This window comes from Sminthopsis crassicaudata, chromosome 3 (assembly GCF_048593235.1).
Source record: "Sminthopsis crassicaudata isolate SCR6 chromosome 3, ASM4859323v1, whole genome shotgun sequence".
Classification (NCBI taxonomy): domain Eukaryota; kingdom Metazoa; phylum Chordata; class Mammalia; order Dasyuromorphia; family Dasyuridae; genus Sminthopsis; species Sminthopsis crassicaudata.
In genome coordinates, this window is record NC_133619.1 from 456401571 (window position 1) to 456645363 (window position 243793).

Sequence of the window (243793 nt, forward strand, 5' to 3'; positions counted from 1 at the left end):
AAGCTGGAAGAAACAAAAGACTAGCAGCAAGAGCTCTGGGGAACCAAGGAGAGATGAAGGCCTTCAGAAAGCTAGCCGAGCTTCAAGTGAAGGAGACAAGACTTGAAGGAGAAAATAAAGGATCTGGAGACAAGATTTGGAAAGAGACAGTAAAGGACTTTAACTCCTGGCTGCATTTGGGGATTATTTTAACAGAACTGAAAGGAAGGCTGCCTCCAGAAGCTCCCCAAGAAACCTGCCCCCAAGAGAAGGATTATAATTTAGAGAAACAGAACATCACACCAACTCAAACTTTAAAAAATAACTAATTCTAGTAGTAGTAGTAATTGCTAAGATTATTATTAACTCAATAAAACTAGCATGAAGCTGATAAGTTAAAAATAATAATTATAGAAATAAATCACATATTATCAGAATTCTCTTCTGAAAGAAGACAAAGAAATAAAAATAGCTTGGTTCCTCTGATATCACAACTTAAGTTAAAACTACTTTTGACTTTACATAAGTTAAGTCAGTAAAGGGATTGAGTGAACTTCTGGATCCCTCTGTCTTCATACCTAAAATAACAGAATAATCTGAGGTTAACAGAAAAATTAGAGATAGGAAAAAGCTCTAGAAATTTAGACTGGTTGCAAATATTCAATATAACACTCCATAGAGAAATTAATTGAGAGAAACTTTGCTATAGAATTCAGAATATAGAATAATAATATAACTCAATTGCATTCCTATTATAATTTGAAATTTTGTTTTGTTAAATGTGTGACTTAAATATATTTTCTCAATGTCACCATTCCCAGGTATAAGATAAAAAAGTATTTTTTTTGTTATTTTCATCCCAAGTCCAATTTCTTGATTTACATATCAAGAGAGAAAAGTAGTGATGATAGGGGAGAGAGAATTAAAGTAATTTTACTAAAATTGTGCTTTGATTCCAATAAAATACTTTAAGTGCTTTTTAATTAAAAATTCTCATTTATTTTTAAAATGACTATGATTTTGTTAGGGAATGAATGGATTTGTCATATTTATATATGTTGTTGTTCAGTTATTTCAGTTGTATCTGATCTTCATGATCACATTTGGAATTTTCTTGGCAAAGATTTTGGAGTGGTTTGCCATTTCTTTCTCCAGGTCATTTTAACTATGAGGAAATTAAGATAAACAGGATTAACTGATTTGCTCTGGGTCACACAGTTGATGATTGATATCTTCTGACATCAGTAGATATCTAATATCGTATTTTAATTCAGGAAGGTGAGTCTTTCTGACTCCAGGCTCAGCACTCTATCCAATGTGCCACCTAACTGCCCTGTTTAAACATATATACATAAAAAGACAAGAAAAATAAACACTTTTTTCCAGAACTCATTCTTTTGTGCAATGAAAATAGGAACATAATGCAATAGTTGGTTAAACTTTTAAAGATACATTCTTGATCCTTCTACTTTCTCTTCTAAGGAAAAGAGGGAACCTTTATCTCTAAGATTCTTTGAGCATTCCAGTTTAATGGTTTCAGGAAATCATTTGCTATTTCTTCCTTCCTCCCAGGCGTTGAAATAACCAAAAAAGGAAGAGGAGAATTTCATTGCTGAAGTTCACTGTGGAGAAATAGAAGTCTTTAATATCCTCATTTCATTTCCTGTGTGCCTATCAATGTATATACCTATGTGATTTCTTGTTGATAAATACTTAGCTATTCTATCTATGTTAGGCCTATAAGATCAACAGATAAATACCTAACTTCCTCAGACACTTACTTTCAAGTGTGATCCTAAGAAAGTCACTTTATCCCTTTTGTCTCAGTTTCCTTATCTATGAATGAGCTATAGAAGGAAATGATAAACCACTCCAATTTGTATTTTTGTCAGGAAAACTTCAAATGGGATCACAGTGTTGAACATGATTGAAAAATAACAAATTTCCCATTTCTACTAGTTCAGATACTATTAATTGAATGACTAATTTTGCATATTAAGGGCAATTCAAAATTAGACTCAAATCCAAAACAGTTTTGTATTATTAAAGGCACACAGGTCCCTCCTTTATTCTTTTGACTAGTGAGACAAAAGCAACTGGTGGGTGGGGTGAAAAAGACTAGTCTTTTCATCAAGAATGCTTAGAGGTACTATATTTCATTAAAAGTCTATTTCCTTCTATAAGATTGGGTAAATTATTCTTGGCTGATGGCCTATATATTCTTTGCCTCTTGGAATATTGTATTTCAAGTTTTCTACTCTATTCAGTGGTGGCTGCAAATCCCGTGTGATCCCAATTTCTTCCTTGGTACTTGAATTCTTTCTGGTTATAGTATTTATTTCCTTTGATCTGGAGGCTCTGGATTTTTTACTATGTTTCTGGGAGTTTTCTTTTGGGACTCTCATTCAGGAGGTAATGGGTAGTCTATTTCTGTTTTGTCCTTTGTTTTTAAGATATCTGTGCAGTTTTCTTTTAAGTTTTGTTGAAATATGATGTCTAGGTTCTTTTAGTCTCTGTCTCTGTCTCCCTGTCTCTCTCTGTCTCTCTCTTTTTTTGTAATGATGTTCAGGTAATCCAGTAATGCTTAATTTTTTTTTCAATTTATTTTCCAGATCAGTTGTTTTTCCTATGTGATGACATTCATTTTCTACTTTTTAATCATTTGACTTCATTTAATATTTCTTGTCTCTGCCCAAATTGATAAATGATCAAAAGATATGATCAATGTCCAAAGGGCTACAAATCCATGCATATTCTTTGACTTAAGAATACCACTACTAAGCATGAATCCCAAAGGAAATTTTTAAAAAAGAAAAGGGCCTATATTTATAGGAGCTCTCTCAGGGAAAAAAAAAAATGGAAATTGAAAGTATGTCCATTAATTGGAGAATGGATGAATAAATTCTAGTATATGATTAATGATGAGCAGCAGGATGCTCTCAGAAAAAAAAACAAAAAATAAAAAAACAAAATAAAAAACAAAAACAAAAACAAACCCTGGAAAGTGCTCCATAATCTCAAGCAAATTAAAATGTACTGCATACAAAGTAATAGCAATGTTGTAGGATGATTAGCTCTAAATGACTTGCTATTCTTAGCAGTTTAATAATCTATGACTACTCTGAAGGACTTATGATATAAAATCCTATCCATAACCAGAGAAGGAACTGATTGTGTCTGAATACATATTGAAGAGCACTCACATTCTCTCTCGCTTAAATTTTTTTTTTACTTAATTTTTTCTTCAGAGTTTTTTGTTTGTTTGTTTAAAGTGGGAGATCTATGTTTTCTTTTACAACATAACCTATATGGAAATGTTTCATATAACTTCACATGTGCTTGCTTAATGGAGGCTGGAGATAGGAATAAGGGAGAGAATTTGGAACTCAAAAGTTTTGATAAACAAGTATTAAAAAATTGTTTTGAATGTAATGGGGAAAATATTAAATACATTAAAATACACTAAAAATTAAAGAAAAAAGAAAAAAATCTTAATTTGGGTAAGTCTTTGAGAAGATTTTCCATAATGGTTGATTTCCAGATGAAGAAGTAGAAAAGGGAGAAAACTTTGGTCCTGATTCAATAATTAATTATTAATGTGAGAGAAATAATCATTTCTCTCAAAGTGGATTAAAAGGGAACAACAACACTTCTTTTATTGGTCCTAATATTCAGAAGTGAACTTGGTAGGGCAAATGCTGTGAAGTTTGAGACTATTCCTCATAGGAACAAAGATGGTATAAGAGAGGGTGTACCTCAAAATATTAAAGGAAGATGTTTGTACTTTGTCTTTGTCTTGGCTGTATCTTCTCAATAAAGACCTCTTTGCAACAACGTGTGTGTGTGTGTGTGTGTGTGTGTGTGTGTGTGTATGTTTTGTCTCATGGAATCATTGGCTTCTATTTGGTCCATTCTAATTTTGAGGGCAATTTATTTCTTGGGCAAGGATTGGAACTGTTTCCCCCAGCTGTTTATTCTCTTTCCAATTCTTTCTTTTATAGTTCCATTTCTTTTCCATTTTTCTTCTAGCAATCTCATATCATTTAGAAAACACACCCTTTTTAAAATGTTTGCTTAATCTCCTCCAAAAATTCTAGTTGAATTTGTACCCAACCTATATTTTTTTGTGATTTTGCTTGTAGATATATTGGAATCAATCTCTTCTTTATCATTAATAGTTAAAAGTGTCTACGTCACTACAATAGTTCTGTGTGGTGATTTTTAAAAATTTGTTTATTCTTCTATCTTACTTCTAACCTCAGATTTTATTTTAGGACCAGGCACTGTTCAGTTCTGGAAGAAAAATCTGGGCTAATGCTGTTGTTGATTTTTTAGGGATATTGACTAATGTTATTTCATGATCTCAGGGACAAATCAAGCTTGAGGCTTTCAAGCTTTCTGTACTCAAAGTGTCTGATCAAAGGCAAAATCTGACTGGGCCTGTTTTCATCTGAACTCTGTGAGGTCCTGACCTGGTTTTGGGTCTGAGCAACAGTAAAGCTTCTAGACTCAGTTCCTTTCTGCTAACCAATAGGCTTTCCTTTGGTATAGGATTCCTTCCCTTGTCATTCATCTTCAGATTTCACACTGGGCTGGATGCTACAAGCAAAGACACTTTCTGCTCCTGGTGTGTCTGAGTCATATTTCAGCCATTTGCTTTTGAATTTGTTCTTCTCTCAGTGTACTATCCAAGATGTTAAACCATTCCTTATTCCAGAACATTATTCCTGGGCATAAGCATTTTCCTTCATCTGCCCTCAATCTATGATTCAGACTGAATAGGCAGTGATAAAGTTACCAGATGGCATCAAGGCTCATTTCAGTGCCTATTTGGATCTGAGAATTCCTTGCCCTTGGGCATAATTTATCCCTGGGTATCAGTATGCTTTGCACAGCAGATCCTGTCTAGACCCCTTTCCAGTGTCCCCAGACATGTGTATGTGAATCTGTTTATTGTCTGTCTATCTAATGTCTTGACTATTTCAATAATCTAGATGAGAAATGATGAGTGTCTGAACCAATGTTATAAATAGAGAAATCAGGTAAAATTTGAGAGATGTTATGAAAATGAAAATGGCAAGATTTGCTATCTGATTATGTACAGTATGCTTTATATTCAATAAACAGATTCATATTTACACAGTCTTTCGTTCAATATTTCATTTACAAGAGTATCTTATGTCTAGTAAATGGATCAACAGTCAATAACTAATATGTATGTACATATATACATTTTCTAGTAAGTAATATCAATGCATTTGCACTCACAAAGGAAAGGTAGTTCTTGCAGCTATAAAAAATCCTGACTAGCAAACATCCCTAAGGAAAGAATCATATCAACCATTAATGAGAATTTATGAAATGAAGTAAGACAGTCATATGTAAGCCAGCTCCACAAGAATACCTGAGTTTAGCTGTGAAAGGATCTAGGGATCAAAAAAGGTAGAAGTGAAAAGAAAGAACATTATATGCATAGCCTTGTAAAATAAAGGATTGAGAAATGGAAAGTCATGCACAGAACAGTTTTTACTGGAATTCAGTCAGTTTGGCTGAAATACAGAGTGCATAAATTCCAAAATGGAAAATAAATCTTTAATTTGTAAATTTATATTTAAATAAATATTTTTAAATCGTTTTATGCAAAGATTTAAATAAATCTTTAAATCATCAAATTTTTAAAGTAAAGATATATTAGATCTAGGTTATAAAGAAGTTTAAACTGAGGAACTTATATTTTGTTGTAGAGGCAATAAAGAAGCATTAGAATGTCTTGAATAGGAGAGTGAAATAGTCATATTTATGCTTTAGAAAAATCAATTTAGGAGCTATGTAGAAGGTGGTTCGAAGAGGAGAGAGACTAGAAGCAGGAAGAACAATCAGGAGGATATTGCAATGGTTCACGGGAGAAGTGATGGTAGCCTGATCTAAGTTGGTCGTCATGTGAATGAAGATGAGACAGACTTTAAAAAGGTTCTAGAGGTGGAATTAATAACACTTGTCAACCAATTAGATATAGTGGAGAAGAGAATGAAGAGTCAATGAAGACTCAAAGGCTTTGAACCCAGTATCCTAGAAGGATAGTAAGAAGAGAGAGTACAGTGAGAGATAATGCTATAAAGGGAGACTACTTGGGCCTCTCTTCTCTGAAGATTGTAGTATATATCTAGGTTCTTTGTTTGCCTCATTGTCCATTCTTTTCTATTTTAGATGAAGGGAATGCAACATCATATAGCTCAGCTAAACAATGATTCCCTGAAGAATAAGGAATCATTTTCAGGAGTGATCGTTGGAAAGCAGCCCAGCAGAGTTCATCTAGCAGTAATGTCAACTTTGGATGTCAGGTTGGTAGCGCTAATGCTATATAGAAATTGAACTAAGTTTGAGCTCACTTTCTCCAGACTGAAGTGAGACAGGGAGGAGTTGGTATTGGGTATAAATATTTGTACTTTTGTTCTTGATTAAATCTTTGAAAGAAATAACCTTAAATAAAGAATTAATTTGTGAAATTTTAAAATTATGAAATGGAAGCAACATCCAGTTCTTAGGGTACTCACCAGGAAAGACTATGACTGGCAGTAGAAAGCAAGGCAGCAATTACACTTTACCTCAGAGGGCATGGGAACAAACAGTGCAGAAAATATAAAGATAAGTAGCAAATGGGATACAGAGGCAAATATTTGGGGCAGAAGAAGAGATGGTGAAGAAAGGCAGCATGAAGAAGAATATGAGAAGGTAGGGAAACCAGAATATCACTCACATAACCATGAGTTAGGGAGTTAGCTGGTACAGTGGATTGCGTGTCAGGTCTGGAAGTCAGAAAGACCTAAATAGGTCTTATTAGCTGTATGATCCTAGGCAAGTCATTTAACCTTATTTGCCTCAGTTTCCTCATCTGTAAAATGATCTGAGGAAGGAAATGTCCAACCAATTTTTTTTTTGGGGGGGAAAGCTCCTAATGGGAGTCACAAAGAGTCATACACTGCTGGACAACTATATTCTTGTAGCTATTAATTATTGATCCCATATTTCTCAATTAGTTCAATACCTGGCTCACTATCTTCCTTTTTCAACCCAAATCCTTCGCTCTTTCCAATATCCACTTCAGTATCTTGCCAACAAAATACCAAATGAGGTCACAAAGAATTGCACGTGACTGGACAGCTACAACTTTTGATTTCAGACCCAGTATTATCTATTGTACCACTTAGGAGCCAGAATGCCTGGATTAGTTCACAGCTTTACCAATTGTGCATTAATGTACCTATTTTTTCATTGTCCATTCAAGATTTATCATTTTATTTTCTTGTCAACTCTGTCTACCTAATAATTATGAAGTGGAACTTTAGATTGTTTTAATTTGTATTTATTTAATTATTAGTTATTTGGCACATTTTTCTTCTTGTTGACGTCTTAGATAGCTCTTCCTATCCTCTGACTGTTTATTAGTTGGGGAATGACTCTTTTTCTTCTGACTCTGAATTAGTTTCTTATATATCTTGGAAATGATCCATTTACTACAATCACTTGTTTAAAAAGATTTTCTTCTCTTTTCACTATATCAGTTTAACAAAAATTCACAAATAAAATCAATTTCTTTACAGGGTTATAGTATGTATATTCTGGGTTACTATATCACACTTTAGCTGGCTACATCTGCCACTCAGGGTTCCAAAGGTACCTTTCTCGGTATCCTTTCCTAATGCCACCAGATATATTCCCTTCCTGTCAAGAGTCAATGGGCCATATCCATGTAACCACTCAACATTAATCAGCTTTTGTAAAGTAATGTGAATACACACTTCTAATCATAAAATAAGTTTATAAGTTTAAAATAAGTTTATGGCAAGAAGTAAGATTGCAAGGGTAATCTACAAGTCATATATAAACTGTCCCAAAAATTAAAGGAACATAATTTTACAAATTATATCATATATTAACTGAAAAATCACATCCTATGGGAAAATTGGGACATTAATGCATTGTTGGTGGCGTTGTGAACTGATTCAACCGTTCTGGAAGGCAGTTTGCCTGCTCATCATTTCTTATAGCACAATAGTATTTCATTCCATTTATATTTTATGTAGTTCAAATTGCCTGCAATTTCTTTTATTATATTTTGTTTGTTCCTTGTTTTGTTAAGAATTCTCCCTTTGGGGGCAGCCAGATAGTGAAGTACATAGAGTATTGGCCCTGGAATCAGGAGAACCTGAGTTCAAATCCAATCTCAGATACTTAACACTTAATAGTTGTGTGACCTTGGGCAAGTCACTTAATCCCTAACTCCCCCAGACCCCCCAAAAGAATTCTCCCTTTAGGAAAAGAACCCACATATACAAAACTATTTATAGCAGCTCCTTTTGTCATGTCAAAGAATGGGAAATATTATGTTCTTTATATCTTTCAGTTAATCATGAATAGTAAAGATGTAGTCAATTGTTCATTCTCACTTCCTGGCTTATTCTTTTCTAATACCTTCATAAAATGAATAATTCTCTAATTGATGAGTATTCCCTTAATTCCCCCCCACACACACACACACTCATTCATTTGATCCAGTAGGGGGAAAAAGCAAGCACTGCCTTGCAGGCTCTCTTGCAATATGTCTCCAACCCATACATTAAGATCATATCCCCTCTTTACCTTACCTACCAAGATGCACACAAAAAAAGTTACTTAAGGAAGGAAGTAGTTTTGAGGAATAGGCTTTTTGGAATCAGAGAAGAGATTGTTTTTCAGCATCATCTTAGCAAATGCCTTAAAAGGCATTTAGAGGTGTTTGTGTCTACCAGATGATTTTCAATGAGAAGTACAACAGTAGCTGCTCATAAACTATACAGTATTAGGAGTGTTCCAAAGTGTTACTCCTAAAACTCAAGGTAACAGCTGACCCCTAAGGAACAAACCCATTAGTACAATTATATATGGAGGGAGCAACCCAGAAGAAAGGTTGTACTGTACAACCTTTTACATTTTGCTGCCCTATCTTTTTGGAACTTCTTGTGACGTATTATGTGAGGTACTAACCTAAATCTAACATCTGCCAAACTTACTCCTTTGCTTCTCTGATAGTAATGGAAACAAAGGGACCGACAAAAGAGATGAGTACTGTCAAGACATACAGATGTAGATGGAGAGCTGAAGCTCATGAAATGTAAGAGTAATTCCTGTGGATATAATTTAAAACAAGTGAGCAGATGAAATGGCTAGTCAAGAGCAAGAGCAAAAGGAGCAGAGATCTGTGAATTGTACTTTAGGAATGCCAATATTCAGAGACAAAAGGTAGAATGTTTTGTTAAACTACATTTCTTTTTAAACTTAAACAATTTCTCTTAACATTTTAGAGCTGCCCTACCTATTGTTGGAGTAGGGTCTCCCTGATCTTCAAGCTGTTAAGAAATAACTCATTTCCCCCAAAATCTCTACTAAGGGAGACAATTCAGTTAAGTCTCTACAATTCAGTTAAATTTAACAAGTTATTTATTAAGGACCCATGGGCAAGGAACTGCTGTCTGCTATTTCCTGTGTTCTTAAATTCTAGTGTGCACTATAACCATACAGTTCTTATCCTATTATATTGTAAATTCCCTAAGGACAAAGATTGTGTGTGTATATGTTTTCATCTGATCCTATTATATATATATAGTTATTATATTATATATTATTACATATATGTTATTAAATTTACTATTTTAGGAACTGAGACTATGAAGGTAAAAATTAAACCATTCTTGTTTAGAAGAGTGTACATTCTGCTAGGAGATTTGCATAGATCAGTATGTACATGAAAATCTAGAAAAATCTCTATAGCAGTTCCTTGCACATGGGTCCTTAATAAATAACTTGTTAAATTTAACTGAATTGTAGAGACTTAACTGAATTGTCTCCCTTAGTAGACCATCCGCTCCCCGGGGGCAGAAATGTTTTGTTTACATCTTTGTATCTTCCACAGCTCCAAAGTACAACCTTGCGTTGTTATCAGGTGATCAAATTTTATGGAATGAAAATCTCATTAATTTTGCTTGTGTCTTTTGGTTTTGACTTTCCCCATTTATAGCCTTTATACCTTCCCCATTTATAATGATGTTTCTGCCCTTAGAGGCAGAGAATTAGAACCCAGTTATATGCTTTTCTGACTGGACATTCTCGGACAAGAAAAGGGGTTTCCTTGCAATTACACAACGATATTATGCCTTACTATTTCCCCAGCGCCATAAACTCTACTCTAAATTCCTTTACCACTTACTCCACGACGCCGCATTTCCCACTATCACCTAACTTGTGTTAGCCATAGTCAGCTTCTCAGAAGCGATTTAAAGTAATAGGAGCGTGGTTCCAGAGCGTGGGGGGATCAGGTTCACTTCCTTTGCTTGGCTGCGGCAGCGTGACAGTGGATGAGTCACTCTTGCCTTGGTATTCCCCTCGGATTAGGAGCTGAGTTACTTACTTTCCCACCTAACCGATCGTGGAAAGGATAGAGCGGAGTTTGAGTAGTAAAAAGGGGCATGTACAAGAGCCGAATCAAGCGGCTCTAGAGACCTTTAAAAGATTCCCCCAACCAAAGTCCCACCTCCCACCCAAATACCATTATTTTGTATTTACTTATAGTAAATCTGTTTCTAAACTAGCAAATACATAAGTCTGGGTATGCTGGTGGATGTGCTCGTGCTTCTGTGAAGAAAGGAAAAACAAAAACGAGAACAAGGAAAAGCCCAGGAAAATGAAAAAGCAGTCGGTGAAGCCGGCGCTTTGGCCGGCCTTTCCCATCTCTCCAGGTGAACGCTTTCTCCGCCTCCTCTCAAGGCCTCCGACCTTCGCAACAAACTTTCACTGTCCCCTAATCCACAGCCTAGCTCTTCCCTTCTCTCCAGCTCAATTACTCCACCCTATTCCGCCTCCTTCCCCCCACCTCCCGTAGAGGAGGAGAATCTTATTGGCCCAAGATTCAAGAGCGGGGGTGGGGCCAAAGCTCGGAGGGAAATAGTAAAGGGGGGAGGAGGGGGTGCCAGAGTCCTGAGTTGTGGGTGCCGGAGCTTTCCTGGGTGTCTTGCTGGGTTGCTTCAGTAAGGATGCCGACGCACCTGGCGTTCCTAACCAGGCGCCGTCGTCCGGCCTGTCGGCTGCTTTTCCTGGTCGTCTGTTGCTTAGTGGAATGGGTGTCCCCGGACTTCACAGGTAATCCTGAATGTCTGTCTCGGAGCTTTACCGCGCGCAGTTTGGTGCTATTTCTGCTGGGAAGTGAATGGGGATGCCGGGGGATGCCGGGGTCTGCAGTGTCTCTCAGCTTATTTGATGGCTGTGTGCCTTTGGGCTGAATGGATACCATGTTTAGCTTTATCTTTCTATTTTCGAGGACCTCGTCCCCTGGGGGAGTTTGAGGAGGAAGCCTATGTGTAGATTAAAATGTGGGTAGAGAAGTAGGGCACAGGTGGGGCGGGAGAGGAGCTTAGGTGTGGTTTCTGGGTGAGGCAGGTGCAGAAGTAAAGGAAAGAGCCAGAAGCGCTTAGCTTTTCTTAATATTGTATCATCTCTAGTATACATTTTTTCCTTTCCCTGGGGTAATCTTGTTACCTATTGGCCCTGCTTGTTCTCTTCTTTAGTTAGGTCTTTTTTCGTTTACGTAAAGTATTTTGGAGGTTTTTCATCTTGGTTGGCTCCCCTATAAAGTGATAAGTGCGACACTCCCACAGCTCTAAACACTTCAATTTGCTGGACCCTTCAGTGCTTGCCAAAGAACTCAATGGAGTCTCTTTTGGGTAATAGGACTTAAGAGGGTCCCCAAAAGTTTCTAGACTACACTTTGAGGAAAACACTGGGCTAGCAAACTTGAAGTTTTGGCAACATGGCTGATAATTTTGGCTTCTTAACACATTTGAGGGATACATGTACATCTTTTGGTGGGGGGAAGGATTGGGAGCTTGATTTAAAGGAAGTGTTGTCTATGAACGACTTCACTTCGTGGCAATTTGAAGGTAGTGACTAATATCACTTCCCATCCCTACCTTACCAACCTAAATTACTATATTTCTGCTTTTACTTTCTTTTTCTGAACTGGCAAAAGGTGTATAAAGGATTGGATGTGGAAGTTCCCCACCCATCATCTCACCATTTCTAATATTTCTATTAATTTATGAGAAAGGGGAAAAGTTATTTACAAAAAAATGCTTAATTGGATTATAGTTACAGTTTCTTATGACAAAACTAGAGTTTTACTGAGGTTTGGTCATCACTGTATAACCATTTATTTCATCAATCAGAGAAGTCTGGCTCTCTATTCAGTGGTCAAGTCCTGTTGTTTCTACCTTAATAACATCCTCTGCCACTTTACTGTGCAGTTCCTCTTTATCTTATACATGTAACATTGCATTAGCTTCCTAGTTGGTTTCCATACCTCAAATTTCTCTCTTCTCCATCTCATCCTGTCTACTCAGCTGTCAGATTACTTTTTCTAAAGCACAGGTTTGAACATAGGACTCCTTGCCCACCTCCATTCAGTAGTGGAGTGAAAATGATGGTACAGGTAAAGGAATAAATTTGAAGTGACTAAAGAAAAGGAAAAATTAGGTGAGGATGCTGAGAACTTTTAAGGAATCCCATAACCTTTTTATGAAAAAATGCCTTCATCAGTGCAAAGGGACAACTATTTTACAACTTTTTGTTTTTAGGGGGAGGTATATGGAAAACCTAAAAGATTAAGTGACTTGCCCAGAGTCAGACCAACAATGTGCCTGGCAGTTCTTGAACTCAAGTTGCCTGATCCTCCTAACACAGAAGCTAATTCTTGATTCATAGACCAAGGCCTTGCACATAGTATGTGTTTACTAAACATTTGTCTTATCTATTGTGCCCATTTCTTATAGCTTGCTAAGAGCTTCTGGTCTGCATCATACTATGCTCTATCTACCAGGTTTGGAGGAATGATGAAAGGGCTTTCAAATTAAAATTTTCATAACTAACCTGGCAATTTTCCAGCTTCATTTTGCAATTGGTACCTCATAATCCGATGTGCAAGCATGTTGTTTTGGTTAAATAAAGCGTCTCAAATTTCCAGATTCTGGGGAAAAAAAATTGTAAGTCCTTGGACAAATGAATTCCTTGATATATCTTTCTCCTGCTCCCCTCCTTTTAGAAAGTTAAATAATTTGAAGTGGACTGGAGCTTCAGACTCTCTGTTAATCTACTCAGCTACTTCCTACATTCCTACCCCTACTTACAGGATATTCTCCAGTTTTGGAAATAATTTCTTACATATTTCTGCCTCATAGAATTCCTAGTTTTCTTTAAAACATAGCTCAAATACTACTTCCTAGGGGGCTAATTGTAAAAGCATTTTATTAAGTGTATACTATATGTCAAGCACAATACTAAGCACTTTCCAATGATTTTTTCTTTTGATCTTCACTAGAACCTTGGAACTTAGATATTGTTATTATTCACAGTTGAAGAAACTGAGGTAGACAAAGGTTAAGGGACTTGCTTAGGGCAACATAGCTAGGAAGTATCTGAGTCTTCCAGACTTCAAACTTAATGTTTTATCTACTGTCTTCTCTCCCCCTTCCCCTCCCACTCTGGCTACCTCAACAACATAACTGCATCTTCCAAGAAGCTTTCATATCATGAAATTATTTTGTACATATTACTCAGCTCCATGAATATTGTATCACTTCTACCCAGGAGAATGTAGGTTCCTTTGAGCAGGAACTATTGCACTGTTGTCCCTTTCCTATTTCATGTAATGAATATTACCTACAAAATGCTGTAAGATTCTTGAGGCTTGAGGCTGCCAGTGGATAAGTTTAATTTAACAAAATATTTTGTCTTTTTAAAACCTATCATATTTTCCAAAGAAAATATTGCATATGTGCCATTTAAAAAATCTGAACTTTCTCAGCCTTTCCCCCACCCCCAATTGTGGGCTTCTTTGCCACATACTTAAAATTTGCAACTCCCTATGTAGAAATTCCTTCCACCAATGAATTTCAGTTCTTCTGTCTTTTATGACCTTAAAGAGTTGACTGAGGCTTTACATACATTCTCATTGAATTTTTGATGTAGATACTATGAGTACTCATTTTACAGAAAACAAATTCAAAGTTGTTAGGTGACTCCTGATCTACTAATTGGTGTCACAAAGGGAATTTGAATTCAGACTACCTGATCATGCCTTAGAACTATATGCTATTATGGTGCCTTTCGCCCCTAGAGGTAACAACCTCAGGTTCAGTGCTAAATAGCTCTTAAGGAAGTTAGCCATCTGATCATCTGATTCAAAAGTGACTGTAGTCCCTGCCTGTATATTGACAGTAAGGAAACTGTTTGGTGACACAAAGTAAGCCCACTGTGTCCAGAATGCAGCACGGTGTCCCTAATTAATGAAGCACTGGGCTTCATTAATCTTCATTCAAAGATGATGCAGAGTATAGGAGAAAATATTTTTGCTATTCTACAAGAATACTTTCTAAAGTGGCCTTAGCACTCAGGTGTGTATCCTAAATATAAACATCATAATTATAATAATTGATGTTTTTAAGGAAACCCAGTGAAGTTTACAGATATAAACTTCTTATAAAAAGAGTTTTTTTCCTGTAGATTAACTAATCTCCAAAAGGAACTTTGGGAAATTCTGCTAAAAGAAACAGAAGGAAGCAATGTTTGGAACCTAACCAGAGAATAAGGGGGATGAGGTTGGTGATGGGATTGGGCTATTGGTCAATTTTCATAGTGCCAGTTATGTATAGCATATGTATAGCACTTTTCTAAGCCCTGGAGATGCCAAAAAAGGCAAAAGACAGGCCCATTTTTCAAGGATCTCAGAATCTAATGGGAGAGAGAACATGAAAAAAATTATATACATATATATGAATATGTATACACACATAAAATGTTTTATTTGCATATACACATATGACATGTATACATATATATGCATATGTATATTATACATTTGATAAATTAGAGGTGATCATTAAGAGAAAGAGCTTAGAATTAAGGAAAATCTGGAAAAAACTTCTAAGAGAAGATAGGATTTTAGTTGGGATATATAGAAAACCAGGTGGTTTCTACAGCAATGTGGAAAATAAGGGGGGAAAGAGCAAGTACCAAAAAAAGGTCTAATATGGGTAAAATCTCATTGTTCATATGTGTGTAGATCTTATGGCTTGATAAATTGGAGGTGATAGAACTATAAAAGATAATCTATTCCAAATTCCTTTTTTTACACATGAGGAAAAGTGGAATCAGAGATCACTGTAACAAATATTCATTAAGCATGTACTGTGTGGAAGGGCCAGAGATACAAAACAAAAATGAAATCATTTTCAGACAGAAGGAATCTACTTTCTGCTGGGAGATTTGGTGGGAGAAGGTAATAAATTGATTTCATAGCTAAGTAAATATACTGTTGAAGTCGGAACAAGTATCTGCAATTGCTTGGATCAATAGGTTTTACAGAGTCAAAGTTAATGCTTGCAGGAAGGTGAGTATTCTAAAAAGTGAAGGTGAGGGAAGACTATTAATTCCAGATTTAGGAGGACATGGATAAGAGATAGAATGACATTCAGAGTCCTCTAAAAGTCCAGCTTCTAGAAGTCCACTGCAGGAATGCAGTGTACATGAAAGAAAATAATATGACATGGATTAGAAAGGTAGATTAGAGTGAAACTAAGAAAGGCCTTAAATATTGGGTTGAAAAGTTTGTATTTTATCCTTGAGCCAATCAGGGGCCACTCAAGGCCTCTTAAGTCAGGTAGTGCAATGATTAAATCTATGCCTATGGAATATTACCCTGACAGCTCTGTGATGGATACATTGGGAAAGAAAAGACAGAAGTAGGGAAACCAATTAGGAGCACATTATAGTAGTCTGGATATGATACAAAGATTTAATACTAAGGGTGATAACCACTGAGGGGAGAGAACCAAGGGCACAGATAGAAGCATTGATGTGGAGAAACATTAAAAAGCCTTGGCAACTGATTGGATTTGGAGTGGGGGAAATAACTGATGACTATAAAAAATAATCAATAACATGACTGGAAAGATAGTGTTACTGTCAACAAAAATGAAGAAATTTGGAAGAAAGCTAGGTTTAAGAGAGAAAAATGACCAATTCTTCTTTAAAATATTTAGTTGCCTAAGAGAAAGTTGAGAATGCAAGTTTGAAGTTCAGGAGAGTTATTTGATGTAGAGGTCAGGGTTATTTGTATAGAAAGGAGCAATGATCCATGGGTTAGAAGACTGCAAGAGAGATAGAAAAGAGAGCTATCAGAGTCTTTAAAAAGTATACTAAAAAGAAAATGAGAGAGTAGTGTCAGAGAAACCAAGACAAAAGCATATCTAGAGGCAGGGGAAGGTTAACAATGTAGAGGGATTAAAAGGTCTACTCCAATAATATAGAGAAAAGACCACTCTGAATTTTAGCAGTTTAAAAAAATCATTTGAGGAGTAGCTTCTGTAGAAAGGCAAAAATCAAAAGTTAGATGGCGAGGGATCAAAAAGTGATTGGGTGGTAAGAATTTTCAGAATATAGATGACTCTTTAGATACTTGGTAGTGAAAGAGTACAAAGATATAGGGAATTGGCTTGGGGGAGTGGTAAGATAAAAAGATAATTTTTTTTAAAGAATCGGGGAGGAAAGGAAAAAAACATAATAAATTTTTTATATATTTTAAAGGAATAGTAAGTTGTAGTTAATAGATTTGCAGTTTCATGTGCAATGTATTCTTAATTATATGTAATTTTTATTCTGTATTTTAGAAATGCTTGTTTTATTTTATAAATTAAAAATAAAAACTAAAAGAAAGTTCCTAGAAGAAGGTAGAGAAAATGAGATTGACTGCATATTTAAGTAGAAGGGTTAGATTTGGCAACCATCTTCATCTCAGAAACTGGAATCTAAGAAAAGGTATAGAAAGATTTTGAAGGATACATAAAAAAACTCACAATTGAGGTTAATGGTATTTGTTCTTATTGCTGGGTCCTGATCTTTGTTGCTATGGCCTACCAGTTTTCTCTGAGAGCTAGGAGGTGGGCCATCTACTAAAAGAGCATGTGTCCAGGATGACTCTTATTGGAACATCTCATATCTATATCTTTGTGTCACACCTCCTTAGTGTCACAGTTTGGGGGTCTTCAAGCTTTGGCAATAACACTTCTTGGAGAATTAAACCAAAAATTCTCACAAATTATCTTTCTTTCAAAACAGTAGTGTACATTTATCAAGCATAAGAATGGAAATATACATTTAGTCATGTTGGGGGCATTTTAGCTCACACATGCTAAATGGGAATTTTTCAATCTTTTTTTCAAAATGGGAATTAACTCAATCAAGAAATTACTTAGCACTAGGATCCTAGTTTTAAAAGCTAGGGTCATATACCCATATACACACATGCATAGAAGACAGGTTCTTAAGACAAACATATGCAGGGAATACTTAACAGAAGTGGAAGCTATAACGTACAGTGATAAACTCCTTTTTAGGAGTCCTGTTTCCCCCTATAGTACAGATTATCTCTCAAAATTCTTCATATTCATTTTTTCAGTGCATTAATATCATTATATTAATGGTACTATAATTTTTTTTTAGCTATTCCTTAATCAGTGAATATCTACTTTTTTTCTAGTTTTTTGCTACTGCAAAAAAAAAAAAAAAAAAGTACTGCTCTGAATATTTTATTATAGATAGCACTTTTCATTCTGTCTTTGACTTCTTTGGGATATGTGCCCAGAGGAGGGGTTTTTGGATCAAAAGATATGAACACTTAAATGACTTTTCATATATAATTTCAAATTATTTTTCTAGAATGGTTGGACCAATTCATAATTACTTCTGCCCGCAGTTTATTAGCATATGAATCTTCCTAAACCTCTCTCAGTTGGACAATTTTTACTAATTTGCATTGGACATTTCAATTAGAAAAAGAAAAAAAATGGAGATTTTCTGAACTACTAAATTTAAAAAAATGTGGTAACTGAAAGTGGTGGGGGCCAAGGGGCAGAGAAGCTGGAAAGAGTAAATATTTTCTGAGCAAGCCAGAATAGGAGGGGGGAAGAATAACATATGACATTGTCCTTAGTTTCTGAAATCAAAAAGCAATATTGAACAGGAAGCCCCATTTCCCACTCCTAGATCTCTCCCTTCAAATACTCTGCATTTATTTTTTGGTGTATATGTATTCAAATTGAAGAGTAGATTATCTATCACCTTTTTGCTTCCCATGGCAGAGTTGTATGTAAGATTGTTCTTTGTCCTAGCATATCTCTATTTCATTCTGTCAGTCTTGAAAACATGTTATTCTTTTCTACCTGGACAAATTAAATACCTACAGAAAAGATCATTATAGAATATGTAGCTATTTTCTTAATTTATTGTGAAAGGAAGAGAGAAACCTAAGAAGATCTCCTCTAGATTGTATTCTGACAAATTTTTATCCTGGGAATTCCAGATTGGCTTTATATAATTATATCTAGGAATTGTTAATTTTTAAACTGTTTTTGTCCTGGTAAAGACTGGCTCTAGAATGATCAATTCTTGTATTATGGCTTCATATTAACCTGATGGGTGGGGATGGATGCCTTTTTATTTAAAAAAAAAAAAAAAAAGCTTATAGAAATTTTAATATACATTTATTTCTGAATCTATCTAGTTTTCATGTCCCTTAGACTGCTACCAAAAAAAAAAAGAGGAAAAACAATATTTCAACAAAACCAGCCAAACACTATAACAATGGAGTCTAATAGCACGTGCAGTGTTTCATGCCTATAGTGATCCTTACTGCCCCTGCAAAGAAGAAAAGGAAATGCATTTTCTCGGGTCCTCTCCATGGCCAAGCTTCTTGGCCATTATAATTGCACAGTGTTGGATTTTCATTTTCTGATCTTCCAATTTGTATTGTCCCAATAAGGGACATGCTTTTATAAGGGTTCTTTAGCTTTCTTCACCATATAGTTCACAAATTTCTCGTGTTCTTTTCAATTGATTATATTTATCATTATGTCCTGTAATATTCCTTTACATTCATTCATCTACTACAATTTGTTTAGTCATCTCCATCAGTTAGCATCTGTTTTTTTTTTTTAATTTTTGTGACTAGTAAATGTACTCTTATGAATATTGTAGCAAATATCAAAGCATTTATTAAGCACCTATTGTGTGCCAAGGACTGTTTCAGGAATAAAAAAAGGCAAAAAAAAAAAAAAAGTTCTGTTCTTAAAGATTCCCATTTAATAGAGGAAGCAACATGCAAATAATTTTGTAAAAAATAAGATATATACAATATAACTTTGGCCTCATCAGATCATATGTTTAATATTGAGATCAAAGGATATAGAATTAAAGTATCTTTATAAAATCTTTCTAATTGTTTTCTAGGAGAGTTGGGTGACTTCACCGCTCTAATGATAATATACTAGTTCAACTGTCTTTCTGCAAGGGCAGATAGAGAGATTCCCTTTTAGAGGAAAGAAAACAGTGGTATTTTCACAATGGTTCAGTTGCTACTTTTATCCACTGTTCTCATATAAGAATCTGAGACAAATTGAATATTCAGATATTCTGAGATAGAATCATTATTATAGTTTCACTATGTCTTTTATTTTTTTTTCTTTTTTTTATTATTTTTTTTAAATTTAATTTTTATTTTATTTTATAATTATAACTTTTTTTTGACAGTACATATGCATGGGTAATTTTTTACAACATTATCCCTTGCACTTACTTCTATTCAGATTTTTTTCCCTTCCTCCACCAACCCCCTCCCCCAGATGGTAGGCAGTCTTATACATGTTAAATATATTACAGTATATTCTAGGTACAATATGTGTGTAGAACCGAATTTCTTGTTGCACAGGAAGAATTGGATTCAGAAGGTAAAAATAACAGTTTACATTCATTTCCCAGTGTTCCTTTTCTGGGTGTAGCTGATTCTGTCCATCATTAATCAATTGGAATTGGATTAGCTCTTCTCTATGTTGAAGATATCCACTTCCATCTGCATACATCCTCGTACAGTATCATTGTTGAAGTGTATAATGATCTTCTGGTTCTGCTCGTTTCACTTAGCATCAGTTGATGTAAGTCTCTCCAAGCCTCTCTGTATTTCTCCTGTTGGTCATTTCTTACAGAACAGTAATATTCCATAACATTCATATACTATAATTTACCCAACCATTCTCCAATTGATGGACATCCATTCATCTTCCAGCTTCTAGCCACTATGAAAAGGGCTGCCACAAACATTTTGGCACATACAGGTCCCTTTCCCTTCTTTAGTATTTCTTTGGGATATAAGCCCAGTAGTAGTATAGCTGGGTCAAAGGGTATGCACATTTTGATAACTTTTGGGGTATAATTCCAGATTGCTCTCCAGAATGGTTGGATTCTTTCACAACTCCACCAACAATGCATCAGTGTCCCAGTTTTCCCACAGCCCCTCCAACATTCATCGTTATTTGTTCCTGTCATCTTAGCCAATCCGACAGGTGTGTAATGATATCTCAGAGTTGTCTTAATTTGCATTTCTCTGATCAGTAGTGATTTGGAACACTCTTTCATATGAGCAGAAATAGTTTTAATTTCATCATCTGAAAATTGTTCATATCCTTTGACCATTTATCAATTGGAGAATGGCTTGATTTCTTATAAATTAAAGTCAATTCTCTGTATATTTTGGAGATGAGGCCTTTATCAGAACCTTTAACTGTAAAAATGTTTTCCCAATTTGTTACTTCCCTTCTAATCTTGTTTGCATTAGTTTTGTTTGTGCAGAATCACTATGTCTTTTATAAGCTTCCCAGTAAGCAGACTGAAGTTTGAAAAAATATTTTAAATTTTTTGAATAATCTATTGTTAGGTTATATGTAATAGGTTGTTAAACTATTTATGAACTTTCAAAAATATATATTGATAGTGAGATTTAAAGTATGAACTCTTTTGTGCTTACTTGAGGTAGTGAGGAGCTATATACATATGCATAGGTCCTGGGATTTAAGGAGGTTGAATTAGGAGGCCTGAGTGAAATGCCCAAAATGAAATGCCCAACTATGAGGTTGAAAGTTTGAATAGAGGTGAAGGCTGAGCTAGGTACTAAAATCCTTGCACCATGGGGAAGAATTATCAGGAAGCTGGCAAATTACAGCAATTAGGTATCAGAATTAGAGGGTATAAAATGGATAAATAAATTTCAAAGAAGTTCAGAGTAATGGCTTTGGTTTATGAGGTCTATTATTTTTAATAAGGGATGAGTGAAATTTGATTACTTTTTTCTGTAAAACTTCTTACATGGTAACACTTTAAAAGAGTTAGTGGTATTTTTATTTTATGATAATTTGTATTATTGGCAAAGTGGAATATAGATTGATTTCAGAAGTGTTTTTGATAACTATTTGCCCATGATAAGTACTTTAAAAAATGATTTTCAAATGAGGAATGAAGCAGCTTCTGACATATCTTAACATTTATGCTCTGGGGGACTTTGGGTGATAATACTTTACTCTAAGCCTCATCTTCCTTAATTTTAAAATGGAAGTATTATATATACTCAATTGAGGTTCCTTTTAGCTATAAATCTATGAGCCTTTGGAATGTTAAGACTGGGTTTATTCTAAGATGTTTATAGTGAAATGACTATTGGTTGTGAATTGGAAATTTTAAAAAATTTAGACAGAAACTTTTTCATAAATTCTTAATGTAGCTGAGAGACTATGTGGGCAATTTTGCTTAATTCAAGAATTTGCAAAATTGAATGTTGTGAATGTAATAGGTTTTTAGTCTAAAATTATTTGGAATGCTTAATTTTTACTCCCTTAATAATAAGCAATTTGCATGTCTGCATGAGGTATGGAAATGTAATGAGAGTGTTTCAAAAGCCTCTTGTGAAAATCAATCTTATTTCTGATTTTCCTGGAGAAATTATGACGTTTATCTCAAGAAACCACAATCTTCTTTGGCTTCCTTCAAAATATATAGTGCCAATTTCATGCAAAGTACCAAGCTAAATGAGATTAGGAACATACGCATATATACATTAGGTTCTAGCCCACCAAAAAAATTTATCTTTTGGTCTAGGAGATTCTTGGTCAGATGATGTGATTCTAAATCTAGATGTGGTTCTTACTCAGAGACTCTGACTCTAAGAGCCAGTGAATTCTTCCTCCTACCCAGACAGTTGAACTGAGAGAGGCAGATTTCAATCAAAGGGAAGAGATCTAAAATGAAGGAGAGTGAAGGGTTATAATTGTTATCATGTCCGATTCTTCATGATCCCATTTTTGGGAGGGTAGGGAAAGGATGGTTCTTGGCAAAGATACTAAAATAGTTTGCCATTTTCTTATCCAGCTTATTTTACAGATGAGGAAATTGAGGCAAACAGGATTAAGAGACTTTCCCAGGGCTCCATAGTAAGTGTCTGAAGCTAGATTGGAATTCATGAAAATAATTCTTGATTCCATTGCCAGGTCTCTATCCACTAGCCACCTAAGTATTCTTGGGAAGAGGTGGGGAAATTGGGTTCCATTATATACCCTAGAAAGAAAGGTCATAAAAGGATAATGACTGGAAAATGTAAAGGCCAGACCACATAAGGATAAGTAAGGAGAGTGGCAGCCTGGGAGAAGAGGAATTGTGCTTCTCATAAATGTAACTGTGTGGTACAGGATTTCAGAGAACAAGAAGTGGGAGTTTTCTTGTAAAAGGACTAGGGAAGTAGCATTTGAGTGGGGCCTTACCCTCCAAAGTCATAGGATAAATGATGCCGGTTGTGGTTCCTTTAAGAAACTAGTCCTTTCAGATTGATTTATTCCTTTCTGATTCCCAGCCCCTCCTGGCAGATACTTTGTCAATTCAAGAAGCTAGGATCTTTGATTCACAAATCCTGGTCAAAAGCATCTCTTTGAATTCCAATAGTAGATATCCGGGATTTCACAATCCCCAAAGGATTGGAGCCCCCATTCTAATCTGTTCAGGTTTCCCAACCCCCATGAAGCAAATTCTAGCCCTCAATGAAAACCCTTCGAGGAGTCATTTTGGGACTCCACCCACAGGCCCTTTTAGCCAAATCTTTCCTTATAAAAGAACCAAGCTGGAATCCTCTTTTTGCAGAGGCTCCAAACATGGCAGCCTTATGCCTTGCCTGCCAATGATTTATGCCTACTGGAACACTTTCTGGTGCCCTCTATTTCTGCCTTTGTTGTGCCACAGTTCTCTTTTAATGTCCAGACCCAACTAATGTCCTGACTAATTCCCTAATTGTCCTATTCAGTTACTCTGCCTCAGGTTATAACCATTCCCTCTAAATGTTTGATAGGAGAAAGATCTTATATCTTAGACCTTAGGCTATACTTATTCCTTCTTAATGTTTAGTGAAATAAAGGTCTTTATCTCTTTTAGACATCATTAGAATATCTGGAGTCTTTCCAGTACCTCCCCCATTTGGTCAGCCCCATCCGGGTACCTCCCCCACTATGTCATTGTTCTTGTTACCTTAAAAGGATTCTTTATCTCTATCTTTATTTTTAATTCAGTGCTGGATACCTTGAAACAAATACTGATCCAGCCAATTGATTTACTCTCCAATAAATTAATAATCAAATTGTTCACTAATCTCTATCCTGCCTCAGTTTCTCCGGCATTATACCTTCACCTTTTACTAAATAGACTTTAACCTTACTTCCAAACCCTACAATAAACCTCTTTTATCAATCTAGGTTTTCGGGTCTGTAAATTCCTTTACAGGGGACTCTTGCACTGCCACTAGACCTCAATTAAACCCTAATTTCATTTAGGTACCCCAATTCTAGACCTCATCATTATGAATGATAGCAAACCATTTTGTCAGGAATTCACCTTCCCAAAGTTATGTGGTTCTAAGCAGTGAAATAATAGTTAGGAGACCTGACTTTGAATTCTGGTTCTGTCACTTGACTTAGCTTATATGATTTTGGTCAAATCACTAACCTTTATTGGATTTTATCTGCAAAATAAAGATTGCTTTAGATGTCCTGATGTCCTCCTAGCTCTAAATCTATGATTCTGTGAAAGATAAAATCAAGTTTTAGGTATGCTTAGAATGGAAATGTCTAGGATGCCTTCCTTGTTTTTAAATGTGAAATAGTGAAGGATAGAGGATTCCTGTGGAAAGGAAATTAAAAGAAATTATTATAATACAATAAAGTCATCCAGAAGATCTAATGTTGATAACACCTAACATGGGTATCCACTTAAAAGATAAAAGTAGAATAGAAGTATCCCTGAGAAGACATAGTAGGGAAAAGAAATAGTGAGATACATAAAGTTGGTATCCTAATCATTCAAAAGCGCACAAATATTTATTCCCATACTTACAGAAATAAAATAGCTTTTTTCAAAGGATATATTCATCTTGATTTTTACTGAATAATAATAGTTTTTTTTCTGTCAACTTTCAGCATTGAAATATTGTCACCAGTTCTCATCAGGCTATTTTGATCTCCTTTCCTGAGAAGAAATTTACAAATGAAACCAGTCCCAGTGAAGTGTGTATTATATGGAAAGTCCCCTATAGTACTGAAAATTGATTAGTTTTTTGTTTGTTTGTTTTTTGTTTTTTGTTTTTTTTTTGTTTTTTTTTTTTGTTTGTTTTTTGTGGGATGGGGTGGGGTAAGGTAAAAGGTAATTGGAGTTTGGAGTTAAGTGACTTGCCCCGGGCCATACAGCTAGGGCGTGTCAAGTGAGTAAAGCTGAATTTGAATGCAAGTGCTCCTGACTCCGGGGCGGCTGTTTTATCCACTGTGCCATCTTGCTACCCCCTTTCCCCCCACTGGTTCTTCTGGTGTTTGTCTCCACCTTTACTCATCTAAATTTATTTAATATTTTAGTATTTTTTATGCTTTATGGTTGTATTGATTATTTGGACAAGCCATTTCATTCCTTAGGGGCTCAGGTTCCTCATCTGTCAAATGAGGGAGTTCAATTAGATAGTCTCTGAGCCCTTATAACTCCAAATTTATGATTCTAATGATAATAAGCATTTAATGAGTAACTAGTCTGTGCCAAGCACTGTGCTAAGTACTGGGAATGCAAAGAAAGGTTAAAAAAAAAAGTCCCCACTCTTAAGGCACTAACAACCTAATGGGGAGCAAAAATGCAAACAATTCTTACAAACAAGCTATATAAAAATTAAATTGGAAATAATTGACAGAGGGGAAAGTACTAAAATTAAGAGGGATTTTTTAAAAATTCCAGTAGCAGGTAGGATTTTAGCTAGGATTTGAAGGGAGCCAGGGAAGCTAAGAGGCAGAATTGATGGGAGAGATTATTCCAGGCATGAGAGCCAACTAATAAAAATACCCAGTCATTATTGTTGCTCACTTGTGTCTGACTTTGTAACCCCTTTTGGGATTTTCTTGACACAGATACTGGAATGGTTTGCCATTTTCTTCTCCAACTCATTTTACAGATGAGGAAAATGAGGCAACAAAATTAAGTGACTTGACTAGGGACACCCATCTAGTTAGTCTGAAATCAGATTTGAACTCAGGAGGATGAAGCTATCCCACCTGACTGCCCTAGTAGTTGTCACAGCCAAGATTTTAAAAATAGATCTTTTCAATCTGAACCCACCATTCTTTCCACTATACTGTACTCCCTCCTACATTCTACTGCTAAATAACTGTAGCATATAATAGAGTTTTATTTCCAGATGGCTTTAGAATGCTATTGGGTCAACCAACAAACATTTATTTAACACTTATTTTGTGCCAAGCACTGTTCTAATGCAAATACTAGCAGAAATTACTCTACCCTTAAGGTACTTTCCATTTATGGTAGGGAGGGGGGAGACAACACATAAATGGAAACTAAAAGGGAGGTCTGGGGGTGCTGAATGAGGTGAATGAAGTGAATGAGAAATGGTAGAGAAGATTGAGTGAAGCCAGGAAAGGAGAGAGGAATAAATATGGCTGACAACAATACAATCAAAGGGAGAGGCTACAGGAATGGAAGATACTTCCAATGGGTAAATTTCAGTGTTGGATAAGCTTTCAAGATGATGAAGTTTCTAGGAGGATGATAGAGAAAGTCTGGAGTATGCCCTAGAGAGCAATGAGATCCAAGTCAAGTCCTAAGGAAATATGAAAGCCAAGGGGCTCCTAGCTCCTCACATGATAGGATAGTTCTGCTCAGGTAGGATACTTTCTATATGAATATATCATTATTGAGACCATCCCTTTGAATTCAGCCACTTTTCATAGAACAAAGGCTAGGGTATGTATCATTACAATTTTTGAGTTTTTCTCAATTTTTTTTTCCCATACAGATAATGGCCCATTTACCATCCGCCATGAAAACACTGACAGATGCCTTAAAACTGCCAGTGGTTGGGTAGTAGCAGTGGACTGCAAGAAGACCAATGATTTGCAGTGGAAGTGGGTATCACAACATCGCCTCTTCCATGTGGAATCCCAGATGTGCCTTGGAATAGATATTGCCAAACCCAAAGATTCCTTGAAAATGTTCAGTTGTGATTCCAATGCTATGTTATGGTGGAAATGTGAGTATGGTACTTTATACAGTGCTTCCCAGTACAGATTGACTTTGAAGGATGGACAAGTCACTGCAAATGTAAATTCGTCTGATACTTGGAAGAAAGGAGACTCCAATGAATACCTTTGTGATCAGCCTTACCATGGTAAGTATGTGACTATAACTGGTTATTTAGTTAATATACACTGTTTCTTGTTTAGCATTTGACTTATTTGGGGCAGTATGATGGCTCAGTAAGTACAGCACTGGTCTGGAGTTACAAGGACTTGAATTTAAATTTGGCCTCAGACACTAAACATTTACTGTGTAACTCCCAATTGCCTCCCCTCCCTCTCCCCCCCACCCAAAATGTTAACCTGTTCAATTGAGAGTTACTACTATTTTCACTTGTTCAATTGTTTTTCAGTCCTGTCCCATTCCTCATGACCCCTCTTGGGGAGGAGGGAATGTGCTCCAGCCATGGAAATCAAGTAATAAGAATGCGCAGTTAGAAATAGAGACATCACTTTGGTTGTTATTCAGCTTTGTCTGACTCTTCATGACCCCTTTTGGGTTTTCTTGGCAGAGGTACTGAAGTGGTTTGCCATTTCCTTTCCAGCTCTTTTACAGATGGGGAAAGTGAGGCAGAGAAGATTAAACTATCTGAAGCTGGATTTGAACTCCGGATGATAAATCTTCCTGACCCCCACCCAAAACTGTATCTACTGTGTCACTTTACTGCCCATTTTGGTAGTAAAATTCCCAAAAAAATGAAGTTAAAAAAAAGACCTTGAAACATTTTAAAAATACAGACAAAAGTTCAGAAGGGTTCATTGGGGGTGGGAGGGGAAGGCATTGTTGGTGCTACTGTGTTAAATTTATTTTATGTTTTAAAAGCCCAAGTTATGTATACTATGTAGCTTCATAGACAATTCATATTTTTCTATTGTAAACAGAAAACATTTTTCATGTTGTTTTATCAGTATGCTGTGGTTTGTAGTTGATTATCTCCCATTTGTTCTGCATATATCTTGTTTGCACATGCTTGTTTGCACATTGTCTCCTCCATTTAATTACAAGCTCTTAGAGGGCAGACTTCCTTCTCTCTCTCCTTCTCCTTTTCCTTCTTCTTCTCCTCCTCCCAACTGGGTGACTTGCCGCAAGGTCATACATATATAGTGTTATCTGTCTGATACTGGATTCTAATCCAAGTCCTCCTGACTTCAGGACTGGTACTCTATCCACTGTGCCATCTATCTTCTGCTGAGGGCAGACTTTCTTTTGCCTTTCCTTGTATCCCCACCAAATACAAATTTTATTACATTTATTTATTAGATTGCTTGATTTTCCAAAGTTACACAGTAAATGGAGTATTTTAAATTTAAACCTTCTGGTTCCAAATCTATTACTTATCCCACTAGTTAGCATTTATTAGATATTTCCAGGGAGTTCCATGAAAAAAAAAATTGTACTACTAAAAACTCAAATTGATAATGTAATAGAATGAGTTTCCTTATAAACCTGACAGCACTGATTTTTATAGTTCTAATTATTTTTATCAAATTGACAGCTATAAGGAGATGACTCAAAGATGTTTTAATGAATATTTCTCTTAGAGAATGATTAATTTTTCCAATAGTCAGTTGAAATACTTTTTGTCCAAAAAGCATCTCCTTTAAGCAGGTGTCTCTTAGAGGATTAGTATAACTTTTACAAATTACCAGTTCCTTATTATATTCCAAATGTCAATTTTCCAATAAGTTTTAAAAATCCATTCCTCTTCATAGGTTGACTATTTTCCCATGTTTTGCTCATATTCGCCTCCTTCACATGGTTCCTTTCACATATTAAGCTGTTAATAAGTATATGTTACCTGACAGCCAAATATATTTAGCATATTATAAATAATTCCATAAAGTAGACTATAGGTATTTTAATTGCTATTACATTGAGCAATATACTTAATTTGGGAAATATTGCTAATTTTTATTATGTCAGGTATCCATTAACAGGCACTATCTCTCTTACTACCTCTCTTCTTTTGCATTAAAATTTTTTTAAAGTTACTTTTATATAGGTTTGATGTCAGGCTATCTTGGCAAGCTAGTGCCCAGTATTTGGTATAGATACTCTTTATCATAAATGATATTTCTATACCTTTGAATTTTAATGGTATAGATAGATTTTTTTGTAATTTTTTTTAATATACTTTCTACTGTGTTAATAAAACCAGTATTGCTTCAATAGCGTGTTTTTCTTTGCCTATTTCCCCCATCCTCTTTCTTGAATTTAGCAACCATTTGTTGCTTAGTGTTTGGAATTTGTGCTGTTAAAACCTTATTCAAATTTTGAAATAAAGGGTTTTGGCTTCCAAATTAGAACAAAACTAACATTGAATACGATTTTTAATTTCGCTGCATTGTACTTGTTTAGACAAAATCCATTATTATTCACCATTGTGGATTGCATAGTCATTATTCTTCCATTTCTTTTCCCCTTTGTTTTCCTTCTGTTTTTCTATCTTAATTTTGTAAAATGTAAAGTATTAAGATTGCCAGAGTCCCATCTAGTAAACTATTGAATTCTTACCACTGAATATAATCAAGCAAGGTTTCCAAGTAACTCTTTAATAATATTCATCGAAAGTTTATAGTCATCTGTCTTGGTGAGCAAAGTTTGGGAACAAGAAGCCTAAAATCAGAGCAGAAACAAGATATAAAAAAGATATTAGAAGCTTGAGTTAAGAGAATCGAGAATCATGGGCCTGGTTGTTTGAATAGAAGATAAAATTAGAGAACTTTAAATAAAAAAATCTGGCATTTTATTTTCCCCTCCTCATCAGGGAAACACCAAAAGCACTAGTTACAAAGTATAATGTAAAGGGATTATAGGTCTTTTTTAGCATAAAATATTTTATTTTCAATATGTGTTCCCTCTGATCCTGAACAGTGGTCATAATGCCTACATATCCTTTGGAGTCAGAAGTCATTAATACATATCTCAGATCTTCACTTTATGACATTTGTTATCTTGAGTGAATCATTTCATTTCTCTTCAATTTGGTTACCTGGACTCTAAAATGAAACTGGACCAGTGCCCTCAGTTATATCTTTAAACTCAAAATCTTATGAATGTTTCCTGCTTTTCTCAAGGCAAATTATAACATATGAGATAAGGGCTCTTTAGGATAGAGGAAAATACTTTTATATATTAATTTTTCTTTGGCATTCAAGGGGAATAGTGAAAGGCTGCTGCTAATGTAGTCAGACCCTTTTATAGCGAGAAAAACTTAGGTAGAACAAATTGTCACTAGCAGAACACACACTGTGGATGCAGACCAAGGTTGCAGATGGAGCTTTTTGTTCATTGATTTGCCTCTTCTGAAATAGCTGATTTGCTCTGTTGAATCTAAAGCTATTATTTTAAGTTTCCTTTCAACACAAGCTGGTGTGTTCTGAGGAGAGCATTCCCCTTGAGAGTTGATCGTCTAGCTACAGGAAACACAAGGGGACTTAAGAATAAGTCCAGAAACAACAGGTTATGAACAGAAAAAGAATTCTCTTAACCAATTAGGAGAGTTTTAGCAGGGTTTTTGTTATTGTTGATCATTTAATTTAACATTCTTCAATAAGGTATTGCTAGAACACCCCAGTTATGTTCCCCTTCAAACTTCATTCTGTGAAAACAAATTGTAGAATACCAAGAAAGTAGCTGGCATGTTCCAGTAAAGTAAGGACACCACTTTACTCAAAAAGGCTTTTTGTTGCCTGAGAGGCAAAGGATTGGATTAGTTTGGTCACTGAGGTCCTTCCATTTTGCAAATTCCATGCTTTTGTAAAACTGCAACAAATATGTGTGACCTGGGCAAGTCATTTAACCCCAATTGCCTCAGCAAAAAAAAAATTGCAACAAATAAAAGGACAGCCTTCATGTATGCAAAGTGGGAAGAATGGCAGTTATTTTTTTTCTTAGATTGATAATTGTATAGGTAGTAGCTACTTAATAGCAATCCTGCTCTATTTTTTGCTTCATTTTAGTCAAAGCTCCATTATATTATATGAAAACAAAACTTACTCTACGGAAATTCAGACTAGCTACAGTACAGATTGATGTGCCTTGCTTTACGTAATAAAATTTGTTGGAAATAAAATCCTATAGTCAGTCCCCTGGTTTTTCTGATTATGTGGATATATGTCTTTGCATGTCCTCCTCAGACACATTTGCTATTGCTAAAATAACATAACGTCAGTGCTGGCATCTTTGTGCAATGTCCAAGAATATACATGGTACCCAGACTTATGTAGTACTACTGTTTTCTGCTTGTCTTTGGAAATTGTGTGAAAGACATTTTGATACTTCTTTTGAAAAGCCTTTAATGACCTGATAATTGTTTTTATAATTTTCTAATGAACTATGAAGACTGACTGCCTTGGCTCTTTCCTTCTTGTAGCTCTCTCTTTTTCTCTTTTTTAAAAATCTGATACTGAGAGGAGCTTTGAATAAACTGAGGAAATATGAGAGCATGAAGAGAAGAACTTAACTATTGAATCCTTAATTGTGGTTTAATTTTTTTTTTATTTCAAACTTAAATACAGAATGGGAAAAGAAAAAATATTGCCAGCCACAGACCACAAGAGGATTCAAAATGTAACAATAAATTTCCAGTTCAAGAAAATCTATATAATAAAAACCACACATTATTTTCAAAATTGCCCAGATTTTCTTTGCTTCTTTGTTGGTTTTCTTTTATCCTTTGCTGTATACTCTTTGCTTTATTTTTTTTCCCTTTTTCCCCATCCCTACCCTAAAGAAGGCCACAATTAAGTTTAGGTACACACACACACATTTATATGGAGAGAGATATATATATTTCCATACTTATATATATACATATATAAACACATCTAAACATACACATTTATAGACATATACATATAGATAAGACCATCCTATGCTTATTTCTCCCTCGCATCTGTTTCTCGAAAGTGTATATCATCTTCCTTCATAGGTCCAAATCTTTCCATATGAGCCAGCTCATTTCATATACCACAGCAGATTATCTATGAAAATTTTTTCTCAATTTTCTGCATTCCTTCTATTCTTGGCTACATAGGTTTTATTAAACAAGAAAATTTAAGTAAAAATGCTCTTCCCTTATAATATAGTTCAAGGTCTATTGAATCTACTTCCTTTACATCTTTTTGCCTTATTTCTTTGAAGTTCCTTACCTATTGTTCTTCCAAATTAACTTTGTTATTTTTCTAACTCAGTAAAATATTCTTTAGTAATTTATTAGGATGATGTGGAATAAATAGATTATTTAGATAAAATTGATATTTAAAAAAATTATATCAAGTTTATCTAACCATGAAGAATAAATATTACTTCAGTTATTTAGAGAAGTTTATTTGCATAGGAAGTATCCTGTGTTTACAATTTTTATAGAGATAAATTCATTTAATTAAGATAGTCCATATAGTTTCTATGTCTGTTTTGACAGATATATACCCAGGTTTTATTTTTTTGTTTTTTTTACTCACTAGGTGTTTTTTTACTTTTGAATAAATCTATTTTAGCTTAACCTTTATCTGAGATCGTGATTACTATCCTGCTTTTTTTTACATGATAAATTCAAATTCCTTCTCTTTATTTTATTTTTGTATATATCTCTCTTTTTATGTTTCCTGAAAGCAACATATATATTGTTGAATTCAAATTTTCAATCCATTTCTATTTTATGAGTAAATTTGTCCCATTTACATTCTAAGCTACAAATACTTGTGTATTTTCTTCCTTCCTATTTTTCTTTACTATATTTCTCACCCTATTTATCCTATCTCTTCTCACTCCTCTGCTTTATTTCTACCCACTACCTTGCCCTTCAATTCTTTAACCTCCCCATCTGTCTTAAAATACCTCCCTTAGCCTCTTCCCCCACCCTATTCCCTTGCTTTCTTGTTTCTAAATTTAGGAAGACCTTTATACATACATACATACATGTATACATGTATGTATGTATGTATATTTCCCTCTTTGATCCATTCCTATTGAGAGTAAAGTTCCAGCAATACCCACCCTCCTCCCACCAGCTTCTTCTGTATCTAATTTTCCTTTTAATGATTAATTTATACAAAATGATTACTCCTTTTTATATTTTCATACAGTTTTAATTTTTTAGAATCATCCCATCATACTCATCTCAGCCTAAGCCTTTCTTTTAAATTACCCAAATGGCAATAATCCTGAGAGTATTGCTGATTTTTTTGGATATATATGAAGCAAACAGTTTGAATTTATTAACTCCCTTATAATTAGTCTTTAATATTTACTTCATATTTTTCCTAAATTGTTGTATTGTCTCTTAAATTCTGGGACTTTTGTCACAAAAACCTGGAAGTCTTTGAGTTTGTTAAATGCCGGGAAGTTTTTTCATTCAGGATTAATTGCTTTTTTAAAAAATGTTTTTTGTTAAAGGGAATGTTATTACCATCATCTTTCTACCTTCTGTCTTAACAGTTTTAGTTGATGTACTTCTCAAACTTGTTTCTTTATCTGTAAAATAAAGATAACGATTCTTGTTCTACCTGCCTAACAAGTGTTGTTGTGAGCAAAACACTCTTAGAAACTTAGAGCACTATGTCAATATGAGTTGTTAATTATGGTCAAAACATAGAGAGCTGCTACTACAATACTTTTAGGGAACTTTAAGAACCATGAAATTATATTTTAAAATTACTCTCTTGGATATATAATTTGGCAGCCAAAAAAGCTAATAAGATTTTGAGTTGCATTAACAAAGATCCAATTTTCAAAGTAAATTTGAATAAAGAAAGAAAAGTTTCCCCCCCCACTCTTTTTTTGTCCTGCCCAGACCATATCTAGAATATTGTAATTAGTTTTAAATTGTCATATTTTAGGAATAGGGGAGGAAGAGAACAATTAAAATGGTCAAGAGTCTTCATAATAATGCCATATGAATTTCAATGAAATTAAACTTAAATCATTCCTTATTCTATCTGTAAAGTGGAACAATACCTTCCATGTGATAGCCCCTCAGATACTAGAAAACAACCATCATGTTCTCCCAAGTTTCCCCTTCTCCAGCCTGAACGTCCTCTATACTGTCACTTGATCCCACATGTCTCATCCATACCCCTAGAGTGTAGTAATTCAGGTATTGTGTGTGTGTGCAATCTTGTGTGACAGTCATTCCTTTTTAGACTACACTATGGGTTTTTTTGAGAACTGATGTAACTAAGTAAATGACTAAAAGAAATAGAACATTTCTATACAGATAATATTAGAATATTATGCCTGCCTCTTTTTATAGTTATTTTTTGGCTTGGTTTTTCTTTTTACAAATGCAATTAGATTGCAAGTTCCTGCTTTGGAACACCTCCACATGCAGTAAGACACATTAGTTAGTTAAAATGTGAATTAAACTGATAATTAGTCATTCCGTCCTCATTATGTAGGTAGCTAGGCTTAGTGTCAGAATAACTTGAGTTCAATTCATGCTTAAGTATTAGTTGTGTGGCTGTGAGCAAATCACTTAACTTTTCTCCACCTCAGCTTTCCACATCTGGAAAATGATGGTAATAGCACATTTATCTCATGGGATAATATTGTGAGGAGCAAATGAAATAACAAATTAAGCAATTACCCAACCTTAGAACACTATAGGAATGCTATTATTATCATTAGCAACAGCAAGTGGAATACTACCAATCATTGGGGGCGTCTTATTGTAATTTCTTTGGGCTACCATATATATTCAATCATAAAGCCAAAATCATGTAATTATAAAATATGTGGCTCCTATGGACCTTGGTCTTCATCTAGTCCAGACCCCTTGTTTTGCAGAGGAAAAATAATGACTTGCATGTGGCCTTATAGCTAATTAATGGTAAGGCAAGGAACATTCCTTATTTCCTAGCATTTTCCTTTAGGCTACATCAGACTTATTGAACTACATAATTTTAGAGTTGGGTAGAATGAAAACACCTATCTATATGACAAGGCAGAAACCCACAATCCCACACTCTTGGAGATTCAGAGTCAAGATTCATTCCCACTTCAGCTTTTGTACTGGCTGGAGACATTCGGACAAGAGCTCTCTGGAATCAAGGAGAGAGAGAGGCCTCTAAGAAAGCTAACTGGGCACAGAAAAAGATTCAGGATTTTGAAGGACAATAAAGGAGCTGGATTTTAACTCCTGGCTGCATTTTGGGATTATTGAACTGAACTGAAACGAAGGCTGCTCCCAGAAGGTCCTCAAGAAACTTGCTCACAGAGAATGATTATATTTTAGAGAAAAGAGAACATTACAGAAAGTAGGGACTGTATTTTATCTAAACTTTTTGTCTTCCCCAATATGTGCATAGTAGGTACTTAATAATTATTTAATAGAAGCTCTTCTTTCCTCTTAAGTAACTAAAATTTATTTATTGATAGCAGGAGTTTGCAAACTATATATAGACCCCATGTTCTATTTAGTGTGCCACCTATCTGCCCCCAAATTTTTTATGCGTTATATTTCTGTATCTCCATCTAAATGTAAACTCCTTGAGATCAAGAACTATGTCTTATATTTCCTTGTCTTTCATAGGTGCATAGTAGACTTAGTAAATATTTTGTTAATTGGTTAGTTGAGGTAGACTCTTCCTAGTTAATATTCATGTTATACACTGATTTAGTTTTCATGGGTCTTATTTTGCAGCAAGAGGATTTAGTATTTCTAGTACTATAGAAAAAGCAGAATATTTCAAACAAATTATTAAGCTTAGGAATAGAAATCTAAACTGAAAGATATTTCCTGAATTTGCTAATCGTTTTTGATATGTTCACTGATTCTTCTTTTAAGCATAACAAGCATCTTACTGTATGTTGGAGCAATAGTAAATTTGGACATATTAATCTACCTTTTATAATATTTTTAAAAAAGAACAACCCATGGATTTTTCAAAAATTTCTCAAAGGAGCAAAGGGCTTAGTACTTTTATTGTTTCTGAAAGTAGCCATTAGAAACTGACTACTTTGTTTCTCTCTCTCTTTAAACAGAAATATATACCCGAGATGGAAACTCTTATGGGAGGCCTTGTGAGTTTCCTTTCTTAAATAATAATGTCTGGCATCATGAATGCATCACTGATGAAGATCATAAAGGGGCATGGTGTGCTACAACCTTAAATTATCCAGATGACCAGAAGTGGGGAATTTGCCTAAAAGCAGGTAAGTATGGAAAGGATTGCCTCCTCTATGGTATGATTTTTAGAGATGCCAAAATACCCATCTGTTCCAAAATATTATTTTCCCAAAATTGTCATCTTTTTTTTGAGTAGAAGAATTTATTGGAATATCTCATTAAGATGTGAGGACAAGTAAACTTTTTGAAGATAGTAGGTTTAATTTGAAATTAAAATCTACATGTTCTGAGATTTTGATGCAATAAATAAAATGTTATTTGCAAACAGGAAGATCTCAATTTTTAGAGGTTATCGCCACCATTTCTCCTTTGCTCTGAACACCTTCCAGATGGTGCCAAATACTCTGTGTGTATGCCTGTGTGTGTGTGTGTGTGTGTGTGTGTGTGTGTGTGTGTGTGTGTAGTATTCATATCCACATTTTATTTGTCAATTGACATTAATAACACTGGGCATCAACAACAAAAAAGATTTTGTCACATTCACAAAATATTAACCTATGTATTGGGGGTTTTGCAACTGATTTCAGCTGCAGTTTTACATTTCATCTGTTAACTCACATAATCCTCAAAGGAATTGGTTTTATATTTTAAAAATCTTTTTCTAAACAAAACTGAACTGTATTCATTTAACTTGCCCAAATGTAGTCAATGATTCCTGTCATATTTCACCCATAAAATCATTCCTCAATATCCAACAAAATAATTGGCTAGCAATTGTTTTCTAATTGCCGGGTTAGTACTTCTCCACTTTGGAGATTTCCTGATAGCAGAGTTTCCTGAGCTCATTACGGAAAGCCCCTAGGTTTTCCCAGGAAGAATTCTAAGTATGAATACATGAAATGGAGCTCAAGTAAAGCTTTAACCATAACCTTATGGTTTTGATAAGTTCATTGGCAGTTTCTTGGTAATTTTCTGCCTTGTTTCCAAAAAAGTTTTTTGGTCACTTTGACAAATAAATTACATGTTGTAACTTTCTTTAACTTTTCTTCAGAATGTTAATTTTTTTTTTTATCATTTCCCTGATTTGAGCCCATACAAATATCCCCACTGATTTTAATCTTACTCACTGATTCTTGGAAATGTACTTTTCAGATTAAAAAAAAAAATCTACATCATTTCGATTCATTTTGTTTTAGTCTAGAAATGAAAGTTCGGCTAGATAAGTTTTTTGATTTGGGTTTTTTGTTTTTCTAAGTTGATATCATGAACTTGGTGATTTGGGTCAGTTTGTATTACTAAATGAAGATCTGAAAATAGAAATGTAGAAATGTTCCCTCAAATAAGAGACTCTCACTTTGCTGATCAGTGACTCATGAAGCCAGAACTGAAAGCTTCTTTGAGTTTTCTTTTGAGCCTTTGAGTTTTAACCTCCTCATTTTAAGGAGAAGGAAACTGAAGAGACCCCAGGAAGTCATGACTTATTTACGGTTGTACAAGTAGAGTATCTGAATCAGGATTTGAACCTGGAGTCTTTGATTCCAGCATTAGTGTTATTTCACTTATCATTGTGTTAAAGTTCTAACTTGTCACGAGGAGCATTATTGTTATACTCTGAATCTTCAAGTGCATCTTTTTCAGCCAAATTCTATGTTTCTGATCGTTGTATAGTAATTCTTCCTTAAGTATATAAAATAGGTATTATAGTTAATGATAGATTTGGATATTCTACGATACGTTTAGATGTGGATATATTTAATAAGCAAAAACATTAATTTTTTGAGTTGTTCGGTCATGTCTGACTCTTTGTGACCCTACTTTAGGTTTTCTTGGCAAAGATATTGGAGTGATTTGCCATTGTCTTCTTTAACTCATTTTAACTCAATTTAACAGATTAAATGACTTGCCCCAAGTCTTTTTTACTAACTACAGCTAGTGAGTTTCTGAGGACAAATTTGAACTCAGGTTTTCCTGATTCCAGACCAAAGCTCAGTTTATTCTATGTCATTGGAACAACAGATAATATGTAACAAGGTCCATATATCCCATTAGTTAAAAGCTGAATGCAAAGGGAAACAACAAAAATAACCTGATCATCTATTTTCCAGCCAAAATGGAGTATTTCTCCATCTTATTCTTTCCTGACCTTTAGTTTCACTAATCATAAAAAATTCCTGATCTTAGAAAAGATCAGCCCAAGTTATATAAAGCCAGACCCAAGTCATGTAAAAGGAGATGGGAAGAAGAGAATAAGTAGTTAAGTGCCTGCTATGTGCTTTACAAATATCTTGTTGAGCAGTCTAAGGCAGAAAGAGGTTAAATGTTTTTTTCTGACAGGCCTTAGAAGTCCTACTTAGCGGCTATACAACAATCATGACTCCTTTTGAGGTTTTCTTGACAAAGATACTAGAATGATTTGCTATTTCCTTTTCCAGCTCATTTTACAGAAGAAAAAAACTAAGGCAAAAAGGATTGTGACTTGCTCTGAGTCACATAGCTGGGAGTGAGGCAGTCTGAGTCACATAGTCTGAGGCAGGATTTGAACTCAGGTTTTTCTAACTCTAGGCTTTGCTCTCTATCTACTACTATGGGTGTGTGTGTATAAAATCTGAAAATGATGGAATGATAGAGACTAGAACTAGGATGTAGGTACTGAAGTCATTGATGAATTTGTGAGCAGTCTGATACAATAAAAGGGTCACTGATTCTTATAAAAGACCTAGTTCAAACTCAGGTTCTACTGATGAGACCCTGTGTAGACTTGGTTTGAAGCCATTTATGTTTCTGGGCTGTTTCCTCAACCATAAAATAAAGAGATTGGATTAGTTGGATGTGAAGTTCCCAATTCAATTACAAGCACCTGGGTGGTGTAGTAGATAACTTGAGATTCAGAATGGTTACAATTCTAAAGTCTCTAACTCAAAATTTCTCCAAAGGAGCCCTTATATCTTTTCACCAATTCTACTGCCTTGTTTCTAAACCTAATATTCACCTGCATATGATCTCCCAGTCTCTTAGTTTTATTCAGATTTCACTTGGCCTGAATCCCACAGTCATTTTATAAGTGGTATTCACACTCTCATCCTAGGATCACCACCTTCCCTTTCTGAATCTTAGACCAGGGTGACTTCTAGCATTTGCTTTCTCTGTTCATTATCTTAAACTTGCTAAAGAAACTCATAGTATCATAAAGCTAAGAGAAAGAAATCTCAAACCATATAATCCATGGATTATTAACCTGGGGCTCTGTGAACATGGTTTGTTTGGCTTTTTAAAAGATTTTTTTCCCTAGGATAGTCTTCTTAATGTAGTTTTGATTATGTTGATCTTTCTAAAACTTTCAACGATTTCCTATTACCTACATGAACAAAGATTTAAAGATACATAGGACCTCATTTAATACAATCTAATTTTATGATCAAGAAAACCAAGACCCCAAGAAGTTAATGTTACATATTATGTAGAATTCAAACCCAGGTTCTCTTATTCCATACACACTGTTCACTATGTCAAGCTACCCAGTATTGTTAGCCAGACAAAAATGCCATTTACTCTTTGGTTTCAACTAATCTTTGCAGATTTTTATGCACTATGCCTACTTTAAACCAAACTATATTATTCTTCTAGCATAGTGACTGGTACATATTTCTTGTTGTTAAGTTCCAACTCTTTGTAACCTCATTTGGGAATTTCTTGGGAAAGATACTAGAGTCATTTGCTATTTTCTTCTAAAGCTTATTTTATAGGTTAGGAAACTACGGCAAAACAGGGTTAAGTGACTTGTCCTGGGTCACACATTTAATAAGTGTCTGAGACCAGATTTGAACTTGGGTTGTTCTGACTCTAGGCCTGGTGCTCTATCTACTGAGCTATCCAGTTGCCTTGTATATAGTAGGTTCCCAAATGCTTGAATGGATCAAACAGAACTTATAACATCAAAGTTACAAGCCAGGACTCCAGGTTGGCTTTCAATGCTCTAGAACTCTGTAGCTAAAGAAGAGTAAAACAGTTTTTGGCCAAAAAAATTTTTATATATATGTATGTACATACATACATATATATAGATATAAAAAAAGCAAACATGATGGCATCAAAGAAATACCACACTGTGCCTGTGTTCTCTTTCAAAAAAACCCCAAAGATTATTATATATTGGATAATAGAATTGTCAAGGATAGAAGGAGCCTTAACAAGTTCTATAACTTGATTTGGAGTCAGGAAACTTTCATTCATATCTGAGTTCTGCCATTTATTTATTAACCTGTGACCACAAATAAAATCACTTAAACCACTCCAGACCTTGAACTCCACATCCTGTGAACATCATTTTATAAGTGAGGAAATTGAAACTCAAAAAGATTAGCTGACTTCTCTTCAAGTCACGCAAATGACTTGGTGGAGCTAAAAAAAACAAACAAAAAAAACTAATTCTTAATCCTATCCTGTGCTGCTCCCACAGATATGTTTTAGTATTTTATCTTCCTCTTATAATTGTTATTCCATGTTAATATTTCAAAGGTTATTTTTGTAGAAAACTGTAATGAAATTATTTAGCACATTTCAGTCATCTCTACTTGAGGATGCATGAATCTGTGTTTCAAAACTCAAGTTATTATTTGCTGATTGCTGTCACAGTGGACAGAGTGCCAGACCTGGAATTAGGAAAATTCATCTTCCTGAATTCAAATCTGGCCTTGGACAATTAACTATGTGATCCTGGGCAAGTCATCTAACCCTATTTGCTTTAGTTTCTTCATCTATTAAAAAGAAAAGAAAAGAAAAAAAACAAAAAGCAGAAGAAGAAAATGGTAAACCATTTCAATATCTTTTCCAAGAAAACCTCAAATGGGGTCACAAAGAGTCCAGCATGAATGAAACAATTAAATAACAAAAAATTGAAATTTCAGGCTTAGACTCCTTGAGAAAAAATAATCTAATGGTGTTTCTTCCATATTACTGTCTCATGATAAGACATCACAATTGTTAATAGTGATATTTAGGTTATCAAACATAACCAATAACATTTTTGTCACATAAAAATTCTGTAAACACTGAAGTTCAGGAATAGATGATGGAGGGGGCAGCTAGGTGGTGTATTGGTTAGAGCACCAGCCCTGAAGTCAGGAGGACCTGACTAGAAATCTGGCTTCAGACACTTAACACCTCCTAGTTGTGTGACCCTGGGCAAGTCACTTAACTCTCAATTGCCTTAGCAAAAAAAAAAAAAAAGAATAGATGATGGAAATAAAAGTCTATACTCTTTTAAATGTTGTTTCTTTTAATAGAGGATGGCTGTGAAGATAATTGGGAAAAGAATGACCAATTTGGAAGTTGCTACCAGCTTAATACACAGGCATCTCTTACATGGAAGGAAGCATTTGTTTCATGTCAAAATCAAAGAGCAGATTTAGCAAGCATATCAAGTGCTGATGAATTAATTCTTCTTAAAGGTAAGCTAACCCTAAGGCAATATAGATAAAATATCTCATGTGTAAAAGTTGAATTAAATGTAAAAAAATAACTGGTGAATAGCAGTATCAGAATATAATGCACACTATCTCTGAATTCTAAGAATTTATATTCTGACAATAGTAATACCTCTAAATAAAAATCCATCTAGACAGATATTTGTTCACTTTAAATTATTCTGTGCATTGAAAATAAGCTCATGGTGCAAAGTGGCAGATGAATTCCATATTGGAAAAAAGAATAGGGGATATAAAGACTAAATTAACATTTATTCTAGCTGAAAGGATTTGTAGCAGTAATAATTAAATTTAAAAAAAAAAAGAATGAAAAGTACTTAAAGATAAAAGGGAGAAAGGAAAACAGGTATGTAAATAGGTATATAGTAAGGAGAAATAAGAACCTTAAGTATGTTCAGGTAGTATGAGTGAAGATTTTGAACTTGAGTAAGCTTAACATTGGTAGAGTTAAGTCATACATTGTAAATGAAGTAATACTTCCTGTTTAATCATTAAATTGATAAATATATATTTTTATTGAAAACAGTCACTTTATTATACAATTTTTTGACAGTATATATGCATGATTAATTTTTTTTATAACATTATCCCTTGTAATCATTTTTCCAAATTTTCCCCTCCCTCCCTCTACTCCCTCCCCTAGATGACAGGCAATCTCATACATTTTACATGTGTTACAATATAACCTAGATACTTGCTGCACATTAAGTATTAGATTCCGAAGGTATAAGTAACCTGGGTAGATAGACAGTAGTGCTAACAATTTACATTCACTTCCCAGTGTTCCTTCTCTGGGTGTAGTTGTTTCTGTCCATCATTGATCAGCTGGAAGTGAGTTGGATCTTCTTTATGTTGAAGATATCCACTTCCATCAGAATACATCTTCATACAGCATTGAAGTATACAGTGATCCACTGGTTCTATTCATTTCACTCAGCAAAATTGATAAATATTTTTAATGCTTACTATTTGTAAAGTATTGTGCTAATCATTGGGTATCCAAACAAAAAGCAAAAAAAAAAAAAGTCTCTGCCCTTAAAGATTTTCTATCTTTTACAGAGATATAATGTCCATTCAAGACAGAGTTTTTAGAAAGTATCCCAGTGTGGGGTGTTGGAGAGGAAGGCACTGGCATCTAGAGATTTAGGGAAACAATTCATATAAGTGGTAGCATTGAACTGAGTCTTAAAAGAAGCAGAAGAATCTTAAGAAATACAGATTAGAAGAGGGAGAATTCCAGGCATGAGTGACGACCAATACATAGGCCTAGCGATGAGAGATGAAAATCAGATGTGAGGAACAATTCGGTCAGTATAACTGTTCTGTGAAGTATGTAAAGAAAAGTAATGTGTAAGAAAATGAAAAGACAAGAAGGAATCACTAGATTGTGAAGGACCTTCAATGAGGAACAGAGGAGTTTATTTTTGATCTTAGCCATTAGTTTTTTGAGTAGGGAAGTGAAATTGTGAAACTTGTGTGTTTTAGCTAAATTCATAGTAGCATCAGACAGGAAGATGGATTGAACTTGGAAGAAACCTGAGGAATTGAGACTTTATATAGGAGGTTGTTGTAATAGTCTAGGGAAGAGGTGAACTAGAGTGGCTACTTCATGACAATATATATGTAAAATAATCATAGAGAAAGAAAAGATTTGGTAACTAATTGAACACGTAGAGAGTAAAGTGTCAGGGATGACCCCAAGGTTATGAACTAGGCTAACTGCCAGAATGGTGGTGCCATTGACAGTAATAGAAAGTCTGAAGGAGAGGTGAATTGGGGAGAAAAGGAAATAAATCCTGATTTAGGCATGCTGGGAATAAGATGGTGCAAGGACATTCAGTTGGAAGTGTGCGATAAACACAGAGAGAGACTCAAGGCAGATATTATGGCTTAATAAATAGATCTGGGAATCATCTGTGTAGAGAGCATAATTAAGCCTATGGGAGTTGATGAGATCACATGGTGAAAGTATGTAGAGAGCCTTGGGAGATATCCACAATTTGTTGATTCACGAGTTCCAGAAAAAGAAGGCTAAGGAGAAATAATCAGATGGATAAGAAGTGAACCAAGAGAACAGTAGACTTAGGGAAGTGAAGTGGTTAGTAGTGTCATATACTATGGCATGATTACAAAGGATCTAAAGTCCCATTCTATTTGACTGTTGAGAAATCAGTGCCAGAAGATGGAAGCATCAAGAGGGGAAGTGATGTATAATGAAACAGGGAAATTTGTTGATTTTGGACCAAGAGTTCCAGATACCTTGGTGAAAGGGGGCAGGCAGAGCTCTAGTAGGACATTAGTAGGTAAGATGGAAGTGGATGGGTGGCCCAGTGTATAGAATCATAGCCCCAGAATCAGAAGGACCTGAGGTCAAATTCAGCCTAAATATTTACAAGCTGTGTGACTTTGGACAAGTCATTTAACCTCTATTACCCTGCCCTATATCCCTTCCCCCCCAAAAAAAAGTGATTGAAGTGGATGGGAATGAGGCAAACATGGTTAAATCATTTGCCTAGGGTCACACAACATTGATAACTATCTGAAGTTGAATTTTAACTCATGAAAATAAGTCTTCCTGACTCCAGGCCTGGATCTCTATCTACTGCATCAACTGGCTGCTCCCTTGAATTAGGATTACTCAGACTTTGCATCTATATTTTTTCCTCTGGTATACATATAGTTAGCACTATGTTCCACCCCTTGCTCTCTTTTTTTCCCCTTTTCTTCCTACACTCTCCCTAAGAAAATAAGCTCCATGGAGGTAAGAAAAAGGTTTATACATCCATACGTGCATGTATAAATGTATATGTATGAATGCCTAAAAACACATTATGAAAGTATTTTTACATACATACATATACATATACATTCATATATGTATGCATATAACTTATATATGTATGAATATGTTAATATTCTCCTTGTTATTCAGTAAGCTCAGAATCTGGTTCTTAACTTTCAACCCCATTCCAACTCCTCTTATACTGGAGAAGTTCAACAAATATGTTAATATTCCATTAGATACCCCAACTTCTAGTTCTTCAGTCTACTCCTCCACTTTACTTCAGCCTCCATAAGATCAGTCATATCCCTAACTCACAAGTGTTCTTGCCTCTCTCCTTTTCCAACTAATTGCTTGAAAATGTCATTGCACTAAGTAATTTTTTCCTTTATTTCCTTTCATTCCCTTTTAAACCTTTTGTACTCTGGCCTGACCTCTTCACTCAACTGATACTTCTCTCTCTCAAGTTATCAGTGATCTCTTAATTACCAAATATAATAGCTCTTTCTCAATCCTCACCCTTCTTGACCTGTAGTATTTGACACTGTTAATTGCCTTTCCTTTCTGAATACTCTTTTCTTCCTGTTTTTTTTTTTTTTTGTATGTGTGTGTGATTCTTCCCTCTTGGTTCGCCTTCTATTTGTCTGATTAATCCTCAGTTTCTTTTGATGGATCTTGTAAGTCCCTTGACTGGATCTCTCAAGGCTCTATATGATGCCCTTCTCTCTCTCCTTTTTATATTCTATCATTAGAGTGTCTCTATCTCTGTCTCACTCTCACATTCATACATTTATATCATGCTGCATATTAGATATTTCAATAAATACTTAATCACTCAACAACTTGACAAATTAAGGATATCATAAGACTTAATTCTTGAAAAAACCTTAGAAACACCTCTTCCAACTCCATTTTGCAGATGACAAAACTGAGACCCAGAGATTTGTCCTTACTATATATATAGTTCCTTCACATCTCATAGTTCTAGAGCTCAAAATTTCTGTCTTCATACCTTTTTCCTCATTAATTTGAAACTTGGATAATTAGCACTTCTATAAGAAAAAATTTATATTTTCTGAAAATATGCTTCCCTATATAAGCAAAAAATAATATCCCTAAATGTATATTTACCAATCTTGTAAAGGGCTAGAACTCAGCAAATGCACTTGAATAATGGAGCATGTGAAGCTAATTGCCAATTGGACAATTCTCTTATTAACATGTTTGAAGAATGACCCTCCCCAACTATTCTGTGTTGGCTGGATCGGTGGGTGTGGACAAAGAAGGGGAAGTGACATGAGTAGGTGGAGTAGGAGGAGGAGATTGATTCATTCTCCTGGCTGTGGAGAGAGAGGAAGGAGGTGTGGAGATTGCTAGATCTAATCCCCTGACCAAGACCACAAAAGAGCAAGAATAAAGACTTTTTAATTATCCTGACTCTGACTGATTCTAAGAGATCCATTGTCCCAGCACAATATAATTCCATGAGTTTCTTGAATAATGCTTAATGTATTCTGGTAGAAGGGGGTTGAATTAATTAAATCTTCTCATCTGAAGTATGAAGCATTACTGCAAAGTAATTATCTGAGACCAAATCATAAAGAAAACTTGTGATATCACCAAACCGAGCATTTTAGCAACAAAAACTCAGGGATTTTCCATATATCTTTAAGTATTACCAAAGAAAGTCATAGAATTGCCTCAAAGAGCATATTTAATATAAAAGGCCCCCTCTATCTCACCTTTTAGATAGAGGCCCATCTTACAGTATTTATACTTGACTTTGAGTTGCCAGCTGGGTGATGCTATCAATTGGCTTAGCCAGGATTTTATCATAAACATCAGGAGTGTTTTTGTTGTTTTGTAACAACTTTGTTTTAAATTTTGTTTTGTTTTTCATTTGATTCTCTTAACTATATCTGGACTCATCAAGAGATGCTCAGTTTGATAACTAAAGTCATCATATAACTATTCTTTCCTGCTCTAGTTTAGTCTAAATACTGCTAATGGTCTTAATTTTCAAGCCTCTGACAATATATAACTAAAAACCTATTGCATTAAAACAGAGGAATGGGGGGAAGAGGAAAGAGGAGAAAGAAACAAACATTTATTAATTGCCTCTTACAACCAGGCACTATTCTCAGCACTTTGACAACCATTTCAATAAATCTGATAAACATTATATAAATTACCTCCTATGTTCCAGGCTGGGTGAAGCACTGAGTGCTAAGTACTATTACATTCCCTGTCTTGTCTATCTCAGTTTCCTCATCTGTAAAAGTTATATGACTTCTCCACAAAGTTAGTGTCTGAGGCTGCTTTTGAACTCGTCTTCCCAATTCTAGGGACCCGCCATACCACCTAGCTGCCTTACTAAATAAGATTCCCTAAGAACTACATGATGCCACCAGTTTAGATCTGGGATTTTATTGCTCCAGGAAGCTCCCCAGAGGAATCTCCTTCTCCCAGTTGTTGTTTAAATGTTTCAAGCATATCCAACTCTTTGTGACCTGATTAGCAGTTTCCTTGACAGAGATACTAAAGTTTTGCCATTTCCTTCTCCAGCAAAAAATATAGATGAGAAAACTAAGGCAAATAGGGATAAGTGACTTGCCCAAAGTCACACAGCTAGCATCCAAAATCAGATTTTAACTCAGAAAGATGCGTCTTTCTGACTCCATGGTTGGAGTTCTATCCACTGTGCTACTGAAGTGGAAAAGCACCCCAGATGGGACCGTGAGAAAAATAATCTTGAAACTCTTTAGTTAGAAGTTTGTTACTAGCTCTTCATGCCCATTTAATGTAGATGGTATGAATTTTCTCTTGAGTGGGCACTTCACTACCTTGCTGCCTTTGATGAGCCATACTCCTATTTTTCACTTCTATTAGGAGTAGTTTGGAGTGAGGGATTGTTAGAAGTATACTATTGGAGAAGAATGCTTAAAAATCCAGATTGTATCAACTCAAGTATTTAGGAAGTGTGTTAGTAACCTAAAGGATTGTGTTGCCCCATTCACTCAATGCTATTTTTATTGAATCATAACTTAAATTAGAGTTCTTTAGATTATGTGGTGCCAATAACGTCAGCCTTAATCAAATAACTCAATGAATGTCTTTTTAATCTTTACAGACAAAGAGGGGATTCCAAAAATGTTCTGGATTGGATTAAATCAACTAGATTTTTCAAAAGGTTGGGAATGGTCTGATCACACCCCGTTAAAGTTTCTCAACTGGAATCCAGGTGATTTTTTTTTTTTTTTCCTTTCTCCTTACTAAGAATAGTGTAGACTTTTATAAAATAGGTTTTGACTCTCTCCTCAATCCCTACCCAAGACTTGAGAGTTTGTGACACTCATAATTCTTTAATTTGTACTTATATTACCTATCTTTAAAAAACTTTTCCTTCTACGGTATGCCAGTTGTAATACTATTGGTAGATAGTTTTGGACTCTCTGATGGAGCCATTGAACATTTATTGGTGACCATTGGATTAACTAGTCCTTGGCACATGGTCTGAGGAAATCTGAGTTACCAGATGAAACAACTATCTGGATATTTTGTGGAAATGGAGAACTCTTTGAGAAGACGGGCCAAATTTAAATTTATACCACACACCTGACATTTATTACTGAAACTGTTCCTCAGATGCTCTAACAAAACTAGCCTTGCGAACCTTTGTTTATTCCTTCCATCCTTTTTCCCCTTTTCTCTTTCTTTCTTTCTCTGCTTCTATATTCCTTTAGTGTTCTCTATCCCTCTCCTAAAGGTTAGAAATGTACTTTTTTTATTCCATTCTTCCTTCAGTCAGGGCTGAAGATTCTTTGTGGGCATTGTGGGGGTGTTAGTTGGGTTCCAGTTAATTTAAGTTTTACCAGATAATGTTCTTGTTCTCTTTAGGAAAAGCAGAAGTCTAGAAATTCCCTTCCTTTTTTTCTTCTTTTCTAACTGAATACAAAACTTCTTTTCCCCCATTCCATTTTTTTTCTTCCCCAAAACTCTTAAGAAATTCCCAGTTCACCTACAATAGGTGGCTCAAGTTGTGTAATAATGAATGCCGAATCAGGGCAATGGCACAGTTTTCCATGTGAAGCTCGGTTCCCCTATGTCTGCAAGAAACAACTGAATGAATCGTCGACGTCATCAGGTAATGCTTCCCTTTTTTGATCATTTGCAAAAAAGACTTTAAAAAATCATAGTTTTGTGAAAAATAAAATCAATATATTTAGGGGATCTTTATACAGATTGTCTTCATCCAAATGGAGAGATATAGCTAATAAATTTTGTTTCCTAGGAAGGATTCATTTATAGCTCATATTAACAATGTGGCCTTGTTGAATTGTCTTTAAAACTGAAATGAACAAAGTGAGGCAAGTAGAAAGTATACATTTCAGTGTTTCTACAAGTGGAAAACAAAGCTTGTAGACAATTAAAGCGTGTTTGTACATGCAATTCTGTAGTTTCTAGAGTTGTGACTCAATAAAACAATAATTACTTTCATAGGATTAGAGTTGTTACTATGCCACTAAGACTTCAATGGTATTACTCAGATTAATTTTGTTTAGATTAACTTCTAGCATCTTAAGAATGAAAAACTATACATTAGTTTATACAAAAATAAAATGCAAACTGATTTAAAGTATTAAATAATAGATACAAAATACATCAAGTAGATACAATAGAATTCCTAATTCAGGAAAAGAAAAAAAATAACAAATTCAAAAATATATTCTGTCATAAGGTTATTTCCTATAACATTGTGAACTAGCTCCATTTGGCTGTGAAGTGAGCCATTATTTTCCTGACCCCCTCCTGACATCAACAAGTTCAAATTAAACTCGCCAGCTTTCTCCCAAATTAGCTTCTCCAAAATTTCATAATTCTCTTGAGAGACACACCTGCCAATCACTCAAGGCCAGGATCCTTCCAATCACTCAGATTGGCAATTTGGAGTCACATTCAACTCTCTCCATTTTACATCCCTTTACACACAGTCTATCCTTGCTAAACTGACTGGTTTACTGTTTCCTGGGTTTGGCATTCCATCTACTCTCTAACATTTTGTATCTGCTAATCTCAAACATATGGGTACTCCCTCCTCAACACCATGACTTTTTAGAATACCTAGCTTCATTTAAGGCTTAACTCATGTTTCTTTCTGTCAAGAAAACCTTTCCTCAACCCTCTTCTCCAGACTTACTTTTCTTTTCTTCAAAATATTATTTATACAAATATCTATATAAATATCTATTCTCTCCTCCTCCCTACCTTGAGCAATTTATTAGGAACCATTTAAAGACAGCAATTGTTTTTCAATTTTTCTAAATATCTTCAGCATCTAGCCCAGCCTCTAATACATTGCACAGTCAATGAATGTTGGACAGGACTGTTTGAGAAAACCATAGATTAGTAGTTTAAAGTTGAGACAAATTAAGGACATTAAGATTCTTCATAAGGGTCTCTCTCAAATAAACTCTCAGAAATGAAAACCTCAAAGAGGAAAGCAAAAGCTCACTGATAGAGAGCATTGTTTCCTAACCACAGATATTGCAGGTACACATTCAGAGTGATAGGAATGGTGTCCTGCTTTTATTTCCTTTTCTTCAGAATTTTTTGTGCTAAAGAAATTTCAGAATTTGTGAATTTAGGCTAGTGGTGCCATAAAGGCAAAGTTGAGAGGAATGACTGATATGGCTATTCTCTTTTATCCTAAAAAAAAAAGGGAGGGAAAAAGGAAAACTCTATATTCTATCTTCTACCCTATTTAGCTATCTCTTGGCTAGTGCATAAATGGTCAAAATTGAATTTATTGTTTACATAGATTATTCCAACTTTAAATTTCCTTTTGTCATCAATGACTATGCTAAGCTGTTCGTGTAACAAAATGGTAGCGTTTGCTTCACTGATGAGTATTAACTCTTTAGGTTACAGAGAGTATTGGCAAACTTGACCAGGCTTGTGCCCAGAGAAAGATTCAATTATTCTGTAGTCTCCCTCTGTCAGCAAGAGACCAAGGGATATTTTCTTTTCAGCACCCTTGTTGCTTCTGCTCCTACCTACACAGATATGTGCCCAGTGTGGCAAGTTAGATCTACCCCTACTAGATTCACCTTCTTGTTTTATTCCCTACTAAAAAAAAGTCAATATTTCCATAGCATATAAGATCCCAGCTTTCCCAGAAGAGTTACATTTTAAGAAGGGAGAACATATATACAAAGTTATTTGGTCAAAATGAATGTGTCTTCAATGGAATATAAATAACTGCTTTTCCCCACCCCACCCCCAGATGTTTGGACATATTTAGAGACCCACTGTGATCCAGGCTGGCTACCAAACAATGGATTTTGCTATCTTCTGGTAAATAAAAGTAGTTCCTGGGATGAAGCAAATGCAGAATGTATATCCAACCACAGTAATTTAATCAGCATGCATTCTTTAGCTGATGTGGAGTTAGTTGTCACAAAGCTCCATGAAGGAGGTAAGTTTTTCAAAGGCTCTCAGATGAGATGTTTTTAAGCATTCTAATATACTTGCTCTATTAGCAAAAATGTTAATTTTGTGAAAACCTGACAAATTTTATCCTATGGTTTACATGTTCTCCACTATTCCTTATAATGTAAGTCCTCATTTATATCCTACCAGTGATAATAATAATTTTATAATTCTTAAATGTATCAAAAAATCATGAGTATGTGAGGAAAAATAAGTTATTTGTTTTCCTTCAAGAGACATAAAGCACATGTCATCATTCTCATTAAGTTCCAGCAGTTATTGTGGAGGTAATGTGGCCCTTTGTAGGATTAGTCATTGGGTGGGATGGGGGGAGCAGCCAGATGTAGTGAATAGAGCACCTGCTCTGTCTGGAATCAGGAGGACCTGAGTTCAAATTTAGGCTCAGACACATAACACATCCAGTGTGACCCTGGACAAGTCACTTAACCCCAATTACCTAGCCCCCCCCCAAAAAAAAAGGATTAGTCATTAGGAAATTACCTAAACTTATAAAAATATATGTTAAGACTAGCAGAATGAGAAGAAGAGTTAGCACTAGAACAAAAAAAAAATAAAAAAATGATATCACTGAAAGACCAAGATAGGTAGTGCATACATCTGAATTACTCCTAATAAAGAAGAGAGGGAATCAAGTGAATTCACAATGAATATCAGATTTTAAAATAGTAAGTAGTTTTCATGACACAGACTGTTTTAATATATAGAAAGGCTAGGCTAAATAACACTTCCGTTGGTCTCCTGTGCTAAAGAAGACAAAGCTGAGATTTGCTAAATACCTACTATGTGCTAGTTGCTCAGGGTGTAATACAGAGAATTAAACAGTCCCTATTTTCTAGAATGGAAGAGATAGGTACATATGTAAGTATATATAAAATAAATATGAAATGGATAGTCTCAACTGGGTCTATATTTCAAAGAGATAAGGGAAAAGGACCCACATGTGCAAAATGTTTGTGGCAGCCCTTTTTGTGGTGGCAAGAAACTAGAAACTGAGTGGATGCCCATCAACTGGGGAATGGCTGAATAAGTTATGGTATATGAATGTTATGTAATATTATTGTTCTATAAGAAATTATCACCAAGATGAATTCAGAAAGTCTTATAGAGATTTACAAGAACTGGTGCTAAGTGAAGAGAGGAGAACCAAGAAAACATTGTATCCAGCAACAACAAGATTATGTGATTATCAATTCTGATGGAATTGGAGATGATTCAGGCCAATTTCAATAGACTTGTGATGGAGAGAGCCATCTGCATCCAGAGAGAGGATTATGAAGACTGAATGTGCATCACAACATAGTATTTTCATCTTTTTTTCATTTGCATGCTTTTTGTTTTCTTATTTTCTTTCCTTTTTGATCTGATTTTTCTTGTGCAGCATGGTAATTATGGAAATATGTATAGAAGAATTGCACATGTTTAACATACACTGGATTATTTGATATCTGGGGGAGGGATGAAGGAAGGGAGGGAGAAAAAATTAGAATACAAAGTTTTTTGAAAACTATGCATATATTTTGAAAATAAAAAGTTTAGAAATATGACATGGATAAATACAAATAAATATAATAAAGTTAGTTTTAAAAAGAGAGGGACACTTAATAATTGGGGAAATTGGGGAATGACTATTTTTTAGAAAGTGATGTATAAGCTGCAAGAGAAAGATTCTTTTAAGACAAAGGTGAGGAGAGAATGCTTTCTAGCTATGTGGGAATAGTCACAATTATGCGATCCTCAATGAGATTAGAAAGATAGGGTAAGGCCAAGTTATAAAAGGTTTTGTTTATCTTATAAGATAGTAGAGAGCCCTTGGAATGTATTCAATAGCAACAGTGACATAGCAAGGTCTTACACTTAATAAAATTACTTTGGCAGAAATATGGACCAGAGTAGAGAAAGTCTTGAGACAAGGAGACCAATTATGAGGATGGTGTAATAATGTAGCAAGAAGTGATGAGAGTATGAACTAAGGTGGTAGCTGTGGGAATAAAGGGATCAGAATTGAAAGTTGTTGAAGTGAAAATGTAAGATAAAATAAAAAAGATTTTTAAAATGTAAGATAAGAATGGTAACTGATTAGATATGTGTTATGAGAGTGAGGAATCAAGGGAGATGGTAAGAATATGAATCTGTGAGACAGGAAGAAAAGTAGTATCTTTAGTAAAAATAGAGAAATTAGGAAGAAGGACAGCTTTGATTCAAATATAACCACTTCAGTTTGGGACATGTTGAATTTGAGATGTCACTGAGACATCCAGCTTAAAATGTCCAAAAGGCAGTTGGAAAGAAAACCACAGATCAATGTGATTACTGAATAATAATGCAAAATTGCTAAATATAGAAGCATAAATAGAATATAGCCACTTATCAAAAAGAGTTCCCTATTATGACAAAGTAGAATTTACAAATAGATGGTATAAACCAAAAAAAAAAAAATGTTTAATATCATGCATTTTATCCTCAAGAAAAAAAAAGACTTCATAATGATATTATATACAGGAAAATTCCTTGATAAAATAAAGCATTATTTATATAGCTAAGCAATTTAAAAAAATTTCTCATTTGGATGGAGGAGCAGGAGGGGAGAAACTAAAACAAGTATATCTACTTTCTTTACTCCAACCTGATATAAATTTTGAAATATTGATAAAAATTATAAACCATATCAAATATCATTCATAATACTGTTATAAGTTATATCTAAAATTATATCATAGTATCATATACAATTGAAAAATGTTAAAAGCAGTCTTTTTTAAAAGAAAATGATAAATAGAATGCAGTACATAGCAAGCACATAGAATCTTAATTGATATAATTTTTAAAATCATAAAAGCAAAATATGGTGGGAAATCAAAGTAATTAAACATTAATAATGGAAAAATCAAAACATATTTGCAGACAGCATGATTATATAGCTAGAAAATCTAAGGCTATCTCAACAAAAAATTAATGGAGATAATAAATGAATGTATTAGTGAGATATAAGATAGAACTGCAAAAATTAACTGCATTTCTATATACCACTGTCAAGAATGAAGAGAAATTAGGAGAAGGAAAAGATAATTGTAAAAAATATATATATATATATCAAATATTTGGACATTAACTTATCAAGACATAGAAATGTTAAGACAAAAGAAAAGAGGAACCTCTACCCAGTTCTAATAGCTGCTAGGTCTCATATCCCAGATTCTTTGAGAAATCAAGAGTTCTAGGATATTCTGATTTTAGTCTTAGTATACCTATGATACTAACAACAATGATAACTGCATTTATATAGTGACAAAGTTTGTAGAATGTTTTGCAAATAATAATTTCATTTTATCCTAACAACCCTAGTATAAATGTGCTTTGATTATTGCCATTTTACAGATGGGGAAACTGAGGCAGTCAATAGTTAAGGAATATATATAATCACACAGCTCAGAAGTATTTAAAGCAAGATTTGACCTAAGTTATTCCTGACTACAAATCAAATGCTCTATCCATATCCACTGTGCCACTTAAATACTTAATTCCCCAGTTTGATTAAGAGGTATTTAATGGGGATAATCAAAATGGTGATTATAATAATCTTAGCTCAGTATTAAACATGCCTTTTTAGAGTAAGTTAAACTACCAGGAAATGAGCCATCTGCAGAATAATTATTTCAACACACAAATCAATCTCTAATATATTCTATATGATAAAAATGTAATCCTTGATTGTGAAGTCCGGGTTAGCTCCCTGTTAGTCTCGGAATCAGCCAGAGTCAGGATAAGCAAAAGTCCTTGGTCTTTAGACCAAGACTTAGAAGTGAAGAGGTTTGACAAAACTGCCACAAGTTCTGCACCGACTTCCCTTCTCCTCAAAAGTGACTCTGGCTCCACCCTCTAATCTCTCCTACAATTATCTGTACACACAGAATAGTGAGAAGGGCCATTTTTCCAAACATATGCTAAGCCTTAAGTGCTTGGTTGTCTGATTCCAGTGCACCTATTCAGAGTTTCAGCCCTTTACACTTGATGATAGTTCTAAATATATAAATCATGTAATTATTCCTATAAAGAAAATTGTAATGAATTATAATTGATTCTGAGATTCAAGAATGAGTGGACTTCTCAGCTCCTAACAGTGAGGAGAGTGTCAATTAAGCCTCTGCTACTTCTTCATTGTTGTTTAGGAAGAAGTTCCAGAGCACAGCCCAAAGGCTGCTGTCTTTATTTCTAAATATCAGGAAAGAGGATTATAAAGATCCTATTCTATCCAAGGCAGGTTTTAGAGAGAATTTTCCATCTCTGCTTAAATCTGTTAACTGAATTCCTTATCTGTTTCTTTCTTTAATTTATACAGTCCAAAGATAGGAACCCATATCCAATAGCAAAAGTCCCAAAATCCTGCCTTTTAATTTCAAGCAGGCAAGCAATATGTATTTATTGAATGCAATTACTGTGTGCCAGACACTGTGTTAAAGCTCTGAAGATAAAATACACATACAAAACAAAAAATAGTCCTTCCCCTTAAGGAGCTTACAGTTCACTAGGATTTGAGGTAGATGGGTGGGGAAGACAACAGATTTTAAAAAAACAGCTGAAAAGCAAAGAGAGATAGGAAAGAAGGAGAAGAAGGTATCCATGTGGATACATAGTAGCAAAGTCTGGAGACAGAAGTGCAGCTGGGAGGAGAATAAAAGATAGCCAATCTAGATCCATCTTCAAAATGGAGTTCTTGGATCAGAAACTCAACACCAGAGTAAGGAGTCTGTATGACAAAGAGATATTTCAGCATGGGAAGACAACTGAGTCATGGTGGCAAAGTTCAAAAACAGTTAAAAGTACAGCTACGAATCTTAAGTAAAATATTAGCAGAGAGATTACAGCAAGTTATCCCCAGGGTAATATACCACGAGCAAGTAGGATTTATAAAAGGAATACAGGGCTGGTTCAATATTAGGAAAACTATTAGCATAACTGACTATATCAATAATAAAACTAACAAAAATGATATGATTATCTCAATAAATGCAGAAAAAACATTTGACAAAATCCAACATCCATTTGTATTAAAAACACTTAGAGAGAATAGGAATAAATGGGGTATTCATTAACATGATCAGTAACATCTATGTAAAAGCATCATATGTAATAGGGATAAACCAGAACCATTTCCAATAAGATCAGGAGTAAAAAGGTTGCCCACTGTCACCATTACTATTCAGTATTGCATTAGAAATGTTAGCAAATTATCATTCTTTGCAGATAATATGATAGTATACTTAGAGAATCTTAGAGAGTCAACTAAAAAACTACCAGAAACAACTCACAACTTTAGCCAAGTTGCAGGATACAATACAAATCCACATAAATCATCAGCATTTTTATATATTACTAACAAAGTCCAGCAGCAAGAGATACAAAGAGAAATTCCATTTAAAATAACTATAGATAATATTAAAATATTTGGGAGTCTATCTGCAAAGGCAAACTCAAGAACTATATGAATACAATTACAAAATACTTTCCATACAAATAAAGTTAGATATAATCAATTGAAAAAATATCAAGTGCTCATGGGTAGGCCAAATTAATATAAATGACAGTACTATCTAAATTAATCTACTTTTTCAGTGCCATACCAATCAAACTCCCAAGAAATTATTTTACAGAGCTAAAAAAAATAACTAAAGTTTATCTAGAAGAATAAAAGGTTAAGAATTTCAAGAGGATGAATGGGAAAAAAAAAAAAAAAGGTGAACAAAGGTGGCCCAGCTGTACCAGATCTAAAACTATTATAAAACAGCAATCATCAAAACCATTTGGCTAAGAAATAGTTATCTGATCAGTGGAATAGGTTAGATTCACAGACACAACAGTCAATGACTATAGTAATCTAATATTTGACAAATTCAAAGACTCTAGCTTCTGGAACAAGAACTCACTATTTGACAAAAAATGGCTGGGAAAACTGGAAATCCGTTTGGCAGAAACTAGGCATTGACCTACACCTAACATCCTATACCAAAATAAGGTCTAAATGGGTTCATGATTAGACATACAGAGTAATACTATAAGCAAATTAGAAGAACTAGGGATAGTCTACCTCTCAGATCTGCGAGGAAGGAAGGAGTTTGTAGCCAAAGAAGAACTGGAATACTTTATGGAATATGAAATGAATAATTTTTATTATATTAAGTTAAAAAAAAGGTTTTGTACAAATAAAATCAAGACAGACAAGATTAAAAGGGAAGCAATAAACTGAGGAAAAATTTTTACATTCAAGAGTTCTGATAAAGGCCTCGTTTCTAAAACATAGAGAACTAACTCAAATTTATAAGAATTCAAGCCATTCTCCAATTGATAAGTGGTCAAAGAATATGAACAATGTTCAGGTGAACAAATTGAAACCACTTCTAATATGAAAAAGTGCTCTAAATCATTATTGATCAGAGAAATGCAAATTAAGACAACTCTGAAGTGCCACTACACATATCTCACATTGGCTAAGATGACAGGAAAAGATAATGACAAATTTTGGAGGGGATATGGGAAAACTGGGATACTAATACATTGTTGGTGGAGTTATAAACTGATTTGGAACTATGCCCCAAAGGCTATGTATATCCTTTGACCCAGCAGTGTCTTTATTGGACCTGTATCCCAAAGACAGCATAAAGAAGGGAAAAGGACCCATATGTGCAAAAATGTTTGTGGCAGCCCTTTTTGTATTGGCAAAAAACTGGAAACTGAGTGGATCAGTTAGAGAATGGCTGAATAAGTTATGATTTATGAATGTTATGGAATATTATTGTTCTATAAGAAATGATCAGCAAGATGATTTTAGATAGGCCTGGAGAGAATTACATGAACTGATGGTAAGTGAAGTGAGCAGAATGAAGAATTCATTGTACATGGCAACAGCAAGATTATACAATGATCAATTCTGATGGACGTGGTTTTATTTTCAATGATGAGATGATTGAGGCCATTTCCAATGGTCTTGTGATGAAGATAGTCATTGCATCCAGAGAGAGGACTATGGGAACTTGAATGTGAATCACAACATAACATTCTCACTCTTTTTGTTGTTGCTTGTTTGCATTTTGTTTTCTTTCTCATTTCTTTCCTTTTTGATCTGATTTTTCTTGTGCTGCATGATAATTACGTAAATATGTATAGAAGAATTGCACATATTTAGCCTTATTGGATTTTTTGCTGTCTAAAGGAAGAGAGGAAGAATAAATTTAGAACACAAGGTTTTATAAGGGTGAATGTTGAAAATTATCTATGCCTATATTTTGAAAATAAAAAGTCTTCATAATAATTTAAAAGAAAGTACAGCTGTAAAGGGAGTGAAGCAAGGCCAACCTGGGTTGTTTAAGGATGGCCAAAATGGAGTACTGCCATCACCTCCCCATCCTGCTGCAGGAACTCACCAATGGGATAAGGAGTACAGCATGGTGAAAGGATGTTCCAGGTATAAAAAAAGCAGCTGAATCATAGTAGTGAAATCTGGAGAAGCATATCTAGGGGAGATCAAACTAGGTTACATTCATGTACATGTTACATGCATCTCAGTTCCATCTCTTCAACTAAAATGCTATCTACCTATACTAGAAACTGCCCATCAAAGTAGTCAGTTTGGAACAAGGGGATTATGTTCCCCATTAAGTAAACAGAAAGCCACATTTTTTGTCCAGTTCATTTGTGGTCTCTGTCATTAGGAACTACATTTCTTCATCAGAAGGATCCTACCCTAGAAAACTTCCCCTTTAAGCCTGTGACCATTATGGAATCTACCCCTTTAGCTGAGGGTAAGAAGGGGAAAGCAGTTTATTGCTCATTCATATCCTTATCTTTGGATGTTAGAAAGTGTCAGTTGCTAATCATACCATTACCAAATGTAAAGAATAGTAGAGTCAAGTAAAGGTGTTTTATTTTTTCAAAGATTAAGGAAACCCATGCATATTTCTAGACATGAGAAAGGAACCTTAGGACCAAATTGAAGATGAGGAAGGAAGCTATAGAAGGAGTAAACTCTAAGAGAAAATGGAAGGGCTTTGTGAATGAGAGCATATGTAGAGTAGTGATCTTTTGAAGAAGGGCCCCCCTCTTCCACAGAAATTTGAACAGAAGAGATGACAGTGTTCAAGGAGGGAGAAAATCATAGGATCATAGATTTAAAGCCAGAAGGGGCATTAGATGTCATGTAGTCCAACTAATTGATTTTACAGATAAGGAAACTGTAGCCCATGACAGTGACCTGCCTACACTCACAGAGGTGGCAAAATGGGAGAGCGAGATTTTAAACCAAGTTTCTATGATTCCACAGAGTTTAGTGTGCTGCTATGGACCATGCTGTCATACTTAGTCTTTTTTCTATCTTAATTTCTCTTACATTGTAGTTCTCTTATTTCCTGTCTAAATCTGTGGCTCCTTTGAATTATATCATTTTATTAGATCATAGTTTTAGATAATGGTCTCATCAAGTTCCATCCCTTCACTTTCCAGAAAGGTTAAGTGACTTCTCATGCAAGTAGTTAAATATCAGCAAAAGTTAGAACCCAAGTGCTTTGAATCCCAGCACAGGGCCCTTATCCACTATACCTGGATAGGTATGTCATCCAATATGACTCATATTTATACAGCATTCAAAGTTCTGAAAAATACATATTGCATATATCATGTCAGTCGATCCTCACAAGAACTTCATACAAGTATTGTCTCAGTTTTTAGAAATCCACCAAACTAATGCTGAGATAAGTAGCCCAGAGTAACATAGTTATTCATCTGAGGAAGGATACAAATCCAAAATTTTTAGACTTGAAGTCTAACATCATGCCAATTATATTCTTATTCCAAGTAAACAGTGAAAGATCTAGTATGAAAGAACCTATGTCCCAAAGTTGTCCATTCTATTGTTTGATACATCTGATTTTCCCAAAACTACTAATATGTTTTTTCCCCAAACTACCCTGTATTCATTTTCAGTGTGTATTACATTTCTGGATGTACTACATCTAGAATATAAACTCCTTGCAGGCAGGAATTGTGATTTGCTTTTGCTTTGTAACTCTGTGCACTTAGCACTATATCTAATATTTAATTAATGCTTGTTGGTTGATTGAAACATAAATGAGAAAAAACAGAAAATCCTGATGACAACTTCAAGGAAGAAACTTTTTTTTAAAAAAGCATAACATTTTATTCACTGAAATGAACTAAGCTTAAATTTAAAGACATTTATTTTTTAAAAAAATTGATACTCATCCAAGAATTTACTAATCTGTGAACTCTCTTCTTTTAGAAACCAAAGAAGAAATATGGACAGGTCTTAAGAATAATGATACACCGGCTTTATTTAAGTGGTCAGATGGCACTGAAGTGACTCTTACTTACTGGGACCAAAATCAGCCTGATATTCCCTACAATAAAACTCCTAACTGTGTTTGCTATTCAGGAAAGGTAGGAAAGCATCTGTGGTTTGTGTATCATATTATTGTATTATCTGACTTCAATAATATTTTTTAAATTAACGGAAGCCTCAGTTTGTTTGTAAATAAATTGGGGAAGAAAGAAAAGAATCAGCATCCAATAGATGAGTTCTCCTTTTCTCAGCAATAAGTTTGTTGTTGTCCAGTCATTTCAATCATGTCTGAGTGTTCTTGACCTCATTTAGTAAAGGTGATTACAAAGTTAGATGTCTCTTCCCTCTCTACCTAAATATTTTGTATTTAATTATCTTATATTTATTTGCATTTATTCTCTATATTTATTCTTTATGTATATATTATATGTGTGTGTGTATATGTGTGTATGCTTTCCTTCCTCCATCCTACCCTATTTACCCCCAATTAGAATGAGATTCCTTGAAAATAGGGAAGATTTTATTCTTTGTATTTGTATCCCTAGTGCCTAGAACAGTGGCACATAGATGCTCTTTGGCTTCTCACATGGTACATACTTTGAGAGAAGGGATAGTCTCAGCTCACTCTGTCTTCCAATTACTGAGCACAATGCCTCTCAGAGTCAATAAAGATTTGCTAATAATGATGACAACAGATAATATGTGTCCTATCAGACAATACATTTTCCCTTCCTTATAAAGGGGGTTTACCACAGTCATCACCTGTAGAACCAGTTTATATGCTATTTGGTTTAAGATCTTGAAAATGAATTTAAGCTTCTGCACTGATTGTGGGGTTAGTGGCAATGAGTTCAAATTCCAATTTTAGCAATTACTATTTTTGTCATGTTGAGAAAACCACTTAATCTTTCTGTATCTCAGTTTTTTTATCTGCATAATGTGTCACTGAGGTTTCCTTGCTCTAGATTTATCCTAGATATGATCCTGCTACAGAGATTCCAATATAATTTTCTTTTAGTTAACTCAACATGCATTTGTTAAGTATTTTCTATGTTCTAGACATTATGCTAAATACTTTTTGAATTATTCTGGTATTTAGAACATGATTATAGCATAAATACTAGCTATATATAAAACTTCATTCAAGAAAGCTGTGGTAGCCATGAAAACTCAAAAAAATATTTTTAAGTCATTATGACAATATTAAATTCTGAATGTACCAAGAATTTAAAACAGAGGGTAGTTGCTAATAGGAGTAGATTAAAGATAATCTGGTCACACTATGTGCATAGTTAATTTTGGGAGGAGAGGACTTCTTTTTGTAGATGTTATCCTTACCCTTGAACTTCTTCCATACCTATCTTCCTCTGTCCTTTTAACATTTTATCACATTCCTTTCCAACTTAGCTCTCTTCTCATTCTTTCTATATTCTGACAATCAATGAAACCCAGGTGTTTGTTTTTTTCTTCAAGCCTATTGCATCTTTAAGCATCCTTTTGTAGATTTACTGTTCCTTTTCTTAGGCCAAGATCAAGAAAAATAGTCAGCATAATCCTAGCTCCCCATTGCCATGAATCACTTTAAATTCCATCTCATCCTGGCCAGATCTTTATTTTTACCTGTGGACCTCTAAATCAATCTCCTCTCCAGTGATTCCAGTAACCTTACTTACTATTTGTTTCTCTACCCTAAATTATTTTCTGATCATCTCCTCACCTCCCAGTTCCTCATTCTTAATCCCCTCTTTTTATTCCAACTCAACCACACACAAATAGCTGTACATTAGATACCTTTCATTACCACAGTTGGAATTAATTTGGGCTCTCTATATGAATCATGGAGGGTTTTTTTTTTATTACAATTAGGAAACTTGATCAGTTTTTGCCACCCATTTCGGTTCCTCCATTTGGCAGCTAAAACCTCTTGAACTGAGTAACTCAGCATCCACACCAGAAAGAGGAAGTAAAAAAAACCCATGCAAAAGATTATAAGTTCAAAGGAGATTTATTAAAAGATAATCTTTACCAGCTGGTTAAAGAGAAGAGGAGCCTGCCCATTACAGTGCTCCAAATCTGTGTATTGATTGATGGAATGATGTGGTAGATCCTTCAGAAATGTCTTCTAAGCTTGCCCTTTTGTACAGGAAAAATTCTACCTTTGGTGTGTGTTATAAATGTTCCTTCCAATCTGTGGGGTTCCAAGACAGTGATTTATATTAGAACAAGTTTTTTGATTCTCTCTGTTTTTCAAATCTATGCTTTGAGTGGGGTAATTAGTTACATGGTATGTGATTATGGAATTGTGACATTTCCTCATTTACTTCAGGTATTTGTGGTTAGCTAACAAAGGAATTATAGAAGATCTTGTCCACAGTGCCAATGCTACAAGCCTAATGGACACTTCTTTATGGAATTATAATTGGAGAAATAGGGGGAGAAATTGGCTGGTTTCATGGATAAAAGGAAAGTGCATAGGTATACAGGATAGTAGCCAATTCAAAATTATTTTGTCATGACCTTGGATTAATCTTTAAAGTGAGGATCAAAGACCTCCTTAGGAGGTACTTTTTCATATTTTTTCCTTTCAGAATTTTACACATGAACTCTGAAACTAAGGAGGGAATAAACTTTCAAAACTTTCCCTAAGAGAAATAAAAGTCTTAATTTTTAATATTATAGCTTTGAATTAATATATATTCATATAGGTAATTCTTTAGCAAGCAGTATCAATTTGTTACTATTCCCCAAAGAAAGGATTGCACTTGTAACTAAAAAAATTCTAAGAAATAAATAGATCCTTATACATAATCAGAAGTCTCATCTGTGAGAATCCCTAATTATGATTCTAAGAAGAATAAATTCTTTCAGACTTTTTTTTAAGGCAACAAGATAGATAATGAGAGCTCAAATACATAGTGCCTTAAGGTTTATGAAATACTTTTCTACTGTATCATTTTGAGATCATAGAAACCTAAACTATGAGTTTAAAGGGACCATAATGGTCATCAAGTCTAATACCCTCATTTGACAAATAGAAAAAATGGGCACAAAGAAGCTATTTGACATGTCTAGAGTCACATGGCCACAGTCGAAGGCAGGATTTGAACATAATTTTCCTTAACCATGTTTCAGAAATCTATTCACTGGTAGAGTTAGTGCTTCTACTTATATGAATTCTAGGTAGTAAATATATTCTCATTTACAAATGAGGAAATAGGTACCCACAAAAGGCTCAAGGTCCATAACTTTGTGAGTGAATTTTAACCATATTCACTGACATGTAAAAAGATTACCTAATATTCTATTCTCTTTGACACAGTTTTTTCTCTCTGTTTCTGTCTCAACTGATAATGTAGTCAATTAAGAATGATGATAAAGCTCATGGGAAGATTAAATTAGTGTCCCCTAGGACCCTGATGTGATTCTGACAGTCTAGCTAGACCAATGTCCCTGGAGGACAATTGAGAGCTTCTCTAGAGGATTCTTGTCTTTATTGTTTGAAGATTAGAATAACTTAGGGTTCAGTTTTAAAGTTTTATTTAAAAAATCCTTTTTTTCCTAAGCAACTTTACTACTTGTTTTTACCACAGTTAGGTCACTGGAAAGTCCAATCCTGTGAAAAGAAACTCAAGTATGTATGCAAGAAAACTGGAAAGACAGTCAACGAAACAAAATTGGATAAGGCCTGTCCTCAAGAAGAGGTATATTGAAATCCCTAAGCCAACATGGAGCCCGTCTTAGCCAGAAATGGTGAGGGGAGAATGAGGTTTAGGAGAAAATATTGTTTCTAGACAGGAGTTCTTAACCTGAGGGTCTATGAATTTGTTTGTTAAGTATTTTGTTAACTGTTTTTCAATAATTGATTTCCTTTGAAATCATATGTTTTTCATTTTATGCATTTAAAAACATTAGTATCAGAAAAGATCTATAGTCTTCACTGGGATTCCCAAAGTGGTTCAGAAAAGTTAAGAACCCTTGTACTAGACCAAGCCAAAAGTTTGTAACAGATAGAACTAAATTTTCCTTTGGAGAGTTATATATTCGGATGTTAATATACTCAAGAAGTCATCCAGAATATACGTATGACTGCTACTTCATGTACTGCTGCACTCTGAGGTTAATTTAGTCATATAAATTTTATCCTTCCTCTTTCTAGAATTTGGTGTCTCCTATCCTCAGCATATCATCCACCCTCCAATTAAATTGAGTTTAGGATTTTGTGTTTAATGCTTCAATACTTTGCTTAAGTCAGAGAGATGTTGCCTATCTTAGAAGACTATGTAATAATAACCTGTTCTAATTTAGGGCTGGGAGAGGCATGGAGAAGCTTGTTATAAGATATATAAAGATGAGGTTCCCTTTGGAACTCACTGCAATCTCACAATAACTAACAGGTATGATAACCATCAGGTAAGATGGACATTCATAGAAACATAGACCTGAAGTCAGAAGAGACTCCAGAGGCAATCTAATCCAACATCCTCATTTTACAAGTGAAAACTAAAGCCCAGAGAAACTTAAATGACTTGTCCAAGATCATACACATCTTAAGTATTAGTGGCAAAATTTGAACCCAAGTCCTCTAAATTCAGAAGCTGACTGCTTAATATAAAAAGTTTTTCGGGGTTTTTCCCTAATCTTATGTCGTCATCATGTGATTTCTTCCTCTGCAACATCTCACATCCTCCTTCTCCTCCTTATTATGATGGCCACAAACTCATTCAGATACTCTTTAGTTCTCATTTGGATTATTCATGTTGTCTCCTAATTGGTCTCCCTGCCTTCCCCCCTAGAGAAGATCAAAAAAGGCATTCTCTGCATAGGGACTAATATGATTTCCCTAAAGTGCATGTCTGGCGTCACTTGCCTCTCAACAAATTCTCCACATCTGCCTAGTACTTCCAGGGTAAAGAAACAAACTCCTCTGGATAGGCAGTTAAAGCCCTTCATTTCCTGACTTTGTTAGCCTTTAATCCCTTTCAGAAATTCTTCAGTCTAGCCAAAATGGTCTTCTTACTGTTCCTTACACATGACACACCATCTCCTGTATCCTTGCCTTGACACAGGTAGATCCTTAGGCTCAAAATGCTGTCCCTCCTTACCTCTTTCTCAGTCCGTCCTGGGTCCTTTAGAGCTCCTCTCAAGTGCTATCTTGTACATGAGGGATTTTGTAAAGTCTTCACTTGCTATTCCATATTCATTTAATAAATACAAATGTGTATATGTGTGCATATATACAATGTATATGTATACACATACATAGGTACTTGTCTCTTGATACAAGTTCTCATTTTTGTACTGGTGCCTAGTAGAATGCTTGGCAAATAGTAGGCACTTCATAAATGCTCAGTGATTGATTCTTTGAAGGAGGGCAATCACGGTTAAGTGACTTGCTCAAGATCACACAGATTTGAACTCATGTTCTTCTCACTTCGAGAGGTTCTAGCCACTGAGTCACCTAGTAGCTTCCTCTTTCTTAAGAAGAATGCTAGTCTCTTTCATCTGTATAGTAATTTGATATTGTAAAATAACATGAATTATCATTTGAAACTTATTTTACAGATTTGAGCAAGAATTCTTAAACAGCATGATTAAAAAGTACAGTAAAGGTGGAGGAAAATCCTTTTGGACTGGCTTGAGAGATGAAGATTCACAAGGGGAGTATAAATGGGCAAGTGTAGATGGGAGAAGACCAGTTATAACCTTTGCAAACTGGAATTCTCTTGAGCCAGGTAAGCACCTCTGCTTTGAAAGAAAGAACAAGTAGAATATTCTACTTCTTAAATTGATTGTACTGAAGAGAAAATGAGATAATATTTTTAAAGGACCCTGTAAACTTAAATTGTTATATAAGTACACTAAAGAAAATTTTCTAGTTCCAGATCTGGAGAGTCATATGTTCCCATGAAAATGATTTAGAAACAAATCCCAAGAATCTTTTCCCACTCAAATCCAGTAATTACTAGAATTCTAAATCTGAAATCAAAGGATCAGTGTTCAAAACCAAGTTCTGCTAAGTTCAAACTCAAGATCTATGATCTTAAGGAAGTCACCTAGCTTCCTTAAAAAGCAATTGGCAAGCATTTATTGAGTTCCTATTATATACTATGTCTATACAAGGTGCTGAAGATGTAAAAACAAAGAATGCTTGGACTGAATGATCTCATTAAGTTCTCTTCCCCCTTTTATCTTATATTGTGTGATATTTTGGAAAATCAGTCTGATCCAAAGCCATGGGATAGCATTCCATGGCAGCTAGAAATAAATTTCCAGGCTTTAATCACTAGACATCTGAGCAAGTGGCTGCTGCTACCATTAGCCCTTAAGTCCTAGAAAGGAGGGAAGTATAAGTAACAGAGGACCCCTCCTTGCCCTAGCTCAGATTTCACTTCTCATCAGCAGTCCCTGATCTTAGGACTTGGGAAAAATCAGAATATGCTCATGCTCACTGATTGGGAAGCCCTGTTATATCCTTAAATATAATAGTTGTAAATATAATCCTATGGTGTATTTATTTGGTGGCATCTAAGAAAGAAAGGAAACTTTTACATCTTAGTTTCAATTTTCCATGATTCTACTTGCTTCCTTTTTCAGATTTTGAGCCTTTACTTGCCCTTCTTTTTACCAGTAATTTCCATGCAACGCTGCCAGAATAACTTTGCTTTAAAAAATAAAAAAAATAAAAACAAACCTCAGATCATATCACCAAAAGTCCCCAATTAAGTATTAATTTATTTTGAAGTCTGAATCTTGCTGCTTGGATCAGTCTAAGTGCTTAAGTTAACTGAGATCTCTTAGTCATTTTATGATTCATGTCCTTATTCCTTTCACTTTCTCCTTCATACTTTTTTTTTCTTACTCTTTCCCTTTGAAAAAGAATAGAAACACTAGAAATTTGGGAGTATTGTTTTGTTTTAAAAAAATAAAAGCTAACCTTTTCATTCACTGATTTTTAGCTTCACCTGGTGGATGTGTGGTTCTTGCAAGTGGAAAATCACTTGGTAAATGGGAGGTCAAGGATTGTAGAAGCTTCAAAGCACTTTCTATTTGCAAGAAAAGAATTGGGCCTTCAGAGCATGAAGAAGCAATTCCTAAACCTGATGATCCCTGTCCCAGTGGATGGCACAGTTTACCAACAGGGCTTTCCTGTCATAAGGTAAAACAACATTCTTAATTAAATTAACCCTTTAACATTATTACCTGGTGACTTACCTTTTTCTATGGACAGCTCTGCAGCACAGTGGATAGAGTGCTTGACCTGGAATCTGGAAGACTTATTTTCTTGAGTTCAAATATGGTCTTAAATACTTACAGTGTCACCTTGGGCACAGTACCTTATTTTTACCTTATTTTCCTCATCTGTAAAATAAGCTGGAGAAGGGAATGGCAAGCCACTCTAATATGTTTGCCAAGAAAATCCTAAGTAGAGTCATGAAGAATTCTGCATGACTGAAGAATATCAACGATCTCTTCTTATTTTCATTGTTCATATTTGTATGATGACCATGTCACCTGCTATCTTATAGATAATTCATAACTCAGTTACTCAGTGTAATCATTTTTAAAATCTTTTTTTTTTTGAAAATTAGATCCTTCTGTACTTTAAAATATGGAGTACTTATTATCAGATTCTTGGTTTGTGTGATTTTCCCAAACCTAAAAAGCAAATAAAATGACCACATATTTTAGTACAGCTAGCATTAAAAGTTCTATGAATAATTTTATTTTTATAAAAAATGAAATAAATTATTTTTCTTTTTAAAGCTATTTCACAAAGAAAGAATTGCAAGAAAAAGAACTTGGGAAGAGGCTGAAAGATTCTGCCAAGCACTTGGAGCACATCTTCCAAGTTTTAACCATATGGATGAGATGAAGGAATTTCTTAGTTTTCTAAAGAGCCAAGTGAGGTAATGACTCTAAGAGAAGATTGTAATAAGTAAATATAACAGTGATGTCCTTTATGCATTTGTGTTTTGTATCTTCTGGGAGAGTGAGCATTTATTAAGTGTCTATCAGATAATAATAGCTAGCCTTTAGATAGCACTTTAAAGTTATATTTAAAAAACTGTAGAGCTAGAGAAAATACAAAATGGATGAGATAGGGCACCAGCCCTAAAGGAAATTACAGGCTTAGAGAAACAAAAATAATGATGATAATCATAATAATGATTCCCAATTCTGGAGTATAAAGCATTGTTCTCATAGTAATATAATTAGGTAGATATTTTTTTTTAAATCTATAGTAGCAGAATGGAACAGATATCCTAAGCGGAGTATAAAAAGGGGTATGGGCATTCAGAGGAAGTGCAGACCACTAGGACAAAGAGAGCAGTAACATTTAGTTGAGCCTTTATGGAATGAGAGAGAAAATTTGAATAGGGAGAAATGGAATGGAGGGAAATTCGGGTTAGGAGGATGTGATCAGGGCTATAATTTAGAAATGGAATTTTTGGCAGCAATGTGTAGAATGAAATGGAGTAAAAAGAATCTAGAAGAGAGGATATCAGTGTGGCTACTGCAATATTTACAGATTCAAAAAAGATGGCTTATAGTAGGAGTTGCAAGAATATAAAAGAAAAATTGAGGAAACAGAACAAGAAAGACTTGGTGACCTTTGGAAAGTGGAAAATAAAGGAGAGGAATGAGGTTTTATATCTGGGTAGTGAGGGGAATTGATGGTATCTTAGACAAACTAGGGAAATGAAGCAGGAAGAACTTGTTTGATGTAAGAAAATGATTGCCACTGTCCTAGTGGGTTGTAGGAAATGTAATTAGTCAACAAGTATTTATTATGCCAGGTACTGTGATAAGCACTGGAGAGACAAAAGGAAAAATTGTCCATGCCCTCAAGAAGCTCACAATCTAATAGGGAAGAAAACATGCTAATATATGTGTGTGGGGGGGGGTTATGTGTGTGTATTTTTACACACACACACACACACACACACACACACACACACACGTCTATATATGCCCATGTATGTATGTTGGACAAGATGGAGACAGAATAAATGGAAGGTAATCTTAAGTGGGAGGAGGGGCACTACTAGTGAGGGAGAATCAAGACAGGTTTCTTACAGAGAGTCTTGAAGGAAATCATGTAGGTTGAAGTGAAAAGGAAGATAATTCTAGACATGAGGGCCATCCAGTAGTAATGAAAAAGGAAAGAGGAGAAGTATTATCTGTATAAGGAACAAAAAGAATAACAGTGTTAAACGTTCACAGAATATGTGAAGGAATTAAGTTTTAAGACTAGACAGGTACAAAGTAGACAAGGGCTCTTAAAAAGCTAGAAGATTTTATATTTGATCCTGTAGATAATAGGGAGCTACTGGAGATTATATTGGAGGCTGTGGGGATGGACACCAATTCACAATCACTGGGTATGTGGTTTGTTTTAAGGTTTTTGCTATTATAAAGTGTTTAGGTCTTTTTTTCTTTCTTGGGATATTTATAAGATAATGTCCTAGTAATGGAATTACTGAAATATGATCTCCCAAAGTAGGATATACAGTTAACTATAACTAGATCAGTGATTTAACTATTTAAAAATAATAATAAAGAAATGATATCTGTAAGCTATTAGAAGGGAGATTTTCATCAACTAAATTGTGGAATTTATTGGAGAAAGATGAAGGAGTAAAAGGATTTTTGCACAATATCATCACGGACAAATAATGGAATAAATATTCAAAGTGAGAATAAATTTTTGCATATATCTCTTAGCATTTAACAAAGTGGAACCAAATAAATTAGTAGATAATGAAGGAAAAAAATGTTTGATTTCAGTTTTATTCCAAGTCTATCTGAAATTTCACTATTGAGATCAGTTTTGTGACTATTTTGTATTGCTCTCCAAAACATGTCTTCCTCCCAGTCTATCATTGCCACGAGTGATAGATGTTTTAGGATGCCCTTCCCACCTTCCTGTAGTCCAATAATGAATTTTGTCTTCTCTTTTGCAATTGTCTTAATTTACATTTTACAAGTTATAGGGAATTTAAATACTTTTAATTGTAGTTATTAACGACTTTCATTTTCTCATTTGAAAATGCCTTTTCTTTTGCTTCCTTGGAAAGTGTTAGAGCTTTCTCAGTTCCTTGTGGATTGTAGGTAATATGTTTTATCTCATCAATTTACTGTATATATCTTTTTTCATTTTTTAAAATTTGAGGTCCATTGCTTTTTTGTTATTACTTTAGGTTTTCCTTATCTCTTCCTTGTACTACTCCAGTACTCTCCTACTTGATCATCCTGCCCGCACCTTTCCTCCTCCCTCCCCTCCCACTCTTCCCCCCAGTCTCCCTACTCCATTCTTTTCTTTTTAGAATTGTAGATTTTCCTGAAAGGCAGTTTTAATCTTAAGCTGCCTGGTAGTAGAGTGGATGGTGTTTTGGACCCAAATTCAGTTCCTATCTTGGATATAGCTATGTAACCTTTCCCTCTCTCATATCTGTAAAATGAAAATAGTAGTAGTATAAACCTCACAGGATAAAGTACTTGACAGACTTTAAAGCACTCTTTAAATGCTAGGGGTTTTTTTTTTAATTTTAATGTTTATTTTAATAAGCTAATATTGCCTTGTCAGTTCTCTACTCAGTAATTCTTAGGTATCCCTATTTTAGAATCAAATAGAAACAACTCTTGTTAAAACTCTTTACAAGCTGGCTACAAGCTGCTTTTCCAAATGTCAACAAGAATTTATTAAGCCCCTGCCATGTGCTAGCTAATTTTCTGGACATTGGGAATATAAAAACAATGAAACAATTCCTTCTCTGATACATCCAAACTAGCTTTCTTGTCATCTCTCATACATGACACTCCCATCTCTGAGCCTTTGCACAGATTGCCTTCAGTGCTTTGAATGCACTTTGTTATCATCTTTACTTCTTAGAATCCCCAGTTTCTTTTGAGATTCAGTATCAGTTGCTAAATCCAATTGTACATAACCTCCCCAGCTGCTAATGCTTTCCTCAATAAATTGCCTTATCTGCTTTGCATATAGCATATATATATCAATGTTTATACAGGTTGTCTTCTTGGTACATCTTAAGCTCCTCGAGACAGGGAATAATTCACTTTTGCTTTTGTAAACCCAGGTTATAACATAGTAACTGCCATATAGTAGGTGCTTAATTAATATTTGTTGGTTAATTGATTGATATGTTAATAATGGGTAGTATAATCAATACATTGGGAATAATCAGTTAATCAAGGAAAACTTCTCATGAAGGTAGTAACACTTATGTTATGAAAATATATCTACATATGTATATGCATGTGTATAAAAATGTATGTATGTAAACAAAGAAAGATAGAAAATAGGGTAGAGAAATTACATGCAGGAGCATAGAAGTAGAAATAAATCATATGGATGTTGAGACAGAATTGACAAGACCACAAAGACCAACTAAGGTTAGAGGCTTTGGAGGATGGAAAGAGAAGATGTGGTGAGGAGGGGAATATCTGATGATAGAAGACCTGAATATTAGACTAAGAAAAAATGTGTAATTCCAAAAATAATAGAAGATTGATGTATACTCATAAACAAGAATTGCCCAAATGGTACATAGTATGCCACAATTAAGTCTAATTACTACAGTACTTTTGTATGTGAAAATTTTAAATCCTCCTTTTGTATTGCAATAGAAAGAATTTATGGTACACTGAGTCATTAAAGCTAAGGGCTTTATAATTCTTAAAGACAAACATGATAGGGAAAGTCATTGTAGAACAGAAGATAAAAGTAAATAAGGTAGAGGAAAAAGATATTAAATATCTTAAGGATATGCATTTTGAGCATACATCTTAAAGCATAATCTTAACAATTAATTATCAGTAGTTTTATTATTTAATATTTGTATTAATTTTGTATCATAGAAATTTAATAAAATTAAACAGAACTCATTCCACTAATTAAAGATGAAAACCTTCCAAAAGGCACTTTTTATTGACTTGAGCAAAAGAACTACATAATTTGACTTGTAGAGCTTAAATTTGTATTTCCACCATTTTCCAAATGGACTGCTACTCTCAAGCAAATAATATACAACAAAATTTCTTTAGCTTGACATTTGTCATATAGAATTAAAATATAGACCACCCCACTCCTTTTTGTTTGTTTTGATTTTTGCTGTGAAAACCCTACCTGGTCTTAATGATCGAAAGTGGTAATATCTTAAAAGGTGATAGGTTAGGGATATTTTCTCCTGAAAGAGGATGGACACAATAGTAACTAAGATGATTTGGTCAGCTTCCCACTTTTCAAAGCAAAAAGTTCATATAATAAGTGAGATAAATAACAATTTTCTGTCATCAGACCGGGTCGATTTCTGTACAGAAGGAGTCTGAGAGACAAGAGTCCATCTCTAATATTGTATTTACTTTTGTATCTATAATTTCCTCTTGTTTGAATGCTCTCTTTCCCTCTTTTCTTTGTCCTTTACAAGTGAATTCATGTCAATATCCTCCTTTGTGAGGTCTCAGATCACTGAAGCCAGTAACAATCTTTTTTGAAACCTTATCATACTACTAATTTATCATACAATGTGTACTGTCTTTGCTATCTTTTTATATGTACAAGTCTTCCCAAATAGATTGTAAACTTACATAAGGGATTGATTATATTACATAGGATGTTCCAAAAGTGTTAATGTAGTTTAAAGCTACTAATACCATTATGACTTATTATTATTAAAGCTTAAAAATTTTAAGACACCCTGTATATAACCACATTTAATATTAGTGCTTTACCCAAAATTTTGTTTTTAAACAATAAACAAATGCAATATTCAAGTTGAATTCAGTTTACTCTTCAGATAGTGTCTCTTTAAATACTTTGGAAAATATAATGTTGATCAAACTTTCCTCATTTTTCCTTTGCCCCTTTTCCCCTTCTGCTTACACAGTGATGAGCGTTGGATATGGGCAGGATTAAATAAAAGAAGTCCAGATTTTCAAGGATCTTGGCAATGGAGTGACAGTACACCCGTGAGTTAATCCTTCTCCTTTTCTTTTTTTCCTTCAATTTACATTTTTTTTTGGAAAATTATATTCAGTGAAGCAATTTGGGAATCTAGTTTTGCATTTTGGAAAAGGAATTTTTAAGGCCATAATTCAATTATAATGAGATAATTCATTCATGTCAGCCTCAAAGAATCTTTATGATCTCCATAGTGGTGGTGACTCTGATTTATAATAAGAAATACCTTATATTTGTACAATGTTTTATAGATCGAGGTGCAGTATCACCTTAGAGCCAGAAAGACCGGAGTTCAAGTCTTGCCTCTGAGACATAGTGGCTCTGTGGCCCTGGTTAAATTAATTAGCCTCTCAGTTCTCTGAAACCTAGACAATCCCCAGATTCTCAATTAGTGATAACAGCTTAAATTTATGTAGCACTTTTCTTTGTACTTGAGATTTTGTAGACTGTATGTATGTCCAGTGTTCTCCCCACCTACTCTCTGCCTGATTTTGATATTTGGGATTCTATTAAATGACTTTTCTCATTTTGGAATTCCTCAATATTTACAATGTTGCTCTCTTTCCTTATTTCAATCCTCTGGTTAAAAAGAAAAAATTAAGCTCTTACTATTCTCAGTTTTCAGATACTGATGTAGTAAAGTAACAGTTTGTTGCTACTAAAAGATTTTGTTACTCAAACTGGACCTCATTGGGTTCCTTACATCTTCATGGAAAATGTCATTAGTTCAAAGTCTGTTTCTCTGCTTTTCAGGCTAAGAAATTTGATTTTGTCAACTAACGATCCAGATTTACAAACTAGAATGACATTTTATTGGTGTGAAATGAGAGGAATATCTTTCAGGACAACTAGTACCAATCATATTGGATCAAGGCAGCTTGACTCTTCTATATTGGATAGCTCTGTGCAAGGAAGCAGTGCTAGTCTTCTAAAATTAGGGTGTTGTGGAACAGCCAGATTAATAAGCCAAGCCACCTAGGGAGGAGAGAATGGAGGGAATAAGCATCCCTTAATAAAAAGTAATAATCTATAGTAATCTTTGTACCAGACATGGTGCTAAATGCTTTACAAATATTGTCTTATTTGATCCACACAACAAGCCTGAAAGGTAGAAGCTACTATTATTACCATTTTATAGTTGAGGAAAACAGAAATTAAGTGACTTATCCAGGACCACCAAAAGTTAAAAGGAGCTTTTGTCACAGCATAGATGGAATTGGACAATGGAACTAGAAAAAAAGTGAGAGCAAAGCAATTGTCAAAGTCAAGGCTGAAAGTCAAATTGGTGGATTAAGAGAGAAGTTACTATGTTAATGGCACCAATTTGATGCTGAAATCAAAGGAGTTCAGTAGAAGGTTGACAACAAAAGAAGCATATAAGAACAGATTTGTTATTCAGTTGTTTTCAGTTGTGCTTGACTCTTCATGACCTCAACTGGGATTTTCTTGGAAGAGGTACTGGAGTGGTTGGCCATTTCTTTCTTTAGCTCATTTTATTTATGAGGAAATTGAGGCAAACAGGGTTAAGTGACTTGACTAGAGTCATGCAGCTAGAAAGTGTTTGAGGCCAGATTAGAACTCAGGAAGACTCATCTTCCTGACTTCAGGCCTGGCATTCTTTCCACCATACCATCTAGCTGCTGCAAAGGAACAGAAGCCTGGATAAAAGCAGGTTTAAATTAAAAGGTTAAGAGGAGTTTAAAAAGTGAGAGAAATTCATTCATTTTGAAAGGAGAGTTATCGAATGGATTAGGGGTTTTCTATACTCAAGCACTATTTTAGAAATATAGGAAATGGGTAAAGGTTTTCTATATTTTAAGACCTTTCCCCTCCTTCCCTTTCTCTCTCTTCTCTCTCTATTTCTTTCTCTCCTTCCATCTCTCCCTTCTTCCCCTTTCCTATGATGAAAGTATACAGATTATTTCTTACTTTCTGACTTCCTCTTATTAGTCTCTGCAAATTACTACTCTTTGTTTACAATACAGTTATCTGTGACATGTTATAATTTGTTAGATCATACTATATCCCATTATTTACATTTTACTAGCTTACTGGAGGAGAAATATTAGAATTGATATCAAAAAAATCTGAGTTTTAAATCTTGGCTGCAAAATATATAGCTAGTGACCTTTCAGAAGCCACTTAAACACTTCCTTCAGTTTTTAGACTGATCAAGATAAGTTTTCCTCTTAAGTTCAAAGCAATAATTGTCTATAATGTGGGGGAAATGATATATACATTGACTACCTTATACATTTATTGTAAGCAGAGTGAAATGAAAAGAAGGGTTGAAGACAAAGGATTTCAGTTTGTCTTAGATTGTGCTAATGACTGTGTGACTTTGGGTAAATCACTTAACCTGCTCCTTAGTTTCCTCACTTGTAAAATAAAGTATTTGGTTTAGATGTCCATGATTTCTTTTCCATCACAGAATCTAAAATCCTATGATATTTGTAGTTTTCTGTGGCTGCTAAACACTGTACAAATGTATATAGTGTTATTTCAGACTTTTTAGTGGATATTTGCAGGGAGACAGTCTGTTCTCTTTGGACACTCAACTTATCAGAAACCCTCTATAATTGACTTACTTTTGTACTGATCTAGTTTTACTAACTTTTGTTTCTTGGAGTGTACCCTCCAACAATGATCCCAGATTCTGGAAGTATGCTTTGTATGAAGCTCCATATGCTAACTGCTCTTCTGAACTACGAATCTTTAGCAGGTAAATATAATTCTCAGAGTTCTCTTTCTTTTACAGGTGTCTACTGTGGTCATATCAGATGAGTTTCAGGAAGATTATGACATCAGAGATTGTGCTGCTTTCAAAGTAAGTTGCATGATTGGTAGATACTATAAAAAAAAAAGGTTGTTTTTTTTTTTTCAATCAATCAAAGCTATTTAGCGATTGTTTACTATGTATAAGGACCCTATGTTAAGACCTCTATGAAATTTTTAAAAACAGTCTGGGTCTACATTTAGTTTATAATAAGATTTATTAGAAAATATTCATATATGTACATTAAAAGATAGTTATTTGTATAACACAATAAACAAGTGGTCAGGTAAGTGGTATAGTGCTCTAGGAGCTCAGAGAACATCTTCCATATGAAAGTCTCCATGAGACTGATGCCTCTTAAAAGATGGAAGGGATTTTGATAGGTAGGAAATACAAGGGAAGATATTCCAATCATAAACAAAAGTTGAGAGACAGGAAAATATAAACTATATTCAGCAAGAGATGGGATTAGACCAACTTGACTGATCAAAGGAATCACACAGAAGAAGAGTTTGGAAAGGGAGACCAACTTTAGATTTTATATGTGCTCAAATCTCAGGATGAGGAGATCGAACTTTGTTTTTTAAATAGAAGACTGGAAAGTTTGTCTGCCAAAGAATTTTTTAAAAATCAAAGTGATAATTTTAGAGAGCTCAATCTCCTTTTGATTTTCAGGGTCAGGAGACCCATAGGTTAAGAAGGCCAAATAAATAGCCATTTCAGTAGTCTAGACATGAAGTGATAAAGACCTCAAATAGAGCACTGATAATGGTGACAGAAAAAGAAGGATGGGTATGAACATTGCAAAGAAAGGATGAACAGGACTCTTATGACTGATTGAGAATGTTGAACAAGAAAAAAGGAAAAAGTAAAGGGACCTAAAGTTGAGGCCAGGTGACTGGAAAATGATGAAACCATTAGGAATGGCAGGAGAAAGAAGAACTCTTGAGGGAATGGTAAAAGGAGGGGAAAATCTAGAAAAAAGAGTATATCAGAAACCAAGGGAAGAGATAGAGTCAATAAAAATGAGATAGCCATAAAGTCATAAATGTCAGAGCTGGAAAAACCACAAGGGGCCATTTAGTCAATCCCCTTAACTTAAAGATGAGAAAATTCAGGTGCAGAGAATTTAAAAAGTTCCCACAATTACATAGATAATAATATGGTCATTATGGCTCTGTTTATTGAAAACTTAGATGTTTTAGTTATTTGTGTAAAGCAGTCCTGTTTTATCAACCTCTCATTTTGTATATAGGAAAAGATAAAATGTCATTTATAAATAGAGTCTCAGACAGAAATGACCCCCTGGATCTTCCAGGTGATGATAGCCATGCATATTCTATGAACATATGTTGACCTTTGATCAAATAGTAAATAAAATGAAATTTCTACTGGACATCTTAATGCATTTTGTGATTACTTCCCTTCTTTATAGGTCAGCCAAATGCAGTGGAGAAGACGTTGGCATTTGTATGAAAATAGAGACTTGATTATTTACTTAAAACCTTTTGCTTGTGATATAAAACTTGAATGGGCATGCCAGATACCCAAAGGTAAATTTTTGTTGAATTGATTTACTAAGCCTGTGGGGCTTCACATTGTGCATGCTATGGAGAACCAAGAAAGTATATATAACCTGTTTTAGGTTAAAAGACAAAGAATAGAGATAAAGATTAAAAGATGCACTTTTTTTTTTCAACAAAGGCTGGTATTTTGATTTATAGTCAAAAGAAAGTTTTGTGTAGTTTATGCTCATTATAGAAGATTGAAGCAAACTTCCACCCACACCACTCTACTTAACTTCTCTCTCAAAGGTCATCATTAACTTTTTAAATTGTTAAATGGCTATTTCTCTTTATCATTATCCTTCTTGACATTTCTAAAGAACTTAACAATTTGACCACTTTCTTGAATATCCTTTCTAAAACTCTCTTTGTTCTTCTACAGTCTTTCTTTCCAACATCATTTCCATTTGTTCAGCTATCAGTTAGCAAATGACTCCCAAATCTAATATACCTCTGATCACTTTCTTGTGAGCTCCTAGTCCCCAGAGATACACCGAAATGTCCCATCAGTACCTCAAGCTGATTACATATCTTCCTAGTGTCCCAGCATAAAACCTTGAAATCATTACTAATGCTTTACCTTCCCTTATGATATGGAAGAAATAGATTTGGGAGTGTATAATGGTTCAATTCATTCATTAAGTAATCATGGTAGACATTTATCACAGGTTACAAGGTTAGTACCTTACTAAATGATTAGCAGTTGTGTTAAGTTTATACTGTGGAGGAGGAATATGTTTGGCAGAAATAAATTATTTTTCTCTAGTTGTATACTAGGGCATTTTCTAGTATGAATTTTCCCCATGACAGTTTAGCTTTCCTAATAAAAAGTTTACCAACATGGGAACCCAGCATTATAAGTTAGAGCTTATATAGTAAATGCTGTTTGATGTTCATGATGTTATCAGCATAGACTCTGAAGTCAATAACAATGAATTTCCTAATGAGCAGAGTGCTATGTTACTGAACCTTCTTGCATAATCTGTGATTCTTCAATTTAATTCAACAAAAAAGCACAAAGGAGTAGGAAAAATGAGCAAAATTAGATAAAACTGCATTACATTCTGGTAAAGGGATATAGCCCATGCCTGGATGATTGTAATACACAATAAGTTGTGTGATGGAAAACTGAACACTAAGTGGAGATATTGGCTAAAAGGGAAGCTTAAACAAGGCTTCATGGAGAAAGTAGCATTTGAGTTGTGCTTTAAAGAATGAGTAGGAATTCAACAAGCAAAAAGGAATGAGAATATTCTAACAAAAGGGAACAGCACAAATAAAAGTACTTAGGCAAGAAAGTGCTGGGCATGATCAGGAAATAGAGAATAGTCCAATTTTAATAAAGTATAAAGTACATAAAAATATAGTTAGAAGGATCAAAGGACATATCAGAGGAAATAGCATACCAAAATTTGCAGTCTTCAGAGGAAAAACTATATCCCTAAAAACACATTGAAATAGGAAAAGACAGCATTAATAAGCTAAAGGTGCTTTTGAAATATTTATTATAAAGCAAACAAAATAAAGAAAAGAGAGTAACAATTAGAGGAAAAATAAACTGGAAATCAAAAAACTAGAAAATAAAACTAAAAGCTGAGTCTTTGAAAAGACTGATAAAACTGGTAAATCTTTAACTAATCTGCTTTTTTTTTAAAGGAAAGAAAAATCAAATCAACTAAATAGTAAGTGAACACAGTAAAATCACAACAAAACCAGAAGAAATAAAAGTAACTCATCAGAATCTATTTTCCATAGTTTTATGGTAACAAAAAATGAGAATGGAAGAAATAGAAGGATGACTTTAAAAATATAAACTATATGAGCTAATAGATGATCAAATAGAGATGTTGATCCTATCTCATAAAAAGAAAAAAAGTATCTTTAGAAGAACTACTAAAGGAGTATGGGGAGGAAGATTTCCCAGTTCTGATTTACAATGGAACTCTTAACAAAAATTTAAAGAATAATTTGTATCAAATACTACACGATTATTCTCAAAAAAAAAAAAAAGAGAGAGAAAAGCACCTTACCATATTATTTTTATAAGATAAATCTAGTCCTAATATAGAAACCAGGTATGAAGAATTCTAGGCTATAATTTCTATTAATGAATATCAGTTTTAAAATTTTAAATAAAATTCTATCAAACAGATTGCAATAAAAAATCCAAAAAATCATTATAACAACTTGCATTTATAGCAGGTTTTGCAAGGATGGTTAAACATTAGGGAAACGATCTACAAAATTATGTTAAAAATTAAAACATTTACAGACTTCCTAGCTGTGTGACCCTGGGCAAGTCACTTAACCCCAGCCTCAAAAAAAAAAAAAAAGAAGAAGAAGAAAAATTAAAACATTTAAAACATGATTAGTTCTATAAACATAGAAAAAAGTTTTGACAAAATACAACACTCATTCTAAAAATCATACAAGGGATAGTCACAGAGGGATATTTTTCTAACATTATAAAAAGCATCTATATAAAACCAAAAGCATAATATGTATTGGGAATATACACTATACTTTTTCCCAATAAATACAAGAGTGAGTAAAAAATGTATACTCCCTTCACTATTATTTAATGAAGTTCAGGAAATGTTAGCTATAGCAAGAAGAAAAAAAAAAGCAATTCAAAGAATATGGTTAAAAAAGGAGATAAAACAATCCCTTTTTACTGATACATGAGGTTTACTTAGAAAATCCTAGGGAGGGCAATTGGATAGTGTAGTTGATAGAGCATCAGCCCTAAAGTTAGGAAAATCTGGGTTCAAATCCAGCCTCAGGGACATTTCACTTACCAGCTGTGTGATCCTGGACAAATCACATAACTCCAAATGCCTCACAAAAAAGAGGATGGAGAAAATCCTAGAAAATCAGAAAAGATAGTAAATGAGACAACTGTTACCTTCAGCAAAATTATAAACTACAAAATAAACCCTCAAAAATCAATAGCATTTCTATAAGATAACAAAAGCTAAGAGGCAGTAATAGAAAGGGAAATCCCATTCTATATCATTACAAAACACATAAGGTATTTGGATATCACTTTTTCAAAAATTGTATAAATTTTATTACAAAGTACTCATTAAGGAAATATAGAAAAATTTATACAGCAAGATGAATATTCAGTACAGATGGCTAGGCTTTGTCAATATAATAAAAATGACCATACTAGCAAGATTAATTTACACTTTTATTGCTATACCAGTCAAATTACTAAAGTGATACTTCCCAAAATTCAAAGAATAAAATTAATTTGGAAAAATAATCAATTTAGAATATCAAGAGAAATTTTGCGAAAAAAAAAATAGGGATGAAGCATTTTCAGATCTGAACCTATATTATAAAGTAGCACTCATCAAAACTATTTAGTATTGGTTTTAAAATATAGAGTTAGCTCACTGGAGCAGACTAAAGAAGGGGGAACCTGAAGCAATGAAATTCAATAAACCAGTGTTCAATAAACTAGAAAAGATAAAATATCTAGAAAAGAAATATTTGATTTTTAAAAAAATATTGGAAAAATTAGGAGTTTGTCAGAAATGAGGTTTAGACTGACACTTTACACCATATTCCACAATACATTCTAGATGTTATATTAATTATTATTAATTAAGCTTAACATTATTCATACTAAAAAAAATTTAAAGGAAGAAAAGGAGAAAAGAATAAGCATTGCTATAGCACCTACTATGTGTCAGGCACTATGAGAGATAGAGATATAATAATCACAGCTAGGAAGAATTAAGAGACATGTTTTAACCATACAAGAAATAGTGATAGTTACAGAAGGTAAAAGCAAATAACTTTAGTTACAGGAAACTGAAAAGTTTCTATACAAACAAAACTATATAGGATAAGAAGAGAATGATTCTAATGAGGAAAAAAATTTTTTTAAATTACTCTGATAAAGGTTTGGTATGCAAGATATTTAAGAATTTAGATAGATATAGTTATCTATAGCTGCGTGTGTCTGTTTAAAACCATCGCCCCCAGTAGATAGATAGTTAAAGAATGTTAAATATTCTCAAAATGGTTGAAAGCTATTAATAACCATGTTAAAAAAAATACTGCTGTAGATCATTTAAAAAAAAAAAAAAAAACAAGAGAAATTCAAATCAACTGAACCTGAGATTTCACCTCATTCCTTGCAAATTATCAAAGATAATAAAAGATAAGAATAGTCAGTATACTGGGTTGTTGTTTTTTTTTTTCTCTTTTTGTCTTTATAAAATACTTTTTAAAAATTTAAGATGGTACTCTGGCATGGGAAGAAATATCTATAGTGGAAGAAAATCTATGGTAATATAAAAAATTTATTTTTAATACAAGAAAATGGAATAAGATAAACCTAGAAATATATGGCACCAGGTTGTTATGACCTTTGAATGCTACTCAAAGTAGGTTGAAGGTGATAGACAACAAGAAATCACATTTCAAGAATCCTATAAAGAGAAAGAGCATGATATAGGGGATAGAGAACTGGCATTAGAGTCAGGAAGGCCTGGGTTCATATAATGGTGCTTGATATATGTTAGCTGTGTGACCTAGAATAAGTAATTTAACCTCCTACTGGCTATAAATTGCAAGATTGTCATTGTCATAAACGGCCCTCACTGGGAACTTCCTATGCAATGAATTCACAGGTCTCATTTTGTAAACCTCATAACCTTGAGATCTTTTACCTTGGTCCTTAGAGCATTGGTTACTTGATCATTGGCATTGGTTACTCACATGCACATAGGTTCTTATTTGGAAAGTACTATAGAAATATCACTTTGAAATAGTGTACAATTAGCCTGTGAAGGAAATCCAAAATGCAGGCGGACAAAAATAGAGGGATTGGGAACTCTATGTAGTGGTTCATAGTCATCTCCCAGAGTTCTTTTGCTGGGTGTTGCTGGATGTTCACTACTGCTCTATTGGAACTGATTTGGTTCATCTCATTGTTGAAGATGGCCACATCCATCAGAATTGATCGTTCATGTAATATTGTTGTTGAAGTATATAATGATCTCCTGGTCCTGCTCATTTCACTTAGCATCAGTTCATGCAGGTTTCTCCAGGACTCTCTGAAATCATCCTCTTGGTCATTTCTTACAGAACAACAATATTCCATAATATTCATATACCACAATTTATTCAGCCATTCTCCAATTGATGGACATCCACCTAGTTTCCACAAAGAGGGCTGCCACAAACTCAAGAATACTTTTTGATGCACTTTTAAGATCCTAATTATGGAATGTGATCACAAATTTATACTAAATAGATTTTCTTTGTTGTACAGGACATACACCGAAGACACCAGAGTGGTTCAACCCTGGTAAGTTGAGGAAACATGCTTTTTTAACTTACAATAAAATATATTTTTTAAAAATTTTCTAATATAAAGCATTTTTACCTTATAAATGAAATATTTTTATGCCAAACCAGCCAAAGAAATATTATAGCTGTTTCTGAGCCACATTTCAGCTCTGAGCCCTGTAATTTTTGAGCAAGTCACCTGATCTCTCTAAACCTAATATAATGAAGAAAGTACAAAACAATATCTAACATGTCTTCCAGCTTTAGATCCTAGGATTCCCCAGAATTTTATAATTTTCTTAAATGTATGGCTGCCTTATTTTTTTTTATAATTCTTTACTATTTGTCCATTAATGACCTTTTCTCCCCTTTATTTTTAGATCGGGCTGCAATTCATGGGCCTCCAGTTGTTATTGAAGGCAGTGAATATTGGTTTGTTCCTGACACTCACTTGAACTTTGATGAAGCAGTCCTATACTGCAAAAGTAATAAAAGCTCTCTTGCTTCTTTGAAGTCTCTCACAGCACTAAATGCCATCCGATACAAAATGGTGAATGTAAGGATACATTGCATATGTATTTTTTTTATTTTAAATATAATAATAATAGCTAACATTTATAAAGTACTTACCACATGTCAGATACTGTTCTAAGGACTTTACAAATATTATCTCATTTGATCCTTACTCTTATTATCCTCATTTTACTGATGAGGAAACTGAGGCAGACAGATTAAGTGACTTGCCCAAGGTCACACATCTAGTATATTTTTGAGGTCAAATTTGAACATTGTTCTTCCTGACTCCAGGCTCAGCATACACTTCCCCACTTAGCTGCCAAATATAAAGGATAGTTTCTCTAACTTCATGTTCCTATTGGAAGATTTTAGACCTTCAAAATTTATTGTTTCATGAACTTTTACTTCAATTTCAACTAAAATGCTAGATCCACAAATTCAGGAAGATTCAGACAACATTGCTCAGTTCTTATCCAGACTCATGATTACTTAAGTATGAATAGACAGTATAATGAATGGTAATTAAGCAAATGAATACTACCAAATATCAGTAATACTTCTATGCCACATTATTTCCATATGGCATTCTAGTATTAAGAAAATGTATTTCTGCCCAAAGCTGAAATTTTTATTATTATATTAAGGACCAACTTTAGGATAAAGCTTTTATTAAAAATTTAGGCAAACTGACTAACTTAACTACTTTACCAAGATGTAACCTAAATTTTATATTAGAAATTAAGCCAAAGACTTAAAACTAATAGGAAATACTGAATGTTATTTTAAAATGTCAGACAATAGCAATAACAAACTGGATTGTTTTGTTTTTTTTACATAAGTTTTTCAAAATGCTGTCTATATTCTATCCTTTGGTTTGGTACATTAGAGATGTCTATTCAGATTTTTTTCATATCTATAGATGAGAAAAACAATTTCTAATGAAATTGGCCATCTTAAACCATCTTAAATTCATAGGTTACCTTAAAATAGCATTTCTATGTCATGGAAAAATTAAAGCTTCAAATTGCCTTAAAATAAATAATTTTATTAACTCTTAAATATTACTACAAAATTTATCCTTTTAATGAAAAACATAATAATCATTTTAGAAAGACATTAATGTTAAAAAAAAAAAAAAGTAAAGACTAGGTCAAAGATAATTATTTCTTGGTGTATTTATAGGAGCTGTCTTTTTTTCCCACAGCAAGAAAATTCATTTATGAATTCAATCCACTGAATTTTTCTTGTTTCTTGTTTTCATGTACAAGACATTATGGATTGAGTTTTCATGAAATGAAAATTAATTGCATGGGATAGACAACTTTATATCTTCAGCATTCAAAAATTTGGCTAATTTCATGACCATTACTGATTATTTCTATATTGTAACTTTACAATTCATAGCAACTAGCTGTCCATAGGTTAGCATTCTAACTAATACAATCACTTAGCAACCTGATATATTCTTTTTTTTTAAAGCTATCCAATGATCAACAGAAGTGGTGGATTAAAACTCTTGATAACCTTGGAAGTTATCATGATATGAGGTATGTAACACAATATATTACTTTAAAAACTATCCCTGTTAAATTATTCCTTTACAAAGACAAGTGTTGCTTAGTCATTGATCATAATATCATAGTTTGAGCTCTTAAAAATAAAATGTTACTAAATAAATAATTTCCACGGTGACTATACTTCCCCATCTCCCACCCCTTCAAAAAACCAACAGACTCAAAATCTCTTTCCAACATGTTATCTTCAAAGTAGAAACTCATATGTAATTTTATCACAAATGTGTTAAATTTAAAATTATATATATAAATTATATAAAATTATATATATAAATTTAAAATTATAATCAGTGGATATTTTAGATAAAAATAACATGGAGAAATGAATGATCTGTCTGCCTTTTTCTTTAAGATTTCATTCATGGCCTTCGTTTTCCATGGTATATGAAAAGGAGTGCTGGCACATCTCTTCCAAGAATTGGTTTAGAGGTAAAATTGATTCTGAATCCTTGAATATTTAGTATTCAGTGATGATCTGGATAAGTTCAAATCAGTAGCTTTGCTATGAATTGTTCAACTTATATTCTGTATCAATTATATAGCTTATACATCTGATAGAGGATACAAGATTTCATAGTTTAATCCACCACTAAAAATACAAATATTTTACTCTTTTTTAGCTTGCTTCGTCATACTAATGTGGTCATTTGGAAATAAAATGTCATTTATTTTCACAAGTGCTTCAATGGTCAGAATTAAAAATAAAATAAGGCAATGAATCCAAAATAAATCTCTATTTTCCTACACCCCCACCACCACCTATATTAGAGTATCTCTAAATAGATACTGATGTGATATATAAGTGACAGTTAAGGAAAGTAGGAGTCAATAGAAAAGTACAGGTATACATTCATTTATTGGGACAGGAATGGCCAGTCTTCCTATTGATTTTTTTTTAAACATACTAAGTGGAAATACATGTAGCTGCAAACTTACCTCTTATTTCTTAGATTTATACAAACCAGCTGACTGCAGACTGAAGCTTCCCTTCATATGTGAAAAAAATAATGTTTCTTCATTAGAGAAATATATTCCACAATCAGCATCTAAAGTCTCGTGCTCTGGAGAATGGATTTCATTTAAGGACAAGGTAAGAGGAAAACTTATTTTGTACCCCTAGACTACTTTCAAAAATAACACATCAGTATATATATAAATACACCTTAGCAAGACCAATTTGTATAGTTTTTCCCCTTCTCTCATTTTAGTCAATCTGGTAGGTAAAAAATGCTATCTCAAAGTTCTTTTAATTTACATTTCTCTAATCAGTAGTGATTTAGAGCATTTTGTCATATGATATGAATTGTCTTGATTTCTTCATTGAAAAACTGCCATTTCTTAAAACAAACATTTTTTTCTTTTCTTTTCTTTTTTTTGGGGGGGAGGGCTGAGGCAATTGGGGTTAAGTGACTTGCCCAGGGTCACACATCTAGGAAATGTTAAGTGTCTGAGACCAAATTTGAACTCAGATCCTCCAGTATTCAGGACTGGTGCTCTATCCACTGCACCATCTAGCCGCAAAATAAATATTTTTCAAGCTCCTACTATGTACGATTTCTGTTCCTTACACCAGATGGCAAAGTGTTCTATGAAATTATGTTTCTTGTCATTTGGGAGTACATGATGAATTAGTAACACTGCCAACTTCTTTATGATTCTAAGGAGAATCTATGAACATGTCTTTCACTTAGCTACAGTTCATGTCTTCTGGTTTTATTTACTAAAGATGTCTAATGTTTCACATTACCCACTGAATACCAAAAATTAAATGACTACTTATATACAGTCTGAGAAGTGTGTGGTTTTTATTAATCTCAAATATCTACCATCACTGCAACAGAAAGCTACATGGACCAAATTCTGATTTTGTTTGTTTCATAGGTCACTGTGGCCAAAAATATTCATCACCTAATAGTCAAACTCATGATTTTTGATGTTCAGTTATTTCAATTTTGTCTGCCTCTTCATGACCCCGTTTCTGTTTTTTCTTAGTAAAGATATTGAAGTGATTTGTCATTTCCTTCTTCATCTCATTTTACAGATGAGAAAATTGAGGCAAACAGGATTAAGTGTCTTATCCAGGATCACATAGCTAGTATCTGAGACCAGATTTAACTTTAGGCCCAGCAATCTATCCACTTTATCGTCCAGTTGCCTTAAGCTGATTAGTAACTTTATCAAATGAAAGAATGGTAGAAAAAGATATATTGTACTGAAGCAGGCTATAGTTTAGTACTGACAATGATTTGCACAAGAGTAGTCGTCAAATACATTGTCAAGAACAAATATGTCTAAAAAAGGAATTTCAGCTATCATGTAGCAAGATGAGAGATTAAAGAAGAACAGCCCAAATGGGGATAGATACCACTGAGTGTTAAAAGAATCAGAGGAAGACCAACAATGATCTGAGTGGATCCTCTGGGAAAGATCTGTAGAAAATGTGGATAAGAAATGAATAGGGAAGAAAAAACATTGAGATTGTATGAGCTATATTAGTAAAAAGCAATATCTGTATTAGTGAAACCCCTGATTCAGGCCATCTAATTCACCCAACATTTGTAAATATCTGCTTGTCCCGTATTCCAATTCATTTGTGATTAAAAGAGGCAGCTGATGCCTGAGGAAATATAACACATCATTGCATGCGAAAATGTAGGACCTCACTAGCAATTAAAGAAACGCTATTCAAATCAATTTTAAGGATCATTATGTAGCTAGTAAACTAGTAAAAATAATAATGAATTTAGAATGTTGCATCACACAAACACACTATTTGTATCCATTGACTTAATAATTCTGGTCAAGCTCTATACCCAGAGGAAATGATCAAAAAAGAGAAGGAAAAATAATCAGTGCAAAGATCTTCTACACAGTTTTATGTGCATGTGATTTCTCACTAGATAGATAGATTTTTTTTTTTTAATTAGAACTATAATTTCTTTGGTATAGGAGGTTTCCACTAAGGAACTCTATCAACCCTTACAGATTATAAGCTATTAAACAGCTTATTGTCCTTGAAAATAAACCTGGGACACTGAGAGATTAAGTGACTTTCTAAGAATTTTACAGCCATTATTTGTCAGGGATAGAACTTGAACATGGGGCTTCCTAACTCTGAGACTACTTCTAGCCACAAATACAGGAGTGGATCCAAAATGTCATCAATTCATGAGTCATCTCAGATAACACAGATGACAGCCCATCCAGTTCTGCCCAAACCTGTATGGTTTACAGAAGTTCATAATTGGATATTCATCTAACTTAATAGCAGCCTTCACTGCTTTTCTCCTGATATCAAGGAATTGTATTTCTGTCATACATTTGCATGTACAACTACAACTAAACAAAATTGAAGCATGTATATCATAAAAATTTAGAAAAGAAGTTCAAGGACAGAACCAGCTACACCCAGAGGAAAAAAACTGGGGAATGAGTGTATATCACAACATAGCATTTTTATTTTTTCTGTTATTGTTTGCTTGCATTTTTGTTTTTCTTCTCAGGTTATTTTTGTCTTCTCTCTAAATCCATTTTTTCTTATGCAGCCAGATAACTATATAAATATGTATACATATATTGCATTTAACATATACTTTAACATATGTATGAGACTACCTGCCCTCTAGAGGAGGGGAAAAGTTAGAACAGAAGGTTTTGCAAGGGTCAGTGTTGAAAAATTATCTATGCATGTTTTGTCAATAAAAAGCTATAATAATAAAAAAAGAAAAGAAGTTCAAGGACTATAAATGGAGTTTAAAGTTCATTAAACTCCTCCCCTTTATATAATTTGGTTTCAGTGCTATGCAGTAGATTCCTGATATGACCTTTGAGCTCCCTTCCAACTCAGAAATTCTTCAAAGTATTATTATTTGTATTTATACATAATAAGAGGCTAATCTGACATCTTACATTGTAAACTTCTTGAGGAATTTTTTAGCATTTTTTTTTTATCCTTATCACTTGGTGCACAATGCCTGACACATAATAAACACCTGACACACTATTGATTGATCAATAATGTTGGGCTTACATAAATTTTTGTAGTAGATATTTCAATACTGAAAGAAAAGAAAATTAGCCACATTCTTAAAATATATAATTTAGTACACACAGAACAATTTGCTTTGGAGAATTCTTCCTTTAAATTAAAATGGTAAATCTAGATGGTATCCTTATGGCCTGAAAATGAATTCTCTAGAAGGTAAACTATTTAGTTCCTAGATACAGATAAAATAAGAGCTTTCATTTCCCTGGCCCTTATAGATTATATATTCTCTTTGTTTACAGTGTTTTCTAAAGCTTAAACCAAAGCTTTTTACATTTTTTAAAGCTAAAGAAGCTTGTCATACCTATGGTGGTAGCCTTCCTTCAGTTCTGAGCCAGAGTGAGCAAGGTAAGATAAATGAATTAAACCTAGTTTTCTAAACATTTTTGTGGCAGGAATTCTTTTGGTAGTCTGGGGAAATCCATGGGTTCCTTTTCAGAATTATGGTTTTAAATGCATAAATTAAATGCATAAATTACATAGAAAAGCAACTGTAGCTTACTTGTCTTGGGTTTTGAAATATAGTTGTCAGAGTATTTCTTAACCTCCTGAAACTTAGGTTAAGACTCTCTCAACATGGAAACCAGATCTGATTAGAATGTTACTCATAGGGATAATGGAAAGTATAGCAGAATAATAACAGGAGAAAGCAGTAGGAAAAAATGTAGAAACAGCTTATAATGTCAGGAAGCTCTTTTGGGTGATAGTTTAGATCCTGGACAGAGTAAAAAATGTAGATGGCAAGGATTTGATATATTTTGCAAATATAAAGATTTAGAATTTTAAAAATTCTTCAAAATATGTAACATAGGAAAAATATATATATATATATGTATATATATATATTAAGTTTAGAATGCATGTTTTTGTGTTGGGTAGTATGATTTTAAACTGAAGTATATTACTCAGTTTTTAATGAATAAAACATTTATATCTTAGTATCTGTTGAGTTAGGTGAGTAATTAAGGAGGCAAGTGTTCACTAATTTTTAAAAATATTTTTATTTTTGACAAGGCATAATTTTTGAATCATTCTCTTTCCTAACAGATTTTATTACATATTTACTTCCTGAGTTGGGAGATAATGTTTGGATTGGTTTGTTCAGAAGCACTACAACAAAGATAAGCCAATGGACTGATAATAACAAGCTGTTGTACAGTAACTTCCACCCATTATTGCAGGGAAGGGAGCAAAAGATACCACTGGATGTAAGTTTATAGCATTTCATAACTGGCTACAGTTATATCAAATGCCCAGGTGTACCAGAAAATATTTTCACAGGAGTAGAAGAACACCCACCGTATATTTCTGCTTCCTTCCTGTTGTAGAATCCTAGTTTCCAGGGTTGTGGTCCAGTTTGGGAGTTCTTAAATTCTTTTGTATTATGAACCCTTTTGTCAGAATGGGAAGCCTTTGGAACTCCTCCTAGAATAATATCATTTCAGTCATGTCTGACTCTTTGTGGCCCTGTTTGGGGATTTTCTTAGTAAAGATACTAGAATGGTTTGACATTTCCTCCTCCAGTTCATTTTACAGATTAAAAAACTGAGACAAAAAAGGTTGACTTACCCAGGATCAAACAGTTGGTAGCTGCCTGAAGTCAGATTTGACATCAGGAAGTTGAATGATCTTGTCTCCAGGTCTGGCTTTCTATCCACAGAACCACCTTTTTAGTTGGTGGAAATGCTGAACTCCAGATAGTTTTAACCAAATTCACAGATTTTTAAAAATTTGGATATAAGATTTTACTTAGTCTTTTGAAATTTGTGATTCTGGGCTTAAAATCATTCAAAAATTCTATGAGGCAGATAGTTTTTTTTTTCCTAAGAAAAACATATAAATTCATAAAGAGGTGTTAAATATGGGCAACAGTGTATTGGTGTCAATTAAATAGCTACCCTGGACTTCTGCAGCCTCTGTTCACATTCTTCCCTGACTAGCTCCGTTCTTTGATACCATAGGCAGATTTTGAGTCATTGATCATTGATATTCCAAAAATGTGACTTTGAAAGTATTTAAAACACTTGCAGATGCCATGATATTCCCAACATTTGAATCACTAAACACTGACAATACATAAGAATTGCTGCAATCACATTTTAGGAAGTATGAATGTTTTCTAAAGCTTCAAAGTTAATTCTGTTTTCCCCATGCTTTGGAGGATTTAGTAGAATTTTAGAATCCACTTAATTAAGTTCTTTAATGAAATACATTAAAAACTAAAACTCAGAAATTCCTTTGGCCTGAATCATGTGTCTCTAAAAAATACAATACTTAAATTATCCTTAATCTTTACACTTAAGTATTATGAATGCCTCTTTGTGTAGTATTTTGATGAAGATGCAAACAACCATTGTGCTGTGATGCTCAACCTTCAGAATTCATCTTTAACCGGGACATGGAATTTAACTTCCTGTAAAGAAGAACATAATTTATCTCTTTGTCAAAAATATTCAGGTATGGTTTTATTTTTAAGGAATGTTATACTTGTTTGATAGCCGATGTAAAGGGAAAGATAAAATTTAGCAGAAGGAGTATGTCACTGAAATGCATAAATATAATCTGTATATAGCTTAAATTGGTACAATAACATCCTCAGATATTTTTTGACTTTGTGAAGCAGATTGAGTTATCAAGGTAGATGATCCTAGGATCTAAAGTAGTTTAGCCTGAATAGCTTTCAAGAGTGTGGAACTCTTTTGGCATAGAAATATGTTTTTCACACTGTGACTTTTTTAAATTTAATAAGTGATACTATTAAATAACTAGCATTCTAAGGACCTGAATAATATGATATAATTAGTGTAGTTTCTAAGCCCTCCTAATTGAAAATGACAATGAAGTAGTTTGGGGAATTGAGAGAATCTCATTACATTTTTTTTTCTTTCCTTAACCTTTTGCCTTGTGACTATTCCATTTCCCCCCTAATCAGTGTCCCTTTTTAGGGTTAAGTTAACCTATTTTTTATACCTCTTTAGCTACTATTGAAAAGTCTTCAGAGTCTTCCCCTGTGGTCAACAAGTAGTCCTTCCTTTTTGAGCACATCCTCTCAGCAGCTGTAGTCAGAATTCATGTAATATAGTGGCAAGGCTTTTAAATTTTTAAAAAATACATATTTTAATCAATTAATTTAAATAATAAATTTCTATATGTTTACATATAAATAATAGTTTAATAATTAATTAATTAAAATTAATTATTTAGAATTTTTAAAACTATGTGAGCAGATGATTATTATCAGCACTATGTTCCCAGTATTATCCTGAGGAAAATACAAAAGTTAGGTAGGTAGGTAAGACATATATAGATTACACGCATCTGTGTATATATGTGTATGTACACATATGTATATCATATATTATGCACACACACATAAGATGATTCAAGTGAACTCTGACCTGAGTGAGCTCTGTAAAATTATGTAAAATCACAAAAAAACATGTTCCCTTTGATCTAGAGCTCCAAATGGTCTTGCATCCTCTCAGAGTGAGATAAAGCTGTATCATTCAAGAGCAAATCAGCTCCTATTGATCCTGTGGAAATCACAACTCCAAGCAAGATTTCACATTCAATTGATAATTATCAAACTTCCCTTCGACTTACACATAAAATAGGTCTTCAAAAAAATGATTCTTTGCCAATCTATCTCCCACTTTAGAAAGATGCCCTCCCCCACCTCCAGAGAATCCCTCTTGGTATTTCTTTAACAATAAAGCCTATTTACCATAGCCTCTGGGTTTAGTGAATTCTTTTGATCAGAATTGGTGTCCCCTAGAGAAGGTGTTATCTCACCTTTCTTTAACTGTATGGTTCTGGGCAAGTTGCAACCTTTTTCAGTCTCTATTTCCTCATTGGTAAAATAAAGAACATAATGGTACCTGCCTCACGTGATTCTTGTAAGATCAAATGAGGTAATATCTATGAAGTACTTTGCAAACCTTAAAGCATATATAAATACTATCATTAAATTTTATTATTATTATTGAAGCCATTAACTGCTTGTCCCCCAATTTGATACTGCTCCCTTTCATTTCCAAACTTGCCATAAAGCAAAAAACTGAAACATAACCTTAATGGATGAGGTCTGTTAATAAGTGTTCTTTCCACTGTGAATCTTAAAATGTAAAGATTGGCTATTCTTTCAGGAATTAAGTGGGTTGTCGGTGTCAGTGTGGAGAGGACACTTGATATATCCCCTTAATAAAGCAATTCAGACAATAGAAGTAGTTGACATCGACCTTGAGCAACAATCTGATTTCAAGCTTCTTCTGTACTCAGTACAGACTTACAAATTGCATTAGAAAACCTCAGATCAAATGAATGGAGTTTTCCTTTGCTTTCAGAAAAGGAATATTCTTTGTCAAGCATTTTACTTATTCACTACAACTGATTTTTTCTTTCATCCTCACACCATTGCCCCAAAACCTTCAAGTAGTCCTGTGTTGCAGTCTGGGGAAAGGAGGGGCAGAGAGAGAGAATATTGGTACTGAGTTTCTTGTGAATGTTTAACAAAATAAATGGCAAATACCCAAAGCTTTCAAGTGATTTATGTGTGGGTTTTTTACACACAGAAATTCAAGACAATCATACATTGCCAAATACCTCTGGAATTATAAAGTATCAAGATTATTCATACAAAATAATCCTGAAAGCAATGACTTGGTATGAGGCTCTGAAGGAGTGCCAAAAGGAGAGCATGAAGTTAGTGAGCATCACAAATCCTTATCAACAAGCTTTCCTTACTGTGCAGACTGTTCTCAGTAATGTTTCATTGTGGATTGGACTCTCAAGTCAAGATGTAAGTATGTCCTGACTCAATGTAGAAATTATGTGAACTTTTATTTTCAGAAGAGCTTTGTGTCATGAAAGCCTAAATTTGTCCAGAATTATATTCCAGTCAGTAATCAATAATAACAGTACAGTAAGTCAGTACAATAATCAATAACATTTATTATATGCCAAGCACTATGCTAAGTGCTACAAATACAAAGAAGGGCAAAAGATATTTCTTGCTCTTGAGAGGCTCCCTGCCTGATGGGGAGACATTGATGAGGTTTAGGTTTGGGGTTCCCTTCTGTCAAGTCTAAATTTAGGGAACCAAAATGAGATTAGGGTTCGTGGTAGTCAGGGAGTTAAATGAAAAGGTCTAGTGGCAGGTTCTGAGTCAGGGAACCAAATGGAGAGGTTTGGCTCCCCTACACCCCCTTGGGATTTGGCACAAGGGTAGGGTGTTTTGGGGAACCCCCCTTTTGGCAGCACAGAGATTCTCTGTAAAGGAATTTACAAACCCGAAAACCTAGACTGATAAAAGAGGTTTATTATAGGCATTGGGAAGTGAGCCTTTACTATGCATGAATAGAAAGGCTGAATTCCTTAGAGGCAAAGTCCAGATAGGGGAGTAAAGTAGTGGAAGCTTCCTGGAAGAGAAGTAAAGTCTCATTAGGGAAATAGGTGAGCAGAAAGAAAGGGTAGCACTGGAAGAGAATATTATTCCAGCAGGCAGAGGTTTCCTTGGCATGGCATGTTAGGATCTCTGCAAGGAGTTGTTCCAAGTTGCAGGTTTTATAAGGAAATCTGAGACAGAAGTTTCAATTGAATGAGATTCTCTCTGGGGAGGGGGGGAGGGTAAAAGGAGGGAGAAAATTTTGGAACACAAGGTTTTGCAAGGGTGAGGTTGAAAACTATTCCTTCTGTTCACATAGTTAGAAGGGAACTCTCTATTAACCAACTAGCATGGTTCTTTTTTCCTAGTTATGATTTAGATTTGAGATGGTTAGGAATGAGGGAAGTTCCCTAAATTCAAGCACAAAGAAGATAAAGAGAATAGGGCCTACTAGCCTAGATTTAGAGCTAAGAATGACCTCAGAAGTCATATGTTGCAACCCTTTTATTTTAGAGATCAGAAAATTGAGGAACTTACAGACATTATATACAAATAGGAAATGGCAGAGTCAATCTGAATCCAGTACCTTTCACTCCAAATCCATTGTTTTTTGACTGCACCATGTTCCTCTCTAGAAAGAAGAAAAAAGAAAGCAATTCTGAAATTTATTGAGTAGGAGAGCAATATGGAGAGATCTACATTTATGTACATTAGTGTCTGAGACCAGATTTGGGTTCAGTTCTTCCTGATTCCAGGCTTGCCACCTGTAAGTGGAAAATTTTTGAAAGTTATATGGAGGGTGAAGTAGAGTGAAGAGAAATTTAAGATGAGATCCAACTTAGGAGGTTGTTAAAATAATCCTTTTGAGAGTTAAATGAAGAACTGAATGAAGATGATGACTTGGTAAATAAAAAGAAAGAGTCATGTTGAAAGATATTGCAAAAGTAGAAATGACAAGATTTAGCAACTGAATTGATCTGTAAGATGAGTGAGAGGGAGGAGTTTAAGGAGAGCAGGGAGTTTGAGAACCTGGGAGACTAGAAGGGTAGGGGTACCACTGACAGAAATAGGGTAGTCTGGAAGAAGGGTTTGAGATGGCTCCAGGTTGTCCAGTTTTAAATGTCTGATAAAGATTGCAAGGCAATATAGTTCCATGAGTCATCTTCATAAACCCTGGGATCATCGATCCAGAGGAGTTAATAAAGTTCCTAAATGAGGTAGTATAGAGAGAAAAAAGAAAGGCAGAATAAGCCTTCTTGAGATACTCACTATTGAGAGGCATAAAACCAGCAAAAGAGATAACAAAATGAAGAGAGAGTAGTGTTAAACCCCAATGGAGAAGAGTATCTGACAGGAGAAAGTATTCAATTTAGCAGAAAGATTAAGAAGACTAAAGACAAAGTTCATTCTTCGATTTAGCAAATAAAAGAGGTCAATAGTAACTTTGGAGAGAAGGTCTGAATTGAATAATTAAGTTGAGAGATAAACATCACATTGAGGTTAGTCAAAAGAGAAGTGGAAACAATGAGTTGGAAAGAGCTTTTTCTAGGATTTTGAGAAAGGATGATAACTTGAAGGGGTGATGGAATGTAGTGAAGGTGCATCATCATTCTTTTCATGTCACTACTTTTAAAACCTTCAGGGGCTCTCCATCCCTTTAATCTTGGGATGTAAAGCCCTCCAAGATATGTTTAAAATCTACCACCTTCCTTCTTATGTTCTGCCCAATAAATCTTGAATACTCACCATCCCTGCTTCTCATCCTGTCCTCTTTTGTCACTGTACCTTTGTACATGTTTCCCATTCTTGGAATGGACTCTCTCCAACTCTTTTTACTTTCTGAAGTATCTTTCCTTAAGATTCCATTCAGATGTTGTTTCTCCCTTCCCTGTAATCTTTACTCGGACACTTGCATTTTTTTCTTTTACCCTTTCATTATAGTAATTTGAGTACTTATTTTTCTATTACTGTGAGATTCCAGATTAGAATGACAGAAGTCAAAGTATGTTTTTAAAATGTACTTTTTCTCTGGATTCAACTGATATCTTTGTATACATGTCCTCTGTGGCTAATTTAGGTATTTATAATAGTCAAAAAGTCACTCAGAGATATCTTAGAAACAATATTGTTGTTACTATTCATAATGTTCTCTTGATTCTATTTTATACTTACCTCCCTCAGCAAGTTAGCAGTGCTTTGCATACCATAGCCCCTTTATAAATGTTTGTGAATGAAAGAATTTTATGGGAGGATTTCAAATGCGGCCCCAGAATATTCACAAAGCACATAAAAATGTAATAAGGGGTGGCATAAAAAGATGAACTTTTCATTTGGGCCTAGGTATCCTCCCAGGTACCCCCAATATAGTTCTGGTACAATTGTAAAGTGATTTATTCAATCTCCAATAGAACTTCATGCTTCTTTAAAAAAAAACAAACCAAAAAAAATAAAAACTTCCCAAGCTCTATATTGTATTCACTTGTAATAAACACATTTAGTTTTGTGTTTTTGAAAAGGAAATTGGTAAAGGGATCTGAACAACAGATATTCAGGTGGCTTCAACTAGTTTCTATTTATATTGTTTTCTTGACAAATTTTCTAGGAGTTTTTTGGCCTTTTTTTTCTTTTCAAACTGAGAAAGAATGACCAGTTCTCTATTTTCCTAAGCTAGTCTCAAAGTATCTATCTATTAATCTGTTCAGAAAACAATATAACTAAAATGATATTAGACTTAATGTTGGAATTTTAGAGATAACCTTTTTCCTTAAAATCTCACCATTCCAATCATGTAATCATAACAAAGATTATCAGTATTGAGGTTCAAAGTAAATTTAAATACTGTACTTGAAAGTACTTTAGAATCTATCTTTGGCAATAAGGAATGACAGATAAATTAGTGATACCTTTCTGCACTATTCCAATACTGTTCTGGTACTCACAAGCTGGGTCCTTAGAAGTCAACTGCTTCCTCAAGTCTAAGTTACCCTATTATTCTGGACTTCTAAAACAGTAGTTCATGAGCTCTCACCAAAATATTTATTGACTTTCATCCCCTAGATACAATCTTCCAATTAGATGTTAAAACAATTTTCTTTTAACATTGGGGTTTTTTAAAAAAAATTTAAGCTCCCAATTTTATCTTTCCCTCCCTCCCTGAGACAGTAAGTAATCAGATATAGGTTATACACTCATAAAGTAGGTGAGGTTATGAATTCATGATACAATTAGCTATAACAAAGCCAGTTACTAAGAAAGCAAAGTAAATATAGTAGTTACAAAATACTATCCCCAGAATCTTGGGTACACTATTCTGAAAGTCTTCTCCAGTCATCCTGATCCATGTCTTACCAGCGAACCCAGATGGTTCTGGAGGACAAAGTAAAGCTAATGACGTTGCATAGCCCTCCCTCACTTAAATTCAGTTCACTTGCGTGTCATGGCAGTATCTCCAGGAAGTAATGGCACTTTTCAAGAACAAAGGATAAACAATACTCTCCCAAAAATATATATAAAGGGTCCCATGGAAAGAATGCCTTGAGGCATAGATATATACATATGTGGTAACCCATATCTTCTGATAGAGTAGAGCCTAAAAATGTTTTCATTTTTTTTTTAATGGAATCTTCATATGGCTTCCCCATGGGTGTAACATCTCTGCTGGGCAAGTTGCTGAAATAGCTTCACAGGGTCTGTCTCTACTAATGAGCCCTAGTTTACCTAGTACTAGCTTTCTCGAGTCCACAGCTAGCCCTTTTCTGTTATCAAAAGTCCTATTCCTCAAAGCTGTTGATTCTTCCTTCGGGTGGGTGTGGGTGTGTGTGTGTGTGGGTGTGGGTGTGGGTGTGTGGGTGTGTGTGTGTGATACCCTAAATTCTCTTGAACATTCTGAACAACAGAAAGGACTGTCTCCCTCTGGACATGTTGTGCTATATATATATATATAGAGGATAGCTCTAGATGTGATGTCTAGCTAGACACCACTATCAATGAAGGAGAAGAGAAAGAAATCCCTCTTCCCTCCCCAGTTTCCTAGGACTCTTTAAAAAGCTTCCATGAGCATGCCTAATGTATTTGCTTATTCTCTTATGATTCAGAGAATTGTTTATACTATATTAAAGGATAACTGATTGTGACCACAATTCTATAATTGGTTTAAGTCATTGTTATAGCCTTATCTAACTAAATCCTGTGACTTGGTCATTGGGAGGGTTGAGAAGGAGTGGAAAAAAGAAAGAATTTTCATACACTCTCCCTTAAACAAATATGAAAAAAAATCCAAGAAATGTGAGAGCTTATATGAAGTACTACATTGTGAAAAAAAGCAGAATCATCAAGACAATAACTAGACTACAGCTATGTAAATTGAAGTGATAGTAAAAGGGGACAAAAAAACAGATCTGATCCAAAGAACAATTTTGATTCCAACTGAAGTCAAAGCATACCCCTTTTTCTTTCTTTTAATAGATATTAAACTATAAAAGTGTACGGTTGCCTGTACTTCCAGTCATAATCAGTTTTCTGCTTTGACTATTTTTGTGTAATATACTTTGGTGTAATAGTTTATTTGTTTGTTTGCTTAGATTTGTCTGCTAGGTCCAAAGAAAGGTAATCTCATTTTTAAAAAAATGTATTTTTGCTTTTATAGGATGAACTCAACTATGGCTGGTCAGATGGAAAACATTTCAGCTTTAGCCGCTGGTCTGAAAATAGTGCACAACTTGAAGACTGTGTAATTTTGGACACTGATGGTTTCTGGAAAGCTGCTGGTTGCAAAAGCATCCAAGCGGGTGCTATCTGTTATACCTCAGGAAGTAAGTTCTATTTCTAAACATTTCTTCTCTTAAATTGTATCATCTCTATGAGGTAACAAGTTTTAAAGGAGCACTGTGACAAATCTTATTTCATATGTGGAAGCCATTTACTACTATAAAATAGTAGGAAAATGTGCTCTTGTAAATGGCTTTCTATGATAGATTGGTGCTCTGAAAAGTAGTGTGTAAATAATATTATTGTAAGCTGGAAATTTTACCACTGGCAGTATTTTTTTTACTGTTTTAATCTTCATTTTTCACATAGTACCAACTTCTGTCCCTTTGCTTAAGATTTTTGTTTCCCTCTGCCTTTTGTGTAAAATAATGCTTGTATATTTCTGGATAATTGATACTTAAAGCAATCCTTTAATAAGATTAGTGATATGAAAAATCATCCTCTGGCTTAGTTTTTGTAAGTATATAAATTGTTTTTTTCTTAAAGTAGTACATTCACCCCCAATTAATTAATTTCCCTTTTTAAAAAAATTCTGTATTCCTTGAAAGAAAATTATAACTAGATTTTTTTTGGATATTCAATATTTGGAGGGGGGAATGTGTTATTTATGTATTTTTTTTCAAAGAATATATCTGTTTAGATATTGAAGTGTATCATTCAGATAGGTCTCAAGAAATTACAGAAATAATTTTGTCAGAATTGTTCTAGGAACTGGTAAAATTTCTTACTGCTCGTTTTTCTGAGATGGAATGAGTAATTTGCTAAGAGGAAGAAAGCATTCTTTTCTGTTGTTCAGTTGTTACATTCGTGTTCAACTTTTCAAGACCTCATTTGAGGTTTTCTTGGCAAAAATACTAAAATGTTTTACCATTTCCATCCCTAGCTCATACTAAGGCAAAGGGGGTAAAGTGATTTGCCCAGAGTCACACAGCTATTAAGTGTCTGAAGCCAAGAAGCTTTTCTGACTCTAGACTTAGCACTCTATCCACTGTGCCATCTAGCTGCCTCATCATTCTTTATCCTTGTCTACTAACATCACAATTAGTTAACAGCATTTATCAGAGTTTGTATGTTTTTCAAAATTATTTTCTTTTGTGTTTTTATGATTGCTCTGTAAATTGTTCTTATAGTTCTGTATACTTCATTCTGTGTCAGTGTATACAAGTCTCCCCACAATTCTCTGGAATCTATATATATTCTTCTTTTTCCCCTAGAACACAATAATATTTTGTTCCAACCATATGTCACAATTTGCTCAATGCATTCAATGGGCACTTATTTTGTCTCTAGCTCATTGTTTTCACAAAAAGTGCTGCTACAAATATTTTTTGTTTATGTCACCTTTCCCTCTATCTTTGACTTTCCTTGTAGTATATACATTGTAGTGCTGTTATTAAGCCAAATAGTGATTTTCTATTAAAATTCCTAAATTTTTTTTCAGTATGATTAAGAGAATAATACTTAGCAATGCTCAGAGTTCTAGTGAGGAAAATGCTTCAAATTTTAAAATTTTATGTAAATATAAGTAATTATATGACAATTATTATTATGTCTTCTAGATGAAACAGAAAAAGAGTTGAAGAAAGTTAACACTGTTAAATGTCCATCTCCTATTCTCAACACACCTTGGATACCATTTCAGAACAGTTGCTACAATTTCATGATTGCCAAAAATAGGTTCCTTGCTATAAAAAATGATGAAATACAAGTTAAATGTCAGAATCTACGTAAGTATATTGTGTTTCAGAATTTTTTTCTATGACTTCCAAATCTTGTATGCACAAAAAGGATTAGATAAGAGAATATAGGGGAGCATGTTATTGATATTTCTGTTTCATGATATTCAGAATTTCTCTTCAGGTATTTCCTTTTATCCCACATCATTTCATTTTAAAAAATTGGAATTCAAAAACTTAAAAGATGAATATTGAAGACCATCTTTACATGTAATTGGAAATTAATATAATATTAAAATAAAATTTAATTTTTTTAAATTATGAAGATTTCTGTATTGAAAGGATAAAAATAGGAGCACCCTCTTTCTTCTCCCATCAGTTTTAGGAACAAACAGGTAGACATAAATTTGGTACTGTTAAATCATTTCAATTATATCTAACTTTGTAACTCCATTTGAAGTTTTCTTGGAATTTTTGCCTTTTCCTTCTCCGGCTCATGTTATCAATAAGAAACTGAGGCAAACAGTGGTAAGTGGCTTGCCCAGGTTCATTCAGCTCATGTCGGAGGCCATATTTGAATTCAAGTCCTCCTGACTTCCAAACCAGCCCTCTATCCATGTGCAGCCTGACTACACTATGTTACACAGTGTTTTAATTTTAAACAAAGTTTAGTCTATTGAGAAGAGTATAGAAATCATTTAGGTGTTAACATAGGGTTTAGCAAGGGAGTCCAAGGTGAAGCAAATAGGCCAATCACTATTAAATTAGAGAAAGAATTCTCTTGATGAGATAAACTTTAGGATAAAATTATGCTCACGGGCTATTTAAAAAATTTTTTAAAAAGCCATGCTCCTCTAGACTATCACAACAAGCCCCTCTTTAAGGCTGGTAGGCAGCATGAGGAGAAGCATGAATAAAATCATATCCAAGCTCCTTACTGTGTAATCATAGACTGTAGGCAGAGCTGACAGGGCTAAAGGCTCTGCTCATAATATAGCAAGGAGCCTGCAGAGAGATGTGGAGGAAGTGTCAGTGCCAGAAAAAAAAAAAAAATCCATTGAGAGAGCAAGACGATTTTCAGTAGCAGCATACATGTAATTATTCACCTTGTCTTTGAGACTAGGGCATCAAAGAGCCCAGTCAGCAGGAGTCTAATCTAAGGACATAGCCGACTATTTGGCAAGTATTGGTCCTATAAACTTGAATCTCTTAGAATAGATATGTTCCTGCAACAAATACTCCTCAGTACAGCCCAAACTAGATTAAAATATAATTGGAAAACATTTAACAAAATAAAGATATAGAGACATCCATCACATTACATTTTAAAACTAAGTCAATATGTGCTCCATAGGGATTCTAATGTACAGGTTAGTGGCTCCATTTCCACTACTGCTAGAAAAGTAGGTTTGAGGGATCATTCCCTTTAAGCAGAAGTATTTTTGAGTGTGCCTTTCCCACCTAATCCTCTGGTGTGAGTTTCCTGTATTGCCTGGTGCTTGATTGTACTGGTCCTGGCCTCTAGAAAGCTTGTCCTGTTGTATGTGTACAAGCTTTATAGTTCAATAAGCATTTTTTAAATGCCTACTATGTGTTAGGCACCATACCAAATGCTGGTATATAAATAAAGGCAAAAAGACAGTTGCTTCCCCTGAAGAACTCACAATCTCAAGTGGGAGAAAACATGCAAACCACTATGTACAAACAAGCTATGTACAGGATAAATAGGAAATAATCCACCAAGGGAAGACACTAGAATTAAGAACGGTTGTGAAAAAGTTTCCTGTAGAATGTGGGATTTTAGCTGGAACTTAAAGGAAGCTAAGAGGGAGAGCATTCTAGGGATGGGAGACACTCAGTAAAATCGTTTTGGAATTAGGAGATGGAGTGTTTTACATGAGAAATAGGAAGGAGGTCACTGTCACTAGACTGAACAATACATGGTGGGGAGGGAAGGGAAGGAGAGTAGAATGTGTTAAAAACTGGAAAGGTAGTGGCGGGGCATGTTATAAATGGCTTTAAATGTGTATAAGGAGAGTGAAATCTCTTCAATCTATCAAAATTTCATCTATCTGTGTTTTTCTCCTGATAAGAGAGAGAACCATAGATCAACTTGATTTGACCAAGATCCCTGCAGATAGAAAAATGAACTTATGTTGTGGGTGGCTCATAAACACTTTTTCTCAGGGTCTTCCTTATTACTACTTTGATACTCTTACCCAAGAAAAACAGCATTTACTCAGAAAAGTGTCCCCTGAAGGAAAGTTGCTAAAATGATGAGAAGAGGGGAAAGGGATAGCTGAGGTTTATTAGCTATAATTTATAGGAAGATGACACATTTAAATTTTCCTAATATACTGAAAGCTTTTTTCAGAGAGTTCTCATCTTACATAAGTGGACTGTTCCACAGACATCTATGTAAAAAACTTTTTATATAATGTGAATTTGCCTGTACATAATCCACTTCTTTAAGCCTTATATAACAAAAGTCATACACAAAATAATACCTTTATACAAATCATAGAATGTACTAAAATGCTGTTTTTAAATACTGTACCATGATAATAAACAGGATTATGAAATGAAAGGTAAAATTAATGATAAAGAATGCACAGTACTGTACAGTTAACATAAGTGTTGCCCCTTCCCCACCCATTGCACTACTCTTATCTTTATTTGGACAGTGGCTATCTTTTTTTCTTTGCACATCTGATGGTACTAAGCAATATTATTCTCTTCTAGACTTAGAATTTTTAAATAGCTTGACATATTTGGGTCTGTCTTTTCAATAAAAGAAAAATAAATTCCCTCAAATAATGAAATAATTCTGTCTACTGTTTCATTGTGAACCCTTTTTGTTTGGCCTTGGTTTCTCAAGATTACATTTTTTTTGCAATCTTTGCAGCTATCTCCTCAATGAAATCCTCATTCGACAATTCTCCATGAGATTCAATGAGGTCCTTCACATCATTTTCATTTACTTCGATTTCTGATTCTTGTGTTAATTTTATAATCTTATTACTTCTTCAGATGTTTCATCTTTATCAAATACACAAAAATTGGGAACAGACTGCTAGCGCACTTTTCTCCCCAAACTCTCTTTATAAATGTTTCTGTTACATCTTCCAGTAGCCTTAGCAATAGTCCAGATTGCATGGTAAATATTATAAGACTTCCAGAAATTTCTCAATGTCAAGTCCTTATCTGTAGCCAAAGCTACAACTGCCTGGGCAAAGATAGGATGTAAAATAATATGTCTTGACATTCACAATCACTCCCTGATCCTGATTTCTTTCAGATTTCTTTACATAAAGTTAAATTTGCACAATGTTAACCTACATAAAGCAAGAACTGACTATATATAGAATGTTATTCACAATTCAGTTTAATTTATGACAAGGTGAGTTTGTCTCACACCACTTAAAAGGGTTAATTATTAGAAAGTCATTTTGTGACATAGACTCTTAAAGCATACTATTAATATGAATAATTTTATTGTCCTCCACAGAAATGGGTTGGTATAGTATGAAAAGGTGTTTTGATGTTCAAAAGTGAAGGGTATAAACATGTTTTCATTTTTGTCCTATGCAACTAGTTCTCTGCTTTATGTAGACTAGATTTAACTTCTTGACCTCCTTATTGCTTTTAGGAGTGTAGGGGGGGTGTTTATATTGACATGTTAGAATAATCTTTCATTGTAATTGAACTCTGATTAATTCATTTATCAAAGCAAACTTAAATATTAAATGTTATCAGTTTTGACATGCAGTTAATGGAAGACTTTTGATTTAATAGATCCAAAGGCACATGCTCTGAGTATTCGAAATGAGAGAGAGAATGACTTTGTTCTTGAACAGCTTCTGTACTTCAATTATATGGCTTCGTGGGTATTGTTGGGTATAACTTATGATGGTGAGTCATGTCTAAAGTCCTTTTCACTCTCTGTGTGATCTTGTTCTACATAATTATTTATTTGTCAATTTACAAAAGTATGAGTGATCATTGGAATATATAGCTCCATATTTAGAATATAGGGCAAAGAAGTAAAAAGTAATATCTTTGTCTTTTGTAAATTGTGAGATCTTTTGTTCCATTATCACCTCTTACTTACACTCTATCCTGGCCAAAACTTAGAGGCAAATAATGGGAAATGATTTTTCCTTTAATTAGATATATCATGGAAGATCTGGAAATGGGTAGCAGAAAAGGGATCTGGGGAACAGAAGTTTGGAATCATATGCAAGTATTACTTATATATATATATGTATTTATATATATATATATACATGTTTTTAGGAAGCTTTAAAGAATATAAGCTTCCTAAAATACATATATGTATGTATTGCATACATACATATATATATATATATGACTAGATAGATAGATATACAGAAATGTGTGTGTATGTATACATGCCCAGAATGATGAAAGACAGTGAAAAAAAGTAAGACAAAAGAGAATCTGGAAATCATCAACTCCATTTCAGTCATTTATTGAAATAAACTTAATAGTTTATTTATAAATAAACCTCTATTTAATCCCCATTCCTACTTTAGTAATGATTAATAGTTCCTAGAGAGTTCTTATGGCTTTGGAGTGAATTGATTGGCATTTGTATTTGTGTGTGTGTGTGTGTGTGTGTGTGTGTGTGTGTGTGTGTGTGTATATACTAATCACACTAGTATACTGGTATATACTAATCACTTTGGTATATAGATCAATCACTCTGTTTATCCTGCTGTTTAATACATATAACATCTTTGCCTCTCCTAACCATAAATAATATCACCCCATTTCACTCTTCCCCATACAAATGGGTAGCCAAGTGCCAATGAACAGCACAGAAATCTAGGTCAAGCTATGAATTTTTCCTTTGCCATCATTTGAGGGGCAGGGAATATTTATGACAAATTTATAATTTAGTGGATGATAAAAGGCAGATCTGTAGTTTGGCCTCCTATTGTTTTTCTTCCTAATATCTTTTAGATATAAATGAAAAAAAATTTTTTGAAAATGGGTGAAATTTCTAGACAGAATTCTCAAGAAGAATGATTTCAATGTGTTAAGCAACTAGCTTAATAATAACAATAATAATAATTGACATGTATACAATTTAACAATTACAAAGCACTTTAATTACATTATCACATTTGAGTCCTCTGTATCCAGGATATAGATATTACAAGTATTTTTATATCCATTTTGCAGATAAGCAAACTGAGTCTGACAGAGATTAAGTTGCTCCCTCGGGGTTACTTAACTAGTAAGAATTTGAGTTGAAACTTGAATCTGTCCCTTCATGATGCAGACAGTCCAACATTCTGATTTTCAGATGAGATCAGTTTGAAGTTTTTTTTTTTTTTTCATTCTATAATCCAACTCTGTAAATAGTATTTTGTTGCTTGGTTTTTAAAAATTTTGATTGGCTCAAGATAAGGCCATGGGATAGAGAAAGAAGTTACAAGATGATAGAGCCACAACGTAGCCACTAAGAAATGCCTGCCACCAGGTGATACTCCCTCTAGATAAGCAAGTGTTCTTTTTTCTTAGGAACTATGTAATATGTATATCTGTTTAGTAAGTGAAAGGGGGAGCAAAGAATTTTGGGAGAAATGAGGTACCCTTGACCTTGACATTGAAGCATATGCCTTATTCTCTGTTGGTTAAGATAACCATAAAAATAAAGCAGCAGGCCATAAAATGTAAACATATGTACTGCTTCTCCTTAGCATAATTACTATAGACAGATGCTTAGATTCTTTGCCAAGTGATATGAGAACCAGTAGGGAAATGGGAATAGCTAGGCCAAAAACTGGTAAGAAAATTGGAACATGGATGAACCTGGCACCATTTGTTATGCCAATTAGAATTTTGATGAGGTTGGCACCTTTTTTGAAAACTACTTATAAGACTGGACTATAGCACTAAATGCCACGTTGAAATTTATGACTCTAGCATATACCATATTTGCTGGTACATTTTCTCCCCCTCCACCATCACTTTTCAGGAAAAGACACAGTCTTTAAAATCTGCTTAAATTAATTCTACTTAGCAGTAACCTTGAACCCCTGATAAAATTAGTTGAAAAGGTATACGCTGTGGTTAATTAAAACTTTCTTCATAAAAGCCAATGGGTGAATGTTCAACTCCTGTTTGTGCCTCTTCAATTTCACTTATCAAGCCTTCAAATACTTCCCAATAGTTGATGTAATTGATAGCCAAGACATTCCCTCTTGAGAAAATTATTTAACAACTGCCAAAGTTAATGGTCCTTGGCTATTAACCTAGAACACTTTCTCATTGTCACAATTTAGGACAAAAAATAGGAGGGAAATCATGTAAGTAAATGTAATAATGTCTGAAGAAATAGGCAAAAATTTATACACCTGTGTTTGCTGTAGTCTAATTCCTTTTACCAAGTTAAAAATTATTGAAGTATTTCCAAATGCTAATAGTTCAGAACAAGAATGCTGATTTCCAAATTTGATCTTATAGTTCCCTTAAGATTTTGACGTATGAGGAAATTATATTTTAAATGTACTTAGTCAAAAGCATGGCATATAGCACTCGAAATCTATGAAAGGGAAAAGGTGATTCCACTGTTCTGAAAGTATCAAGGATTAAAAAAAGAAAGGCTATGAGGAAGTTGTCAAGTTAACCTATTAGCAACCCCAAATGTGTTTTGTTTCTAAATGTTGAGGAGATCATTTCTAGATTAGATAAAGATCTGAATGAAATTTATAAGAATATGTCATTCCTCACTTGATAAATGGTCAAACGATATGAACAGGCAGTTTTCAGATGAATAAAGCTATCTATAGTTATGTGAAAAAAATGATCTATATTATTATTGATTAGAGAAATGCAAATTAAAACAACTCTGAGGTATTACCTTACACCTATCAGATTGGCTAAGATGGTGGAAAAAGGAAATGACAAATGCTGGAGGGAATATGGGAAAATAGGAGACTAATACATTGTTGGTAGAGTTGTAAAATGATCCAATCATTCTGGAGAGCAATTTGGAACTATGCCCAATGGGCTATAAAACTGCATACCCTTTGATCCAGCAGTGTCACTACTGATCTATATCCCAAAAAAGGCCTTTAAAAAGAAAAGGAAAAATAATCCACATATACAAAAATCTTTGTAACAATTCTTTTTGTGTTGACAAAGACTTGGAAATTGAGGGGATGCCCAACAACTGAGGAATTGCTGAACAAGTTGTAGTATATGAATGTAACATACTTGTTTTATAAGAAATGATGAGCAGGATGCTTTCAGAAAAACCTGAGAAGACTTACATAAATTGATACTGAGTGAAGTGAGCAGAACCAGGAGAACATTGTACACAATAACAGCAACATTTTATAATGATCAACTGTGATAGACTTAGCTCTTCTCAGCAATACAGTGATCCAAGATAGTTCCAAAAGACTTGGAATGGAAAATGCCATACATATCCAGACAAAAAAACTATAGAGATGAATGAAATTGAAGCATACTATTTTTTGCTTTTTATTTGTTTTTTGCCTTTTTTTCTTTATGTTTTTTTCCTTCTTTCTGATTCTACTTTCACAACATTACTATTATGGAAATATATTTTAAATGATTGTACGTATCATCCTAGATTGCTTGTTGTCTTGAGCAGGGAGGAAGAAAAAGAGGGAGGGAGACAAACTTGAAACTCATAATCTTATGAAAATGAAAATAGATAATTATCCTTACCTGTAATTGGAAAAAAATAAAATATTAAGTGAAAAAAAAATAAGATAAGAATTTTTTTTTAATTGAGGATGTTTTTCTTCTCTTTAGATGGTTCTTTGAAGTGGTCTGACAAGACTGCCTTGTCCTATACAAACTGGAGAACAGGAAGACAAACAATAAAAACCAGGGAATTTTTTTCTGGCTTGAATACTGATGGCTTTTGGGATATCTACCATTATGATACTGTTGGAGAAGCTCTTTATTTTCACCAACACAGCATTCTTGCTTGTAAAATTGAAATGGGTAAGTTAATGAATCCAATTGTGATAATTAAGAGAAAAATGAAACAGGACTGAATACTAGTTAAAATGACTTTGTTCTCATTATAATTAGAAAGGGAGAATTTAAATTTACAGGTGACAGTTTTTTAGCATAATGGGAAGTGATCCAAAAATCTGCCTAGAAAAATATTAGGGATGTAATCCTGTGATTGATTAGGACCTTGGAAATTGAATCCATTTGCAGCCTATTGACTAGAAAAAATGTGGAGAGCTTAAAGATAGTTCAAGAGGAAAGTCTGCAAAATCTAAAAAGCAAGTACTGGCCTCTATTTTTTGATCTTTAAACTTGTCATAGTTTAAGATTGGATTTTTTTTAAGTTGGACAGTGGTTACTGAAGATCTGAATTCAAGGAGAGCAGCAAGATACAGGGTATAGAGAACCAGTCAGATCAGGAAGACGTGTTAAAGTTTGGCCTCTGACAAATGCTAACTGTGGGACTCTGGGTGATTAATTCATTTAACCAGTCAATGCCACTAATTAATTCTCTGACACTGTAAGCTGCAGAGTTAGTGCTGATCTACTCTAGTAAAGAGAGTTTGTCACCAGAATTTTCCTATATCAGTGAAATCATAAGTTCAGTTCTTCTTACAACCACAACAACTTCTTACAACTACCAAAAAAAATAAGGAAATAAAAATAAAATGTAAGCTAAAGAATTGCCTTTCCCTTATTTTGTAAAGTGTAAAAATTTAATAATATATTTAAATAATAATCAAAGGATTTAAAAGCACCTTCCTCATAATTCTTTGCAGTATTTTCATCCCCATTTTACAGCTTTAAAATCTGAAGTACCCAGAAGTTATGGGACTTGTCTATGACCATACAGCTAGATATATATAAGGTAGAATTCAGATCCAGGTCTGTATTCAAGTCTGGAACTCCATCTACTCTGCCATATTGCTTCTTTATAATTACACTGGACTTAAAGCTAGATATCCTGAGCTCAAGTCACAGCTCCAACACTTACTAACCTCTCCATTTCTCATCTCTAAAATAGGAATACTTGCTCTACTTACCTTATAAGGTTGCTATAAGAAAACCTTAAAGTGTGTGAGCAACTATTAATTACAACTTACCAGAAATGACTACAAATAATAACTGGCATCATTTATTGAGAATGTGGGGTACAAATTCAATTTAGTTTTGAAATACTAGGTTAGACAAGAGGTAGCTCTTAATGGAAATATAGAAGCAGTTTTCACAGTCTGCTGATAGATATTAGCAGCCTCCTTCTTTTACTTAATATCTTACTAGAATGCTGTAAGTAAATGGATAAAGGGGATGAAGTATCTCATTTGACCATTTCCTAGGTCTTTCTATAATATATTCACCAGTCTTAGACTGGTGTCATATGAGTGTCACCCTTCACAGGGATGGGTCAGATTATGGCCCATTAAAGAGTTAGTAGTGAGGCAAACTAGTTATCCTCTTAAGGCCCCATCCATCTTAGACTTCTTTTCCTTGAAAGAGAAAACAATATCAGGGACCAGGAACTGTATTTCATTTTGTCTTAACATCCCATTTCTTATAAGTAAATATTTGAATTTGATTTCATTTTATCTGGGGCCCATCCAGATGCCCCTTTGTGGAAATTCTGACATGTCACCTACAAGCCATCTTTAGTAACTATTAGTAACTTTAGGCCAATCACTTAACCTTCAGGAGTCAGTTTCTTCATCTGACAAAGGGACCCAGACTAAACGGTCTATAAAATTTCTTCCAAGTCTGACATTCTGGGACTATGAGACTTGAGGAGAATGACATGATCTAAAATGTCATTATTCAGTCCTATCACCAGTCTTCACAAACAAAAAATAATACTCACATAGAGTAGATAACTAGTGGTGCTCTGGAAATATTTAACAATTTATTCTCTAGGGGAGAAAATATATGTATGATTTACTTTAATTTGTTTTAATATCATTTTACTCATTACTTTCTTAAGTCTAGAGAATCAAAAAGTTAATAAAGTCCCAATTTTTAGTATTTGCCAATTTTCAACATATATATTCACATTGAAATTTTCACAATCAGCTTAAGCCATTACAAACTAATTCTAGCACACAATAGCTTAAATTTAAATTATACCTACATTACTGCTATATTATCCTAGGTAGTATTTCTGTTTCCAGTGATCCACAACATGCTGCCACATTCTCTGAAAACATCTAGTAGCTTCCTGTTTACTGTATATCAAACCCATATTCTTTAGCTAGGCCTTCAATGTCTTCCCTTCACTCCAATCTCTTAACAAGAATCCTCTACTCCAGTCAGGTCAATCTTTTCACTGTCTGACATTTTATACTACACATCTGTACTTTTCTCTTCTTCTGCGGCAAAAGCTACTAACTTTTCTTCTGTTATAGACCATCTTGGCAGCCTTTTAAAGTCTGTTGTAGATCCCTTTTCAGAATATTTTTAATGCAGCAACAAAATACATAAGATTACAAAAGAAACCAATTATATTGAAATCTGGTTGTCATTTTTAAAATTAAGTCCAGGATCTCATGATGTGAACTGTTCCATACTACACTTTCCACCTCACTCCCTGTTTTCCTAAATCCAGCTCACTCTTTAAGGGTCAGTATAAGCCCCATCATGTCCTTTATGAAACCCTGTCTAACAAAGCCAGAATTCATTGATCTCTCTTTCTCTGAATTCTTTACTGTCACCACACAACTTAATATTTAATAGTGCTGGGAATCTTTATATGTGTGTTTTCTCTCTCCAACTAGACTGCAAACACCCTGAGGACGGGGCTTATTCCTTCAAAGAACCTGGCATAGTAGTGAGCTTATAACAGGACTTTACAAATACTTGAGTGTTTGATTTGAAATAAGTATATTATAGTCATCCTTTAATTCTAAATATTCTCTATTTACTTACAAATTTTTAATGATGAATTGAGCACCATACCTTTAAACAGTATATCACCCTATAAAATCCTTAGCACATAGCCTTATACTCATTAGGCATTTAAGAGATAATTGACTATCTGAAGTGTAATTTGAATTTTTGTTCAAGTACTAATACCTTGTTAACATTATAGTTGACTACAAGGAAGAATACAATAGAACTCTGCCACAATTAATTCCATATGAAGATTCCATATATAATGTTATTCAAAAAAAAGTCACGTGGTATGAAGCATTGAAAGAATGTTCCCAAAATGAGGGCTCCTTAGCAAGTGTGCATGACAAAAATGGTCAGTTCTTTTTGGAGGATCTTGCAAAACGTGATGGATTTCCATTATGGACTGGATTGTCAAGTCATGATGTAAGTAGCATGTTACAGAATTATGTGTATAAAGTTTTCTCACACGTATTCAGCATTATCTTCATTTAGTAGATAGAAGCATTCAGTTCATAAATTATGTATGAATCATAAATAGGTCCTGCCCATAAATAATTAATTCTAAAAGTTACTCTAAATTTGATGTCTTTGGAATATGATTTCCAAAGCTGGCATGATAATTCAGTATAGTATATTAAATTGAGTCTAGATATCAATTCTTTATTTTTAAAAACATTTTTTTCTTGCTCCCCAGTCCAAAGCACCCAAATATTCTAAGAATTATTATAGCTCTGGATTATATTGTACTATCTATCTCGCCAGAAATCCATGTTGCCATTGAGATTTTGATTAGAGGTAAAAATTGTGGGGTTAAATATCATACACATGGTCCCCCTTACAAGCACTCATTCTCTTCTTGTGTGCCTATCCCTCCTTCTTTGACACCATTAAATAGATTTATTTCCACCTTTTCTTTCTAAATTGTAGCTGATACCAAACTACAATGGCAATGAATCATGTAAAAAAATATGGCCTGTATAGTGATCTTGAAAGAAACCAAATATAGAAAAATAAGTGATAGTAGTAGGTTTTGAGATTGTCATTCTAGAATTACAACAGATGCTGGGAAACATTTGCTTATGACAATTTGAAGAAATTTTATTCATATACATAAAATAGGATCAGAGGATCATATAGACATTGAAGAGACCTACTTCATTTTATAGATTTTTATAGTTGAGGTTCCAAGAGATAAGATTTTGATGTTATATCTGTAAAATGAAGGAGTTAGACATAGTTATCTCTAAGATTTCTTCTAGCTCTAAATATCTTATCTCCATCTTTAGGATGTGTTTTAACTAAAAAGAAAAAAGTTCTATAAGATTATTACATTCAAATGGCTCCCAGCATTTGTCAGAATTTATAGAACAACTTTTTAAAAAGTCAGTCATCTAGAGACAGAATAAAACCTCAAGCTGGATATTCTAATTTCAACTTGTTTATAAGAAAAGTGTTCTAAGTTTTGTGTAAAATCCTGAAATTGAAAGTCCTAGATTAATAAACCAAATGAAGATGCAATTAGTGAAACAAAGAAATATAAAACTAGTGTGTCATTCCATTTTAAGTGCATATGGTATTTTTCAAATTTAGATTGGATCTAGATTCAGAATTTCATTATTATTCATTAAAATAGGGAAGTAATTCAATTTTTGAATGGTCTGATGGAAGCACATTTGACTATAGTCCATGGAAGGAACAAAATTCTACGGGAAATTGTGTTGTCTTGCATCCCAATGGAATTTGGAAGTATGAAAAGTGCAGTTCTGTTATGGATGGTGCTATTTGTTATATACCTAAAAAAGGTAAGTCTTGCTTTATAAAGAATGTTGTTTGTTGCATGCATATATTATATAACACTATCTTGGCGGTTCCTTCTCTGGAAAGTGGAGGCCTGCATCAAAGGTATTTGACCACTCCCACCAGTAAAGTGAGATATACCTTCTACTATCTCCCTGTTCCACTCTCCTTTCTGAATGTGTGAATCAGGCTAGCTCTCTCAGACTTTTTGTGAGGGAACTCACTACATTGATATCAGCAACAGTAAAAATATCAGAGGCTCAATAAACTTTAGAGCTGGAAGGGTACCTTAGAAATTATCTGGTCTCATCTACTTGTTTTATATGTAAGGAAGCTGAGGTTAAGTATTGCTTGTCCAGGATCTCATGGTTTTATGGATGGTAGGAACTCTTCACAGACTTAAATTATTATTTATCCATGAAAACATTTAGATCATTTGAAGACAGTATTGTTGAAATGAAAATATATGTAAAATCCTCACTTTTGGACACAGGAACTGTAAGACATGTAACTTTAGAGAGGTCTCTGTAAAGTAAGGCTTCTTAACATAGAGCCCAGGGACCCATGAACATGGATGAGAAAAAAAATATATATCTTTATTTTGATATAATTGATTTTATTTATTTTCATGTTCTAAGAAGAAATCCATGACACATCAAAAATTTGTCCTAGAATTTCATGATAGTTCTGATAGAATAGATAGGATCTAAAATGTAATAAATATTCATCCTTATCCCAAGATTTAAAAGGTTACATTTAAGTCAGGAAACATTATTGAGTCAGAGATCCTGAATTCACATTACAGTTCTGCTACTTAGAATCTCTGTGACCTTGGTTTTTTCATCTTTTAATTTGGATTCAATCTTTAAGATACCTTTCAACTCTAAATCCTTTGATCCAGTATGAAAAACTTATAATGAAAAGTTCTTTAAAACAGCTTTTCAAATTACCCTTTGATAGTTATTGTTAGCCCCTAGAATAAAAATGAATGATTGTATTTACTATCACTTAATATAAATTGGAATGATGAGCTGCCTCTCATTTGCAAGTTTATGGTAAAGGTACTATAAATGGTCAGAGAGATAGTGATTAATATTTATATAGTGTTAGGGTAGCTAGGTAGTGCAATGATAGAGTTCTGGTCCAGAAGTCAGGAACATTTTTCTGAGTTCAAATCTGGCCTCAGATATTAGTTTGTGACACTAGGCAAGTTACTTAACTTTTTTGTCTCAGTTTCCTCATTTGCAAAGTGAGTTGGAAAAGGAAATGGCAAACCACTCTAATATCTTTACCAAAAAAAAAACAAAAAAAACAAACCTACAAATTGGGATCACAAAGAATCAGATATGACCAAAACAACTGATTAAGAATAGTAACAAAGTATAATTCTTATTCTGGGTCAGTCATTGGATCAATAAAAAAACCCAGGGAGGTAAGTGCCATTATTGTCCTCATTTTATAGATTTGGAAACTAAAACAAGCAGATTAAGTGATTTACCCAAGCCATTAAGTATCTGAAGCTGAATTTTTAACTCAGTTCTTAGTTCCAGACCCAACACCCTAGCAGAGTTTTCTATTTAAACCTAATCTACTAAACATCTTTTGTCCTAAAACAAAACTTCTCTTATCATAGCATAGAAATTGCTTTTGTTACTTATAGTAGAAAGAAAAGTGAGAGGCAAGCAAATGATTCCAAATGCTCATCAGCCAGGAAATAGTGCTACCATGTAGAATAACATGGAAGTTAGGATGGAAGGGCATTAGTAATGGAAATAGTTTTGGATCTAACCAGTTTGAGATAGCCATGTAGAAATATCCTTTAGGCAACTAGAGATATAAAAAGTTCAAGACTAGAGATGAAAAGAATCCTCAAAATGAGTGATGTAGCAACAAGATTATTCAATGATCAATTCTGATGGATGTAGCTCTTTTCAACAATGAGGTGATTCAAGTATTCTAATAGACTTGTTTTGAAGAGAGACATCTGTATCCAAAAGAGTACTGTGGGGACTGAATATGGATCCCTGCATGGCATTTTTACATTTTTTTATTTTGAAAAAAAAAGGCTATTTAAAAAAATTGATGATGGAAAGTACAAGAATGGGTAAGTGCCTTTGTGAACCCAGATTTCAAGTTACAAGTTGATGATTATTGTCATAGCTGGTTCAGAATAAAGGAGAAACATCAAGGAGGTATGATATATAAGTGAATTAATTTAAATGAGGGAAGGCTATGCAAAGTTGGCAACCTCACTCTTAACTCCAGAGCTATCTTGCTCCAGTGGCAAGATTTATATCAGGTTGACTGGAGATGATACTAGATGTAGTAGAAAACCTTGGCTTTTTTAAGCTGGTCTTTAACAGGTCTGTCTGTCAGTCAACACCAATTCTAGTGGAGGATATTGGGGTTAATAAGGGAGGCAAATCAGTGTCAGAAAATCCAAGGAAAGAGAAAAGTTCAGCAATTATCTGAGTTGTTTCTTATCTTTGCTTTTTTATTTTTAACATAAAAATAATCATAAGTTCACAGTTTACAAAACACTTCCAACTGTGAGCCAAGTCCAATAGAGAATGTTACACTCCATTGCAATACATACTTAAATAAGAATACTCTCTACAGAATTCCCAACATATAATCATTTGACCATCATTCAAAGACTTCTTGGATAGGGCCATTTACTACCTCCCAAAGCAGAATAGTTTGCAAGCCCCTCCATACAATACTTTAGAAAAATTATTTAGAAGAAATTATTACATTCCCTTCAAGCTCTAACTCTTTGATCCTACTCCCTCTGCATCTCAGTTTCCTTACAAATAAACGAGAATAATTGTACTTGTTATACATTTTACCTCAGAGGGTTATTGTAAGGGGAATGTTTTGCAAACTTTACAATTTTATATAAAAGTTGAGTTTTATTCCCCTTTTTTGGAAGGAGAGGAGAGTATCATGTTATGATGGCAGGTAGATTCAGAAGACCTAGTTCAAATCCTGCCTTCATCTCTTACTTCCTTTATGATCTTAACAAATCATTTAACTTACCCTGGGCCTCAGTTTGCTTATCAACAAAATGAGGAAGATGGACTAGATTTATTGAGGTCTCTTCTAGCTCTTCATCTATGATCCTATGAAGGTTGTCTTCTAATTACAATAGTTTAAAAAACCTATATCCCAAAAAAGTGAACTCTAAGAAGAGAAGGATCCTTGCCCTTCATGAGATTTTATATTGCTACCTGATGACAGGTTACCCTATGCTAAAAAAGAGACAATTTTATTTGGAAGATAGTTTCTCCCATATACCTTTAAGAAATGAACTTCTTAATCTTTTTTGCAGCTAAACAGCAACCTGTTGAAAAATCCTCATCTCGGTGTCCTTCACACAAAGGGACCCCATGGATTCCATTTGGAGATTCCTGTTATACATTTGATAAGGCATTATACAATTTCTCTGAGGCCAAACAACTGTGTCCAGAACTTGGTATAGTAGTACTTTACTTGTTACTTAATTTAAATTAGCTCAGGGTGAGATTAAGAGAACAAAAGCAAAGAAATTCACAATGATTTATATCATCCTAGATAACAATACAGTTTTAGTGAAAATAGTAAAAAAAAAATTATTTTTGAGTCATGGCAGTAATGAGGTAAGTGTATGGGTCATTTCATTGGATCTCCAATTCGTGGATACACAAGTCATGGAGATCATTTACTCAGATTAGGAAAGCCTCTCTCTTCATTGCTTATCTAGTAGTGTCCTTCTGGTAGGTATCCTTGCATAAACAATTTAATCACACAAATCATCCAATTATCCTGCTCTTGTCTATGAGGAGTCTCCTAATTTCTTTTTATCTGAAAAGATATTCTAATGGTTGGTGGCTGTTGAGTAATTGTATCTGTTATGCTATTCCGCATATCAAACTTAAGATAAATTAAGGAAACCCTAACAGTAAAGGATGTAAAGAATTCAAATTCTCTTTGGAGCTTTTATCCATGTAGTGATACTATTATCATTTTAGGCAGCTAGGTGGGGCAGTGGTTGGCATTCTGAGCTTTGATCAGAAAAACCTGGAGTCATTCCACCTTCAGATATTTCCTAGCTGTGTGACCATGGACAAGTCAATTAAACTTTGCATTAGTTTCCTCCTCTGTGAATTAAGAATATTAGTACTGTTTAATCCGCCATAGTTGTTATGATGATAAAATGAAATAATATTTAAGTACTTTGCAAGTCTTAAAGCACTATATAAATACATGCTTTCATTATTATTATCAGTATGTATAACTTGGGACAAAGGGTAGTATTCAAGTAGTATAAAATGTATTTAATATGTACATCTATACCTTACTTTTCTGTTAATTATCTTACCAAAAGTTATTCTGACAGCACATTAACTCTTAGGTGTCTGTATCCCCTGCACAAACACCTGTTCCAGGTCCTTCTTATTCCATGACTCCTCTTGGAGACTGAACATGGCTTCCTGAAGAGGACAACAATCTAACTACAATGCTGGACCAACCAATAAATAAGCAAGCATTTATTGAGTACCTCTACAATATACTAGACTGTAGGCTAAGTGTTAAGCATACAAAGACCAAAAGTGGCAGTTCTTGACCCCAGGGAGCTGACATTCTTAATTCTGAGCCCACTGACCCTTTACTTGGAAACTGATGAGAAATTGTCATAGGATTATATAATCCTTTTAAAGGCTCATGCTTTGACTTCCCAGTTAAACATTTCTATTCCAGGATCCCGTAATTCTTAGGAAATGAGGCATCTTGTGAACTGATGATAAAGACATGAGGAATCAAAGCTATCCAGCCTAATCTTCTACTTATCAATCAGTTCTTATTTTGAGGATCAAAGCATATAAAAAACATTTAATTTCTCTATTAAAAACTGATGTTTCAGTCAAGTTAAAAATAGTTGGCTGTTTTTCCACCACCTTATTTCCCTAGTCATTATCTCTAGCAGTTGTGACACAGAAAGTCCAGAAGAATGAAACTTAAGGATCAAAAAAAGTATCACCATAAAGATATTTCTAAGAAGTTAAAAGCCCTTAGGTACAAAATTATCAATCTTGAAATGTGGGAGCCATTCTTCCATACTGACTCTCTTTTTAGGGAAATAGAGCTTATGTGTTGCATAATTCTAGACACTACAGATTATATATGGCCTCTTTTAGGTTAGTTTCAATATAAAAGCTTAGGATTTTTAGGTGAAGATTGATTTTTAGATGGCTCAAATTGTATCTTTTTACATCAACATTTTTTTCCATAATAGCATTCTTTTTAATGTGTTACAGATTAGTCATTTGTATATATATTGAAAATTTCTAAAGTAGATATGCCTTTAATATGCTTAATTATACTACTTCAGATAGTGCAGCAACCATTGTTACCATAAAAAATGAAGATGAGAATATGTTTGTGAGCAGAATGATAAGAGAACATAATTATGTCACGATGAGAGTTTGGCTTGGATTATCTCAACACTCTAATGGTAAGAATTACTTTTCTGTGTGTTCATTGTGCAGACAAATCTCCAACTGGTCTCATAGAAACTTGTCTCATTTTTAGCCTTTTCCAGAGAATATAAAATGGTGAACTTTACCAAAAAAATTCTTCATTGTTCAAGTTCCTGCAACTTTAAGACTGATAAAGGGTTCTATGATTGTTTAGTCTGTGTGCAAATCAATCAACAGACATTTATTGAGTACCTACTATAAGAAAGGCAATTGGGATACAAAGATAAAAGTTTATAAACTAAAGAGTTTATATCCTAATGGAAATGACAGAAACTATGAAAGGAGAAATGACAGGAATATGCAAGACATAGGAAGCAGAGGGTGGGTTTAAGAATGATTTTTATTTTAGATATGTGAATTTTAAGATATCTTTGTGACATCCTATTGGAAATGATCAATATAATAGTAATAATAATAATAATAGCTGGTACTTCATAACATTATCCTAGTTGATTTTTGAGAATCCTGTGACAAATGCTATTATCTCCATTTTAGAGATAAGAAAACTGAGACAGCAGCTGTTTAAAGTTCAGTCTTCACTGTACTTATATATTAATTCTTAAAAGTGATTGTTACAAAGTGATTTGATCTGTATTTGCACCTTGGCATAAGACCTAAACAATTAATTTAAAGCAGTTTTCCATTGGTGGAAGTTTTCAGAAGAAAGGTGTATGATTTTTGACCTTGAACTAAACAAAGAGAAGGAATTAGGGTTATTTCTAAAGCTAAAAATATATTTGTAGTGAAGATGCTTTCATCCAAACCACATTGTAAGGAATATAACTTCATGATTCATAATCTTCTCGTATGTTTAGTTAAAATCTTAGAGGTGATAATCAAACCTTATTATAATCCCTTCCTACAGATGAGTCTTGGAGTTGGTCAGATAATTCAGTAGCAGAGTATGTCAAATGGGGAAATGAAAATAAGAACATTGGTGGAAAGTGTAGCATTTTGCTGGCCTCAAGTGAAATGTGGACTAAAGTTAAATGTGACCAAGGTTATGGAAGAGTTGTCTGCAAAGTCCCTATGGGTAAGTTTTGTCTTGGTCTTATATTATGTAGAGATTTATACTAAATTAAAATACTTCTGTAGAGCTGCACGTTGCCAGAAAAATAATACAATTGCCAAGCAGGGGCAAAGATTTGGCTTTGGTTCACAAGGCTTATCAATCACTGAAGTAACACTCCACTGAATTATGAAGACTCATTTGGAAACTAATAAACATATTAACCTTCATGTAAATAAATTTTAAAAATTTAAAACTCCTTCATTTTATAAGAAATTTTTAACTTTTAAAACTTTTAAAGAACTTGATTTAAGGGCATCTAAGTGGTGCAGTAGATAGAGCACCAGGAGGACCTAAGTCCAAATCTGACCTCTGACATTTAACACTTCCTAGCTGTATGACCCTGGGCAAGTCACTTAACCCCAATTGCCTCAGGAAAAAACAAAAACAAACAAACAAAAAGAAAAAACTTGATTTAATTGAGGCAGCAGAATACAATAGCAAAAAGCCAAAATTAATCCCAAAGGACCTGAATTTACCAGTTATGTGATTTTAAGGAAAATCACTTAACCTGTCCATACCTCAATTTTCTCATCTGTAAAACTAGGGTAGAGAAGATGCTGTCTAAGGTCTCTTTCAACTCTTAAGATTATGATCATACGAATGTGTAGATTTCATATTGGCTTTCTATTTCATTGTTAACTTACTTTTCTTCTTTTCTCAGACCCATTAAATTTCACTTTAACTTTGAATCTATTCATGGATTGTTTTTAATTGTTACTAACTACTAAAAATCCTCAGGGAAGAATATAATTACACAGATGTTTCATTACTCTCTGGTACCATAGTATAAAATCACAATAATGACTCTATCTCCATGAGAAAAAGCTGAATTTTTCCACAATTCATCACTTCTTTCTATGTGCAGGTTGGGGGTGAAGGGGAGGCAAAACACTTTCCCACTTCAGTGAGCAGAATATTAAAGATGAAACATTGGCGCTAATTTATTAATCACTGTAGAACTGGAATTGTGGAAAGCTAGAAATCTATAGCTTAAATCACTCTGGTGATTTGATCACTTAAAATTAAACAGTATTAAGTGATTCACAAATAACAGTTTAAGCAGGGCAAAGGAAAATTCTCTGTAGTTATAGATCAGTCCAATGCAAATGAAACATAAGAAGATTGTAGCTTTTAGCATCTTGTCTAGGATCAAAAAATATCCTGAAGCATGATACTTTAAAAAGACTGCTCTGAGAATATGAGAATTGTAAAAGTTTCTTGATCTTTTTTTTTTTTAGAAGAAATTGCTATGTAAGGCAACAGAATATTAATTAAATGCATTTTATATAGTAAATGGAACAGTTAGATGGTACAGTGCCTGGAGTCAGGAAGGTTTGAATTCAAATCCAGCCTCAGATACTCACTAGCTGGGCAAGTCACTTAATCCTGTTTGCCTCAGTTCCTCATCTATAAAATGAGTTGGATAAGGAAATAGTAAATCACTCTAATAGCTCTGCCAAGAAAGTCCCTGGGGCCACAAAGAATGGGACATGATTTAAAAAAATGAACAAGAAATATAGTAAATTGTGTGTGTGTGTGTGTGTGTGTGTTTTTTTCCCTAAATTAATTGTTGAAGTTAAGTTTCCTTCCCTGTAAAATGAGCTGGAGAAGAAAATGGTAAACCACTCTATTAGCTTTGCCAAGAAAACTCTAAATTGAGTCACAAAGAGTCAAACAACTAAAACAACTGAACAACAAAAACATACACTTTATATATAATTTATAAAGCGCTTTACAGATATCACATATGACTCTCGCAACAAGCTTGGGAGATAGGTGCTATTATTACTGCCATTTTACAGATGAAGAAACTGAGTCAGATAGAGAGAGGCCCACAGTCATACAGTTTTGAAGTATCTGATTGAAAGAAGCACTTTAGGATTTTATATGTACTGTCATATTTTAAAAAAAAAAAAAAAAAGCTTTTACATTAAAACTATAAAAACAACAATTATTTTTTCCTCTCTCATTTCCTCCAACGTTTAATCTCTCTGTTACAGGAACAAACTACAGAGCAGCTGCTATCACCATTGCTGTTATACTTTTCTTAGTCATTGTTTGTGCTCTGATTTGGTGCTTCTACCAAAAGAAACGTTTTCACTGGGCTGGCTTCTCCTTGGTGCGCTTTGACCACAGAGTGGATGAAGATGAGATTGTGCTTCCATCATTCCAGGACTGAATTATTCTATTTTTTTTTTTCCTGAGGCTGGGGTTAAGTGACTTGCCCAGGGTCACACAGCTAGGAAGTATTAAGTGTCTGAGACCAGATTTGAACTCAGGTCCTCCTGAATTCAGGGCTGGTGCTCTATCCACTGCACCACCTAGCTACCCTGAATTATTCTAAAAACTTACCATTCTTGTCATTTGTTAAAGAAAGGTACATTTTCAAGCTTTCAAGAAGCATGGTGTCTATTTCACCAGGACCAAATTTAAGGCCTTTAGGAATATTTTAGGTCTTGAAAGTTTGGTTGGTTATTTTTTTTTTTAATATTCATACTCAGTCACATGCCATTTTTTATTATTTTAATTATTAGAATGGTGAGATAGAATGAAAATGAAAATGAATATGCAAGTAAAAGATCATTTAATGGGCATTTAAGCTGACCATGTCACAACATAGGAAACAGAATATATAAGAAAATGAATGAATACTGTTTTGCTAGGTCATACATCTCTAACTGGTAGAAAAACTGAAGATAGAAGTTATGTTATATTAGAACTTTCTGCCTTGTAGACAGTGCAATTTCCCATTTGTTCAATCAGTTTACAACAGATATATTCTGGTTATGTAGAACAAAGTATTTATTAAGAGGACAACCAAATTTAAATATTTAAATTGAATTTAAATTAAATGCAATTTAAATACTTCAATTAAATTAAAATCTTAATTGTTTTTAAAAAAAATTAAAGATGGTCAGAGAGGAATTTTTTTTTTCCTTTATCCTTTGCCTAAGTTAGGCTGAGAAATAGGAGTTAAGGAGAGGGAGAAGGGGAAAGAGGAAGTAACTAGTTTTTTTTTTTTCTAATGTGAAACCATGAGAAATATTAATGCCTGCTTGTCAACTTTTGCAAACTGCTACTTATACTACACATTTTGATTATAAGTAAGACTTCTTTCCTCTCAAAAATTCATTTCTTGCTCATAATTTTACTTGGAATGACACAGCTTCTCATCTTAAAAAAGCTTTGGTTCTTCATTTCCTGAAGTATGGAGAGGAAACACTATTTTCAAGTTAGGTGGGCATTCAGTTCACCCCAATACTGTGACAGTGTTTTTATGTAATTGTACATGTACTGGAGGTCATTGATTCCCATTAAAGGGAACCAAGTAAAGCAGCAACTGGAAAATGAGACATGATATACCTCACTGGGCTAATTTTTGACTAAGATAATTTTGACTGAGACTGGGTTCCTATCTTTTTACACCAAAGAAGAAGTAAGGATATCAATGGACAAGCATTTATTAAATGTTTATAATGTGCCAGAGGCTGTGTTAAGCTCTGGATAATAAAGACAAAAGCAGTATTTGCTCCTAAGGAGCTTCCATTCTAATTAGGGAGAAGGAAACATGTAAATAAGTAGTTGGTACATACAAGACAACCTTAAGGGGAAAGTAGGGCAATGAAGATAAATGGGACTGATTGAGTCACATGATTCCTGTTCCCAGAACTGGAAGAGGGTGGGGGGACGGAGGGGGTGGGAATGGTTATATGATTTCTGGAGGGATGAATTTTAAACCCTGGGATACAGGAAGTTACAGGAAGTGACACAACCTGTCAGAGGCAGCCAACGTTGGTGACCATTGGTCAAGGATGATTACATCCTGTTAGTTGATCCAGTGAGCTGGGCCACATCTATCCAGATGTGTCTGGGCCTCTCCCTGCAGGGACTAAATAAAGGCTTTCTCTTTGAACCTGAAGATGTCTCTGATTAGTTAATTAAGAAAGGGGGTCTTGCATCTGTCCCACACACACACAAAGAGAATAATGAATTTATCCTATACCTGTGAACACAGATTTTTAAGTTGAGATTTAAAATTATTACAATTCTTATGATGATGTTTAATATGAAACATTAATTTTCTACAGTTAATGCTATAACATTTTCTAATTTGGAATCTAGTTCTAATGATGGCATCCCCTAGAAATGCTAATTTTGTATAAATGTTTTATTCAGTATTCTACTTATAAATATTTGTACTTCTGAGAATTTTTGTATACAAATATGCATAGTTTTATTTTATCACTTGCTTATCACAAGGCTATTAAATTATGTTAAAGTTGTGAATAGTTTTCTAAGTCTTAATATATTCTTCAAATATCTTGTTTTATTGGAATAAACAAATGCCTTAAATCCATCATACTAGTTTCCTCGCCCTAGAAATTGTACAACATAGCATCTGAGTCCATATCATTAAGAGTTAAGAAAATGTATTTATGAGGGATGTGTAAATATGTACAATAACAAGTGCCTTAAGTTTTTGTTTTTGTTTTTTAATAAAAACAATTGGAATTTTTGGGGAAATTATTTCCAGATTGTGATTCATTACAGTGCATAATGTTATGAGAAAATGAATGGTTTGTTGTCCTGATCAAAATTCCCTGCTTTAAAGCACTGAAATCCTTAACCAATATTGTGAAATTAAATTGCCAGCTATCCTAAATATTTCTGATGGATCCATTTTCATGAATTGAGAGTTGACTCATTCAGTGAATGAAATATATACATTTCTAGGTTTCTTAGACTATTTAGAATTGACTCCCACTCAAATTCAGTAGCATCTTGCTCTCTCTTCTCTATTTTACCTATTTCAACATGGATGAGTTTGTGGGGGTGGGGGGAGAAAGAGAAGAGCCTTAGGAAAACCGACTTATGTGCATTTAGTGATGTGGGGAATAGTATAAGTGGAATAATTAAAAATATGCCTTCAAACCAATCTGCACTAAGCTAATAACTTCTTGACAAAAATAGCTGCTTGAATGAGAAACTGCTCAATTCCCACATACCTACTCCAACAAAATCCTGAAATTTAAAACACAACAAATAATCTAGAATGTCAATGGGAACCTCCAGTAAGTGGCATCTTCCACCCCAAAACTGCACAAAAAGTAGACTAGAAGCCCATGGAAAGTAGGGAAAAGGATCCCTTCTCCAAAGTGAGCACCAGTATAGCTGGAGATTTTTCTTCTGAGAAAGTTCCAGGATAAAGAGACTTTGGAATCCTCGCATTCCATGGGATAGGAATGTCCATCCCTGGAGATGGGCAGTGGATGGATAACAATCAGAGACATTAACCAACAAAGCTGCAATGATCAGATTCTAACAGCTTAGGGTCAAGTACTCTGAGACCCCTAACACTTCATCCTGGGTTGCCAGAGAGGTCCTAGAAGAACCAGGGCTCTGAAACTCAAATTGGAAGGAGGAGGAACATTGTGGGTCAGGGAATGTCAATGCAAAAACCAAGAGATCTAGAGTAAGATCAAGTAGGGCCCAAAACCCCAGTTAGGAGTTGGGGATGGTTGTGGGAGAAGTTGAAAGCAAAACCACAAAGTACCAATTCAGGAGTTTTAAACTTCAGGAAGCTAGGCCAATCAGGTGTCTGCCCTAAGCCTTCCCAAGATATCAACAATTACATAAAAACAAACAACTTTGAAATTTGGGAATCCTGATCAACATAATGGAATCAACTATAGTTCCAGAGGACTCACAATAAAAACATACTACCTCCACATAGCTGATGAATTCAGAGTGTTGATTGAAGCATATTTGGGGGGCAAGAAAGAAATAGGTAATGTAGAGATTTGTCTTACCTGACAATTCACATTTGTAATAGGTTTTGTTTCTCTCGCTTTCTCAATGAATGGAGGAAGAGGAAATGGAAGAGAAAGAATTTGGAACTGAAGATAAAATTGAATTGTTAAAAAAAAATAATAAAAAATAATAACTGCTCAAGAGGGTAACTTTGAAATAACAACACAATTTTCTGCAAATCATACATGGTTCAAAAATGTTTGTTCAGAGTGAAACTAAAGATCTTTCTGGATCTTTTTCCTTCTCCCTAAACTCAATAATTATTAGGTTTTTTTCCCCCCCTACTTTTCCTTGACCAAGTTCAATGCCTAAAATCTAAATAGCTAACTAAAACTAGCATTAAAAGCTGAGAAAATCTTAATATCACTTTCTCCTAGATAATAACCCTGTGTTTAATATGGGCCACATTTCAGGCATCATATAAAATCAATAGAAGAGAATCTTTGAGTCAAAGGGCCCCATGCTACCCCATCTTGACACACATATCATACTGTTTCACTAGTTCTAATAACCTCTTTGAATATACAATTTCAAATACAAAGAAGTTGAAGATTCTAGAACATTATAAAGATTAGAGAAATATTAAAAATGGGTAGAAAAAGTTAAATGAACTGGATCTTTTTTAAGCAAAGGGAATTACAAGCCAAGAAAATGTCTAAAATAAGTCTTCAAACTAAGTGGATGCCCATTAGTTGGGGAATGGCTGAATAAGTTATGGTAAATGAATGTTTTAGAATATTATTGTTCTATAAGAAACTATCAGCAGGATGATTTCAGAAAAGCCTATAGAGGGGCAGCTAGGTGGCGCAGTGGATAGAGCACCAGCCCTGAATTCAGGAGGACAGGAGTTCAAATCTGGTCTCAGATACTTAACACTTCTTAGCTGTGTGACCCTGGGCAAGTCACTTAACTCCAGCCTCAGGGAAAAAAAAAAAGAAAAGCCTATAGATACTTGCATAAACTGATGCTAAGTGAAGTAGAACCAAGAGAACATTATACATAACAAGATTATGTGATGTTCAACTCTGGTGGATGTGGCTCTTTCGAACAATGAGGTGATTCAGGACAATTCCAATGGACTTATGATAGAGCCATCTTCATCCAGAAAAAGAACATGAGGATTGAATATGGATCACAACATAATATTTTCACCTTTTTATTGTTATTTGCTTTTTTCTCATTTTTTTCCTTTTTGATCTGATTTTTCTTGGGCAGCATGATAATTGTGAAAATATGTATAGAAGAATTGCACATGTTTAACCTGTATTGGATTGTTTACTGTCCAGGGGAAGTGGTAGTGGAAAGAGAGGGAAAAATTTTGAAACACAAGGTTTTGCAAGGGTGAATATTGAAAACTAACTTTGTATGTTTGTTGAAAATAAAAAGCTATTATTAAAAAAGTAGTCTTTAAAATGCAGAGCTCTAAAATTTTTGAAAGTAGAAACAATCAGATCTAAAACTATCTGCCTGTTTTAGATGTTTATAATTGTGTGTGTTTATGAGTACATATATGTCTCCTGTTATATATACTTGTGAATAAACAAATATATGTATATACATATATAATAATACTCATGCATACACATGTGTCTCCTTTTCTTGGCTTCATCCTTGACAGTATTAGGAAGCAGCTGTCTGCATTCCTCTTCAATTCTTCTCATGTGGATGAATAAGAGGTTGAATTTGGTCTAATCCAAGTTTCTATTAGTAATTCAATTCTATCTTTTACAAATACATGCTTGTATGTTTTATTTGTATTAAAAAAATTTTTTTAGAATTACTGTTAAAAATTATATTCTCAATTTATATAAGAACTCACTTTTGTTGGATCCATATATATTTCACTGAGCAAGAAATTTCTTTCAAAAGCCATATGTTTACTAGTTTTCATTAAACATAATATACACACACGTGTACACACACATATCCCCATAATTCCCAGAATACAAACAAGAATATTGTGTTGCTCCCCCTAGTGGATTAACATAAGAACTAAGTGATTATAATTTAAAATGTCAGATATTTAATTTTGTTAAATTACCTACATGACATTCTTTTTTAAAATTAATAAATAAATTATCACATTTGTGAGAAAGTTTATACTGTGGAAAAATAATATGGGACCTTAATGATGAAAGTGATTAGTGAAGATCTAATCATTATCTGAAAGTGTTTTATAAATAGTTTTTGGATTCTAAAGTTATTTTTTTACAATGTTATTTACAATTGTCCTTATATAGATGCTGAAGGATCCTTATTTATTCAACATTGTACCTATGTTGATACTGGGTCTATATCAATGTGCTTCTATATGAAAATAAAATTGTAACATGGGGGAATGGTTAAATGGTGTTGCCTTAATATAATGGAATACTATAATGAAATAAAGGAGTGATATGAAGAAATTTGGAAAGATCTTTATGAAATGCTGAGAAATTAAGATAAGTATTAACTATAAAAATGGAGTACAACCTATTTCAAAGAGAAAGTAAATGAAAACAAATGGACAAAAAATCTTTTTGAGAATTCATGGAGAGTTACTGGGACATTATGAAACTTTATGGGATTTGGGACTTCATCAATGGACAGAAACTCCTTTAAGCAATGATTTTCAACAATTGTTTTATATCTTAAAGTCTTAGAATTTCCTGGGACATGTGATTTGGTAGTTTATCCAGTCATAGAAACAGTATTGACACTAAGACTTCAATTTCCTACACCTAAGCTGCCTTTCTTTGGGTATTAAAATAATTTCATTTAAATGGAAATACAAAGCAAGTTTAATTGGTTGTTTTGTTCTTCAGTGCTGTTTTTAAGAAAACATTTCATTTTTAAAATCTAATACTCTCCAATATTCAAATTAATCTGTTTGATGGAATATTCAGATATCAGTTGTTATTGTTGGGTTTTGGTTTCTGTTTCTGTTTATTTTTTCCATTTTTGAGAAGTGAAAAATCTTTAACAACCAACACTGAGGCCTCTTAGTTCTGTTGCTCTACTAGAAATAATCTTAAACTTTTTTGGAGGAGCCGGCCTTTTGTGAAGGGCATATATGTAAGGTGATCAGGGATAGATTTCAGGTCTTTCACAAAAGGTTGGCTCCTACCACAATAATCTTTAGTTAGTTCTTGCCCCAAGTTGCTCCACTGAGTCAAGAATGGATCAAAGGAACATGTCCAAACTTTTCAAGGTCTCAACTTCTTCTTCTACTTCTTTTCTACTTCTTATTTCATTAGGTAGAATATCCTTTGATTGACCTTCTACAATTAAAATCATAGAATTTAAATCTGGAATATTAGTTGTGGTGAGAGAGCATAGAGTATGAATAGAGAGCCGGTCCCAAAACTGAAAAGTCCTAAATTATTATGCCTCTGACCATGGTGCCTATGTAACTCCAGCCAAGTTATTCAACCTCTCCATACTAAAGGTACTCAAAATTATAAGTTGCACAAGTTATAAAAATGTCATTTTTAAAAAGTTACAGAAAATTATTGTAATGGAATAGTATTGTGCTATAAAAATGATGAGCAGGCAAATTTCAGAAAAACTTGGAAAGATTTGCATGACCTGATGCAAATGAAGCAAACAGAACCAGGAGAATATTGTATACAGTAACAGCAATATTGTACAGTGATCAACTGTGACTGACTTAGCTCTTCTCAAAAATATAATGATCCAAGGCAGTTTCAAAGGACTCATGATAGAAAATGCTACCTACATTTATAAAAAGACTTGACAGAGTTATAATACAGATCTAAGCATATTATTTTCAATTTGTTTTTCTTGTGGGTTTTTTTCTCATTGTTTCTTCTTTCCTAATATGATTAATATGGAGCTATGTTTTATGTGATTGTACATATATAATATATATCAAACTGCTTACCTTTTTAGGGAGCACGGATAAGAAGGGAAAGAAAGAAAAAATTTAGAACCCAAATTTTATTTTTAAAAATGTTAAAAGCTGTCTTTACATATAAATGGGAAAAAAAATTACCGTTTTTAAAAAAAGATTTTTTAAAAGATTATAATTGGTAGAGATGCTGGCTTATATTGAGAGTTTCCTCACCTAGAAATTTCCTAAATTAGTGAAATTCTGTTCCTATCACTATAATAATCGTAGTTGCTGATACATACAGATAGATATATAGACAGATAGACAGTCAGACACATATATATGAGTTACTAGTACACAAAGTTTTACAAAACACTTTAAAATTATATTTTACTTGATTCTCACAGAAATTCTGGAAGATAGATGTTTTATTATCCCCATTTTACAAATGAGGAATGGAAGGCAAACAGATTAAGTCACTTGCCCAAGGTCATAACAGCTAAGAAGTGTTTGAGGCTCCATTTGAGCTCCAGTGTTCCTGACTCCAAGTTCAGCACTCTATCTACTGGGCTACCAAGCTGTTCACTACCCAGCTGTATATGGCCCTTAAGTATTTTAAAAGCACTTTATATCCAATATTCCATTTGCTCCTTATAACCTATTTTCAGCTAAGCATTATAAGTATTTCTCCATTTTATAGATGGGGAAGTTGAAAGATTAATTAATAGATAGTATTTATATGATGCTTTCAGATTCACAAAGCACTTTATATTTTTTATTTCATTTGATCTCACAGCAATCCTATGAGATAGGTGCTATTATTATCCTCATTTTACCCACAAGGAAGTTGGAGCCAGAAAAAGTTAATTGACTTGTCCAGGATTAAATACTAATGTTTGATTTGAAGTAGATCAGGTATTCCTTATTTCAAATTTATTGCTCTATATACTACACCAATTTGCCAATGATTACACAATAAGAAGTTCCAGAGCTATGATATAAAATCAGATTATCTGATTTCAATTCACTGCTCTTAATATTATGGCACTGTTGCTCTCAAATGGCATGGGATTTAATAACCAAGTGTCATTACACAGAGGCCTCCACTTATAGCATGCTGTCTTAGTCAGAATTAAGAAGTCTAAGCATTAGTACTACTTACCATATTAGTCTAACTATAATAATAAATATTTATATGGTGGCTTAATGTTTACTATGAAAAAGATCCCTAGGACAAACTCTTAGAAAGCTAAGGGATAAGATTCTCACTGGATATAGACACAGGTGGATTCCAGTCTGCAACCTGAATTGTTGGGAGGCAACCTGAATCAATGATATCACATATATTTCCAGAGTTAAGAAAAAGGAAGTGAAAGAATTTATGAGTTATCATTTGAAGAAGAAATCCATCTTCTTTTAACTTTTCTTGTCTTGAATCTCTTTCCTTGTGCTATCTCCACAACTGTCGCCACAATTATGGAGGTAGCAAAAGGTACCTATGTTTTTATACATTTTATAGATTGCCTTAGTCAAAAATTTCATCACTGAGTGGCCATGTCTCTGCTGTTTATTTTTTTTTTTTGAAATTAATTAGATCCATAATGCATCACTAGGTCAGAATTTAAAGAATTTCTAGCTTGATAAAATCTGCCACAATTTGTTAAGACCTGAAATGTGCCAAACCACAACTATTGAGAACTCAGAATCACCACCATGCCATAATAAAGCATAAGAATAAGATCCAATCATAGATTATTCAAAATATCAACCACCAATCTTTAGGAAATAATGCTGCTCTGGGAAGCAGATTCAAGATGTCAGATTAAGGGCAGCTACTTAGCTACTAGGTAGCTTAGTGGATAGAGACAAGGCCTTGAATCCAAAAAACTTATCTTCCTAATATCAAATCTGACCTCAAACACCTTTTTGCCTCAGTTTCCTCATCTGTAAAATGCTCCAAGGAAGGAAATGTCAAACTAGTCCTATATCTATTTTTCTTCCCCCCCCAAAAAAAAAAACCCTCAAATGGGACCACAAAGAGTCAGACATGACTAAAAAATGACTGACCAAAAATGTAGTGGAATTCTCCCAACATTCCCCTCTGAACAAGTTTAAAATTTTCCTCAAATAAAATTTTAGAGCAACAGAACCACTAATAACAATAAAATGGGGCAAGATATTTTTCTAGCCTAAAAAAACAAGAGGTAGACAAGAGAAGTTTATAACTCCATGGTGGAGTTCCAAGTAGAGGTCTGGTGCCTACACATGGAAAAGGAAGAGGAGGAGGAAGAGAAGGAAGAGAAAGAGGAGGATCTAGCTTTTCAGCGCTAGCTCTGAAAATAGCAGCATGAAAAAAAATGAAGCTTGGAATACCCCAGGTGAGCAGAGCCCGACTTTAACATAAAGTTCAAAGTAAAGAAGTAGGCTAAAAAAATGAGCAAAGGGGGGGGAGGGGTGCTGAGCCAAGATGGCAGAGAGGACACACACGTCTAAGTTCTTCCTTACCTTCAGACTACTTTTATGAAAGGCCTCGGAATTAGTGCTTGATTGTCAAAATCTATGAATATTGGGAGTACAACACATTACTAACAGAAGATATTCTCAAAATTCACCAATTTGCCTGTGGGCAGGGGCAGGGGCAGTTAGGCCAGGCACAAGTTAGCATTGAAAGCATGGAAGGCAGCTCATACTGAGCAGACTGGAGGGGTGCAGGGTGTGGTCTCACCTGATGAAAATTTTGCAGGGAGAAATTTACCATAGTATTGACTACTTTGCTCTGGCAGCAAAGCAGTAGATCAACAGAGAAACTATGAACACAGGGGCTAAAGACTATAACCCTGAAAAGCTAGGGTCTCTTGGGACCTGGCCATACCTATCCAGCACCCGGAGTGACTCAGCTCACTCTCAGAGTGCAACTGCTGATCCCAGTACAGCCATTGCTGTCCCACTGCTGCTTTGCTGCTACTTCCTGTTGTCTATAGAGGAAGCTTGGTAACACCACACTGCCCCAAAAGCAAACAACAGTTTTGTTTTGTTTTGTTTTGTTTTGTTTGTTTTGTTTTGTTTTTTGCTTAAATGAGTAAAAAGTTAAAGTGAGCTCTAACTATAGATAGCTTCTATACTGATAGAGAGCAGACTTGAAATCCTGAGAAAACTAAAAGCAGATCATATCCCAAAAAGGGATATGATCTGGTCCCCACCACACAAGGCTCTCATAGAAGAAATTAAAAAGGCTCTTAGAAGAGAGCTAGAAGAAAAATGGGGAAAGGAAAGGGAAGCTTTGCAAGAGAGTCTGGATAAGTCATCCTACTCATTAAAAGATAAACTGGATAAAGAAATCAAAGAAATAAAAAATTAGTGAATGAGAAAAAGAAAATAGCTCTCTAAAAAATAAAATTGGCAATATGGAAAAAAAATCCATAGAACAAAACAACTCATTTAAAAACTCAATTGGACAATTACAAAAAGAAATAAGTAAATGAAGAAAATAATTCATTAAAAATTAGAATTGAACAAATAGAAATGAATGACTCAAGTAGACATCAAGAATCAGTCAAGTAAAACCAAAAAAAAAAAAAAAAGAAAAAAATAGAAAAAAAAATGTTAAATACCTACTTGGGAAAACAACAGACCTGGAAAATAGATCTAGGAGAGATAATCTAAGGATTATTGGACTTCCTGAAAATTATGATGAAAAAAAGAGCCTAGACACTATTTTTCATGAAATCATCAAAGAAAACTGCCCAGATATTATAGAAACAGGGTAAAATATATATTGAAAGAATTCATCAATTACCTACTGAAAGAGATCCCAAAATTAAAACTCCAAGAAATATTGTGGCTAAATTCCAGAACTATCAGACCAAGGAAAAAAATACTATAAGCAGCTAGAAAAAAATAGTTCAAACACAGAAGAGCCACAATAAGGATTACTCAGGATCTAGCAGTGTCCACATTAAATGATTGAAGGGCCAGGAATCTGATATTCCAAAAGGCTAAGGAACTTGGTATACAGCCAAGAATAACTTACCCAGCCAAAATGAGCATTTTTTCCCAGGGAAGAAAATAGTCATTCAATGAAGTAAGTGAATTCCATCTATTTCTGATGAAAAAACCGGAATTAAACAAAAAATTTGACCTCCAAATATAGGACTCAAAAGAAACATAAAAAGGTAAAAAGAAATCTTGGGAACTATATTTCTGTTATGAGTATACATAAAGAATACATATATAATTTGGTTTTACTGTTATAATATAAAAAAGAAGCTAGAGGTGAAAAGGAAATTATACCAGAAAAAGGTAAAAGTGGAGCTACTACATCTCACAAAGAGGCAAAGGAAACCTATTATATCTGAGCAAAAGAAGGGAGGGGGATGAGCATATCTTACTCTTATCAGAAATGGCTTAAAGAGAAAAATATTAGACATTTGATTTACAGAGAAACTTTTCCCACCTCATTGAAAAGTGGGAGTGAAAAGGGAAAGAGTAAGCTAAATAGAAAGAAATACAAAAATTGTAAAGAAAAGGTTTTTAAAAAGGGGAGGGACTCTAAGGTAAGGGGAGGGATCCTAAAGAGGGAGGGCTGAATGAGGCAAGTGATGCTCACAAGTTTAATACTGGGGAGGGGCATAAGGGGAAAAGAAAAGAGAAAAGCATAATCTGGGGTTAACAAGATGGCAGGAAATAGAGAATTAGTAATTTTAGCCATAAATGTGAATGGGGTAAACTCCCTCATAAAGTGGAGGCAGATAGCAGACTGGATTAAAAGTCAGAATCTTGCAATATGTTGTTTACAGGAAACACATTTGAAGAAGGGCAATACATACAGAGTAAAGGTAAAAGGCTGGAGCAGAAACTACTACGCTTAAGATGAAGTCAAAAAAGCATGGATAGCCATCTTGATCTCAGATCAAGCAAAAGCAAAAATTGATTTAATTAAAAGAAATAAGGAATAAATTTAATATAAAGAAATGAAATAAATAAATATAAATAAATTGTTAAAATAAATTTAATATAAATAAATAAATGAAATAAGGAATATAGCTTGCTAAAGGGCAACATAGATAATGAAGCAATATCAAAACCAAAAAAGTGAGCAAACAATAATAAAAATGGATCATAAAAAGCTACTGTGATGGCAGGGAAGACCAAGACAAAAATCCAGATGATAATAGTGTGAAAACAGCTGCCAAACAGACCTCAGAGAAAAATACTGATTGACCCAAGCCCACAAGAATTCCTGGAAGAGTTAAAGAAAAAGATAAGAATAGTGGAGGGAAACTTGCAAAAAGAAATGGGAGTGATAGAAGAAAATTATGAAAATAGAATTAACACCTTATATGTAGAAAAAGCTTTTGACAAAATACAGCACTTTTTCCTATTAGAAATACCAGAGAGCATAAGAAAAAAGGGTTTTTGCCTTAAAATAATAAGCAACATCTATCTAAAACAATTAATATGCATTATTTGCAATAATAATATTAGGGATGAAACAAAGGTGCCTATTATCACCTCTATTATTCAAAATTGTACTAGAAATTGTGTGTTTAACAATAAGAAAAGAAAAAAAAAGTAGAATGGAAAATGACGAGATAAAGCTATCACTCTTTGCAGATGATATGATGATATACCTAGAGAATCCTCCAAAATCCTCCAAAAACCTACTTGAAACAAATAACAGCTTTAGCAAAATTGCAGGACATAAACCTACACAAATCATCAGCATTTCTATATATTACTGACAAAGACTAGTAGTAAGAAATAGAAAGTTAAAATTCCATTTAAAATAATTATAAACAAAATTTGGGTGTCTACCTGACAACCCAAAAATTACATACACACAATTACAAAATACTTCTTATAAAAATAAAGTTAGATCTAAACAATTGGGAAAATATCAGCTGCTCATGAGTAGGTTGAGCTAAAATAATAAAAATGACAATTCTACCTAAATTGGTCTACTTGTTTGGTTCCATATCAATCCAACTGCCAAAATAGTAGTTTATAGAGGTAGAAAAAAATAATAACAAAATTCATCTGGAAGAACAAAAAGTCAAGAATATCAAAGGAATTAATAAAAACAAAAATACAAAGGACAGAAGTCTATCAGTACTAGACCTAAAACTCTATTACAAAGCAGTAGTCATCAAAACCATTTGGTACTGGCTAAAAAAATAGAATATGGATTAATGGAATAGGTTAGATACACATGACACAATAATCAATGACTCATAGTAATCTAGTATTTGATTAAACTTCCAAACTCCAGCTTCTGGGACAAAAACTCACTATTTTACAAAAATTGCTGGGATATCTATAAAACAATGTGTCAAAAATTCAGCATAGATCTACATCTCATACCCCATACCAAAAAAAAAGGTCAGAATGGGTACATGATTTGGGTATAAAGGATAATACCATAAGCAAATTAAGAGAGCAAAGGATAGTTTGCCTATCAGAGAAGGGAGGACTTTATAACCAAAGAACTGAAGAAAATTATAAAATGCAAAATGGACAACTTGATTGCATTAAATTAAAAAGGTTTTGCACACACAAAACCAACATAAACAAGATTAAAAGGGAAGCACAAAATAGGGGAAAATTTTTTACAGCCAGTGTTTCTGATAAAGACCTCATTTCTAAAATTATATAAAGAATTATATCAGATTTCTAAGAATACAAGGATATGAACAGACAACTTTCATAAGAAAAAATTAAAGCTATGTATAATCAAAGGGTAAAAATAATGTAATGCAAATTAAAAGAGCTATGAGGTATCACCTCACTCCTTTCAAATTGACTAAGATGACAGGAAAAGATAATGACAGATGTTGGGGGGGGGGGAATGTGGGAACATTAATATATTGTTGGTGGAGTTGTGAAATGATCCAAGCATGCTGAAGAACAATTTGGAGTTATGTCCAATGGGCCATAGAACTGTGCATACCCTTTGATCCAGCAGTGTTACTACTGGGTCCGGAGCCCAAAGAAATCATAAAGAAAGAAAAAGGACCCACATGTGTAAAAATGTTTGTAGCAATGCTTTTTGTAGTGGCAAGGAATTGGAAACTGAGTAGATTCCCATCAACTGGGGAATGGCTGAATAAGTTGTAGTATATGAAAGTAATGGAATATTAATGAACAAACTGATTTTAGAAAATCCTGGAAAGATTTACACAAACTAATGCTGAGGAAAACAAGCAGAACTAGGAATACATTGTATAGCATAAGATTGTATAGTGATCAACTAGGAAAGACTTGGCTCTTCTCAGAAGTTCAGTAATCAAAGGCAATCCCAAAAAAACTTTGGATAAAAGATACCAACTTCATCAAAAGAGAGAACTATGGAGACTGAACATAAATCAATACATGCTTTTTTTTTCTCTTTCTTCAGGGTTTGTTTTTTTACTTTTGTGGTTTTTCTCTTTTGTTCTGCTTTTTCTCTCCCAATGTGATTCATAAAGAAATGTGTATTTTTAAAAAAAAATGTACATGTATAATCAAAAATAAATAAATAAAACAAATGTTCCTCTTTCAAAAAAAAAAAAAAAGGAAAATAGAATTTGATAAAAGAGACACAAAAAATATTGAAGAAAATACGAACTTAAAAATAAATTTGATATAATGATCAAAGAGGCATATAAATTCACTAAAGAAGAAACTTGTTTTTAAAACAGTATTTTATTTTTCCAAATACATGCAAAGATAGTTTTCAACATTAATCTTTGCAAAACCTTTTCCCCCTTCCCAGAAGAGCAAGCAATCCAATATAGGTTAAACATAAACAATTCTTCTAAACATATTTCTTTCTTTTTTTTTTTAATAGTTTTTATTTACCAGATATTTGCATGGGTAATTTTACAACATTGACAATTGCCAAACCATTTGTTCCAATTTTTCCCCTCCTTCCCTCTCCCCCAGATGGCAGGTCAACCAATACCTGTAAAATATGTTAGAGTATAAATTAAATACAATATATGTATACATGTACAAACAGTTGTTTTGCTGAACAAAAAGAATTGGACTTTGAAATAGTGTACATTTAGCCTGTGAAGGAAATCCAAAATGCAGGCAGACAAAATTAGAGGGATTGGAAATTCTATGGAGAGGTTCATAGTCATCTCCCAGAGTTTTTTTGCTGGGTGTAGCTGGTTCAGTTCATTACTGCTCTATTGGAACTGATTTGGTTCATCTCATTGTTGAAAATGGCCACATCCATCAGAAGTGATCATCATACAGTATTGTTGTTGAAGTATATAATGATTTCCTGGTCCTGCTCATTTCACTCAGCATCAGTTCATGTAAGTCTCTCCAGGCCTGTTGGTCATTTCTTACAGAACAATAATATTCCATAATATTCATATATTACAATTTATTCAGCCAATCTCCAATTGACGGGCATCCACATAGTTTCCAGTTTCTGACCACCACAAAGAGGGCTGCCACAAACATTCTTGCACATACAGGTGCCTTTCCCTTCTTTAAGATCTCTTTGGGATACAAACCCAGTAGCAACGCTACTGGATCAAAGGGTATGCATAGTTTGATAACTTTTTGAGCATAGTTCCAAATTGCTCTCCAGAATGGCTGGATGTATTCGCAGTTCCACCAACAATGTATCAGTGTCCCTGTTTTCCCACATCCCCTCCAACATTCTGCATTACCTTTCCCTGTCATTCTAGCCAATCTGACAGGTGTGGAATGGTATCTCAGAGCTGTCTTAATTTGCATTTCTCTGATTATTAATGATTTGGAGCAATGATTTTGGAGAAATAGTTTCAATTTCTTTATCTGAGAATTGTCTGTTCATATCCTTTGACCATTTATCAATTGGAGATTGGCTTGATTTCTTATATATTAGTGTCAATTCTCTATATATTTTGGAAATGAGGCCTTTATCTGAACCTTTGACTGTAAAAATGTTTTCCCAGTTTATTGTTTCCCTTCTAATCTTATCTGCACAGATTTTGTTTGTACAAAAGCTTTTCAATTTGATATAATCAAAGCTTTCTATTTTGTGATCAATAATGATCTCTAGTTCTTCTTTGGTCATGAATTCCTTCCTCTTCCACAAGTCTGAGAGGTAAACTATCATATGTTATTCTAATTTATTTATAATCTCATTCTTTATTCCTAGGTCATGAAGCCATTTTGACCTGACCTTGGTGTACAGTGAACATATTTCAATAAATAAATAACTCAAGAGAGAAAAAAAATAAGCAAAAGAACAACAAAAAGGTGAAAATACTATGCTCTGATTCACCTTCAGTCTCCATGGTTCTCTCTCTGGATACAGATAGCACTTTCCATCACAAGTGTATAGAAATTACCTTGCATCACCTCACTGCTGAAAAGAGCAAGTCCATTACAATTGATCATCACATAATCTGGTTGTTACCATATACAAAGTTCTCTTGGTTCTGTTCACTTCATTTAGTATCAGTTCAGGTAAGTCTTTCAAGCTTTTCTGAAATTAGTTTGCTAATCATTCCTTATAAAATAATAATATTCCATTACATTCATATACTATAACTTATTCAGCTATTCTCCAAAAGATGGGTTTACATTCAATTTTCAGTTTAAAAAAGGAACTTCCTATAAAGCAAAATTGGCCAAATGGGGAAAGAGTTAAAAATTTTCATTGGGGAAAATAACATCTTTAAAAATAACATTGGGCAAATGAAAGTTAATGACTCCATGAGACATCAAAAAAAACAACAACAACAACAACAATTTTTTAAAAAACTCAAATAAAAAAATTTAAGAAAGTGTGAAATATTTCATTAGAACCGATCTGGAAAATAGACAAATAAGGACAAATAAAATATCTAACAACCACAATAAAAAAAAAAAAAACAAAACCAGAGTCTAGATACCATATTGCAAAAAAAAAAAAAAAAAAAAAAAAAAAAAAAAAAATGTTATCAAGGAAAATTATCCTGAAATCTTTGATCCAGAGGACAAAATAGACATTTAATGAATGCAATGATCACCTCCTGAAAGAGATAACAAAATGAGAAATCCTATGGATATTATAGCTAAATTCCAGAGCTCCCAAGCCAAAGAGAAAATACTTCAAGCAGCCAGAAACAATTCAAATATCATGGAGCCATAGTCAGGATAACATTAGATTTAGTAGCTTTTATGTTAAAGGAGCAGAGGGGTGAGAATATGATAATCCAGGAGACAAAGGAACTAGAATTAGAACTAAGAACCTACCCTGCAGAATTGAATGTGATTCTTCAGAACAAAAATAAAATAGATTAATGAAATAAAGGATTTTCAGTCATTTCTGATTAAAAGACGAGCTGAAAAGAAAATTTTCTATTCAAAAAGAAGAATCAAGGGAATAAAAAGGTAAACATGAAAGAGTAATCATAATAAAGTTAAACTATTTACATTCCTATATGGGAAAATGATACATGTAACTACTGAGAATTTTATCATTGTTAAGTCAGTTAAAAGGAGTTTCATAGATAGAGTACATGGGTGAATTTGAGTCTATTATGGGAGGATAGTCACCAAAAAAAAAAAAAGAAAGAAAGAAAAGTTGAGGTAAGAGAGGGGAATGCACTTGGAGGAGGGGGAAGAGAAGGGGAAATGAGGAAAATTTTCTCACATAAAGAAGGCATTCGAGGAAGACTTTTACAATGGAGGGGAAGGGGACAGGGGTTTCAGGCAAAGCTTAAATTTCATTCTTATCAGAATTGGCTCAAAGCAAGAATAACATACAAACTCCGGTATAGAAATACAACTTACCCAGTTGAGGAAAAGAAGGGAAAAAAGGAAATAAAGAACAAATAGTGTGAATGAAAATGGGAGGGCAAATTAAGATAGGCAATGGATAGAAGCAAAATAGACTTTTGAGGAGAGAGGAAAAAAATAAAAAGAAATTTAAAAAAAAGATAAAAATAAAAATAAAAAGAAATAAAAAAAAGAAATTTAAAAAAATAATAATAAAAATAAAAAGAAATAAAAGAAAATTGAATGAAGAGGAATATATAACAGTCATAACTGAATAAGAATGGAATGAGTTCATTCATAAAATAGAAGCAGATAGCAGATTAGATTAGAAACCAGAATCCAATAAGATATTGTTTACAAGGGGCACACTTGAAACAAAGACACATATAGAGTAAAATAAAGGGTTGGAATAAAATCTAATATGCTTCACCTGAAATTTTTTTTAAAAGGCAGGAGTTGTAATCATGATCTCAAACAAAACAAAACCAAAAATAGGTCTAATTAAAAGTGATCATCAGAGAAATTACATTTTGCTAACAGAAAACATAGATAATGAAGTGATATAAAAAAAAATTATAGCAAGTTTCTCTGAATATGTTCCAAATACATACAAATAATATATAAATATCTACTATATCTAAATATATATATCAAATCTAGAACTGAGTCAAATTTATAAAAATAAGAGCTATTCTCCAATTGAGAATAATTAAAGGATATGAACAAACTGTTTTCTGAAGAAGAAATCAAAATTATTTACAATAATGTGAAAAATGCTATAAATCACTATTGATTTGAAAAATGTAAATTAAAACAACTATGAGGTACCAACTCATACCTATTAGAAATGTCAAATGTCAGAAAATAAGAGGAATACTTTAATAAATTGTTGGTGGAGTAGTGAACTGGTCCAAAAATTCTGGGGAACAATTTAGAACTAGACCCAGTGGTCTATAGAACTATGAATACCCATTGATCCATTAACACTACTACTGGATTTGTAACCCAAGACATTAAAAAAAAAGAAAAAGAAAAGGATGTATAGGTACAAAAATATTTATAACCGTTCTTTTTGTAGTGGCAAAGAATTGGAAATTGAGAGGATGTATATCAATTGGGGAATGACTAAACAAATGCTAACATTGTGATGTTACAATATAGCTATATATGTTATATATATATATTAGTATATATTAACATATAGTATATGTTACAGATAGCACTCGCTATTGTTCTATAAGAAATGAGAAGAAGGGTAGTTTCAGAAAAATTCAGCAAGACCTATTTGAATGTATGCAAAATGAAATGAGAACTAAAAAATCATTGTTCATGATACCAGCAATATTGTAATGATGATCAACTGTGAAAGACTTGGCTACTATGAACAATACAACAATCCAAGACATTTCCAAAGGACTCATGATCAAAAGATGCTATCTACCTCCAGAGAGAGAATTGATGAACTCTGAAAAATTTAAGTATTTCTTACCTTATTTTTCTTGCTTTTTATATATAAAATGACTAATTTGGAAATATGTTTTGTATGTTTTGTATGTATAATTGATATATTGTTTACCTTCTCAATAGGACGAAAGAATGTGGGAGGGAAAAAGAGAATTTGCAACTCAAAACTTTTTTAAATGGTATAAATAAATAATTTTTAAAAGAAAGTAATGCCTCTGTAAATCTAATTATGGGAGAGTGTTGCCAGTAAGAGACAATAATCATTTGAATATATTATTTACAAATGTAAATAAGTAATTAACTTTGGTTGCATAGCTAGCAAGGTCAAACATTAAAGGGACACAGAGTGAGCTATTAAAACATGTAAATAATAAGGTTGACAAATCCATTGCCAATTGAGAGACAGATGAAATTCAAAAGTAAAGGTTCACAAAAGGAGGTAGATCTTATATTTACTATGTTGCTGGCAATTTGGAAGAGAAACAAAAAGGAACAGAGAGGTATGAAAGATATTCTTTTTTTGCACTTAATACTATTTGATTTTTTTCCAATTACATGTAAAGATCATTTTCAACATAGATCTTGAGTTCCAATTTTTTTCCCTCCCCAAGACAGCAAGTAATTTGATGCAGGTTATACATCTACAATCATGTTAAACATATTTCCACATTAGACATATTGTGAAAGAAAAATCAGGAAAAAAAAGTGGAGGAAAAAAGCATGATAAAGAAAAAACCAAAAACCAAAAACAAACAATAAAAAAAACACCAAAAAAAAGTGAAAATGGTATGCTTCAGCCTTCATTCAAATTGAATAGTTTTTTCCTCTGGATATAATTTCTATCACATCTTTAGGAACTATCTTGGATATATATTGCTGAGAAGAACAAAATCTATCATAGTTGATCATAATACAATATTCTTATTACTGTGTGCAATGTTCTCCTGGTTCTTCTCATTTCAGTCAACATAAGTTCATATAAGTTTTTGCAAGATTTTCTCAAATCTGCTTGCTCATCATTCCTTGTTCAGCCATTTCTCAGTTGATGGGCATGCTTTCATTTTCCAGTTCTTTGCTACCACAAAAAGAACCTCTATAAGTATTTTTGTTCATGTGGGTCCTTGTCCCTCATTTATGATCTCTTTGGAATAGAGACCTAGTAGTGTTATTACTGGATCAAAACATATCGACAGTTTTATAGCCCATTGGGCAGAGTTCCAAATTGCTTTCCAGAATACTCACATCAATTCACAACTCCACCAATAAATCATGTCCCAAGTTTCCCACACCTTCTCCAACATTTACCATTTTCCTTTTCTATCATATTAATGAATCTGATAGGTATGAGATAGTTCCTCACAGCTATTTTAATTTGTATTTCTCTAATCAACAGTGATTCAGAGCATTTTTTCATATGACTATAGAAAAATTTAATTTCTTCATCTAAAAACTCTGTTCATATCCTTTGACCATTTATCAATTGAAGAAGGGCTTAAGTTCTTATAAACTTGACATAGTTCTTTATCTATTTAAGAATGAGACATTTATCAGAAACACTGGCTACCAAAAAATTGTTTCCCAGCTTTTGCTTCCCTTCTAACCTTGGTTATATTGGTTGTGCTTGTGCAAAACTTTTACATTTATTGTAACCAAAAGTATCTTTTGCATTTCATATTGTTCTCTAGCTCTTGTTTGATCATAAATTCTTCCCTTCTCCATATATCTGACAGGTAAACTATTCCTTGCTCTCCTAATTTTCTTATGGTGTCACCCTTTATGTCTAAATCATGTATCCATTTTGATCTTATTTTGATATACAGTGTGAGATGTTAATCTATGCCTAGTTTCTGCCATATTATTTTCCAGGTTTCCCAAGCAGATTTTGTCAAATAGTGAATTCTTATCCAAGAAGCCGAAATCCTCCAGTTTATCAAAAATTAAATACTATAGTCATTTACTACTGTGTCTTGTGCACCTTATCTATTCCACTGATTCACCAGTCTATTTCTTAGCTAGTACTAAATAGTTTTAATGATTGTCCGGCTCAGTGTGGATGGGCAATTTTCCTTTACTTTTTTTTTTTTTCATTAATTCCCTGTATATTCCTGACCTTTTATTCTTGTTATTTAATAAATAATAAATTCTGTTATTTTTTTCTAGCTCTATAAAATAATTGTTACTCATTTGATTGGCATGGCACTGAATAAACAAATTAATTTAAATAGAGTTTTCATTCTTATTATATTAGCTTCCAATTGTTTAGATCTGACTTTATTTGTGTGAAAAGAAAGATATTCTTCATTGGAATGAGATGTCCTAGAGCAGCTCTTAAACTTTTTATGTATCCCTTTTCACAATTTGGTGAATAAAATAAAATATATAAGATTTTTAAAAGAAATCAAAATTTAGTGAAAATATTTTCTTAAAACCCTAACTCATATTGAATCATATATTTCCCCTGAAATCCATCCAGAAGACCCCTTGTATGAGATTTGGTTCTAGAGTTATGAGACTCCAATAATTTGTCAGACCTACAGGAGATGAAACTTAATTATGCAAAATACAATATAGAGAAAATATGGCAAAAATAGTATCGACTTTACCGCTAGAACTTTCCATGTCTGTACCCAGCACGGTATTTTGCACACAATAGGTAGTCTAAAGATCTATTGAATGTAATTGAATCTGTAAAATGAAGGAATCTCCAAAGTCTCTATCTCTGATCTCTCAGTAGAATGAAAGTTCTTTGAGGGCAGGAGTATAACTATTTCTTTGTCCTTTATTCCCAGCACCTAGGCTTGAACCTAAATTGAATAACATTGAATGTGAGCTTCGTAGTTCTAATATGTTTTGGTTCTGTTTTTTACCTCTTAATGGAATGTTTTCCTCTGTTGGGTTCATTAATTTAGAACCGTGGGTCACAATAACAGCTGAAACTGGATTCATTCTCTTAGCCACCGGAAGTAAGGATTGGACAGGGCCCCCTCAGTTACTCCAGCTCCACTGTCCTCCAGAGATCAAAGCAAAACCAAAAGGGAAGAGCTAAAAAAAAAAAAAAAAAAAAGGGCAGTTCCCAGTTCCCCACTGGGAGGAGGTGTAAGGGACCAGCCCCCAAGCTTTCTGTCTTCCCTGGGGTCCTGAGAAAGGAGGCGCTTGGCGACCTCTATGAGCCAAAGGAAGCTACGGGGAGCAGAGGCAGCCAGCCGGCCAGCCCCTGGTGCTTTTCCGGGGGACTACAAACTGGGTCTTTGCCAAGGCTCTTCCCACCCCGCAAGGGGCCCTCCCTCCACGCAGTGTCTGCCTTGCCTCCACCAGTGGCAGCGACTGGGGGGTCACGATCAGGAGTGGGCTGCGGAAAAGAATCCAGGATTTCTGTGAGGGACAGCCAAACACCGCCCCCTCCACCCCCCGCAATTTCATCCACGCCGCCAGGTTGCAGGGGAGGTTCTTGCTTCTCCCCCATAGACCAGCGCAATCGACTCGCAGTCATGTCCGAAGCTGTGGTCGCTTCGCTCCCCACCCTACTGCTCCTGCTGGGCCTCACCGCAGCTGGTAAGCCGTCCAGCTCTCCCGGCCCTGCAGAGAGCCTGCGGGAGGGCAGGGGGAACTGGAGATATGGGGGGAAGGGGGAAGCTAGATCACTGCGGGGGTGCGGGAGAAGGCAAAAGAGAATTGGAGGAATGGAGGAAGGAAAGAGGGAAGCAGGAAAAGGAACGGAAGGGAAGAGGGGGAGGAGAGGGATGGACAAATAGACACTAGCAGAGAGATAACAGATACAGACGCAGCGACCTAAGTCAGGTAGACAGGCTGAGGAGCTAGCTCAGGCAGCTTTTGATATGAGGCCTGCCTGGCTAGATCCTCCCTGAGAGCAAGAGATAGTCTCACAGAGAGGGCTGGAGGGGATGAACACATAACCCTTGACCAGATTCTTCAGAGCACTGAAAACATTCCCGGGAGAAGCGGAGAGGATGTGATCATTGAACATTGAAACTCCTCCTAAATCCCCTCTCTCCACAAGTGGTTCTCCAGGAGCTTGTCAGAAATCTGTACCACCCTGGTTCAGGTATATATTGTCACTCCTTACGGCATTCCTTCCCCTGCAGAAATGGGCACCCATACCCTTGGTAGGTCTAATGGATCAATGGGAAAGATTGCCTAACAGTTCAGATTAAAAGAGAATTAGGAAGGAAAGGAAGAAGTTGTGCATTTTCTGCTAAAATTGTCTAAAGGGGAAATTTGGAGAGGAGAGCAATTGCCTTTTTTTTTGTGAACATCAGGAAATGGAGTGGGAGGCAAAACTGCTCTTTATCCATTTGGACAAGGGAACAGAGGATTGAGAAACTCAGCACAGCCAAACCAACCCAGCAGAATCAGTAAAGAGCACTTCCCAAAATAACTCCAAGCACATAGGATCTATACCACTGAACTTGTGGTAAAAGAAATGTTTGTTTTAGAAATAGACACAGACTAGGGTTGTTTTCTGGGGGAGATGAGTATGGGAGGAGAAGATTTGGGAAACACTACAATTTAGAAGTATTATTGTTGAAAAATTCCAGGACTTGAAAACAAAACTAGGACAGCCTGTTTTCTTGCAACTTTTTTTTAAATCAAAATAAAGTGATTACACAAGAGAGTTCCTGAATTTTCAATGTCATGCTGTGATAGTTAAGCCCTGTTTCAAATTTACTGGCAAACTAGACAACATGCAGTCAGACTCCAAGCTTCAGCCTTTAAAAGTTTATGTAAGCCCTTGAGTGTATAAATGCAGACTGAAATGTGGGGCATTTGTTTGAGGTGGGCAAGAAAAGTGAGAGGTTAAGAATTGACAGAACTTAAACAGGAGTCAAGTCAACTGAAACATTAATATTCACCTCTGAAATAGAGGCTGTGCCTACATGCTCTTAAACCTGGAGCAAAGCTGCATTTTTCAGCTCTTTGCCTCACACCTCGATCTCTTCTGCTATTTAACACTAAAACTTCCAGAGATTTTAGAATGACAAAATTCATGATTGCCATATCCACCACACTATTATTTATTTAGATATGCCCTGTGGATCTTTGCTTTAATAGATGGAGTCTTTGTACCCTGATCCACATATTCTCTACTTGGCGTATTCTTAGCCTCTCTAGATATTAGTTTTTTCATTAGCAAAACTAGAAGCATAAACCTGATCCACATATTCTCTACTTGGCATATTCTTAGCTTCTCTGGATATTAGTTTTTTCATCAGTAAAACTAGAAGCATAAACCTGATGATCCTTAAAGTCATTTCCAGTCTGAAAATCTGAAATTTCTGAAATTTAAGCCACTAGAAAGGTGCTGTATTCCACAACTTGCTGCAGGCACCTTTTTTTCTATTTTGGACAAAGACATGAAGAAAACATCTCTAGCACTTCTAAAAATCAAACTTAACTCTTGGATATCTCCCAAGAGTAAATGAATGAACTCCCACAGGTGGGGTGATTTCATCTGATACATTACATACATCACAAAAAATCAACAGTCCCTTTACTTCCCACTACTCTCATCCAGAAATCTGTGGGGCCTTCTTTCTACTCAAGTACAGTCATTTATCTCACAAAAAACTCTATATTAACTAAGATTATGTGCCCTTTTGATGGGATGGATGAAAGGAAAAATGATGAACCTGGAGTCAAGAGGATCCTGGCTGTGCCTTCTTCTTTTTTTATTTTTTATTTTTTTATTAATAGTTTTTATTTACCAGATATTTGCATGGGTAATTTTACAACATTGACAGTTGCTAAACCTTTGTTCCAATCTCTCCCCTCCCCACAGATGGCAGGTCGACCAATACATGTTAAATATATTAGAGTATAAATTAAATACCACATGACCAAACAGTGGTTTTGCTGAACAAAAAGAATTGGACTTTGAATTAGTGTACATTTAGCCTGTGAAGGAAATCCAAAATGCAAGTGGACAAAATTAGAGGGATTGGAAATTCTATGTAGTAGTTCATAGTCATCTCCTGGAGTTCTTTCACTGAGTGTAGCTGGTTCAGTTCATTACTGCTCTATTGGAACTGATTTGGTTCATCCCATTGCCGGAGAGGGCCATATCCATCAGAACCGACTATCATACAGTATTGTTGTTGAAGTACATAATGATCTCCTGGTCCTGCTTATCTCACTCAGCACCAGTTCATGTAAGTCTCTCCAGGCCTTTCTGAAATCATCCTGTGGGTCATTTCCCACAGAACAATAATATTCCATAATATTCATATACCACAATCTATTCAGCCAATCTCCAATTGATGGGCATCCACATAGTCACATAGTTTCCAGTTTCTGGCCACCATAAAGAGGGCTGCCACATTCTTGCACATACAGGTCCCTTTCCCTTCTTTAAGATCTCTCTGGGATACAAACCCAGTAGCAACACTGCTGGGTCAAAAGGTATGCACAGTTTGATAACTTTTTGAGCATAGTTCCAAATTGCTCTCCAGAATGGCTGGATGTATTCACAGTTCCACCAACAATGTATCAGTGTCCCTGTTTTCCCACATCCCCTCCAACATTCTGTATTACCTTTCCCTGTCATTCTCTGGCTATGCCTTTTTAATTCTAACTTCTGTGAGCCTCATTTAGTTCATATCTAAAATAAGGCTCTTGGAACTAGCTGATTTCAAAGGTCCCTTCCAGCTATGACCCAAATATCCCTTCCCAGACCATAAGTTTTTCTTCAAGTTTTTTAACTTTCCATGATAAGCAGTGCAACACTCAAATTATGTATCTCTTATTCCTTCCTTGCTCAACTCGTGACCAGTGACTAAGATAGATTCCCTGCCATTATTTTTTATAGTGCTTTGTGAATACTGTTTGGCAGTAGACAAGATTTCTTGATTATAGGGTATTTGTCCAGTCTAACCTCTTCATATCACATGATATCATGAATAATATGGTGAAATCATTATATAACATTTCGAAAAGTTAAGTTCTCATAATTTTGTTAACTTTTAATGTATTATTTTGTTGGTTGAGATTGATTTTGTTTATAACAGAATACTTTAAAAAAATTTTGAAAAGTGAATCAACATTTTTGTCGTTGTAAATGTTGGTGGTTTTGGCAAGTCATGTTCAACTCTACACGACCCCTGTTTTGTCCATGAGGTTTTCTTGGCAAAGATATTGGAGTTATTTGTCATTTCCTTTTCCAGTATGTCCCATTTTACAGATGAGGAACTGAGGCAAAATGGGAATAAGTGACTTGCAGCTAGGTAGTATAGTGGATAAATTACTAAGTCTGGAGTCAGTAGATGGAGATGAAGATAGAAAACATTCCATGCCATTTAAAATACTTAGAGCTAGAAGACGGAAAAGCAGAAAGATCAGCGACATTGAATTGAAGAGTATGATTGGGGTACTGCAAGGATGTAATAAAACTATTAAGGTGGGGTAGAGAGAGGCTCAGTTACAAAGACCTTTAAATGTCAGAGGATTTTATTTTTTAGATGCTGGAGATGATAGGAAGCTTCTGGAGTTTAAAGTGGGGTAGGAAACATGACTGAACTTCAATTCAGGAAAATAACTTTGAGAGCTCAGCAGAAGATGGATTGGAATGGGTTGAGACTAGTGGCAAGCAGGTAACCCAGCAGGCTATTGCAATAGTTCATACATGAGGAAATGATTCCTCACCTTTAATAAGATAGTTCACTATCAGAGAAGAGGAAGTATATTCAAGAAATATTAGAAAGATAAAATCAACAGACCTTTGCACCAGATTGGAGATGGGGTGGAGATTAAGAGTAAAGAGTCAAGGATAACACAGTTTGAAAGAATAAGAGCTTGAAAGGAGTATGGTGGTCTGATCTTCAATGGTACAAGAGAAAGGGAAAGGGTTTGGAATAAAAGATAATGAGTTCAGGATTTCTACAGAACATGTGGTCATTAAGTAGTATATCAGGAGAAGAGAAGAGATCCTAGCCAGAGCACTATAAATGTCCCTATGAGGTACTTGTGTTATCTGAATGAAGGTGCAGACGGAGATTGAGAAATAATCAAACAGGTAAAAGAAGAACCAGAAGAAAGTAGTGTCCCAAAAACATAAGAAAAGAGATTTTCAGAGAGAAAAGCGTGGTTGTCAGTGTCAGAGGTTTAGGATGAGGACTGATTAAATTTGGTGATTAAGAGACCATTGGTACTTTGGTAAGAATAGTTTTGGTTTACTGATGAAACTGCAAAGTAAATTGTAGAGAGTTGAGAAGAGAGTGAAATGAACAGAAGTAGGTGTATCTGTTTTAGATGATTTCAAGGAGTTTATCCACAAAAAGCAGGAGAAAGATACAGGACAAGAATTAATAGAGATGGGCAGATCAAATAAGGGCTTTTGAGGATGGGGGAAAGAAGGGAATGTGTATAAGTAGTGGGGCCTAAATGAATTGGTATGGGCACAGATTAGCATCGATTATAAAAGGCCCAGAGAAAGTTAGGGGAAAAAATAGAAGCTAATTTAAAACAAAAAGTCTGAGGCATGAAAGAGTAGATACCCCATGATGTTTTGCCTGACTACATTCAGAATGTCAGAAATTTTTTTGCATCAAAAACAAAATGATTGCAGCTATGTAACATTTGTTTTGCATGAGATCATTTAGCATTAATGGACTTGCCTAATTGTCCCTGTGGAAAGGTGTACATAATATATGGCAAAAAAAAATAAATAAATCAAATGCACTGAAACATCTCTCACCAGCACCATATTGCTACAGTCTCTGAAAGGATGGAGGACAGAGTTGGAATGCAGAGATTGGGCATGGTATAGAAAGAAACTACTTTTGTTTGGGGGTGGAGAGGCCTGAAGACAATAAAAGGGCTGAAATTAGCACTTAATTTATTTCCCCCTTATTTACTTCCTTGAGAATTCTAATCTTATCCTCAAAAATCTCTATCACCTGGATTCTTGAACCTGGTGACACCTTCAGGACCCAGACTTAAGGAACAATTTTTTTTATCCCAAAATATAACAAGAACAACTTATTCCATTTTCTTTCACTTCCTTCTTTCCCTATCATCAGTTTCCTTTTTTATTTATCTTTCTATCTTCCTTTCAATTGCCCCATCTTCTTTTTCTCTTTTTATTCTTGTTACTTGTCCTCTTAGTCCTTTTTTCCTATTCTTTCCCATTCCTTTTCCCTCCATTTTCAGATCCTTTTTGTTTTGGTTTTTTGTTTGTTTTGTTTTGGTTTTTCCTAATTCTTCCTCTTTAGAACTCCTCCAGAAAACCAGTCCCAACTCTTGGAGCTTCAAATATCAATCCTTTGCAAGATAGACATTGACTGTACTGCAAATAGGAGGCAGAAAAAAAATCCATATATTAATGAAAGTAATGGGAAAGAAGGACAAGGAGGGAAAGGGTCTCATTAAAAAGCCTGGCTAGTTACCAAATAGGAAATATTTAAAACATGACATGACCTTTGCCTTTGTTCACATTTAGAGAAATATCTACACTGAGGATTATTTCTCATTTGCTTGTGACTTTCAAAAGGGAAGTTTTATTTTAATTGACTGAAAATCCAAGATTGCTATGAGAATATTACATTAAACCTTTGAAGCATCAGTTGATAGAACCTTGAAGCACTTAGACTTCGGTCCATGACTCATTTTAAAAAATTTAACAGGTCCTTAAACAGTTATTCCTTGATTTATCAATCTGTGAATACTTAATTATCACAAATATTATGAAGCAAGAGGAATGTCAAAGTAATATTGTATAGAATTATTTCTTAGATGTCTTCTAATGAACTCATAGAAAGTTTGAGTATTACGTAGATAATTATATCCCTGACCTATCTATTTTTCAAGAATGTTGTAAGAAATTGCAAATACGTGTAGACTGCTGCATAAATGGGTTCTAATCATTAGATCAGAAAGTCTCAGGATTGGAAGAGACCTTACCAGCCAATTAAGACAAACTCAACTAATTTAGAAATGCCCTTTACAACATCCCTCACAGTCCAACCTCTGCTTGAGCACCTTTTCCCAAAGACAACTTATTAACTAATAAAGCAACTTGTTCCATTTTGAAATAGCTCTGAGTGGTATTCTTCTTTGTACTGAGCAAAACTAACTAAATAAAAAAAAACTTCCTGCTTTCTTCCTCATAATTCTAACTTTTACGCTTGTGAGATATAGAGAAAAGAGCATTCAGTGGACATGAACTAAAAAGATCTCAATTTGGATCCTGGCTCTACATTTGCCAGAGGATCCTGGACAAGATGTTTTAATTTCATTGAGCCTTCATATTGTAAAATGGAAATACTTATACTGTCTGTTTCATATCATAGTTGGAAGTAAACACTTTATATAACAAATTACTATATAAATATAAGCTATTGTGCTGAATATTTAATTCTTTTTAACTATATATCCAATGTTTTATAATTTTTGAAATATGTAAATAAAAGGAATAATAATATTTTTCTGTAATTAGATATCTAAAGCACTTGAATCAAAATAAGATTTTAAACATAATATGGGGTGGAAAGAGGGCCTTATTTATTTAATTAAAATTGGGAGTGCTTTGGCAGATTATGGCCTTAAATCTCTTTCCCTTCCCTTTTCTTTCCCTCTATTATGTCCCAACAAATCTAACTTCCTTGGTTATCTCTCCCAACCCTTAGCCAAATGGCAGGATAGCATTAAACTGGGAATTTTTAAAACTTAAGGATAATCCAGCCTAATTTTTTAATTTTAAACGTGAAGAAACTAGAATCCTGAATGGTTATTGTAACATAAAATATCTAAGCAGAAAAATAATATAAAGGAATAGTAATGAGGTTCAGCTCCCCTTGTTTCCTGGTCAGGGAGCCAAAAATAATGAGGTTGGTTTGGTGCAGGGCAGGGAATTGTGGGAATCTCCTTCTGGTCAGCACAGGTCCTTCATAAATTAATTTACAAACCCGAAAGTTAGACTGGCAAAAGAAGTTTATTGGCACTTGCCATTGGGAAGTTAGTTAGTCTTTGCTAGGAAAGACTAACTTCCCGGTGGCAAGGTCCTGACAGATAAGTAAAGATCTAGCGGAAAAATCCCAACAGAGAGATAAATAAGGTCCTGTTAGGGAAATAGATGAGAAAGATAAAGAGGGTGTAAAGCTGAAAAGAGAATGTCTTTTTAGCAGACAGAGGGCTACAGCTATGCCAAGGAGAGAGAGAGGTTCCTTGGCAAAATTCCTGCTTTTGGCCCTCTGCAAGGAATTGAGTTGAAGGAAGCTTGTTATATGGGCAGCTCTTAATGGGGCTGGGAGCAATTTGAGTTGAAATCAGAATAGAGAATCTTCTAATTGAATGAATGTCCCTGGACTAATCTCCAACTCAATAGAGTTGGATAGAAATCTCAATCTCAAACCAAATCAGTTCCAATAGAGCAGTAATGAACTGAACCAGCTACACTCAGCAAAAGAACTCTGGGAGATGACTGAACCACTACATAGAATTCCCAATCCCTCTATTTTTGTCTGCCTGCATTTTTTTATTTCCTACACAGGCTAATTGTGCACTATTTCAAAGTCTGATTCTTTTTGTACAGCAAAATAACTGTTTGGACATGTATACATATATTGTATTTAACATATACTTTAACATATTTAACATGTATTGGTCAAGCTGCCATCGGGGGAAAAAATGGAGAAAAGGAGGGGAGAAGTTGGAACAAAAGGTTTTGCAATTGTCAATCCTGAAAAATTACCCATGCATATATCTTGTAAATAAGAAGCTATTAAAAAAAAAAAAAAAAAAAGAAAAGAAAGAAAAAAAGAAAGAAATCTCAATCTCCAGCTCTGGCTAAGTAGGAGCTGTCCTGGACACAATTAATCCTATCCAGATAACAAACTGAAACCTTTATCTTGATTCCCTGGGGTGGGTCTCTCAGGGGAGAGCTTCTCTGAGGGAGTTTCTCAAGTTTTCCCCCCAAAGTCCAAGAGAGAAAGTGAGAGAGAGTTTCAGGACTCCCTCATCAATATGAGAGATGAAATATGAGGGATGAAAGATCATTATCCACTGGGAGGTAATAGAAGTCTTTCAGAAAGAATTGGTATTTGACTTGACTTTTTAAGTGTTAGAAAGGTATTCAATAGGTGGGAAAAAGCAGCAGGGTATTCCACAAGGAACAAAAAGACTGAGAAAAATCCCAGAGAGTAAAATATATTGGTAATGTATAAGGATATTAAATATTCAAATTAAACATAAAGCGTGTGGTTGGAAATAGTTTAAGATAAGGGTAGAAGTTCAGGGTAATACAGAATACAAGTAGAGTGGCCTTCAATGCCAAATTAAGAATTTGACCTTGGCTTAGTGGGCTATAGAAAATTGTTAGTGTTTTTTGCTAACCTGACCTAAATAGTTGTTTGGAAACCAATAAAAATGGTGTATCAGGGATCTCATAAGATTACAGAATCATAGATTTAGAATTTCAAGTGAACTCAGAAGTTATTGAGCCCCTCTTTATATAGATGAGGAAACTGAGACTTTAATCTTCTTCCTGAGCTGTAGAACTACAATACCAATGGTCTACCATATATCTCCATTTTGATCTCCCATAGGAATCTCAAGCTCACTGTGTCCTGAACGGAGCTCATTCTCTTTCTCCTGAACCTGGCTTTTCTCAAAACATCAGCATCCTTCCAGACATCCAGTTGTGCAATCTCAGAATTTATCTTCAATACTTCATTCTCTCTCACTTCATACATTGAATCATATGCTAATATAGATTAATTCTAACTCCACAACAGCTCTCATATCCATCTCCTATTTATTCATTCAATCAATACTTTACCCAAATTCATATCCTTATTGCTTATCTATATTTACCTATATTATTTTAATAGCCTCTTAATTGGATTCTCTGTTTCTCATCTCTTTAACTTTTCAATCTATCTTTGACATAAATTTCAAAAATATCTTCCTAAAGGAGAAAGAGGACCATGTAACCTTTCTGACTGATTAAGAAGTTTTAATGTCTCTTTATTCCCTCTAGGATAAAATATGAACTCTTAGGTTTGGTATTTAAAGCTATTCATAATCTGATTCCAAATTATGTTTCCAGATTCATTTCATATTATTCCTCTTCAAGAACTCTACATTCCTGTCAGTCTTCCTCCAAATTGAGCATATCATCTCCCATCCCTGTGCCTTTGTACAGGCTATCTGAGCAAATAGCTGCTATTTATTTGTTTCTCCCCTCTGCCTCTTAGGAGCTTTAGCCTCTTTCAAATTTCAGTTCTGTTTTTATCTCCAACAGATGATATTTCATGATTCTTCCTATCTATTAGTATTCTTTCCCCCTTCAAATTATTTTATATTTTCTTCTTTACATATTAAATAGCTCATGGGGAATATAAGCTCCTAGAAGTTAGAAACAATTTTGTCCTTCTAGCTCCTGGGCATTGCCCATTTTTTATGATTATTGTTAAGTCACATCTGATTCTTCATGACCCTATGGATCTTTTATCTTCCACTAGGTCCAAAGTTTTGTCTAAGTTCATATTCATTGTTTCCAAGACACTAACAGTCCTTCTCATCCTCTGCCTTCTTTTGCCTTGAATCTTTGCCAACATCAGGGTCTTTTCCAATGAGTTCTGTCTTCTCCTCATGTGGCCATTATATCAGTTAGCTTCAGTATGATCTTCCAATGAATAGTCTGAATTAATTGTCCATTATAAGAATTTAACACATGTTTGATGAGCTGAATTTAATCGAAGTAGTATCAACTGGACTTGGTGATTGAAAGAAAGGAGATTGAAGAGTCAAAGAAAACTCTCAAGTCTGAAACATGATTAAATGAGTGGTTTATAGGATAATACATTTAGAGCAGAGACCTTGGAAATTATGTACTCCAAACCTGTCATTTTAAGATGAGGAAATTGAAGTTAAAAGTGGTTTGTCCAAAGATATACAATTTGTTAGGAACAGAGTAGAGGTTATAACTCCAAACCCATGACTCCAGAGCTATTTTCCATTATTCCAGATACTGTTGTTGGTCTGAAGTGCTTGAGTTCAAATGCAGAGATTTGCGAATTATCTGCTTAGAGGTGAGAACTGAAGGCATGGCAGTGAATAATATTGGTTGAAATAAAGTTTAAAAGAAGACTAAGGAGAGATTCATAGGAAGTCACCATCTTAAAGATTTAGGAAGGAAATGAATAGAAAAGGCTCAGAGTTAGGAGGAGAATCGGGAAACTTAAGGATCTTTAAAGCCAAAAAAGGAGAGACTATCCTCAGGAACATCACAGTCAACAATGTCAAATGTTACAGAGAAGTGACAAAGAAAACCTACTTTAAGAACAAATTGGATTTGAAGATTTAGTATTTATTGAATTTTAATAGAGTAGTTTCATTACAGCAGTGAAGATGTAAACCAGATTACAAGGAGTCAAGGAGTGTGTGATGGGAAAGTGGAAGCTCTGGGTAAAGAAAACTTTTTTTTAAGAAGCTGGGCCATGGAAGATTCATATGAATTGATGCAAACTGAGGTAATCATAACTAACAAAATAGTATACATCATGATTGCAATAATGTGACTAGAAATAAAAAAATGAAATTAAATACAGTATCTCTCTATTGATCAACATTATCTCTACAGAAGAATTGAGAAAATGCAACTCCTTCCTTTCTGCAAAGGTTGGGAGGAAAAACTGGATGTGGAACAATGCACATTTCATTAAACTTAGTTGACATTGTTTGATTTTGCTAACCTGACTTTTTTCCTCTTTTTAAAAAAAATGTTTTATTATAAGGGATGATTCTCTGAGAAAGGAGAGAAGTATAGACAGGAAGGAAAGAAAAGAAAATGCCAAGAAGTTTGGATAAGGAAGCATTTCCCTAGAACTTAAGACATTCATCAAATGTTTTTTCCTTTCTAGCCCAGGGTTACAAAACTAATAAGAGTCTGCAGCCAGATTCCAGGCCCAGCATTCTATCCATTGGCCACCTTGCTGCCCAAATGAAGGCGATATAAAGACAAAATATATCAATATGTGTGTGTTAGTATTTTTAATTTAAAAGAGTGAATGAAGAAGAATGGCCATAAATATGAGAAAGAAATGTGACATTAACTGATTGAGGTGGAATTTTAAAAGAAAAAAAATTTTTAAGAATAGCAGAATTTTGAGCATGTATTTTGACAGTTAGAAAGAAAAAAAATGGAAAGAAAGAGAAGAGGTGTATGATAGTGAGTGAATGATAGCTATAACCTGTTTCCTGAAGGAGGAAGAAGGGATGAGATTAAGGAAGAGATAAAAGGATTTCCTTTTGTCAAAAGTAGGGTTCCTTTTCCTTTGAAACAGGAAGGAAAGAAAAGAAAATGTTAAGAAGTTTGGAGAAGAAGGAAGAATTTGATGAATGTCTTAAGTTCTAGTGAAATAACACAAAGGACTATCTGCAGGATGTTGGGGATTGGGATAAGATGAGGTTCAGTATTTGAAGAAGAAAAAGGAAAAGGTATAAACTCTAACTGTAAGTAGTGAAATAGGATTTAATAAGAATTAAAAGAAGACTTTCTGAGTGGCATTGAACACCAAATAATATTATGCAAAAATTTATAGCAGCATGATGTAGTCTGAAAAAAAAAAAGTAAGCACTATATTTGGAGTCACAAGATCTGGATTTGAACTACAAGTAGTGATTTACTTAACTTGCATTATTAATTTCTGAAACTTGGTTTCTTCATTTTTAAACTGGGGGAATTAAATTAGATGATCTCCAAAATCTTTTCCAACTCTCAATCTTGTGATATACAAATTTTTTTGACTTTCAATAGTGATGCTTAACAGTACAAGAACTGGAGGGAGAAATGAGATGGTAGGAGTTACCAAGAGTCAGAGGTCAGAAACAGTAGCAGGACGGAAAGGAGATAGGAATTTTATAAGTGTGTTTTTATGATAACACTTCCCAGAATGTGGTTATAGATTTATTAGATTTAATGAAGTCAGGGTCATAGAGATGGCAATCTGATAAAATCTACAGCCTCCTTCATAGAACAATATTTTTAAATGCATAAAATAAAATAGGATTTCAAAGGAAAACAATTATGTTGAAGGTGTAATTTTTTTTCCCATCCAACTTTAAAGACCCCTGAAATCTACCCACAGATCCCTTAAAGATCTCTGGAACCCAAATCAACAATCCTTGCTCTAGATTATTTGAACATTTCATGGATTCAAGCGCGTGTGCTATCCATTGATAATTCCTTTTACTTACTCCATGACCCCTCTTAACTCCTTCACTGGACTTACATCTTTAATGACATCCTGAATGCCATTTTTCCTGCATAACTATTGGCAACATGCTACAGCCTCTGTAAACTTTATTTCCTCAAAAACTGTGACTTTCCATTAAGTGTAGCTATGTAAGTAAGATAATTGAATGTTGATATTTTTAAAAGGTCGGCCTCTGCTTCAAAGAGGTTGTCATCAAAAGGAGTATATGAGTCTATTTCCTTCCTAGATTTGTTATCCATCTCAGATGCCTGTCCTATATATCATATGTAAACACATCTCCATATATACGTGCATATTTATGTACTCATATAACAACTCAATGGGTTGTCTATTTACACATCACATTCTGAACAATAGATATTCTTTATTCATTTAGGATTTTTTTCTTCTTCTATAAATAGTTAGGCTAAACTTTTAGAGTGATTGTGGATCTCATTTACGAGGTTCTATGATGTTCTAGGGTTTGAAGCAATCAAAACAATGTCATCTACAAATAGGAACATCTAGAGGACTTAAGCATCTATAGGCAATCTCTCTTCCCATTTGGATTCTTTATGTGTGGACATCCTCTATAATAGTGTTCAGACACATTTGGCAAGTATAAATATCCCTGTTTTATCCCTTGCTTCATATTATTACTCAGGAAGGATGAGAAAAATTATCTATGTTTTTAAATCTTGCAAAGTCTTCTTGCAAATACTTATTTTGTTTGATTTTGACAGGCATGGGCAGGTCCATGCTATGTCAAAGCATAGCAATTAAAGCAGCATTTTTCTCTACCAAATCACATGTTTTTTCCCCTAGTTAGTGAACAACAAACAATGAAATTTTGTATACTCTGTACTTTTCAGAGAATTGTGTATCTGTAAATATATGGTCTGCTGTAGAATGTCATTTATGAAATCCTCTCTTGTTCCTTCTTATACCTTCATCAAGATGCCCCCTGAAGTTTTTATAGAAATGGGAAAATAAGTATATAGCTCAATAATTAGCAATATTTTCCCTTAATGACTTTTTGGGGGTTAATAATGAAGTGCATTTTGCCTTGCCAGCTTGTCTTCTTAAGATAACTTGCAAGTTGATCCTTCAGCACCCTCAAAACTGTTTCAACCAGCTAGCAGTTCTTCCTCTCATTGTTTTCTTAGTTGGTGTCATTTCTAGTTACTTATGCAACACTTCGAGGATTGTGAGTTTGGAATATAAATGTAGTAGCACCAGGTCATTGATGAGAAAGAATTTTTTTAAAGTAAATATCTTTTGTCTTTTAAGTTTATCACTTGTTTACTGTCCTCCTTTCAGTTTTATCCTAAATACTCTCTAAGCAAATAATGTAATATTTTTTATCTTATGCTATGTTTTCTATAATCTTATTTTCCTTTCTGCTGTCTTGTTTGTCTGGAATTAACATAAGATAGTGAGGAGTTTGTCGGTCCTTTCTCTAAGAAAGTGTTGTGAGAGATCTGCTTCTTAGAAGAAAGTCAAGTTTCAGTTTAAAAAAAGATATGGAAAGGGGTAAGAGGAAAAAAATAGAAGTTGTGAGGATAAATTTGGAGTTCTACAGGCTACAGCAAAATGAGATTATAAAAACAGGACAGATGCTCATTAGTTCAGAAAAGGTAAAGAACATTTCTAGCTGGGATGACCAGGAAATGCTTTATTGAGAAGTTGAGCTGAAGAAAGTTTGAAGAAACTTGAGTCTAAAGAAAGGAAACTATTTTCATTATTGAAGATAATTTGGGAACTATAGTTGATTTTTCTTCTATAAACAATAAGGCTTAATAATGTAACAAGAATTTTTTATTCTTTTTTTGTTGGCATGGATATGGAATATGCTTCTATGGATTTATCAGGCTCATCCTATTCAGTATAAACAGCATTTTATAAATTGTTCATGTTTGACATTCTTGAGTTATTTACTATGGATATAAAATATTTACTACTCTCCTGACATAAAATAAAATTTGTTTAGACTCTCTTGAGTATGAGATATGAATACACAATTTTATGAATCAGTACATAGCATAAGCATTTCATTGTCATTAATTTTGTTAAGTATATGTAAACTAACCATATTGATTTGGTTCTGAAAATAGTCGTATTATTGATCTATGTGTATATTTTATATGTCTATGTATGTATGTGTTAGAGCTATTATGTAATCTGCCTTATAAAAATGTAAGCATGATATTGATTCTCAGTTTATTCTGGATAATTCATTTTTATTCTCTTCCCTTTTTTAAGTGTTTCATAAATAATGAGAAACCACTAGGAAATATATACCATTAGGAAAGTATGAAAGCCAATGAAAAACATTTAAGCCAGAATCATCACAATTTTTTTTATTTTTTGCAGGAAGGAAATAAATATTTATTCAAGACCTACTATATACCAGACACTGTACTAAGTGCTTTAGAAATATTATCTCATTTTATCATCACAACAACCTTGGGAGGCAAGTATTTTATTATTCACATTCTACAGTTCAAAAAACAAGAGGCAGACACCCTAAGGGACTGGCCCAGTCAGCTAAATTCATATTCAAAGTCACTTAAGTTCACCCAAGCTTCTGAGTTCACTTTCAAATCCAGATCCTCCTGAATCCAGGCCCAGTGTTTTAACCAGTGCATCATCTGTTACTCTAGCTACAAAATCACTATTTTTTAAAGAGAGTCAGGATTAAGTAACTTGCCTTTACTGGTACTCACACAGCTTGAAAGTATTAAGTGTCTGAAGTGAGATTTGAATTTGGGATCTCCTGATTCCGGGATTGCTACTGTATCCACTGCTGCTTTAACTAACTCCAGAATCATCACTATTGATGGTTTTTTTTTGTTGTTTTGTTTTTTAATCTGTTGTTACAGTATATTATTCTTTGATGTGAATTAAGGGGAATTGGGGTGGGATGATGAAAGTGTAGTAGTCAAATAGAAGCTGGCAAACCTAGACACTAGGTCTTAACTCATTTGTTTAGTAGCTAAGCAAATCACTTAATCTCTCTGGACCTAATTCTGCTTATCTGTGGAATAAGGGACGTAGAATGAATGCAGATTTACCAGTTAGTTGGTATTTAAACTGAACCTTGGAGAAAGGATAAGAATAAATGTATGTTTATTATATGAAGATTTTCATAGAATGTTAGAGCTATAAAAGAGCTTGATAAGAACAAGTCAGGAGAAATGGGCAAGTAGGCAAATAAAATAAAATATTTTTTTCCCAGTCTCTTCTAATTTTTCTTCCATTCACTATTCAGTGGTTTTCTTTTACTTCTCTAAACTTCTGAGCAAAATTAATCATAGGAAAGAGATGTTTAAACCCCCAGGGGGAGCCAAAACACAGAGAAGTTACCACTCTCATACCGACAATAAATATTATAAAGCTTCTGCAGCCACTTTGGTAGAACGGGAAAATTGTAAGATTTGGAAACAGATTCTGAGCCTGAATCATTCTTCTGTCACACTCACAGAGCTTTGGATTGGGCAAGTCACTTCCCAGGTCTCAGTTTCCTCTTATGCAAAATGAGGGACTTGGACCACATGCCCTCTCAGGAACCTTATAGCTCTCCATTTAGAGAATATGAATTAGCTGCTATACATTCCCATCTCTTTCAGCAAAAGAAGACTTTGCCTTGTGTATTTTAATTAAAGAAACAATACATAAAATATAGTCCTGATTTGCTTCTCTTGATAAATAGTCTAATTAAACCAAGAGCTTCTGTTAATAGCCTTTAGGATAGGATTCAAATGAAACGGTCTTGGATTTCTCACAGCTCAGAAAAAAAAAAATTAATAGAAAAATATATATTTCAGCCTATCCCCAACTTGGCTATCCAGTATAGTATAGTACACATACTTTTCTATGAAAAACTTTTTTTTTTTTTTTTTTTTTTTAATTAAGTTGGAAAGAGCCATAAAAATTTCTGGCCAAGGATAGGTTCAAGCTAAAGACTGTTTTAGGTCATAATCAATGGTTTCTCATTCCTGATACTTCCCTACTCCCACGCCCAGTAGTCATTGAGTAGATAACAGCATAATTAAATAGATATGAAACTTGAGTATAAAGTGTAGTAGATGGAAGTAAACTTCCTAAAATGTAAAACAAAAGTTGGAGGAGTCGGAGGAGTCGGAGCAGGAGGAGGAGAAGGTGGTCTTTGCTCAAAAGCTGGGACTGCAATCCCAGCAAACGTTGACATTTTTTATTACTAAGTATCTGTAGGGGCAGTGTATGTGGAAGATGGCATTTCTAATCTGTCAGAAAATGTCCAGTGCCGATGCATTCATTCCAGTTTGACTGTGAAGATCACTATGCCAGCCTGGGGCTAGGATGGCAGGTTTCTTAAGACTGCTACATAGTCTGCTTGAATTTTATATTCTAGTCAAATGTATTTGATTAAATTTGTTCATTTTGAATCTCCATCAAGAGGGGCAACTGAGCACTCTACTAAGATTAACAACTCTTCTGTCCTATTTGTTTCCCATGTTTTATTAATGGATTTCCTCATGTGTTAAAATAATAGAGAAGTTTCACCTGCCTTGCAGCCTCAGAGTTGCTGTAGCAATAGAATGAGTCATTTTATGTGGCAACAGGCACAGAACAGTTTGTTCCTAGGTTTCTGGGAAATAGATAGTGTTTGCATTTCTTGTCTGAAACAGTTGCTAAAAGTAAGAGCCATTATATCAAAACCTAGATTGTTTGTACCAAGGTAAAAGTTCACTTTAAGTGCCTAGGAAGGGCAACTTGTTTATGTGCATATGTTTAAAGTATGCAGTAAGATAGATTTTAGTAAATATTTGCTAATTTCCTGGGAAGAATAGTTTTCTGGTGATTTAAAATTAAGTATGATATAGTAAACAAGTCATATAATTAATAATAAACAATATTATATGTAATTCATATATAATGAAATGTATTATGTTATTATTTTAATTAACATTCCATATTTATGTTAAATTATTTTGTATCATTATATACTATTTGCTTTAAGTTATAAATTATATGTAATTTATATTTTACTACATTTAATTAAACTTTAACTTTAGAGTTACAGTCCATAGCCAGGAAAAATTATGTATAATGTGAATTAGAAACCTCTTTACATTTCTCTTGTACAAAATACGTGATATTTGCCAGTACACAAACACACATACAGAGTAAATACCTAGCACATTTCTTCATAATACTATGGAAGGTCCCTAGAGATATACTTTTAAGAATCATGTTTGGACTGATGCATTTGAAAAGATAGTATGATACTTGTGATTTCTTTGGTAAAGAGAACTTTCAAAAGAGGAAATGCCCTCTACTAATAGATGTCAGCACCTTTTCAGCAACTTCAGCCCAAAAGACCGAGAGGATAATTGACCTGTCCAAAGTCACCCAGCTACTTGAACTTGAACCCAAATATTTCTGGCAAGAAGCCAGCTTTCTCCAGTGCACAATACTGCCCTTGTAAAGGTGCTTATAGAAATGGAGTCAGTTTGAAAATTATTCTTAGCTATAAAAGCAAAATTCATTACAATAATAATAGTTATAACTAACAACTAACTAGTGTCCAGATAAATAGTGCTGTGGATAAAGTGATGAGCCTGGAGTCTTCTTTCACATCTGGCTTAAGATCCTTGGTAGCTGTGACCCAGGAAACTGCCTCAATTTCCTTAGTTATAAAATAGGTAAAATCATAATATTTACCTTCCAACATTGTTGTGAGAATCAAATGAGATAATAATTATGAATTAGCATAGTGTTAAGTGGCACATAGTAAGGAATATATATGTGTGTGTATAGGTATATGTATATGGAGGGGATGTTATCATAGTAGTTATGATATTACTGGAAGAGATCTTCCCTAAATTAATGTTTAAATTTTTTTTTACAATGTACAATGTGTATTTGAGATTGTGAGTGTGCAAATTAACTCAGAAAAGCACTACTGATTTGAAAGTTAAAGACTGCAGTCACTAATCATTCAGTCAACTGATATTATTGCTTTTACTATATAGGCAGCTAAGTAGTATTGTGTATAGAGTGTGGGGACCTAGAGTCAAGGAGACCTGAATTCAAATTCAACATTAGATCCTAGCTTTATGATGCTGGGGCCAATCTCTTAACTTCTGTTTGTCTCAGTTGCTGTAAAATGGGAATCCTAAGGGGCAGCTAGATGGCACACTGGCCCTGAAGTCAGGAAGACTTGAGTTCAAATGTGGCCTCAGACACTTAACACTTCCTATTTATGTGACCCTGGGCAAGTCACTTAACCCCATTTGCCTCAGGAAAAAAAAAAAATGGAGATCCTAATAGCTCCTGTCTGGAAGTGTTGTGAGGATTAAATGAGGTGATATTTATAAAGCACTCAGCCCTATGCTTTGTTCTAGGCAATACAAATTGTATAAAACACATCCCCAAACTTAAAGGAGCTTACACCATAATTGGTAAATAAGATATACTCAGCTAGGTGGCACAGTGGATAGAGCCTTGGGCTTGAAGACCCATCTTCATGAGTTCAAATCTAGCCTCAGACACTGTGTGAGCTTGAATGAGGCACTTAACCCCACTTGTCCAAGTTTTCTCATCTGTAAAATGAGCTGGAGAAATAAATGGCAAACTACTATAGTATCTTTGCCAAGAAAGCTAAAATGGGGTCATGAAGAGTTGGGCATGGCTGAAATGATTCACCAACAAAAGATAAAAGCACATAAAAAGATTAAATATCAATAAACAACATTGTCTCCTGCAAGCAAAATAAGTGGAACACCAATGAGTATAATAGGAATTCAGAACAGTAAAATATAATTGTAAACTGAGATGATCAACATTTTTATCAATGATTTGAATGAAAACAACTAACATTCTTAACAAATTTGCAGATAATAGAAAACAATGACAAATTGTTATTATCTTTGTTGATAGTATTTAAAGAAGATAGGATTCAAAAGATAATTTCAAAACAACAAGATGGGAGAAATTTGAGAAGAGACCAATTTGTCTGAAAAAAAAAATCCATGGATTTTAGTGCAATGCAAGTTCAATAAGAGTCAACAATATAATATAATAGACAAGAAAGATAATGTGATTATGCAATACATTAAGAGAATCATAGTGTCCAGAAGGAGGGAGTCATGATAGTTTCATTATAGTCTTCCCTGGTTATATCACATCTAGAACATTATAATCAGTTCTGGATATGACTTAGGGTAGCCCTTGCTAAATGAGTTGTGTCCAGATGTTAGGAGCCCTTCAGATCATTTGTGCCATATAAGGATCAACTGAATGAACTGAGAGTATTTAGCATGGAGTAGAAAAGACTTCTGGGAATATGGCAGCTATTTTTAAATATTTGAAGGGTTGTCATTTGGAAGATGAATTAAACTTGCTTGGCTACAAAAGCAGAACCAGGACCAAGGAGTAGAAGTTACCAAGATGAAGATTTAGACTTTAAAGGAAAACTTTATGATAATTAGAACTATTTAGAAGTGGAATAAGTCATCTCTGAGTAGTAGATTCCTCCCACAGGTATGCTGGCAAATGTTTAACAGCTGCTAGTGGTTTTTGTGTAACATGGTATTGAATATGGTTCTCTAGTTAACAGTAATGAATATAGGAGTTTGGAGCCTGCCAGGGACTTTTTCTCTTTTTAGCTCCTCAACTCAGCCATTTTTGGAATATTTCACTGTAGGTATTGGAAATGTCTATGTCCTTCCAACTTCTGTAATTCCCAATTGGGGGAAATTCTTCCTTAAATAGGCCCCAAACCCAGCTTCACCATCTGTCCCTAAATTTTCAGGTTTTAAGGCCTCATCTTGTTTGAAGATCTCCATACTCCTTGTCCTCTGGCTTGCTGTCCTGTTGTCTCTTTTCTAGATAGCTAACCTTAGACAACTACTGTTAGCAAGACCTTTGAGGGTAGCTTAGTATTTGATGGTTTCACAGATTGTTTATGGCATATTCTCTTCTTAAACTAATTTTCTCTCTAGTTCTTATCTTGTGTCTGTTTCTCATCCCAACCTAATCCCATATTCACTAGTTGAGCTAAGCTAAGAAACACATTCAAGGACCGAAGAATATTGGACATTTTTCATTTTTTTCTTTCTAAATAATTTCCTTACTCTCCATCTCAATCTAATGAGTTAGTGGCCAACATTTGGGCCTTTCCCCTCCAGTATAGAGATCAAAAAATATCTTTAGAATAAAGATTATTAACACACAAATTCACATAATAGTATCAACACATTTCCATCCTTACTCCAATAATGAGGCATTGCCATACTAGGCATTACAAATACATTATGGGGGGCAGCTAGGTGGCTCAGTGGATAGAGCACCAGCCCTGAATTCAGGAGGACCTGAGTTCAAATCTGGTCTCAGATACTTAACACTTCTAGCTGTGTGACCCTGGGCAAGTCACTTAACTCAGAAAAAGAAAAAAAAAGAATAAATACATTATGGGTAATCCCACAGACTTCTGAATTTAAAAAAATACGACATACTTCTTTTAAATTTTGCTCTCACATTTCCCCAGTCATAAATGTTGTATTCTACATTAATTTCAATATTTTTTAAGCACTTGCTTTAAGCAAGACATTGGGCAAGGCACTGGAAAACAAAGATTTAAAAGAAACAAATTATTCATTATCCATTAAAAGGTAGAAAGAGGGATTAGATATGAATAATGTAAATTTTAATATAAAAGCATAGAAAAAGTCTGGGAGAAACAAGGAGGGCTAGAGAAATAGAGTGAAGCCGGATTGGGGATAGATAAGATATAGATAGGATGACAGAACAAGTATGTATTAAGTACATACAATGTCAAGCACTGTGCTAAGGGATAGGGACACAGATGCAAACAGACAAAACAGCCTTTACCATGAAGAAGCTTATATTCTAATGGGAGAAAACTTGTTATACGTCCTTCATTCTCAAAAGACAACAACCATGACATCAGGTAGGTGATACCATGGTATGCAAGTGCATTTGATTTGAGCAAGAAGTGCATTGGATTTGAGTGAGGAAAGACTGTGCAAAGTCACCAGCCTTACTTTCTTCTCCAGAGCCAACTAGATCCAATGGCAAGATATAGATCTGTACAGCTGGAGATGGCGCTGGATACAGTAGGAGACTTGTTTTTAAGCTAAGGTCTTTGAGGCCATGCCCAATCAATGATTAAGATTAAGTAAGAAATGAGAAAAGGAGTGACCTTTTTTTAACCTTAAAAAATTAATTACTCTGGATGGGGAAAACCCTCAAAGTTTCTTGTCGAAATAACAACAATTATTATTTATATTCACTCTGAAGACTATATGAAAGGGAAAGCTAGAAAGTGGGGGTAAAGCAGCAGAGTATAACTACAGGGGCTCAACGAAACCTGGAGAATTAGAGTGAAGGTCCTTGAATATCAAACTAATGAACTTTTATTTTATTCTTCTTTTTTATTTTATTTGGTCATCCTTTTACCCTTCTCTTTTGATGTTTCTTTTAATTTGTTTTGAATGAACCCTGTATTTCAGAGGGATTGGGAATTCTTAGTGAGGATACTTTCCTCTATCAATGTAGTTCAGCAACTGTTTTGCTGCTTAGATTTTAGGAAGTCTTTCCAGGGCACAGGCAAATTAAGTGACTTTTCCATGGCCGCACAGAAAAGAATGTCTGAGATCTGGGACTTGATTCCAAGTTATTCTAAATGCAAAACAGAATCTTCCCCCTACAACAAGCTGAATTTCAATTGTAAGAGAAGAGATAGCTGAGAGTATTTAGAAGCAGGTCAAAGAAGCACTTTAGGGAAAGCTCACATTTGTGCATAGGGGACAAAGAATAATCAAGAAAGGAGTATAAGGAGGAATAGTTAGAGGAGAATCAGAAGACAGGATCTCTGAAGCCAAGGATAACAGTAGTTGTAAAACTGTCATGAAGGATTAAAACTGAGAAAAGGCCATTGGATCTGACTATAGGGGTCATTGCTAACCTTGAATGGAGCAATTTCAATAGAATAATGGTAACAAAATGCAGATATATGTTACTGAAGATTGGTTATAAAATATATTTTTGAAAAATAAGTCAACATTTACATGTTAGCCTCTAACTAGGTATTCAAGACACTTAGGGTTTCTGTGGCCACTATCCCAGTGACATCTTATGGAGCTTCCCTTGAGTCTGTCAACCAGCATTTGAGTGATTTAATTTTACTCATTTATATCTAATTGTAAAATGAACACTACTTGAAAACAAAAATAAAAACTACATCTTTAAAACTATAAAGAAACATACCTTTTTCCCCCCTTTCAGTTTAGGCAGAATTTTTCAACCTTTTATTTTGAAATAACAGCTTAACTACACTAATTCTTAAGAGAAATGACAATTTCATTTTTAAATGTTTATGCCCCTAATTTACTGAATTCATTAAATCATTCTTTTATTCATTATAACAGTGTCTTCTTTTCCATACAGATTGTCCTTCTTCTACCTGGGTTCAATTTCAAAGCAATTGTTATATTTTTCTTGAAACATCAGTCAAAATAGGAAACATTGAGGATGTAAGAAATCAGTGTACAGACTATGGTAAGTTGTTCAGCTTTCTACTTTACTTCAGCGTATTAGAACATAATAAACTGATTGGAGCTGAAGAATGAATTTAGAAAACATCTGCATAAAGGTGATAATTGAATCCATGGGAATTGATGAAATTATCAAGGGAAAGAGTGTAGAGAGAGAAACAATAATGAGTTAAAAATCGAATGTATAATTAGTTAAGGCTATTTGTTACCTTTTCAAGCTTCAGTCTAATTTTCTTTGATTATCTTTGTTACTCTGGTCTAGAATTACCTGATATTAACTCTCTGTTGTTGTTTTACTTTTATATGTAGGATTTTTAAAAATAACCTTTTCTTAATTTTAAATATTGTCTTTAATTTTAATAAATATTAATTTTTTCATTGTACTTAAAGGATAATTATCAAATATTTTGTATGCCTCTTTTTTGTGATTTGAGAATAACTATTGAAAGATTAGAGATCTGCATTAGCTTTTAGCTAGGTTGACATTGGGAATGTATTGTTCAAAATTTTTTATTTATCTATGTAAATGAATTCTCTAAGGTCCCATGGTGTAATTTGTTAAAAGAAAATGGAAAAAGGCCTTATTTGCCTGGCATAGTAAATTAACATCATACAGTATTTAATTAGATTACAATTTAAAAATCATTATAAATCCATTGGCTTCTACAAGGTCATACATAATGACGAAAAACTCATCTTTTGATAGTTAAGCCTAAACTATAGCCTAGTTAAGCATTCTCCTTGAGAATCTACAGAGAAACTTGAATTTTCTTTTACAAGGAAGAGGAATGTAAAACATCATCAGAGTAGTAACCTTTTGCCCCTGGTTGTCACCCCAGAAAGGGAGTAGCCACCAGTAAGCATCATTAATAAAAGGGGTAGGGGCCCATTTCCTTCCAGAAGAGACTTTTTCTTCACCCACAAACCTTTGGCTGTAAGCAAGCTAATTGTTCTGGGGGAACTCTCTCCAGCATCCTGTTGCCATGGCATTCCTATAGAGTGTCTTTCCTATGCCAGAGTCTTAAAAACTGAGAGAGAGGACTGAAAGACTGGTCATTCGCTCTCCTGGTATGACTTCATCCACATTAAATTCTCCTTTGCTTTCCTGTTACTGCCATATTCCATCTCCAGCTTCAATTAAATCTGCCCTGATAGAATTATGATTACTGACATTTCTAGATATTATCAATTTAGATGATATGAAGTATAAAGGAAATGATTTTATTAGGAACTCTGAATAAATAGAATATTTGTGATTTTGGAGATAATAGGATTAGACTAAAGAATTTACCTTACAAATGACTGCCAAGAAAAAAAAGACCAAAATATTTTTAACATGAATGTATTAGTTTTATTAACAATAGTAATTAAGTAGTAAGTAGTGTGGAAAGGATAAAATAAATAACAGTTTGGGCTTGGGTATCTGTTAGAATTCCATTTCTGACAATGACTTTGGGACTCTGGGCAAGTTATTTAACCTTTGTGTATCTTAAGCAACTCCTTCTGATATCTTTATGAAGTCAGAGATTAGTTGAAATTTTTGTTGATTGAGAGAATTCTTAAACTGGGACCTCCTTACACCAATGAGATAACATGACTGTCATGAATTTGCGCTATTAGGATTAATAATAATGTTACCATCAATGTATGTGGAGATATGTGCACATATCAGATCTGAGAACTTCCTCTATCAATGCAGACTGGTACCTGCTCTGTGCAATTTATTGTCTTAGAAGGTTTCCTGAAACACCAAGGAGTGGTTAAGTAGCTTACCCAAAATCACGTGATCAATTTGATTCAGAAATGGAACTAGAATAATAGAGAAATAGCATAGCGCAATGGAAAGGGAACAATATTTGAAATTAGGAAGACCTAAGTTCAAATCCTACCTCAGATATCCACTTGATATATGATGGTGAGTAATCTCTCTGAATTTTAGTTTCCTTCTGTGTAAAAAAAAAAAAAATGATATATCTATCTATCTATCTATCTATCTATCTATCTATCTATCTATATATATATGGATTCAAAGGCCTCTAAGGTCCTTTCAGTCTCTCAATCTGTGGTCTTATGACTTTGAAACCAATTCTCCCTCCTCTTTAATATGCTGCCTCTCAATAATTTATATTTTTCAAGAAACTTTCACAAATTAAAATGGACTGATGGATTTTTTTCCCTTTCAACAGCTTCAGGAGCTGATATGATTAGCATACATAATGAAGAAGAAAATGCATTTATACTGGAGACTTTTAAAAAACGATGGAAGAGCCAGGATGATATTTTATTAGGGATGTTCTATGACACAGATGGTAAGTTATAGTTCTGCTCTAGAATAGCTTCTTATTTAATGTTAGAAATGCTTTCAGTCCCTTAAGTTTCTTTCAGTTTTAGCTTCAGTGAAAATTGACATTTTCTGTGGCTACTGGGTAACTCTTGCTGCCCTAGATTCACAAGTAGCAGCTTTTTCATAGTGTTCTACATGATTCAAGCATTTATGAATCTATAAGATACTCTTGAAGGTTGTGAAGAATTTAAGAAATGACATGTTTTAAAAGCTCAAACTTGGTTCTTTAATTAAAATTTTGTTCTACTGTAATTACTCAGATAGCATTATAAATATTTAATAAGTGAAGAGGACACTGACTATTATGGCTAAATTACTTTTCCAAAGTGAAAAAAATCATAAATCAATGCTTGTTTATGATACGATAGATCTTCCAGAGATCCTACAAGTCTTTGGAGGAGGTGTGATTTAGCAGATACATATTTAGGGGTTTTGATCACATTTATTTGTTTACTTGACTATAGAGGGAAAAAAAAACCAGTGATGTTGAAGGCCCCACTGTACTTGTTTACAACAGGCAATAATCTTGTGCTAAGGACAAAATTATTCATCCTAAAGGTCATTAAATTCAAGATTTTCCTTAATCAGTAGGGAACAAAGGAAGGGAACAAATATTTATTAAACACTTTCAATGTGCTAAGAAGTTTACAAATAACTCATCTGATTCTCATTTATCAGGGAGGTAAATGTTATTATTATCTCCATGTTATAGTTGAGGAAACTGAGGTAGGCAGAGATCAAGTTGCCCAAAGTTACATAATTACTTATTATCCAAGGCTAAATTTGAACTCTGGTCTTCCTGACTCTAGGCCTATCACCATATCCACTGCATCACTTAATCTGTAGAGGAAGAAAGCTTGAAAGTGGGCACTTAGTGTGTTAAAATGGAAAGAAGACTGACTTAAGATAAAGACATTCTGGATTCAAACCTTGTTATTTGCTCTCTGATTGACCAAATCCTATCTGTGGAATCTTGGGTTAGTTATTTAACTTTTCTGACCCTCAGTTTCCTGATTTGTAAAATGAAGAGATTGGACCAAATGACTTTGTAGGGTCCTTCCATATCAAAATGATAATAATATTCTGCTGTCTCCAGTGATATAATGTCTGAAAGGAAGAGCCCCAAATCAACAAAGATCTGTCTTCTTGCACCTGTAGGTACACTGAGATTGCTCTTATTTGATGTAACCTTAGAGGCTTCTGGCCAATATTCTAATTTATTTTAATCTGGTATCACAGTTTATCTGGAGAATATCTCTAACCTCATATTTTCATTTTTCTAAATTCATGAATTTCAAGCCCCCAATGAAGCCAGACAAGTGAAAACTTTTCAATAAATTATTTTATCTTAACAATCCTATGAAGTATAGGGCATACTCACAAAATGTACATTATTCTAACTTGTTTAAATATAATTTCTAAGTGCAAATTGACTTCTTATCAATTTCTAGCTAATCTTTGCTTCTTATACCTACCTAGTTTTTACTTCTTTTCTTTCATTCACATTCATTTTTCATTCTTTTCCCTCTTTCACCTTTTCAGTATTAATGCTTTCATTTTTGAGCCATATAAGGAAAATATTAGGCCAGATCTTGGTCATTTTCCACCTGTTATACTAAAAACTTTTTATTGACTTTTGGCTCATAAAAATGCTATCTGACAATAATAATATGAGAAGACTTCCTCTAACCCACAGATGAAAGTTTCAAATGGTATGACAAGTCTAACATGACATTTAACAAGTGGAAAAACTCAGAAGAAAGTCCAAACCTAATAGACACATGTGCTTTTTTTCAAACCAAGTCTGGTATATGGAAAAAAGGAAATTGTGAAGTTTCTTCTGTGGAGGGTACCCTATGTAAAGCAGCTGGTAAGTATGGCTGAAGGATTTTTCTTATTCTAAGAAGAGCAATGAAGTGGGAAAAGAAGATTTATGCTCTTTTACTTTTGTTTCTTTAAAAAAAAAAAAATGTTGCACCATGTGTTAAAGATTGAGAGCTTGTGGGGACCTTCAAGGTCAACTAGTCCATATACCTCTTTCTTTGCTTTTTTTTTTTTTTTTCTTTTCTTTTTGCTTTTTGTTTTCTTACTGATGAGGAAACTGGGGCGTAAAAAGGTGAAAACCCAAGGTCAGACAGGCCCTAAGCAGCAGAGCTAGAATTCAGACTCTACTCTTCTGACTCCAAATCCAGCTCTTTTCAATGTGCCTTTCAGAATAAGCCCCCAAAATGGTCTTTCCTAAATAGTGTGCAAATTAATTCTGTAACTTGCATAAATTCAGGAGCTAAAGTCAAACCATGTAATCTAGAAGCAATTTTATTCTTCTCATATTTTTAAGTATTGCAAGGGGAATTTTCCTTCTTAGAAAATTATCTTAGAGCTATCTATGTGATAGTTCAGTTCAAAAATAGTTTTACAAAGTCAATAGAAAAACTCCATAAATCCAGATTACTTGAAAAGAATTATTTTCCATGAAAGAACAAGTCCTTTTGTCTAAACATGCAAAAAATTAATAACATTTTAATCCTTGTTTAGATTATAGGTCATCTATATTTATTTTTGCCAAAGCAGTGGTTTTGCAGGAAATTAATTTTGTAGGTAAAATTATATAAAAGCATGTTACTATTTTGTTTAAAAGTCATTGAACATAATGTGAACACTGCACAGTTCTAATTATTTTAATTTAAATGTTTTTTCTTTGTAGTTGAAACTTTTCCTTTTTGAATTAAGAGATTTAAAATATCTGTTCATTTTAGCTGACATTTTTTCCATGTGTTGTGGTTGTTCGGTCATTTCAGTCAAGTCTGGAACTCCATTGGTGTTTTCTTGGCACAGATTTGCCATTTTGCCATTTTTCTTCTCCTGCTCATTTTACAGATGAAAAAACTGAGTTAAATGACTTGCTCACAGTCATACAGCCAATTAAGTGTTTAAGGATAGATTTGAACCTAGGAAGGTGAATCTTCTGGACTTTAGATCCACTACTCCACCTAGCTGTTCCATTTTTCTTTATGCTATCAATAATCACCTTTTTCAATTTAACTCTACAACCAAAACTCTAGTAAAGACCTTATTTTCAAATTTCCCTAGTAAGTCATACTGATAAATGCAGTAAGTCATACTGACAATTTTTCATTTACTGAACCATTCTGTTTTCCCAATTTTTTATAATTATGACCAGGGAAAAAGACAAATGTTTCATACTAGTGGGACCCTAAAGACAGTTATGAGACATATTTAAATATATCCTCCCTTTTCCACCAATGCCACCAAGGCAATCTACCACAATTTTAATTGCTTATTTTGTCATTGCTTCTGCTGACTGACATTTTAGCTAGACAAAACAGTAATAACAATATGACAACAATCTTGTTAGGACTTCCTTCCTCTCCTCTTTGTTCAAGATATCTGGTGATATCCTAGGTCTTCTTTCATAATGAAAAGATAAACTACAGCTGATTCAACACAAGATCCCACTTTAAGAATACTAGAGCAACAAACAGACTGCTAGTTATTGTTTTCTTTTGTTGCTTTGTTAAATAACTTGAGTAGCTGAATTGGTAAGGATGGGAGATTTCAGGTAGGATCTGGTTTTCTGCAAAGGACTTCAATACCTTCATTCTCTATGTGTGCTTGTATACTGCCTAATGTATTAGTGTTTGTTAGATAGCAATATATCTCCCATTAAAAAAATTGGAAGAGAAGGGGAAGGGAAGAAAGTGTGGCATATATATATATATATATAACTTGAAATAAAATTTATTTTGCTATGATATGCTGGTAGTTAAATAGGCATTTAAATGTACTAATATACTAATCATATCTCTATTCTTAAATTCTCATAAGGAAAAATAGATTTCTTAACTTCTTGTCATTGGCAGTTGAAATTTTATAGCAGAGACATATTATTATCATTGTTTGGGATTATTTTCATTTTAAAAAATTGTTTCCTTCAAAAGCACACTTTAGAGCATAATTACAGTAAAAGAAAACATTAATAAGTATGCAGAATACATGTAAGCTGGCAAATTTTTGTTTGAAAATCATTGCATAAATATGCATACATATATTGGATTTAACATATTTTAACATATTTAACATGCATTGGACTACTTGCCATCTAGGGGAGGATGGGGGGAAGGAGGGAAAAATTTGGAACAAAGTTTTACAAGGATCAATGTTGAAAAATTACCCATGCATATGTTTTGTAAATAAAAAGCTTTAATAAATTTTTTAAAAGAAAAAAGAAAAATAAAGTAAAAAAGGACATTTCAAAAGATGAAATTCATTGCTTAAAGTTAACAAGCTAAAAATTATGAATTTCTAAATTCTGATTTTCTTTTTTCAGTTTCTTATGAGAAGAAATACTTGCCAGGTGAGCATTATTCTTTGCTTTAGATTTAATTAATATTTCACATGTACTATGATGAAAACACAGCATGTAACTCTTCTTGTACATATAGACTATCTTTGCTTTTTTGTTTTCTTTGGGGTCCTAGAATCAAAGATTATTTAAACAAATGGTCCATTGCACAAACTGTCTCAGCTTTTACATGAATGGAACAAAAAGCCACTTGTTTGTCTGCATTACATGTTAGATATTTTCTTCCAAGGTCCAACTTCAATGCCAACTCTCTAGGGCACCTTCTCCAGTGCCCCTTTCATGATCCATCTTTCCCAGTAGACCTTGCATAGTACTTTGTTTTATGACACTAGTGTCCTTTTCATGTAATAATACTGTGTGTTATTCACAAGTATAGGGGAGGGGAAGACACACAGAAGGCATTTAGTCTGAAAGAGACAGGAGATTGATTGCAAGCTTAATTTGAGTGAACAGTGTGATGTGCCAGTCCAAAAAAAAAAAAAAAAGAAGAAGAAGAAAATGTCATCTTAAGGGATGTTAACAAATGCATGGCTTCCAGGAATCAGTGTATTAGTCTCTTCTGTTGTTGTTCATTTGTTCAGTCATGTCTGACTCTTCTGCCACCACGGACCAAAGCACACTAGGTTCTTCTATTCTCCACTATGTCTCAAAATCTGTCCAAGCTTCTGTTCATTGCTTCCAAGGGTCTCTCTGTACTCTGTCCAAGTCAGATAATAATTAGAATGGTGTGTTCTTTTTTAATCTCCACAATTTAAATAGAATGCTGATAATACTCAGGGAAAACAAGACAGTGAAGGACCTTGAGTCTATGCCATAAGAAAACTGAATGAAGGAATGGGGTTGTTTAGTCTAAAGAGAAGAAAGGGAGAACATATAGTGATCTTTAAGTATTTGAAGAGTTGTCATTTGAAAGAGGTATTATTCAATTTATTCTATTTGGCCCCAGAGGCCTGAAGCAAGTGGAGTATGTGGAAATTACAAAGCAGCAAAATTAGACTTGAGGAAGGAGAAAGTTCCCATTTATTGTTGTTCAGTCATTTTTCAGTCATATCCAATATTTTTTGAACCCATTTGGGGTTTTCTTAGCAAAGATACTGGAGTAGTTTGCCATTTCCTTCTTCAGCTCATTTTACAGATGAGAAATTGAGGCAAAAAGGGTAAAGGGACTCCCCCAGGGTCACATAGCTAGTGAGTGTCTGAGGCCAGTTTTGAATTCAAGAAGGTAAGTTATTCCTGACCCCAACCCCAACATTCTATTCACTGTGCCCCATAGCAGCCCTCCATTTATTAGAGTTCCCCCAGCAGAAATTGGATGACTGATCATTTGTCAGGGACTCCTTTCAGGTATAAATTGGAATATATGTCTGTATGGTCCTTTCTAAACTGAAATTATAATTCTTCCATTTTTAGCCCCCTACTGAATTGTAAACTCCTTAAAGACAGAGATAACATCTTCTAAGGGCAGCAAGATGATGCAGTGGATAGGGTGCTGGGTCTGAAGTCAGGAAAGCCTAAGTTAAAATCTAGCCTCAGACATGCACTAGCTGTATTACTCTGAGAAAGTAATTTAACTCAGTTTACCTTAGTTTCCTTATTTTTAAAATGAGTTAGAAAATGAAATGGTGAATCACTCTGGTATCTTTGCCCCAAAAGGAATTACAAAGATTCATGAAGACTGAATGAAAAATGACTGAACAACGAATGTCTTCCTTTGTCTAACTTAAGTACAATAAGGGCTTAACAAATGCTTGTTACTGAATCGTATTTAAAAGTTATATTTGAAGTTTTTATATTGAATCATATATTCCCACTGACTTGCATAATAATTTCAGAGAAACATTCTAATAGAAAATTACTTTGTCCCATATAATAATATTCACACCTGTAAATGTTAATTTCACTTCAAGGAGCATCTGTCCTCCTCAGTATTTAATTCTGTGTGCATTTAATTCTTCCATATAACTCCTACAGGAAAAGTTAATTAAAAGGATAATTAATCAACATGGCCTTTTCAAACATTCATTGGTATATGCTAAAATATACCACGCAATTCTCATTACAATAGTAGTTTTCACTGATTTTATGGTACATGCACATTTGCAAGTAGTCACTGGTTTGGGGCATTGTTTCAGGTTTTCCATAAACCCACAAATTAGAAAGAGACCATGACAAGTATTTTCAGAGTTCATTGAACTTTCACTTGAACATTCCAGTTTCAGATTACTCACTCGGTGTATCCATCCAGAAACAAAAGCAGGACATTCCATTCCTGGATTTCTATAATTATTAGAAGCTTCTTTATGTACATATATATATATATATATATATATATATATACATATATATATATATATAAAGGCGAAAGTATGCCATTTTGCAATTTCTTCTTTTTCTGCCCTTTGGCCATAAAGACAGAAACTATTCCTTGTTTCACAAGAGTTTTTTTTAAAAAATATTTGAAAGTGTGTGTTATGTTTCCTCTAATTCTTCTCTTCTCTAAATGAAATGACCCCAATTCCTACAACCAATCCTCAAATTTATTCAATAAAATTAAGTGTATATTTGCACTGAGAAATACATAAGGATAAGATTGACTCTTCCCTCAAGAAGTTTATCAACTACATATAAATAAAAATAATGTGGATATAAAGTAGAGTATGAAGTTATATATTATAGTCACCAACAAGTTATTGTGAAATATAATATATAAAAAGATCATTTTGGACTAGAGTGGGCTAAGGATATAGAAAGGCTTAAAGGGATAGGTGGGATTACTGGAGATGGGAAGGGGAATATGGATCCTAGTTACAAGAAAGAATGTGAACAAAGCTGTAGAGAAGAATGTATTTGGCAGTTTGGGGGCAAGTTGTGGGTATGAATCTGAAGAAGAAATTGTGTGAGATAAAATAGGGAGAAAGAAATGAAAATCAAATTTCATATCCTTCCTATGGATGCAGTACAGTTTTTCAATGTTTCTTTAAACATTGTTCAGTGGCAGCCTGAACTAATTATAGTATGACCATAGCAAAGTGTTGTACTTCTATTCCTTTACTCACCTAAATAATCCTCCCCCAGAGTCCTACTTTCATGCATCATTGTGGTGTGGAGGTAACTCTAGGTACTCTAAGATAATGACAGAATGACATCTTATGCAACTAATAGACTTTGAGCGCCAGCATACATTTGGAAAGACTAATCAAAAAAAAAAAGTTTGACCAGTGAGAAAAAGGCATGGCGATGAGAAGGTAGCAAAGATTCAGTCACAACTACTCAAAAGAAATTTGTTTGTTATAAAGTTTGGAGACATGATCTGTATCTGCAGATGGAATACCCATCATTATAAAATCATGTGCTTTTAAAGTTGAAAATTACATTAGGTTTAAAAAATTAGCATCCATATCATACTCTTAACTCCTAGTAGAATTATAATTTAATTCAAAGTCATATACACATACATTAAGATAATCACACATGTATAGATGGATACATAGAGATTAGCTCCAAACTGTCAATCTGTGGTTTTCATGGTTTTCATAATCTTCCATTCCCCTTTTAAGATCAATCAGTGCAAAAAATAATTTTATAATTTTTAAAATAATTAACTTTGGACCATTTTTTAATAAAAAGCAGTAATTTATTTTCTATCATGGAATGAGTTAATGATACTATCATTTATTGAAATTTTTAAAGTAAATTCAGATTCATTATCTCATTTGATTTAAAAAATACTTTTAAAAATCAAAATACAAAAATAATTTAAAACTTCTCACATTAATATAATGCTTCCTTCAACAATACAATGAAGTAGGCAAGTGTATTATTATACACCATTTGACAAATGAAGAAATGGAAGCTAAGAGAGGTGTGACTTTGTTACTGAGTATCTGAAATTAAAGTTGAACTGTCTTCTAATTCTATGTTCAACTTCTTAATCTGTATTTCTCTTATGGATATATAAACATATAATTATTTTTATCATCATCCATCCAACAATATAGGCAGTACACTGAGTACAGTACTGAATAGGAATTAGGAAAACCTGAACTCCAATCTGGTCTCAGATACTTATTAGCTGTGTATCTTTAAGCAAGAGATTTAATCTCTGCCTGGTGGTTTCTTTATTCTGTAAAATAGAAATAGTACTTATCTCACAAATCTATTGTGAATATAAAATGAAATGGAATTTATAAAGTTCTTATATACATTTTAAAGTGCTATATAAATGCTAGTTATTGTTATTATTCACAAAATCTAAAACATATTGATTTATTCATTTATTTTAGATTCTTTCAAAAAGATTTTGTGTGTCAAATTTTCTCCTTCCTTTCCACCCTCTCCCTAACGCATTGAAAATACAATGATATATCAATCCCTATATATACATATATATGAAACTATGCATAACATATTTCCATATTAGCTATATATTTTTAAAGCAAAAAAAAATGAGAAACTTATGCTTCAATTTGCACTGTGTTCATTTGTTTTCTCTCCAGAGATGGATAGCATTTTTTTCATTTTGGGAATGCTTTGGGAATGTATTGATCAGAGTAGCCATTTCTTTCACAGTTGATCATCATTACAACAATGCTGTTACTGTGCACAATGATCTTCTGGTTCTTTTTCACTTTACTTTGCATCATCAGTTCATATAGTTCTTGGCATGTTTTTTTCTAAAATTAGTGTCTTCATCATTTCTTTTTTAAAATATTTTATTTTCCCCTCAACTACATAGAAAAAACCCACAATTTTTAACATTCATTTTTAAAATTTTGAGTTCCAAATTCTCTTTCCTTCCTTTTTCCTCCCACCATTGAGAAGACAAGTATGTTATACATGTACAGTCATGCAGAACACATTTCCCTGCTAATCATGTGAAAGAAAACACAAACAAAAAAAGAGAAAAGAGAAAAAATTAATTTTTTTAAAAGTATGCTTCAATCTACAACCAGACTTCATGAGTTCTTTCTCTGAAGATGGATGGCATTTTTCATTATAAGTCCTTCAGAATTGTCTTGGATCACTTTATTTCTGAGAATAGCTAAGTCATCCACAGCTGATAATTGTACAATATTGCTATTACTGTGTACAATGCTCTTCTCATTCTGCTTACTTCACTTTGCATCACTTCATATAAGTCTTTTCAGGTTTTCTGAGAGCATCCTGCTGAACACTTCCTATAACACAATAGTATTCCACCACAAATCATATGCTACAACTTGTTTAGCCATTGCCCAATTGATGGGTATCCCCCAATTTTCAATTCTTTACCACTATTAAAATAACTGTTATAAATTATATTTATATTATGGGTCCATTTCATTTTTAAAATCTTTTTTGGGATAAAGACTTAGAATTGATATTACTTGGTCAAAGAATATGTGTGGCTTTATAGCCCTTTGGACATAGTTCCAAATTGCTTTACAGAACAATTGAATCAGTACACTACTTCATCAGTAGTACATTAGTATCTCAATTTTCCCACATCTTCAACATTTGTCATTTCCTTTTCTGTCATTTTAGCTATTCTGATAGGTATGGGGTTGGAACTCAGAATTGTTTTAATTTGTATTTCTCTAATCAATAGTGATTTAAGATTTTTATTTGATTATAAATACTTCTGATTAATTCATTGAAAACTACTTGTTCATGTTGTCTGATCATTAATCAACTGAAGAATTTCTATAAAGTTGACTCCATTTAAGAAATGAGGTCTTTATCAGAAAAAAATTGATATAAATTTTTTTCAGTTATGATTACTATGTATTCCACTCCATCCTATTTTCCTCATCTATCCCACTCTCCCTTTCCTTACTCCCTGTTTCTTCTCAAAAGTGTTTTGCTTCTGACTTTTCCCTCCCCCAAGCTGCTTGCTCTTCCTTATATCAGTTGATTTCTCCTTCTCCCCAGCCCCCCACCCGACCTTCTCTTATTTTTTATCCCATTGTACTTTCCTGTATGGTAAGTTAAGTTTTTATACCCAAATGAGTATTCCTTCTTTGAGCTAATTTTGATGAAACTAAGGTTTATATACTCCCCTTTCTCTTATCATTCCCTTTACAGTAAAAGCTTTTATGCTTCTTTTATTTCAGATAATTTACTCCATTATACTTCTTCCTTTCCCCATCTCCCTTTCCCCATTCCTCTTCCTCACATTTTAATTTTATTATTTTAGGTAATCATTCTATCATATTCAACTCATACCTTCTGTCCATGTATACTTCTTCTAACTTCTCTAATAATGAGAAAATTTTTAGGAATTGCAAATATCATTTTTCCCATGTAAGAATATAAACAGTTTAACCTTATTGAATCTGTCATGATTTCTCTTTCCTGTTTACCTTTTTATCAGAAATCCTTGAAAGTCATCTATTTCATTAAATATCTATTTATCTCCTTAAGGATTATACTCAGTTTTGCTATAGGTACTTCTTGGTTGTAATTCTAGCTCTTTGGCCATATGTGAATTCTAATCCTTTAATGTAAAAGCTAATAAATCATGTGTTATCTTGATTGTAGCTCCATGATAGTTGATTTTTTTTTTTTTTTTTTTTTTTGGCTGCTTGTGAAATATAAGACCTAGAATTTCTGGAAGTTGGCTATAATAATCCTGGGAGTTTTCATTTTGGGATCTATTTCAAGAAGTGCTGGATCCTTTCAGTTTTGATGTTACCCTCTAGTTTCAGAATATCGGGGTTATTTTCCTTGATAATTTATTGAAAGATGATGTCTACCCTCTTTTTTTGATTATGGCTTTCACTTAGTCCAATAAATCTTAAATTATCTCATCATTTTTATAGCACAATAATAAGTACTTCATCACAGCCATTTCCCAATTAATGAGTATATCTTCACTTTCTAATTCTTTATCATCACAAAAAAAGAGCTGCACTTACTCTTAAAGTCAGAAATGATAAAGTTCTTAGGAGTTATATTTATCATTTCCCCACATAAGAATGTAAATAATTTAACTTTATTGAGTTCCTTAGGATCACTCTTTCATGTATGTCTTTTAATGATTCTCTTTTATTTGTAAAATTTTTATTCAGCTCTGGTCTTTTCATCAGGAATAATCAAGTCTCAGATACTTAATTAGCTATGCAACCCTGTGCAAGTTACTTAATCCTGTTTTCTTCAGTCCCTGATCTGTAATAAGCTGGAGAAGGAAATGGCAAACCACTCCAGTATCTTTGCCAAGAAAACACCAAATGGGGTTATGAAGAGTTCAAAATGACTGAAACAAATTTTCAACAATTACAACAATTTCATCAGGAATATATAAAAGTCCTCTATTTCATTAACTATCCATTTTACCCTGAAAGATTATACACATTTTTGCTGGGTAAATTCTAATACTCATTCCTTTGCCTTCCAGTATTTCATAATTCCAAGTCCTCCACTTCTTTAATATGTAAATCACTAAATTTTGTGTAATCCTGACTCTGGTTGCATGATATTTGAATTGTTTCTTTATGACGGCATAAAGTATTTTTTTGTTGACCTAGTGCTCTAGAATTTGGCCATAATATTCCTGCAAGTTCAATTTCTATTTTATACTCTGGATCTAAGATACCAAGAAAGTTTTACTTGATAATTTCTTGAAATATAATGTGTGAGCTCATTCTTTAATCACAAATTTTAGGGATTCCAATAATTCTTTATCTCTCTTGGATCAATTATCCAGACCAGTTAGTTATTTTTCTGATGAAATATTTCACATTATTCATTTTTTTCATGCTTTTGAGTTTTTTATTTTTCTTGATGTCTTATGAAGTTATTAACTTTCATTTGCTAATTTTTCTTCATTCAGTAAACTTTTATACCTCTTTTGCCTTTCTTCCAATTCTGTTTTTAAGGAATTATTTTCTTTAGTATTTTTAATGCTCCTTTACTGAGTTGTTGATTCTCTTTTCATAATTTTCTTGTATTACTCTCATTTATTTTCTGATTTTTTTCTCTTAAAAAAAAAAAACTTCAGGAATTCCCATTGGGTTTTGATCCAATTAGTATTTTTCTTTGGGGTTTTGTTTTGTTTGGAGCTGTTTTCACATTTTTCTCTCTTCTGAGTTTGTTTTGGTCTTCCTTACCACCAGAGTAGCTTTTTATGCTCAATTTATTGTTGTTATTTCCTCTTTTTTCCAGCTTATTTCTTGACTTTGAATTTTATGCTAAAGTTGGGTTCTCTTCACCTAAGGGGAAAAAGCACCTCAAGCTTTAAGGGGTTTTATGCTATTATTTTCAAAGGTAGTTCTAGAGTCTGCAAGTTTGGGGTGTTTCCAATGTTGAAAGAGTTCATCTGGGTTGCCTTTAATCTTGGCTCTGCATCTGTCTAATAAACATACTATTCCTACATTGTAAACATACAATTCCTACATTTTCATCCTTGTTTACTTTTTTCTGCTTCTTTTTCCTGTTCCACAGCATGCTTTACACTTTTCATGAGTTTTCCTAATTCTTTTCTCTATTTGAACATAAAAGGTTTCTATTAAATATTCAGAATTCAATATTCTGTTCCAATTTTTTTTTGTATGCGCTATCTTTCCTGTCTTGGAGTTTTACATTGGATTAAAGCAAATATTTGTTATTCAATATATTCGCTATCATATCTCTGCTTCATCCTAATCTTCTACTCCTACAGCCTTTTAAAAAATCTTTTCATGTCATTTCCTAGTCTTTTCATTTCTGTTTTATACATAGAACTCCCTTGTGATATTTCTTTGTATACAATTTGTGTGACACACTACTTCAGATTTTCTTCATTTAGTCTCTACTCTGTCATCATTCTTTACCACAGCCTTTTTAGTTTTTATCTTTTAAAAAATCTTTCTTCCCACAAGTCTTTCAATGTGTATTTCTGGTGTCTGAAGGTCACCTCCCAAAACTCACTGAATTTTTATTTCTCAATAGTAGCCAAATCATTAATAATCATGCTTGCTCCTCTTGCCACCAGTGGCAAATACATTAATCATCTTCTAACTGACTTTTCACTATTGTTCCACAAAATGAGCTTCTATCAATAGCACTATGCATCCTCTTGGTGGAATCCATTTATGTATAACTAGTGCCAATGAAAACTAACATCAAAATTTCTTGATCCATTTTTTCTATTGATATTTTTGTTTCATCCACATCTTTTTCAACTCCATTTCCCAATCTTATTTTGCATTGTCTATTCCAAAATGCACACTAAAAGTGCTCATTAGCCCACTTTGCATTTTCACACTTTCAGAATATCATTCTTCTCTTTCCCTTTTCCACCCCGTTTCATCTCCTAACCATCAAAAACAACAACAAGCATTTACAAATAAACTGCTTTATGCCAGGCACTGTCCTGAGTCCTGCAATAGAAACAAAGGCAAAGCCAGTCCCTGTCTTCAAGCTCACAATCTACTGGGGGTAATGTGAACAATTACGTACAAACAGGATATCTATAGGGTAAATTAGAGATAATCATAGTAGGAAAGCACTAAGATTGAGGATTGGGAAAACTTCTTGAAAGTAAGGTTTGAAATTAAGACTCAGAGGAAGTCAGAGAAATCAAAAACCAGAGATGAGGAAGGAAAGAGTTCTAGAAAAGTAGAAAAGTTAGTGAAAATCCATTGTCATGAATATCTTGGTGAGGAACAGCAAAAAGGCGAGGGTCAATGGAATGAATTGGAGTAAATATAAGAAGACTAGATAGGCAGAACAGTGGCAGGATTTTAAATTTATGATTTATAAAGGATTTAAAAAAGTTAAATAAGGCTTTATATTTGATCCTAGAAGCACTAGGGACTCATTGGAGTTTTTTGAATAGGGAAGTGATATGGTCAAATCTGTACTTTAGAAAGATCATGTTGATAGCTCAGTGGAGAATGAACTGAAAGTAAGGAGAGACTTAAAATACAAAGACTAACAAGCAGGCTACTGAAACCCCATTATTATGAGTCTTCACTTTATTTTTAACTTATAGCTTCACTAGCATACTCCTCCCTACCTCACAGGACTGTTATATAGAAAGTGAATTATCATTATTAAAATACATTATTTGAATGTATTATTGACAGTATCATGTCACATGCAAAAATTATAACTGGGTTCAGTTTACAAACCACTTGCTCTATTTCATAGATTGTACTTAACTAAAATTTGACATTTTAATTTCAATTTTATTTGTACCTATTGCTTTACATAAATATAAATTCTGAAAAGATCTCTCCTGACCTATCAAATCATTTCTTATTAAAAAAAAAAAAAAAAAAGAAAAAAAGAAGAAATGTGGTTAAACAGAAACCAAGTAACATACTAATTAAGTCTCATTTACTTGGTGTATCATCCATGTCTATAGTGTCCCACCTCTGCAGCGAAGTAAGGAAAGTGTTTTCTTTCATTTATTCTCCAGAGACAAATCTCATGGTTCTTATAATTACATAGCAACCATTTCTTTCTTTCTTTCTTTTTTTTGGTCTTTTCATTTACACTTTTGTTGTAATTGTGTATATTGTTTTCCTCGTTCTGCTTACTTTATTCTACAATAGAATATATATATCTCTCTCCCTATACTTCTGTGAATTCTCTATAAGCTCAGTAATTGTTAATACAGTATGTTCATTTAACTATTCCTCATTCAAAGGCTATGTACTTTGTTTCTAGTTCTTTGCTACCATAAAAAATTGTTAGGTTCTTAGCCTCTTCTTTACCAAGATGGAAGATTATGGGTGTGAAAACTGTAGATGCTCAAACTTCCTGAATATGCTAATTAGTTTCATTTAATTGCTTCTTCCCCCAATTTTCTCCCTCCCCACCTGCCCTTCCGAAATCTTTGTTATAGGGGGATGACTCTCTGGTTAGGGGAGAAGAAAGATACATTTAAAAATAAAGGTGATATAAACAAAAGGTATTAATAAAAGTTTAAAAGTACTACAGTAAATATTTTTTTATCCAAATCCTAAGTGGACTTTGTGATTTAAACACTTCTACAGTTTGTCCAACATGCAAAATATAATATGAAAAAAGATTTAATGATAATTAAAATTTTAATTTTTATCTTTTACTTTAGCATTTGCCATGTCCTTGCAATTCTTTTCATTTTTGACTTCTCAAAACATTTATTTAAGGAGCATCATCGATAATTTTTCATTCATTGCCATTGTAATTTCAATGCTATTGTGCCCTTTCTTCCTTTAATGGCTATCTGTTCTTTCCCATTTGTTTCAAGCACTAAATTACTTTTACCCTTCCTTTGTTTCACTTTTAAAATTTGGGTTCCATCAACACTAAACTTATTATCTCCTCCATTAGTTTATCTACAGACTCCTTTATTTTCTTCTAAAGACTTTATACAAAGCTATTTTAAAACATCTAGTCTTTCTCTTAGCAAAAGATCACTTATTCCTGCTGTTATCTTCTTGGACTACTTAATCATCCCCAGGTCCTTTGCCTGTTTTCCTTTTCTCCCCAATTTATCATCTCTTTTTTTCCACCTGCTCCAGGAAACCTCCTATTGCTTTTTATTTTTTCTCATCCAGAAGACCTTGCCAATATCATTGTTCCTCTTGCAATTATTTCTTAGGTTTATAGAACAAGCCCCATTTCTCTTATATTATTACCTATTGTTGGACAATCTGCATAAATGTGGCCTTTATTATCACAAAAGATAATACAGTTCTCTTTTATATGGGAGGCAATTGTATTCTTAGTCTTAACTTTCTACTCTTTTCCTTATTTTTTGTATTTGATGGCTTGAGTTGCTACATCTGCCAGTCATATGATCATAGATAATTTAACGCTGGATTAATGAAGTGATTTAGTTCTACTTCCTCATTTTATAGATGAAGAAATTGAGGAATAGAAAAGTCTGCCCTGACTTGGCAGACTTGGAATTTGAACCCATGAAATAGCTGTAAGGTCCTTTTTAGCTCTAAATTGATGATTCTGTGTTCTTCTGACTAAATTCTGTGCTCTTTCCACTTTTCATTGTGGCTGACGTTCCTTACTTGGAAACATAACTTTAGATCTTCAAGATCATCTAGCTCTAATCACTCCATTTTTTACAAATTTAAAAACTGAAGATCCAAAAGCAATAATTTCCCTAAAACCACAGAATGGCTTTACCCAGATCCAAACCCAGATCTTCTGACTTTAAACAATGTTTTTAGCATAAAGATCCTCCATGAAATATTTCTCCCAATAGATACATTTTTATTATTGCCAAAACTTGACCATTACTTGTAGTATTCTAGTTGGTTTTCTGGGGGTTTCTGGACCAGCCTTCATTTCAGCAGAGTAATCAATACAGAATGACCAGGAATAAAATCTTTATTATCTCCTTCACAGTCTAGTTTCCTTGCCTTGGGGCCCTGGGCTAGCTTTCTGGAAGTTTTTCAGAAGGGACTTGGTTTCAGTGGAGAAATGGGGAGCCACCAGTAGCTGAGTTCCTCCCAGTTTATATGCCATATACTGAGTATAAACCAATCATTATATCACTAGGGAACTATTATTTGTAGTAAGATTAAGTCAATCATACTGAACTAGAGAATTATTAATCACCATGGTAAACTAGATAACCAATGTCTTATCAGTCCACTGGGTTAGCACCCATTACAATTACTGGCATGAATTTGTAAATAACCATGGAACCCATATAAAAAATAAAATATGTAAGCTATTATCACTGCAAAAATAAGTACACATATAAGAAAATTCTAGAGGATAAGAACTCAGACATCTTTATATGGCATTGGATCTTTTGCTGACATTTATGATCTTAAGTCTTTAATTTTTCTTCCTAACTTGCAAATCAATTCTAGCTGAATTATCTCACACAAGGATGAAGTTTGCAAAAGAACCGCATGCTTGCACATTTTAACAATACTTTTTGATACAGAGCTGCAAAAAGTTGCCTGTAAAGAATCCAGAGAACCAAAAAAAACTTTGTTATACTATCCTTGAAAAGTGGTTCTTTCCCAGCTAACAATAAACATAATTTATAGCCAATATTTATATAGTATTATGTGCCCTACATTGTGTTAAGCACTTTACAATTATTTTTCTTTTATCTTAATAACCTTGGAAGGTATTTGTTTTATGATTTCCATTTCCACAGATGGGGAAATGAAGGAAAGAAATTGCCCAGGGTCACAGAATTAAGTGTTTGAGGTTGGATTTAAACTCAGGTCTTTCTGACTCCAAGCCTAGGAATTTTAGAAATGATCTGGGTTGAAACCTAAACTTCCTAATCTGTAAAATTAGGGAGATGATCTAAGAGATCCAGTCTGGCCTTCAGTCATATAAAAGTCTCAATGGTCCATATAGAATGAAATGACTTACCCAAGGTCGCATAAATACTAAATCGTATTTAATTATGCCAGAAAAGCATAGTTAAGCTAATTAAGGGCTAATTCTTTAATTTCAATTGTTCATGAGCAATGAGCAGATTTGGCCCAGATTTTAAAGTTTAAAGATTTTCAAGCTGAAAAGAGCTAAGTAAATGCCTAAGCAAAGACTTGGTGGGTTGAAATATGGCTGAAATATCAACATACTATGATTTTTTTTTTTCCTCTCTTATGGATAAATACAGTATTACAAAATCCGGCCATTTAAAAGGCTAACAAAAGCTGATCATGATAGTAAAAAATGTAAATTTTCTAATAACTTCAGTTATAACAGTTTAATGATATTCCATAAAAGCAATTATCTCTGCTAACAGTGGAAAGGGAACATAGTAAAAGAGCACTGCAATCTATATCCAAAAAGGAACTTCAGAGAACAGGAACAGAAAATCACAAAAAATATCTGATCGGAAAAGATATGCTGGTCATACGTCAAGAGCAAAAGGTGATAAACAGACAGCCAATATTCTTTTGGTAGCCTATATTAGATGAAATGAAAGAAAAGCTCAGGCAGTTTGGGGCAACTTTTTGTGAAATTATGGGTCTCAAAACTTAGAAAGAAAAAGCATATGGTATTTTAGCTGACACCCGTTTTTTATCTACTTTTGTTTGTCCTACACTTTCATTAGTGACTTTGAATGTACGGGTAAGCATATTTTGCTTGTGTCAAACTCATTCAGATATATGGCCTCTCCAATGTCTATAACCATGCTTAAAGGTGCCATGAGAGTAATAATGTTGGAAGGCACTGAATATTAACACCGCTGAAGTGAGTCTTGACAAGGAAGCTAGAGCACCAGAGTAAGAATTATGGAAAGGAAATTGCAGAGGCACTTAACCATTTTGAGGAAGATTAGATGAAGATGTGCATTTTTTTTGTTTGCTTGAATTGGGTAAGAATTTTCTGAACTCCTAAAGTCATTGCAAAAGAAATATATTTTATAGCATATTTAATATACATATATTGGATGTAACTATAAAAGTATAGTAAAGGAACCTTCCATTTCAACCTACTTTACTTTTGCCATGCTTAGTGTTTTCCCATCTGTATAGGTAACATGCCTACTGTCAGCTTACCAAAAGATAGTATTACTTCTTTCTGTGACAGGTGAGAACCAATTTCTCTCAGGGGATCCTTTTACATCAGGAATGACAAACCCTAAAAAAATTCAAATTTAGTACTATCTAAACACATCATCTGGATGTCATGAGCACTTTATTATAATTACTCAATTTTAACAGTTAATCATTACAGATGTTATTCCCAAAGGACCCCCAAATCACCATTTGAATAATAAAGTTGAAGCATTTCTGGGTCTAAGCATTTAGATCCAGTGAACCTTAGGTTTGCAGAAGTGATTTTAAAGTGTAAAAAAACACTTGGCTCTGTTGTTGCTTTTTAAATGTTGAAGGAATTGTTTGTAGATGAATAGTTCCATTTAGAGATTTTCTTAAATCTGTCTTGCCTTTTACATAGCCACAAAAACAAACCAGAGCTTGTTTATGGTTTTCAAAGGTCTGCTTCTGAGTAGTTATGGACCTAGTGTTCAATGAATTGGTAGTAGCAAATCCTAGAATACAAACAACAGTTTTAAAAAGCAAACCAAATTGTTCTGAATGTTTTCAATGTTGTAGCTTATAGTGTTGGCAGGCCATTTTAGCATCTTTTAAATTGTTTTTGAAACAGTTCTGAACTAAAAAACATGGGGAAATGGCTGCTTTAGACAAGATCAAGAAAAATCTGTCATTCAACCTTATGTTAATTGTCACCTTTGGAAAAACTGGAGACAATTGAAATGTATGAGATGGTTATTAATGCAGGATGTTATTAGAAACTGAATGTTGACTAATTCAGAAGATATGAATGAAACTTGGACATTAAAAAAAAAACTGCTTGATCACAAGAATCTTGCAATTTTCTTCATGTCCCAACTTAACACTACATTGCCTATTTTTCTCAAATAAATTTAGTCGTCTCTGCAGCAAACACACAAACTCATGAGATCCAGATATCCAAGTATTTTTGACGATTTAGATTGCTTAGAACTCAATCATTAAAATACTTAGGTGCCAGACATTTTTAGATGTGGGGAATACAAAGAAAAAAAAAATCAAATAATTCATACCTTCAATAAGCTTACATTCTACCAGGTTAAACATCAAAATCATGAAAAGTTAGGAAGGAGGCATCCAGGAGAATTGATTAAGTCCTTATATAAGTGAGCAGAAGTTTAAAGAAAAGAGGGGGAATTCTAAGAGGTGAAGAAGAGAGAATTCACGAGGGATAACCTGTGCAGACAAGATAGAAAATGGATTGTCTCAAGAATATGATGGCCAATTTGACAGAACCACACTGTGCATAAAAAGGGGTAATATATAATGAGGCTGGAAAAGTAGGCTGGAGTTAGATTGTAAAGGGCTTTAAATGCTAAAATATCAGAATGACATGGTCAGACCTATGTTTTAAGAGAATTACTAGAAATACAAAACTTAATTAGACATGTCTTATACCAACATTTCCCAGATGTTGAAACATGAATAGTTTGGTTCCTAACATGTAATTTCTTTTTCTTTTCCCTTCACAGATAACCACATTTTAATAACAGCATTGGTGATTGCTAGCACTACAATCCTGACAATTACAGGAGCAATAGTTTGGTTCCTCTACAAAAAAAATCTCACTTCTGGCCTTACAAATACAGCTTACACAACAGCACCTCAACTTTTTTATAATGACGACTGTATTTTAATAGATGCGGAAGAAAATGAGTATGTTGCTTAATTTCAGTAAGAACTGATAGTTTCAGATATAGATTCAAAGCAATATTTTGAACAGCGATCCAAATGTAAGCTTCTAAAGGGGGAAAAAAAGGTTTTTTAAATCACAAAATCATTTTTCTACTTATGTAGGAACTAAAAAATCTTCTCTACAGAATGCTGATCATACTGGAAACAATTCTTTGACTTGCAAAAAAATTTAAAGTTTCAAAGCAAAACTACATTAGAATTGAAAGAAGTTTTAGAAAGGAAAATGAGAGTGAGGGATGAAGTGATTTGCCCAAACTCTCAAAGCCAGTTATTCATTTGAGAAGGGAGATATTTAAGCTACATGTATAGCTAAATTGCAGTTTACATAAACACTAAGTATTATAAACAATGGTAATAAAATGAAATGGATTATTAAAAACATACTGGAATTTTCATATCCACATAACATGTTTTTCTTCAAAGTAGAATCATCATGGGATATATGAAATATATAGTTCCTGGACTATCCACTATATACATTCATGGACTACACATCATAGACAACTGTCAAAGGGCTGAAATTTGATCCGAAGGTCTCTGACTCCAAATTCTAAGTTCTTTCTACTAGATCATTTTACAATTCATGCAAGAACACAGTATGTTTTTCTACTCACAATACGGATTGAAATATGACTGAAACCTTAGGGGTCATTCAATTCCTAATGTTACAAGTGCAGAAATTCATGCCAAGAGGTTATATATAAATTGTACTTCACAGTAAAGAAGCAGTCAAAAATCGGATTTAAGAGTTATCTTTAAATCTGACATTATTTCCAATATATCAAGGTTCTGAATAACATTCAGCCATTTTCAAAAATTTATATTGCATACTATACATAGGGCTTATACCTCAAAAATTTAAAGAGATGGCAGCATTAGGCATATTTATTCCAAGTATTCAAGTTATTTACATAACTGTTGGGCAGATGAACACTGGAATTCTGTTCATATTTGATTTGGCAATGAAGATATCTGAAAGTCACTGTGCAATTAATAAGAGGTTTACTTTGCCCAAACACAGCAAAGAAACAGTGTAATTTAGCCATCCTGGGTAAACCCTTGTCTTTATAAGGAAATATGAAGACTTGCATAATCTTCAGCCATCTACTTGGTTGGTCACAGGGACTCAAACTCTTTCATAGTTGAGATTTTGCCGTCTTAAAAATCTGCATTAAGGGAGATGGGGCAATCAGGTCTTGGGGACAGCTTTGTCTTTCAGGCAAATTAATCCTTACTATGAGAACTTGGTTCTATCACACACATAACTTCAGATCTTCTCCGTTATAAAATACATGAATCCCATTTATCCATACTATTTTTTCATCAGCATATATAAGCTGACATTTACAATTTAAGCTCCATTTAGTCCATTAACAACAACAAATACAGAGAAAACGCTCAACACTGGTCAGTGCTATGACAGGTAGTTCTGGCAATTCCCTTATTGAGTGAAAGTTTGTACTGAGAAAAAAAGCCTGTGTAGTCTACAAAAGTGAAAAAGAGAAAGGAAAAATTCTGTTTACTGACATGGCTCATTACCATGGTGATCTGTCCACTGTAGCTTCTTGAACCAAAGCTTATGACATCAAGGAGAAATGAGAAATAAGAAAAACGAAAAAGCCTGAACCTGCAGATTCACAATACTCAACCCAACCAGAACCTTGCATTAAAAGATTCTGAACCTGGAATCAATGACTTTAAAAATGTCTGTGTACATGTAATATATATGTGTGTGTGTGTATATATAAATATATATATTTATTTCAATAACTAAATCATCTTCTATTGCCAGAATATACTCCATCTCAATCTCCCAGAATTCATGCCTATATATATATATATAACATAGGAAAGGACCATGACCATGTGGTCTAACCCCTTTAATTTATATAATTGTTTTCATCATTGTTCAGCTGTTTCACTTGTATCTGACTTCATGACCCCAATTGGAGTTATGTCAGATATTGTAGTAGTTTGCATTTTCTTCTGTAGCTCATTTTACAAATAAATGAATCATTAAATAGACAGAAATAGAAAGTAATACTGAATTAATAAAAAGAAAGTTTACAAACCCCAAGTTAAAAATCCTTTCCATTTAATATATTTATTTGACTATAATTTTGCTTCTAGCATCAAAAACATTTCATTACTCATGTTTCATCAAAAATGATGCCATTAATTTATTAAATTCAACAATCTAAAGTGAAGTGAAATTCAGAAGTAAAATGACTTCTCCAAGGTTACAGGCACATTTAAAATGTTATGAAAAGTCAAACTCTGGTTCTTTTGACTGAAAATCCACACTTTTCACCATACCATTAACTTCCTCTAACTTTTTGTAATAGGTTTTTTCTTTTCTTTGTACTATAACTATTTACATACTTTATCCAGCCCCCCTCCCTTCAGCAGAATGTATGGTAAGGACTTTTTTGGTATTCTCAGTATTAGTTTATATTAAGGTATTTAAATGAGTTCATAGAATTTAACTGAAATCAATGACTAACCCAAGTCAGAGGGAGGGGACATTGTCTTGCACATTAGCCTATCAACTATATAATACAATAAATTACTAACTTTAATCCAGACCTTTGTTCCCATGCATAGAGATGTTTTTAGAATGGAAATATTATCTGAGACACTCTTGGAAAAGTTTTGCAGAAACAGACTTACTACTTAAATAATAACACAAGGTGTCCCTATAGTCTTAGGGCAGTTTCAAGTTATTAAAGCTTGATGACAAGTTTTGTGTTTTGTTTTTTGATAAAGCTTAAAATTACACTAAGCCTTTTGGGACATCCTATAAGCATTTCATGATTATATTCAGTTTAGGAATATAATCAATCCTATGCTAGCATTATACTTGTGTAATTCTACTCCAGGACTCAAAACTCAAATAGCTAAAAGGATTCCTTTTCTCTTAAAATAATAAAGAAATATTAAATACATAAAACCTGAAAGTTAAAAAAAGACAACAAATATCAATTATATATATACATCATATTTATTTATTATAGAAATGACAACACTAAAAAACACATTGATAACCAGTGTTTTAATTGTGAATATGGGATCTAAAAAACTTTAATTAACAACTTAATTAAGATTGCAATAATTTTGGTAAGTTGCATTTCTGCAGAGAATTTTGAAATAAAAATTTAGAGTTGTAATATTCCTGAGTGGAATATCTGCATACCACATATATCAAATACAATCTGATTTCAAATCAAAACATAATAATTCCATCATTTAAACATTTAAATCCTCGTAATCTTTTATTGCTGTTTAAGTGAATTAAGAGTTTAAATTTGTTTTAGAAACCTAATATTACAGCTTTTCATAAAGTTTCACTTGCTTACATTTTTTTTTTAAACACTGGAATTGATTATCAAAATGAGACTGCAACTTAAGGAAGTTTAAACAGAAAAATACCATCCTGTTTCCTGCCCATCCCTCCCTCCCATTTTTCAAAAGTATCCAATCTCTTTACTATCAAGGGATAAATTGAAATTGAATAATCTTCCATAAATATAATCTGACTATAGTAATCAGAACACAAAATGAGGGGAGGAGAATTAAATACTTAAAACAAAGCTAATACTTTCCCACTCACCTCAAGGAAAAAAAAAAAAAAAAAAAATCAACATGAACCTGCCAGTATATGAACATATTATTTTCACTGGCCACGTTTTAGGGCATAACAGTGTAGTTTGAAGTCAGCAACATTTGAAATAAAAGTAGTAATATTCAATTTACTTTTAATAAGCATCCCTTCCCGCCCAAAATAATTGTTATTATCAATTGTTTGCAGCTCATTCGTCTCACATGATGTTAGGCCATGTCAAATGTTCTGTTATGGTCTCCATCTTCTTCAGATTCATCTTCAGAGGCTGTTGAAAGAACAATAACAGAATCAAAACATGACCAAGAAATAAAATGGTTACCAGAGAACAATGTCAGGGGAAAAAAAATTTGAGTTTTAGTTCACAATGTGATTAAAAATTGCCAAAATGAGGCTCAAGAATATCATCTTAAAGAGATTCACAGAAAATTGTAATAACTATAAGGAAAAAGAACCTCACAAGAATGGAGGATGCAGATAAGGGTAACTCATTTATTTATGAACACTATAAATTTAAAGTCACTGAAGCTGTGACTAACAATGCAATGCCAACACATTTATTCAATTTATTTAAAATAATCAATTAAGTTCACTAAACATAGCTTGAGTTAAAAATGTCTTTTAAAAAATGTGACTTTTTCTTGGAACTATTCTATTTCATTTATTTCTATTACATTGAAAGAAAGACTACTAAAAATTCAGGATGTGATTTTTAGCAAGAAGCAATAAGCTAATCATTATGAAGTTACATAAGGATATCTTAGGATTTCTTCAGGAAATTGAATGAATCAATCATGAAGGAGTTATAAGGAGTTAAGCCTGAGTTTTAATTACAACTTTGACACTAATTGGTTATGTGACCAATGGGGGAAGCAAGGGGAGGAAGAACCCACAATCTTTTCCAAGGTTGGTTTTCTTATTTAGAAAGAATATTTATACTACTTACCTAATGAGTTGTTGGGAGGAAAAGTACACTGCAAATCCTAAAACACTACGTTCTTAAAGATTATAGATTGGATTACCAAGGTGGGGTTGGGAAAGTGGGGAGGGAGAATGGTACTGCCAATTTTAAATGACTTTCCAATTTTCATGGAAAAAAATTTCATGGTCTGTGTATTGTACTTAATAAAGAGTAACATTTATCTTTTTTAAAAAGAATATCCAATCAAAATTAAATCAATTTAAAACAACAGAAGGGGAAAGACTGTGTGCAATATTTAAGTATTATAATGGACCATATACTATTATGTGTTTAAGTTTATTCATTCCAACTAGAAATTCCTTTATAAGAGAATTAAATTTTGAAAAATTAATGAAAATTTATATTCTCACTTTATACCCCAATCTCTTTACTTGCACTTCATTCAACCAAGAATTTATAATTCCCAGCTGTGAGACTACTTGTTTGTAGCTCTAAAATGATAAAGAAATGCCTTTTTTATGGATATAAGCAATATGTGTTATTGTAATACTGTCAACACAATCAACTCCATAAGGAAGAAAAATTCAATGTTTACCTATCTTTAGGAATGCATCTTTTTTCCCCTTTATTCTTGTCCTTTAAGGAAATTAAACTGAAACAGGTAAACCAAATTTGTACTTTTATAAAAATGATATAAGATCTTTCTATAACTCATCTTCCCTTCCATTTATTCTCTGTTGTTTTTAAAGGAGGTGGATATGGGGACTAATATTCTTTAAATGCTAAATAGAATGTATTACAGGAGGTCTGGGGACCAAAATACCAAAACATAATGAAATGAAACAAAACAAAACAAAACAAACAAAAAACAACCCAACTATCAGGCCAAACAGTAATCAACATTAGAAAGCACATGTAGCATAAGACACCTATGTTCTTTTTCATAAAAACTTATTACTGAATTTGAACTATGAAATTCTTAGTCATTCCAATAAAATCTCCTAAATAACTATACTGTCTTCATTAAGACTGTTAAATAATATAACTTTAAAAATAAATGCTCAGTTTAAAAATATTGCCAATTCTTAAAAATAGAAATCTGCTGATAAATTCAGCTCATTAAAAAAGTGCCTTAGAATTACAAAGTACACCCTAGAATTTGAATGCCCTGCTATACGCAACATGCATAATTCAAATGTGATTTAGTCTATGTGAAAAGGAGAGGAATCATCTAAACAACATGGTGGCATTAGCTTTTGAGAGGAAAAGGGGCAGAGAAATACATGGAAAAACAGGGTTCAAAGACATTTGACATTTTCATAGAGATGAAAAATTATTATCTTAAGGCTTATACAGTATCTTAAAATGCTTTTACATATTTTTAAATGTAATTATATAAATTTAATAAATATCTGATTTAAAAAAAAAAAAAAAACATTGAATCATTAACTGTTTTAGTCCCACTTAGAGAGTTGAAACTGATTGATTCAAGGCATGTTAGGGTTTCTTTACTTAACTTCCCATTAAATAAACAGTCCACTGATCATCATTAGTCCCGCCCCTCAATTTTTTTTCCCCAACAATTTAGTTTCTCTAAATTTCTATGCCTTCCCCCCTCCCCCGCAATTCCGTGTTAAGATTATATGTCAGTCAAAATGACATTAAAGCTAATTACAGCACATGCCTTCAAAAAAAGAGGAACACTAGCAGGTTTTGTCCAATGGGTTTAATTTGCAATAATAAATTTAACAAATCTGGGGAGGGGAAATGTCACCTACTTTCAAGATCTTCCATATGTGCCTGAAGAGTTCTTGCAAGGTTAATAAACTAGAAACAATGCAGAAAGAAATAGAGTAGTTTAAATGTTGTATATGGATCTACAGAATAAGTATAGGTGGTTTATCTTACTTAACACAAAATTAAATATCATTTTAAGCCCATAAAAATCTAGCTGCTGGGGCTTTATCTTCAATCAATTAAAACACATAATTTAAGGGCAGTATTTAAAATATGTGCATGTATATACATGCTTTTTCAGGAAAATTTTTACTTAATACTAAGTTGCTGCTCTCATTGTTTGCTACAAAGAAAAACAGCCACGACATTCCTTAAATAGAAATAGATTATTCCATGCAATGGTACTCATTCTTTGCACTGAAGCAAATTACTTCAAAATTTAATCCAATTTTGAAAACTCTATAACCTGGGGACTCTATCAATTTAGAGATATATTACAAAGAGACAACTGGATTTCACATTAAAAAGAAAAACAAAAAATTCACGAATCTAATTTTCTGTCTAAATTTGATGTAACAGTCTAAAAAAACTGAAGTTTCAAGTTCAGTTCTATACTAAAAATAGTATTGACTTTGAAAAAAATCTCAATCACAATTATGTACATAGTAGGTTAAGGGACAGATTGAAAAATAAAAAAAACATTCTGTAATCAGTTTTGCTTTAAAAAGAAAAAACTTTATAATTTGATCAGATTAGAAGAGTAGGAATTCCATGATTTCTAGAAAAATTCCTTTTCTGTGGTATCTTAATAATTTCTTATTATTGTTAATTCTTTTTTATTCACCAACATTAAGTGCTAATAAAATGAAGAACTTACATAAAATGATCTGATCATTTCACAGACATTTTTCAATTTTTTTCACTATGAATTGTTAATAAAGTATTGAACTTCATTTACACAACAGCTTCCAAAAAAAAAAAAAAAAAAAAAAATATATATATATATATATATATATATATATATATATATATACTATAAGCTATATTAGGGAACCTTCCAAGTTCTATATAACAAGGAACAGAATTAAGTGCAAAACAAATTATTCAGGCACTATATGAGCACTTAGGCATATATATTTCAAAATATTGTCTAGTAACATATAAAATCTAAAAACTAGTCAAATGTGTAATCATCCACCCCACTCCACCCATTCCCCCCAAAAAGATCAAGACTTGCCTTGGTATGATGGTAAAGAAAGTACCATCTATGATAAATACTACATGGTGGGATATAGGTTTAAGTAGTTTTTAAGAACATACAGAAAGCAATTCATGTGTCCAATAAAAATCAGATAGTCCAGAGTTAATGGTAAGTTGGAAGTATAAAAATAAAATGGATGATGAAAGGCAAAATAAACTTGATAAAACTATGCCATTCATTACTTCACCAAAAAACAGCCTAATTTGGCTCTAACAAGGGTAACTTCTGAACCTTGTAAAAATAGCAAATTAGCTTAGAACTTATGTCAAAGGATGTTTAAAAACAAATGAGAAAATTATCCTGCACATAAGCTCATAACCTGAAAAGAAATATATCAAATCCTAAATAAAAATCTTGATACTGAACACTACTTAAATTAAAAATAAGTTCACTTTACTAGAATTTTTGCTAGTAACTTTACTACAGTTTCTCTCTAAATAATTATCATGAGACCTCTACCATGACATGACCTAAAATAGAGAGATATTGAATATTGGGGGAGGAAGGGGGGAAGGGAGCATAGGGGCTTGACTTACAAGTGAGTGGAGAGTTGGTATTTTTCATCTATCTTCAAAGATTAATAAAAAATTAAGCACTGAGAAATTCATAATTTAGAATAATCTAACACCCTTTAAAACAACTGTTTTTCCTGGCAGTTAGGTGGCGCAGTGGATAGAGCACCAGCCCTGAATTCAGGAGGACCAGAGTTCAAATCTGATCTCAGACACTTAACACTTCCTAGCTGTGTGACCCTGGGCAAGTCACTAAACCCCAGCCTCAGAAAAAAACAAAACAAAACCAAAAAAGAAAAAAAACTGTTTTTCAATAACGACAAAATCCACCCTCAACAAAAGTTGAAAATGTTTTGATATAAATAATATATAATGGAAAAAAATTTTTTTAATACTGGAGTTAATTTATGGCATGATCAAATAACTTTTTGAATATTTTCAAAATTAAAATAGAAATAAGCTTACTAAAAGTACCTTCTTCAAGTTTCTAGATTTTGGGAGTTATATTTTAAATTTCCATGCTATAATAAAATTTGTAAAAGAAACTTCTATCTCTTATGTTAACAATTCTATCTAGAGTTGCCATTATTCAAAGTGAAATCATTTAAAAAATAAACTTTATTTCCCCATCGTTGAAAATGTTTTCAATAATAGAATATTGGATAATGGATAGAAAATAGTAAATGTCTTAAAAAAACAAACAAACAAACAAAACAAACAACTTAAGGACTTTCACTTTTAAGATCTTCTAGCACCATTAAAAAAATTTAGTTCTCCTAAAACAATCTTCCCAATGATTTCTTCCCAAATCTAAACTACTGATTCAGCCTATTCTCCCATCCCCATCTCAATATTACTTACTCGGACACGTGTGCTAGCTTCACTTGCAGTTCCCAGCATATCAGAAAAGCTTTGTTCACATAAATGCAACAACACAACCAGGTACAGACCCGAACTGATAAACTCATACTCTGCCTTCAGTTGAAAGGAAAAAATGAGAAAAAAAAAAAATATATATATATATATATCAGAAAAGCAGACTAAAGATATGGATATACAGTGACTCAGTTCTCTGAGAAACAGAAGAAAAACACTCATATACATTAGGTGCCATAATAGAGCATAAGGCTTAAACTTTAAAAAAAAAAAAAAAACCCTCTATCAAAACACCATGCCATCTGTTACATGGGAAAAATGTTTATTTAGGCATATTAAAAGAAAAAAAAATATTTAAAAGAAAGGGGGGGAAAGGACTTTTAAATCATCTAAGATGGTTCAGAACTTTATTTTCTACAAATCTCAGAATAAAGAAAATATTCCAAAATTTTCTGTTTCCTTAGCTGTAACTTAAAACTCGCATAACTGAAAAAGGATTTACATAACTAAAATTTTCCATTCTGTAAAAACTTACATATCTTTTAAAAGTTGGTATGGTAACTAGTGGACTAGCTACTTAAAATATTTGTCAAAATCTATCTGACTTTTGCATTATGCAAGGTCAGTTAACGTATCTGAACTTTAAACTACATATTTACCAAAAACTTCAGCAGTTTCCTAACATGTTAAAAAAAATTTAATCACTTCTCTAATTCTAAAAGTTGATTTATTCTAGTATTTCTCATTAGAACTTCTCATTGACAAAAGAGCTAATCTCTCACATGGCTCCCTAGTCAAGCCTGTTCATTAGTAATTAGGTACCTTAAAAGTATTATTTGCTATATTCACTTTTGTGATATGGTAGCTTCTCCACTGCAAATCATTATGTAGGTTAGTATCACTTCTTAGAGGTTCAAAGGTGACATATGAGTGACATATTTCCTCTAATTTCTCCCTGCTGAAAATGAAATTTTCTAATAAAAATAAAACCTATCCCTATCCTCTTTTGCTAGAAAAATGCCATTTGTACTAATAGTGAAAAATTATTTTTATCCCAAGAGCCCATTTTGGCCTTTTGCCAAAAGGCTTTGGTCTAACCTTTATTCTTGATCTTCAAGTATATAAAAATTCCCTAAACTGTTTTTAAAATTTTGTTTCATTATCAATAACAATGAAAGTTGTTGGAAACTAATTAATTTTTAATCTCTTATAGACAAAACCTAGGGAGTAAGAGAAGAAAAGAGAGAATTAAAGCAGCATTAACTCAACCATGAAGAAATCATTTATATCCTTTCTAGCAGGGGTCCTCAAACTATGGCCTGCAGACGTTTATGCGGCTGCCAGGTTATGGCAAATGGGCTGAGAGGCAGAGGCAGAGTGTGAGTTTTTGTTTTTACTATAGTCCGGCCTTCCAACAGTCTGAGGGGCAGTGAACTGGCCCCCTATTTAAAAAGTTTATAGGGAAAGCAAAAGGGGAAAAAATTTTAAAAACAAGTTTTTCAGTTAAATGGGAATTTTAAAATGTGAAAGGCGAGGCAATGAGAGGAAACAATGCTTAAATTATATTTACCTACTCCTTTTCTGAGGTTTTAGAGAGAAAGTATAGCAAAATGCAATCAAATCTTTAACCAAACTGATGGCAAATTCTATTCTTATAGCAAAAGAGGGAAAATGTTTGAAATTGGTGAATGCTATTCACAAGACAGCTGGAAACCGAATAACCCTGGTAAAAGACAGGGGAAAAAATTGCATGACTGAAAAACTTTTTCAAACTTTAATTTGTAAAAAGTTTTTTTAGCCTCATAAACACAAAATTAATGACTTGACTAGTGTTTTACCTTTTACCTTAAAAAAGTTAAGGATAAAGGCAGAAAAGTCAGAGCATAAGTTCTGAAATAACTCCCAAAATGATGAAAAGCATTATTTGGAAAATAGTGTTTTATTCTGTTTTTTTTTTTTTATGCAGGATCCTGACCATGATCAAATTGATTTCCTCAAAAGTTGTCCTCTAAACACAGAACAGACACTTACCAAATTAGGCAAAATATACTAACTTGTTCATTTGCATGAGCCCTATGAAGTTCATGAATATCAAAATCCTCTAGGTTAAGCTGTAACTTTTCTTTACACAGTTCACAGGTGGTTACAGATTCCAATGATGAACCTAGTAGAAATGAAATTCAAAGTTAGATTTTATTTTCATATGTTTCCACAAAACCATTTGCATCTTCATCCCAAACCACCTTTAAAGTCTATATAATTAACATATCAAATATATTCATGAAAAAAAACACATTAATTTTCAAAGCAATAAAATAAACATTTCCTTGAATATGGAAATAGGCAATTTTCAATATGCATGTCAAACAACAACTATTGCTTACTCATACTTTGTTTTTCCCAGAAACCTCTGCAAAAGAATGGAATTTACATTGTTTCCCTAGACATGGCAACACAAAACAATGACAAAGTCTACTCTAATAACTTTAAGACAAAACATCAAGAGACACACCCTGATGAAGTGTCTTTGGTATGTAAATACCTAGCAATTTTTAGGGGCTATGCACTTGACTCACGTGCCACTAAAACAAATTGTTTTAGAAATATGAAAAATAGTCATCACAATAAGATTCACAGCAGCATTTCCTTATCCCCAAATACCCTTACCCCTTGGTCACGTTTAAATTTCAATTTCCAAATGGCTAAAATAATCCTAAACTAACCATATATCTTGGTTATTCTTTTTTTTTTTTAATTAAAGCTTTTTATTTTTCAAAACATAAGAGTGGACAATTCTTCAACATTAGCCCTTGCAAAACCTTGTGTTCCAATTTTCCCTTTCTTCCCCCACATCTTCCCCTAGATGGCAAGTAGTCCAATATGTTAAACATGGTAGAAATATATCAGATAGATGCATACATATTTATACAATTATTGTACTGCATATATCTTGGTTATTCTTTGTTTTGTTTTCTTTTTCTGAAGCTAGGGTTAAGTGACTTGCCCAGGGTCACACAGCTAGGTGTGTGACTGTCTGAGGCCAGATTTGAACTCCAGTCCTCCTGAATTCAAGGCTGGTACTCTATCCACTGCACCACCTAGCTGCCCCTTATCTTGGTTATTCTTAAAAGACTTGAAAGTTAAGGGCAGTTTTCTAAAAAGCAATTCAGTATTAAATAGAAAAAAAGTATAATAACCACAAAGTATATAATGATAATTTGAGAAAATAAATGTAGAAAAGTAGGAATAACTTGTGATAAATTAACATTAGTACTGTCAGGTAAAAAACTAAAGATGAATACTTAAAGCTCAGAACAAAGAGTCAATGTATCTAAAAATGTATTGCAAATAATCTCTTTCATTTGGTTTTCACTAAAATTCCAATGAAGAACTAAAATTCAAATTTGTCTTAGATTGAAATTACTTTGTTGCAGATTTAGAACAGGAAGGGAACTCGGATAATCTAGTCATATGCCTTATCTAGAGAATAAGTAAGATCTAGACTTTCAATTGATTTTCCCAGACTAATTCAGCAATCTTTCCACTGCAGAACATTTCTTCCCATAAACTTTGTTGCTGCTCTTTACCCTTTTGTTAAAAAATAATTTCCTTATGTGGAAAATCTGTATCTAAAAACAAGAACAAATGACCACAGAATTTATAACTGAAAAGGACCTTAACTGTCACCCAACTTTAATTTTGCAACTTTATTTGAAGCCTAGAGTTTAAGTGATTTACCCAAGGAAATACTTGTAAACAAGGATAAGAACGAAATCTTCTGACTGGAATCTTCATTCCTTTTACCACTGAAGCAAACTTTCTACATGTTTGAATTCAAGTGGTGAGGAAACTGTGAGCAGGGCTGCTAAAAATTATGTGCAACAAGTAAAGTTTCTGAAGGCAAAGTCATCTAAGTAAACCTACAGACATTTTTCAAATACCAGTGAATAATCAAGTGACAGTTACATAAGGATTAAGAGCAAATAAATTTTCCATTCTAGTAGTAATTCAAATTACCTAATTTCCACAGTATTAAACAAACCTGATTACTAAAAATTATACTAGTGTGTATATTAAAAAAAAAAAAAAAACAGTTCTCACACATAACATGCCAAATCAATTAACAAAATAAAATTTTAGCAATGCTATGAAAGTAGAGCTTTTTGTTTCTTCAGGATCAACACAAAGAGCAGTTAGGAAAGTGATAGATACTCTAGCCATTATAAAGGAAGAAATCAGTATTATTAGTATTAGCCTCACCCTGCAATTTAAATCCCATGTTCCTGACAAAATTCATAAAAACTAAAAAAAAGCCAAATGTAGCCCGCTGAGGATGTTTATGTGGCTCCTGGTTATGGCAAATGGGCTGAGGGACGGAGACAGAATGTGAGTTTTTGTTTTTACTATAGTCCGGCCCTCCAACAGTCTGAGGGACAGTGAACTGGCCCCCTATTTAAAAAGTTTGAGGACCACTGCCATAAATAGTCTGATCCAGCTGTTTAGGCTATAGGTTATTCACTTTAAAACTACCTTTAATAAGAAAATATTGATGGGGAGGTTAGGAAAAGAGGTAAATTAAAACAGTAATGAAATCTTAACTTAAAATTTTAGGTAATGTCACTGAACCCACTTCAAAATGTGATTTTGAATTATGAAATAGAGAATTCCAGAGAATAATTAAGATTCTACAGTGAAGTGATTCCACCAGCAAATCAAATATATAACTGAAAAAAATCAGAAATATGATTGATAGAGTAATGGGACTTGAAAAAAATATTAAAAGTAAATTAAATAAAGATCACATGCCTTCTACGCCAGCAGGAAAGGGCACTCCACTATTATTTTTTCTTTGTAGCAAGATTTCCAAGCTTTTATATAATCTATTTAAACTTCGAATTTAAAAAAAAAAATTTGTTCACAGGTTTGTATTTGAAGCAGTAAGAGTTGAGTATACCACACATTAATCTCAGAAGCCTCTGAATATACTCTAGTTGATTAAAAAATAAGATCCTCATCCATACTTAAATACTAAAAATCCCTATACTTTAACCTTACTTGTTAAATTAACCTCAGAAAATTCCTCCTAAATACTAATATTCTAAGGAACAATTTGAAGAAAATTCTATTCTCGATGATACCTCTACATTACCCAAGTTTCAGTAGTCAGAAATAATAAAGACTGAGAACTCTCAGGAATTCTCTCTCCTCTACAATTCATGTTTGGAAAACCCCTGTTTTCCTACATAACACTGCCTCATACCTCACTCCACATTTTTGGCTTCTTGGTTCCAATCTTAAAGGAAAAAGCAAGCCCATTCTCCTAGCCAAAGCCTTCCCAATTACTTGTGCCCTTAATATCCAACCCCCCCTCCATCAATTTCTTATTTGATCTTTTTCTTATTTTCAATCTCTTTAGAATCAATTGCTCCTCCATGGTTACAACAAATATGACTAGATCTCTATTCTTTAAAAATAAAACAATTGACTTCTCCATCCAAATAGCTATTTAATCTTTTCTATTCCACCCTCTCATCTCTCCATTTCATGACTCTTTCCTCCCCTAACACAACTAACTTGATTCAGATTTTCATGATCTTTCTTCACCTGGACTACTGAAAATAATGTTCTAATCCACCCTTCACAAAACTGCCAAATTAATAATTTGAAAGTCTCCTTGTCACTCTTCTATTAAAAAAGAGCTCTAGGGGTTGTCCCCACCATGATCTTTTGGTAAAAATACAAATTCTCAATTGTGATTTAAAGTCCTTCACAATCTGGTTCCAGCTTATTCTTCCAGGTTGATTATACCTTACGCTTGCCTACTATTGTTCATCATACATAATTTTCCAACTCCCACTTCTATGAATCTGGTTATGATGAGTTTATGCCTCAAATACTTTTCTTCACCACTATATGGTTTTGTATATATTGTCCTTTATCTGAATACAAGTGATCAAACTCTCACATTTGTACTTATATCCCAATAATTAACAGTTATCTGGCACTTAGCAAGCACTTAATAAACAAATGCTTATTGACTATGACTAGATTACATTTTATATTCACTATTTTTAAAGATTATGATATATGTTTTTTATTTTAGTTAAGTTTTATTACTTTATTGGAATAATCTGAACATTTTCATTTTGTAACTTTAGAGTTATGAGAAAAATGCACTACAACCCAAATCTTACAGCTTATTTAAATGTTATTAGCATCATTTAACTTCTGAGGTGTAATCTCAATTAACAACCAGTTTTTAGATTTGTATGTGCCATGTGCACTATACCAAGTGCTAGAAATGTAAATGTAAAAATTATCTCTGCACTCTTAAGGAATTCACATTCCTTAATTTCAATAATTCTAATTAAATATAGAAAAAGAGGCAAGAAGTAAGGTAATATCAAGATTATGTTTCAGTACCATAGGTAGAAAGCTGAAAAGAGAACTGGAAACTGCCTCTTATCTACCTCAAAAGTAGACAACATGTACAAATGTAAATATATTCTAAATAAATGCAAGACAATTTCTGGAGAAGGCAGCAGGACCTGAGGACATAAAGATCACAAAAGTTTGCATATAGTAGGTAACAATTAAGGTAAGTTTTGAAACAAATAATTCCAAAATGAGAGAATATGAAAGTCTAGGTTATACAACTTTAAGTACAGTAATAAATGCCAAATAAGGAAAAAACAAAACAAAACAAAAAAACACTTTAATATAATGAAGAAATACTTAAAATTCCATACCAAATTTCATCTTCAAAGCTTCATAAAATTTTTAAAAAGATGCTTTTTTACTTAAAAGCTCCCTAGTCGAGCAATTTGTTACTACACCCCCAAAGCTATTAAATATTGTTCAAACCTACTATCTCAGAATGTTACTAAGTTTGTATCCCAAAAAGATCAAAAAAAGAAAAGAAAGTACTTACATGTACAAAAATATTTAGCTTTTTTTTTGGTAGCAATGAATAGAAAATTCAGATGCCTATCAATTGAGGAATGTCGAACTAGTGAAGATATGACTGTGATGAAATATTATTGCATTACAAGAACAAGAAATGATGAAGGAGAAGGACTGTTTCAGAAAAACCTGGGAAGTTTGTATGAATGCTCAGAACCAAGAAAACAATTTACATAGTCAATAACAATATTGTAAAGATAAACACTGACAGATTCACTAACTCTAATCAAACACAATGATCAATCACAACTCGAAGGATCCATAACATATCCACTACAGAAAAAGAACTGATAGATTCAAAATGTAGAATGAATTTACAGATTTCTTCTATTTCTTAATTTAAACTAATGAGCAATTTTTTCCATGTATATATGTATTAATAAAGGATTTTATTTTTTCTTGCCTTTTCAATGGATGAGAGAATTTACAACAGAAATTTTTTTTTTTTTAAAAAGGGATGCTAAGCAAAGTGAACACAATGAGAAAACAGCAGTAACAGCAAATGTGTTGTGATCAACTATAACAAATTTAGCTCTCTTCAGCAATACCATGATCAAAGAATTTCAAAAGATGCATGATGGAAAATTCTATTTATATTCAGAGAAAGAACTACTTATGTCTGAATGTAAATCAAAGCATACTATTTTCACTTTTATTTTTTTCATGTTTTTTCTTTTTGTTCTATTTCTTAGCAACATGACTAATACAAAAATGTGTTTTATAGGATTACACACATATAACCTATATTAAATTGCTTACTACCTTGCAGAAGTGGGGGCTGGAAGGGAGGACGAAAAAAAATTTGCAACTCAAAAGAAATTTTTAAAATTAAAACATGGGAAAGCAGGGTAGGAAATGACCAGTGATGCTCAAGTAAAGTAAAACCTGATGTTCTGGCCTGGTTACTCCTTTACACTCAAACTTTTCAAAACCCATCACAATCTGACCTCCTCCTATCTTTCTGGTCTTACCATTACCCTACCTATGACTAGATATGATCTGGCAACCTTGGTCATCATCTTGTTCCTAATAAATGAGACTTCATTTCCTGACTACCTTTTCGCAAGCTGTTCTTCATGCCTAGAATATATTCTTTCCTCACCTCTGCATTCCAATTCACATTCCAGCCTCAGGTCAAATTCCATAGAGTCCTTTACTAGATCCCCTAATTGCTAGTGGTATCCTTCTGAGATTACTTTCTAGTTAAAACACATATATAACATATATGCAAAATTTTCTGTCACATGGTCTCATCCATTATAGTTGTCAGCTGATGAAGGCAAGGATCCTATTTTTCACTATATACCTGACACATAGGAAACATTTAATAAATGCTTTCTGATTGACCTTAAGAATCTCTTCTACAATATTACTAATAATCACTAAATTCTACTTGAAGACCATAGGTCTTTTTCTTTGCAGAAATAAAACCTCAATTAAAATAAAATTGAAAAATATGGGGGTGATGCTAGGTGATAGTTTAGTAACTTCCAATCAGGACTTCATTGCTCAGAAGAAAACCCTATCTTTGGGTGGTGAGATATCCAAAGTTGGCAATACTGAAAAGGAGAAGCTGAAGATTTCAAGAGTGAAGGGAAGAAAAATGTTGAAATCACTAAGACAAGATGAAAATAATAAAGAGTAATAAGTGGCAGGATGACAGATTGTGAAAATATGAAGGGATAAAGACTGAAAGATAACAGAACGAAGTATAATAGGAGAGGTGGAAGGAAAGGGGTTTTTATCAGAGTTTAACATCTTAAGAGATGTCAAAAGCAAAAAGAAGACTCAAATTGCAGAACTGAACAGACACCTACATGCAGGATCCATATAAGGCATGGTTCTAGAGTTAGGAGATTTATACCACTTGTTTACAATTCCTTTATTTAATAAATAAGTCTGCAGAGCTTAAGTGGCTGACTATCATTACTTCATTTGATACTGATAACTAGTGAGAAGGTGGCAAGAGAAATATTTCCTTTGGAAATGGAGAAACTGAAGTAGCTAAGTAACTTGCTCAAAATTACATGCCTAGTAAGCTGGAGAACAGGCACACATACCCAAGTTTTACAGTTCTAAGTTCTACGCTTCACCAGAATCACAGTGCCTTTAAAATACAGCCTGGCTCACTGAAAAGTGACAAAATAAATCAAAACTAGAATACAAATGTCATTTGTAACTGAACAGAAAAGAGACAATTCTAAAATTAACACAGACACATAATTACATGCTATATTTGAAGGATCCCTACAGTATCCTAAAGTCATCAATGCAAATATCCATTATATTTCACACTGCACACTGTACATATGTGAAGAGGCTACTAGTTAGCTGAAAGTTATTGAACAGGGATTTGGTAGGAAAAAAAAAAAAAAAAGCAATGGATGGGAGGAGGTTCAATAAAGCCAATTTCCAATGGTAACTCTTCAACTATATTGGCTACATGACCTTACCATACAAACTTCTTTGAGTCTTGTATTCTTCATTTGTAAAATGAAGTTTACTAGAGTCCCTTTAAAGTCTCTTTCTCCTTTTAAGAGTCTATAATAGTAGGAAAAATGAATTTCAAATTAATAGTTCTTTGGAACTAATTCATTGGGCTTGAATTAGGTGGTGCAGTGGATGGAACACCAGCCTTGAATTCAGGAGGACCCGAGTTCAAATCTGGTCTCAGACACTTAACACTTCCTAGCTGTGTGACCCTGGGCTAGTCACTTAACCCCAGCCTCAGGGGGGAAAAAAAAATTCCAATAGATAATACACATCACATAGTCATAGAACAAATTTTATACTAATTATAAAAAGAAAAAATGGTCAGAAAATAGTAGATTTTTACCAGAATTAATTTTAGCCTGTAACCACTTCTTCATACACTCCTGATGAACATATTGCAAACTTCCAGTGCATTTGCATGGCTCTATTAGAAGATTAGAAGATGATGCAGCTGCCATCTGGCAAATTCTACACAAATCACCTTCTTCTTCATCAGAATCCTCTAAGAGAAGACTAAAAAAAAAAAAAAAAAAAAAAAAAGGAAACAACTGATGATGTGTGTTTTTCTCTTCAGATAAAATACTTTTACCCCTGACTCCACATATTTATATTTGGCTTATATTATAGAATGATCTCAAAAGTCTTATTCCCCTCAACTTAAGAGGGGAACCCAAAAACTACTTATTATCCAAGGTGAACCCAAAGCCACATAACAAGAAATTGTTATCACCATCTACTTGGAAGTAATGAAATAGCAATTCAAATCCTTTACCCATTATCTGAATGTAGCATATACACAGCAATACTGTTCACGTTTTTCTTCCCAAGGTCTTTCTAATACACAACTTGTCTCCCCAACAATCTTATTTGTGATTTCTTAAAAGGACAAATTATTTAATGCTTTGAGAGAAGCACTCATCAAGGCAATTCTCCTTTTGAACGTGTTGTGTGTGTAGGTGCAAACACATATAAACAAACACACACAGCTTAACTAATTATTAGTTAAAAGTCTAAGTGTTGAAAACAAGCAAAATATGCTAAATCAAATTAATCTCCCCCAAAAAGTTAAATTTTAATCATAATATAAGATAACCTTTTTCTTAGCAGCCTCAATCTACTTAATCTGGGCTATTAAAACCACTGGTTGAAGAGGTCTAGGTTACTCCCCCAGGTTCAGGGGAAGTGAAAGAAATTCAAAACAGCTACAAGAAGTTTCTTGTAGATTATACAACAACTTGAGCCCTCTTATACTAGAAGTTTAGCTGAATTTTTTGTCAAGGGATGGAAAAAAACTAATGTTGTGTATTTTTGTATTCCAAGAAAATAAAAATTTATTTTGTTTGCTGTTATCTATCCTTAATTACTAGCATACATAATTCAATACATTTATTTCATAGAATCATATTAAATATCTATTGTGAATATAGCACATAGACTTTAGATCTAACTTTCAAAAATTTTCAGTTCAATTATCAATATTATTAGAAAGCATTTAAGTAAGAAAAATTCTAAGCAGGTTACTACACACAGAACTTTTATGGCTTCAAGAAAAATGCATTGGTTTACCTCTCTTTTATTTTTTGTAGTTTTTCTGGATCTCTTGATGGTAAGGTTTTAGTCTTATCATTCTGCCCATCAGATGAATTCCAACCTGAGGGAATAATATCTACAGTGATCATGACATTGTCAGATAAACTGCTTCCTAGAGCTGAGGGGACTGCAAATCGGAATAAGGAACCAGGAAGAATTCCAGATATTCCTGTATTTCTTCCACTATGAGCCAAATCTGGTGTGGAAGCAGCAGAAGCAGCTGCACTGCTGGGTACTGTAGGGGTTTGTGATCTATTGGCAGTAGTCCCAAGGGATTCATTTTGTGTTTCAAGGTGAACATCTTCATTAGACTCTCTTCTCAAAACATGATGAGGTCTAGATGGCACATCAGTAGTGCGAATTCGTGTAGATTCATCTCTTCCTTCTCGACGTCTCCTTGAAAATAAAGGTGTGCATCTATTTCTTAGAGAGGAGGACAACCAAGAACCAGCATTTCTACTTTCAGACTCTTGGCTAAAGTTTTCTGAACCAGTCTCAGAGTTAGGATTTTGGCCAACAGATGATAAACCCCATCTTCGCCTAAGAAATCTAAATCCCTGAGAAGATTCAGATGTTCTATTATCTTGAACTTCAGAAGATGAAGTTGTACTACCGCTGGATTGTGTGGAAGTCAGAACTGTTGGAGCAACATAAGAATTTTCAGAATCTAATGATCTTGTATTCAGGGAATCCTGACTAGATCTTCGTGAAAAAAAGGTAGATGACATACTAGAAGCTAGACGAGACAACAACTGCCTGGTTGTCCGCCTTCCTTCAGTGTCACTGGAAGACTCAGTCAATGATCTTTGAGATGAACCAATCCTTTCAGAATTATTAATGGAAGAAGCTTCCTCTCTATTTGGGATGTAAGAAAAACCTTGCTGTACACTCCTTTGGGGAGATTCCATTTCTCTTGGAGAAAAGTTTGATCTGGAAGAATTTCTACTTGGTTCTCTAGAATAAAATGAGGACTGATGTTCAGAAGGCCATTGACGGTTCATGGATGATGTATTTAATCTTAAAGTGTTCAGTGAATTCTCTTTTGGTCTTGCTCCTTGAGAATATGAAGAAGCAACTCTATCTTGAAGATCTATTATTAAAACAGCAAGAGACAAAGGGAGAAAATGATTAGCTGAACATAATTCTGATATTAAAAAGTTTATCTGTTGGCATTATCTTCATTTTGTCATTATGCTATTCACAGAACAGATGTTACCATGTATGAAATGCAATTTTATTGCAAAAATATTCTGGGGCATGATAAAACTCATTATGGCTTAATTCTTATTTAAGATCATATATTTCAAATTTTTATATTATTACATCTTGTGTACTACTATTGTATATTATATAAAATATAAATTTTAAAATTCAAAATACCAACAATACAGTACTGACCAATATCATTTTTGCTATGTTGAATAGAAACAAAGTCCTCAAAAGTGCAAGTCAGTTTGAGCAAAAGGAAAGACAGAAAGATATTGCCAATCTTAGAAATATGTACTTCTATTACAGACAATAGGGAACCACAGATACTTATGTTTTAATAAGTAAATGAAGAATAAACTGAAGGAGAAAGTTCAACTGAAAGATAAGTAAAATTGTAAGTGAATGATTTTTAGATCTTTTGGTCCCCAAATTTCTAGATTCAGAAATTACTGAGAATCCCTTTCTTTACACTCTTAAAAAGTGACTATCCCAAAGAGTTTTTATTTGGGTTATATGTGTCAATATTTTAAAAGTATTAGAAATAATGCTTAAAACATTAAAAATTATCCATTTAAACATAATAAAATCATTGTCTATTAAAATAATTTTAATGGGGAAAAAATTTTTTTTTCCAAAAACAAAATTTTAGTGAGAAAAATGGTATTGTTTATTTATTTATGAAAATTTCTTTAATGTACAGCTTAGCAGAAGACAGGTGGATTCTCTTATTTGCTTCTGCATTCAATGTTGTGATGTTTGAAGAATGAAAAAAAATCTGAAGCAAAATATATGTAATTGGAAAGGAGGACTATTTTTAATAATCAAAGTCTTATTATAAAAAGTTCTGATATCACATCATTTGTCTAGAGTAGTGATTCTAAATTTTCTGTGTGATTAGAGCCTAAAATGGGGTGGTATTCATGAGTGGAAAGGAAAGATGTGAGATTCAAGCATTAAAATTGAAAAGACGTGGCAAATTAACAGATAATGGAGGAAAAACCAAAGATGAAAGTGACACATTACTCCGAGGTTTTAAACTTGAATGACTGAGATGGTAGTTGCTATAAAGAAGTTTAGAACAGATTAAAATAGATAATAAAATTTGGAGATGCTAAAATCAATATGCTTACAGGACACAACTGAAGAAATATTTAGACATACATAGCTCTAGCAGTAATTTCCATAAATATAAGTCAATCTATTGTGAACTAATGAGATCACACCAGGAAAAAGAGATTAAAAAGAGGGCCTAGAAAGAACTTTGGGAGATCATCTGTAGGGACCAGTCAGAGATAGGATAACAAGTAAAAAAGATTATCACAAGAAATACCCAGAATAGGATAGTGAACAACATTAAATGTTTCTTAGAAACAAGTAAAGGGTGGGGAGAGGGGTAGCTAGGTGGTACAGTGAATAGAGCACCAGCCCTGAAGTCAGGAAGACCTGAGTTCAAATCTGGCCTCAGACACTTAACACTTCCTAGGTGTTTGACCCTGGACAAGTCACTTAACCCCAATTGCCTCAGCAAAAAAAAAAAAAAAAAAAAAAAAAAAAAGAAAAAGAAAGAAAAAAGAAAAGGACTAAATAAACATGGTCAATAGAGAAATCTCTTTTGCTTAATTATGCACATTTGTTATAGGTATTTTATTGTTTTTTAATGGGGATGGGTGTTCATAATTTTTTTTTTTTTTTTTTTTTTTTTTGCAGAGAAGTCAAAAATGATGAGAAAAAAGAACAAGTCAAAAGATTTAACAAAAGAATACTGACAAACTATAGAAAGATGTTTCAGTCAGGAGATAGGAGAGGAAGCCTAATTCCAAAGAATTTAAAATGAATGAGATAATGAAGTATAAGCTAAGGTTTAGATTCCTTTTTCTAGAAGTATGGTTATGAAAGAGAAAACAACTGGCAAATAAACACTCACCTTATTAGTTGGGGAATCCCAAACCCAAATAATAAAATTGCTTTCTCAACTTGTTCTTCCCTCCTCCACCAAATGTCATAAATTGCACTTACTTTTCATTACTTATTTAAGGAATATATGTAAAACTGAAAATAAAAGGCACTTCACAAGAAAAATACAATTTAAACATACATGATGAAGATGTAAAATCACCACTTCTGTGACTATAATCCATAAGATTAATAGAGGGATCTGTTCTCCTTTCCAGATCTCTTCTCTCTCTTACTAATTCAGTCCCCAGTGATCCAAGTACCATTGAAGAAGACCTGGGAATTTGGCTATGTCTCCAAGAAGAATCTGAAAATAAAAGTGAAGTTTTAATCCAAAGAGCTTTCCAAAAAGTCTTTAAAAGCTCATCCATATGTTTCACTAATATGCATTTGAAATCACCCATTTTGGGGAGACAAAATATAGCAGATCTTTTACAGAAAATAAGCCACCAATGTTTTTGAATTGCAACTTCGTTTTTGAATAGTGAAAACAGAAAGGGCACTAATTTTGCTACAGGTCAAGATCTATTCAAAGAAAACCATTTATCTAATGAAACACTATAAAAATGAAGTCTAATCTATTAAACTTCACAACTCATATTCTTAGACATAAAATGCATCATGATTGGTTATAAGAGAACTATTTTTCAGAAACAAGTTGGGACAAAACTTCTATTAATATCAATTACTAAAATTAGAATCCACATAATTAAATTTGGACCAGTTATTTATTTCATTACAAGATAAAACAACTTAAGAGATAATACACAGTAAGTATTAGCATTCAAATTTATCTGTAACAGAAGTGATTCATCTCTCTACAAGGCAAACTACCAACCTCATGAAATCAAAAATTTATGACAGGAACAATAGACATTTAATTCTTTTCATTTGTCTCTTGAAGAAAATGAGTGTAAAAAATGAACTCCAGTAATTAGTTGGGGGGAGGCAAGGGAGAGGGAAGGGCTAAGTGGGAGAAGAAATTCTAAATTTATATACTCATATACAACAATGGTTAAAATTTTTCACTTAATTTAAAAATCTGTAAATTTCACAAATGAATTTTATTTTAAAGTAGTATAAAACCACACCATTAAAAACCTAGCTTCATTCTCTTGCCTTAATATAATTACCTTTCAGACATTAGTAACTCATATTTATATTATATTTTAAAGGTTTAAAAAGGGTTTTCTTCACAACAATCCTGTAAGTTATTTAAAACAATATTAACTATAAAAAATGATTCTAAACTGTGGGCTCTACACAATCCAGTAGTTTATCAATCCTAGGATAACTTTTAAAAGTACCTTCTAGTAAAGGTTTATATAAATCAAAGGCTCTATTTACATAGGATAAAGTCATTAATAATTTAATTTGCTGAGTACTCGCCCGTCAACTCTATATACAGTGTATTTCTTCTTTTTACCTTATATCAGGTGCTTCAACTTAAACAAGCACTCTATATTTTTCAGTATATTTTTTCGCTTGGCAAATTTAGTCATCTAACAGCTCTACTTATCATCTCTAAATCAATTTATTCTAAAATCTTTACTTCCAGTTCCAATTTTTCTTCAAACTACAGATACCTCTGACTTCCTAGAGGCCATTGCTACCTAGATGTTTCAAATTTAACTCATTTAGATTTGATCTTTTTAATCTTCTCCTTATGATGATTCTGATTTTACTATTTCAATCAATGGCACCATCATTCACTTAAAAGTCACCTATCTTTGAAATCTTGTAGTCCTCTATAATCTTATGAAATGAATATTTTCTTTCAAAGATATAGATGGAAATACATCTGTGGCAGCTCATTCTATGCAATTCTTGTCCTAGTCCTTCTTTAAGTACACCATAAGGATCCACCAACACACTGGGGACTGCCTTGCCCCTTACTGTAAGAATATAAGTGATACGAAAGGATAAAGATGACCATCAATTGTCCCTCACACTCTTAGTGTGTAACTAACTTTATTTTAAAATCACAAAAATTTTTTAATTACTTTATTATAATATAGTTATTATTTTAATATATAAATATAATTAGAATTAGAATTGCAAATACTAATTAACACAAACATTTCCATATGCCAAGAACAAAAAAGATGGCATAATTATCATTTCTTTGATTTCTGCCAGCTCATGCCTACCATGTACTGCCTATTTTGGACTAAAATAATACTTTTTTCTCCTAACTACATAGTTCTTTTTTTAAAATTATGATTTCATAAGTATGTCAAAGTAATAGGAAAGGACAGTCATTTCACAACTCTAGGTATGTTATAGATATGTATGTGGGGTATATAACACATACATGTATAGATCCCTTCCCCCGTATGTATGTATGTATAGATATGTTTATATGTAAGATTTCAGCAAATTTTCAGCCCCTTGTAGCAGCAAACTTGATTATCTTATCCTGAATTTCTTTTTTTGGGTTGACTTTGGGGAAATAAAAGCAAAAAAGCACAACTACCTATCATTAAAAACAAAAATGAAAATCTTCAAGAGCAACTGTCTAGGATGAAATTATTCAAATAAAATTGTGACAATCAGAATTGTAAAAAAATAAAATAAAATAAATGCCATTTAATGCTCAAATGCCATTGAATTCTTGACAACTCTTACTTTATATAGCACCTTATGATTTGCCAAGAGCTTTCCTCACAACAATCCCTTATTCATCTTACTGATGAAGTACTTAGAAGAACAAATAACAGAAATGGACTTGAAATCCAAGTCTTCTAAAGCCTAATCCAGGACTCATTCCACTAAACAAATTATTGACTCTCAGTAATCACTTATGTGGATGACTATAAAAAATTTCCTAAGAGGTTGGTTTTTTTTATACTACTTATCTTCTCCAATTTATTCATCACACTGAAACATATCTGGTCATGATTCCTGTACTCAAAATTTTCTCAACCAAATTCCCAAACTACTGCCAATCATTCAAGGCCTTCCATAACCAGCTTCTATACTCCCTTTATCTCCTATATTCTCTGCTACATTCTATGTCAGATTGCTTAGTACCTCAAATACACTTTGTACATCTCCACTTTCTTGATTTTACTCAAACTTTTCCCTATAAAAAGAATGTCCTTTCCTTTTTTCATTTTATCTAATTTCCTATCCATCTTTCAATGTACAATTCAAATAATAATTCTTTCATTAAACCTTTCCTGATATTCTTAGTTCCTCTTATAAAACATTTTGTTTGCACCTCTCTTATATACTAATGTCCTATTTTGTATTGTGATTATCTATATCATATTTCTAAACTCAGTCATTAAAGTCCACCAAAGTGGTGTCAATGCTTTATCAAATCTTTACACTTTCCCCAATGCCAAACAGGTCATTAAAATACACAATATGATATGGCCCAGGAGTAGAGAGGCTCAATATTCTATGTTAGTTTTATTAATATGTTTGAGAGATACCTACTAATAATGAGTGTGCCTCACAGATGATATTCCAGCAAGGAAAAAGCTAGACAAATTGAGTGATAAGTCCATTTCAGTGTGACACTAGAGATGAGAAGCCAATGGAATTCAAAAGTTATTTAAAAAAAAAAAAAAAACCTAAACTAAACAAAAAAACTGTCTACCCTATTCTCCCTGTCCCAATCAAATTCTTGATTTTACAAAATCCACATGTTTGAAAAATGCCTTAGCATGGAAGCTACAAAAGCAGGCAGTACTAAGGAATGAAATCTAGGCTATGGGAAAGATTCTAGCCTTGTGACAAATCCTGCCTGAGTATCTCCAATTCTGAAATAAAATCGGGGAAAGGAATAGTTGTTTCCTTTATTGTCATAGCTTTGTGTAAAGGAATAGTTCAAATAATAAAAAAAAAATTGTTTATGTTAAAATTTCAGGAATCAAAACACAAAGTTTTCTATTCCTATATTTTATTTTTAAGGTCAGAGGTATCTTCTTTCACTATTCCTATTTATAAGAAAGATACTAAAAGTAAATGTGAAACCCATGAGTAATTTGGAAAGGGGAGAGGAATAATTATCCATAAGATACAGTTCATGGCCTCTCTCTTTTTTTTTCCTGCTCTACAACTAATGAGCTCAAGCTAGTTCATTTGCTGGCAAGATTAAGGTAGATTTCTGGGCCACTCACCAAGAATTCCTGGAGACAAAGAAACATCCTAGTCCCTCTTCAGTTACAAGTCTGAAGATTTCCCAACAATCCAATACAAGTCCTTCCTTTCCTTTCTCAAGTACAATTACTCCATTCTCATCTCTTTCAAAAGTAAGTTCCCGTGGGGATAACTGTGCTATTAAGTGATCATGATGGCATTTATACAATGGCAGAGCTAATAAGATCTTTTATTTTTCATTTCCATGTGAAAATGAATTCTTGAAGCATTTTATACTTGGAAATACTGTTTGAAAACAAATTTTCATAAAGATCACAAAGAGTCTTAAGAGACCTAATTCAATTCCTTGGTCAAAGCTTAATAGGAAGGAACCTCTGATTGGCTTCCTAATTCTATATAAAATTTAACAGAAGCTTCTGAGATTTTTATCTATAAAGTCAAATTCTAAATAGAACTGTGTCCTTATGTTAAAATTTTTATTTAAAAACTTTAGAAAAACTATCAAGTTTCACTTTCTAATTTTAGTACTGACTTGCAGGATCTCTGGATATTTAAGATAACTGATAATTCAGTCTCATAACCTACAAAATTATTTCTACCCATTCAACTCCAAATATTTGGCTTTTTGAAACGAAAACAAAAACAAATCAGAATTTTTTTTTCTGCTTTTGAAAAATATTTACTACATTTTGACTCTAGTGATTTCATTATTACCTGATATTGAATTCAAACCACTTCCACTATTTCTCCCAGTTGAGGTAGATGTACAACTTGTATAAGAAAGCTTAGGCCTCTTTGAATCATGTTCTCGTTGCTGGTTTTGCAATCTTGGGTATGCTCCCTGAGTTCTCTCAGATTCACCATACCATGAAGACTGAAAAGGTGAAGTCAGTGTTGATGATGTTGCCTACAAGTTTAAAAAAAAAAAAAAAAATTAGAATGAAAATAAAAATTGTTTGCTTTCTACTTGCAGTTTAAAATTTCATCTAAAATGGTTTATCCTATGTTCAAGAACCATTTATTCCTCTCTACAAGCCTTAATTTATCTGAGCAAATTCTGACATGTTAAGCTGCACACGCATGGGCACGCACGCACACACATGCACACGCTTGGGTAGTTTGTTACTTTAATTAACAATTAATAAGTTTTTTATTTAAACATAAGATATTTGCTTTCAAAGGACTAAGTTACTAGAATCTAGTCTAAGTAACAATTCTTGAAAAAAAAAAAAAAAAGATATTTTACATGAGTAATAGGACTAGAAATAATTTTTAAGGTAATAGGCAGCACCACAATAAAGATGATCTATTTAGAACCCTTTATTTTATAAATGATGATCCAGATTTAGAGTTTAAGCAACATGCTCAAGATTCATAAAAGAATCAAAATTAGAACTGAGGTCCATGCTTCTTTTTACTACATACTGACTAGTCACCCCTATCACATTGCCCAAGACAATTTGGAGGGGAAGGGAGAGGGAGAAGGCCTGTTCCCAAATTGCTCCTACATTAATTCTTCCAAAAATACCTTAAATCTCCATTCCTAAAGATGTCAAACTATATGTAAAAGTTGTTATAAATTAAATTTTTAAATGCAAAATTCATTTTATTTACCAGAATGATGCCTGATTCTAGTGGGAAAAAAGAGTAAATTTCTGAAAACACATAGCAGACATATTTTACACATACACAAAATACTAAAGTACTTTTCAACATTAAGTATTTTCAACTTTTACAACTCAGACTTTAGACAGTTAAAAAAAACCAAACAAACACGGACAGCATGACCTTGGCAAGAATACAATCTTACTTAGAAATAATGTCAAAGTGAGGACACACACACACACACACACACACACAATTTAAAACTATTTAAAAACAACTCCCCATACAAAGAATAGTAGAATATCACTAATATTGAACACTTCAATCAAAATCAGCTAAGTTTTATATTTTTTTAAAACACAAAATCACCTACTTCCCTTTAATAAGCAAAAAATATTTTTTAACTAGTTTACCAAAGAAAAAGAAAAATGAACTGAAAACACAATCTCTACCTAAATCAATCTTTATATAAGAGAAACAAATATTTTAATACCATAAGCGGCCATAAAAAGGGAATATGATAGAGCCCTGTTATTAAGTAATATTATAATTCTAATTTTCTGTGATAGGACAAGCAAAAATAATATATGAGCAGCACACATATTAATATAATGTTAATAGTCGCATTTGCTGAATAGCAAATTTTTAACATATCAAACATGCCTAAGCTTTAGCAGAAACCATGCTATTGAATATTTATTTCAAATCATATAATAGAGCTATTTAAATTTGTTAGAAATATTGAAAAACCCTTAATGGACAGGATAAATAGCAGCTATGAGATCACTGAGATGGTGCTATGTCAATACAAATTAAGCATTTTATTTAAAATTACTAGATATGCCTTTTAGACAAAATTGGGATAAAATGACTTACTTAAGGTCACATAAATGGTAGAGCTAGAATTCAAATCTAGATTCTCATGTCTAAAAAAATACAAATGAATTTTAATCACATATTTGACAAGTGTATGCCAATCCCTTTTGTTCCCCATGAGGTAGTCCAACAGGATAAATATTCCACAATTAAAGTGGTATCATCACTTCAACTTATTAAATCAAAAGTTGCTCTTTAAAAAAAAAAAAAAGTTATGCTTCAGTAATATTTAGTATATTAACTTTATGCTCAAGAAAATTTAACTGATAACACCAGAAAAAACTATGCAGGCTTCCCTACAATTAAAAGATGTCAGAAGCACCCAAACAAATAAATATGATGATAGTAATACAACATATACTTAAAACAAAAATTAAAAAGCTACAAAAGTAATTTTAAAATCTTTTTTTTTTTTTTGGGTGAGGATGAAAATTCATATTGAAGGTTTGGTTTAAAATCATTCAAACTCAAAAATTTTATGGCTTAAGAATTATGTACATATCAATATTTTTAGATAGTTTTTAAATAAACATTTTAACATAAGGCCATAGTCCTATTTAGAATTTAATTTTATGGATAGAAATCCCAGAAGCTTCTATTAAGTTTTACATAGAATTATGAAGCCAACCAGAGGTTCCTCCCTATTAAGCTTTGACCAAGGAATACGTCTCTTAAGGCTCTTTATGATCCACAAATACAAAATTTTAGTTTTCAAACAGTATTTCCAAGTACAAAATGCTTCAAGAATTCATTTTCATATGGAAATGAAAAATAAAAGATCTTATTAATTTGCCATTCTATAAACTGGGTTAAGAAGCAAATCTTATAGCTCTTTCCTGCCAATTCAAATCACACCAATTAGCCATCAAAAAAAAAAACCCACTTCAATTCCCTATACCAAAAATTCTGTTCTGATTGGAACTGAATCACTGGCAGAATGCCTTTACCAATTGTATAGTTCAGCTGTTGCTTCTTATACTGTGACCTACAACTACCACTGCAACATTTCATCAGCTAATTTTAAGTAAGATTTGTTTTCTCTTCTCTCCCATACTCTACCCCCTAACTAGGTTTGCAAGCTCCTTAATGATTATATCCAAGTGCTTGGCATATAGTATTTTGCTCAATATTTTTTCAAAATATTCATAAATTTATAGGTGAATAGAAGATGACTGGAAATAGGGCAGAAACCAAAAAAATCATGATCTGAGAAGTTTTAACTTTCCCAAGGTCTTCATCCCCATTGACCTTGTAATTCAAACTTCTAAATTTAGCCCTCAGAAGGGATATATAAGTTCACTGTTGGACTTCATACTCCGAGACTTCCAAGTTTAAAAAGATCTGCTTGAATTAATTAATACTTTTCTTGGCATAAACCTCTAAAAGCCTTGGAGTCACTTCCACACTGAGGAGGGGCTGCAGTAGATTAGTAGAATCCAAAATACAGAGTAAAAACATGTATTATCGCAAAAACTGACATTTTATATAAAAACTAAATGAAGGGAAGGTTGTTGGAAATTAAATAAAATTAAAGAATCTTAGAATTTCAGCTGGGAATAATAAATTTAGGCAAAAAGTAATCAAAATAAATGCAAGGAAAGAGCAAAGATTCAAAATGAATCAGGTAAAAAATGTAAGTAGTCTTAAAAATAAAACAGCCTGACAATATAAATAAGCAGTATTACATATCAACTAAAACCATAATTTAAAAGCATCTTTACACAGGGTACCAAACCAGTATGAGGTTTTAAGATAAAAGATTGAATAAAAGAAAAAGATGTTGGAAGCAGGGGGTAGCGTATTGTTGATAATAAAGTCTTTTAAATGTCTATGAGGCTTGTTAGTATTCCCCTGAATGGAATGAAGGAAAAAGTACTTTATGTTTATTGAGTAAATCAATGAATCCTCAAAACTATATAGGAGGGGGAAAGGCACAAAGGAGATTATGGTAGTAACTGGTTTTGATATTTCCCAAAAAACCTGATTTAAAATAACACTTTTCTCAAAATAAAGGCAATCGGGGTTTAAAAACAAAGGGCACAAATTAAAATTTTATGCTACACTTAAACTACAAACTAAAGAAATAAAACTGAAGATGAATATCAAATCTCATTCATTCCGAAGCATCTCATGTTCAACATGTGCTTGAAATTTAAAATCAAAGAATTAAAGGAACTGTTAAAAAAAAAAAAAATAATAATAATAATGATGGCCTCATCCTTCCCACATATAATAGATTCCTAATTTAGGTTTGATGTGAGTCTTACCAATCTGCTTCTACTTCCCAAAAAGTTTCCAGACCATGGACGTTCAAATGTTCCTGAGAAGTGAGTTGGAGAGGAACTGGTAAATTTCCATGGAGTTTCATGGGCTTCTCTTTCTCCAAATCCCCAGTCTCTACCAGAAGTATGCAACAGATTGGACTCCTGGAGTAAATAACATTTTCATGACTCACTTCCAACTCAAAAGAGTTTTCTGATAGCCTATACAATTTAAACACTATTAACTGAATCCTCATAGTTTATTCCTTTTCTTGTGCCCTCCAGACTTAAGTAAAAAGGGTCTTAAAATATCTATGTACTACATCAAAAAATGTCACTATATAAGGCAGGAGATTAATAAAAATTGAGATTTTCATGACATTCTATACTATCACATATGGGTTCACTCAACTGTAAATTAGGTATTCAATGTAGCTTCAATAGGAGGTATACTGGGGAAAAGTACTTAACTTTTCCTTTATAATTAATCATTTGTCTTGTCCATAGTGAATGGTTATTTCTAAAGTTTTAAAAAGAACAGAAAACATTTTAAACAACCACCTTCCATCTTGCCTGAGTATTTCCATATCAACCTTTCTAACAGATCTGCCATATATGACTATGTCCTCAAGCAGAAAAATAGCATTTAAAATAAGATTCTAGTTAGCTATTTTTTTGCCTGCCTCAATGTGTTTGTGAGCTCCAGGGATCTACTGCTGTTTCCCATGATGAAATTTCAACTCAGTTTCCCAAATAAGCAAAAACTGAATATGTAACCAGACATAGTTCTCTTGCGCCCCATAGATATGCTATATATAAAGACTTGTTATCTGATACCCTATTCTTTCTTCCCTGATTTGACATGTGAGAATAGGTTCTTTCTAATTTTGCCCTCTGCCCTTAAGTGTTATAATATATAAAATATAGTTTATCTTTCCTACAATAGGAATATACAAATATTGAAGTCTGCCAGTCACAGAAAGCCTAACCTTCAAATGGTCTGGCTATCCAAAACCACCTAAGTTTGTTCGTGCGTATGTGTGTCTGGGTAACAAAGTTAAAAGTATGCTATTACAGAGACTGCTTCAATTTCAACAATGAACTGATACATATCTAAGTGGACACTTACATAAAAATACATTAAAATTCACATTTAGAGTATCCCTTCTTATGTCCTTGGAATATCAATACAGAATAGAATTACCTTGAAAGTTATCTTTTAAAAAATTCTCATCAAATAATCATATATTCTACTACTATATCCCAAAGATTAGAATTTTTATCTATTCAAAATTATTTTATGTCATTAACATTTATTTTCAAAGATAAGCATTAAAAAGATTACAACAGCAAGTCCCCAATTTACAAACTATCAATCAAAAAAATACAGCAATTTAGAATCAGAACCTATTTTCCCAAAGAAACAATATAAGTAAGAGTATTAAGATAGTCAACAAACAAATCTGTTTTGAACAGAAATCAAATGAAACAGTAGGATATATTTAAACAGTACCCTCCAAATAAACCCTGGACCCTAAATCCTCTGGTTCTAAGTTTCTCTGAATATCCTGGGGAGAGGGAGGGTTAAGAAGGGTAACATCCCAGAATTAACAAGAGTTAGTAATTGGACAATTATGAAAATGTAAGATTTTTGTTAATATGTAAAATCATTCTTAAATTGAATGTTTATAAATTGAGGACTTTCCTTAAAGTATTTTAGCTGATAACTTTTACAGATCATGAAATCCATAAATTCTCTGAAACATGGGGAAAATTAAAATCTAAACAGGTATGTTTAGTGGGTTTTTTTTTTTTTAAGAAACCAAGAATTTATAGAACAATTCAAATGTGATTTTAAATGCTCCAAATTTTGAAAGTTTTCAATAAATTCATGACCACATTAAATCCCAGATAATTTTGAATAAACTGATAGAGGATGCATACACTTAGACAAACTTTCAAAGTCTCAAAAATCCTACATTGTGCTCAAAATAACATACTCCATGTTATTCTCTGTGAAAGTCAATATATTTAAACTAACTTATTCAATTGGAGCCTGATGACATTTAGTTACTGCACATAAAAGTTAAATTTTCCAGGAAACTGTAAAAGAAAAAAATCAAAATGACATTCCAACCTGTGAACTCAATATTCACAAGATTGAAGACACAACATGGAGAACAAAAACAAATAAAAAACACAAAAATGAGTTCTTTTAATTGAAAAAGATGGGCAAGAAATGCAGAGTAAAAACTACTCTAGGAAAAAAATGAGTATGCTCTCTCAAATGGACACACCTAAAGCCATGTATTTCCTCTTTATAATTTCTATGTATAGAGGAGATTTACCTTGAAGCAAGTCCCAAATGAAGTAGTATAATACCAGTTATGCACCAAAGCGTCTCATCTCTAAATAAAAGGAATATGCTGAGGTGTTCTCTATTACAGCTGTTTCAATATCTGACTCAGATATATTTCAGGTGCTGAAAAAGCCAGTCAGGATTAGACCTATATAGGGCAAAGCAGGTTGGGAATATTTTACCAATTACGGGAACTAGTGCCATATTAAAAAAATAAAAATAAAAATCCAAGAAATTTGCTCCTATGGTCATATTACCAAAGAAGAACCAAACCCTAAGGGAACAGATTCAATTCATTAAGTGTTTAAATCAATTTTATTTTTCTGACCAAAGAAAATTTTAGTCAAATATAATTTGGATCAAACCTAATTCAAATTTGATTGTACTTTGATGTTCAAATCAGATTAACACATATTGAAAATCTTTAGAATTGATTTTGGGAAATTTGCTTTTATTTCCTGGGAGTAAACTAGAGAAACAGAAGTTGTGTAGTATGGAAAATTTTATCAAAGAACATGAAACGAAAATGACTCTCAAAAGATGCCACAGAATTCTCTTTACATCGAAAGGTTCAAAAAACTTTTTTACAAATCAAAAACCTTGCTATGCAAGCAAATGCTACAATTATAATGTAACACCTTTTAGAATGTTTCCATCCATTTTACCTACTATAAATCATTAATATATGGCATATTAATAATATGCTTAGAAGTCTTCATAAATGGTCATATCCAAAACTCAAAATCACTTTACCCTTTAACTCCCCTCCAAAAACCAAATAATCTTTGAAGCCTTTTTTTTAAATAACAAAACATTGTGAAGTGGAAGTAGAAAGGATGCTGGATTTTTACATCAAAATTTTTATAACAAAGAACTCAGGTTTAATCCCCCTGTCATTTATTACCTGTATGGCCTACTCTTCACCTTTCTGGGCCTTATTTCCTATTCTGTAACGGGATTAGACTAGGTTCCCCTTCGGGCTCAAACTTATGATTATGACTAACCAAATCTAAACAAATATAATTGAGTACTGAAAGCTCTCTGATCTTCTGATTTTATTCCCAAGGTAAATTAATGTAATTCTTGACAGTTTTAAAAGGGGTTCTGCTACCTTGGGAAACTGCATATAGAACTTGTCTCCAAAGCATCATTTTCACACAAAGAATAAAATCTACACCAAGAGTAAATATGGCCACATTTGCTCTGCAGTTCTTAAGAATAACTGTCAATCTATGTGAAACGGAATGTTTCTTAACAAGGGTCTAATAACCACAATTTTCAACATGCTTTACCCATTTAAAAAGGGAATGTGATTTTATTTTTGGTCAGAAGCTGAAGCAGAAATTTTTTTAAATTACAAATTCTAAATCTTAATATTTGAAATTCCCACATTTTGTATGTAATTAGCACCTTTCCCTACAAGAAAACTGGGACTAAGAAACTTCAACCTGTCATGCAGGATTGCCCACAGATCTAGTGACAATTATAAGGGCAGTATTTGCTTTATTCTTATGTGAAATAAGTTCAATTACACTGAAGAAAGCCATTTTAAACTAATACAAAATCCAGACTTATAAAACTAATTGATATTAGGAATGCTGATTTACTTTCCAAGATAAATTTTATTAAAAACTCACTGAGATCTATAACTAGCAAATTCCCCAAGTACATTTGTAACAATTGCTAAAATACTTATATTCAACTCTTCTAAACTCCAATACATGAGATTATATTAAATAGCAATGTATTATACTCTTTCCTAATAATATTCATGAAATAATGCTTTATTCCAAGATCATAGAAAGTATAACAATACAAGTTAGGCATTTCAGTTAAAAACCATAAAACCTTATAGAAGTTCCTAATATAGAAAAGGCAAAAACTTTGTCCCTACTGATATATCATTAGCATCCCATACAGAGAGAGGAAAAAAAAAAAAAAAAAAGCCCATTAATCACTTATTCTTTTTTCTTTAAACTTGACAAGTTTCTTGTTGTTTTATTTAGAGGTAGGGGAATAAATGTTAAATAACAACTCATTATTGTTTTGGGCATGCACAGTGATGTGCCAGAGAACCGTAAAAACAGAATGTTTATTTCCTTATTAAAGGAGTTTAGAAATATAACTAATTTAGTAACATCTGTATTCAAAAGTTAATTGATATTTTAATTTTTAAAAACACACAATAATCTGATTACTTGATAATTTCACAAATTAACTATTAATGCAGTAAGTGGGAAAATATTTTTTAATGTTTCAAATTAATATGTTACCTGATGCTCAGAATTCAGTCTGAATGAAGAATCTCTTGGGTGATATGCATCACTCATACCACTTCCTCTGCCTCCAGATACAGTTCGAGCACTTAAGGAAGAACTGGAGGGCTCAACAGTTATCCTTCTAGGGATCCTTGAAGGTTTGGATTCCATTCTTAAGGTAGTCTGTGAAATGCAAATTTCAATTAATTGCCTCTGGGGAAAAAAATAAACTCAAGCACACTTATCAAAAGGGTAAAAGCATCAATATCTAATCTGATTTAAATTATCATCTGCTTAAAAAGGGATTTCAAAATTAAAATCAATAAAGTACTTTTGAGATAATACAATCCCTACTCCTGAGAGATCAAAGTCTTGGCCACTTTATACACCTCTAACCCTAATACTCAATCTATAAAATTATCCAAAGTGCATAAACCAGAACTACATTATAGCATTGGGTGAGCCAATTTTTTTGGATACTATTTCTCTATCATGCCTGTAGAGCAGCAGGTATCTGGGGTCAAATTTAAGAAAAAGACCTTTATAAATCTCTGCAAAAAACTAGTCTGCAGAAGAAAGAAATTTAATAAGACTTATCTCATATTTTCTCAATCTATAAATGCCATGTTACAAAACTAAATTGGTTCTTTTAAACAAAGAATAGTTCCTACCACATGTGGAATAAAAACATTAAATTCCTAGCCTAATTAACTTCATACTATGTTTCAACTTGTGACAGTGTTTGAATTAAAGGAAACAATGAAAACCCTTCTAAAATGACTTCTGAAATTGTAGGAGTGGTACTATTTGAACCTTCTGATCAAATACTAATTTTACAATGTCTTGTTATTTTAATAGTAGCTATTTTTTTTTTTTAAGTCAGCTATTGCTTAAATCAGTAAGGCAGAGACAGGGAGACAGAGCCAGCATGTGCCAGGCAAGTCAAACCAGTACCAGCATCTTTCTTTAGAACCTGAAGGGGATAAGCCCAGAATTCTTAAACCCAAGAAGTTTGGGAATAACAATATCCCCCTCCAAAACCAAGGTGTCCAGCCAACCTTCCCCAATCATCATAGAGGGTAGCAATCACTGTGGAGAAGGGGGCTCACCTTCCTCATCACTACCAGCAACTGCTAACCAACTATCATATTAAGAGGCAGATAAGCAAAAGAGGATGCCCACAAAGCACAGGTTCTGCTTCTGTGGTTTCAGACAAGCTCTCAGACCTAGAAAAGCAATTCCTGTGGAAGCAGGCAATTCCACCAATTACCAATCAAAAACTACTCACAGGACAGGCTAACTACCTTTATAGGGAATAAACAGGACAAGGATGGATAGGCAGCTGCATGTGCCTGCTTAATCTGGGCACCTCTACCACCACCTTGGCCAAATTCTCTCCTCAGAACTTGATAGAGACAGTCCAGGAACCTGAATCTATTCACAGGCTTTGGGACTAAAAATGCTTTCAATTCCAGTGATCGATGAAGCATGGCAAAGACTCTTGTAATTACCAAATCTATTGAAACCTCCAGGGGACAAAATGTTATCAAAGTCTTTGCCATGATCAAATGGTTCAGTATCAGAAACTGTTAAGATTTTTGCCAGTAGCAATGGCATTAAAGAATAGCCATTTCCATCTGCTTTTTGTCACTACTCTCTAAGGAGGACTTTTTCAATTGAAGTGAACTCCTTGAGAAGCTGGGACTGTTGCTTTTCTATTGTATCCCTAGTGCTTAGCAGTTTTCTTTATACACAATAACTGCTTAATAAATGTTTCACTCATTTATTCTTTCATTCTCAAATTAGTATGTACAGGTCTAATTATTTTTGTTCCTATTTCCCTTTTTATTATAATAGGAAAAGTCAAGAAATCTACAAATTAGCAATATGACCACTGGCAGTCCATAATTTCTTTAAAATATAATTTTTTGAAGACACTAAATGGTGGGAAGCAGTATGGCATGATATTATGATGGGAAAAGTGCTAGACTTGGATTCAAATCTTGGTTCTGCTACTTGTAAAACTTCAGCAAGTCACTAAGTTTTAATTCCTCATCAAAGAAATATAAGGGTTATATTATATGACCTCTGAAGTCTTTTTAGCTCTAGATCTAATGTCACAGATTTAAATCACGTTGCTCTGCACTAGTTTATAACTTTTTATTTATAATCTAATGTAAATAGCAAAATTATTTACTGTCTCCAAACATTAAAATTCACATAGCTTTTCTTTTTCCTAAATACACTTCTATTTTTAAATCTTATGATTTCCAAATAGGAGCTCAGGAGCAAGCAATGCTTTCAAGAGGGTAAGGTCTAAGTAAAAATGTTCCAGACACCCAGACAGACTCAAGATATTGCATATCCCCACTGTTGCTGACCTCTAACTAAAGAGCCAAATAGTTGGAGAACTAAGGTTTCTTTAACTACCTTGCTTGGTGAGGAAAAACCATTACAAGTTCTCAGATGCTACTTACCCAGTAGCAATCTTAATATTGAATTCCCCCCCACACACACACATATCCTTTTCTCCTCAAAATTCTCTTATTTTTACAAATATGTTTTAAGTATCAAAAAATATAATAAATGGGAAGATGATTACAAAGTAATATTGTTAAAAATTGATACATGTGAGGTTTTCATCTTTCTACCTAGAAGGGATCCTCTGGGATCTTCTAGTCCAACTTAATTCATTTTGCAGAATGAGGAAAGTTATATGACTTGTAATGCATAAGGTCAGTAGGAGAATTCTAGCTCCAAATCCAGTACTCTTTCCAATCATTCCTGTAAAGAAGGAAAAATTCTGAAATCTTAAAAAAGATTTTAAGAAATTCTTTTTTTTTTTTTTTTTTTAGGCTGGGGTTAAGTGACTTGCCCAGGGTCACACAGCTAGGAAGTGTTAAGTGCCTGAGACCAAATTTGTACTCGGGTCCTCCTGAATTCAAGGCTGGTGCTCTATCCACTGCGCCACCTAGCTGCCCCCTGATTTTAAGAAATTCTTAACAGTGTCAACTTAAAAATTCTTGTAAAATCAAATCAGAGAACCAAGTAAACTTTAAGTCACTTAATGTTCTTGAATCTCAATTTTCTAAATTATAAAAGAAGATATTAGACTAGATAGCAGCTAGAGTGGATAGAATGTATGGAATGCATGAAATGCAAAGTTCAATTCCTGCCCCAGATATTTACTGGGCAATTCACTTAACTGTTTATCTCAATTTCCTCATCTGTAAAATGAGCTGAAGAAGCTGGCAAACCACTCTTCTTAACATTTTGCCAAGAAAAGTCCAAATGGGGTCCCAAAGATTGCAACAGCAGCAACAACAACAAAATATTTCTTCCAGTTCAAAATTCATGATCCTTCTCAAATGCAACATCTCAGCATAAGAGATGAATCCCAGATCCTTGGAAGTCTATTAACATAGGTATGCAAGTTCTCAATGGTATTAAAAAAAAGCATTTCTTACCATCTATCTGAGCAATAGACTACCTACTTTCCAAGGTCCCAAGCTACTTAAGGGGAAACCTCATTTTCAGTGGGTGGCCCAACTGGGAATGAATTCTTTGGTCATGATAATCCTTGAAACAAAACATAAAACAGCCTCCAATCTCATACTGATATTTTCTGTTTTGCTTTCACAATCACAATTGGTGGCCCATCAGTCACTCACAACCTATGAAGACAATTTACCCAGGTGGGGCCTTTTCACATTCTTATTTACCTTAAAGCAAGTCCCAAATGGAGTCACAAGAACTGAGTGCCAGCTAGACACCAAAGATGTGCTAGCTAGTCCTCCTTGAACACCCATATATCCCCAGGAAGAGAAGTATTTTTGTGGCTGAAACTTTACTTGATGGCACTCCAGCATGACAGAAGCTACCAGTTTGGTACAACTTCTAAGGATATGAGACTGAGGTATTTACAATCTCAAATAACTTGTTCTTTCCAATTCTCAATTTTAAAAATTATATCATAGTTGACTCTATTTTGTACTTTTTCTCATTTCCTAGGTCATTCTAAACTTAAATAAGTGACTATGGATAATATTAAACATAACGATTACAGCCAAAGTAATACTAATTCCAGAAAAACTAAATCAGGCCAAATAACTAACATCTATTTTACTTAAGTATGTATCTCTGATTCGCTACTATACTTTACAGCTTTGTAGGGAAATTTTCAAAATCCAAATATTTAATCTTTTGAGTTTCCAGATTCCCCATCTGTAAAATGAGAATTGTACGTCTATTACTTTCCTCACAGGACTGCCAGGAAGAAAGAATTTTATAAAATATTAAGAGATATACATACATTTATAGACACATATTTACACAGACATATGTACATATACATATATATACAGACACATATTTGTTGAGCTGTTATTACTGACAAGACAATTAAAATAACCTGTGTATTTGAACTAGCTCTGTCCACTGAAAATATTTCTTAACACTGTCCCTGTCTCCAAAAACTTTAGTAAAGATTTGAGAAAAGGCTTAGCCTGATGTTAAAACTGGTGAGAAGGTAGCAAATTAAACTAGGAAGGAAATGGGTCTGGGGTAATTGTTAAAGTATTTACATAATGTATTATTATTATTTGCTTTTCTTTTAAATGACTGTAATGTTCAACCTTAAACCTTCTATGTGTAATTTTCTTTTTGCTTCATGAGTTGCTATCATAAAAAAGGGTACATGAACTGCTATATTATAAGAAAAGGGGCCAAATTGGAAGTTACCGTAGTATTTTTTTAAAAAGGAAATAAAATAAAAACAAAAAAGTAGCAAGCATTTCCTCAGGTCAGCAAGTGATATGAGAGAAGGTATTAATAAAACAAGTATAGCAAGCACATTTTCTGCCAAGTGAAAATACAAGCAAAAGATATTTAGACCCAAAAAAGTACTAATGTTAACAAACATTAAATTGAATTTGATTAGTAATTTTATCTAGGATACTGATTTTCAAAATACCTAAACAGGAAGGTCTAAAATTCCTTTTGAAAGATAAATGTTAGGGGCATCTAGGTGACTTAATGGACCAGCCCTGGAATCAAGGCTATGTGATCCTGGACAAGTCACTTAACCCATTGTCCTCCCACCTACCCCCAAAGATAAACATTAGCAAGTAGCTCTAAACAACAGTAATAATCTTAATATTGTCCAATATAATATTCTGAACATAAATACATACTCACTCCATTATGACTAGGCAAATTTGGAGATTAAAAATAACCTAATAGAAAATCTGGCCAAAATGAAACTCAAGGGAGAAAATGAAGACAAAGAGACCTCAGAGACAGCAAATTTAAGGGTAGGTAATTATTTCTGGCAATTCCTTTTAGATGACTTGATTGAATTCTGACAATATACGTGTCAGTTGGAAACTTATGTAATGTGGTTGCATAAGTAGTAGGTCAAACTAGACTAGAGCACTTACTGGGTTAAATAAATGAATTTTCTTCCACTCACTAGGACTGTTTGAAATTCAATGCTCTAAATCAAAATATGCAACTCAGACTTGAAATTTAGAATCACATTCAGGACAATTCCAATAGACTTGAGATGGAGAGACACATTTGCATTCAGAAAGAGGACTGTGGAGACTGAATATGGATCACAACATAGTATTTTCACCTTTGTTGTTTTGCTTGCTTTTACTTTTCTTTCTCTTTGATCTGTTTTTTCTTGTTCAGCATGATTAGTATGGAAATATATATATAGAAGAACTGCACATGTTTAACAGGATGCAGGATTACTTGCTATTTTGGGGAGTAAATGAAGAAAAGGGAGAAGAATTTGGTTTTGTAAGGGTGAATGTTGAAAACTATCTTTGCATAAATTTTGAAAATAAAAAGCTGTTTTTAAAAAGTTCACATATACAATCAATATTATAATTAATTTTTGTGATCATTTTATTTTATTCCTATTAAAAATGTCATTGATATTGACTTCCCATTTCAATTTGTAATTTATCAGATCTATACATATGTTCAAACTGAAGACAAAAAAAAATTTAAATCCAATTCCATCATGCTTTACCATTGCAGATAATTAAAAATCTATTTTAATCTTAAAAAGAAATTAGCAGAATTTGATGCTGTAGAACTACTAAAGTCAAGGTGGCCAAGAGAAAGAGCTGATGTTTACTTCATTTTTCAGATAAGTATTTGATTAAAAGGAAAGCCATTGAACTAATAAAATGGCATAATACAAGGTGTTTTTTTTTTTTTTAATCAACTATCCCTTTTATTTACATAAGAGTGAACAATTAGACAGTTTTAACACAAAGAAGACACCAAAGACATGAGGACAATTAGCCATTAGTGTAATAGCGGACTGAGCCAACAAGTGCTACTCCTTAAAAGTATAATGCAATATGACAGACCTAGTCCCACACAAAGTGGAGGCCAGGAGAGCCTACTTCCAGGCATGCATAATGTAATTCCCCCAATTCCAGGGCATTCAGGCAGGTTGCATAAAGACAAAAGTCTTATAAATTGGCAGCAGAGCGGGATAGAATTGAGTATACATACAAAAGGTTCCAGATAAAATCTCCCTCTCTCTCCAAGCAGAGAGAGGAAATGAGGACTGCCTTCCTCTCTGGTAAGAGACACAAGATCTCTTGAACTTTGAAGCCAATGAAGTTTTTTCATCACCCTGAAGTAAGCTGAAAGGAAGCAACCAGAAGATATCTGCCAGAGTGCTCTGAAATGGAAAGAAGGGCCTCTTCATTACACATGCAAAGAAGCTGTCTCACCAATCCTCCAAGTGGAAAAGAACCAAGCAAGACACATTGCTCAACCTCAAAAGTCTAGGCTCTTCTCACATGCCAGTATCCTATTACTCTAAATTTATTTTAAAATCTCTGGAAATATAATTAAGGCAAAGTCCAAGGAGCATGATTTACTACTGAAATCCAAATTAAATTCAGCTATTTTCTATGTTCATGACACCATGATATGGTTCACAAATTAAATAAAGCAAAATCTTAAATACTATGCTGAGATGGAAAAAGGTTATTTATAGTGTAAATGTTTCTACAATAAGTAAAACAAACTAAATTTGAAGATTTACTTGTGATAAAAAGTAACATTATCAGGAAAAGCAGTGCAACTTAAAGGTCAGAAGTAGTACAGTTGAACTGACATTACTAATCAACCTTTGAAGTCCAAAATTCACAGAAGAAATGGATTGAATTTTAGGTAAACAAGACGCAGATAAGAAGTGTGAAAATTAACTGAATAAAAAAAAAGTTGGCTATGAAGAGAGATGAATAACAGAAAATATTTAAGCAGAAAGAACTAGTACTTACAACTAGTGTTATAAGTACAGACTATTAAAAATATCAAACATGCCAATTCCCAAAAATTTTCAATGAATTTCCAGGAAATACCAAGGATGATTCATTTCTGACAAATTTTGTAAGCTCATTGCTTTAGGCTTTTAATATAAGGAAAAGAAAACAGAAGAGAAAAAGGAAGGGAAAGAAAAAGAGGAGGGGGACAAGAAGAGGAAAGTGAGAAAAGAAAAAGTACAAAGGAAAAACAAATACTTTATCTCTGCCAAAAAAAGCCCATGGATTGTATGGTCCACAGGGTCACATAGTATCATATACAACACTAAAAACACCAAGACTCCAGCAATCTGGGAAAGCCTGGTAAATCTTCTCTCAAAATATTTTAAGTGTGTAAAACAGAATTATAAAGAAAACCAATTTTTAAAACCATTATAAAGAAAACAGTCACCAACATTTTTTCCAAGTTCTCCAAATCTAGATTAAGAACTCCAGTATTAAAGCAATGTATAAATTGAAACTGAAGTTTCTGAGTAAAATCAGATAGATTGTATAAGTTAATAAAGCTACTCCCTGCTCTCCTTTTTGCAGTAACTCTATTAATTTCAAGGCTGGAAAAATAGTATCTACTGTATTGTCACGCCCCCCAGTTTCTAGTCATTTTGTGATACCAGTAAATATATAAATTGTAAACTATTTTCACAAACTTTCTTCTTGCAAAAGACTAGATCAAATGATTCATTTTTCTTTTGATTATAATGTGATGACCTTGGAAGAAGGTGCCCTATAAGCATTCTTTAGTCACAAAATACCACAAAAGAACATTTTGTATTAGAATCATATAAAAACTGCAGATCAATGTTAGGCTAGAATTGACTAGAGTTCATAACCTTTCTCAGACACTAATTAGTTGTGTGATTCTGGGCAATTCACTGAACCCTGCTTGCCTCAGTTTTCTCATCTGTAAAAAGAGATGGAGAAGGAAATGCCAAACCATTTCATTATCTTTAGCACTACCTACCTCCCCCAAAAGGTGGGGATCATAAGAGTTGAAAAGTTGAACATGATTGAAATGATTAAACAAGCATTTCATCAATGCTTGTTGATTTATTCTTATTAATGTTGAAGTCTTTGAAAATTAACTCAACTTCAGAAATTTAAAACCTCACAGGTGTCAGAAATGCTATCAAATAATTTTAGTGAAAGACAGATATATAGATAATTACAGATAGGAGTAACTGAAATGGCAATTTTCAATGACCCAAATTATCAACCACACTTTGTAATGCTTTCCTAGTCAATCTAGGTTACAAAAAATCTATTCTTCCACCTCCTATAGTCTTCCCTTTTTCTCCTCCCCTCACAAGACACCTAAAGCCCTCCCATTACCTCAAGCTGCCCTAAAGGCCTACTGAAGCTCCCAGCCTAGGCCCCAAACTCCTTAATTAACTCTAGCCCAAGAGAAAATCCATAGCATTAGAAAGAAAGTCAGCTTTGGAGTCAAGAGTGTGAATCCTGGCTCTCCCACTTACTACCTGTTTGACCTTGAACATGATGCTTTTCTGGACCTTCTTATCTGATCTGTAAAACGAGAAAATTGAACTAAATGGTCCTTTTAAGATCTCTTCAAGTGCTCATCTATATATCCTATGACCCTAAGGCCTTATTTTTTCTGTACTTTGTCCCTAACATGTGGCGAGGGATACATGCAATCATCTCTATCCCATAAACATTAATCACAAAATATCCTAAGATCTTTTTTTTTTTTTGACAACCTCAAATTAAGTTTACAATTTAAATCTAGGATATGGTGATCTTTTATCATTCTTCCCTTGTTTCCCAGATCTAAAATGTAGGGTTTGCCTTGGACATATAATAAGCTGGACTTTTAAAAAGTGTAGGATCTCTCTTGTAAGATAACAATATGTCTTCAAATACTACCAAAAGGAGTCTCTCCCCCTCCCCAACATGAGTGCCAACATACATTCCAAGAACCGAGGCATCTTGCCCTTTTACTGGTAACAAAGTGGGGCAGTGGATAGAATATTAGGAGTGAATTCAGGAAGACCCAAGATAAAAATTCTCAACTCAAACTAGTGATCTAAGCAAGTCATTTAACCTGTTTGCCCCAGTTTCCTCAACTGCAAATTGAGGATAAAGTAGCATTTACCTCTCAAGGCTATTGTGAAGATCAAATTAGATATTTGTAAAGCTCTTAGCACAAGGCCTGACATATTAGCAACTATACAAATGCATTTTCCCCTCTCCTATTACCACAAAGAAGAGGAAAAGTAACTACAGTAACTTCTGGATAACCTCTAGTGCCCTTTCCTGGGAGGCTATCTATGGATGTTTTGTTCTTATGTACAGTCTGTACAATCAAGACTTACACAACCGTCGTATACTAGAAGCCGAAACTACCAACACTGCAATGGCCCCACCCATGTTTACAGTTTGTTACAATTCCCTACATACTTCCCCAACTTTCTAGTGCTCCACATATACAATAAAAATGTCTATTTTCACATTACTACTGAAGGTAAGACTCCAACAAATTCCCTTCAAAAAAATGAAATCAAAAGTACGAGTAGAGTAATATGAGACCTACCAACTAATTTTCATTAGGCCAAGTCTTATGTTTTTACAATCTTGGGCATCTGATAATTAAATTGTACACATTTAATAATGTGAACAGCTTAACAGGAATTCTCAAAACAATTTTTTCCAATGCTTATGCCATTTTAACATCAATAAACAGAAGGTTTTTAACCCAGTTTCAATGAAAAAAAAAAAACTGATTATAGTTCATTAACAAAATATAGACAAAAATTGCAGACTACTGTGCTATTTTCTATTGTTAGTACCATTTTGGACAAAGAAAAGAAGTAAGTAAATCTAGTAAAGACTAAATAAAACTTAAGTTTACAAGCCATGTTATATAGTTATGCCTACATAGCAAAATGCAAATTTATTTACCCTACTTTTTTAAAGTGGATCTGGAATGAGAGGAACTGGTTCACATCCTTGTTTTGCCAGGATTTAACTTATGTAACCTTCTGTAAAATGATTGCTCTCTTAGCTCCTAGATATGTTAGCTAGGTGACAGAGTGGATGCAATGGAAAGAGTGGATGGCCTGAAGTCAGAAAGACTCATGAGGTTAAAGGTGACCCAGACACTTTATAGCTGTATGACTCTGAAAAAGTCACTTAAACTGCCTCAATTTCCTCATCTGTAAAATGAGCTGAAGAAGCAAATGATAAAACATTCCAGCAACTTGTCAAGAAAATCTTAAATGGGGTCAACAAAGAGCTGGAAACAACTGAAATTGCTAAACAAGAAAAAGCTTCTAGATTTCCAAGCTCCCAAATTATAATCTTATGATCTAACTCCACACACTAACATATATGTAAAAGTGGATCCTATTTCCTTAATCTATTATATTTGGAAATCTTTAAACAAGTTGCTGTAGTAAAATAAAGAGCTGGATGTGAGTTAATATCTCAGTTCAAATCTTGCCTCAGACACTGTCTCTGAAGAAGTGACTTTTCTCAGATCATTTTCCTCAATTGTTTAAAAAAAAAAAAAAAAAAAAAAAAAAAGGACAATAATAAAATCCACCTCAAAGTTGTCACAAGGATCAAATGAATAATAAAGTTTTTCACAAACTTTAAAGTATTATATAAATGTTAGCTTTTAACATTTAAGTATTATTAATATTAAAATTATACCCACAGTGGAACCTGACTACACATATACAGTGGAATTCAGTGAAATTAGGATATTTTTAAACCATGAAAACTGCTCACTACCAATATTAATAAAGTTTATATAAGAATGAAAAATTTACAAAGGACTTTTAACAATTCTGATAATAGCAGTGTAAGGATGATTATCCTCATTTTATACATGATGTAAACTGAACCTAAGTTTTCCCCCACCCAGACACCATGCTGCCTCTATATAAAGTGGACCTACTAAATAATCCAGTATCAAAGATCCCAAGGACAGCTTTGTAACAATCCAAATTTCATCTCTTATTCTATATCTCTCCCTAAGAAAATATCTGCTTCATATTAAGTAACTGAATCATCAGTTTTTTTCTGTAAGGAATACATATGTGATCCACCAGGGAAAATAACTACTAAAGTCTAAAGGAAAGCAGGATAAAACAAAATGAAAATTTAGGGGGAAATTTTAGCATATTAAGCCTCTTCAAAAAAATCTTTGGAATTATGTTTGCTGTATTTTGTGTCTTATTCACACAGTATTATAAGGCATCTGTTTTCTAATTGTTGATCTTATCATATCACCCTATTCAAACTCCAATGTCTTCAGTTCATATTCCAAAAAAAAAAAAAAAAAAAAAAAAAATACGTCTATGTTCTACATGAAGTCTCTTCCATCCTTTCAGATGCTAGAGCCATTCCTCTCAAACAACCTTATGTTATTTTGCATTTATTTCTATTACACTCTCTTTATATTTATTCTGCATACGTTTATATGCTAAGGAAACCCGTCTCCTGATTCTGATTGATTAAAGGGAGAATTAATAAAAACCTGAAAGCAAAATTTAATTCCATAGTCCAAACAGATTTAAGATTAATGGAAAACAGAATTAGACTTGGAATCAGAGGACCTGGGTTCAAATTCTGAATCCTGATACCTTCCTTTAACAAGCATCTTGCCTTAAGAAAAACTATATAAAGTGTTGAATTTGGAGTCAGAGGATATAATTTCAAATCCTATTTTTTGACAGTTGGTATTTATATTATTTTGGTATCTATATGGTATCTATATTAACTTGGGCAAATAACTCGATGAGATCCATCTAAATGATATCTAAGGTCCCTTCCTGCTATCCATGATGGCGTGATCCTATGATTCTTTGGGCTTTAGGCTCCTCATTTGTTAAATAAAGTTAGTTAGTTATCTAAGGTTCCTTTAACCTCTAAATGATTCTGCTATAATACACAGAGAAACTGTTTTAAACTTCTAAGATCATTTAAATGGTATCAAGGAAGTTCTTGATGTGGTTGAATCATCCCCAAATTAATAAAAGAATTTAATAAACATCTTGTATTAATTTTTAAAGTGAGTTTTAATTTGCAACTATAAAGGTCAAGTGTTTGTAAGTTATATGAGTCATAAGGAAAATATTACATGGAAATGCTTAAATAATAATAGAAATAAAACTCGTTTTTCTCAGTAGAATTGAAAAAACCTGCTCTCTTCCAAAATGGCTGCCAAAACGGGTGTCAACTTAGTGACTTCAAAAACCGGTTGTTCTGCATATGCAGCATAACTGGTAGAGCCAACAAAGGAATATATTTGAGAGCAAGCAGAATCAGCTTTGATTATATATGAAGGTAGAAAAGTAAAAATGTATTTTAAAATATGGTTTATGTTCTAATGAAATTAAAATCTATCCAATTAACAGCCCTTACAAAGACTGATTAATTTGTTAAATAACTAAGTTGTGTCTCTCATTATCTGCAGTTCTTATCATGATTTATTACCATTTCCAAAATTAAAGACCAGGGAACGATACCATGGAATGGAAATTTTTTACAAGCAATGGGGATGGCACTGTAGTACTGATTACTTCCGGAATATGACCTTTGTGGGGCAACTAATATAATCTTTAACACTAAGAATTATAATGGACTATAGATTTAACAACCAGTTTTAACTACCAGTTATTTATTATGGTTGCTGAGAGATGAAATTGAATGTTAGCCTAAAATAAAGTCTACGGCTTCTGAAGATTTTATTTCGGTTTTATTTTGTCTCTCGTGTGTGTCCGTATTTGTAACCTATTATATACTAGTAACTTGTAATCTCAGCTGAAATTTTGATGGCTCATCTTTTTATACTAGATAAGAAAAAATAATTAGGAGATTTAGGGAGCAAATACAGATGCCAAAAAATTCATACACACAACAATTAAGTTTTGCTATTAATCTCATCATTAAGAGCCATATTTAAAGGCCCCCATAGTGGAAAGAACCCCAAAATAAGGGTTTGAGCAAGTTTAATCCCTTTCAGCCTCAGTTTCCTCATCTGTAAAATGGGAAAATATTTTTGCTAACTACTTTCACAAAATCTTTTGTAAACCTGAAAATGCTACATGTGTGAGCTATTACACAACTAAAAAAAGCAAAAAACCACGCCAAACATCCATTCTAATTATTTTGCCCTCATGCTAGTAAATTTCTATTTATGACAATTTATCACTTAAGTAAAAAAGAAAATTGTGTCAAATCTCCATTTTTAAATGGAGATAAAATTACATAAGCAATAAATTTTATTTTCATTACGCAATCCTTTGCCAAAATAAAACAGCATCACAGTATCATAAGTAAATATTTAAAGGCCTAGAAGGGCAGTATTCTATAAAATGATGTAAAACGCGGGAGGGCCTGCATTTGTAATATATTTTCTCTTCACTACACTTTATAGATCAATCTCACTCAAACAAAAATTTACCTTGGCCAACAAACACAGAGGGGAAACACCAAGCTTCCGTCCACCCCAAAACAAGGTTCTAGCAAACTGGCTTTAATTCAAAAGCTGTTGGCACTCACCTATTCAATTCTGATCAGTTTTTAATCAACAAGTATTCACCAAAATCGAGGCCATCTGGGTGGTTCCATGTCCCAAGCGACCCCTCTCCCCACTCCCAGGCTATTTCTGACCCTGACCTCACACTCCCTCCCCCCACACGTTCTTTCCATCGAAGATCCCTCTCGACTCTCCACCCGACCAAATGCACCAAAGCACTAACACCGAGGAAGGGGGATCCCCTAATTCGCCCAGACTGCTGAAGAGCTCTCCTCTCCCCTCCCCCAAACCTCAAGGCTGTGACCCAACGTATAGGCCTGGCCCGCGCCCGAGGACATCCTCCGCCCAGATTTTGGGGTGATAGGGCCTGCTGCCTCCTCAGGTCTGGGGTCGCCTCTCCACCCTCCTCTCCTCGGCAGCCCCCTTCCTCCTTTTGGCCTCCCAGATGCTCGAGGAAAACGCTCACCTCCGAGGCGCATAACCCTCTGGTCTCCTACAGCGCTTTGCTGGGCGAGTTTCCGCCGCCTCCTTCTAGTGTCCGGCTTCCCTGTTTCCTTTCCTCCTCCCACGGAAAAAGGGCCTGCACCAAGCACAATGGCGCCCGCCCTCTTCTAGCTCCAGCGCAAAGGCAAATCGCCCCCGTCACGTGCCCCGCCCCTTCCTCCCCGAACCCTGCCTGGCGCTCGCCCGTGTGCAAGCGTCTCGCGAGAGTTGTGTGTTAAATGGTAGGGACGGAACGTGGGGAGATGGGGAGGAGGTGGGTCCAGTTCGCGGGGTGGTGCTCCAGCCGGGGGAGATCCCGAGGCCGCAGTTCCCGGGCGTCGGCGTGCGGCCTCTTGGGGCCAGCTGTGAGAAGCTGGCCCGCTTTGCCCACCTGCCTTCACTTCCCCTGCTGTGCAGTTCACTGTCTCAGGCATGCCCAGCGTCGGCGCCTGGTCAGCATGTCGAACCCAGGGCTTTGGGCAATTCCCCTCCCCCCATTCATCTCCTCACGGCCCACCTCCCTCAGTTCTCTTGCCCAGTTTCAGATGCTTCCTTCCCATGAGGCTGTTCACTATTCTGCCACAGTTCAGTAGTAGGACTTGGAAGAACCCTTAAATGCCAACTACAAATCATAAAGAATAAGCTTATGTTTATATACCGTTTTGCGGAAGTCCTCTATCTACAATGTTTCCGTGCATCCTTACAATCAGGGTACGCCCATCGGCCGGGAACGACTGAACAAGTTGTGGTATATGAATGTTCTATGAGAAAGGATCCGCAGGATGGCTTCAGAGAGGCCTGGAGAGATGGACAGGAACTGAAGTGAAGCTCTGTTGCCCACAGCAACAGCAAGATGATCCATTCTGATGGACGTGGCTTTTTTCAATAGCGAGCTAATTCAGACCAGTTGCAATGGACTTGTGAAGGAGAGAGCCATCTGTACCCAAAACGAGGAACATGGGACTGAATGTGGACCACAACATAGTATTGATTATTTCTTGTTTGCTTTTTTCCTTTTTGATCTGATTGTTTTTAGGCAGCATTATAAACGTGGAAATAGGTTTAGAAGAATTGCACGTGTTTAACATATATTGGATTACTGGCTGTCTAGGGGGTAAGGGAAGGAGAAGATTTGAAACAAAGTTTTGCAAAGCTGAATATTGGAAACTTATTGCATGTATTTTGAAAGTGAAAAGTGGTTTTAAAAAAAAGAAAGAAAGAAAAGCAAACCTTACATTGGGGGAGTTAGATAATTACAGTATCCATTTTATAGATGAAGATACTGTTTCGAGTTTAAATGTCTTGTATATTGTCCCCTTATGTTTATTTCCTGTTTGTCCTCTACATAGCTTGTTGGTTGGCTTGTTGTCTTCTTCCCACCCCCACCCCTATCAGATTATAAACTTTTTAAGGGAAGGTATCATCTTTTGCCTGTTTTTGTATCCCCAGCACTTAGTAGTTTTTAATAACTACAGGACTTTCCCTCCTTTAATTATTTACTATTCTGTCTGTAGCTTGCTTTGTATATAATTGTGGTATGTTGTCTCCCCCACATCAGATTGTGAAGTCCTTGAGGACACAGGGACTGTCTTTTGCTTCTTTTTTGTATACCTCATGCTTAATTTCCAGAACAGTGCTTGGCATTCTTCAAGCTTTTTAATAAATGTTTTTTGGTTGTTAAAGACAAGAAAACAGTATATACAC

At 33.6% G+C, this 243793-nt stretch overlaps 2 protein-coding genes across 11 annotated transcripts; one reads left to right on the forward strand and one right to left on the reverse strand.

The window, feature by feature from the left end:
• The first annotated feature begins 11010 nt into the window (after nt 1-11010).
• On the forward strand, nt 11011-191524 carry LOC141562947 (CD302 antigen). 3 transcript variants are annotated; one of them, XM_074303320.1, is made up of 39 exons: nt 11011-11151; nt 26267-26638; nt 35533-35703; nt 40900-41064; nt 47013-47123; nt 47886-48026; nt 50166-50357; nt 59679-59836; nt 63329-63439; nt 64044-64132; nt 65301-65470; nt 66695-66894; nt 67503-67645; nt 72647-72728; nt 75479-75547; nt 76932-77049; nt 82352-82387; nt 82749-82924; nt 84364-84431; nt 84811-84887; nt 85409-85548; nt 88746-88851; nt 89551-89711; nt 90831-90960; nt 93075-93301; nt 98532-98697; nt 100213-100380; nt 104125-104241; nt 108145-108339; nt 111428-111654; nt 112865-113033; nt 116360-116503; nt 118400-118522; nt 119413-119580; nt 168133-168243; nt 170426-170548; nt 172280-172453; nt 174932-174958; nt 190923-191524. In XM_074303320.1, exons 1-39 carry the CDS (start codon nt 11046-11048, stop codon nt 191117-191119), a joined length of 5628 nt encoding a protein of 1875 aa, XP_074159421.1. In that variant the 5' UTR covers nt 11011-11045; the 3' UTR covers nt 191120-191524. The 3 variants fall into 3 exon arrangements, with proteins under 3 accessions (XP_074159421.1, XP_074159419.1, XP_074159420.1); XM_074303318.1 differs by lacking the exons at nt 168133-168243; nt 170426-170548; nt 172280-172453; nt 174932-174958; nt 190923-191524 and adding an exon at nt 121620-121893; XM_074303319.1 differs by lacking the exons at nt 11011-11151; nt 26267-26638; nt 35533-35703; ... (29 more) ...; nt 118400-118522; nt 119413-119580 and adding an exon at nt 144435-145021.
• Nucleotides 191525-194127: 2603 nt separating this feature from the next.
• MARCHF7 (membrane associated ring-CH-type finger 7) lies at nt 194128-242247 on the reverse strand. 8 transcript variants are annotated; one of them, XM_074303323.1, is made up of 11 exons: nt 242073-242231; nt 227765-227932; nt 223139-223297; nt 219105-219297; nt 214423-214587; nt 211095-212208; nt 209872-210041; nt 202127-202236; nt 200058-200171; nt 197465-197513; nt 194128-195032 (listed from the first exon to the last, which is right to left on the reverse strand). In XM_074303323.1, the coding sequence occupies exons 2-11, from the start codon at nt 227918-227920 to the stop codon at nt 194974-194976; spliced, it is 2289 nt and encodes a 762-aa protein (XP_074159424.1). In that variant the 5' UTR covers nt 227921-227932; nt 242073-242231; the 3' UTR covers nt 194128-194973. The 8 variants fall into 8 exon arrangements, with proteins under 8 accessions (XP_074159424.1, XP_074159422.1, XP_074159428.1 ...); XM_074303321.1 differs by having other exon boundaries at nt 202104-202236; XM_074303327.1 differs by lacking the exon at nt 223139-223297 and having other exon boundaries at nt 242073-242247.
• Between the last annotated feature and the right edge of the window lie 1546 nt (nt 242248-243793).

Bases quoted from the DNA above. Each gene is read 5' to 3' on its own strand.
- MARCHF7 (XM_074303321.1), bottom strand. From the start codon at position 227,920: ATGGAATCCAAACCTTCAAGGATCCCTAGAAGGATAACTGTTGAGCCC. The intron at 223,298-227,764 runs GTAACATATTAA...TATTTACTCCAG, and splicing joins GACTGAATTCTGAGCATCAG to GAGTCCAATCTGTTGCATAC. The intron at 200,172-202,103 runs GTAAGTGTCTGT...TTTCAACTGAAG, and splicing joins AGTATATTTTGCCTAATTTG to GCAGAGTATGAGTTTATCAG.
- LOC141562947 (XM_074303320.1), top strand. From the start codon at position 11,046: ATGCCGACGCACCTGGCGTTCCTAACCAGGCGCCGTCGTCCGGCCTGT. The intron at 63,440-64,043 runs GTATATTGAAAT...GTTCTAATTTAG, and splicing joins AGGCCTGTCCTCAAGAAGAG to GGCTGGGAGAGGCATGGAGA. The intron at 98,698-100,212 runs GTAAGTTCTATT...TATGTCTTCTAG, and splicing joins TATCTGTTATACCTCAGGAA to ATGAAACAGAAAAAGAGTTG.